This window comes from Salvelinus namaycush, chromosome 15 (assembly GCF_016432855.1).
Source record: "Salvelinus namaycush isolate Seneca chromosome 15, SaNama_1.0, whole genome shotgun sequence".
Lineage (NCBI taxonomy): Eukaryota > Metazoa > Chordata > Actinopteri > Salmoniformes > Salmonidae > Salvelinus > Salvelinus namaycush.
Genome location: NC_052321.1, coordinates 670,553 through 958,910, shown reverse-complemented (window position 1 = coordinate 958,910; position 288,358 = coordinate 670,553). Strand labels below are relative to the sequence as shown.

Here is a 288,358-nt window from a genome sequence, read left to right as displayed (position 1 = left end):
GGTCAGGCGGTTCAGGCGGTTCAGGACAGACGTCCGGCTCAGGCGGCGCTGGTCAGACGGGCGGCTCAGGCGGCGCTGGACAGACGGGCGGCTCAGGCGGCGCTGGACAGACGGGCGGCTCAGGCGGCGCTGGACAGACGGGCAGCTCAGGCGGCGCTGGACAGACGGAAGACTCTGGCCTGCTGAGGCGCACAGTAGGCCTGGTGCGTGGTGCCGGAACTGGTGGTACCGGGCTGGGGACACGCAACTCTGGGCGAGTGCGGGGAGCAGGAACAGGGAGTACTGGACCCTGGAGACGCACTGGATGCCTGGTGCGTGGTACCGGCACTGGTGGTACCGGGCTGAGGACACGTACCTCAGGGCGAGTGCGGGGAGGAGGAACAGGGCGTACAGGGCTCTGGAGACGCACAGGAAGCCTGGTGCGTGGTGTTGGCACTGGTGGTACTGGGCTGGTGCGAGGAGGTGGCACCGGATAGACCGGACCGTGAAGGCGCACAGGAGGTCTCGAGCACCGAGCCTGCCCAACCTTACCTGGTTGAATGCTCCCCGTAGCCAGGCCAGTGCGGCGAGGTGGAATAGCCCGCACTGGGCTGTGCTGGCAAACCGGGGACACCATGCGTAAGGCTGGTGCCATGTACACCGGCCCGAGAAGACGCACTGGAGACCAGATGCGCTGAGCCGGCTTCATGGCACCTGGCTCGATGCCCACTCTAGCCCGGCCGATACGAGGAGCTGGAATGTACCGCACCGGGCTATGCACACGCACCGTGGACACCGTGCGCTCCACTGCGTAACACGGTGCCTGCCCGGTAAGACGTTCTCCACGGTAAGCACGAGTCTCCTACCTGGCTCAGGTCTCCTACCTGGCTTAACACCACTCCCCGTGTGCCCCCCCCCCCCCCCCCAATACATTTTTGGGGCTGCCTCTCGGGCTTCCTTGCCAGCCGTGTTCCCTCGTAACGCCGGTTCCCTTTAGCTGCTGCCTCCGCTCTCCTGGCTGCCTCCACCTGTTCCCATGGGAGGCGATCCCTTCCAGCCAGGATCTCCTCTCATGTGTAGCAACCCTTGCCGTCCAGAATGTCCTCCCATGTCCATTCCTCCTTATAGCGCTGCTCCTGCTGCTGCTGCCTGTTACCACGCTGCTTGGTCCTTTTTTGGTGGGTGGTTCTGGAACGATCGTCTTCGGGAGAAAGAGAGGAGGACCAAAGCGCAGCGTGGTTAGTGTTCATCTTAATTTAATAATAAACAGAAAACTGAACACTACAAATTACAAAACAACAAAAGTGAAAACCGAAACAGTTCTATCTGGTGCAGACACACAAAGACTGAAAACAACCACCCACAAAACCCAACAGAAAACAGGCTACCTAAATATGGTTCCCAATCAGGGACAACGATTGACAGCTGCCTCTGATTGAGAACCATATCAGGCCAAACACAGAAAACCAACACAGAAATAGAAAACATAGATTACCCACCCAACTCACGCCCTGACCACACTAAAACAAAGAAAATACAAAAGAACTATGGTCAGAACGTGACAGTATCCCCCCCCTTCCCCCCCAAGGTGCGGACTCCGGCCGCAAAACCTGAACCTATAGGGGACACCTACGTTGTAAACTCTAATTCATAGGCTAGGTTGTGGCAACCTCATGCTCGATATAGGGAAAATTCAAGTATCATGTAGTAGGCTAAACCTATCGATGTTACATTGAGCTCGTTGTATGGAATATGAATGACAGTCATCCAATATGCTGTAATAGAAATGAGGCCAAGATCATAAAAAATATATTATCATACTCCCTCATTTTAAACGGCAGCGACCAGCCACCATTATACAACTACCTTTTTTCCGAAGTGGAGATGCTGATTTTTATTGCGCCTGCGCTATAGATGTCTGTATCGGTCCGCCAATACAGGACCAGTAAAGGCCCAGTCTACTACTGTTGTGAAAAAAATCTCTCTCAAACAAATATACATATATACATGAGGTGGTACTGCAATACCCTCAGCACCCCTACTTCCCGCAGATATGGTTTTCTATCAATATTTGCACATAAAGGCGCCATTTCTCGCATAATGAATTTTACCAACACAAAGTGATCCCACCTTGTCTACTGTATTTTGTTTTTTGTCCACATTTGGAAAGTTTACACACAAATTTGCTGTTTCCATCAGGCCTGTCATTACATTTTTTATCCGACATGTACTTTACTTGCATAAAAATGTTTGATAGAACTGTTAGTGAAATGCTATTCCACAGTAAATAAAATAGTGTTTTGCCCAAACCGTGCCTGTTTTCAGTGTGCTTCAGTATTTCCTGACTGTAGAAACAATATTTAGTTTCTAACATTTGGAAATAGCTGCGAGGGAAGTTTCCATATTGTTTGTACCTGGCAAAAATCCACTTGTATCAAACTAACCTTTCCCTAGTTTCCCCATTGGCTCTGTCAAACATGAGTTGGTATCAGGATGGCTCTGATATTACCTGATTTCCCCTGAGAGCTCGCTTTGGATTTGAATTAAATAGTATTTTAGGGAACAACATGTTTCATTAACGAGGGCACGAGCACTGGTAAAAGAAAAAAAAATGCATCCATAAAAATATTCGTAGTTTTAAAAATGAGTTCAGGAATTTTGATCCATTTGATTGAGATAAATGGTATACTGGTATTTATTATGTGATATTACAGACGTGATTTTGAAGTACATAACAGTGAGCGTTGAACAGGAAAATACACCGTTAATTGACTAAACCCACGTTGTTACTGTATGACTCTTTTATTTGATAGATAAGCGGCTCTCTTAGGCAAGCAATGACTTTGTAATGATTACATTGACTTCTCTACTTAAATCACTTCTGGGATGACACCTACACTCAATGACATCCCCCATCTTTAATTGAAGGAACATCTGTCACCTGTCTGAGACACATCTTAGTTCACTTTAGAGCTTCTTTATCAGTGCTATGAGAGCCATAAAAGTGGTGTCACCTTCGCACATTTTTATAGATATGTGTGCAGATGTCAAAAGTGACTTAAAAAAAATGAAAAACTTTATTGATCCATAACTCCAAGTATCCCCAGCATTTATTCATAATGAACAAACACACACATCAACAAACACCATCTCGATCAGGTGGGGGCAATTATTGGCCCATTTTCTACTGAAAATCCACTTGTACTAATGCCAACCCATCTTATTTACAACCCTCTATGTTATTTAAAGCAAAAGACGATGCTCTGGGAAAAATTGCAGAAAAAAAAGCTGCTGGCAAAGTGAGTGGGAAGCCAGCACGACCCAAAATTGCTTCAAGGAGAGAAAATATATTCAGTTTAATGATCAGGCCCCTCCATTGACATTTGGAAAATCCAATATTCCATCTCGGAGCAGGCAATCTCTGTGAGTCTCTCTCTCTCTGTCTCTCTTGGCAAGGAGTCTTCAATGCGATCGGCGGCGAAGACCAATAAACATTTATAACTGCTAACATTTGGCATCAAGTCCACCCACACCAGTGTACCAGAGGCAGGCAATAACACTGTGTGTAACCTGTGGTGTGTGAGAAAACAGAAACATCCTGCTGAGTTGCAAAACGACCGGACGATAATATACACATGGTGACAGTGACGTCCAATCAGTGCAGCTGTTATTGTGTGTAAACGACCCCCCCCCCCCCGCATTCATACAGATTAATCAGTATTGATTCTTCTTTGAACTCCTGACTCTCGACACTCCTAATTGATTCTTCTTTGAACTCCTGACTCTCGACACTCCTAATTGATTCTTCTTTGAACTCCTGACTCTCGACACTCCTAATTGATTCTTCTTTGAACTCTTGAATCTCGACACTCCTAATTGATTCTTCTTTGAACTCTTGAATCTCGACACTCCTAATTGATTCTTCTTTGATCTCCTGACTCTCGACACTTCTAATTGATTCTTCTTTGATCTCCTGACTCTCGACACTCCTAATTGATTCTTCTTTGAACTCCTGACTCTCGACACTCCTAATTGATTCTTCTTTGAACTCCTTACTCTCGACACTCCTAATTGTGGTGAGTCACACCACTTTGTACTACAATTCCATTTCTGGTTTAATTTAGTACAATTTAAAATTTCACATAAAAAAAGTACATTGATAACTTTCTGTTTTAGATCTACAGGATCATTTAGGAGAAGTGTTAGCTAATGTACATTGAATGTGTTCAAATGAAAAATCCAACCACCGGTATAGAAAACCTGAACTGTGAATAGGATAGAGCACAGAACAACCTTGGCATAAGCAGCTTCAGCAGATTACTTTGTTGACCTTAATGGAAATGAACATAGACAACTTATTCAACCCTTTCTTTTTTTAAATTAAACTTCAACTAAATCCGTCTGGAGAAGCGGGTTTGTATGACCTGCATGCTAATTAACCATGGAAGAAGTTGCCAATTTGTTTTGGTGCCAGTGTTTAAATGCTTTTTTTCATTTATTTGCAAGCCTAAAAATATTTAACAGCAGGCGACTCCCATGTTTATTCATGAAGTTGCCAGGATACATGTAAATACCTTCACCACCACCTGTACAGTTATGAGCTCCACCCCAAGAGAAAACAGAACAAACAATTAATGCACAATAGAGAGATTGCTTCTCTCAATACTTAGCCTTGTAAGGCGCTTTCAGGAAGCCAATCAAAACGGTTTTATTACTTTGGCCCCAAGGCCAACAATGACTTACTGCATCTTCGTAGAAAAATCACACTTTTAAAAAGTGAATCTTCTGTTAACTCTATCCAAATAATGTTGTTGACTCATCCTATGCTTGAATTTGTAGCCAAAGCATAAATTAGAGAAAACACTACAAAAACCCCACCTCAAACTTGTATCTCAAAAATGCTTGTTATTTCCTCATAGAGGATGATGGCATCCTCCTGAGGACGATGAGCTGGCCAATCAGCGGTCTCCTCTCATGAATATTTTTTATGACCAGTATATGTCCACACCATTCTGTTGTTAAGATACGCCCACACCATTCCAACACAGAAAAGCTGCTTTTTAACATGCTTAATTAACATTTTTTGGGAAGGAAAACTATTTTACTCATCTTGTAATTAATTATAGGACATATTTCATAGAAATCTAGAGACACTGGACAGTTACTTTAAAGCAAAGTATAATTATGAAATATCCAGTGTTTGGGCTCTTCAAATACACCTTAGTAATCCTTTGGCACACTCGGCTGGGTTGAAGATTTTAAAGTATGGACAGGTATACTTTTTCTGCTAATATCATAATATGGTCCAAACCCTAAAAGGCCTAATGAGGACCCATGCAGAGGTTTCAAACACTTAACAAATCTATTTATGTTGCTTTGCATTTAATTGTCTGGTAATAAGAAGCCACCTATGTACAGTACATGCACTTACATCAAAAAAGACTGAAATCTCTTTAATTACTCTTTGTGTTCTCATTTAATCCTGTTTTCAATGGAACACATCAACCGTTCAAACTGAACTCACCTCGTAACATTAGCTCATTGCCATGTCTCTATGTCTACCATACTTTATAGTATGATATCATATAATAATACATGCCACTTAGCAAGCACTTAACACACTGACCCATGTTTGTCCTTTAAAGCCCCCACTATTAGCCAAATAATGATTATTCTGCACTAAAACACACATTTATACTGGCCCACTGGGCTAAAGATGGACCAGCTCATCTGGCATTTGCCAGAATTGCCCAATGCCCAGTCCATTTCTGGTACAGTGATTGTGGAGTATGTGTTTTGATTAAGTCAACATCCTTCACTCAGCTGCCAGCTAGCTGTCCCTTACCTCTATCAATTATTCAAACCGTCCATAGCATGCATTTGTAGCTACTGTAGCTGCCTGCAGGATGATGATGCTGGACCACCACTGCAAGCGAAGAGACAACAAACAGGGCCCATAGCCATCAAGCGTCTCAGAGTGGTAGAGCTGATCAAAGAGGTCAAAGAGGCCAACTGAGATCAGCAGTTCCACTCTTTAAGAATACAGACCTGCGTTCAAATAGTATTTGGAATCTGTCGAATACTTTGAGCGTTTACTTGAACCTGCCTGCCAGATGGGTGGGGTTTGCATCGATTCAGGCAGGCAAGACCAATCAGAGCGGCTAAAGTAGACCTAGAGTACGTGAAGGATTTCAAATACTATTTGAACCCAGGTCTGACTACTGCAACACACTGTCAAAATAACGAGCTATCTGTGTGGTTCCTGCATGGCTTTTCTGTGTCATATTGTTCCTTATCACCATCACAAGGCTGAGTCAAGATCTACGGGAGCCAATCAGGCGTAAAGAGCAAACATGACTGTCGTGTTCGTTACGTGTTTTCATTCCGTGTGTGAGTACAAAAAACAAATGAGACGCATCAAAATAGTTTCTGACAGCAAGTCAAGGGAGTACAGGAGGGGATACGTCTACAATGAAGCCAATTACATCTAAAGACTGGGTTAAGAACTATGTAAATCAGACATGAGTTTACATATGTACAGTAATCGTCTTAATTAGTACACACATTTTGAATCTAAATAAAGATTTCAGACACTGTACACTTCAATATTTTATCCGTCATATTTCTTGCAACGCGAACGTACTATACGACCTCAAACATCACAATAGAATAGCCTGAAACCTTTCTCCAAACCCCAGGGAATTTCACCGCCGTTGGGCTAACTGAATATTTCAGTTCACGTCTGGTAGCTGTCACACAGGTTTAATTGCCCTCATGTAGGTTGATTATAGCTTGCTTGACTTTGCCTCTCTGGAGGTTTACGGTAATAGAGTTATGGAATTCAAACAATCCATTTGTTCACAGCAATGTAATTAGTGTGGGTCCAATATTATTAACCTGGACACAGTATCCATTTCAGGGGAACTGACTCTGTCGTTAACTAAATGGGGAGTGTTGTCACAGTTAATGAGAACTAATGGCACTTGACTACACATCCTCAACCCCCAAAAACCATCTCATTACGTATAAACAACGTTCTTTGTCTCCGCCTCCTCTGGTGGACCTTTGATATTAGATCCATATATTTGTTTTATACAGGTTAGAGATTGTTTGTAAGATAAGGTACTGTTGTGCCGTTGACCCTGATTGGTTCATCTAGAGGACATTGTTTAATTTATTTAAGTACGCTTCGAAGATTCAAAAGTATAACTTCACAATAACATCAGATGCAATATCATACCATCTTTCTTACTATGTAAGATGTGGGTCATAAGGGGGCTTGGCCTTGGCCAGTCCAGTGTTTGCAGTCCACAAAATGGGTTTTCTTTTGTTCATTTATTTTCCTGCTTCATTGAACATAGATCAATGGAATGTTAATAATAATGGGATAATTACTCAGAGAGACAAAAATAGTAAATAACATAGGAATCTGTTTTTATATCTCATTTTTCTCTCTGGGGGGGGGGGGGGGGGGCACTTAATTGATCAAACTAAGGTGAAAGGAAACGTTTTTTTGTATCAAACATTTTTCTAACCTTTGAGTAGGTATCTAGAACCTAAAAGGGTTCTTTGGCTGTCCCCATAGGAGAACCCTTTGAATATCTCTTGTTGGTTCCAGGTACAACCCTTTTGGTTCCAAATAGAACCCTTTTGTGTTCCATGTAGAATTCTTTACACAGAGAGTTCTAAAGTGACTAATGGTCTGCCAAACAATATAAGCTGATAAAACAGAATATTCATAAGAATACTGTAAATACGGAAATGGTTTACTCAGTTGGAAACGGATATCCAACTAGTCAATGAGAACTGTGTGGAGTTTGGAGTTTGTGACAACAACTATGTGAGTTTATTACAGTATTATAGACACTATTTCCTGGCGGAAATTTGTGAAATGTACTCTAATATCCACGAAACATTACCCATTGTCTTATATCCATGTCTGTGAACTGTCTGTAAGTGTTTGAGAGATAAAAGAATTGCTCCAGAAAACATCAGGAACCAGCACAATGCAATATTTCAGCATGATCTCCATTGTACAAAAACCCTTCTTAGTTATTCCAGACGGTTAGCTTTTTTGTTGTGTAACAGTTTGTAGAATACTTAATTCAACATGACCACGGAAGCACAGTCAGCAGCACTGGGTGACTCACTGAACTTAAAGTGTACCCTTCATTGACAGTCTTCTTGAGTTACCAATTCAAAGAGATGCTGCCCCAGCCATCAAAATGTCTCCATGGTGCCTCTGGGAGCACTGCTTTAAATTGAATTCACACTGCTACCCTGCTGTTGCCCGGGCTTCTACTGCCTCTCCTCCCTCTCTCCTCCCTCTCTCCTGCCTCTCCCCCCTCTCTCCTGCCTCTCTCCTTCCTCTCTCCTGCCTCTCCTCCCTCTCTCCTGCCTCTCCTGCCTCTCTCCTCCCTCTCTCCTGCCTCTCCTCCCTCTCTCCTGCCTCTCCTCACTCTCTCCTCCCTCTCTCCTCCCTCTCTCCTGCCTCTCCTCCCTCTCTCCTGCCTCTCCTCCCTCTCTCCTCCCTCTCTCCTCCCCTCTCCTGCCTCTCCTCCCTCTCTCCTCCCTCTCTCCTCCCTCTCTCCTGCCTCTCTCCTCCCTCTCTCCTGCCTCTCCTCCCTCTCTCCTGCCTCTCCTCCCTCTCTCCTCCCTCTCTCCTGCCTCTCCTCCCTCCCTCCTGCCTCTCCTCCCTCTCTCCTGCCTCTCCTCCCTCTCTCCTCCCTCTCTCCTGCCTCTCCTCCCTCTCTCCTGTCTCTTCTCCCCCACTCCTCCCTCTCTCCTCCCTCTCTCCTGCCTCTCCTCCCTCTCTCCTCCCTCTCTCCTGCACCTCTCCTCCCTCTCTCCTCCCTCTCTCCTGCATCTCTTTTCAACATGATTGATACCATGGCCTCCTTCAATGACTATTCGGGATCGTTAGCATTTTAGAAGGAATAGTAATTATGTTTTAGGTTTGTTGTGAGTGAGATAGAGGAGTCAAACGCTAACAAGTAACCTTAACTTAATCTCAACTTATTTACTGGCATCAATTGATTGTGTGACAGACTAGTGACAGGTTGAACATCCAGTAGATTATGCCTACAGCAGACGACAGAGAAGTGAAGGCAGAACTGAAGCTTGTGAGTGCCATGCAGTAGCTATGCCCTAACAGGACAGCTTCTGTTTATACCATTACCTAGTTGCGCCCATCTTAAAGTGAAAGTTCAAGTGAGGTATCACATCTTCTTGAAGTGGAAATCCAAACACGTTTTAGCAGGGCTGAAGAAAATTGCTTACTGATGTTTCAGAGAGACATTTCAGACCGAGTTGAAAGACAGAGCTTTGTTTCTCCTTATAATTGTTAGTTCCTCCCTTCGGTTCCACAACTTCCGACATTAAAAGTCCACTGTTTGAAGTTCCAAGCAGTACATTTAAATCGGTGGAACAAAGCCATTATTTTGTTGTTCAAAGCCCCCAATGCTTTAAACAAATGACTTATAAACATAGTACATGCAAAAACAGCCTAGTGTCCTCTATATGCCTGTTGGAACAACAACAATACGTTTCTGATTGGTTTAGCTCTCAGACGGAATTAGAGGCAAAGCTCAGGGAAAGAGGAGAACTTGGTTCCAAGAAGGAATGCGACAGGGGTTTAATCCATTTCCCTACCAAACAAAACAGACGTGTGTCTGATCTATACAAAGAGTTGGGCTACAATTGATTATGCCAGTGAATGCCACATTGTTCCCATAAAACAGGAGCTATTATCTGCCCCGAAGAATCAGTCTGCTGCAGTGAAAATCCTGTCGTGGTAATTTCATTAAGAAGACAAAGCCTTCCTAGAGAGTGCCTTATACATGACGTCAAGCACAACAGATGGATTTATGAGAATATTTCTATACATACAGTAACAGCCAAAAGTTTGGACACACCGGCTCATTCAAGGGTTTTTCTTTATTTTTACTATTTTCTACATTGTAGAATAATAGTGAAGACATCAAAACTATGAAATGTTTTATTTTTTTTATTTTTCCCCCCTTTATTTAACCAGGTAGGCTAGTTGAGAACAAGTTCTCATTTACAACTGCGACCTGGCCAAGATAAAGCAAAGCAGTGCGACAAAAAACAACAACACAGAGTTACACATGGAATAAATAAACGTACAGTCAATAACACAATAGAAACATCTATGTACAGTGTGTGCAAATGTAGAAGATTAGGGAGGTAAGGTAATAAATAGGCCATAGAGGCGAAATAATTACAATTTAGCATTAACACTGGAGTGATAGATGTGCAGATGATGATGTACAAGTAGAGATGCTGGGGTGCAAAAGAGCAAGAAGATACATAACAATATGGGGATGAGGTAGTTGGGTGGGCTATTTACAGATTGGCTGTGTACAGGTACAGTGATCGGTAAAATGCTCTGACAGCTGATGCTTAAATTTAGAGAGGGAGATATAAGTCTCCAGCTTCAGTGATTTTTGCAATTCGTTCCAGTCATTGGCAGCAGAGAACTGTAAGGAAGGGCGGCCAAAGGAAGTGTTGGCTTTGGGGATGACCAGTGAAATATACCTGCTGGAGCGCGTGCTACAGGTGGGTGTTGCTATGGTGACCAGTAAGTTGAGATAAGGCGGGGCTTTACCTAGCAAAGACTTATAGATGACCTGGAGCCAGTGGGTTTGGCGACGAATATGTAGCGAGGGCCAGCCAACGAGAGCATACAGGTCACAGTGGTGGGTAGTATATGGGGCTTTGGTGACAAAACGGATGGCACTGTGATAGACTACATCCAATTTGCGGAGTAGAGTGTTGGAGGCTATTTTGGAAATGACATCGCCGAAGTCAAGGATCGGTAGGATAGTCAGTTTTACGAGGGCATGTTTGGCAGCATGAGTGAAGGAGGCTTTGTTTGCGAAATAGGAAGCCGATTCTATATTTCATTTTGGATTGGAGATACTTAATGTGAGTCTGGAAGGAGAGTTTACAGTCTAACCAGACACCCAGGTATTTGTAGTTGTCAACATATTCTAAGTCAGAACCGTCCAGAGTAGTGATGCTAGTCGGGCGGACGGGTGCGGGCAGCAATCGGTTAAGATCATGCATTTAGTTTTACTATCATTTAAAAGCAGTTGGAGGCCACGGAAGGTGTGTTGTATGGCATTGAAGCTCGTTTGGAGGTTTGTTAACACAGTGTCCAAAAGAAGGGCCAGATGTATACAGAATGGTCTCGTCTGCGTAGAGGTGGATTAGAGAATCACCAGCAGCAAGAGCGACATCATTGATATATACGGAGAAGAGTCGGCCCGAGAATTGAACCCTGTGGCACCCCCATAGAGACTGCCAGAGGTCCGGACAACAGGCCCTCTGATTCGACACACTGAACTCTATCTGAGAAGTAGTTGGTGAACCAGGCGAGGCAGTCATTTGAGATACCAAGGCTATTGAGTCTGCCGATAAGAATGCAGTGATTGACAGAGTCGAAAGCCTTGGCCAGGCCGATGAAGACGGCTGCACAGTACTGTCTTTTATCGATGGCGGTTATGACATTGTTTAGGACCTTGAGCATGGCTGAGGTGCACCCATGACCAGCTCGGAAACCAGATTGCATAGCGGAGAAAGTACGGTGGGATTCGAAATGGTCGTTGATATGTTTAACTTGGCTTTTGAAGACTTTAGAAAGGCAGGGCAGGATGGATATAGGTCTATAACAGTTTGGGTCTTGGGTGTCTCCCCCTTTGAAGAGGGAGATGACCGCGGCAGCTTTCTAATCTTTGGGGATCTCAGATGATACGAAAGAGAGGAGGAACAGGCTAGTAATAGGGGTTGCAACATTTGATAATATGTTGCAGATTGGGAGGTATTGCCCGAGCTGAGGCTGGCTGGTGTTCGAGTTAACAGTGAAGACCGCTAGCAGTGGCCGACTGACTACTAGCTAGTAGCTAGTTAGCTGGCTAGCTGCTGATGGGGGTTCCGGTTCTTAAGTATAAAAATAGCAGATCCGTACCACATTGGGTGAGGCGGGTCGCAGGAAAGTATATTCAGTATGTAGATGGAAAGCGAGATGAAATATCTACGAAAAAAAGAGGAAAACGATATTTACACGGGACGGGACGGGACAAGACAAAACACACGTCCGACTGCTACGCCATCTTGGAACTCTATAATAACACACATGGAATCATATTTTCAATTTGAGATTCTTCAAAGTAACCACCCTTTGCCTTGATGACAGCTTTGTACACTCTTGGCATTCTCTCAACCAGCTTCATGAGGTAGTCACCTGGAATGCATTTCAATTAACAGGTGTGCCTTGTTAAAAGTTAATTTGTGGAATTTCTTTCCTTCTTAATGCGTTTGAGCCAATCAGTTGTGTTGCTCAAATCAAATCAACGTTCATTGGTCACATACACATATTTAGCAGATGATATTGCGGGTGTAGTGAAATGCTTGTGCTCCTAGCTCCAACAGTACAGTAGTGTCCAACAATAATGAGTCTGACCCCATCAGTTGTGTTGTGACAAGGTAGGGGTGCTATACAGAAGATAGCCTTATTTGGTAAAATACCAAGTCCGTATTATGGCAAGAACAGCTTGAATAAGCAAAGAGGACCACAGTCCATCATTACTTCAAAACATGAAGATCATTCAATCTGGAAAATTTCAAGAACTTTGAAAGTTTCTTCAAGTGCAGTTGCAAAAACCATCAAGCGCTATGATGAAACTGGCTCTTATGAGGACCGCGACAGCAAAGGAAGACCGAGAGTTACCTCGGCTGCAGAGGATAAGTTCATTTGTTTCCAGCCTCAGAAATTGCAGCCTAAATAAATGCTTCACAGAATTCAAGTAACAGACACATCAACTGTTCAGAGGAGACTGTGTGAAGCAGGCCTTCATGGTCGAATTGCTGCAAAGAAACCAACACTAAAGGACACCAATAACAAGAAGAGAGTTGCTTGCCCATCTGGCCCATAGAGACTAAAGGACTATGCACTCTCCGCTGCATCAACCACCATTGAACTGCACATAATAACTGCATATACTGTAAATATACTTAGAGCATAAAGGTGATTCTGATTGAGCCTTGGAACTCTATATGTAAGTAAATATACTTAGTGCATAAAGGGGATTCTGATTCTGATTGAGCCTTGAAACTCTATATGTAAGTAAATATACTTAGTGCATAAAGGGGATTCTGATTGAGCCTTGGAACTCTATATGTAAGTAAATATACTTAGTGCATAAAGGGGATTCTGATTCTGATTGAGCCTTGAAACTCTATATGTAAGTAAATATACTTAGTGCATAAAGGGGATTCTGATTCTGATTGAGCCTTGGAACTCTATATGTAAGTAAATATACTTAGTGCATAAAGGGGATTCTGATTGAGTCTTGGAACTCTATATGTAAGTAAATATACTTAGTGCATAAAGGGGATTCTGATTGAGTCTTGGAACTCAATATGTAAGTAAATATACTTAGTGCATAAAGGGGATTCTGATTCTGATTGAGCCTTGGAACTCTATATGTAAGTAAATATACTTAGTGCATAAAGGGGATTCTGATTGAGTCTTGGAACTCAATATGTAAGTAAATATACTTAGTGCATAAAGGGGATTCTGATTCTGATTGAGCCTTGGAACTCTATATGTAAGTAAATATACTTAGTGCATAAAGGGGATTCTGATTGAGTCTTGGAACTCTATATGTAAGTAAATATACTTAGTGCATAAAGGGGATTCTGATTGAGCCTTGGAACTCTATATGTAAGTAAATATACTTAGTGCATAAAGGGGATTCTGATTGAGTCTTGGAACTCAATATGTAAGTAAATATACTTAGAGCATAAAGGGGATTCTGATTCTGATTTAACCTTGGAACTCTATATGTAAGTAAATATACTTAGAGCATAAAGGGGATTCTGATTCTGATTGAACCTTGGAACTCTATGTGTAAGTAGATATACTTAGAGCATAAAGATGATTCTGATTGAGTCTTGGAACTCTATATGTAAGTAAATATACTTAGTGCATCAAGGGGATTCTGATTGAACCTTGGAACTCTATATGTAAGTAAATATACTTAGAGCATAAAGGGGATTCTGATTGAACCTTGGAACTCTTCACTCCATTTACTACACTCGGCATCTCCGCCCAGGTTCTCGACTGTTCCACAACAACATGACAAAGGTCATTAAATCCTAATAGAATTCAATTTGGCTCCAGAGATGTAGTTTACTGGTGTAGACAGAGGGCAATAAGATCCAAAAGTGCCCAACAACATAATGTTTTACTGAATGGAAGCTGGTGGCAACCATCTCTGTCTTCCTTTTGCAGAAGTAGCACAATTGATCAAATTCCTCTCTGGATCACAAATACCTATAAATGTTTATCCAGCAACAATCTCTCAGATGTCCGTGAAGTGTTTCTTTGAGATGTGTGACACATTAAAGGAAACAGAAGCAAAGATAAGGTATCAAGATAAACACAATGTTGCTAACGAGAATATATCTTCCAAACATTTCAGAGTCAGACCACATTAATAAACAAATAAAAGGTCTGGTGCACTCTGACTCTATAAACAATTCCCTGCTCTCTGTCTATTTGACAAGTTGGAGATAGACTTTTGTAATCACAAGCCCCTGTTATGTCTAATGTGACTGGCCAGTTACCTCATGGTTATGTCATAGTTATTTCCTTAAATGATCATTCTCCTCACACAGACTTGACAGGGTAGCCAGACACAAATGACTCAGGAAGGTTAGAAGCCCGCACAGAGGTTTAAGGTGTCCATCACAATACTTTCACTGACCAATGGATTGTTACATGGTTTATCATACTGTATGCTGATGGGGCTTTAGACAGGCTGCTCGTGTTGGACATCTACGAAGCTACCTCGAAGAGTACACTCTTTGAAAAAAAGTTTCTACCTACCACCATAAATTATTCTTGTCCCTTTAGAGAAGAACCCTTGGGTACAGGTAGAACGTTTTCACCCAACAAAGAATCCCTAAAGAACTCTTGAACCTTCTCGGATGAAAAAAGGTTCCATTGTAAAACTCTTGTCCCTGTAGAAAAAAACGGACTAATTTCTTCTTCAAGCTATAGGAGGTTGGACTGCTCCTCTCTATACCTCACTGGGTCAGGCTGCAGACTGTAGAGTGTATACCATGACTTCACAGGTGTAGGTAGGTTGGTAGATGAATGGAAAACTGCTTTGCCACAATCTTTGTAACTATATCTAATCTTTTGTTCTGCACTGTCATCTATCGATTGCAAACATTTCAGTTCTGAATAATATATATCTATGTGTTTCAAAGTTGAGGGAAAGAGAAGATATGCAAATCACTTTTGTGTTACATAATAGATGCACATGTACAACTGAATCTGGGCTGGTTGGGGTGCAAAGTCCTCTGGTCTGTGAAGATACAGCAGCAGCTATCAAAGATGGAAATATCTTTTAATCCATTCCAAACCTGCTCAAGGAGATTAAAAAAAAACTTTCCTCTGATGAGATTCATTTTTTCAGATTCTGAGGAAGACTTTGCCATACTACTTCTTCAACATCACCTCTGATGTTTCTCAGCATCCCTCTCTAGTGCAGTGTTTCCCTCCTCCAGTACCCCCAACAGTGTTCCCCTCCTCCAGTACCCCCAACAGTGTTTCCCTCCTCCAGTACCCCCAACAGTGTTCCCCTCCTCCAGTACCCCCAACAGTGTTTCCCTCCTCCAGTACCCCAACAGTGTTTCCCTCCTCCAGTACCCCCAACAGTGTTTCCCTCCTCCAGTACCCCCAACAGTGTTCCCCTCCTCCAGTACCCCCAACAGTGTTTCCCTCCTCCAGTACCCCCAACAGTGTTTCCCTCCTCCAGTACCCCCAACAGTGTTTCCCAACTCTGGTCCTCCAGTACCCCCAACAGTGTTTCCCTCCTCCAGTACCCCAACAGTGTTTCCCTCCTCCAGTACCCCAACAGTGTTTCCCTCCTCCAGTACCCCAACAGTGTTTCCCTCCTCCAGTACCCCAACAGTGTTTCCCTCCTCCAGTATCCCAACAGTGTTTCCCTCCTCCAGTACCCCCAACAGTGTTTCCCAACTCTGGTCCTCCAGTACCCCCAACAGTGTTTCCCTCCTCCAGTACCCCAACAGTGTTTCCCTCCTCCAGTATCCCAACAGTGTTTCCCCCCTCCAGTACCCCCAACAGTGTTTCCCAACTCTGGTCCTCCAGTACCCCCAACAGTGTTTCCCTCCTCCAGTACCCCCAACAGTGTTTCCCTCCTCCAGTACCCCAACAGTGTTTCCCTCCTCCAGTATCCCAACAGTGTTTCCCTCCTCCAGTACCCCCAACAGTGTTTCCCAACTCTGGTCCTCCAGTACCCCCAACAGTGTTCCCCTCCTCCAGTACCCCCAACAGTGTTTCCCTCCTCCAGTACCCCCAACAGTGTTTCCCTCCTCCAGTACCCCCAACAGTGTTTCCCTCCTCCAGTACCCCCAACAGTGTTTCCCAACTCTGGTCCTCCAGTATCCCAACAGTGTTTCCCTCCTCCAGTACCCCCAACAGTGTTTCCCAACTCTGGTCCTCCAGTACCCCCAACAGTGTTCCCCTCCTCCAGTACCCCCAACAGTGTTTCCCTCCTCCAGTACCCCAACAGTGTTTCCCTCCTCCAGTACCCCAACAGTGTTTCCCTCCTCCAGTATCCCAACAGTGTTTCCCCCCTCCAGTACCCCCAACAGTGTTTCCCAACTCTGGTCCTCCAGTACCCCCAACAGTGTTTCCCTCCTCCAGTACCCCCAACAGTGTTTCCCTCCTCCAGTACCCCAACAGTGTTTCCCTCCTCCAGTATCCCAACAGTGTTTCCCTCCTCCAGTACCCCCAACAGTGTTTCCCAACTCTGGTCCTCCAGTACCCCCAACAGTGTTTCCCTCCTCCAGTACCCCCAACAGTGTTTCCCAACTCTGGTCCTCCAGTACCCCCAACAGTGTTCCCCTCCTCCAGTACCCCAACAGTGTTTCCCTCCTCCAGTACCCCCACCAGTGTTTCCCTCCTCCAGTACCCCCAACAGTGTTTCCCTCCTCCAGTACCCCCAACAGTGTTTCCCTCCTCCAGTACCCCCAACAGTGTTTCCCAACTCTGGTCCTCCAGTATCCCAACAGTGTTTCCCTCCTCCAGTACCCCCAACAGTGTTTCCCAACTCTGGTCCTCCAGTACCCCCAACAGTGTTCCCCTCCTCCAGTACCCCCAACAGTGTTTCCCTCCTCCAGTACCCCCAACAGTGTTTCCCTCCTCCAGTACCCCCAACAGTGTTTCCCTCCTCCAGTACCCCCAACAGTGTTTCCCAACTCTGGTCCTCCAGTATCCCAACAGTGTTTCCCTCCTCCAGTACCCCCAACAGTGTTTCCCAACTCTGGTCCTCCAGTACCCCCAACAGTGTTCCCCTCCTCCAGTACCCCCAACAGTGTTTCCCTCCTCCAGTACCCCCAACAGTGTTTCCCTCCTCCAGTACCCCCAACAGTGTTTCCCTCCTCCAGTACCCCCAACAGTGTTTCCCTCCTCCAGTACCCCCAACATTGTTTCCCAACTCCGGTCCTCCAGTATCCCAACAGTGTTTCCCTCCTCCAGTACCCCCAACAGTGTTTCCCTCCTCCAGTACCCCCAACAGTGTTTCCCAACTCTGGTCCTCCAGTATCCCAACAGTGTTTCCCTCCTCCAGTACCCCCAACAGTGTTTCCCAACTCCGGTCCTCCAGTACCCCCAACAGTGTTTCCCAACTCTGGTCCTCCAGTACCCCCAACAGTGTTTCCCTCCTCCAGTACCCCAACAGTGTTTCCCTCCTCCAGTATCCCAACAGTGTTTCCCTCCTCCAGTACCACCAACAGTGTTTCCCAACTCTGGTCCTCCAGTACCCCCAACATTGTTTCCCTCCTCCAGTATCCCAACAGTGTTTCCCTCCTCCAGTACCCCCAACAGTGTTTCCCAACTCCGGTCCTCCAGTACCCCCAACATTGTTTCCCTCCTCCAGTATCCCAACAGTGTTTCCCAACTCTGGTCCTCCAGTACCCCAACAGTGTTTCCCAACTCTGGTCCTCCAGTACCCCCAACAGTGTTTCCCTCCTCCAGTACCCCCAACAGTGTTTCCCAACTCTGGTCCTCCAGTACCCCCAACAGTGTTCCCCTCCTCCAGTACCCCCAACAGTGTTCCCCTCCTCCAGTACCCCCAACAGTGTTTCCCTCCTCCAGTACCCCCAACAGTGTTTCCCTCCTCCAGTACCCCCAACAGTGTTGTCACGATCGTATTGCTGAGAGAGAGAGGACCAAGGCGCAGCGCGTGAAAAATACATCTTCTTTAATGAAGGAAAAAACAACCACTTACAAAATGAACAAAACAAACGATCGTGAAGCTAAACAGAACTAAGTGCACACATGCAACATAGAACATAGACATAGACAACACCCCACAAAAGCCTACTGCCTATGGCTGCCTTAAATATGGCTCCCAATCAGAGACAATGAATGACAGCTGTCTCTGATTGAGAACCAATCTAGGCAGCCATAGACATAACTAGACAACTATACTCTACTCTGCCCCATACACATACAACACCCCATAGACACTACAAAACACATACATTCCCCATGTCACACCCTGACCTAACTAAAAAACATAAAGAAAACAAAGAATACTAAGGCCAGGGCGTGACAAGTGTTTCCCTCCTCCAGTACCCCCAACAGTGTTTCCCTCCTCCAGTACCCCCAAAAGTGTTTCCCAACTCTGGTCCTCCAGTACCCCCAACAGTGTTTCCCTCCTCCAGTACCCCCAAAAGTGTTTCCCAAATCCGGTCCTCCAGTACCCCCAACAGTGTTTCCCTCCTCCAGTACCCCCAAAAGTGTTTCCCTCCTCCAGTACCCCCAGCAGTGTTTCCCAACTCTGGTCCTCCAGTACCCCCAACAGTGTTTCCCTCCTCCAGTACCCCCAACAGTGTTTCCCAACTCCGGTCCTCCAGTACCCCCAACAGTGTTTCCCAACTCCGGTCCTCCAGTACCCCCAACAGTGTTTCCCTCCTCCAGTACCCCCAAAAGTGTTTCCCAACTCTGGTCCTCCAGTACCCCCAACAGTGTTTCCCTCCTCCAGTACCCCCAACAGTGTTTCCCTCCTCCAGTACCCCCAAAAGTGTTTCCCAACTCTGGTCCTCCAGTACCTCCAACAGTGTTTCCCTCCTCCAGTACCCCAACAGTGTTTCCCTCCTCCAGTACCCCCAACATTGTTTCCCAACTCCGGTCCTCCAGTACCCCCAACAGTGTTTCCCTCCTCCAGTACCCCCAAAAGTGTTTCCCAACTCTGGTCCTCCAGTACCCCCAACAGTGTTTCCCTCCTCCAGTACCCCCAACAGTGTTTCCCAACTCTGGTCCTCCAGTACCCCCAACAGTGTTTCCCAACTCTGGTCCTCCAGTATCCCCAACATTGTTTCCCAACTTCGGTCTTCCAGTACCTCCAACAGTACATATTTTTGTTGTGGCCCCGGACAAGCACACCTGATTTTACTGGTCAACTAATCATCAAGCCTCCGCACCTCTCTGTAGTATCTGCATTGCCACATCTTTGCCACATCTTCTTCGCATGTCTTTGATTTATGTTCTACTCTTGCTCTCGTGACTTTGACTGGTGTAATTAGCACCAGCTGACCTCTGCAGCAACACTTTGACTGGTGTAATTAGCACCAGCTGACCTCTGCAGCAACACTTTGACTGGTGTAATTAGCACCAGCTGACCTCTGCAGCAACACTTTGACTGGTGTAATTAGCACCAGCTGACCTCTGCAGCAACACTTTGACTGGTGTAATTAGCACCAGCTGACCTCTGCAGCAACACTTTGACTGGTGTAATTAGCACCAGCTGACCTCTGCAGCAACACTTTGACTGGTGTAATTAGCACCAGCTGACCTCTGCAGCAACACTTTGACTGGTGTAATTAGCACCAGCTGACCTCTGCAGCAACACTTTGACTGGTGTAATTAGCACCAGCTGACCTCTGCAGCAACACTTTGACTGGTGTAATTAGCACCAGCTGACCTCTGCAGCAACACTTTGACTTTCCACCTCAAATAACAGGACCAGCTACAGACAACTGGAGGCTCCTGTTCAACAGTCTAGTTAGTAGCCGATTCAAATTTCTTAGAGGTAGTTTCAACATTTTTTAACATTTACATCGCACCTTAATAATGTAAGTGTGATTTCTGATGACCCTCGTATTGCACAGACCTGGGATGGTTCAGTAAGTTTTTCTGTTCTGGGACGTTCAATTGAACAGAAACGGTGCGGTACTAAACGAACAGTTGAAAAACAGAGAGGAGGTTGGGTTGTGGGTTGGGGAACGCTATCAGCATGGCCACTGCCCTTTAAATACGTCACTCATTGCTTCAAGCCACACCTCACCACACTCAGTCTGTTTAAAATGAAAGTACAACGTTATTTTCATTATTGGACATAAAAGACATAAAATTGTCTCCAAGTGATTTTAATTTTAGAAATCTGTTTCCAGTATTCTCACGCATAATAGAGAGACAAGTGATCGTATACAAATGTAAGCAAGGTTTTAAATTATGTTTAACTCAAATATTAAATCTGTTTGGGCGTCTTGCGGTCAATTTGCATTCTACAAATTAAGAAAAAAATCGCCCCCCGGCTGAATCTAGTTGATGATCCCCGATGTAGAGTGCTGGGCCTCAACATCATCCTACCTCAGGCAGTCTAAACCTCCTTTATATGAGCCTGTTTGCATTCAACTTAATTTCACATTTCACACCTCATCAATTCTCCACGATACACTGCCCAGCCTCCAGTCCAGCCATACATTTAAATGGCACTCGCATAATAACAAAGTGGATTATTCCTCTATCTGGTCGAGACCATGAATCTTCCAGGTATCAATTCATGTCCTGCAGTCAGTGATGGTAACACTGGTAGTGCTGTTGCTCATTTGTCATGTGAAACACTTTAATATCTTTCTCCCAATTGCAAGGTTAAGGAGTAAATTAGTTCTTGAATCAACGTTATATGACCGTTGGCTTCCATTTCCATGAACTATCTGCATACTGTGCTTCCCCAGAGGTCTTCTTCCATCTACTCGGCTCGTTCAGAATAAAGATCTCTTGGGGTGGCTTTGAATTATGTCTGTTTTTTTTCTTCAAATCTAAACCACTAAACAACATTTGGGAGGAAAGTGTAGGGTTGTATGAAAAATATCAACTCATATTATTCTGCAATTGTTTTTAATAAATGTCTCTTGTCCTTAGTATTGTAAATGTGGCTCTCAGATATAGCTCCTCTTTATGCAGTGCACGGAAATAGAGATGGATGAGATTGATAGATGATTTTACTCTTGTCTGGTTTGGGTTGAAAATGATTCAGTCAACCTTTTTATCTGTTTTTGATTATGGTGATATTATTTATCAAAGTGCAGCTGCTACTACTCTTAAACCTTTGGATGGCATTTACCATAGTGCCCTTCGTTTTGTTACAGTTGACAGTTTTGATACTCGTCACTGCATCCTGTATCGAAAAGGTTGGCTGAACTTCGCTAAAGACCCGTAGATCTCTACATTACTCCCCTTTTTGTTAACAAAGCCCTACTTTATAAACTTCTGTCTTATCTAACTTTGCTGTTGAAGTATAGACACCTGAGTTACCTAACCCGTTCACAGAATTGGTTAACTCTTGAGGTTCCTAAGGTATTCAGCCAGCTAGCTAAATCTGCTTTTAGTTTTAATCCACCGTATTGCTGTAACAAAATTCTAAATACAATTCATCTTGAGGTTCAGGTGCCGTTCTGGTGCAGTTCAGGCAGTTTAAAGTATTGATTGAGGACTTATTTGTGGAGGAATGTAACTGTTTTTCTGGGTGATTTGTGATGTTATATTTGTGTTTCCCGTGACTGTGTTTTTGTATTTTAATGTGTATATGTGTATGTGACCAATATAATGTGATTTGATTTGAGTGGTGGAGCGCTACATCAGATGACCTGGCCTCCACAATCACTCGACCTCAACCCAAACTTATATATATAGTTCCAGTCAAAAGTTTGGACACACCTACTCATTCAAGGGTTTTTTCTTTATTTGGACTATTTTCTACATTGTAGAATAATAGTGAAGACATCAAAACTATGAAATAACACATATGGAATCATGTAGTAACCAAAAAAGTGTTTAACAAATCCAAATATATTTTATATTTGAGATTCTTCAAAGTAACCACCCTATGCCTTGATGACAGCTTTTCTCACCCTTGAAATTCTCTCAACCAACTTTATGAGGTAGTCAACTGGAATGCTTTTCCAACAGTCTTGAAGGAGTTTCCACATATGCTGAGCACTTGTTGGCTGATTTTCCTTCACTCTGTGGTCCAACTCATCCCAAACCATTTCAATTGGGTTGAGGTCAGGTGATTGTGGAGGCCAGGTCATCTGATGCAGCACTCCATCACTCAAATCAAATCAAATTGTATTGGTCACATACACATAGTTAGCAGATGTTAATGCGAGTGTAGTGAAATGCTTGTGCTTCTTGTTCCGACAGTGCAGTAATATCTAACAAATAATCTAACAAATTCACAACGACTACCTTATACACACAAAAGGGATGAATAAGAATATGTACAAATAAATATATGGATGAGCAATGGCCGTGCGGCATAGGCAAGATGTAATAGATGGCATAGAATACAGTATATACATATGAGATGAGTAATGTAGGAAATATAGACATTAATAAAATGACGTTATTTAAAGTGACTAGTGATACATTTATTAAATCCATGTATTACATTTATTAAAGTGGCCAGAGATTTGAGTCAGTATGTTGGCAGCAGCCTCTGTGTTAGTGATGGCTGTTTAACAGTCTGATGGCCTTGAGATAGAAGCTGTTTTTCAGTCACTCTGTCCCAGCTTTGATGCACCTGTACTGACCTCGCCTTCTGGATGATAGCGGGGTGAACAGGCAGTGGCTCGGGTGGATGTTGTCCTTGATGATCTTTTTGGCCTTCCTGTGACATCGGGTGTTGTCGGTGTCATGGAAGGAAGGTAGTTTGCCCCCGGTGATGCGTTGTGCAGACCGCACTACCCTCTGGAGAGCCTTGCGGTTGTGGGCAGAGCAGTTGCCGTACCAGGCGGTGATACAGCCCAACAGGATGTTCTCGATTCTTGGTCAAATAGCTCTTACCCAGCCTCGAGGTGTGTTGGGTCATTGTCCTGTTGAAAAACAAATGATAGTCCCACTAAGCACAAACCAGATGGGATGGCGTATCGCAGCAGAATGCTGTGGTAGTCATGCTGGTTAAGTGTGCCTTGAATTTTAAATAAATCACTGACAGTGTCACCAGCAAAGCACACCCACAGCATCATACCTCCTCCTTGCTTCATGGTGGGAACCACAAATGCGGAGATCATCCGTTCACCTACTCTATGTCTCACAAAGACACGGCGGTTGGAACCAAAAATCTCTAATTTGCACTCATCAGAACAAAGGACAGAATTCCACTGCTCTAATGCCCATTGCTCATGTTTCTTGGCCCAAGCAAGTCTCTTCTTATTATTGGTGTCCTTTAGTAGTTGTTTCTTTGAAGCAATTCGACCATGAAGGCCTTATTCACGCAGTCTCCTCTAAACATTTGATGTTGAGATGTGTCTGTTACTTGAACTCTGTGAAGCATTTATTTGGGCAGCAATCTGAGGCGTAGTTAAATCTAATGAATTTATCATCTGCAGCAGAGGCAACTCGGGGTCTTCCATTCCTGTGGCAGTCCTGATGAGAACGAGTTTCATCTTAGCGCTTGATGGTTTTTGCGACTGCACTTGAAGAAACTTTCAAAGTTCTTGAAATTTTCCTGGATTGAATGACCTTCATGTATTAAAGTAATGATGGACTGTGGTTTCTCTTTACTTATTTGAGCTGTTCTTGCCATAATATAAACTTGGTCTTTTACCAAATAGGGCTTTCTGTATACCACCCCTACCTTGTCACAGCACAACTGATTGGCTCAAACACATTAAGAAGGAAAGAAATTCAACAAATTAACTTTTAACAAGGCACACCTGTTAATTGAAATGCATTCCAGGTGATGCCTTCACTCTTATTCTACAATGTAGAAAATAGTAAAAATGAAGAAAGACCCTTGAATGAGTAAGTGTATCCAAACTTTTGACTGGTACTGTCTATACAGTGACTTCGGAAACTTTTTCCACATTCTGCTACGTTACAGCTTTATTCTAAAATGGATTAAATTAAATAAAAAATCCTCATCAATCTACACACAATACCCTACAATGACAAGGCAAAAACAGGTTTTTAGAAATTTTAGGAATTGTATTAAAAATAATAAACAGAAATACCTTATTTCCATAAGTATTCAGCTATGAGACTCGAAATTGAGCTCAGGTGTATCCGGTTTCCAATTATTCATCCTTGAAATGTTTCTACAACTTGATTGGAGTCCACCTGTGGCAAATTCAATTGATTGGACATGATTTGGAAAGGCACACACCTGTCTATATAAGGTCCCACAGTTGACAGTGCATGTCAGAGCAAAAATCAAGCCATGAGGTTGAAGGAATTGTCCGTAGAGTTCCGAGACAGGATTGTGGATCTGGGGAAGGGTACCAAAAAAAGAACACAGTGGCCTCCATTATTCTTAAATGGAAGAAGTTTGGAACCACCAAGACTCGTCCTAGAGAACCCGATGGTCACTCTGACAGAGCTCCAGAGTTCCTCTGTGGAGATGGGAGAACCTTCCAGAAGGACAACCATCTCTGCAGCACTCCACCAATCAGACATTTATGGTAGAGTGGACAGGAGGAAGCCACTCCTCAGTAAAAGGCACATGACAGCCCTCTTGGAGTTTGCCAAAAGGCACCTAATAAGAAACAAAATTCTCTGGTCTGATGAATCAAAACTTGAACTCTTTAGCTTGAATGCCAAGTGTCACGTCTGAAGGAAACCTGGCACCATCTCTACGGTGATGCATGGTGGTGGCAGCATCATGCTGTGGGGATGTTTTTCAGCGGCAGGGATTTGGAGATTAGTCAGGAATTAGGGAAAGATGAACGGAGCAAAGTACAAAGAGATCCTTGATGAAACCTGCTCCAGAGCGGTCAGGACCCCAGACTGGTGCGAAGGTTCACCTTCCAACAGGACAAAGACCTTAGGCACACAGCCAAGACAACGCGGGAATGGCCTGGGGACAAGTCTCTGAATGTCCTTGAGTGGCCCAGCCAGAGCCCAGACTTAAACCCAATCAAACATCTCTGGAGGGGCCTGAAAATAGCTGTGCAGCGTCACTCCCCATCCAACCTGACAGAGCTTGAGAGGATCTGCAGAGAAGAATGGGAGAGACTCCCCAAATACAGGTGTGCCAAGCTTATAGTGTCATACCAAAGAATAGTCGAGGCTGTAATCGTTGCCAAAGGTGCGTCAACAAAGTGCTGAGTAAGGGGTCTGAATACTTATGTGAATGTGATATTTCAGTTGACCTTGCTTTGTGCACATGGGCATTGTCATGCTGAAACAGGAAAGGGCTTTCCTCAAACTGTTGTTACAAAGTTAGAAGCACAGAATCATCTGGAATGTCATTGTATGCTGGAGCGTTAAGATTTCCCTTCACTGGAACTAAGGGGCCTAGCAGAACCATGAAAAATAGCCCCAGACCATTATTCCTCCTCCACCAAACTTTACAGTTGGCACTATGCATTGGGGCAGGTAGCATTCTCCTGGCATCCGCCAAACCCAGATTCATCCGTTGGACGGCCAGTTGGTGAAGTGTGATTCATCACTTGTGTGTGGCTGCTTGGCCATGGAAACCCATTTCATGAAGCTCCCGACAAACAGTTATTGTGCTGACGTTGCTTCCAGAGGCCGTTTGGATCTCAGTAGTGAGTGTTGCAACCGAGGACCAACGATACTTACGCGCTACGCACTTCAGCACTCGGCGTTCCTGTTCTTTGAGCTTGTGTGTCCTGCCACTTTGCGGCTGAGCCGTTGTTGCTCTTAGACGTTTCCACTTCACAATAACAGCACTTACATTTGACAGCAGCTCTAGCAGGACAGACATTTGACCAACTGACTTGTTGGAAAGCTGGCATCCTATGACGGTGCCACGTTGAAAGTCCCTGAGCTCTTCATTAAGGCCATGCTACTGCTCATGTTTGTCTATGGAGATTGCATGGCTGTGTGCTCAATTGTATATACCTGTCAGCAACGGGTGTGGCTGAAATAGCCGAATCCACTAATACTTTGGTATATATAGTGTACTTTGTGTATAATGTGTGTGTATTTATGTTGTATTATACAGGGCATATTTGAAAAAGAGACCTAGATCTCAATATGTCTTCCTTGTTAAAATAAAGGTTACATTAAAAAATATGACCTGAAGATCAAAAAGCTAGCAGAGACCAAACACTTACCCTCTCTCAAACTTCAACAGTCCAAGTAACAAGAACTTCTAATGACCCTGATGTATTCGCTATTACATTTTCCAAAGGTGATTTTCAATTCCACTGCTCGCCCCTCTCTGCCCCATCCAGAAATCACCAAAATCAATTAAATTGTTCTAATGGGGTGTAGAGCCATTCGCTTCCTTCATGCAGTGACTGAATCCATTCTCCATTTGTAATTGATTCAAAGCTACTAAAACTCTCTGTTGTGAATTTCAATTTCTGTCCTCGTTTCTCCTCAGTGTATGGACTGTCAGTTAATGTCACTGAAAAGATAGATTCACCAGTTCAATAGAAATGATCAACATGTCATTTGATAATAAAATGACGAAAGTAGCCTACAGAGACTAATTGGTTTTATTGTCAAGTTATGGTATTTCATACCCCACGCCTCTTCTGCTCTGACAGTGATTGTCTTTCTGTACCTTATGACACAGCCTGCTCTGCGCTCTCTCTCTCTCTCTCTCTCTCTCTCTCCCCCCCCTCCTTCTCATACACTGTGTGTGGTGCTTTATCTCATTCTTTCTCACTTCGCTCTCTCTCTGTATGACTCTCCCCAAAGATTATGGATATACTGACAAGATACCTGTCTCTCCACCCTAACAATGGGAGTCATTGTCCACAAAGCGGCACAGTGGGAAATAAATGTTTAGTTTCCTCACAATAACTAATCAATTTCTTTGATCTAGTATCTAGCTAATAAATCAACCTGCTTTTAGCTGTCAAGCTCCTGCCTATTCCTCTCTTTTAGATTGGTGGATACATCATTATTTTAATTCATTTTTGAATATTTAATGAGGGTTGTTGATGTCAACCGCCTGTATTCAATTGAGAGGGATGCTATTCTACTAGCCTCATGTCATGAATATGCATATCCAGCTCGAGACGACTCCGATAGTGTTTTTCCCCAGAGTTACCGGGATGTCACGTGTCCTACTTATATCAGTACACTCGTAACAACTTAAGCATTACAAAACTTAGATTAGATAAAATAAACCTCACGCAGCAAATAAGCCATTCACATTTTTTGTTGACCAAATTCGACACTCACTGACTTCCATACAAAAACACCTTGATAGGTGGCTGAAAGAAACGAAACAACCCCACCTGCTGGATTAGACTGATATTTGGGGGAGAGTTGGGCCTCTCGCTTCGGCTCTTCCTCTCTGCTCTCCCTCTAGGTCAATGACAGGACAAGGCTAATCAGAGAGCGGGTGGTCAGTCCTATTACCCATGTGTCTTTCCCAATCCAATCACGGTTTAGGTGTCATTATTATCATAGATTAGGTCATAAATAGGAATGGCTGCCAAGTGCCAACCTACCGGTACGACCTGCAGAGCTTCATACTCTGATTTCTTTATAGCTAAAACATATGACCACTACGCAACCAAATACCTTTATCAAAAATTGAATGCTGCTCCCTGCAGAGAAAAATAAATGCTTTCCAATCAAGGTGCATGAACTGTGGAGCGAGCCGACGATGAAAAGATCCAGCAACTCTTGAAAGGACAATGGAAGTTTGTTTCAAAAAGTATTTATCAAGCCCTGTCTCCTGCCTATGTTTGGCACATTTGGACTCTATTTCCCATGTTGCCTCTAAATATTATTTCATTGGCCCAGAGATGGTTCTTCACCAGAACAAGTTGAAGCTTTGATTGGCTGTCTGATTCACAGTCACACTCCTGTAATGAACTTTCCATTTCTCATCAGAGACCGACTGTTCTACAGATGATAATTACTCTACAGATGATAATTACTCTACATATGATAACTACTCTACATATGATAATTACTCTACATATGATAACTACTCTACATATGATAACTACTCTACATATGATAACTACTCTACATATGATAATTACTCTACAGATGATAATTACTCTACAGATGATAACTACTCTACATATGATAACTACTCTACATATGATAACTACTCTACATATGATAATTACTCTACAGATGATAATTACTCTACATATGATAATTACTCTACATATGATAACTACTCTACATATGATAACTACTCTACATATGATAATTACTCTACAGATGATAATTACTCTACATATGATAATTACTCTACATATGATAACTACTCTACATATGATAACTACTCTACATATGATAACTACTCTACATATGATAACTACTCTACATATGATAATTACTCTACAGATGATAATTACTCTACATATGATAATTACTCTACATATGATAACTACTCTACATATGATAACTACTCTACATATGATAACTACTCTACATATGATAACTACTCTACATATGATAATTACTCTACATATGATAATTACTCTACAGATGATAATTACTCTACATATGATAACTACTCTACATATGATAACTACTCTACAGATGAAAACTTCAGTGAAAGTGCCTCATTTTTAATGAACTCTTCTGGCAGATAGAAATAAAGTAAAATAAATCACTTCACGGTATCTGGGTTGTTCCACGAAATGAGTGCCCTTTGATATTTTAAGTAGAAATTGTGCACAAATATAGCATTTTAAAAGCCTGTTATATTAAATGAACTGCCCTTTTAAAGGCCCAATTCAGCTGTTTTATATAAATATAATTTTATTTCTTTAATAGTGCATAAACATGGGCATAAATGGCTTTTTAGCAGAAAACTGTTTCTCGAGCAAGAATTTAGCTAGGACTGTCTGGGATTGGGCTGAATTGGAAAACTGAAAACTAGCTGTTATTGGCAGAGAGTTGGAACTCTTTGTTATTGGTCTATTATACAACGGGTGGTTCTAATCCTGAATGCTGATTGGTTAAAACCGCATTCCAGCCGGTGTCTATTCCACCGTTATTCCAAGTTACCACCGGCTAAATCTATGACGTTAAAATGCCTATTTACTCTGTTCCATCTGACTGCGCAGTACACTGTCTCTTGAGTCAAGCCTGGTAATAAAAAACTTGATCTCCACTATAAAAAGCATCTAGACATTAGCTCACATTTCTTTCAGACTAACATTTAGTTTTCAACAGCAGAGATGTGTATAAACCTTGCTGTGTGTCTCTCCGACATTTGCAACATTGTTTTAATATTAAATCAAATCAAATCCAATTTATTTATATAGCCCTTCTTACATCAGCTGATATCTCAAAGTGCTGTACAGAAACCCAGCCTAAAACCCCAAACAGCAAACAATGCAGGTGTAGAAGCACGGTGGCTAGGAAAAACTCCCTAGAAAGGCCAAAACCTAGGAAGAAACCTAGAGAGGAACCAGGCTATGAGGGGTGGCCAGTCCTCTTCTGGCTGTGCCGGGTGGAGATTATAAAAGAACATGGCCAAGATGTTCAAATGTTCAGAAATGAATAGCATGGTCAAATAATAATAATCACAGTAGTTGTCGAGGGTGCAGCAAGTCAGGAGTAAATGCAGCAAGTCAGTTGGCTTTTCATAGCCGATCATTAAGAGTATCTCTACAGCTCCTGCTGTCTCTAGAGAGTTGAAAACAGCAGGTCTGGGACAGGTAGCACGTCCGGTGAACAGGTCAGGGTTCCATAGCTGCAGGCAGAACAGTTGAAACTGGAGCAGCAGCACGGCCAGGTGGACTGGGGACAGCAAGGAGTCATCATGCCAGGTAGTCCTGAGGCATGGTCCTAGGGCTCAGGTCCTCCGAGAGAGAGAAAGAAAGAGAGAAAGAGAGAATTAGAGAGAGCATACTTAAATTCACACAGGACACCGGATAAGACAGGAGAAGTACTCCAGATATAACAAACTGACCCTAGCCCCCCGACACATAAACTACTGCAGCATAAATACTGGAGGCTGAGACAGGAGGGGTCAGGAGACACTGTGTCCCCATCCGATGATACCCCCGGACAGGGCCAAACAGGAAGGATATAACCCCACCCACGTTGCCAAAGCACAGCCCCCACACCACTAGAGGGATATCTTCAACCACCAACTTACCATCCTGAGACAAGGCCGAGTATAGCCCACAAAGATCTCCGCCACGGCACAACCCAAGGGGGGGCGCAACCCAGACAGGACGATCACGTCAGTGACTCAACCCACTCAAGTGACGCACCCCTCCTAGGGACAGCATGAAAGAGCACCAGTAAGCCAGTGACTCAGCCCCTGTAATAGGGTTAGAGGCAGAGAATCCCAGTGGAGAGAGGGGAACCGGCCAGGCAGAGACAGCAAGGGCGGTTCGTTGCTCCAGAGCCTTTCCGTTCACCTTCACACTCCTGGGCCAGACTACACTCAATCATATGACCCACTGAAGAGATGAGTCTTCAGTAAAGACTTAATTAAAGGTTGAGACCGAGTCTGCGTCTCTCACATGGGTAGGCAGACCATTCCATAAAAATGGAGCTCTATAGCAGAAAGCCCTGCCTCCAGCTGTTTGCTTAGACATTCTAGGGACAATTAGGAGGCCTGCGTCTTGTGACCGTAGCGTACGTGTAGGTATGTACGGCAGGACCAAATCGGAAAGATAGGTGGGACCAAGCCCATGTAATACTTTGTAGGTTAGCAGTAAAACCTTAAAATCAGCCCTTGCCTTAACAGGAGCCAGTGTAGGGAGGCTAGCACTGGAGTAATATGATCACATTTTTTGGTTCTAGTCAGGATTCTAGCAGCCGTATTTAGCACTAACTGAAGTTTATTTAGTGCTTTATCCGGGTAGCCGGAAAGTAGAGCATTGCAGTAGTCTAACCTAGAAGTAACAAAAGCATGGATTAATTTTTCTGCATCATTTTTGGACAGAAAGTTATGTAGATGGAAAAAAGCTGTCCTTGAAACAGTCTTGATATGTTCGTCAAAAGATAAAATTTGATCTCCAGCTGTCCCATAGTAATGAACGTGTCGGGACGAGACAGACAGGCAGCGTTTCTCAGCCAGTCGAAATCATGAATCAGCTGGCATCAAAGTGCAGCTAGTTTGCAGTATTTCCAGCTTCAGTTTGAAGGCTAAAAACGTGTTGTTGGCTAGCTCCTCTGAGGAACAGTGTCCTAAGAAGAGAGCACATGTTCTATGCCAGGCGAAATCGCGCCTCATTTGCTCATTGTTATGGATGTATCTGTAATACGGTGCGTGCTGGTGGCAGAGAAGTGAGGCGCAGGAGAATGAACTTGGTTAAAACGGAGCTGTTTAATAAACATTCAAAAAACTCTGAAAACCAAAGTATACAAAAATAACATAATAGGGTATGAAAACCTGTCGCACACCAGAACAAATAACACACCTACATACAACAAACAATCTCTGACAAGGACATGAGGGGAAACAGAGGGTTATATACACAACAGGTAATGAATGGGATTGGAACCAGGTGTGTAGGAAGACAAGTCAAAACCAATGGAAAAGGAAAAATGGATCAATGATGGCTAGAAGGTCGGTGACGTCGACCTCCGAACATGGAGAGGGGCCGACTTCGGCTGAAGTCGTGACAGTATCCAAATAAATGTCACTAGAAAACAGCTTAAACAAATGAAAATGCAGCTACTGCTATTCTGGCTGCACTGCTTGACGTGACTGTAAATTAGCTGTAGTTGGCTAGCTAGCAAACAAAGGATTAGAACGTTGTCAGCCAGTATGGAAATGGAACATTTAGATCGAACGACTGGGTCGCGTTCATAGATACAGAACAAAAAGACTGAACGACTGGGTCGCGTTCATAGATACAGAACAAAAAGACTGAACGACTGGGTCGCGTTCATAGATACAGAACAAAAAGACTGAACGACTGGGTCGCGTCTCTGAACCGATAGAACAAACGATCAGCCGGCTGTGTCGGGACTATATCTTGTGTACGGATGAAATAGTATGAATAAATTCATCAAAGTAACGTTTGCTAGTGCCAGAATTCAGCCTTTTGACATGTCCCTCTGTGCATCCTCGGTGACTTCTAGCATGTTCTAACCGACTAAACTGTAACATTTCTCCCAAGTTTTCACCATCATTGTAAAGCCATGGTTATTTTTGTTGCTTTGACAAAGTAATTTATGAGGATTATTATTTATTTCCTGTTATTAGTGATTCATTTTAAGGTAAATAAAAAACCTGTCCCTCATTTTAGGGTCAACCCTGTCACTTGAACTGAACTCATTTTAATATGGTGAAACTATTCCTTTTTAAATATATTTTTTTCTTTCAAAAGAGATATTGAACATGTAATAGTCAAATCTGTGTAAAAGCAGGTGAACTGGTTCTACTCATTTTGGCAATTTTCTGGTGTTTTGTGATGGGAAACTGAGCGGGTCGAACATAACACGTCAACCCTGTTACTCATAAATAAACCGGCTAGGAATGTTTTAACAATTAAAACTTTTTTGTGATTCGATTGCCCATCCCTGTTGCACACAGCAAGCTTCCATTCCCTCTGTCACAAGGGGATTTATGGCTGATTTAAGATGAAGTCGTTGACCCTGTTACGGTCAACCCTGTTACGGTCAACCCTGTTACGGTCAACCCTGTCACGGTCAACCCTGTTACGGTCAACCCTGTCACGGTCAACCCTGTCACGGTCAACCCTGTCACGGTCAACCCCGATACGGTCAACCCCGATACGGTCAACCCCGATACGGTCAACCCCGATACGGTCAACCCTGTTACGGTCAACCCTGTTACGGTCAACCCTGATACGGTCAACCCTGATACGGTCAACCCTGTTACGGTCAACCCTGTTACGGTCAACCCTGATACGGTCAACCCTGTTACGGTCAACCCTGTTACGGTCAACCCTGATACGGTCAACCCTGTTACGGTCAACCCTGTCACGGTCAACCCTGTTACGGTCAACCCTGTAACTATATTTGGTACATAATAGGCAATTTAATACAGTAATTTTTTTATTTCATCTTGAGATGGTAAATGTTTTGTTTAGGAAGTTACACTAGCCTAATCAAAAGGTACCTAATTGGTGGAACAACCCATCTAATCATCCAGAATGAATTTTCATTCCTGTGTCGAGTCAGGATATATATTTTATACTTAACTAGGCAAATCAGTTAAGAACAAATTCTTATTTATAATGACAATCTAACGAGGAACAGTGGGTTAACTGCCTTGTTCAGCAGAAGAACGACAGATTTTTACCTCGTCAGCTCGGGGATTCGATCCAGCAACCTTTCGGTTACTGGCCCAACGATCTAACCACTAGGCTACATCCCGCCCCCGGAATGTACTTGGGACCGAAACAGATCAGTATTCAAATATATGTATAATTGATTACAAAACCCATAAAATAAACCTGAAACGCATAGCACTGGGATGCACGCGTGCCTGCGGCAATTAGCCAAAGCAGCTAACCGTGAGAGGCAGGCAGGCAGGGTGTGAAGTGTGGATGTCAGGAATAGAAGGCCAGAGACGACAGAGGATACAGGTGAAAAACGACAGGTTTAGTGAATCCAGGGCACCCCCATAAAATGTTTTATATCAATTTGTACCCCCCCTGATAAGCATCAACAATAACAATGTCACACACCGTACTCGAGTCAACGTGTAACTCAAACCCTGACTGAATCTGAACCTGGTCCCTGCTGGCGCTTCAGTGAGACGGAGGGTTTTGTCGGAACGCCCCAACGTTTCTCTCTGGTTTCCTGTCTTAACACGGTGCTAGTGTAGGGAAGTTTAGGGTTTTTAAAAGGTGCGGTATGAACTAGGATGGCTTAGGTAAGGATCTTGCAAGTGCTTTCTTTGTCTAAAACCAGGCTAGGATATGGATTTTAATGTTATAATTACAACAACTAAAGAACTTGGGTCAATCCCGCGCTAACCAGATGTACTACATACTGTATCTAAGTCAACTGATTTTTCTTAAACATGAATGTACATTGGTATTTGCATATGATGAGCACAAGAAAACAATGTTTACAATATTAAACAAATATATTCTCAACTAGGCCTACATATAAATTCAGACATGCTTACCTCAATGCACTAAATGTTGTTTTTGGGTCATCCCCAAAACACTATTATCTGGATTGACAGATTAGGGCCGTCGGTCCAAAATGTGAACAACTGGTCAAAGACTAGATACGGTACAGCTGTTCTTAAGCACGATGCAACGCAGAGTGCCTTTACACAGCCATTAGCTGTGGTATATTGGCCAAATATCACAAACCCCTGAGGTACCTTATTGCTATTATAACCTGCTTACCAATGTAATTAGAGCAGTAAAAATACATGTTTTGTCATACCCGTGGTATACGGTCTGATATACCACGGCTGTCAGCCAATCAGCATTCAGGACTCAATCCACCCAGTTTATATACAGTAACTGACCACAGCAGAGGCTCTAAGCCTCTAGACCTGACAGCAGTGCATTCTGTTTGGCGACGTGCGTCATTGATTAATATGTTAGAGGTTGAAATTGGCATTCTGTTGTTGGGGTCAGAGAGGAAGAGGTGAAGCGAGAGGCTCCACTCCAGTTAAAATCTGTCCATGCGGGAATACAGTGATAAGCAGACCGATAAGCAGACCGCCTGCCTTCCTGCCTTTGGGACAACGACTCACATTGTTAGGGTTGGAGACATGACAATGTCGTCATTATATACATTATCTCTGGTGGGGTGAAGCACATTAGTACTGGAGGTACAATTAAGGGCCCCCAAGGAGACCTGGAAGTGACGAGACAGGCTGTCGCCAGGGGCTTGGGGGCTGCCTCGGTCAGTCATACAGCCCAGTTCAGTCCATCCATCCCCAGACCCCCTTTAGAATGTTTTAAAGTGTGAACGGTTCAGATAGCAGGTCTAGAGCTGCAAGCCTAATACCTGAGCTTAGATTCACCAATAGGGGATGTTTTGGAACGCAGCACAGCAACATTGCCTGCTGTGCTGACATGACTCTGTGGGAATAGTCTATGTGGCAGTGACTGTATAGCCATGGATCATATGATACCATTCATTGCTATGTGAAGATTCACTAGATCATCTAAGCCAAATGAAGCCGGTTAAGATGGCATCTCATGGAGACATCCATGAGATCTCAATTGCTTACTTCTCACGTCCTCTCTCCTCGTTTCCTTCTCAATACCAATTGGAGGAGGTCAGAGCGGAGGGACCTCTAGATTTCTCATTCAATTGGTTTTTAGAAGGAAACAAGGGGAGAGAGGGATTTTTAAATAAGTACATCTCGTGTATTAGAAGCAATTATTGGTACAATGATTGTCTTCAAATTTTGAATTTATTTACACAAAGATTGACCACAAAGATCGCCATTTTTCCATTCACTATAATGGGGGGATCCTGTTTTCTGCTAACAACGCCTGCAATACCGAGGTCGGCATTGAACTTCAATGAAAGGGGGTAGTCGTTCTCCCCTGCTATGGGGTGGTTGGTGAGAACAGACAATCTTGGAATGGAAGGACTGCGTTTGGACCGGAAAGCGATGACGTTTTTGCTACATTGCAGTCAGTGGCTCCAAAGTGACCTTTGGAACACATAGTTGGCTCCGTTTTCAATGTGTGTCAAACGCATTTGCGAATTTTTCTGCTCCCACTTAACAAAGTTAAAGCAATTGCTGTCAGCCAGGCGCAAGGACACAGAAAAAGGCTAAGAATAAATTGGCAGTCTCTAAGTCCTCTGCATATTTTGGGACATTTGAGCGTATGGCCTGAGTGTAGTCCTCATATTTCACAACCAAAAGAGTCTCAAATGGTCATAACATTTTTATAATGCTCCCTTATGTGTCTTTCATAACACATAACCGGGATCCTAAAAATGGGAGGCAAATTAGGCATGCAGCTGGTGTTCTCTGGATCCCCATGCCAAGAAAGCTAGAATGTGTCCTCCGCAATGTCTCACTCTGGTGCCCTAGGGTAAAACCTGTTTCACTTATCTCTTATAGACTGCAGCTGTTGCAGTACCTAACTGTTCTCTAGCTCTCATTTTGAAACGCACACTACGATAGGAATGCTGTGAAGCAGTGGTTCTCTATCCTGGTCCCGGGGCCCATTTTAGTTTTTACCCTGGCGCTACACATCTGATTCAAATGATCAATTCATCATCATCTTTGATGATTTGAATCAGGTGTGTAGTGCTAAGGCAAAAACTAAAATGTGCACCCCTTTGGGTCCCCGGGCCAGGATTGAGAACCACTCCTGTAAAGCACTGGAGGACATAAGCAGGAACAGAGTTTAAGAGTGAGTACTATTAAAGTGTATGCTATATGCATACAATCCCCACAAAAAGCCAGTAAATCTTGCTCTTCAAACTGACTAATGGAGTTACAGTGTAACCCTAAGCATTAGCTCAGGGAGCTAACACAAGTCTCCAGGTCTCAGGCAAGTTAAAGGACCACCCTGAAGTATAAAGATGGTTCCCACCCTGAAGTATAAAGATGGTTCCCCACCCTGAAGTATAAAGATGGTTCCCCAGGGTGGTTCCCCACCCTGAAAGTAGTCTATGATCCAAGATAAACTGCAATCCATGTTTACATGGATTACAGTTTTTCCTGGCACATTGACTACTTTCAGAGTGAGGAACCATCTAACATCAAGTTGTAAAATAGTGAACTCTTACGTTTAAGTCTCCTCATCTGAACCACCTTCAGTTACCCCTTTGACCTCCTCCTGTCAATGTGACCGAATAGGGTTTGAATTCAGGTCTCATGCTAAAGCCTGAGCTAAAGCCTATAATTATCCCGGAAAGCTAACGCCAGTGAGGCTCATCTTGTCACCACCGTTACACTGGACTCGCTACATGACGAGGCAAACTGAGGTTGTTCTCGCTGATGTGTTTTCTGCTCTCACAGAGAAAAACAGTTGGATTCTGACCGATGGTTAATAGGCTCCATGCCAAATAGTCCTTGAGGAGTGGTAAACGTGAAAGCAACAATGCAAAATCTATTAGAAGAGGATTAAAGGACACACAATCATTTGATGTTGTATTGTATGAATATGGAGCCGGCTGGATTTCATCCAAAAACATACTCTAGCAAAGGCTCAAATAGGAAAGTGTTTTCAAGATGATAGATTTCAAGGTAGAGAGAAGGGAGGAATTGCTGAAAAGAAGCTTCATGAAATACAACCCCTGTAAGGAGGACACATCAAGGTTCCTCTCAGGATGCACACCGAGCTTCTTATCTGTGCTAATTTATCACCAGCGGCAAAATTTGCAGGTCTCAAGATTATCTTAAACTCCAGATTTCTCCCAGGTGTGCTTCTCTTATCAGAGGCAGAGCAGCCAGCAGACCCTAGCCCTGTCTCCTTCAGACCTGTAAATCTCACTTGTTTTTCAATGTCTTTGCCATCTCAAAACTTTTTATAAATGTTTTTCAAATACACCTTCTTTCAATACTTAAAAAGGATTTATAAAGAGTGTATAAATATTCATTTTTAATATATTTTAGAAATCAGTTAGAACCTATTGCTTGAAAATGTTTGCTTTTTATTTTGGTGCTTGACAAATATTGAGCTTATGAAATATAAAGCATTTTGAAAGCATAAACAACCAACACTATGTCATCAACAGAGACCGATTCCAACATACTAGCGATGTGCAATAACAGCAATGTACTTTATTTTTTGGAAAGTGTTTATTGAGAAGTTCACATAAAATGTAATAACATCTCCTCTCTCCCTCTGTTTCTGGCTGCTCTGCCATCACCAAGACTGAATCTCAATCAGAGCAGAGGTTTGATGCCAAAACCTATTAAATGGGCCATTAGTTCACTGTTTCCTGTCCAACCAGACACTGGACAAAAGAAGCACATCCATCCGTATTATATCTCTATTTGTTCAGAGAAAGCGTTTTCTTTGGCTTCTCAGCACTTCCATGACAAATGAATGATTTGATAAGGGAGTCAACTCTAGGATATTATGCCCATGGAGAATGTCGCCTAACCAGTTGCCCTGAAGGTCATGCAGATTTTAAAAACATGTTCAAAACCTCCTAAGGTACACCGACACTTATAAATATTTGAGTTTTTCCACACTGGGTTTGGAATGGATATCTTTCAATGAGGTAAGCTAAAGTACATAAACAGCTCACTTTAACTATTGCAATCAAAGAGAATTATACCAGGTAGAAAAATGATACGCTCATATTATCCACACCAAGCATGTCACGCCCTGACCATAGTTTGCGTTGTATGTTTCTATGTTTTGTTTGGTCAGGGTGTGATCTGAGTGGGCATTCTATGTTGTTTGTCTAGTTTGTCTATTTCTATGTGTTTGGCCAGATATGGTTCTCAATCAGAGGCAGGTGTTTGTCGTTGTCTCTGATTGGGAACCATATTTAGGTAGTCTGTTTTGTATTGTGGGTTGTGGGGGATTGTTCCTGTTTCTGTGTTTGTTCACCTTACGGGACTGTTTCGTGTTCGTTAGTGTAACGGTATTCCTCCTCCTCTACAACCGAAGAGGAGGAGTAGTGATTGAACCAAGGCGCAGCGGGTTGATATGACATAATTTTAATAAAACAAGACGGGAAAAACACGAAACGAAACCACTTGAAATAATTAACAAAATAACAAAACAAATGTAGACAAACCTGAACTATACGAACTTACATATAACACTAAGAACGCACGAACAGGGAAAATAGACTACACAAAAGGAACGATGTACAAACAAACCGAACAGTCCCGTATGGTGCGAACAAACACTGAAACAGGAGACAACCACCCACAACGAACACTGTGAAACAACCTACCTAAATATGACTCTCAATTAGAGGAAATGCCAAACACCTGCCTCTAATTGAGAGCCATACCAGGCAACCCTTAAACCAACATAGAAACAGAAAACATAGAATGCCCACCCAAACTCACGTCCTGACCAACTAACACATACAACAAACTAACAGAAATAGGTCAGGAACGTGACAGTTAGTTTATTCGTTATTTTGTTTGTTTGTTTCAAGTATTCTAAATAAATATGAATACTCACCACGCTGCGTATTGGTCCGATATCTCCTACTCCTCCTCAGACGAGGAGGACGAAGAACGTTACAAAGCATTGATTTGATTTATTCAGCCTACATAATACAAATACATGAAAGGTAGGTTAATAAAACAAAGATTAGTTTAAATACAGTTGATAAATCTGGCATGCAGTGGAAAAAGCATATTATAGAACAAGCAGTACAGAAGACTAGTTTAATATGCGAATCCCCTGACAATGGTGTCTTGGATTAAAAAGAAAAACACATACACCCTAAGGGTTGGAAGCACAGGATCAGTCACAGTGCAGTGCCCCTGGAGCAGTCATGGGTTAAGTGCCTTGCTCAAGGGCACAACGGCAGGAGACTCAACCCTCCAGTTGCTGTCCCATTCCCCAACAGGCTTCTTTAACCTCTAGTGTACCTGCTGCTGTTCTGGTATAGTTGGACAGACCAACTATAATAACTGTGTGCAAAAGTCTGGTCGAGCAAACCTATCAAAGGGAATGTCAGCTTTCCCATTGGGTAGAACAGTCTCTTCATTGAGCAGAGTGACAGATAAAGAGGAGGTGTTCTCAGCCTCCAAAGGGCACCAATCCATCTAACAGCAGCAGAGACTGTGTTTGACACAGCTGCCAAACCAGAACATGGCCTGCAGCCTAGCTGTGAAGGCAGCTAAAGAGACCCTCTCTTACAGCAGTGCAAAGCTAGTAGTAGCCTATTACGCCAGCCGTCAATACTACCCAAATGACTTCCTCTCTAGATTGTACATTGTGATTCAGTGTAACGTTACAGTGTCAGTCAGTCAGTGATTGTTTATATACGGTGCACTCGGAAACTGTTCAGATCCATTTTCCCACATTTTGTTACGTTACAGCCTTGTTATAAAATTGATTAAATACATTTTATTTCCTCATCAATCTACACAATACCCCATAATGACAAATATTATTTTTTTTTTTGGGGGGGGGGGGGGGAATATTTATAGCAAATAAAAAACCGAAATACCTTATTTACATAAGTATTCAGAACCTTCGCTATGAGACTTTAAATTCAGCTCAGGTGCATCCTATTTCCATTGATCATCCTTGAGATGTTTCTACAACTTGATGGGTGTCCACCTGTGGTAAATTCAAATGATTGGACATGATTTGGAAAGGCACACACCTGTCTATATAAGGTCCCACAGTTGACAGTGCATGTCAGAGCAAAAATCAAGCCATCAGGTTGAAGGAATTGTCCGTTGAGCTCCGAGACAGGATTGTGTCAAGGCACAGATCTGGGGAAGGGTACCAAAACATTTCTGCAGCATTGAAGGTCCCCAAGAACACAGTGGCTTCCATCATTCTTAAATGGAAGAAGTTTGGAACCACCAAGACTCTTCCTAGAGCTGGCCATCCTGCCAAACTGAGCAATCAGGAGAGAATGGCCTTGGTTAGGGAGGTGACCAAGAACCCGATGGTCACACTGACATAGCTCTAGAGTTCCTCTGCGGAGATGGAATAACCTTCCAGAAGGACAACCATCTCTGCAGCTCTCCACCAATTAGGCTTATGGTAGAGTGGCCAGATGGAACCCCGCTTGACAGCCAGCTCGGAGTTTGCCAAAAGGCACCTAAAGGACTCTCAGACCATGAGAAACAAGATTCTTTAGTCTGATGAAACCAAGATTGGAGGAAACCCGGCACCATCCCTAAGGTGAAGCATGGTGGTGGCAGCATCATGCTATGGGGATGTTTTTCAGTGGCAGGGACTGGGAGACTAGTCAGGAACGAGGGAAAGATAAACGGAGCAAAGTACAGCGAGAATCTGCTCCAGAGCACTCAGGACCTCAGACTGGGGCAAAGCACACAGCCAAGACAACGCAGGAGTGGCTTCAGGACAAGTCTCTGAATGTCCTTGAGTGGCCCAGCCAGAGCTCGGACTTGAACCCGATCGAACATCTCTGGAGAGATCTGAAAATAGCTGTGCAGCGACGCTCCCCATCCAACCTGACAGAGCTTGAGAGGATCTGCAAAGAATGATAGAAACTCCCCAAATACAGATGTGCCAAGCTTGTAGCGTCAATTCCAAGAAGACTCAATGCTGTAATTGCTGCCAAAGGTGCATCAACAAAGTACTGAGTAAAGGGTTTGAATACTTATGTAAATGTCACATTTCCGTAAAAAAAAATGATATACACTTTAAAACATTTCTAAAAACCTGTTTATGCTTAGACATTAAAATAAGGCTGTAACGTAATAAAATGTGGAAAAAGTCAAGGGTTATGAATACTTTCCAAATGCACTGTATGTACATGCAGGACTATACAGTACACCTACCCTTTCCCCCATCTCCAGAAGAGGGCACTGGTCTGGAAGTACAACTTCACTGGGCTTTCCTCCATCTCCAGAAGAGGGCATTGGAAGTACAACCAGGGCTCTAAAGTGTGAACATTTTGTTCGCACATGCAACTTAACATTTTGGCCGTGTGCTCAGTACATTTGTGCTATGCAATAAAAAACTCAATGCGTAACAATATTTTGCTGCAACATTTCTCTTCACTGCTCAAACAAGGCGGGCTGATGCATTGTTTCCAAATCGTAACCAATCATAATGCTACAAATGTTTAAATGTAGCTAATTAAACCAATCACACACTAGGCACACGTCAGGCGACACAACTAACCCCTTTTCAATAAACTTTACCTCAGAACTGTCAGCTGAGTAATGACATTAGCTAGCAAGCTAGAAAGAAAGAACAACAACAATGAAACGAAGCGGAATTGAAGCTTTATTTAACAAACAAACAAAAAAATGATGAAAATGATCAACCAGAAGAAGATGATGAGGACGAGGTCACTGTCGGAGATAGTGCCAATAGTGTGTCATTGCGGCCCGCAATTCGGGTCGTTCCTGCATGTGGGCATTCCTGCGTCTGCAGGAACCCCTCTTTATACTTCTATTGGGAACGCATCTGCAGGAACGCACCCTCCCTCAAGCATCCCATTGGTTTCTGCATGAACGCCCCCCCCCCCCTCGAGCATGCCATCTTCATGCTTGTGTGACACTTTTGATTGGATGGTTTTCCCCTGATTGTCTATGCGATTAAAATGTGGGTCAAAAGGGAAATAACAGAGAGAAAAAAGAATAAAGACACTACCGGTATCCTAGCTAGCTACCGGTGTCACCCCCACCTGCTGTGTACCAGAGCCCTCCTAGCTTACTAGCTAGCGTGCACACAGTGTCCTTCGCTCCCGCCTGCCAAACACCTGCCCTCGCCGTCGTTAACAGAACTGTGGTAAAGCAGTGCCCGACAGGCGGAGGCAATGTACACTGTCTACTGGTGTGCTAGCTAGCTACCTATCCTGCCTAGTGTGTGCCGGAGTCCGAGCTAGCTAGTTAGCTAGCTAACTAACTACCTAGCACACAGTGGGATTCGCTCCTGCTGTGGTTTGCAGAACTGCGGTAAACCAGTGCACGACAGGTGGGGGCGAAGGACACTGTCTTCTGGTGTCTTAGCTATTGTTAGCTATCTAGCTAGCTAACTATCCCGCCTGCTGTGTGCCGGAGTCCTAGCTAGTTAGCTACTTGCGTTGTCACCCCCGCCTCTTCTTCTGTGGCGTTTTTTGGCGGTTGGCATCCAATGTTATGATGCATTACTGCCACCTACTGTACTGAAACGCCTTGCCTCTCGCCTGTGTACCGGAGTCCTAGTTAAAAAATGGACCAATAGAAGTATAAAGACGGGTTCCTGCAGATGCCCACATACAGGAACGCCTCAAATTGCAACTTCACCCTTCTCGATGTTGCTACTGATCTACCTCCTCAGAAAACGATCAACATTCTTAGACAGGGGTGCCTTTGCGAATTCAAGTGGCTAAAGGTCGAAGGAACAAAACTAGCTAGTGTGAAATACTACAATGTGTGAAATAATAGCAGCAGGGAAGACTTATTTTGCTACTGGGTCCTGCGTCGTAAAACAAGAGTCGTGGCTAAAACATAACTTAAGCCAAAAGCACATCAAATGCCAGGACAAGTTGGGGAAGGAGGGGAAGCAACACTATGTCTACTAGCTACCAGCCGTATTTGACGGGCAAACCGGTCAACAGGCAGAGCTAGAGATTACATTTAACACGGCTTACTGCTACATTTTGATTACATTTAACACGGCTACCTGGATAAAGCACTAAATAAACTTCAGTTAGTGCTAAATACGGCTGCTAGAATCCTGACTAGAACCCCCAAAAATTAGATCATATTACTCCAGTGCTAGCCTCCCTACACTGGCTTCCTGTTAAGGCAAGGGCTGATTTCAAGGTTTTACTGCTAACCTACAAAGCATTACATGGGCTTGCTCCTACCTATCTTTCCGATTTGGTCCTGCCGTACATACCTACACGTACGCTACGGTCACAAGACGCAGGCCTCCTAATTGTCCCTAGAATTTCTAAGCAAACAGCTGGAGGCAGGGCTTTCTCCTATAGAGCTCCATTTTTATGGAATGGTCTGCCTACCCATGTGAGAGACGCAGACTCGGTCTCAACTTTTAAGTCTTTACTGACTTATCTCTTCAGTGGGTCATATGATTAGGTGTAGTCTGGCCCAGGAGTGTGAAGGTGAACGGAAAGGCTCTGGAGCAACGAACCGCCCTTGCGGTCTCTGCCTGGCCGGTTCCCCTCTCTCCACTGGGATTCTCTGCCTCTAACCCTATTACAGGGGCTGAGTCACTGGCTTACTGGTGCTCTTTCATGCCGTCCCTAGGAGGGGTGCGTCACTTGAGTGGGTTGAGTCACTGACGTGGTCTTCCTGTCTGGGTTGGCGCCCCCCCTTGGGTTGTGCCGTGGGGGAGATCTTTGTGGGCTATACTCTGCCTTGTCTCAGGATGGTAAGTTGGTGGTTGAAGATATCCCTCTAGTGGTGTGGGGGCTGTGCTTTGGCAAAGTGGGTGGGGTTATATCCTTCCTGTTTGGCCCTGTCCGGGGGTATCATCGGATGGGGACACAGTGTCTCCTGACCCCTCCTGTCTCAGCCTCCAGTATTTATGCTGCAGTAGTTTATGTGTCGTTGGGCTAGGGTCAGTCTGTTATATCTGGAGTACTTCTCCTGTCTTATCCGGTGTCCTGTGTGAATTTAAGTATGCTCTCTCTAATTCTCTCTTTCTCTCTTTCTTTCTCTCTCTCTGAGGACCTGAGCCCTAGGACCATGCCTCAGGACTACCTGGCATGATGACTCCTTGCTGTCCCCTGTCCACCTGGCCGTGCTCCATTTTCAACTGTTCTGCCTGCGGCTATGGAACCCTGACCTGTTCACCGGACGTGCTACCTGTCCCAGACCTGCTGTTTCAACTCTCTAGAGAGCAGGAGCGGTAGAGATACTCTAAATGATCGGCTATGAAAAGCCAACTGACATTTACTCCTGAGGTGCTGACTTGCTGCACCCTCGACAACTACTGTGATTATTATTATTTGACCATGCTGGTCATTTATGAACATTTGAACATCTTGGCCATGTTCTGTTATAATCTCCACCCGGCACAGCCAGAAGAGGACTGGCCACCCCTCATAGCCTGGTTCCTCTCTAGGTTTCTTCCTAGGTTTTGGCCTTTCTAGGGAGTTTTTCCTAGCCACCGTGCTTCTACACCTGCATTGCTTGCTGTTTCGGGTTTTAGGCTGGGTTTCTGTACAGCACTTTGAGATATCACCTGATGTAAGAAGGGCTATATAAATTTGATTTGATTTGATTTGATACTGCAGTCCAACGAGGAGATGGTTTTTACCAAATTCAGACCCCATGTTACTCACCCAGAAAAAGAATGGATTGCAAATCAACCCAACATATGGTTAGTGCTATCCGGGATCCTTGGGCCGTCCCTACCCTAAACCCTAATCCTAAAAGCAGGTTGATTTGTTAGCTGGATTCTAGATCAAAGAAATGGATTAGTTATTGTGAGGAAACTAAACGTTTATTTCATTATCCAACTATCAGTTCACAGTCAGCATGTTGCCTGGTTACAGTTTTGTATTATTATTATTATTATCTGTTAGCTGAATGCAGTAATGGATAAAGGTTTACAGTTTGCAGTTGCACTTTAATACAATAGTTTGTTTTAATCACCAATATAAATATGTTTGTTTCTATTTGAAAGTGCAATAACAATGTTCTGTTTTGTATGTTATATTTATTTGTGCAAAACTAATTACCTACAGTATGTAAATAGGTTTGCTGTTTGTACTTTTGAATACAATCAATGTTCTGTTTTGTGTATTACATTTGTTTATCCAAAACGAATCACCTATGTAATAATGTTTGCAGTTTCACTTTTGGATACAATTATTAAAAATAGTTTTAAATCTAATTTCTTGCCCACTATTTAGTGATGTGTTGTTCGACATCATCACGGTAACAACTGATGACAATTAACAATGATAGGACAGTCAAAACAAATGTTGAGCGGCAAAAGTGGAGCACCAAAACAAACGTTTGGCACACCACTGGGCTTTCCCCCATCTCTAGAAGAGGGCACTGGGGCGGAAGGTAGCCTAGTGGTTCAGTGTTGGGCAAGTAACCGAAGGTTACTGGTTCGAATACCCGAGCTGACTAGATGGAAAAATCTATTGATTTGCCCTTGAGCACTTAACCCTAGTTGCTCTGGACAAGAGAGTCTGCTAAATGACTAAAATGTAATGGTCTGGAAGTACAACTTCACTGGGCTAGAGTGCTCAATGGCAAAAGGACGAATATCAGTTTGACAGTGGCATGAAAGCTTCACCAGCCATTGCATGGTTATAAATGCCATACATCCAGCCAATGAAGAACTGGTATGAAGGTTTTACTTCATGAGAGAACTGGAAGACACAAAATAAAAATGTACAAGGGCAAAGCAATCTCTCATCAAAATTGTCCAAGACAAGAGGGTCTGTAATCTCAGAATTGCAAGGTGGGTTTTGTATGGGAATAGAAAACAATAGGCCAGGGCCTCCCGAGTGGCGCAGTGGTCTAAGGAACTGACCCGGGTTCGATCCCGGGCTGTATCACAACCTGCTGTGACCGGGAGTGCACAATTGGCCCAGCGTCGCCCGGGTTAGGGGCAGGTTTGGCTGTGGGGGATGTCCTTGTCCCATCGCACACTAGCGACTCCTGTGGCGGGCCCGTGTCGGGCCACTCGGGAGGCCAGCTGCACCAATGTGTCGGGGGAAACACCGTTCAACTGATGACCGTAGTCAGCCTGCAGGCGCCTGGCCCGCAAAAGGAGTCGCTAGAGCGCATGAGCCAAGTAAAGCCCCCCGGCCAAACCCTCCCCTTGGTTGGGTTGTGTTTCGGTCGGACGCACGGCTCTCGACCTTTGCCTCTCTCTCGAGTCCGTACGGGAGTTGCAGCGATGAGACAAGACTGTAACTACCAATTGGATACCACGAAATTGGGGAGAAAAAGGGGTACAAGTAACAACAAATAACTAAAAACTACAACAAAGATACATTGGTGCAGCTGAGTCCCCGGTTAAGCGGGCAGGGGTTAAAAAGAACGATTTGGTGGGTCATGTTTCGAGGACGCATGACTCGACCTTCGGAGTTGCAGTGATGAGACAAGATTGTGATCTTGAAATGGAGGAGAAAAAAGGGGGTAAAATACCCCAAATAATCTAAATTGGCCTAGTGGGCTAGACTTTATACACTAAATTAATTTCCTCATTGGGCAACTTCTGAGTGTAGACCAAAAGAGGATATAGGCCTACTGCCTTTTACTGTAGCCTATGAACAGTAATGTTTGATAGTAGGCTTGTGCATCTAGTTTGAGGGCAAATCACATGCACAACTTCACTTCATCTGCCACAAAAGCAGATGCTTTGAACTCTCACCAACGCCTCAGGATTTTAGCCTATGCATCATAGCCTACCTTGAAAATATTGTTTTGCCCGGAACGTGCCTCCTAGATGCCCACTTTAGTAAAACAATTGCTCACAGCACCATATAAATGAAATCTGATAGTCAGGTGCCTAAATTAGCATGAAAAAAAATATGAAACTGTTACACGGCGGATACAAGCGTGAAATTTGGTAGAGATACTCTTTGGGATGTATTAATTTATATTAGAAGGGGTGGCCAAAAATTGGGGCATGACACTCCTATTATTTTTATTTTTTTTACATATTCCAATATGGCCGCCAATACGGAATTAGATTTTGGAAAGGTGATATTACTGTAGAATTTTTGTTGTCATATATAATCAAAAATATTGTGTATTTGGGAGTGGTGTACCAGTCTTTAACAATATGCCATTATATTTCATAAGCAACCAGCCTAAAGTGGCAGAAATGGCCTGGAAACAACAGAAATCTAACAGTAAACCACTCAAATTTTGTTGAACATGAATCACATTAAAAACATCCTGCTATCATGTTTAAAAATTGCCTACAAACCCTAGGACCTACAAACGGTTCATTGATGTTGAAAACAAACTTGCAACTGCAGTCTGCAAAAACAACATGACTGAAGGCCTTGTCTGCCCTGCCAATCTAAGGGAAGGTATTTTCACTGTTGGTGCGCTCGATAACATTGACCTCAACCCTTCCTCCACTACAGCCCAGAGCTAATTTTATGGAAAAGGAAAAAGTGTGTTCCAGTTCCCAACATCTTCAAATGGCGCCATTTGTAAAGTACAAATTACCATCAAGACACCAACTGCAGAGGAAACTCTAGTTCTTCCTGATGATAGCTACACAACAGTGGCAGCGGTTATTTGCAATTTGTGTGCCTGTTGCAAATCCAACTGAAATAGAGGGTAACCTCCACATGGTGAAATCACAAGAGAAGAAATGGACTGAGCACGGAATACAGCTTCTACAGAAAGACACATTGGACACAGGAGACTTCATCTCTTGGGAACCATGCTTCACTCCAGTCAGATCCCACTGACCAGGCAGCACTAAATTCACTTCTACTTCTCCTTTTTTTGAATTTTTTTTAAACGAGAAAGTAGTCCGTTTCACCACGGTCAGATCACTGAACATCTCAATGCTGGCCAAATACGTGTGACGCTTTAGACCAACCACTGTTTGCTCTTGAAAAGTTTGTTTAGAGGAGCTTTCTTAAGGCTTATGGAAAGCAAATGTTTGTGTTTATGTTTGGTGAACTGCACATAGAGATAGCCCTATGGCACACAATAGGATAGCTTTTTGGGTGGCTCAGGTTGGACAGCTGCCTTGTGTGATGCTAGGGTGGCACATTCAGGAAGAGAAGACTCATTCTTGAAGGCAGCACAAGGTCATCAAGTTACTTTGCTTTCATTGTGTAACAAACTCCTGAATGATGCTTGGCTGTTGGGAGTCCACATGCACTTCTTTTGATACATGGAAAGCAGACATTGACGTATTGCTTTTTGTGCTATGTTGCTCTGTCTGAGTGCTATGAAGTTTCTAAAACTGTTTGAATCATGTCTGTGAGTATAACAGAACTTATTTGGCAACTTTTTGTTGTTGTTGAGGTCACTCTCTTTTCAATGGGTTTTCATTGGGAATCCAGATTTCTAAGCGACTTTCTTGCAGTTCCTATCACTTCCACTGGATGTCAACAGTCTTTAGAAATTGGTTGAGGTTTTTCCTTTGAGAAATGAAGAAGTAGCACTGTTCAGAACGAGGCTAGAGGGAAGTGTAGTCTTTGTTAGAGGCGCGTGACCTGAAAGCTCGCTACACATTGTTTTCCTCCGGTATTGAACACAGTATATCCCATCTTAAATTTTATCGATTATTTACATAAAAAAATACCTAAAGTTGTATTAGGAAAGTAGTTTGAAATGTTTGGACAAAGCTTACAGGTAACTTTTGTAGTCATGTTGCGCGAGTTGGAACCAGTGTTTTTCTGGATCAAACGCGCCAAATAAATGGACATTTTGGATATATATCGACGGAATTAATCGAACAAAAGGACCATTTGTGATGTGTATGGGACATATTGGAGTGCCAACAGAAGAAGCTCGTCAAAGGTAAGGCATGAATTATATCTTTATTTCTGCGTTTTGTGTCGCGCCTGGAGGGTTGAAATATGATTGTCTGTGTTTGTTTGCTGGGGTGCTATCCTCAGATAATAGCATCGTTTGCTTTCGCCGTAAAGCCTTTTTGAAATCTGACACGTTGGCTGGATTCACAACAAGTGTAGCTTTAATTTGGTGTATTGCATGTGTGATTTCATGAAAGTTAAATTTTTATAGTAATTTATTTGAATTTGGAGCTCTGCATTTTCACTGGATGTTGGCCAGTTGGGACGCTAGCGTCCCACATATCCCAGTTAATCACCCCAGCAAACATTCAAAAACAAGTGGCCAGCTGCAACACAATCTCAAGCATGGGGAGTCCATTCCTAGATAAATGTCCAGAGCTTCTGGTTTTGAATACATCCAATTGTGCAAACAAAGATGTCATTACCACAGTCTGCACCATTGAGCAACTAGGCACTTCTCAAGGAGGTCATTGTGGATAGGTACACATCCATCCATCAGTGCATTAAGAGGGATAATGTACCACTGCTTAAAATGCCAAAGCAAAGCTGGATCCTCAATCCTCAAAGCTGGATCCTCAAAAGCTGGATTTCTCAAAAGAGAAAAAGCAACATTCAGCATTAAAAAGCGATTGTACACTTTTCTTCCGACTTTACATTGCGAGCAAGTTCTGAGACGGAAACCTGGACGAGTTTTTCTCTCATGAAAAACCCATGTCCTCCAGTCCTTTAAAATAACGGAATGCTTAACCTGCCAACCCAAAAATCTGATCTGCTAGGCCTGATCGCTGTAGATTCCTACCCACCGTGCCCTTGTCTTTTGATGCCAAAATCTCTGATGGAGCTGTCATTGTCCATTCCTTCCCTACTCACCAAGTTTCCACATTTGGCGAATATGGCAGTAGTGTCTTCCTGCCTTGGGTAGGGAACCAATTGAAAAACTGCAATAGAATCGATATTGTGTCGGACACATACAAAGAAGATAGTCTAAAAGAGAGAGAGAGAGAGAGAGAGAGAGAGAGAGAGAGGGAGAAGCAAGGACAAGTCATCCGAAAAAAGTTGTGAAGATAACCAAGCTTCTATGTAAGTTCTCTGACTTTCTCAGAAATCCTAATAACAAACAGTAGCTTTTCAAATCAAATAAAAGTTTATTGTCACGTTCGCTGAATACAACAGGTATTACCTTACAGTGAAATGCTTACTTACAGGCTCTAACCAACAGTGCAAAAAAGGTATTAGGTGAACAATAGGTAAGTAAAGAAATAAAAACAACAGTAAAAAGACAGTGAAAAATAACAGTAGCGAGACTATGTACAATAGCGAGGCTATAAGAGTAGCGAGGCTATATACAGGCACCGGTTAGTCAGGCTGATTGAGGTAGTATGTACATGTAGATATGGTTAAAGTGACTATGCATATATGATAAACAGAGAGTAGCATTAACGTAAAAGAGGGTGGTGGGTGGCGGGACACAATGCAGATAGCCCGGTTAGCCAATGTGCGGGGACACTGGCTGGTCGGGGCAATTGAGATAGTATGTACATGAATGTATAGTTAAAGTGACTATGCATATATGATGAACAGAGAGTAGCAGCAGCGTAAAAAGAGGGGTTGGGTGGGCACACAATCCAAATAGTCCGGGTAGCCATTTGATTACCTGTTCAGGAGTCTTATGGCTTGGGGGTAAAAACTGTTGAGAAGCCTTTTTGTCCTAGACTTGGCACTCCGGTACTGCTTGCCATGCGGTAGAGAACAGTATATGACTGGGGCGGCTGGGGTCTTTGACACAAGCTGCACTGCTGCAACATTCCAACCCAGCAGCGTATCAAACAAGGATTTTGTCAATAGGTCTGAAAACCATCTAATTAGCACCTTCACCAGAAAGATTTGGATGGGCTAAAACAGTTGATTCCGTGACACTTTTATTGACACTCTTACCTGAGGCTGACAAAGCATGCAGAAAACTCAATGCCAGGATGCTGGATTGTCATACACTGCATTATGCCATTGTGCTGGCATATGCGAAGGAGGGCCCTAAGCCTTTTCTTCACTAATCAGAACTTATGGAATACATTGGATGTATTATTACTTGATTTAGTTTAAACTTTTTTTTTTTTTTAAATCACATAACAAGCTGTTTTAAATATGACTATGGATGTATTACTATCTCCATCAGCCGCCATTTTTAATTCTGCTTCCTGGTCAATTTTGAAATGAGCAGCCCTTCTAGGATGTTTTCATATGATCTGAGAAATGTTTGCTCCAAATGTAATGCTTTTATCTGTTGCATTACAGTGTTTAATGGTCAAATAGCTATTATTGCAGCCATTTGGAATTTTCCTGATAACTTGCTTCCTTTTTTCAGTTTGAAATTGGCACCCCCTCTGGGATGTTTTCATATCACCTGCGGTATGTTTGTACCACATTCCATGCTTGTATCTGCTTCATAACGTTGTTTTCGCTAAGGCCCCGGACTATGAGGAGTCATGCACTAGATGTCGGCGGGAAGCGGAGGCTTGTCGTTTCAGCGCAGTACGTAGTGCACAGCATTACTGACCATCTCAGAACCAACACATCCTCTTCAAATAATAATTTGTACAAGACACTTTCAGATTAAAACGAGTAACGTAACGACGAATCGTCGTTTGCTATTTCGAGAGACACAAACTCGAGGTTTTAGATAACCTGCATCATGAGTCAAATACGCTTCTAAAACCGGGAATTATTATCCGCCGGGGATGGCACGTTCACGGTCTTTGGCCATAGTGCTTGCATGAACGCGTCACATCCAGCGGCTCAGTGTCAGCTTCTAGGAAAACCTTTTGCTTTGCTGTCCTCGGAACAGTGTGGCAAGCCTTTGAGAGGGGAGGGAAAGCCGCAAGTGGATATCAGAATGTCTTTAATCTCCGTTTAGCAATGGAAGCTGCTGGAATCGGTATAAGCGTTTTCTCGAAAGAATTATCGGCGTTGCATTCTCGGTTACTTTTACAATGTCACAATCAAGGAGATCCTGTTGAAGCTTCAAAGAATGCACGGACATTGGCGATTTTGACTGATGTGCCATTGTAGGCACAACATTTACCAGTTGTTATCCATCGCTGTGAATCATTTATGCTATTACCTGCTGTCCCTGCTCCCACTGAAATATTCACAGAACCAAATGCATTTCATAGAGCATCAAATAAACATTCGTTACCCGGTGTCAATGGTGTCTCAACCAGATTTACGCTGAATCCTGGTGCGGAACCGCGGGAACTGAGTTCCGACAAGCTGCATCTCGCCTTGGGAAGAACCTATCACCATCGAAGTGGATATGTTGACATTAACGTGAAGATGGGTTTAGTTTTCGGTCTCTTGTGGCTGTTCAACATTTTTTTGGAGGGCATTCATTGCCAAGGAGTGTATGGTAAGCCAACGCATTTCTAAATACCCAACAGCTATCATTAATACCACCAACTTGACCTTGTGAAAATGTAGTCAAATGCAAAATGTATGCTGTACGGTCCAGCTCTGTTTTCTGTAGAATTGTAAACTACAACAGGTAGCCTATATGTACTCTATGTCATCATTAAGACTGTGGCTCGCTGAAACCACAGGTGCTCTCAGGGCATTGGGCTATTCAAACCTATGGTGCATGGCTGGTTAAGGAACGGACCAGCGTAGCCTTGGCACTGTTTCTGAGCGTAACCCCCCCCCCCCCCCCCCCCCCCCCATGACATCTCATCGATTATGTGATTTTATTGGTCCAAACTTATACTATTCCACCACAGCGTTAGCGCGTGCTGTAAATCGACTGGCACCAACCCAAGACCGATTGCCAAGCCTCATCTACCACCCAAGGCAGCAAGATCCTGGCAAAGGCATCAGCATCGAATCTGACGTGTAGAGCTGGTGGAATTTGATGGAATCATGTATATAAATCCTTATTGGTGTATCTAAATGTTGGAGTCTATCAAATCAGAATGGTTAGAGAAAAGCATAAATTGAATGTTGAAGGTTGGAATGTGAAAATAATTTCATATGAGCAATAATGCGATTGTGGGCCTTTAAAACCAAGACCCAGAAATGATCTTGAAATAGTTTCATTACCCCATTTTATTGCCTATTAATAATCATTAGCTCAATGTCGTTCCCAGAGACTAATACTTTTACAAGATCAGATCACTGGTATTGAGAGTTTGTCCCCCCAGATTCTCTGTCAGATTCTCTCTGTCAGTTCCATGACTGCATACAGTTGAAGTCGGAAGTTTACATACGCTTAGGTTGGAGTCATTAAAACTCGTTTTTCAACCACTCCAAACTATAGTTTTGGCAAGTCGGTTAGGACATCTACTTTGTGCGTGACACAAGTAATTTTTCCAACAATTGTTTACAGACAGATTATTTCACTAAAACTCACTGTATCACAATTCCAGTTGGTCAGAAGTTTACATACACTAAGTTGACTGTGCCTTTAAACAGCTTGGACAATTCCAGAAAATGATGTCATGGCTTTAGAAGCTTCTGATAAGCTAATTGACATCATTTGAGTCAATTGGAGGTGTACCTGTGGATGTATTTCAAGGCCTACCTTCAAACTCAGTGCCTCTTTGCTTGACATCATGGGAAAATCAAAAGAAATCAGCCAAGACCTCAGTAAAAAAAATTGTAGACGTCCACAAGTCTGGTTCATCTTTGGGAGCGATTTCCAAACGCCTGAAGGTACCACGTTCATCTGTACAAACAATAGTACGCAAGTATAAACACCATGGGACCACGCAGCCGTCATACCGCTCAGGAAGGAGACGCGTTCTGTCTCCTAGAGATGAACGTACTTTGGTTCGAAAAGTGCAAATCAATCCCAGAACAACAGCAAAGGACCGAAGATTCTGGAGGAAACAGGTACAAAGTATCTATATCCACAATTAAACGAGTCCTATATCTACATAACCTGTAAGGCCGCTCAGCAAGGAAGAAGCCACTGCTCTAAAACCGCCATAAAAACCCAGGCTACGGTTTGCAACTGCACATGGGGACAAAGATCGTTTTTTTGGAGAAATGTCCTCTGGTCTGATGAAACAAAAATAGAACTGTTTGGCCATTATGACCATCGTCCTCCTTTGGAGGACAAAGGGGGAGGCTTGCAAGCCTGAAGAACACCATCCCAACCGTGAAGCAGGGGTTTGGCAACATCATGTTGTGGGGGTGCTTTGCTGCAGGAGGGACTGGTGCACTTCACAAAATAGATGGCATCATGAGGTAGGAAAATGATGTGGATATATTGAAGCAATATCTCAAGACATCAGGCAGGAAGTTAAAGCTAGGTTGCAAAAAGGTCTTCCAAATGGACAATGACCACAAGCATACTTCCAAAGTTGTGGCAAAACGGCTTAAGGACAACAAAGTCAAGGTATTGGAGTGGCCATCACAAAGCCCTGACCTCAGTCCTATAGAACATTTGTGGGCAGAACTGAAAAAGCGAGTGCGAACAAGGAAGCCTACAAACCTGACTCAGTTACACCAGCTATGTCAGGAGGAATGGGCCAAAATTCACCCAACTTATTGTGGGATGGTTGTGGAAGGCTACCCAAAACGTTTGACCAAAGTTAAACCATTTCAAGGCAATGCTACCAAATACTAATTGAGTGTATGTGATGAAAGAAATAAAAGCTGAAATAAATAATTCTCTCTACTATTATTCTGACATTTCACATTATTAAAATAAAGTGGTGATCCTAACTGTCCTGAGACAGGGAATTTTTACTAGGATTAAATGTCAGGAATTGTGAAAAACGGACTTTAAATGTATTTGGCTAAGGTGTATGTTAACTTCTGACTTCAACTGTATGTTGTGCCATATTTGATCCACTGTTTAACTTAATGCATGACTGAAACCATAGGGTGGCCATTAGCCAGAGTTGGGAATGAATCAGGAGCCCTGTCTGTGGTTATGTGGTGAGTCGAGTGCACTGTCACCTGTGCCATAAAGGTTCAGACCTCTTGGCATTGGCTGTAGTCCACTCACATACAGGGAGTCTACACTTTTCCCCGTCTTAAGAAGTTCCCCATACACAACCCCATTGCAAACGGGGGAACACTTTTCACAAAGGCCTGTGAGGCTTTCAGGATTATTCTGCCACATGTAGCAGTTGATGGAGAACAGCTGGACCACGGCTTGAATCAGCTATTTTCTGGGTACAGGTTGAGGACACTATCAAAAAGTTCCAGACCTTTTGACCAAGGCTGTAGTATACATTGCTCACCCAGCAGCATTGTTCTGCCATATGTTACACGTGACCCAACCTTATTGAAGGGTTTCCTACTGGGATATGACAGACGCCATATGGTGTGGCTTAAAGGAAAGATTATATGTTATTGTACCAGGAACCATCCAAATTAGAGGAACATGTACAACTTCTTATAGCTTCTGGTGGTTATTGGTGCATTTTAATGTATTTCTATAAAAGGAATATAGCAACATAATAACATCAGGGCAAATTGGCATAACAGCAAACCCACTTAGGGTGTGCATTAGTGGGTCTACATCACTTAGGGTGTGCAGTAGTGGGTCTACATTACTTAGGGTGTACAGTAGTGGGTCCACATCACTTAGGATGTGCAGTAGTGGGTCTACATCACTTAGGGTGTGCAGTAGTGGGTCTACATCACTTAGGGTGTGCAGTAGTGGGTCTACATCACTTAGGGTGTGCAGTAGTGGGTCTACATCACTTAGGGTGTGCAGTAGTGGGTCTACATCACTTAGGGTGTGCAGTAGTGGGTCTACATTACTTAGGATGTGCAGTAGTGGGTCTACATCACTTAGGGTGTGCAGTAGTGGGTCTACATCACTTAGGGTGTGCAGTAGTGGGCCTACATTACTTAGGATGTGCAGTAGTGGGTCTACATCACTTAGGGTGTGCAGTAGTGGGCCTACATCACTTAGGGTGTGCAGTAGTGGGTCTACATCACTTAGGATGTGCAGTAGTGGGTCTACATCACTTAGGGTGTGCAGTAGTGGGCCTACATCACTCAGGGTGTGCAGTAGTGGGTCTACATCACTTAGGGTGTGCAGTAGTGGGCCTACATCACTTAGGGTGTGCAGTAGTGGGTCTACATTACTTAGGGTGTGCAGTAGTGGGTCTACATCACTTAGGGTGTACAGTAGTGGGTCCACATCACTTAGGGTGTGCAGTAGTGGGTCTACATTACTTAGGATGTGCAGTAGTGGGTCTACATCCCTTAGGGTGTGCAGTAGTGGGTCTACATCACTTAGGGTGTGCAGTAGTGGGTCTACATCACTTAGGGTGTACAGTAGTGGGCCTACATTACTTAGGATGTGCAGTAGTGGGTCTACATCACTTAGGGTGTGCAGTAGTGGGCCTACATCACTTAGGGTGTGCAGTAGTGGGTCTACATCACTTAGGATGTGCAGTAGTGGGTCTACATCACTTAGGGTGTGCAGTAGTGGGCCTACATCACTTAGGGTGTGCAGTAGTGGGTCTACATCACTTAGGGTGTGCAGTAGTGGGTCTACATCACTTAGGGTGTGCAGTAGTGGGTCTACATTACTTAGGGTGTGCAGTAGTGGGTCTACATCACTTAGGGTGTACAGTAGTGGGTCCACATCACTTAGGGTGTGCAGTAGTGGGTCTACATTACTTAGGATGTGCAGTAGTGGGTCTACATCCCTTAGGGTGTGCAGTAGTGGGTCTACATCACTTAGGGTGTGCAGTAGTGGGTCTACATCACTTAGGGTGTACAGTAGTGGGTCTACATCACTTAGGGTGTACAGTAGTGGGTCTACATCACTTAGGGTGTACAGTAGTGGGTCCACATCACTTAGGGTGTGCAGTAGTGGGTCTACATCACTTAGGGTGTGCAGTAGTGGGTCTACATCACTTAGGGTGTGCAGTAGTGGGTCTACATCACTTAGGGTGTACAGTAGTGGGTCTACATCACTTAGGGTTTGGTTGGTCTTTTTCCCTTGACGTCCCTTTTGACCACGCACCCATAAGATCTACAATCTACAAAGCATTAGTTCTGCAAGACTTCTCAAATACTAGCCACAACTGGGTCATTCTCACGAAACTGACATTTGACCCCAAAATTCTCAAGTGTCATTTTTCACTAAATTTCCTCTTGGACCACTGAGATTAGGATCTGTACATTTTTATTTTATAATTATTATGCATATTTTTTAAATCAAATATTATGCATTTGACCACAATTTCCACAACTACCAACACAGAAATTATCATTACTGCAACAGTTTTCAAATTCCAAAAATTAATAAACAAATCACTTTCTAGTATTTTTTTTAAACATTGCTCCCCTAATGAAAAGGCCTGAGTTAAACTTAACAATGAAAATGTAATTATTAAGATGTATTTCGTAATTTCTCATTATTGTAACACAACCTTTTTTTGTTGTTGTCATAATCACTTGTCTATATATGCATGTTATTTTTAAATTATATTGATTTTCACACATTTGGATAAAGTACAAAAGTCACACTATCCGATTAAGCCAAAATTGCTTGTTTTATTTTTTGATTATTTCCTAAATATTGGTGCATTACGGTAATGATGAGCAGGTATCAGAGATGAGACTGCGTGTTTCGATAATGTGTGTGCATAGTTTGTCATGAAAATTTTTACTGATTTGTATCAGTTTGCCATTATACAAAAATCACTGATGTTAATGTAATTTATTAAAGTACTGTAATTACATGCATGTATTTTCAAAAGTCAAAAGTCGACCTAAATGTAACAAAGTTAATACTTCATCCAAGGTTTTTACAAGTAGTATTGGTGTATTAGGATGTGAATATTTGTGTTGAAAGGTATTTTTAGATGTTCTGGATTGAATGGGATACTTTGGGCAAACTGCATAACACAAAATGCATGTAAATGATCTAAAACTGGGATATCAAACAACAGTATATGTTAGTGTGAAAACAGCTCCTACTGTAAGTGGTGGGGTTGCTCTTTGCCGAAACCCAAACTGCTGATTGAGGCTTAAAGTAAGTTAAATCGGGTTTATACAATCCATATTTCTTGACAAACCCTACTTAATCATAAAACATTTTTTTTTAACCAAAAATGTATACAATAGGTTTAGGGAGTGGTCCTGGTAAATAAATAGAGTTACCAGCGGAGCACAACCATTGACTATACATTATAATTAGCTTATTATCATTACCTAATTTAAGGTTTTCATTACCAAAACGGACCTAAAAATAACGTGGTAATGAGAAATGTGTGTTTCGGTAATGAGAGGCCCTCAGGTCAATCTGTAAATAATAGGAGACACATTATTATGAGTCAGTAAACAATTGACCACTTCACTAAAGCCCATTATTGCCTCCATGTTGTTAAGGTAATGGTTGTCTGACTTTTTCCCAAATTGAGCTTTTTATCCATTTCGGTAATGAGAAGGCCAATTGGGGTAATGGGGTGTTTGAGAAGAAGAACCTCATTCTGAAAGTATATAAGCAAATAAATTAACTTGTGCTCATCTAAGGACTACTCTAGACGATGCATCATGGGTGAATCTAATTTAATTTTAAACATTTATTGGAGTTTTTACATGAACTTTAAAAAGTGTTACGGTAAAGAGACCCCCATGTCCACAGACACTGTGTTTTTACATAATAAATAGTATAGTTTAATGGAAACTTCAACTAGTATACAATTTGTATGATTTATGGACAAACTACAGCAACATATGTTTGTGTTTTACTCAAATCAGTTAGGCTTTTCTAAAGTAAAATTGTATAAAATGTTTTGGTAATGACAATTTGTGGTGAAAATGTACAGACTTCAGGCGAAAATGTAAAATGTATTTAAAATAATACACTTTGCCAAAAACTAGACATCTTAGTCTTCCGAATGAGAGTTGACTTTTGCAGATGCATCATGGGGTTTGTTACTCAATTTGCTACAGACTGGTTTCGTGAGAATCACCCAACTGCTGTTGGTCACATATGGTGTTACAGTACTAGGTTTAGCCGTGTTTATGCAATATTGTGCCCTTGGAGGACTTACAGTACACATCTTTAGAAGCAGTACCAGGCCAACACAAAATATTAGTCAGTGTTTCAATCAATCAGTTCATTGATATTTTCCAACTCGTTCCCCACAGCTTAGTCCCCCACCACATTTTTATATTGGGCAACATTGCTGATAGATTAGGCTACTTTGACAATGCAGTTGTATTTTTTGTGAATACATAAAGAGGTTTTGTAGATTTGCCACATTGTTACTGTCTGCACGTCTTTATCTGTAGGCAACTGTTTGCCAAGATAAACGTTTATGTGATCAAATTCTCTCTAACTGTCATTAACGACAAACTTCAGGTATTAATGTAGTATAGTGTACTGCACGTATCAAACTTCAGGTATTAATGTAGTATAGTGTACTGCACGTATCTGCAGGAATATTATGCTGCCAGCATCTTTTCCGTCACAGCCAATACCAAACATTAATACTCACTCCTCGGCCCCTAATTACAATATTACTGCTTTGAAATATGCACTATGCATAGTAATTTGTATGGATTCAGAGGCTTCGACTGATAATGGTAAACCTCACTACTTTCATTTGGTTGCTCTGAAAGCAGGTTTACCTTTGATCAGCCTTTTTCTTATACTCATTTTGTGTCTTATTGAAGATTAAGTAAAACGTTTAAGTTAAATGGGCTTGATTAAAAAGAGAACAAAGACCTGAATTAATTGTCAACCTGGAAGGATTTTTGAAGTGCTAATGGTTGCCTCTGGAATGCTGGCACAAGTATGGTGTCAAAGATTATGGTGTCAAAGATTATGGTGTCAAACCCTGCCAGAATTTGTACATGCCAAATTTACACATACACTCTTAGAAAAAAAAAATGTAGCTACTTAGAACCTAAAAGGGTTCTTTGGGTGTCCCCAGAGTGGAACTCTTTGAATAACCTTTCTTGATTTCCACAGAGGGTTCTACTTGGAAACCAAAAGGGTTCTATGTGGAACCAAAAAGGGTTTTCACTTGGGGACAGCCGAAGAACCCTTTTGGAACTTTTTTTCTAATAGTGTAGGTTATGTTCATACCTCATGAATAAAATTTAAAAAAAGCTGTTTAACATTTTGACTTTTTTTTGTAGCAAACTAAGATTGTGATTTTTACAGTATCTTGTAGTGTTCAGTAATTTGCTGCTGTGACAGTAGGCATACATCATGTACATTTGCTGCTGACAATGATTTAATTGCAGCTCACATTAAATGCCGTAAATCAAATAAATCTCTGCAGCATTAAAATATAGTTGCATAGCTCTCCGTTTCTTTCAATGCTTTTGAAGTCTACAAAACATTGTAAATGGCGTAGACACGAAATTTACTTCTAAACTATTCAAATTAATGCTGATTTGCGAAAGATTCATATATATTTTTTGTTGCATTTTCTTAAGTTCTTAGTTCCTCATCCAATTCTCTTGGATCCGGGCCCTCTCATTCCCTAGCAGTGTAAACCATATTCAAATGAGTCTTCTCTCACCCACCTGCTTCTCTCTATTCTACAGATCCTCAGAGGGGTAGACTTGATCCATGGGTCAGATACGGTGTAGTCTCAGCTCCAGGCTTCCTACTCTTGGGAGTATGGTAACACAAGACTAGATACTGTGTTACTGAATAAAGGCAGGTCAAATTCATTCAGATTTTTCGACACAAACATATGCCCCACATCTTCAATCCTTTTTTCATGATGACGTCGCCTCTGCCTCATGGAATCGACACAAACTTGTAACCACGGGCCGCAGATGATACCCGATTCCCCAGTCACATTCAGTTAGTTAATCGCCTTGGGAACACACTGCAACAAACAGAAATATACGCTGCTATGTGGAGTATTCGGCTCAGTTCGAGTAACAATAAGGCATTTCTCGAAGGCATACGATCAGTATTTCAGTGGGTGGTGTGAACATTGACCCCATGAGCCTGAATGCTTCAAGTCATTCTTCCATGCTTTAACACAGTATATTATGCCTTGTTGGTGCAGCAGTACTGTACTGTAGGTTCAACCATCTGCAGACCAGAGAATCAAAAATGTCCCAGTGATCATTTTCATGAATCATTTAGCTGTGATGAGGCGGTAATGTACTTTAGTTACAGTACACTACCACAGAATAATATACTTCACAGGACAAACAATCGTTCCATCCTTCCTTTCGCTAGCCTCTGCAAACAAAAATAGTCATTGTTCACAGAGAAAAGTGTATTTTTAAAGCGGCTGCTGCCATTAGATTTTATTATTAAGACACAGCGTGCATTGCTCAGCATTACAGGGACTGCTGTGATTAAAATGACTGATGCTGGGTCAGTGAAAGCAACAATGCATATACTGTACTAGGGGTTAATCCCATCGCTCGGGGATCAGGTCGGATGACGTCAGGTCACTGTTTGACGTCAGTCCCAACGAGCACAGCTGACTTTGCACAGCGACAGACAAGAGGGAAACCTCTAGGATCCCTAAGAGCTTAAGAACAGAATGCCGGAACAGCTGAGGCCTGTACAAATAACCGGAACTGTGTCCAAACAGTATTGATTGTCTTTAAAATACTCTTTGAGCGTTTGATTGAGCCTTCCTTGGAGTGCCAGATGGACAGGGTTTGCATTTCTGAGACCGTTCGTTCCATTGAGCCAGCCAAGCTCAATCAAGCACAGCTGAAGAAAACAAATACTATTTGAGGTCTGCAAATAACCTGTGTAGATAAAGATGATTGCAGTACTTTTCGTAACGTGGTTTTCCACAGCGCTTGTTCACACCGTCCACTGAAGAGAAGCCAAGCTTTGAAATAGATATTTCTGTGATATTGAGAGGTGGTTGGAGGTTGAGAGCACAGTACCCATTATACTAAGTATATTTTTTTCGCTGACTATTTATTTTCATTTGGAATTAAATTACTGTATGAGCAGCTCTGAGCATGGTATCTTCACCATCGATACTTTGAGCATAAGAAGCCACCTGAGAGGCTAACGGCGAGGTCAAGACAGGAATAAAAGTGAACAGTTCGACGGGGTGATTTTCAGTTGCATTTTGAGGATTATCTGACTCACAATGAAAAGTCTCCATAATTCAATAATTCATTGTAATGTAATAATATTTTATTTATTTTCTCCTCTGTTTCCCAGCTAATTATCATCTGCTAAGGAGTCAAGATTGTTGTGATACACAGTTACATAACCACACATATGAATTACTCTGTTATACGGATGGTTGGAACATGGAAAATAGGTCTCTTACACAACCTTATTTTCACCACATCTTGGCATTTACATTGTTATTGCATTTACATCCCTCTCATTGACTGAAATATTGTTGGATGTATTACATATAGGACATTGTATAATTTATGATAGGATATATTGCATGTAAGGACAACTATAGCAGTTTGTTGACAGACAGTGATATTGTGTGACTTAATGTATCTGCTCATTTGTCCCTCGTTAATCTGCACTGCCCACATAATGGCATTCTTTGGCCTTAGGAAGCCATCTGCCAGAGAGAGAGAGTGCTGGATGTTTTATCAACACACACAGATTAGGCAAATGCTTGGTTCACAGAGCACTGGAGAAGCCAGTTACAGATGAGGAAAAACTGAAGCCCTCTCAATTAAGTGGAAAAGCCACTATATTTCCGCGGGTTCAGTGTTCGACTGCTGACTTGCACTAAGAGAGTCCGACACTGATATTCTGTTGACGTTAGTAGATCTTTTTTTTGATTCGTTGCCACACAATGCCAAACACTTGAATTAGTCACATGGTCCATATGGTCGAAATTGAGTATATGAACAAAAATCTAAACGCAACATGTAACGTGTTGGTCCCATGTTTCATGAGCTGAAATGGGGATGAGGGTGCTGAGGAGTATTTCTCTGTATTTCTGTCTGTAATAAAGCCCTTTCATGGGGGAAAAAATCATTCTGATTGGCTGGGCCTGGCTCCCCAGTGGGTGTGCCTATGCCCTCCAAGGCCCACCCATGGCTGCACCACTGCCCAGTCATGTGAAATACATATATTCAGGCATAATGAATTTATTTCAATTGACTGATTTCCTTATATGAACTGTAACTCTGTAAAAACGTAGAAATTGTTGCACGTTGAGTTTTTATATTTTTGTTCCGTTTATTATAACTTCAGTTGAACATGATAAATCCGAGTCATTTATCCCATTGACAGTACCTATTGTTAACGTCTCTCTCCAAGGGGACAATCTCTGACAGTGGCTATACGAGTTTAAACATTAATTGAAGATGACAGATCGCAGATTTGTGCAAAAATACACACCTCTTTTGTGATTGTCAGTTTAAGCCTTTGTGGGATAGTTCCGTATGGCACTGTATTTACAATATATTGATATATCATGTCACATGGTATATGATATTTGTGACTTGCCTGGACAAGAATGAAAAGCCACAGGTGGTACTGCTATTGGACATCTTAGGATATCAGAATCAGTGATTTATCCCATTGGTTTAAGGAGATGCACTGTCCATTTCCACTGCTGTGTCCTCCGGAGAGAGTGGGCCCGTATAACATTGAGTGGTGAGGCTTGGCCGGCAGCCTGGCCTGCTTCTTTTCCAGTTCGCCTTCTTCCTGTTATTACCCTCATTACGCAGAGGACACCTCCTCACCACTCACGCACAAGAGGGTGGAGTGGAGAAGTCAGTCATCCTCACATCTGGAGGCCACCAGTTAAAGCCAAAGATTATTATTGGCTAGCTTTGCACAGTACTGTGGTTCTGATAAACCCTACGGCAATGGGTTCTGCATGCATTATTGATAGACAAACATGAACATACAGAATCCTGGCTACATTAGTACATACAGTACAGTACCTTCAGAAAGAATTCATACCCCTTGATTTATTCCACATTTTGTTGTTACAGCCTGAATTCAACACAGATTAAATATATATGTTTTCTCACCCATCTACACACAATACCCCAGAATGACAAAGTGAAAAAATGTTTTTAGACATTTTAGCAAATGTATTGAAAATGAAATGAAGAAATATCTAATTTATATAAGTATTCACACCCCACACCTTTGGCAGCAATTACAGCTGTGAGTCTTTCTGGGTAAGTCTCCAAGAGCTTTGCACTCCTGGATTATATAATATTTGCATATTATTCTTTTTTAAATTCTTCAAGCTTTGTCAAGTTGGTTGTTGATCATTGCTAGATAGCCATTTTCAAGTCTTGCCATAGACTTTCAAGACGATTTAAGTCAAAACTGTAACTAGGCCATTCAGGAGAATTCAATGTCATCTTGGTAAGCAACTCCAGTGTAGATTTGGCCTTGTGTTTTAAGTTATTGTCCTGCTGAAAGGTGAATTTGTCTCCGTGTCTGATGGAAAGCAGACTGAACCAGTTTTTCCTCTAGGATTTTGCCTGCTCTTACTTCTATTCCATTTATTTTCATCATAAAAAACTCCCTTGCCGAAGACAAGCATACCCATAACATGATGCAGCCACCACCATGCTTGAAAATATGAAGAGTGTAACTCAGTGATGTGTTGTGTTGGACTTGCGTTATGACGCTTTGTATTCAGGACATAAAGTAGATTTCTTTGCCACATTTTTTGCAGTTTTACTTTAGTGCCTTGTTGCAAACAGGATGCATGTTTTGGAATATTTTTTATTCTGTACAGGATTCTTTCTTTTCACTCTGTCAATTAGGTTAGTATTGTGGAGTAACTACAATGTTGTTGATCCATCCTCAGTTTTCTCCTATCACAGCCATTACACTCTGTAACTGTTTTAAAGTCACCATTGGCCTCATTGTGAAATCCCTGAGCGGTTTCCTTCCTCTCCGGCAACTGAGTTAGGAAGGATGCCTGTATCTTTGTAGTGACTGGGTGTATTGATACACCATCCAAAGTGTAATTAATAACTTCACCATGCTCAAAAGGATTTCCAATGTCTGACTTTTTCCCCCACCCATCTACCAATAGGTGGCCTTCTTTGCGAGGCATTGGAAAACCTCCCTGGTCTTTGTGGTTGAATCTGTGTTTGAAATTCATTGCTCGACCGAGCGACCTTACAGATAATTGTATGTGTGGGGTACAGAGATGAGGTAGTCATTCAAAAGTCATGTTAAACACTATTATTACACACAGAGTGAGTCCATGCAACTTATTATGTGACTTGTTAAGCACATCTTCACTCCTGAACTTATTTAGGAGTTGATTAATTATTGACTCAAGACATTTCAGCTTTTCATTTTTTTCAAAAAACATAATTCCACTTTAACATTATGTGTAGGCCAGTGACCCCCCCCAAAAAATCTCTATTTAATCCATTTTAAATTCAGACTGTAACACAACAAGATGTGGGAAAAAGTCAAGGGGTGTGAATACTTTCTGAAGGGACTGTATGTTGGCATTGCTGTTTAATACACGATAAGGCATATTTATTCAGCCAGTAATACTTTCACCTCTGATTGTGTTTGATCTAGTGTTATTTGTACCTTCCATGTCAAAATGTGATATTTTTTATCCTGCATATATTTTCAACTGCAGAAACTGTAAACTTTGCAGATTTTCTACAGCATCATATCATTCGATGCTCATAAAGAATTCCCCTTGGGTGTAGTGGTGTCCATGATCTTATGAGAAGGAGTTTGGATACCTAAATATTGTTGATATACTCCTCGAGCAGCGTCTATGTCATCTATTATTAATGCTTATATTAAAAGTCTTTGGGAGGCATCCACCCGTGACGGTACGGTTCCTTTACAAAGGCAGATTCGAGCTTGTCCAGAGAAACAATGTTTTCAGAGCATATCCAATCAATATCACTTAAAGGTGCTGTGTAAAGCTTCCCGTCAACCAGCCGATATGGACAAATCTTCATAATCTCACTAATATGATGGACAGATGCTTCAACGAAATTCGGTTCTCAGTTTTGTATTTTTTTAGTTCGGTCTATATTTTGTTGCATTTCTAATCCATTTTACTAGACCGGTTCGAAAATGGGAAGGTTAAGTAATAACACAGACGACTACTGTATATATATTTTGTAAATATTGTTATGTCACTGCTTTTATTATTATGCCAAAAAGGAAGTGCTGCTCAGCGTTTGGCATTATGATGACGGGATGTTGGCGCATCACCAACCTCTCTAGGATCAGGATAATCCCAAACTTTAGGATCAGGAGGATATCAAGCTTTACATTTAAAAACCAGAAAAAGCTACGTCAGCATTGAACTTGGATATGTAACATACTGTTTCTCAGAATGTTATGGAATTATTGACTGTACTGATTCCCGAGGAATAAATACGACATTATAAGGTACAAGCATCAGAACTACAGATCCAACATTTTTTTTTACATGAACATGATGATACAAATAGCTGTAGCTCTTTAGTACTGTCCACAACATTGCTAAAGCTCTTACAGTACAACACAGTTGCATTCTACAGAGCCTTACTCTGACGAAGAATGAAACATGTAGGTGGCTGTTGTTTTGGGAAGTCGGGGGTGCAGGAGGAGGACAGGGAGAGCAGGTAGCTAGCTGCCTATTGGCTATTCAGCAGCCTGTTGGTCTCGGGGTAGGAGCTATTGGCCAGTCTGACAGTTTTTGCCATGAACCTCCTATACAGTGATGGAGGTGGGGAGAACAGGCCGTGGTTCGGGTGGCTGAGGTCCTTGATGATCTTCATGGCCTTCCTGTGACACCTGGTGTTGTAGGTGTCCTGGAGGGCAGGCAGTGAGCACCCAATGGTGTGTTCGGCTGAGCGTACCACACTCTATAGGGCCTTGTGGCTCTACAGTGTAGTCTGCTGGATAGACGGCCTCTGGTCTGCAGACCGTGGGAGAGACTTATAAAGTCTAAAAGTAACGTTGGAGGTTACCCCCAGTGGGTTTCGGTTAGCGCTCTCTCTGTTTCTGTGTTTATCAAGCCATTAGCTGTAGATTTAGAGGGAATGCCTGTTAATAAGTGGTAATGACTGTTAATGAGGATATAGCACTGCAGATTACTGGGAGCAGTATGGGCGCGCTTCATTTTGTGCCTGACTGCAGACTTTGAATTATTGTCTATGGTATTTCACCTTAACTAGTAGCTACCTCAGTCTCATCAAAGGCAAAGGAATGGACATGGTGGAGAATGGCTTAGGGGCATAGTCGGCTTGGGAGCAAATCTGTCATCACACTTTGGTCTACGTTGAGTGTAAATATCCCAGAAGAGGAGAGATGGTGTCAGTTAACCAGCGCGGGCGTGCACCTCACACCTCACTTCCACGACATGCCAACACATTACTAAGGTTTCAGTTCGACATGAGACAAAACGACTTATGCCAACACATTACTAAGGTTTCAGTTCGACATGAGACAAAACGACTTATGCCAACACATGCCTAAGGTTTCAGTTCGACATGAGACAAAACGACTTATGCCAACACATGCCTAAGGTTTCAGTTCGACATGAGACAAAACGACTTATGCCAACACATGCCTAAGGTTTCAGTTCGACATGAGACAAAACGACTTATGCCAACACATGCCTAAGGTTTCAGTTCGACATGAGACAAAACGACTTATGCCAACACATGCCTAAGGTTTCAGTTCGACATGAGACAAAACGAAAGATTGGTTGTAGTGCAACGAGGTAGAGCCCACCATTATTATTCTTAAACATTACCCTCGTCATATATGCCCTTTGCAAGACATTAACATGAAAAAAGAGGACAGAATTCCATTAGAGGAAGGTGCATCGCCTCCTTTACCATTTTGCCTGTTCTCTCCCCAGAAAACAATGGGGACAGCCGAAGAACCCTTTTGGAACCCTTTTTTCTTATGAGTACAGTGTGTGGCATTTATTCTTAAGTACATCCTAGTAATGGTCTCTGACAATCTAAAACAGTTATACATCGGTAGATTTCTGTGTTTAAACTACAGAGACAAACGATCTACAGAGGATGCGGTGTTGAGAGTTTGCCACCGATGTCCGATATTTTATTGAAGTATATTAATGGAACACAAAAAAACTCAAATCACTTGCCATTGAAAGTGTTCACCCAGAGATTGAAACAAACAAAATCATACATTGTTATTACCGGATGAATTCTGAAAAGCTTTTTTTCTCTCCAACAAGTGGTTTAACCACACATCCACTCAGGTCAATGCTGTAGTACATTAGACATAAAACATGAGTGAGAGAAATCTCTGTTTACATTCCAAGTATGTAAACCCCATGTTTAGAGACAGCAGGATCGAGGCAGAGATTATAGTATTAGGCAGCATTAATATTCCACATCAAAACATTTTTATCTTAGAGATGAGAAAAAATCGTTACCTCTGGGAAAAGATCACAGTATCTGTATTAAGTTTATGTTATAGAATATTGGTATTACACTATTATGCAACGTTCATATTCCGTTCAATTCAGATCTGAGGCCACAAAGCAGAAACTTTAAGTGTCCATGTTTTGGAGGAACTGGGGGTGGGGGGGGGGGGGGGGGGTCGGTCTATCCCTTTAATACTCACCAGTGATTTCATTTTTGTGCAGACATTCATTCATTGTTTAGTAGAAACATTGTGTTGTCCCCCCCCCCTAACCCTTCAGCTGTGTATGCATCCAAAAAGCAGCTTACTAAACTCGCCACAAGAAATGGAAATGTTTAAGAAGAATTAATGTGATCACTAATGTGTTGGACAAATGTCTTGATAAGTGTCATGATGGGATTAGCTTGTGGACATCATTTAAAAGATGTACACGCACCATTCAGCGATTTATTTTGATTTTATTTTTTATTTTTTTCACAAATATGCTCTGCTATCATGCGGAACTACAAAGACGTGATTGATTACGGCAGGGTTTTGTCTCCGTGCAGCCACGTTGCCAATACATCTTTATGTCCAGTTATTCATCTTAGAACTACTCTTAATGTCTCTCTACCTGATACTTGTACCTGGAAGTCATTTGGCCCTCCACGGTCCATTCCACATAGTCTACTTTGACTAGTGCTTTAGGGAAGTGGATAGAATCCTAGTAAGTAGACAACAGGGTGATTGCATTCGAATTGCTGACCTAACCTGCTTTGAGTTTCCCCTCTCAAAACGGTTAGTTTGGTTGGACGGACTTAAAGGAACGAGTACAATTAGGAAGAAGTAGAGTTGAGAAAGGAGGAGTAGCACAGCGTCCTTGGCAGAGCTCTAAATACACCGCCATGTTGAGGCACTAATCGTCTTGGTCCGTTCAAACAGCCCCTGACCTTCATCTTGATGGGCCTTAATTGCGTTTAGTGCCATTTAGAGTGTCTCCCATGCATCAGCATCTTTCTCCAGGCAGCCTTAGTTTGATCAGACATAATGTGCAGCAATGAATACATTCACTTTTCCAGATATAACCTTGACAGTCCTTCCCAAGGACGATTTTAGTTTGAAGCCGTCTTTCGTGGTGCGTTTACAGTTAAGGGTGTATGCCAGAAGAAACAAAAGACATTTGTTGAAGACTTGGACTTGGACTCGACTATTAGTGATTTTTTGTCAGAAAGTCTCTCTCCTTTGTTGATTTAACATGCTAGCTACAACAGTTAGGTAGCTACTGTATTAGCTAGTTACTAATGTGCAACACTGTAAGATTCTGTGTTGCTTTCAACGTTATGAAATGTAGCTTCAAATATTGTTGTACTTGACTTGAGTATAAAGGGGTCAGAATTTGACTTTCAAGGGTTAATGACTTGACTACATCACGTACAGTACACACAATACTCAAGATATTACAGTGGTTTTAATATTCAATGCTACACGTTAGGAACTTGCTATCATTCTACATTCTACATTGCCACTCAATATTTTATAAAAAGGTTGAAACTCCAGCACTCCAGGTGTTTGGATGCCCCTCATAAAATATGTATTTTTATATAAATTTTTGTTGCACGGTAGCTAGTCAGGGTAGGATATAGGGCAAATAGATTAAGTTTCATTGGAATTCTTGACAGTACATTTTTTACATGTGAATGCGGGAATTGATGACTGGGAGAATTTAAAAAAGAAGTTGTTGCATTTGCCTTTCTTGTAATTCCCCCAATGGACTTTTGTCATGGAAGATTAATGATGTAAATTTATGCTGTGTCGTCAACAGTTTCCAAGTCTTTATGCATGAGAGGTCATCTGAAATACTCCTGGTGGTTGGATGATTTCAACATGTTTTGGTGAAGCTCTATTTTGTGCATGACCTGCTTTGTTGCTTCCAATTCCTATGTATGTGACACCTATGGAGTTCCCTCATTTGCACTATATTATGTAATTACAATGATAGCTTGTGAGGGTTGAATACAAAATGTCAAAAATACAGCAGGCTATGGTCAGCCTCAATCGTTAAGGGTGGATTATTAGAATGGTCGGGCAGGAAATGATTCATGCGACATTAGAACAATAGAACGCGCGTTCATTATACACTGTCTTCAGAAAGTGTCCATACTCCTTGACTTATTCTACATTTTGTTGTGTTACAGTCTGAATTCCAAATGGATTACATGTTTTTTCTCACACCCATCTACACACATAATGACAAAGGGAAAACATGTTTTTTTTTTTAAATTGAGCAAATTCATTGAAAATGTCTCATTTATATACGTATTCAGACCCGAGTCAATACTTTGGCGACGATTACAGCTTTGAATCGTCTTGGGTATGTCCGTATCTGCTTTGCACATCTGGATTTGAGGATTTTCTCCCATTCTTGCTTGCAGGTTTTCTCAAGTTCTGTTAAGTTCGATGGGGAGTGATGGTGAACAGCAATCTTCAAGTCTTTCCACAGATTTTTAGTGGGATTCATGTTTGGGCTTGGACTGGGCCACTCAAGGACTTTCAGATTCTTGTTTTCCGAAGCGATTCCAGCGTTGCTATGGCTGTATGCTTGTGGTCATCGGCCTGTTGGAACGTAAATCTTCGCCCCAGTCTAACGTCGTTTGCACTCTGAAGCAGGTTCTCATCCAGGATTGGCCTGTATTTGGCTCCATTCATTGTTCCCACTATCCTTACTAGTCTCCCAGTTCCTGCAGCTGAAAAGCATCCCCATAGCATGATGCTGCCACCACCATGCTTCCTGGTAGGAATAATGTTTTATTTTTTATTTAACCAGGCTAGTTAATTAAGAACAAATTCTTATTTACAATGATGGCTTGGCAAGAGGCAAAAGGCCTGGGATTAAGAAAAGCACAAACAAAAACAATGCAAGACAATAGGGACAACACAGCCTGAAGACACTGGCAACAGTACAAATACAACGGCAAACAGACAGTGTGTGTGTGTGTGTGTGTGTGTGTGTGTGTGTGTGTGTGTGTGTGTGTGTGTGTGTGTGTGTGTGTGTGTGTGTGTGTGTGTGTGTGTGTGTGTGTGTGTGTGTGTGTGTGTGTGTGTGTGTGTGTGTGTGTGTGGTGTGTGTGTGTGTGTGTGTGTGTAGGCATGTGTGTGGTATGTGTAAAGTAAAACAACATGCTTCCTTACATAAGACAACGCAAACTAGTGACAACTAGAAACAATTACATGTCTTAACTAATAAAACCCAATAAATGTTAGATGTATGATGAGCTGTGCCTGGTTTTCTCCAGACATAGCGCTTTGCATTCAGGCCAAATAGTTACATTTTCTGTCTCATCAGACCACATACGTTTTTGCCTTATGCTCTCAGTCTTTCATGTGTCTTTTTGCGTGCTGTCATGTGCCTTTTTACGTGCTGTCATGTGCCTTTTTTCTCAGGAGTGGCTTCCGTCTGGCCACTCTCCCTTAAATCCCAGATTGGTGAAGTGCTGTAGATAGACTGTTGTCCTTCTGGCAGGTTCTCCCATCTCAGCCAAGGAACTCTGTAGTTCTATCAGAGTGGTCATTGGGTTCATCTCCCTGACCAAGGTCCATCTTGCCTGGTTTGCTTAGTTTGGTCAGACGGACAGCTCTAGGAGGTCGTTACATATTGTTTCATTTTCCCAATGATGGAGACCACTGTCCTCTTGGGAACTTTCAACACTCTGATATTGTTTTATATCCTTCCCCAGATATATGCCTCATCACAATTCTATCTCGGAGATCTACGGACAGTTCCTTAGACTTCATGGTATAGGTTCTGTTCTGACATGCACTGTCAATTGTGTGACTTTATATAAACAGGTGTGTTTCTTTCTAAATCATGTCCAAACAATGGACTTGGCCACAGGTGGACTCCAATCAAGTCATCTCAAGGATGATGAAAGGAAATTGGATGCACCTGTGCTCAACTTTGAGAGTCATAGTAAAGGGTTGTGAATACTTATGTGAATTAGATATTTCTCTATTTCATTTAAAAAATAATAATTTACAAACATATCTAAAAACATGTTTTCACTTTGTCATTATGTGCTATTGTGTGTAAATGGAATTCAGGCTGTAACACAACATAATGTGGGAATAAGTCAAGGGGTATGAATCACGGGAGGCTGCTGAAGGGAGGATGGTCATCATAATGGCTGGAATTGAGTGAATGGAATGGTGTCAAACACATGGAAACCATGGAAACCATGTGTTTGATGAGTTCGAAACCATTCCATTTATTCCGTTCCAGCCATTACTATGAGCCTGTCCTCCCTAATTAAGGTGTCACCAACCTCCTGTGGTATAACTACTTTCTGAAGGCACTGTATGTGCAAAGGTGAATATGTTGTCACTCAGTCAGAATATTTAGGCTACACTTAATATTTGGTACCTTTCAACTGTTATTTAGTGGCCTTAACAAACGACAACAGTTGCATTTTCAGAGAGAGCAATGAGGCTGGAGAAAGAGCCCTTCTAAGGGCATGCAGGACTGAATTTGAAAGAAATTACAGTGACAAATGACAAAGAAGAAGAAAACGGCTGGGGGTCGATAACTCAGTAAAAGTTGTTTTATGTCTCTGCTATCTGTCGTTTTGGGGTCAAGCAGATCAAATCTGAAATCTCCATTCCAGTCCAGGGCTTCCTTTGCGGAAGACACAGATCAACTAGCCTGAATTGTTACAGTTGGACTGTGTGTTTTCCATCAATGTGCTATAGCTATAGTACGTTGGGCCTTTATTCGGTGTTGGTATCGGGACACGCTGCCTGAATATGATCTAAGTACGATGGTCGTTTTAGTTGAGTGATTTTCGACGACGTTACATCTTAGCGCTTTTGAAGCAATTTTCCAACTGGCAGTCACGGTTCATGTCGGTTGACAGCTCTAAAACACTGACATGGGGGGGATCAATTTAACAAGGCCCAGCTCTGGTCACAGCAGAGCCTCCAATCTTTGCTAACACACAGTGACATTCTGCATGTGTTGGCAGAATCAAAGGAAAGCACATGCCTCCGCTGAAATGCGAGCTAAAAATGCTATAGCTGTAAGTAGCTAGAGACCACTAGTCCTATTCCCAAACAATATCATAACATCCGTGTAGACACAGCTGATGCTACAATTGCTATTATGGCAGTAGGAGTTTTTTTTCTCAGAAATAACATGCATTGTACAGCTGAATACCTAGAATTGAGAACTCATGAAGATAATTTAGCCTGATTTAAGAGATTAGATAAAGTAGCTTGATGTGATAGATTTAAGATAAAGTAGTCTGATTTAAGAGACCTAAGATAAAGTAGCCCAATTTAAAAGTTCTAAGATAAAGTAGCCTGATTTAAGAGACCAAAGATAAAGTAGTCTGATTTAAGAGACCTAAGATAAAGTAGCCTGATTTAAGAGACCTAAGATAAAGTAGTCTGATTTCTCATCCAAGCCTGAACGTCTGAGATGGTAACAGTGACTGTATTCCTCTATCAAAGTGCCCCATCACTGATACAGCTGAATACACTGGGAAACCTTAGTAAATTTGAACGTGTTTTAATGAATACTGTATAGCCCCAGTTAGGTTAGTTGAAGGGTTATATGCCAATTGCTTGCCACCTGCCTTACTGTATTCACAACGCCACAGATTTAGTGAAGCTTGTTCCAATCCGCACGTGCGCGTGCGCACACACACACACATACACGCACACACACACACATACACACACACTGGCTCTGCCCAGCAAAGCTCTCCAAATATAGTTATTGAAATGCTGATCCCTGTTGACTGTTGCCCCCAGTGGCCTTACCCACAACATCTGCTGCTGTTTTCAGAGCTTTCTGTTCAGATAAAACTTGTGTTTTATTTTTCCCAGGATGGAATGCCAGGTGTTCAGTTAGAACGAATGAGGAAAAACATCAGAGAGAAACACCATCGCCTGTCAAGGGCATATACAGTGCATTCAGAAAGTATTCAGACGCCTTGACTTTTTACACATTTTGTTACGTTACAGCCTTATTCTAAAATAGATCAAATATTTTTTCCCCCCACATTAATCTACACTCAATACCCCATAATGACAAAGCAAAAAAACTTGTTTTTAGACATTTTTTACAAATGTCTTAAAAAATAAATAACAGAAATACCTTATTTACATAAGTATTCAGACCCTTTGCTATGAGACTTGAAATTGAGCTCATGTGCATTCTGTTTCCATTGATCATCCTTGAGATGTTTCTACAACTTCATTGGAGTTCCCCTGTGGTAAATTCAAATGATTGGACATGATTTGGAAAGGCACACACCTGTCTATATAAGGTCCCACAGTTGACAGTGCATGTCGGAGCAAAAACCAAGCCGTGAGGTCGAAGGAATTGTCCGTAGAGCTCCGAGACAGGATTGTGTCGAGGTACAGATTTAGGGAAGGATACCAAAACATTTCTGCAGCATTGAAGGTCCCAAAGAACACAGTGGCCTCAGTGGAAGTTTGGAACCACCAAGACTCTTCCTAGAGCTGGCTGCCCGGTCAAACTGAGCAATCAGGGGAGAAGGGCCTTGGTCAGGGAAGTGACCAAGAACCTGATGGTCACTCTGACAGAGCTGCAGAGTTCCTCTGTGGCGATGGGAGAACCTTCCAGAAGGACAACCATCTCTGCAGCACTCCACCAATCAGGCCTTCGTGGTAGAGTATCCAGACGGAAGCCACTCCTCAGTAAAAGCCACATGACAGCCCTCTTGGAGTTTGCACAAAAGGCATCTAAAGGACACTCAGCCCATGAGAAACAATATTCTCTGGTCTGATGAAACAAAGATTAAACTCTTCAGCCTGAATGCAGCGATGCTCCCCATCCAACCTGACATAGCTTGAGAGGATCTGCAGATTAGAATGGGAGAAACTCCACAAATACAGGTGTGCCAGGCTTGTTGCGTCATATCCAAGAAGACTCAAGGCTGTAATTGCTGTCAAAGGTGCTTCAACAAAGTAGTGAGTAACGGGTCTGAATACTTATGTAAATATAATATTTCATTTTTTTTTAATTTGTAATAAATTAGCAAAAAAATCAAAAAAACAGTTTTTGCTTTGTCATTACGGGGTATTTTGTGTAGATTGATGAGGGGGGGAAAAAACTATTGAATACATTTTAGAAGGCTGTAACGTAACAAAATGTGGAAAAACTCATGGGGTCTGAATACTTTCCCGAATGCACTATATACGACCTATAGTTCATATTTTAGTTCTTACTTAAAGCCCAATCTGTCCCTTTTGTCCAACTAACATAGTTTTATTGGGGTTTTATTGAATCTTATCACCCAGTCATGTCATAGAGGAAAAACGGCCAAACACGTTTGAATAATTCACGAGGTAGCCTAATACAAACTATTCCCGTTGCCAGTAATGTCCCCATCGGCTCACCGAAAACACAGCAGGATGTATTAAAGCGAATTTGCATTTGAGGTAGGCTTTAGGCAGTTGCATTAACTTGTGTTGTAGTATGCCAATTTCCCGACTGGAGCTGTCCTCATGTCTCCACTCCAATGGATGTGGCGGAGAGCATTCGTCAATCAAACCCCTGATCTAATCATCACCTTTCATGTGGACAGCATGCTGCAGTATTAAGGGCTTAACCGTCTCTAAGCCCTACTGTAAGCTGCTTTGTTGAATTTCATTACTGTCTTCATCATGATCAGGTGTAGTATTAAAAACAGTTCCTCCGTGTTTTCGGAGGGGGCTGATTGGTTGGTTGGTTGATTGGCTTTGTTTCGGGGTGGGCTGATTCGTTGGTTAGTTTGGCTGGCTGTGTTTCGGAGGGGGCTAATTGGTTGGTTAGTTGGTTGGGATGGGGAACTTTGATGGGGGTGGGGGGCCAAAAAAACAAACAAAATTGAACTCATCATGAGGGGCCGCAGTGGCTTGTAGGTCTGTGAACCCACACATGCAGTCAACTGATTTGTGCACTCAATTAATTTCTGCACTTGACTCTCTTAACTAAGTGCTTTATACCAGGAGCCCTCCCACCTTGCGGGCAAAACATTTTACTGGCCCCCGTTTCGACTGGGGAGAGAAAAATTTACGTTTAAAGTACATTTTGACATGGTAAATGTGGCATGTTTTATAACAAATTTCATGCAATTCTAATTATTTTGCCAGGAGGCAGAGAGACAATATTTCAGTTTTACAACTAATTTCCTGCAATTATATCCCTTTTGCCATAACTTCTTGCATGTTAATGTAATATCTGAGTGAGAGTGACTAGCAAAGTCAATGGGGAACCACATTTGATTTGTTTATTGGGTCGGAGGCCCCATTTTTGGAAATTGATCCACAGACCTACAAAAGGCAGATTTCAATTCACAGTTATATTTTGTACTCATTTCACCAAAACACATGTAGACATATAGACAGCCCAAATCTGATCTTTTTTTCACTAATTGGTATTTTGACCAATCAGATCAGCTCTGAAAAGATCTGACGTGATTGCTCAAAAGTTGCCTGATGACTCAAACTGAATTCTTCCGCTGCTCTAGGTTCTCGACATACTTCAGTCTGAGACTGCCGTCGTTGAAGTCTTTTATGGTGATGATAAAATGAGGGGTGTTGTACAAACGTTATCAGCGATTTCGATCATCTCTAACCAGAGTATCAAAGCCAATGATGAATTGTCAAAACGCTGCTTTACCCATGTGTGTTCTGGCTCTGGCCCAAAACATCGGTTTCTGGGACCAATCAGAACAGTTAGAATGTGTTTGCGTTCTAGAATCATCGAGAAGGTACTCAGATCCAGACTCATTGCGGAGAAGAAACTAACGTCCGTGGGCGTGACATAGTGTTTGGCCGGAGCAAGTAGTTTGGGTAGCCAGACAAGGTCAAAAGCCCAATTAGTGGAAAAATGATCAGAATTGAGCTGCCTGTCTTAACGCAGCCTTAGTTATTTCCTATGACTGCATTCTGATTCAACCTGCTTTTTGAAGTATAGTGGAAATGGCCTCTCATGATGAAGGACTGTACAGAATTGTATTTATGCCCCCTTTTGTGTCAAATATGATTAAACGTTCAGAGGAAACTGCGGAACACTGATCGTCAACCAACTGGGTAAACGATACCCACTGATGAGATTCTAAATTATGTATTCTGTTATTTTTGTAGGAGTATTGGCAGCCTTGGCTCTGCTGGGACGCAGAATACACACACACACACACACACACACACACACACACACACACACACACACACACACACACACACACACACACACACACACACACACAGCTGTGTTTTCGTGAAATTTTAGGTCTATTTGGAGTGTAAAAATGTTTCACCACTAAAAATGATATTTACCCTAACCCTGAACCTAACCCCCAAAACCCTAAACCATAAACCTAGCCAATAAGCTTAAAATAGCATTTTAACAAATTCAGGACCTGGGGTCCTGATAATGTAGGTAAGAAAGTGCGCATAAACACGCACGCACGCACACGCACACAGCTCAGAGTTCAACACCATAGTGCCCTCCAAACTCGTCACCAAGCTTAGGACCCTGGGACTGAACACCTCCTTCTGTAATTGGATTCTGGACTTCCCGATGGGCCGACCCCAGGTGGTGAGGGTAGGCATCGTCACCTCCGCTACGCTGACCATCAACACGGGAGCCCCACTGGGGTGTGTGCTTAGTCCCCTCCTGTACTCTCTGTTCCCCCACAACTGCATGGCCACGCACAACTCCAACAGAATCATTAAGTTTGTTGATGACATGATGATAGTAGGCCTGATCACCGACGACGATGAGACAGCATATATGGAGGAGGTCATTGACCTGGCAGTGTGGGGCCAGGACAACAACCTCTCTCTCAACGCAGGCAAGACCAAGGAGTACGCCTCCATCCACGTTGACGGGGCTGCAGTGGAGCGGGTCGAGAGCTTCACGTTCCTTGGTGTCCAAATCACTAAGGACTTAAAATGGTCCATACACATATGGACAGTCGTGAAGACGGCGTGACAGCACCTCTTCCCCCTCAGTAGGTTGAAAAGGTTTGGCATGAGCCCTCAAATATTAAAAAAGTTGAGAGCTTCTTGACTGGTTGCATCACTGCTTGGTATGGCAACAGCAGCAACCTCGATCGCATGACGCTACAGAGGGTAGTGCGGACAGCCCGGTATATCACTGTGGCCGAGCTACCTGCCATCCAAGACCTCTATATCAGGCAATGTGAAAAGGAAGGCCCGGAAAATCAACTTATGCCGCCCAAGCCATAAACAGGGCATCAAATCTGACACCAACAGGATCCTGAACAGCTTCTATCCCTAAGTCATAAGACTGCTAAATAGCTAATAGAATGACTATCTGTCTCTGTGCACACTCACAGGACTCTACACACTCACAGGACTCTGCACACTCACAGGACTCTACACACTCAGGACTCTACACACTCACAGGACTACACATTCACAGGACTCTACACATTCACAGGACTCTACACATTCACAGGACTCTGCACACTCACAGGACTCTACACATTCACAGGACTCTGCACACTCACAGGACTCTGCACATTCACAGGACTCTACACGCTCACAGGACTCTACACACTCACAGGACTCTACACATTCACAGGACTCTACACACTCACAGGACTCTACACACTCACAGGACTCTACACACGCACAGGACTCTACACACTCACAGGACTCTACACACTCACAGGACTCTACACACGCACAGGCCTCTGCACACTCACAGGACTCTACACGCTCACAGGACTCTACACACTCAGGACTCTACACACTCACAGGACTTTACACACTCACATGACTCTACACACTCAGGACTCTACACACTCACAGGACTCTACACACTCAGGACTCTACACACTCAGGACTCTACACACTCACATGACTCTACACACTCAGGACTCTACACACTCAGGACTCTACACACTCACAGGACTCTACACGCTCACAGGACTCTACACACTCACATGACTCTACACACTCAGGACTCTACACACTCAGGACTCTACACACTCACATGACTCTACACACTCACATGACTCTACACACTCAGGACTCTACACACTCAGGACTCTACACACTCAGGACTCTACACACTCAGGACTCTACACACTCAGGACTCTACACACTCAGGACTCTACACACTCAGGACTCTACACACTCAGGACTCTACACACTCACAGGACTCTACACACTCACAGGACTCTACACGCTCACAGGACTCCACAGGACTCTACACGCTCACAGGACTCTACACGCTCACAGGACTCTACACACTCACAGGACTTTACACACTCACATGACTCTACACACTCACAGGACTCTACACACTCACAGGACTCTACACACTGACAGGACTCTACACACTCACATGACTCTACACACTCAGGACTCTACACACTCAGGACTCTACACGCTCACAGGACTCTACACACTCAGGACTCTACACACTCAGGACTCTACACACTCAGGACTCTACACACTCACATGACTCTACACACTCAGGACTCTACACACTCAGGACTCTACACACTCAGGACTCTACACACTCAGGACTCTACACACTCAGGACTCTACACACTCAGGACTCTACACACTCAGGACTCTACACACTCACAGGACTCTACACACTCACAGGACTCTACACACTCACAGGACTTTACACACTCACAGGACTATACACACTCAGGACTCTACACATTCAGGACTCTACACACTCAGGACTCTACACACTCAGGACTCTACACACTCAGGACTCTACACACTCAGGACTCTACACACTCAGGACTCTACACACTCACAGGACTCTACACACTCACAGGACTTTACACACTCACAGGACTATACACACACACATACACACACACTCACATACAGTCATTATATACACCTTACCCCTATAGTACTGTATCTACTGTATGTATCACGCCAGTATCCCTGCTCATTGTACACTGAACAAAAATATAAACGCAACATGTTAAGTGTTGGTCCCATGTTTCATGAACTGAAATAAAATATCCTAGAAATGTAAGGTATCTGTGACCGACTGTATTCCCAGTCATGTGAAATCCATAGATTAGGGCCTAATGAATTTATTTAAATTGACTGATTACCTTATATGAATTGTAACTCAGTAAAATCTTAGAAATTGTTGCATGATGCGTTAATATTTTTGTTCAGTATAAATCTGGTACTGGAACTGACCCTGTATATAGCTTACTTACTTCTCCTGTTCTTATTTCTTATTCTTATTTTTAGTGTGTTTTTCTTTTACCTTATGTTATTTGTATTACTACATTGATATTGATTACTGGACTGTTGGGTTTAGAGCTGCAAGAAAGGCATTTCACTGTACTTGTGTGCGTGACATTGAAACTTTAAACACACACACCCTCCTCCCACATGCACTGTGATGCATTCATACGCAGGGTTTGATCTGATGGTGGTAGGCCTAAGGATCTGACGGTGGTAGGCCTAACGGTCTGATCTGATGGTGGTAGCCCTAAGGATCTGACGGTGGTAGGCCTAACGGTCTAATCTGATGGTGGTAGGCCTAAGGATCTGACGGTGGTAGGCCTAACGGTCTGATCTGACGGTGGTAGGCCTAAGGATCTGACGGTGGTAGGCCTAACGGTCTGATCTGACGGTGGTAGGCCTAAGGATCTCATCTGACGGTGGTTGGCCTGAGGGTCTGATTTGATGGTGGTAGGCCTGAGGGTCTGATTTGATGGTGGTAGGCCTAACGGTCTGATCTGACGGTGGTAGGCCTAAGAATCTCATCTGACGGTGGTAGGCCTAAGGATCTGATCTGATGGTGGTAGGCCTGAGGGTCTGATTTGATGGTGGTAGGCCTAACGGTCTGATCTGACGGTGGTAGGCCTAAGGATCTCATCTGACGGTGGTAGGCCTAAGGATCTGATCTGATGGTGGTAGGCCTAAGGATCTGATCTGTTGGTGGTAGGCCTAAGGATCTGATCTGATGGTGGTAGGCCTAACGGTCTGATCTGACGGTGGTTGGCCTAAGGATCTGATCTGACGGTGGTAGGCCTAAGGATCTGATCTGATGGTGGTAGGCCTAACGGTCTGATCTGACGGTGGTTGGCCTAAGGATCTGATCTGACGGTGGTAGGGCTAAAGATCTGATCTGACGGTGGTAGGCCTAAGGATCTGACGGTGGTAGGCCTAAGGATCTGATCTGTTGGTGGTAGGCCTAACGGTCTGATCTGACGGTGGTAGGCCTAAGGATCTCATCTGACAGTGGTAGGCCTAAGGATCTAATCTGATGGTGGTAGGCCTGAGGGTCTGATCTGATGGTGGTAAGCCTAAGGATCTCATCTGACGGTGGTAGGCCTAACGGTCTGATCTGACAGTGGTAGGCCTAAGGATCTGATCTGATGGTGGTAGGCCTAAGGATCTGATCTGATGGTGGTAGGCCTAGGGATCTGATGGTGGTAGGCCTAAGGATCTGATCTGACGGTGGTAGGCCTGAGGGTCTGATCTGATGGTGGTAGGCCTAAGGATCTGATCTGATGGTGGTAGGCCTGAGGGTCTGATGGTGGTAGGCCTGAGGGTCTGATCTGATGGTGGTAGGCCTAAGGATCTGATCTGACGGTGGTAGGCCTAAGGATCTGATCAGACGGTGGTAGGCCTAAGGATCTGATCTGATGGTGGTAGGCCTAAGGATCTGATCTGATGGTGGTAGGCCTAGGGATCTGATGGTGGTAGGCCTAAGGATCTGATCTGACGGTGGTAGGCCTGAGGGTCTGATCTGATGGTGGTAGGCCTAAGGATCTGATCTGATGGTGGTAGGCCTGAGGGTCTGATGGTGGTAGGCCTGAGGGTCTGATCTGATGGTGGTAGGCCTAAGGATCTGATCTGACGGTGGTAGGCCTAAGGATCTGATCAGACGGTGGTAGTCTTAAGGATCTGATCTGACGGTGGTAGGCCTAAGGGTCTGATCTGACGGTGTGCTGAGAGGAGATGGCACTGTGACAGCTCCTGACAGCGGAACTTCTCTGTGAGGTCTGTCAGATTTTTTTCTTATTTTCAATGATGGCCTAGGAACAGTGGGTTAACTGCCTTGTTCAGGGGCAGAACAACAGTTTTTTTTACATTGTCAGCTCGGAGATTCGATCTTGCAACCTTTCGGTTACTAGTCCAACGTTCTAACCACTAGGCTACCTGCCGCCCCAATGAGACGGTGATGAGTCGCTCTCTGTTCTGTGTGATGGCGTTTAACACTTAACACCTCCAACTGGGCCGACCCAGACAGGGCGCCATTCAGCAGGGCACAGTGTTGTATACGTTCACATATATGTGATATGTATAGATATCATATAGACGTGTATTATTTACAACAAACGTGCCTCTCTGACAATGTAAATTAGAATAAGGAGTTGCGTCAGCTATTTTCATGACATTCCGATCTGCGACGTTCCAAGTTTGTGAAGTCACATCCATAACCATGGGGCAAATGTTAGGTCAAAGTCAGGTCATTGGTTTGTGTATGCTGAGGAGCTGTGTGATGCCTGGAAATGTTTCCTTCATGTCTTGCAAGTTCTATGGGATTTGCTGAGCTGTCAGCGTATGAACAATAGTCACATCAAAGAAGGTTTTCATTGTAGCCCGATTAAAAAAAAGTCCTGCTTTGTAGTATTCTTACTGCTATGTTTGTATTATTCTTATACAGGCCTATACTCCTGGCATCATCTGGAGTTGGTCAGGAGGGTTATCTGCAACGTACTGACTGTTTCACCTCACTGAATACACCCACCTCTGCTTTCACAGCTGACCAGAGTCATCCTCTCCAGACCATTGACTCTGGGTTGTAATGGCCTACTTGTCGGTCAGTCGTACACCTTCCACACGCTAACCCAAAGAGCACAGATGGATTTGCAAGCATTCTCTTGTGAGCAAATTCTAACAAGGTAATACATCTTTGCTACGTCAGCCTTTTTCCCCCAGTTGATGGGAAAATAACCATGCTGGGTCCTTGTTTACTGACAGCATGGGCTTAATGAGGCTCTGATGACTTTATGTGCTCCACAGCACTGCAAAGATATAGCAAGCACAAGCAGAGTGGCACGACGACGTCGACGGAATGGCAAATATTGCTCTATTAGGATATAAATAAGAACAGAAACAAGCTTATTCACAAGTGAATGGATATTGAAGATGCAATGAACATGTGTTATGGTTGTGATATTGCCTATGGTACAAAGACGGATAGAGAATTGGTGCTGCAGCAGCAAATAGGATGAAGGAACTCTCAAATTGCTGTGTCATTTCACATCTCTATCACAAAACACCCACATTCAGTACTCTGTGATGTATGTATTAACAAACAACATGTGGTCTACACACTGTATGTTGATAACATTGTTAGTCTACACTACAGTACTGCATGTTGATAATATCATTAGTCTACACTACAGTACTGCATGTTGATAACATCATTAGTCTACACTACAGTACTGCATGTTGATAACATCATTAGTCTACACTACAGTACTGCATGTTGATAACATCATTAGTCTACACTACAGTACTGTATGTTTGATAACATCATTAGTCTACACTACAGTACTGCATGTTGATAACATCATTAGTCTACACTACAGTACTGCATGTTGATAACATCATTAGTCTACACTACAGTACTGCATGTTGATAACATCATTAGTCTACACTACAGTACTGCATGTTGATAACATCATTAGTCTACACTACAGTACTGCATGTTGATAACATCATTAGTCTACACTACAGTACTGCATGTTGATAACATCATTAGTCTACACTACAGTACTGCATGTTGATAACATCATTAGTCTACACTACAGTACTGTATGTTTGATAACATCATTAGTCTACACTACAGTACTGCATGTTGATAACATTGTTAGTCTACACTACAGTACTGCATGTTGATAACATTGTTAGTCTACACTACAGTACTGCATGTTGATAACATCATTAGTCTACACTACAGTACTGCATGTTGATAACATTGTTAGTCTACACTACAGTACTGCATGTTGATAACATCATTAGTCTACACTACAGTACTGCATGTTGATAACATCATTAGTCTACACTACAGTACTGCATGTTGATAACATCATTAGTCTACACTACAGTACTGCATGTTGATAACATCATTAGTCTACACTACAGTACTGCATGTTGATAACATCATTAGTCTACACTACAGTACTGCATGTTGATAACATCATTAGTCTACACTACAGTACTGCATGTTGATAACATCATTAGTCTACACTACAGTACTGCATGTTGATAACATCATTAGTCTACACTACAGTACTGCATGTTGATAACATCATTAGTCTACACTACAGTACTGCATGTTGATAACATCATTAGTCTACACTACAGTACTGCATGTTGATAACATCATTAGTCTACACTACAGTACTGCATGTTGATAACATCATTAGTCTACACTACAGTACTGCATGTTGATAACATTGTTAGTCTACACTACAGTACTGCATGTTGATAACATCATTAGTCTACACTACAGTACTGCATATTGATAACATCATTAGTCTACACTACAGTACTGCATGTTGATAACATCATTAGTCTACACTACAGTACTGCATGTTGATAACATCATTTGACCGGTAAATGTTTATCATCCCAATGTGCTCTTACAGTAAAAGCTCCAAAAACTCTGGACTGTTACGTAAAAAAAAAATCTGCTCTCAGAACATCTGGAGTCTTGTCACCCCTGGAGCTAGGTCATACATCCACATGTAGACTGACGGCGACGCTACACCGACTGAATCTGAACTTACTGGAGCTAAGGAGACATGAGTTGTGGTGCGGATTGTTCAAGGAGAGAAGTGCACAGTTCTCTGAATCAGGACCAAAAGTGGACAAGTCGATTCAGAATGAGTGATTGTGGTTGAAGAATGCACTGGAGCTTATCGTCGGTTCGTTCACCTGCTTGTATTTGCATGTAGAAAAGGGAGAGAACTCTGTGTCACACAGTAAAGCCCTGGAGGTTCTGCTTTGTCATCAGTATGCTTGACAGGATATTACATTCATTTGGCTCAGCCTCTCCATTCCTCAAAGTTCAAGGCACGGGACAAATGGAAAACAACCTTGCCTGCCTCCTTACTGAGATCTTGGATGCATTTTGAATTTCAAACAAAACTTCCCTGGGTTATGAATTGCTTGTGACATTAAGCCTATTTCACAATGGATTTGCTTATTAAAGACTCACTCATATTGACCAGCAGCGAAGATAATGCAGGCCCTGGAAACAAGATTTGCCAAGCCTCCATTCAGCCGCACAATAACCCCTATGGAATTAACGGCTCTGTAATGACCCCTATGGAATTAACGGCTCTGTAATGAAACGTAATGAGTCATTTTGCTGCTCTTATTCAATTGCCACTTCAAAGCACGAGGGGAATTCCATCAGGCGGTTCCCCCGCGGTGCCTCCTCCAAGACTGTGCCATCCCAGTCAGCAGTACACACATTCCCCAACCCCATTTTCTCCCATTACACATCATGAGACTCAGAGACTGTCTCTCCCAGAGACTGCCTCTCCCAGTCACCGCCTGCCGGGTCCAGCTATACCTCCTAATCATCTTTGGCTCGTCCAGCCAGCGAGGGTGCCGTAACCCGAGGAGCAAACCAAGCGTGTGGGCCCGCCTCTCCGTACTCAGCATCTCCATGTGCTGTTGGGTAAACGGTCAGGAGCTTTTCCCAAAGCTGGGGGTGGGAGAGATTAAAGCATTAAGGGAAAGGGGATATAATATGGATCCGTGCTCTGCTACTCTGCCCTCCCTCCCAGAATGCTGTTGTAATGCGTTGGTGGGTGGGGGAGATTCAGGGAGTACAGGCCAGGTTGGCAGGCTAAGCCGAACCGCAGTCGGCCCATGTGGCGGGAGCAGCCGGTGGATGTGGCGTAGTCCCCAAGCAGTTGTCCTGTCATGTGTATCTAAGTGATTATCAGGAATGGCAGCGGGCCGCTTCATCCAATCAGGGCTATTATCCTCCTGGCCCCACTGTTGATTAGAGTGATTGAGAAGATAGAGAGGAGCTCACTGTAAAACGGGGATTACAGGTCCAAATGGGGCTGTGGCTCGGGTGTGTGTGTGTGTGTGTGTGTGTGTGTGTGTGTGTGTGTGTGTGTGTGTGTGTGTGTGTGTGTGTGTGTGTGTGTGTGTGTGTGTGTGTGTGTGTGTGTGTGTGTGTGTGTGCATGTGTGTGCGCGCGTGTGTGTGTGTGTGTGCATGTGTGTGTGCGCGTGTGTGTGTGTGTGTGTGTGTGTGTGTGTGTGTGTGTGTGTGTGTGTGTGTGTGTGTGTGTGTGGACCCATTGTGACCCAGTCCAGCTAAAACACTCGCTAGCTTTGACAAAGCTGTGATTTGTGTCATTCATTGTAAATATGTAGATCTATTTCCCATCCAATTGTATTTATGGTTGTTGCTCATACAAGTTTGTCGTTGGTTAATGGTTTCTGTATTCGTTTTTTTTTAGAGAAGCAGTAGTACTGTCCCACTTCTGCCATCCTGGGTCTAGCTAACTCAAAGTGATAACCATTAGCCAACCCAGTTGCCACTGTGCAGAGTTAGAGTAGAGTGACTATGTTTGTCCCTATTATTGTTTTGGTACTTGGTTTGTCACTCCCTCCGCTACTTCTGAAACACTCAGATGTCTGTTCACTTCATGTCAGAGAAGTGAGTCCAACAATTGCGCCACCAAAAATATGACAGATGCGAATGACAGTGTTTAATGAAATGAAAACAAAATCCTTTTGAAAGCTGAATTTGATATGCAAATGAACACATTCAGTTCAGCGATGATGTTGCTGTTCGTCCAGACATTCAATTTCAATTTACTGCAGAGTTCATCTAGCTACTGTATTGAAGTTTCAGTGACATATGCAGATCTAGCTTCATGAATAAGACATCGCATGGATCCCTTGACCTCAAATATTTTAAACCTCTCCTGTTTTCATGATGGGTTGCAGTCAGAGTTAGAGAGATGGGTTGTAGTCAGAGGTAGAGAGATGGGTTGTAGTCAGAGGTAGAGAGATGGGTTGTAGTCAGAGGTAGAGAGATGGGTTGTAGTCAGAGGTAGAGAGATGGGTTGTAGTCAGAGGTAGAGAGATGGGTTGTAGTCAGAGGTAGAGAGATGGGTTGTAGTCAGAGGTAGAGAGATGGGTTGTAGTCAGAGGTAGAGAGATGGGTTGTAGTCAGAGGTAGAGAGATGGGTTGTAGTCAGAGGTAGAGAGATGGGTTGTAGTCAGAGGTAGAGAGATGGGTTGTAGTCAGAGGTAGAGAGATAGGTTGTAGTCAGAGGTAGAGAGATGGGTTGTAGTCAGAGGTAGAGAGATGGGTTGTAGTCAGAGGTAGAGAGATGGGTTGTAGTGAGATGGGTTGTAGTCAGAGGTAGAGAGATGGGTTGTAGTCAGAGGTAGAGAGATGGGTTGTAGTCAGAGGTAGAGAGATGGGTTGTAGTCAAGAGATAGAGAGATGGGTTGTAGTCAAGAGATAGTGAGATGGGTTGTAGTCAAGAGATAGTGAGATGGGTTGTAGTCAAGAGATAGTGAGATGGGTTGTAGTCAAGAGATAGTGAGATGGGTTGTAGTCAAGAGATAGTGAGATGGGTTGTAGTCAAGAGATAGTGAGATGGGTTGTAGTCAAGAGATAGTGAGATGGGTTGTAGTCAAGAGATAGTGAGATGGGTTGTAGTCAAGAGATAGTGAGATGGGTTGTAGTCAAGAGATAGAGAGCAAGTCTTATATCATGATGACCGCACCAAAAGTGAACTGGCAATCATGTTCTGGCTGCTTGTATGATTGGACCTTCCCAGAACCCCACACAGACGGCTTGGCACTGATAGAATGTCAGATTTGGAAAGAAGAAGAAACATTTGAGCTGGCTCACAACACTAGCCTTTAATCCAAGTTATTCAATTTGGATCCACATGAAAAAATACTGTGGTCTAAATACTGTAGTATTACTATATGTATATACACTGTAGTGTTTTTGTGGACATGACTGTAGTATACTATAAAGGAAAGGGAAAGGGGGGATACCTAGTCAGTTGCACAACTGAATGCATTCAACTGAAATGTGTCTTCCGCATTTAACCTAGCGTAGTATTTACTGTAGTGTTTTTGCGTGTCACGATCGTCTTTACGTGAATGAGTGGACCAAGGCGCAGCGTGAGAGAAATACATCTTCCTTTTATTTGACGAAGACGTAACACGAAACTAAACACTCTTACAAAACTAACAAAACAATCGTGAAGCTATAAACGAAAGTGCACACACAAGCTACTAACGTTCAACATAGACAATTACCCACAAAAGCCTACTGCCTATGGCTGCCTTAAATATGGCTCCCAATCAGAGACAATGAATGACAGCTGTCTCTGATTGAGAACCATTCAGGCAACCATAGACATACCTAGACACCTACACTCAAACACAAACCCATCTACTCTACCTAAACCCCCTATACCATACAACCACCCAAGATGAGACAAAAACACACAAACATCCCCCCTGTCACACCCTGACCTAACCAAACTATTACAGAAAACAAAGATAACAAAGGCCAGGGCGTGACAGTACCCCCCCCCCCCAAAGGTGCGGACTCCGGCCGCAAAACCTGACACAGAAGGGGAGGGTCCGGGGTGGGCCTTATTATGGCGGCGGCTCGGGTGCGGGACGTGGCCCCCACTCCACCATTGTCAATACCCGCTTTGGTGGCTCTGGTAGATCCTGGCTGACTGGCGGCTCTGGAAGATCCTGGCTGACTGGCGGCTCTGGAAGATCCTGGCTGGCTGACGGCTCTGGCTGGTCATGGCTGGCTGACGGCTCTGGCTGGTCATGGCTGGATGACGGCTCTGGCTGGTCATGGCTGGATGACGGCTCTGGCTGGTCATGGCTGGATGACGGCTCTGGCTGGTCATGGCTGGATGACGGCTCTGGCTGGTCATGGCTGGATGACGGCTCTGGCTGCTCCTGTCTGGCGGAAGGCTCTGGCGGCTCCTGTCTGGCGGAAGGCTCTGGCGGCTCCTGTCTGGCGGACGGCTCTGGCGGACGGCTCTGGCGGCTCCTGTCTGGCGGACGGCTCTGGCGGCTCCTGTCTGGCGGACGGCTCTGGCGGCTCCTGACTGACGGACGGCTCTGGCGGCTCCTGACTGACGGACGGCTCTGAAGGCTCAGGACAGACGGGCGGCTTTGAAGGCTCAGGACAGACGGGCAGCGCAGGCGGCACTTGGCAGACGGGCAGTTCAGACGGCGTTGGGCAGACGGGCAGTTCAGGCGCCGCTGGGCAGACGGCAGACTCTGGCCGGCTGAGGCGCACTGTAGGCCTGGTGCGTGGTACCGGAACTGGAGGTACCGGGCTAAGAACACGCACCTTCCGGCTAGTGCGGGGAGCAGCAACAGGACGCACAGGACTCTGGAGACGCACAGGAGGCTTGGTGCGTGGTGTAGGCACTGGTGGTACTGGGCTGGGGCGGGGAGGTGGCGCCGGAAATACCGGACCGTGCAGGCGTACTGGCTCCCTTGAGCACTGAGCCTGCCCAACCTTACCTGGTTGTATGCTCCCCGTAGCCCTGGGCTGTGTAGGCGAACCGGGGACACCATGCGTAAGGCTGGTGCCATGTATGCCGGCCCGAGGAGACGCACTGGAGACCAGACGCGTTGAGCCGGCTTCATGGCACCTGGCTCAATACTCAATCTAGCCCGGCCGATACGAGGAGCTGGTATGTACCGCACCGGGCTATGCACACGTACAGGAGACACCATGCGCTCTACCGCATAACACGGTGTCTGCCCGTACTCTCGCTCTCCACGGTAAGTACAGGGAGTTGGCTCAGGTCTCCTACCTGACTTCGCCACACTCCGTTGTAGCCCCCCCCCCAAGAAATTTTTGGGCTTGATTAACCGGCTTCCAGCCTCGCCTCCGTGCTGCCTCCTCATACCACCGCCTCTCGGCTTTAGCTGCCTCCAGCTTTTCACGAGGGCGCCGATATTCTCCAGGTTGAGCCCAAGGTCCCTTACCATCCAATTCGTCCTCCCATGTCCAGAAATCCTGTGTAGGTTGCTCCTGCTGCTGCTTAACACGCTGCTTGGTCCTTTTGTGGTGGGCAATTCTGTCACGATCGTCTTTACGTGAATGAGTGGACCAAGGCGCAGCGTGAGAGAAATACATCTTCCTTTTATTTAACGAAGACGTAACACGAAACTAAACACTCTTACAAAACTAACAAAACAATCGTGAAGCTATAAACGAAAGTGCACACACAAGCTACTAACGTTCAACATAGACATAGACAATTACCCACAAAAGCCTACTGCCTATGACTGCCTTAAATATGGCTCCCAATCAGAGACAATGAATGACAGCTGTCTCTGATTGAGAACCATTCAGGCAACCATAGACATACCTAGACACCTACACTCAAACACAAACCCATCTACTCTACCTAAACCCCCTATACCATACAACCACCCAAGACGAGACAAAAACACACAAACATCCCCCCTGTCACACCCTGACCTAACCAAACTATTACAGAAAACAAAGATAACAAAGGCCAGGGCGTGACATTGCGGACATGACTGTAGTATACTATAGTATTCACCGTAGTATTTTTGCAGACATGATGGTAGTATACTATAGTATTCGCTGTAGTATTTTTGCAGACATGATGGTAGTATACTATAGTATTCACTGTAGTATTTTTGCAGACATGATGGTAGTATACTATAGTATTCACTGTAGTATTTTTGCAGACATGATGGTAGTATACTATAGTGTATTTGCGGACATGACTGTAGTAAATGTAAGTAATAAGGCCCGAGGGGGTGTGGTATATGGCCAATATACCACGCCTAAGAGGTTGTTCTTAACCACGATGCAACACGGAGTGCCTGGATACAGCCCTTAGCTGTGGTATATTGGCAATATACCACAAACCCCTGAGGTGCCTTATTGCTATTATAAACTGGTTACCAATGTAATTAGAGCAGTAAAAATGTTTTGTCATACACGTGGTATACAGTCTGATATACCATAGCTTTCAGCCAAACAGCATTCAGGGCTCGAACAACCCAGTTTATAATGTAGTAACACCTGCCGACTAGGGTTAGCTAAAACTACCAGACTACGATAGCTACTGTTTAATAGGAGAACACCTCAACCAGAACATGAGACACACAGGTTTGTGACAGGCCACCTATTGAGTTGGGTCAACAGTACTGAGCAATGCAACAGACCAGACAACTCACCATAGCAAAAATGTTTATTACAATTGTAACATCTAAACTTAGAGAGGTTCTAGGCCCATTAAAGGGAAACAGTAGAGGCATATTTAAAGAAACAATGTTTTTTAAAGCTTAGAGGATTAGGTGTGCTTGTTTGACAGATAAATAACTGTAACTTCCACTAGAAAGCTTTCTGAAATATAACAGTGCTTTCACAGAGATTCAGCAGACCAAGTTCACAAGATGAACAAAAACAGTGACAAACAATACTGTCATTTGATTGTAGAAAATAAAGAACAGTGAACCACTGCATTTACATGAACAGTAGATGTTATAGAAATACAAATGACTTCTTAAGAAGACAGTCACCTTTATTGGAGGGCTCAGTCAATAAACTGCCTGGACCTCAAATCAGCAAAGTCTCTCCAAACAAACCAACTGAAAACAAAAGGATATTGTTGCAGTGAATACTGCAGTAATGTCCTCAAAAACACTAAAGTGAATAATATACATAAAGAACATCTTCAATATTGTCCCACATGAATAAACACACTGATGGTCAAACTCAACACATACCATTCAGAACAATCGACTACAAGCCAAACATTTTTTGGGGCGGCAGGTAGCCTAGTGGTTAGATCGTTGGGCCAGTAGCTGAAAGGTTGCTGGATTGAATCCCCGAGCTGACAAGGTGATCTGTCGTTCTGCCCCTGAACAAGGAAGTTCCTTCACGGTTCCCTGGTAAGCCATCATTGTAAATAAGAATTTGTTCTGACTTGCCTAGTTAAATAAAGTTTCAATAAAATAAAAACATTCAAGACAGCATGGTCACAAAATGGTTGCTCACAGAAACAACCCAACAATTTATAGTCTATACACACAGATTATCTTCCAGGTACAAAGCTCTCACCTGAACACCAAGGGGTGCTTGGTGCTTTTCTGCACGTCCTCCCCTAAAATGGGGGCTATAAATGGGTAAAGCTATAAATGAACATAGCAGCAATTAACAATGAATGGCCAGTAAGGAGTGCAATAGCATGGTAGGCCGAAGTTATAGCAGGCTAATTTAGCAATTGCTACATAGCATAGCATGGCAAGCAAACAAACATTCTAAAACTAACAAAAGTAGCAAGCATAGCCATAAAGCAGGCCTAGTGAGCATAACAAGGAAATGCACAAAAAAGTGCAACATTTATTAATGAAATTACATACCCAAATCTAACTGCCTGTAGCTCAGGACCTGAAGCAAGGATATGCATATTCTTAATACCATTTGAAAGGAAACACTTGGAAGTTTGTGGAAATATGAAATGAATGTAGGAGAATATAACACAATAGATCTGGTAAAAGATAATACAAAGAAAAAAGCATGAGTATTTTTGTATTTTTTTTGTACCATCATCTTTGAAATGCAAGAGTAAGGCCATCATGTATTATTCCAGCCCAGGCGCAATTTAGATTTTGGCCACTAGATGTCAGCAGTGTATGTGCAACGTTTTAGACCAATCCAATGAACCATTGCATTTTTGTTCAAAATGTTGTATCAAGACTGCCCAAATGTGCCTAATTGGTTTATTAATAACTTTTCAAGTTCATAACTGTGCACTCTCCTCAAACAATAGCATGGTATTATTTCACTGTAATAGCTACTGTAAATTGGACAGTGCAGGTAGATTAACAAGAATTTAAGCTTTCTGCCAATATCAGATATCTCTATGTCCTGGGAAATGTTCTTGTTATTTACAACCTCATGCTAATCACATTAGCCTACATTAGCTCAACCGTCCCGTGGGGGACCCACCGATCCTGTAGAAGTTTAACATGTGTCCATTAAAACTACTAGTACCAAAGGGAACTGATCAATAGACTCAAAATAGCTGTTTTTTATTTACCTTTATTTAACTAGGCAAGTCAGTTAAGAACAAATTCTTATTTTTAATGACGGCCTAGGAACAGTGGGTTAACTGCCTTGTTCAGGGGCAGAACGACAGATTTTTACCTTGTCTGAGCTGTTAGCATTTCACAGCCATTAGTGGCCGATATGAAACAATGGTTTGGGAGTCCTCTTATCCTCTTCTACAAGATAAAAGGCTTGTCCTTAGCACTACTGATCCGACACAATGAATTGATGCTCGTTTCAAAGCACTACTGATCCGACACAATGTACCGATACTCGTTTCAAAGTATTACTGATCCGACACAATGTACCTATGTACCAATGTACCTATACATCAATGTACCTATACTTTTTTTTATCACGTGGTTTTTCAAATTGTTTGGCAAAATGCGAGAACCCACAGATTTTGTTGTGGTTCTGGGGCTTTCTTCGATTCCAAGTTGCTTTCAAACACCGGCCTCGACTGAACACCTTACAATGTATTACATTGTTTTTAATGTAGCGTCACCTGAACAGTAGCTTAGCAGGTAGAGTTAGGGTCTCAGGGACCAGAACACTCAGACAACAGGGAATGGGGTTGAATCCTAGCTAAGGCATATTATTTTAATAATTGTTTTATGTGAAACCACACTTTCTTCACATTGTTGTTTAAACAATTAGTTTAATTCAGTAAAGTAAAACAAATAATGACATAGATTCACAGTTTTTGACAGCAAAAAAAGTGATTCACAGCAAAAAAGGGAAGCATGATGAAAGTTGCTATCCTGTATGGTAACTGATAGTAGTCTACTAAGACCTGCAACTAGCTGCTGGAGATTTGAGAAATATTGTAGATTTTTTTATATGAACTTCAAATGCTGCTTTTCATTGCTCACCAGCAGATGTCACTAATGTTTTTTACGGGTGGGTGGGAAAGGATCTGGGTGGAGTTGAATCAGTGAAGGTAACCTGTAGTGGACTTGTGATATTTGTTTGTGTTTCTTCTGCCAAGAGGGAGCGGGTGCTCTATCGCCTTGCAACTTGGGTCTAGATCGGTTTCTTGCTTTGCCCTTAGGAACAGGGCACCATTGAAAGGAGTGATTTCGGGGGTAGCGTTAAGTGTGGAAGTGGAGCAATTGAAGTTTCCTGGTGTTTGTGACGCCCGACCATTTGTTGCGACGTAGACCCGGTGGTAAGCGTGGTGAAACATTGTCAGTCCTTTTGAGTTTTGAGTCAGAGTCTTTACCAGACAAAGTCATTTTTAGGATATATCAGTTATCCTGTTAGAGCTTTTGTGCCGAATCCACTGCGGTGTTTCAGGTGCCACATTTATGGTCATGTCGCAGCATTGTGTTGGAGAGAGATTCCAAGATGTGGGAAGTGTGCAGGACAGAATGGGATAGAGGATTGTGTAGTTTCGGTGGATAAAGTTGTGTGTCAACTGTAGGGGTGCCCATGTTGCTGGGGATCGGAAGTGTCCGGTGCGAGAGAGGCAGGTTGAGGTGGCCAGAGTCAGAGTAGTGCAGAAGATGTCATATGTTGAAGCAGTGACGAAAGTAGAGGAGGATGGGTCAAGGGTGAGGGATTCTGAGAGGATCCCTGTGAGTTGTAGATCTGTGTCAGAACAGAGGGATAGGCCAACGAGTGATATACTTTATGCTTCAGTAAGGTTGGCTTGTTAGTGTTCATAGCAATGGTTATCAACTGTACCACAGAGATGAAACACAAATCACAGAAAATAGATGTTGTGCTGGCAGCTGCAGAGAAGTATTTGGGTATACAAGATTTGACTTCAGAAGAGTTACAGGGTGTGTTGAGTGTTGGTGTCCCGTTCTCCCAGGCCGTTGGCATGGTGCAGGAGCAGATAGGGTCAAAGTAGTGGGGGAGTGGGGGAGTAGGTTTTTAATGAATGGATTGTATCACCAAGTATCATGGATTTATATTATAGTCCGGTTGGGGGTGGTAATGCAACATATTGGATGCCAACCACCGTTAAACCACGAAGAAGAAGAGGAGAGAAACATATAAAAGCACCCCTTCGTCATGCTCAGGTGAGAGCTTTGTACCTGGAAGGTCCTTTGTGTATAGACCATAAGTCGTTGCTGTTGGTTGAGTTCTGTGAGCAACCATTTTGTGACCATGCTGTCTTGAAGAAATGTTTGGAGTGTGGTCGATTGTTCTGAATTGTATGTGTTCAGTTTGACCATCAGTGAGTTTATTCATGTGACAATATTCAAGATATTCATTATGTAAAACCACTGCAATAATGTCCTCCTGTTTTCAGTTGGTTTGTTTGGAGAGGTTTTGCTGGTTTGAGGTCCAGGCAGTTTATTTGCCGTGCCCTCCAATAGGGACCCTTTAAGTAAAGTAATTTGTATAATTCTAAAATATCTACTGTTTATGTAAATGCAGTGGTTAACTGTTATTTATTTTCTACCATCAGAAGAACATTATTGTTTGTTCTTTGTCCTCTTGTGAACTTGGTCAGCTGAACACTGTTGTATTTCAGAAAGCTATCTAGTGGAAGTAACAGATCAAAGTCATTTTGGTGTACTCTTGTTAATGTGCGTTATTTCTGTCAAACAGAAATGGGCCTCCTGAGTGGCGCTGTGGTCCACTAGAGATTCTGGGTTCAGGCTCTGTCACGACCGGGAGACCCATAGGGCGGCGCACAATTGGCCCAGCGTCGTCCGGGTTAGGGGAGGGTTAGAGGAGGGTTTGGTCGGCAGGGATGTCCTTGTCCCATCGCGCACTAGTGACTCCTGTGGCGGGCCGAGCGCAGTGCACGCTGACACGGTCGCCAGGTGTACAGTGTTTTCCTCCTTCACATTGGTGCAGCTGGCTTCTGGGTTAAGTGGGCATTGTCAAGAAGCAGTGCGGCTTGGTTGGGTTGTGTTTCGGAGGACACACGGCTCTCGACCTTCGCCTCTCCCGAGTCCGTACGGGAGTTGCAGCGATGAGACAAGACTGTAACTACCAATTGGATACCACAACATTTGGGAGGGAAAAAAAGTTGTTTCTTCTTTACATCTGCCTCTACAGTTTCCCTTTAATGGGCCTAGAATCACTAACGTTTAGATGTAATGCATTTTTGTTTATTTTTTGCTAATGTGTGTTGTCGACTCCGTTGCATTGCTCAGAACTGTTGACCCAACTCAATAGGTGGTCTGTCACAAACCTGTGTGTCTTATGTTCTGGTTGAGAGAATGCCAAGAGTGTGCAAAGCTGTCATCAAGCAAACGGCGGCTACTTTGAAGAATCTCAAATGTAAAATATATTTAGATTTTTTTGGTCACTACATGATTCCATATGTGTTATTTAATAGTTTTGATGCCTTTACTATTATTCTACAATTTAGAAAATAGTCAAAATAAAGAAAAACCCTTGAATGAGTAGGTGTGTACAAACTTTTGACTTGTACGGTACATGTACATTACCTCAACTAACCGGTGCCCCCGCACATTGACTCTGTACCGGTACCTCCTGTATATAGCCTCCACATTGACTCTGTACCGGTACCTCCTGTATAAAGCCTCCACATTGACTCTGTACCGGTACCTCCTGTATAAAGCCTCCACATTGACTCTGTACCGGTACCTCCTGTATATAGCCTCCACATTGACTCTGTACCGGTACCGCCTGTATATACCCTCCACATTGACTCTGTACCGGTACCTCCTGTATATAGCCTCCACATTGACTCTGTACCGGTACCTCCTGTATATACCCTCCACATTGACTCTGTACCGGTACCTCCTGTATATAGCCTCCACATTGACTCTGTACCGGTACCTCCTGTATATAGCCTCCACATTGACTCTGTACCGGTACCTCCTGTATATAGCCTCGCTACTGTTATTTTATTGGTGCTCTTTAATTATTATTATCATTTAATTTTTTCCTCAGTTTATTTTAGTATATACTTTCTTAACACTTATTTTTCTTAAAACTACATTGTTGGTTAAGGATTTGTAAGTAAGCATTTCACTGTGCATGTGACAAATACTGTTTTCTTTTGATTTGAACTGGTGTAGAGTCTTATGTTCTGGTTGAGGTGTTCCCCTCATTAAACAGTAACTGTTGTATCTTATGTTCTGGTTGAGGTGTTCCCCTCATTAAACAGTAACTGTTGTATCTTATGTTCTGGTTGAGGTGTTCCCCTCATTAAACAGTAACTGGTGTATCTTATGTTCTGGTTGAGGTGTTCCCCTCATTAAACAGTAACTGTTGTATCTTATGTTCTGGTTGAGGTGTTCCCCTCATTAAACAGTAACTGGTGTAGAGTCTTATGTTCTGGTTGAGGTGTTCCACTCATTAAACAGTAACTGTTGTATCTTATGTTCTGGTTGAGGTGTTCCCCTCATTAAACAGTAACTGGTGTAGAGTCTTATGTTCTGGTTGAGGTGTTCCCCTCATTAAACAGTAACTGGTGTAGAGTCTTGTGTTCTGGTTGAGGTGTTCCCCTCATTAAACAGTAACTGTTGTATCTTATGTTCTGGTTGAGGTGTTCCCCTCATTAAACAGTAACTGTTGTATCTTATGTTCTGGTTGAGGTGTTCCCCTCATTAAACAGTAACTGGTGTATCTTATGTTCTGGTTGAGGTGTTCCCCTCATTAAACAGTAACTGTTGTATCTTATGTTCTGGTTGAGGTGTTCCCCTCATTAAACAGTAACTGTTGTATCTTATGTTCTGGTTGAGGTGTTCCCCTCATTAAACAGTAACTGTTGTATCTTATGTTCTGGTTGAGGTGTTCCCCTCATTAAACAGTAACTGGTGTAGAGTCTTATGTTCTGGTTGAGGTGTTCCCCTCATTAAACAGTAACTGTTGTATCTTATGTTCTGGTTGAGGTGTTCCCCTCATTAAACAGTAACTGTTGTATCTTATGTTCTGGTTGAGGTGTTCCCCTCATTAAACAGTAACTGTTGTATCTTATGTTCTGGTTGAGGTGTTCCCCTCATTAAACAGTAACTGTTGTATCTTATGTTCTGGTTGAGGTGTTCCCCTCATTAAACAGTAACTGGTGTATCTTATGTTCTGGTTGAGGTGTTCCCCTCATTAAACAGTAACTGTTGTATCTTATGTTCTGGTTGAGGTGTTCCCCTCATTAAACAGTAACTGGTGTATCTTATGTTCTGGTTGAGGTGTTCCCCTCATTAAACAGTAACTGTTGTATCTTATGTTCTGGTTGAGGTGTTCCCCTCATTAAACAGTAACTGTTGTATCTTATGTTCTGGTTGAGGTGTTCCCCTCATTAAACAGTAACTGTTGTATCTTATGTTCTGGTTGAGGTGTTCCCCTCATTAAACAGTAACTGGTGTATCTTATGTTCTGGTTGAGGTGTTCCCCTCATTAAACAGTAACTGGTGTAGAGTCTTATGTTCTGGTTGAGGTGTTCCCCTCATTAAACAGTAACTGTTGTATCTTATGTTCTGGTTGAGGTGTTCCCCTCATTAAACAGTAACTGTTGTATCTTATGTTCTGGTTGAGGTGTTCCCCTCATTAAACAGTAACTGGTGTAGAGTCTTATGTTCTGGTTGAGGTGTTCCCCTCATTAAACAGTAACTGTTGTATCTTATGTTCTGGTTGAGGTGTTCCCCTCATTAAACAGTAACTGGTGTAGAGTCTTATGTTCTGGTTGAGGTGTTCCACTCATTAAACAGTAACTGGTGTATCTTATGTTCTGGTTGAGGTGTTCCCCTCATTAAACAGTAACTGGTGTATCTTATGTTCTGGTTGAGGTGTTCCACTCATTAAACAGTAACTGGTGTATCTTATGTTCTGGTTGAGGTGTTCCCCTCATTAAACAGTAACTGGTGTATCTTATGTTCTGGTTGAGGTGTTCTCATTAAACAGTAACTGGTGTAGTGTGGTAGTTGTGCCATTTTAGCTAACCCTAGTCTGCCGGTGTTACTACAATATACTACAGTCATGTTCGCAAAAACATTACAGTGAATAATGCAGGATACTTCGGTCATGTCTGCAAAAACACTATAGTGAAAATTATAGTATCTAGTAATACTACAGTAATTAGACCATAGTATACTGTAGTATTTCTTTCATGTGGGTTAGCTGTAGCTGTTGGGCCACAATGGAAATACATTTTAAATACATTATATATTTTTTGTTATTCTCGAACAAATCTCTAAATGCGTTGTATCCACATTTGTGGTTGTATTGTGTTTTTAAATAGTCAAATAAATCAAGGGATACTACAGTGTGGAGTATAGCATACTACACAATTCTATAGTAAGCACTACACAATCGAGGGAGAACCTCAGAGGAAATCCCCGGCATGAGCTCCCCAAGGACAGCTCAAATCAAAACAGCGTTGACAAAGCTAGCAGCTAGCAGTAAAGCTAGCTAGCAGCCCAATCGATATAAAAATGATTTAGTAAGCACTACACGATTGAGGGATACTTCAGTGTGGAGTATAGTATTCTACAGTATACTAAAGTTTACTACAGCATTCTGTAGAATTTTATAGTAAGTACTATAGTATTCTAGAGTAAACTGTAGTATTTTTTTATGTGGGCGAATGCAGGCTCCATGAACACACGTCCAAATTGTTTGCCTCTCTTTTCTCCGAGGTCGTTTTATTCTATTCAAATCCACACGAGACATGTTTCCATATGTTAAACTCTGAACATATGCTACTCACTGAACCAAGAAAATGGGTACCCACGTCATTGTCATCCTATGGGGCCATATTTTGGTGAGGCATGCTACAGAGAAGACTGACATCACAGGACGGCCACATTAGCAGAGTCATGTGGGGGGGAGGGGAGGGGGGGGAGACTCATTCTCTAAAAATAGACAATAGAAAAGTAGGTCAGGGTACATTGCAGGCAGCTGGCACACAGGAAGTACAATAGTTTAAGTTTTTCCCTTTGTTGTGCAATCCGATGGAACAGCCTTAACCTTCAGCTCAGTAGCTATTTTGGGCCTGTGCTTTTTAATTACCATAACCCCCCCCCCCGCCACACACACACACACACACACACAATATGAGTAGAAACATATTTTCCCGGCTCATAAAGTTTTCTTATGTTGCATTATGGCCTCTCAATACACATTAAATCCATTATTTTCATTTCAAACAACACATTTCAAACACATTGCAATGAACTACTCCACTCTGCACGATAGGAGGCTACCTCAATAAGAATAGTAGAAAATTACATTAATTTCAGAGCTACTTGGGGGAATGACTCATGAGTATATCATTGAAGCTCCAGCTCTGTGATACTGAAGGCTTCAGTTCTGGCTGTTCATATGGGGGGGGGGGTCAATATTGGAAACATCCCGGCTCGTCGGTCTCCCGTGCACAACTTTTTGAAGTCTAATAAGATAAGGTTATTTTTTATCTCCCGTTTCTAAAGATGAATAATATCCTTGGTTTATTGCATAAATCTTGCTCCTCTCAAATCGTCTGTGCTTTACATCAGCCGGGGAGATGCAGGTAACTGCACACTGGTAACATTGTGTGAATCAGCAGAAGCAGACGTTTTTCCTGAACAGGAGAAAAATTAATTGCCCTAGTTATATGGACTGTGACTTTAGCCATACCTCTGTTTTTTCACTGTTTCTACATGCTAGTTTTATGGACTGTAGCCTCGTCACGAACCCGGAAGTTCCATGTCAGAAATCATCTAAAGAGGGGTCAGAACCCAGTGTAAATCAGTGACGCCTCTCAACACGTCAAACCAATCAAACGCCTTGCTAGGGCGGCGCTCCTAAAGGTGCTCAGCAGATTAGTGCGGTAGGAGTAAACAGTGCGTGAGGGGCAAAACATTTCAACAAAACACGCAATTTACTGCGTTGTCAGCATGTTGGTTTTCACAGCATTTCTCTGTTATTTCACGATGATCTTAAGCAGAAATGGTCTACAATTCTGGCCATATTCATATTTTTCTGAAGTGATATTTGGCTGTAAAGGCTAGCATGAGGGACGTGTAGCTTTCCACAATGAGGTTGGTTTTAAGAAAAGTCAGTTAACCTTGTAAGCTACCTAGGTATAACTAACTAGCTAGTTCCTATTCCTCTCACGATTCTAAAGCCAACATAAAAAAAACAAAAACAAACGATTATTGGCCTAAAAGTTTAGCTGTTAGCCCAGTCTGTAGTTTATCCAGTGACCATGTACTGTCTATGGGAACTTCAATCATTTTGCTAGCAACATTGCTAAAATGAATGAAATTAAATGAATCTCATAAAATCTTACCTGTATTGCTCGTCTCTTTATGTTCATACTGTACCGAAATTACAAGGGTTGGATTTGCACCATTTTTTTAAATGTCAGCACTTAAAAGGCATGTACAAAATGTGGTATATAGTTTGCCTCAGATACATTGTCTACTGGTATAATTTTAAATTGAGAACATACAGCTCAACATGTAAACAATGTGTGAGTTTAGCCATGCTCTGCTTCAGATGACAGATGCCCATAAGGACAGTAATTCCATCATACTCTATTGGCGATGCATTGACATATGATATGCTGCAAAATGGATTCACACAGCTGACATACTGAGAGAGAGTGACAATCAAATCAAACCGATTGGAGATCTTGCAACAGAAAGGAAATGTTGATTTGAGAACACAACACAGAAACACAGACACATTACAGACAGAACCCCTTCCCCTCTTTATTGCAGGATTGTGATTAATCAACATTGACACTAGTTCATTTTGCATAATAGTTTAACAATTAAAAACAGTTTAAAGACTTCACTTCAAAGAATCAACACTTCATCACTTCAAAATGTACAAATAAGCTAACTGGTATGTAAAGATTAGATATGTTACTCTAAACAACAATAGATAACTGAGTGATAACAAGTAGGTTATTATTACTAAAGCATAACTTCTGGTGAACAAAAACAAATCCATACCAGCGGTGGCCAACCTTGCTCCACTGATCCCTGATCTGCTGGATGAGCAGACTTCTAAACCAGCCCAGCAATAGCACACTTGATTATCAACTAATTAGGTTTGATAAGTTGAATCAGGTGTGTTATTGCTGGGCTGGAATAAAAGTCTGCAGGTGTTATTTAGTTCCCGAGTGGTGCATCTCAGTGCAAGAGGCATCATTACAGTACCTGGTTTGAATCCAAGCTGTATCGCCCTGATTGGGAGTCCCAGAGGGCGGCGCACAATTGGCCCAGCATCGTCCGGGTTTGGCTGGCGTAGGCCGTCATTGTAAATATGAATTTGTTCTTAACTGACTTGCCTCGTTAAATAAATGTGTGTTTTTTTAACAGAACCCTGCACACCTCCTGCAGGGTTGGCCTGCTCCAACTGTAATAGGTCTATACATTGTGTGTGATGTTTAACTGTAATTTGTTAACATGCTGTAGGTATGCCTACACATATAACCCATGGCATATAGGATATACCCTTAGTCTCTTGCAACCTCTCTTTTCATCTGCAAACAGGCTTTCACAGCTTTCCATATCTGAGTACAGAAAACATCCCAAAGAAACAGGCTTCATTATACTCAAATTAGACAGCACTGAATATTATGATGTTCTGTCCTCAAAGATGTCCCCTCTAGGAACTGGGGAATCTTTTCATAATGAGCTAGCTAGCTAGTAATACATTGTATTTACTTACTTGAATGGGTTCTCTCAACCAACCTTTTTGGGGTCCTTGTTACATCTGTGTTTCTCATTGAACCTGACATGAATTTATTTGATATTTTCTTCCTCAACAGCACCCCCTACAGTCCGAATCATCCACTCTGGCCACGCATGCAACGTCGAGGAGGAGCGCTACACCGAGCGTGTCTACACCATCCGGGAGGGAGAGACCCTGGAGCTAGCCTGTCTGGTCTCGGGCCACCCTCGACCTCAGGTGAGATCATCACTGCACTATCCCCAGATCCAGTTGACTGGCGTACAACGTCTGTGCCATATCACTAGAATGACTGGAACGGACATTACCATTCAAGTCAACTTTCTGTGATGGATGGACAAGCGACAATATTGAGTGTACCCATGACTGTACCAGTCAAGTTGCCGTGGTCTGAGCATAGAATTTGAGCTACTTGGGCTCCCGAGTGGCACAGTGGTCTAAGGCACTGCATCGCAGTGCTAGCTGTGCCACTAGAGATTCTGGGTTTGAGTCCAGGCTCTGTCGCAGCCGGCAGTGACCGAGAGACGCATGGGGCAGCGCACAATTGGCCCAGCGTCGTCAGGGTTTGGGGAGGGTTTGGCCGGCAGGGATATCCTTGTCGCTTCGCGCACTAGCGATTCCTGTGATGGGCCGGGCGCAGTGCATGCTGACACGGTTGCCTGGTGTACGGTGTTTCCTCTGACACATTGGTGAGGCTGGCTTCTGGGTTATGTGGGCATTGTGACAAGAAGCAGTGCGGCTTGGTTGGGTTGTGCACGGCTGTCGACCTTCGCCTCTCTCAAGTCCGTACTTGAGTGAGAAAGCGATGAGACAAGACAGTAACTAGCAATTGGATATCACAAAATGTCAGAGGAAAAAGGGGTAAAAAAATAGAATTAGAATTACTAGATCAGACACTAATTTAAGTCAACCTTGCTTGAAGGGTGTACCAGTCAAGTTGCCATGGTAACTAGCATTTCTATTTGTATGGCTCCTGTAAATTCTCCACCTCTTAGACTTCCACTCCACTGCCATACATTTGCCGGAGCTGAGTGGCAGGGCGTCATCAAGCACTCTGTCGCGGCACGCTGGGTCGCGGCACGCTGTCCTGTCCAGGTCTTTCCATGTGCAAATGAGTGCAATCAGACCCGAGTGAAGAGGAGCTCCCCATTGGGGGAAACGGCCACAGGAGAAATCATCAGATGTTCTCTACTACAGAACTACCCAGGGAATCAAACATTTACACTAAAAGCAAGAGAGAGAGAGCTGGAAAAGAATAGTGCATACTACATTTCTCATGGAGTCTTCATGAATGCGTGTGATAGTCATGTTTTATTACTCAACATAGTTAAGTGAATGAATGGGAAATACATGGAGTTGACACAATGGATGATGAAGATGGGGGGGGGGGTCACTGAGGGTGGAATGTTTTATTGTAGGATTGGGTATGTGATGTGCTAGGACCCTGATGACAGATGGTTTCATTCATCTCCACTATATTACAGTACAGTTCCACAGTAATGAATTGACCGAGGTCCAATTGTCCAACCTATACGACCACAGAGAGATGGCGTCATGGCGGCTTACAGTGAAGCCGGGTACTATACTATAACACCATTTCATTGGGTGGATGGACTTCAAACACACTGTAGATTTCCAGAGCTTGGCTTCTGGGGCTCGTCACTGATGGAGCAACGAGGCACCATCCAGCCCTGGCATCGGCTGCCTTGTCCCCCAACTGACAGAAGTGTTAGCCTGCTAAAGCCAGGGGTGTGCCAGCCAGAGGCACAGAGCCATAATGCCAAGAATATTGTTATTCTCTGCTGTTGTAGACTCTGCTGTTGTAGACTCTGCTGTTGTAGACTCTGCTGTTGTAGACTCTGCTGTTGTAGACTCTGCTGTTGTAGCTAGGTCAAATTATATGTTCATTCCACATTTTCAATTTTTTTTTGCTAAAGACGCGAGATTGAGAATGCTTTTTTTTACCCTCAGTGATGAGCAATATATCTTCCTTTTCCAGAAGAGTAGGTTCCATCGACATTTGCTCCAATACATTTTGTACTAGGTTGCATTTTTGTACTGTTGCAATAGATTTAAATATATGATTATGCTTTTGTCTATTTGTTTGAATGGAACTTCAACATAGGGAGGTTTTTCTAGGATGTTCCAGAGTGACAACAGATAATATAGTTTTAGGAGGGGTCTTTGGATGAGCCTGGCTCCATGCATGTGTAAAATGGAGCCCCAAATGTTTTGACCTTCTCCAAAGTGCAGTGTTCGACCATGTGGGTTTTGGTGCTAAATCCGCCCCAACAATTTACTGTCATTCAGACAAAACTAGACGATTTCAACCCATGACTGTGTTTAGCTCAGGACATGATCATAAGTACAGTATAACACCATGAAGTCGTGGCCAGTGAGCAATTTACTTTCATTCAGACAAAACTACACGATTGCAGCCCAGGACTCTGTGTTCAGCTGTGTTCAGATCAGGACATAATCAAAGTGACACATGCCATGACTGGTAGTGGTGGCTCTATTGATCCGTCGGTGGTATCTGTTCCAGCCGCTGACACATCGTCAGACTAATGAGCGCTAATGGCCCTTCATGTTTTATCCCGTTAATTGGTGTGCCAGTCTAAATGGGCTCTGGAGGATACTTTTTAAAAGGCCAAATACTATTGGGAATAATGTGATGGATAGTTGTATATTTCCTCCAGGATTCACTAGCATACTACTGGGAATGTAGCATGCTGCGCTGTTTCAATGTCCTCACTAGCATACTACTGGGAAGCGTACTTCTTGCCCAGTCTGACGCCGGAGGGGATGGCTGCCCTCTTATCGGCTCTTAACCAACCATGCTATTTTTTTCCCCCCCGGGTTGTTTTTAACTTGTTTTGTACATAATGTTGCTGCTACCGTCTCTTGTGACCGAAAAAAACTTCTGGACATCAGGTACTGCGATTACTCACCTCAGATTAGACAAAGAGTTTTTCTTCAATGAGTCGGATGGGAGGGATATACTACAGACACCCGAGCAGGAACAGATCCCCCGTCATTCGCTGGAGAAGGAAACTGAGATTTCGCGGGAAAAGATCTGGTAGCTAACATTTCATAGCTGGAAAATACATGTGGATGAACTGAAAGCACGTATATCCTACAAACGGAACATTAAAAACTGTAATATCTTATGTTTCACTGAGTCGTGGCTGAACGACAACATTAAGAACATACAGCTGGCGGGTTATACACTCTATCGGCAGGACAGAACAGCAGCCTCTGGTAAGACACGGGGCGGGGGCCTATGCATATATGTAAACAACAACTGGTGCACAATATCTAAGGAAGTCTCAAGGTTTTGCTCGCCAGAGGTAGAGTATCTCATGATAAGCTGTAGACCACACTATCTACCTAAAGAGCTTTCATCTGTATTTTTTGTAGCTGTCTACATACCACCACAGACCGATGCTGGCACTAAGACCGCACTCAATGAGCTGGATACCTCCATAAGCAAACAGGAAAACATTCATCGAGGCGGCGGTCCTAGTGGCCGCGGACTATAATGCAGGGAAATTTAAATCAGTTTTACCCCATTTCTATCAGCATGTTAAATGTGCAACCAGAGGGAAAATAATTCTAGAACACCTTTACTCCACACACAGAGACGCGTACCATCTCTCCCTCGTCCACAATTTGTCAAATCTGACCATAATTCTATCCTCCTGATTCCAGCTTACAAGCAAAAATTAAAGCAGGAAGCACCAGTGACTCGGCCTATAAAAAAGTGGTCAGATGAAACGGATGCTAAACTACAGGACTGTTTTGCTATCACAGACTGGAATATGTTCCTGGATTCTTCTGATGGCATTGAGGAGTACACCACATCAGCACTTTATCAATAAGTGCATCGAGGACGTCGTCTCCACAGTGACGATACGTACATACCCCAACCAGAAGCCATGGATTACAGGCAACATTCGCACTGAGCTAAAGGGTAGAGCTGCCCCTTTCAAGGAGCGGGACTCTAACCTGGAAGCTTATACGAAATCCCGCTATTTTTTTATTTGACCTTTATTTAAGTATGCAAGTCAGTTAAGAACAAATTCTTATTTTCAATGACGGCCTAGGAACAGTGGGTTAACTGCCTTGTTCAGGGGAACAGTGGGTTAACTGCCTTGTTCAGGGGAACAGTGGGTTAACTGCCTTGTTCAGGGGAACAGTGGGTTAACTGCCTTGTTCAGGGGAACAGTGGGTTAACTGCCTTGTTCAGGGGAACAGTGGGTTAACTGCCTTGTTCAGGGGAACAGTGGGTTAACTGCCTTGTTCAGGGGCAGAACGACAGATTTTTACCTTGTCAGTTCAGGGGTTCGATCTTGCAACCTTTCGGTTACTGGTCCAACACTCTAACCACTAGGCTACCTGCCGCCCATGCCATGCCCTCCGACGAACCATCAAACAGGCAAAGCGTCAATACAGGACTAAGATTGAATCGTACTACACCGGCTCCGACACTCGTCGGATGTGGCAGGGCTTGTAAACTATTACAGACTACTAAGGGAAGCACAGCCGAGACCTGCCCAGTGACACGAGCCTACCAGACGAGCTAAATAACTTCTATGCTCGCTTCGAGGCAAGTAACACTGAAACATGCATGAGAGCATCAGCGGTTCTGGACGACTGTGTGATCACGCTCTCCGCAGCCGATGTGAGTATGACCTTTAAACAGGTCAACATTCACAAGGCCGCTGGGCCAGACGGATTACCAGGACGGGTGCTCCGGGCATGTGCTGACCAACTGGCAGGTGTCTTCACTGACATTTTCAACATGTCCCTGATTGAGTCTGTAATACCAACATGTTTCAAGCAGACCACCATAGTCCCTGTGCCCAAGAACACTAAGGTAACCTGTCTAAATGACTACAGACCCATAGCACTCACGTCTGTAGTCTTGAAATGCTTTGAAAAGCTGGTCATGGCTCACATCAACACCATTATCTCAGAAACCCAAGACCCACTCCAATTTGCATACCACAGCAACAGATCCCCGGGCCTCCCCCAGGTGGTAAGGGTAGGTAACAACACATCTGCCACGCTGATCCTCAACACGGGGGCCCCTCAGGGGTGCGTGCTCAGTCCACTCCTGTACTCCCTGTTCACTCATGACTGCACGGCCAGACACGACTCCAACACCATCATTAAGTTTGCTAACGACAACGGTGGTATGCCTGATCACCGACAACGATGAGACAGCCTATAGGGAGGAGGTCAGAGACCTGCCTGTGTGGTGCCAGGACAACAACCTCTCCCTCAACGTGATCAAGACAAAGGAGATGATCGTGGACTACAGGAAAAGCTGTAGTCCAAGTGTTGCAATGAGTGGTGCGTATGGCCCAGTACATCACCGGGGCCAAGCTTCCTGCCATCCAGGACCTCTATACCAGGCGGTGTCAGAGGAAGGTCCTAAAGATCCACCCTAGTCACAGACTGTTCTCTCTGCTACCACACGGCAAGCGGTGCCGGAGCACCAAATCTAGGTCCAAGATGCTTCTAAACAGCTTCTACCTCCAAGCCATATGACTCCCGAACAGCTAATCAAATGGCAACCCGGACTATTTTCATTGCCCCCACCCTCTTCTACGCTGCTGCTACTCTCTGTTATTATCTATGCATAGTCACTTTAATAACTCTACCTACATGTACATATTACCTCAATTACCTTGACACCGATGCCCCCACACATTGACTCTGTACCGGTACCCCCTGTGTATAGCCCCGCTATTGCTATTTACTGCCGCTCTTTAATTACTTGTTATTCTATCTCTTATTTTTTTTGTGGGGGTATTTTCTTAAACTGCATTGTTGTTTAGGGCTTGTAAGTAAGCATTTCACTGTATGGTCTACATCTGTTATATTCGGCGCATGTGACAGGTAAAATTTGATTTGATTTTGATTTGAATGTAGCATGCTGCTCTGTTTCAGCATACTACTTAAAGTGACGTAGTGCATTAGGCAATGGATATGCATTCTAAGTATATGCTGGTATGGACTTTGGAACATAAAGGCCATGTCACTCTTGCCTATACTACTTACTAAAAAAAACTAAATACTAATCATACTACATACGATTTTGAATGTACTGTTTACAAAAAAGGTTATGCGGTAAGCAACAAATATCAACATACTAGACTCACCCATACTGATAATTCTTAATCTAATGCGCAATTGTGTTGTTTCCCTCCATTCCTTCATTTTGGTATAACGTGTCCTCTTATCTGATTATCAGCTGTAGTAAAACACACGTGGGTCTAAAAAGACAAATCTTTTCCTCATTAGCAAGCTGCGAATTCTGCCAGATGACAAGCAGATAAGAGTATGACATCACTACATTTAAAAAAAAAAAATTACATACTGTAAAACGTTCTATTTACGCATACCCAAAATGGTTACCGAGTACGGGTATTCGGACACAGCCGAACTCTGGCTCTGTTTCATTGTCCACACTAGCATACTGCGTAGAATGAGGTTATGTATTGGGCATACATTCTACTGTACGAAGTACTGTATGGTATGAATATTGGAACATAGATAGAGGCTCTGATTGGAACATAGACTTGGGCTCTGATTGGAACATGGACATGGGCTCTGATTGGAACATAGACATGGGCTCGGATTGGAACATGGGCTCGGATTGGAACATGGACATTGGCTCTGATTGGAACATGGACATGGGCTCTGTATCAATGTCCACACCAGCCTACTCCTTTCACGGACCTGAAACGGGTCGAGATAGACATTTTGTCTATCCACACCAGACTCGACCATTTCCTATTGCGTATGGCTTTTGTGGAGTGGAGTTTGCGATGTAAACTAAAGCGTTACACGTCTCAGACAGAACAAAGTTCAACACCAGCGTACTACTGACAGTGGATTGGGCATTGGTATGTAGTCAGTCACTCCCCGCCAGGATATCCTGTCTCTCTAGAGCAGTGGGGTTTAGTATTCTGAAGGTGCTAATGTTTTGAGTGGGTGTGTGAAGTCTGCAGTGACAAGGAAGTAATACATGTTAACATTCTTTTCAAGAAGCCGTTTGAAACTCCAAAGTGTTCGACAGTTCAAAAGACACCCCATATTATGGGGAGGATTACCCTTTTGTGCAGGAAGCTCAAGTGGAGTCTCTGACTTTAGCCCTTCCTCTGCCATATCCTCCCAGTTTAAGCAGCACTGCACTGTCTCTTCCTGTCTTCCTCCTCCACCCTGTCTCTTCCTGTCTTCCTCCTCCACCCTGTCTCTTCTTCTCTTCCTGCTCCACTCTCTTATTTTGATATGGAAAGGACAGGAGGGAGGGAAAGTGAGAGGGGAGCGAGAGGGTGTAGCAGACAGAACCTTGTTATATAATCCCTTGCTTCGGTACATTAAGTTAGTAAGTTAGTTAGTTAATTACACACTGATGCACCTTCCTTCCTCCCTCCTCTCTCCTCAGACACTGTCCACACACACACACACACACACACACACACACACACACACACACACACACACACACACACACACACACACACACACACACACACACACACACACACACACACACACACAGTCAGAGTCTAAGATCAATTGTGCTGCTCTCACAGACCTGCCAGCAGCATACCACTGCTGGCATGCTCTGAAGCTAAGCAGGGATGGTCCTGGTCGGTCCCTGGATAGGAGACCAGATGCTACTGGAAGTGGTGTTGGAGGGCCAGTAGGAGGCACTTTTTCCCAGGGAAAAATATCACAGGGCAGTGATTAGGGTCATTTGCCCTGTGTAGGGGGATGTTAACCTGGTGTCCACCTGACTCTATGATCCCACAGACAACAAGTGTGGCTGGCTGACTGGCAGATCCCACAGACAACAAGTGTGGCTGGCTGACTCGCAGATCCCACAGACAACAAGTGTGGCTGGCTGACTGGCAGATCCCACAGACAACAAGTGTGGCTGGCTGACTGGCAGATCCCACAGACAACAAGTGTGGCTGACTGGCAGATCCCACAGACAACAAGTGTGGCTGACTGGCAGATCCCACAGACAACAAGTGTGGCTGGCTGGCAGATCCCACAGACAACAAGTGTGGCTGGCTGACAGATCCCACAGACAACAAGTGTGGCTGACTGGCAGATCCCACAGACAACAAGTGTGGCTGGCTGACAGATCCCACAGACAACAAGTGTGGCTGGCTGACAGATCCCACAGACATCAAGTGTGGCTGGCTGACAGATCTCACAGACAACAAGTGTGGCTGGCTGACAGATCCCACAGACAACAAGTGTGGCTGGCTGGCAGATCCCACAGACAACAAGTGTGGCTGGCTGACAGATCCCACAGACAACAAGTGTGGCTGACTGACAGATCCCACAGACAACAAGTGTGGCTGACTGGCAGATCCCACAGACAACAAGTGTGGCTGACTGGCAGATCCCACAGACAACAAGTGTGGCTGACTGGCAGATCCCCTAGGCTACTGCTTATGACAGACCGCTGAGGCATTGCGTGCTATAAATAGCCTGGTGAATGGGGACGCTCGCCTGTCTTTTCCCACACTGGAGCCTACGTCACTGCAGTGTGCTGATCGGAGGCTGAGTCGCTCCTCTCATATGCCGGTCATCTGCTGTTGCTGCAGCTGACTAGCTACACGCAGGCAAACCAGCAACCGCATCATAGCCCTGCTGCGTGTGTGAACGACTATGTGAACGACAAACAAGGCTAAGAACAGATTCCTCTTCTCCTCCTTCCGAACATTCTGTGACGTGCTTCATCGTCGTATTATAGGCTACATCCAGTGGCTTTAATAGACTGGATGGAATACATGATTAGCACATGCTGACAATGAAGCCACATTACAAATAAATGCATTACTGTATTTTGTGTATACTGTATTTTTTTGTACATTATGTTGTATATTGAAGCATATACAGTATAACACATCTATAAGCATATAGTAAATGTGACATTATAGCTACATATACTACCGTTCAAACGTTTGGGGTCACTTAGAAATGTCCTTGTTTTTGAAAGAAAAGCACATTTTCTGTCCATTTTTAAAATAACATCAAATTGATCAGAAATACAGGGTAGACATTGTTAATGTTGTAAATGACTATTGTAGCGGGAAACGTAAGATTTTTTATGGAATATCTACATAGGCGTACAGAGGCCCATTATCAACAACCATAACTCCTGTGTTCCAATGGCACGTTGTGTTAGCTAATCCAAGTTTATAATTTTAAAAGGCTACTTGATCATTAGAAAACCCTTTTTCAATTATGTTAGCACAGCTGAAAACTGTTGTTCTGATTAAAGAAGCAATACAACTGAGACATTGCCAAGAATCTGAAGATCTCGTACAATGCTGTGTACTACTCCCTTCACAGAAGAGCACAATCTGGCTCTAACCAGAATAGAAAGAGGAGTGGGAGGCCCCGGTACACAACTGAGCAAGAGGACAAGTACATTAGAGTGTCTGGTTTGAGAAACAGACGCCTCACAAGTCCTCAACTGACAGCTTTATTAAATAGTACCCGCAAAACACCAGTCTCAACATCAACAGTGAAGAGGCGACTCGGGGATGCTGGCCTTCTAGGCAGAGTTCCTCTGTCCAGTGTCTGTGTTCTTTTGCCCATCTTAATCTTTTCTTTTTATTGGCCAGTCTGAGATATGGCTTTTTCTTTGCAACTCTGCCTAGAAGGCCAGCATCCTGGAGCTGCCTCTTCACTGTTGACGTTGAGACTGGTGTTTTGCGGGTACCATTTAATGAAGCTGTCAGTGGTGAGACTGGTGAGATTGAGATTAGCCTTTTAAAGTGATAAACTTGGATTAGCTAACACAACGTGCCATTGAAACACAGGAGTGATGGTTGCTGATAATGGGCCTCTGTACGCCTATGTAGATATTCCATTAAAAATCTGCCGTTTCCAGCTACAGTAGTCATTTACAACATTAACAATGTCTACACTGTATTTCTGAACAATTTGATGTTATTTTAATGGACAAAAAATGTGCTTTTCTTTCAAAAACAAGGACATTTCTAAGTGACCCCAAACTTTTGTACGGTAGTGTAGATCATGTTCAAAGTAGTCCTTTACAGAAAAAGATTGCAGTTTTGAAACTGCAGTAAAATCGCAGTAACTGCAGTCAACTGTGATATTTTGGATGCAGTAATTGCAGAATATACTGAACTCTAACACCTCGATCACAACGACAGCGTCATTCCGCAAAATGTTACGCAGCATCATCTGGATATGTGTGCAACAAAAGTTCAACACTCACCTTCTGCTACCATTTCTGTCAAGCCGTCTACGGATATAGTTTGACGCATACGTTCGATAAATCCAACCTATGTACCACACAGAACACCCTGCAACTGCCATTGGAAATGAATGTACTTCTGGTGTACCAAAATGTAATGACGCTGTCGGTGTGATCGAGGCGTAACTGCAGTTATACTGCACTCTGACTGCAATCTTTTTTCGTAAGGGGTACCTATGAGACCTGACTATACAGTGGTCCATCATGAAAATCTTTGTTTTTGTCATTAACAGCCGCCAGGACTCAACCAAGTCAGATAGCATAGTTGACAATGATAATATCGGCATTGTCCATTGTCTTTCATTGTCCTAGTCTGTTCAGTAGTACTGAGTCAAATTGGAATTCTGAATGCCAGTTTTTTTTGAGGGGGGGGGCAGTGTCTGGGGGCCTAGAAGTTTTAAAGCTGCTTTCTCTCTATTTACTGAGTAAAAAGCTACAGCGGTTTTACTTAAATCCAAACTTTGAGGTTCAAGTTGCTGAGAGAGAGGACATCCTATTAACCCCCCCCCCCCCCCCCCCCCCCACTGAAAAGAAAGCCTTGTGTAGTTAAGCCCCATGAATTCCAAAGCTGTTCCTTAACCAACACCAATATGTGTGTAAACAAATCCATGCTACCTACCATCTTGAGCAAAGCATGAAATTAATTGTATCCTCCCTGATCGCCACCCAAAGCTAGGTTGCGACTCTGTCCGGCCTCAGAACGTGCCTCAACCCCATTGGTATTATTATTGTTTTTATTCTTCCCTCCACACCCGTGGTGCCGTGAGAAAAGTAGATCACCAAACCAGACCAAAAGTTATCTGTCTTGGAAAATGTGGGTGTGAAACGTTTCAAATGAGCTAGTGAGAGGGGGATGATTTGCAGGGTGGAGGTGGTGGAGGGTGGGGTGGGGGTGTTAGTGGCTGCACAATGCCCGCCCCACACATAACCTTCTTGAATGGATCTCTGCTTCAGCTCCGTGGACTGCAGATCCCACCTAACCCCGCTCATAAGTAGCCCGTACAGGAAGGCTTACACAGGTCAATTCCAGGGCTGAATGGACAATTTTCTCTAATTGTCTGCATGACTGCCAGAGGGATTGTAGTATAGTGGGAGTGGAGTGTAGTGTACAGTCATGGCCAAAAGTTTTGAGAATGACACAAATATTAATTTTCACAAAGTCTGCTGCCTCAGTTTGTATGATGGCAATTTGCATATACTCCAGAATGTTCTGAAGAGTGATCAGATGAATTGCAATTAATTGCAAAGTCCCTATTTGCCATGCAAATGAACTGAATCCCCCAAAAAACATTTCCACTGCCACAAAAGGACCAGCTGACATGTCAGTGGTTCTCTCGTTAACACAGGTGTAAGTGTTGACGAGGACAAGGCTGGAGATCACTCTGTCATGCTGATTGAGTTCGAATAACAGACTGGAAGCTTCACAAGGAGGGTGGTGCTTGGAATCATTGTTCTTCCTCTGTCAACCATGGTTACCTGCAAGAAAACACGTGCCGTCATCATTGCTTTGCACAAAAAAGGCTTCACAGGCAAGGATATTGCTGCCAGTAAGATTGCACCTAAATCAACCATTTATCGGATCATCAAGAACTTCAAGGAGAGCGGTTCAATTGTTGTGAAGAAGGCTTCAGGGCACCCAAGAAAGTCCAGCAAGCGCCAGGACCGTCTCCTAAAGTTGATTCAGCTGCGGGATCGGGGCACCACCAGTACAGAGCTTGCTCAGGAATGGCAGCAGGCAGGTGTGAGTACATCTGCACGCACAGTGAGGCGAAGACTTTTGGAGGATGGCCTGGTGTCAAGAAGGGCAGCAAAGAAGCCACTTCTCTCCAGGAGAAACATCAGGGACAGACTGATATTCTGCAAAAGGTACAGGGATTGGACTGCTGAGGACTGAGGTAAAGTCATATTCTCTGATGAATCCCCTTTCCGATTGTTTGGGGCATCCGGAAAAAAGCTTGTCCAGAGAAGACAAGGTGAGCGCTACCATCATTCCTGTGTCATGCCAACAGTAAAGCATCCTGAGACCATTCATGTGTGGGGTTGCTTCTCAGCCAAGGGAGTGGGCTCACTCACAGTTTTGCCTAAGAACACAGCCATGAATACAGAATAGTACCAACACATCCTCCGAGAGCAACTTCTCCCACCATCCAAGAACAGTTTGGTGACGAACAATGCCTTTTCCAGCATGATGGAGCACCTTGCCATAAGGCAAAAGTGGTAACTAAGTGGCTCTGGGAACAAAACATCGATATTTTGGGTCCATGGCCAGGAAACTCCCCAGACCTTAATCCCATTGAGAACTTGTGGTCAATCCTCAAAAGGCGGGTGGACAAACAAAAACCCACAAATTCTAACAAACTCCAAGCATTGATTATGCATGAATGCAATCAGTCAGGATGTTGGCCAGAAGTTAATTGACAGCATGCCAGGTCGGATTGCAGAGGTCTTGAAAAAGAAGGATCAACACTGCAAATATTGACTCTTTGCACCAACTTCATGTAATTGTTAATAAATGCCTTTGACACTTATGAAATGCTTGTAATTATACTTCAGTATTCCATAGTAACATCTGACAAAAATATCTAAAGACACTGAGGCAGCAGACTTTGAAAATTAATATTTGTGTCATTCTCAAAACTTTTGGCCACAATTGTAGTCTAGTGTGGTGTAGTGGAGGTGAGTGTAGTGAGAGGGGGAGACCTAGTCAGGTGTACAACTGAATGCCTTCAACTGAAATGTGTCTTCTGCATTTAACCCAACCCCTCTGAATTAGAGAGGTGCGGGGTCTGCCTTAATCAACATCCATGGCGCCCGGGTAACAGTGGATTAACTGCCTTCCTCAGGGGCAGAATGACCGATTTTTAAAAAATATTTTTCTTTACCTTGTCAGCTCGGGGATTTGATCTTGCAACCTTTCGGTTACTAGTCCAACGCTCTAACCACTAGGCTACCTGCCGCCCCCATATACAGTATATACTGTGTATGTAAATGAAACTGATCATATATACTGTATATGTAAATGAAGCTGATTGTATATACTGTATATGTAAATGAAACTAATCGCATATACTGTATATGTAAATGAAACTGATTGTATATACTGTATATGTAAATGAAGCTGATGGTATATACTGTATATGTAAATGAAGCTGATGGTATATACTGTATATGTAAATGAAGCTGATGGTATATACTGTATATGTAAATGAAGCTGATGGTATATACTGTATATGTAAATGAAGCTGATGGTTTATACTGTATATGTAAATAAAGCTGATGGTATATACTGTATATGTAAATGAAGCTGATGGTATATACTGTATATGTAAATGAAGCTGATGGTATATACTGTATATGTAAATAAAGCTGATGGTATATACTGTATATGTAAATAAAGCTGATGGTATATACTGTATATGTAAATGAAGCTGATGGTATATACTATATATGTAAATGAAGCTGATTGTATATGTAAATAAAGCTGATGGTATATACTGTATATGTAAATGAAGCTGATGGTATATACTGTATATGTAAATTAAGCTGATGGTTTATACTGTATCTGTATATGAAACATCCATTCAGATGGATAGCCAGGCAGCGGGAGACTGGTGTTCTCATCCTCCTCCCTTCCCAGATCACTAATGCCAGGGATGCCTAGTATCTTGTTGCCTTGTTTCAGGTGCATTTCTCCTCCAAACACTCAAACACATGAAATACTTAATGTGGGCGGCAGGTAGCCTAGCGGTTAGAGCATTGGGCCATGGTTGCTGGTTAGAAGATTCTGTCAGTGTGCCCTTGAGTAAGGCACTTAACCCTAATTTGCCCCCGGGACGCCATACTACTATGGCTGACCTTGTAAAACAACACATTTCACTGAACCTATTATTTAAAAAAAAATTGAGACTGCTTATCGCACAGGTTTAGTGCCGAGAATACCTCAAAGAGTTGCATGGAATTGTCAGAGCTATTTTCTGTGGTTCAGTTATAGTTATGGTTTTCTCAGAGTTCTCATGCTGTATGGAATCCAGACTCACTGGATGGCGTTGGAATGTAAGACACGTCGCTGTCTCACAAGAACCACTCCAACACAAGCCACCTTCTAAATATTTGATGCGCTTGTCCTTTTAATGGCTTTTGAATAGCGCCATAGATATACATTTCAGTCAGTTTTACCATGAATATCTTTGTTATGTTTTTTTATTTAACCAGGTAGGCCAGTTGAGAACAAGTTCTCATTTACAACTGCGACCTGGCCAAGATAAAGCAAAGCAGTGCGACAAAAAACAACAACACAGAGTTACACGTGGGATAAACAAACGTATAGTCAATAACACAATAGAAAAATCTATATACCGTGTGTGCAAATGGAGTAAGGAGGTAAGGCAAAAATAGGCCATAGTAGCGAAGTAATTACAATTTAGCAAATGAACACTGGAGTGATAGATGTGCAGGTGATGATGTGCAAGTAGAAATACTGGTGTGCAAAAGAGCAAAAAAGTAAATAAAAACAATATGGGGATGAGGTAGGTAGATTGGATGGGCTATTTACAGATGGGCTGTGTACAGATGGGCTGTGTACAGCTGCAGCGATCGGTAAGCTGCTCAGATAGCTGATGCTTAAAGTTAGAGAGGGAGATATAAGACTCCAGCTTCAGTGATTTTTGCAATTCGTTCCAGTCATTAGCAGCAGAGAACTGTAAGGAAAGGCAGCCAAAGGACGTGTTGGCTTTGGGGATGACCAGTGAGATATACCTGCTGGAGCGCGTGCTACGGGTGGGTGTTGTTATCGTGACAAGTGAGCTGAGATAAGGCGGAGCTTTACCTAGCAAAGACTTATAGATGACCTGGAGCCAGTGGGTCTGGCGACGAATATCCATCCGACGTGAGCATACAGGTCGCAGTGGTGGGTGGTATATGGGGCTTTGATTACAAAACCGATAGCACTGTGATAGACTGCATCCAGTTTGCTGAGTAGAGTGTTGGAAGCTATTTTGTAAATGACATCGCCGAAGTCAAGGATCGGTAGGATAGTCAGTTTTACGAGGGTATGTTTGGCGGCATGAATGAAGGAGGCTTTGTTGCGAAATAGGAAGACGATTCTAGATTTTATTTTGGATTGGAGATGCTTAATATGAGTCCGGAATGAGAGTTTACAGTCTAGCCAGACACCTAGGTATTTGTAGTTGTACACCTATTCTGTATGTATGTATTACAGTATGATATGTTGTTGCTGTTCTCAATAGAGAGAATATTATGGACAAATAAAGAAAATGTGTGGTACTATTGATACTATTTATTCACAGGCTGAATAAAGCCCATATTCGGAAAAAAATTACATTATTAGTCCATTATTTGACCTCTTCTAAAACATGCACTACATTGGCTCATTTGAATCCAGAATAACAGGTGTGTTTTGCAATATAATTTATCCCATGGCTGACCCAATTTACCATCAGTCCAGCCTGTTGTCCATAGCATTAGTCCTCGGTCAGCAGATGTCACCTCTGACCTCTTATCTCTTTCCCACACCAGATCCGATGGACCAAAACAGCCGGTAGCGCCTCGGACCGCTTCCAGGACTCCAGTGTGTTCAACGAGACCCTGCGCATCACCCGCATCCAGAGACTCCAGGGAGGACGCTACTACTGCAAGGCTGAGAACGGCCTGGGCTCCCCGGCCATCAAGTCCATCCGAGTGGACGTCTACTGTGAGTGGACAGGCCTCGGTCGCCTGCCTGCCCTTTTCTTCCACTGCTCTCCCCCGGTGTTCGCAGTACACACATCATCAGTTCTGTCCTTTCGCCCCCTGCAGATTGCCTGTGTCCACTTACCCATGCCTTGCGTTTAAACTACTGAACGACAGGCATTCACTCTCTCTCTCCTAGTCCTTACCCTCCCAGGCAACATGATGTTGTGGCTGAATGAAAGTCGTTTTAAAGCAGGTTAGAGCAACGTGGCTTTTTGAAATACATTAAGGTCTAAAAGAAAACCACCACAGCTAGGACATTGCAGTGAATGAAATGTGCCATACACTCGCTTGAATGCCCCCCCCACCAGTAAATAACAAAATCTACCTTACTAAGGACAACCCAGGTGTTAATTGCAGACAACGGCAGCCATTTCTCTGCGGATGCTGCCATCATATAAGTGACATTGCTGTTTTTATTCACTCGGTAAAGGAACTGCACCCCCAGCTGTGTGAAGTCCTGACAGTACACATAGCTGAAGAAAAGGATAGCTCTGAAACAGAAGGGGATTGTGATTTCCAGCAATGCAGACTGAGTGTGCATTCCAAATGGCACCCTATTCCCTACATCGTGCACTACTTTTGACCACGGTCCATAGGGCTCTGGTCCAAAGTAGTGTACTATATAGGGAATAGGATGCCATTTGGAATGCACACTTAGACGCTTGAAGTCCTGCTGCCGATTCCTACATTGCAAATGAGGAAAAGCAGCAACCACACCTCAGGAAGTGTGTATTAAAAACCCACTGGGGGAAAAAACTGGTTGAATCAACATTGTTTCCACGCCATTTCAACCGAAAAAAACATGTGATGACGTTGAGTCAACGTGGAAAACTGATTGGATTTTCAAAAAAGTCATCAATGTCAGAGGATTTCATCTTTCTATCACCCAACTTTTAACCTAAATCCAACATCATGGTTGATTTCACGTTGAATTCACATTAGTTGGCAACTCAACCAAATGTAAATAAAAACTAGATGTTGAACTGACGTCTGTGCCCAGTGGGGAGAGAGTTCACCCAAATTGCAAATCAAATTTTATGACTATAGAAAGTAGCTTGTGGACCCAGAGAGATAGCCACACATTGGTGTTCACTTTGAATTCTCAAGTAGTACTTTATAGTGTTTCATTTGTGCAGCCATTTTAGGCCTTGAGAGACGGATTGGGTTCAGCATTTAGATGGTGAATTCATTAATCGTTCTAATTGCTCTGTTTATCAGGGCTGATAATTGCAAATTGACTGAAATGAAGCATTATGCAGATACTGCAAGTTTTAGTGCATCACATTACTGGTGTTTGCACACCTCACTCTCTCCAAAGCAGCGATTCAATTTCCAAATGTCTGAGGACAGACATAATGTATGGGTTTACTGTGGCAGGCTAGATGGATATACTTCCTCTGTGGACGAGCTGTATCTGAACTAACCCTAACCCCTAGAAGCTTTACGCTGCAATCTTTCCCTACCCCCCTTCTCCTCCAAAAGAGTCAGCTACAAATTCCTCAACCCCAAAAAATGAGGTTGATCGAGTCAGCGTCTCCATGTTTGAAAATCCAGTGTGCCCCGGTTGCCGGGAGCTGAAAAATACAAAAACAAGACAAATGTGGTGCGTCTGCACTCTGTGCTTCCGAGAGAAAGGAGAGAAGGAAAGGATAGATGGGTTACTGCTGAGATACAAGATAAATAGGAGGAGGAGATGGACAGTGGCAGACAACATTGCCAGGGGGAGACAATGAGCCACAGAGCCATTACCCCTGACTCGGAGATCAGAACCCTTGCTTATTGTCTCATCTGTGCTCCACTGGGGGAGTCTTTTATCCATCCTGCCCTCTTCGCTATACCAGCTGATCAAAGCAATGACACGTGTTGCTGTTTCGCTGCCATTCAGCGATGCCGTGTTGGAATCCTTGCTGGTTGGTGATAAAGCACACGGATGACCCTGATAGAGACTGACTGACATGAAATTAGAAACTGTACAGACTAACTGACGCAGACTAATCTACAAAGCCAATTGATATTACAAAAAAAAAGCCGAAGACGTTATAATGGTTTGTATAGGAAATTAGTCTGGCTCTGGACTGCCCGTGGGCAGTAGTTAGTCGGCTGGTGGAAAACAGCTTTTTCAAGGTGCTTGTCTGCATCCCAATGTAACCCATACTAGGTGGCTCTTCCGTGGAGCACTTTTTAGTCATTAGAGAGCTCTTATCAAAATCACATTTTTTAAAAGCTCCCTCTTGATTGGAGCGGGAGCTTTGTGGTCCTTTTCACTGAAATGTGTTCCCCCCCCAAAAAGTCTAAGCACCTTAGTGCAGTGTGTGTGTGTGTGTTTAATTGACACTAATGAATGGGGTTGAGGATTCCTGGCATTTCGGACGTATAACAGAGAGAAAAAAAGTGTCATTTTGATGTGGCTGTAGACTGTAGAAGTCAGGGATTCTCATATTTAATGCTCTCCTGAAAAATATATATATATATATATATATATACAGTATATCACAAAAGTGAGTACATATGAGTATATCTTTTCATGTGACAACACTGAAGAAATGACACTTTGCTACAATGTAAAGTAGTGAGTGTACAGCTTGTATAACAGTGTAAATTTGCTGTCCCCTCAAAATAACTCAACACACAGCCATTAATGTCTAAACCGCTGGCAACAAAAGTGAGTACACCCCTAAGTGAAAATGTCCAAATTGGGCCCAAAGTGTCAATATTTTGTGTGGCCACCATCATTTTCCAGCACTGCCTTAACCCTCTTGGGCATGGAGTTCACCAGAGCTTCACAGGTTGCCACTGGAGTCCTCTTCCACTCCTCCATGACGACATCACGGAGCTGGTGGATGTTAGAGACCTTGCACTCCTCCACCTTCCATTTGAGGATGCCCCACAGATGCTCAATAGGGTTTAGGTCTGGAGACATGCTTGGCCAGTCCATCACCTTTACCCTCAGCTTCTTTAGCAAGGCAGTGGTCGTCTTGGAGGTGTGTTTGAGGTCGTTATTATGTTGGAATACTGCCCTGCGGCCCAGTCTCCGAAGGGAGGGGATCATGCTCTGCTTCAGTATGTCACAGTACATGTTGGCATTCATGGTTCCCTCAATGAACTGTAGCTCCCCAGTGCCGGCAGCACTCATGCAGCCCCAGACCATGACCCCCCACCCCTTCAACCTCTGCAGCAATGCTGGCAGCACTCATACGTCTATTTCCCAAAGACAACCTCTGGATATGACGCTGACAACTTGCACTCAACTTCTTTGGTCGACCATGGCGAGGCCTGTTCTGAGTGGAACCTGTCCAGTTAAACCGCTGTATGGTCTTGGCCACCGTGCTGCAGCTCAGTTTCAGGGTCTTGGCAATCTTCTTATAGCCCAGGCCATCTTTATGTAGAGCAACAATTCTTTTTTTCAGATCCTCAGACAGTTCTTTGCCATGAGGTGCCATGTTGAACTTCCAGTGACCAGTCAGTATGAGGGAGTGTGAGAGCGATGACACCAAATTTAACACACCTGCTCCCCATTCACACCTGAGACCTTGTAACACTAACGAGTCACATGACACCGTGGAGGGAAAATGGCTAATTGGGCCCAATTTGGACATTTTCACTTAGGGGCGTACTCACTTTTGTTGCCAGCGGTTTAGACATTAATGGCTGTGTGAGTTATTTTGAGGGGACAGCAATTTTACACTGTTATACAAGCTGTACACTCACTACTTTACATTGTAGCAAAGTGTCATTTCTTCAGTGTTGTCACATGAAAAGATATACTCAAATATTTACAAAAATGTGAGGGGTGTACTCACTTTTGTGATATACTGTATGTATTTATATGATATTTCACACGATATTTATATGAGTGATATGATATTTATAAGGGAATTACATTTGGCATGTATAACACATCATGTTTTTTCCTTCTATTCATGCACTTTTAGCGTGAGTGCATCGCAGGCTCCATGATGAGCTTAAGGGGGAACATTTGATCACAAATGATGACAACAGCTGTTAACCACTTAAACCAGCACAGTTCATTAAATCCCAGCCACTGTACATAAATAGGTTCATGGGACTAAGTAGATCATGTAATTGCACTTCATGCTTTGACCTACACAAGTATGTGGCAAACAAAGACTGCTTGGAGGCACCTTGATGCCATTGTTTCTATGTTCTTGCTCTAGATTTGGATGATCCCATTGTAACTGTCCACCAGAGCATCGGGGAGGCTAAGGAACAGTTCTACTATGAGAGGACGGTGTTCCTGCGCTGCATGGCCAACTCCAACCCCCCGGTGCGCTACAGCTGGAGGCGTGGCCAAGAATTCCTGTCCCAAGGCTCGGATAAGGGCGTGGAGATCTACGAGCCTTTCTTCACACAAGTAAGCCCAGAGTCCACACCTGCTGCAACAGCTAGATTAGGGGTCTGCAACTCGTGGCCTGGGGGCCAAATCCATCCCGAGAGCTGCTTTCTTGTGGTCCCACTAGGGCTGTGGCTGTCACGAAATTTCGTCAGCCAGTGATTGTCAAGCAAATAACTGTCGGTCTCACGGTAATTGACCGTTAATTAATATAAACACATTTAGCCTGGCTTCCATATACAGCCTACAAGCCACCGATGCAGACCTTTGGAACATCTACATTTTAAAAAAGTATAATAAATCCATGTAATCTAGCCTACACCTTCACAATAAATACATTATTTATTTTAGACAGGTCTAAAGAAGCATGATATGAAGAAAATGTAGTCTATTTCAGAATAACAGAATAGCATACTCTTGAGTTGTCCTCATGTTAGGTCCTGATCTGGCTATACCATATGGCTGTGGGCTACGGTAGTTCATTTAGCAGACAAGATTTGCTTAGAATTCCATTGCATTATTTTATATTATTTTATAGTATGAAAAATACAATTGAACAAAGCTGAATAAAATATAAATATTTTCTCCAAACGATTTGAGGGAGTGCTCACATGCTGCTATTCTGTGTTGAGCGGTTAACAAAGAAATAGGTATTCCTATATTCTTAATTTGTAACGGAATTCCTCCTTCTCTTCATACGAAGAGGAGGAGTAGTGATTCGACCAAAATGCAGCGTGGTTATATGACATAATGATTTATTCAACAAGACGAAGACGAAACGAAATACACTTTGAATAAACTACAAAACAAATAAACGATGTAGACAGACCTGGACACGAACTTACATATAACGTGAAGAACGCATGAACAGGAAACAGACTACATACAAAACGAACGAACGAACGATACCGAAACAGTCCCGTGTGGCGCGACAAACACAGACACAGGAGACAACCACCCACAACAAACAATGTGAAACCACCTACCTTAATATGGCTCTCAATCAGAGGAAATGAAAACCACCTGCCTCTAATTGAGAGCCATATCAGGTCACCCATTTACCAACATAGAAACACAAAACATAGACTGCCCACCCAAACTCAAGTCCTGACCAACTAACACATACAAAACTAACAGGAAACAGGTCAGGAACGTGACATAACCCCCCCCTTAAGGTGCGAACTCCGGGCGCACCAGCACAAAGTCTAGGGGAGGGTCTGGGTGGGCATCTGACCACGGTGGTGGCTCAGGCTCTGGGCGAGGTCCCCACCCCACCATAGTCAATCCCAGCTTACGTCTCCCCCTCCGACTGACCACCCTCCTATTACACCCACTTAATTTACAGGGTAACATCAAAATAAGGGGCAGCACCGGGACAAGGGGCAGCACCGGGATAAGGTAGCTCAGGACAGAGAGGTAGGTCAGGATAGAGAGGTAGCTCAGGATAGAGGGGCAACTCCGGGCTGAAGGGCAGCTCCGGACAGAGAGACAGCTCTGGACTGAGGGGCAGTTCAGGATTAATGGCAGCTCTGGGCTGAGGGGCAGCTCATGACTGGCTGACGGCTCTGGACGCTCATGGCTAGCTGACGGCTCTGGACGCTCATGGCTGGCTGACGGCTCTGGACGCTCATGGCTGGCTGACGGCTCTGGACGCTCATGGCTGGCTGACGGCTCTGGACGCTCATGGCTGGCTGACGGCTCTGGACGCTCATGGCTGGCTGACGGCTCTGGACGCTCATGGCTGGCTGACGGCTCTGGACGCTCATGGCTCGCTGACGGCTCTGGACGCTCATGGCTAGCTGGCGGCTCTGGACGCTCATGGCTCACTGGCGGCTCTGGCAGATCCTGTCTGGTTGGCGGCTCTGGCAGATCCTGTCTGGTTGGCGGCTCTGGCAGATCCTGTCTGGTTGGCGGCTCTGGCAGATCCTGTCTGGTTGGCGGCTCTGGCAGATCCTGTCTGGTTGGCGGCTCTGGCAGATCCTGTCTGGTTGGCGGCTCTGGCAGATCCTGTCTGGTGAATGGCTCCAGCGGCTCCTGACTGACTAACGGCTCTGACGGCTCGGGACAGACGGGCGGCTCTAATGGCTCGGGACAGACGGATGGCTCAGACGGCACTGGGCAGACGGATGGCTCAGATAGCGCTGGGGAGACGGATGGCTCAGATGGCGCTGGGGAGACGGATGGCTCAGATGGCGCTGGGGAGACGGATGGCTCAGATGGCGCTGGGGAGACGGATGGCTCAGATGGCGCTGGGGAGACGGATGGCTCAGATGGCGCTGGGCAGACGGATGGCTCAGATAGCACTGGGCAGACGGATGGCTTTGGCCGGATGAGGCGCACTGTAGGCCTGGTGCATGGTGCCGGAACTGGAGGCACCGGGCTAAGGACACGCACCTTCAGGCTAGTGCGGGGAGCAGGGACAGGGCACACTGACCTCTCGAAGCGCACTATAGGCCTGGTGCGTGGTACCGGCACTGGTGGTACCGGGCTAAGGGCACGCACCTCAGGGCGAGTGCGGGGAGAAGGAACAGTGTGTACAGGGCTCTGGAGACGCACAGGTGGCTTAGTGCGTGGTGCCGGAACTGGAGGCACTGGGCTGGAGACACGCACCATAGGGAGAGTGCGTGGAGGAGGAACAGGGCTCTGGAAACGCACTGGAAGCCTGGTGCGTGGAGTAGGCACTGATGGTACTAGGCTGGGGCGGGAAGGTGGCGCCGGAAATACCGGACCGTGCAGGCATACTGGCTCCCTTGAGCATTGAGCCTGCCCAACCTTACCTGGTTGAATGCTCCCCGTCGCCCGACCAGTGCGGGGAGGTGGAATAACCCGCACCGGGCTATGTAGGCGAACCGGGGACACCATGCGTAAGGCTGGTGCCATGTAAGCCGGCCCGAGGAGACGTACTGGTGGCCAGATATGTAGGGCCGGCTTCATGACATCCGGCTCAACGCTCAATCTAGCCCTACCAGTGCGGGGAGGTGGAATAACCCGCACCGGGCTATGCACACGTACAGGAGACACCGTGCGCTCTACTGCGTAACACGGTGTCTGCCCGTACTCCCGCTCTCCACGGTTAGCCTGGGAAGTGGGCGCAGGTCTCCTACCTGCCCTTGGCCCACTACCTCTTAGCCCCCCCCCCCAAGAAATTTTTGGGTAGTACTCACGGGCTTTTCGGGCTTCCGTGCTAGACACGTCCCCTCATAACGCCGGTTCCTCTCTCCGGTTTCCTCCGCTCTCCGAGCTGCCTCCAGCTGTTCCCATGGGAGGCGATACTTTCCAGCCAGGAGCTCCTCCCATGTGTAGCAACCCTTACCGTCCAAAACATCCTCCCATGTCCATTCCTCCTTCTTGCGCTGTCCCTTCCTCCCGTTACACCGCTGCTTGATCTTTTGTTGGTGGGTGGTTCTGTAACGGAATTCCTCCTTCTCTTCATACGAAGAGGAGGAGTAGTGATTCGACCAAAATGCAGCGTGGTTATATGACATAATGATTTATTCAACAAGACGAAGACGAAACGAAATACACTTTGAATAAACTACAAAACAAATAAACGATGTAGACAGACCTGGACACGAACTTACATATAACATGAAGAACGCATGAACAGGAAACAGACTACATACAAAACGAACGAACGAACGATACCGAAACAGTCCCGTGTGGCGCGACAAACACAGACACAGGAGACAACCACCCACAACAAACAATGTGAAACCACCTACCTTAATATGGCTCTCAATCAGAGGAAATGAAAACCACCTGCCTCTAATTGAGAGCCATATCAGGTCACCCATTTACCAACATAGAAACACAAAACATAGACTGCCCACCCAAACTCACGTCCTGACCAACTAACACATACAAAACTAACAGGAAACAGGTCAGGAACGTGACATAATTTAGGGTTAGTAATGTAACTTTAGTTGTTCTACAAACGTTGGGCTATATGTTTGGGTTTTCAATACATTGTAAGGCTGCATGATGCGACTCTAATGAGGATTTTTTTTAAGTAGCTTGAAAGGCATGAGCTCTGCTTAGTTTTTTTGCGCAGCTGTACACACTTCATTAGTCCCTCATTCACAATTTGACATGCACTTGACAGTGCCTCGAACTTCACGGTGGCATCCTTTGTGGACTAAATGCACCCGAAACAAATCTATGCCTTTTGCAGCCAGTGGCCGTTGTTTCCCTGGCCCGTAGTGCTGCGTTGTGCCCTTTTCCCTGAGTGCTGCGCGCTCCGAAGTGCCTCTCACTCACATGGCACTCCATCACGTGATAGAGGTGATGGAGGTGCATATTGAAGATATTGGAAGAACTGTCCACATTTACTTTTCGTCAGCCAACAAGATGAGTAGGCCTAACAAACAGCAAAAGCACTAGCCTATGTCAATCTACTATCCCCCAAAGAACAAAAGTCGACCTATTCTATTCTGTGTGAGAAATACATTTTCCAAACATAGTCTGGGACAGTTGTGGGATGTAATAGATCCCAAATTAATACTAGCACTAGCATTACATTTTTTTATGTTTTGCTTAAATTGTTTATAAACTATTAGGCTATTTCTTCACATTAGAAGCACAGCAATACGCACATGGTAGTAGGCTATAAGCGCAAATGTTCCATTAGCGGGAAAACACCATTATCAAAAGTGACCGCAAATGTGATTATCCATGTGATGCTTTTATTATAAAGGTGCATTTATATGGTGAAAATTATCTTCCCCAAACTTGAAACTCACACACTGCTTATGTATGTCAGTTAGGCTCTACACCCCTTATAAAGCGGATTAATGTGCTTAATTTTAAGAAATTATTTGGCCACTTTAGTTGTGATACTAACATCAAAACATATAGGCCTATGGGCTAGGCTACATGAGGTGTGTGACTATTATTATAAAAAGTCGCAAAAAAAAGGCATTGTTTCTTGCCTTATGCTGGGCATCATTCACAAGTGATAATATATAATTCACAAGTGATAGGCTAGTATTGTCACCCATCACACAATTCTTGATTTAATCTTGTCTTTACATCTACCTAATAACATACAGTACCAGTCAAAAGTTTGGACACACCTACTCATTCCAGCGTTTTTCTTTATTTTTACTATTTTCTACATTGTAGAATAATAGTGAAGACATCAAAACTATGAAATAACACATATGGAATCATGTAGTAACCAAAGTGATAGATGTGCAGATGATGATGTGCAAGTAGAAATACTGGTGTGCAAAAGAGCCAAAAAGTAAATAAAAACAGTATGGGGATGAGGTAGGTAGATTGGATGGGCTATTTACAGATGGACTGTGTACAGCTGCAGCGATCGGTTAGCTGCTCAGATAGCTGATGTTTAAAGTTAGTGAGGGAGATGTAAGTCTCCAACTTTAGCGATTTTTGCAATTCGTTCCAGTCATTGGCAGCAGAGAACTGGAAGGAAAGGCGGCCAAAGGACGTGTTGGCTTTGGGGATGACCAGTGAGATATACCTGCTGGAGCGCGTGCTACGGGTGCGTGTTGTTATCGTGACCAGTGAGCTGAGATAAGGCGGGGCTTTACCTAGCAAAGACTTATAGATGACCTGGAGCCAGTGGGTCTGGCAACAAATATGTAGTGAGGGCCAGCCGACGAGAGCATACAGGTCGCAGTGGTGGATGGTAAATGGGGCTTTGGTGACAAAACGCATAGCACTGTGATAGACTGCATCCAGTTTGCTGAGTAAAGTGTTGGAGGCTATTTTGTAAATGACATCGCCGAAGTCGAGGATCGGTAGGATAGTCAGTTTTACGAGGGTATGTTTCGCGGCGTGAGTGAAGGAGGCTTTGTTGCGAAATAGGAAGCCGATTCTAGATTTAATTTTGGATTGGCGATGTTTAATATGAGTCTGGAATGAGAGTTTACAGTCTAGCCAGACACCTAGGTATTTGTAGTTGTCATTTACTAGCGGGCGGGTGCGGGCAGCGATCAGTTGAAAAGCATGCATTTAGTTTTTACTAGCGTTTAAGAGCAGTTGGAGGCCACGGATGGAGTGTTGTATGGCATTGAAGCTCGTTTGGAGGATTGTTAACACAGTGTCCAAAGAAGGGCCAGATGTATACAGAATGGTGTCGTCTGCGTAGAGGTGGATTAGGGAATTACCCGCAGCAAGAGTGACATTTTTTTATATATACAGAGAAAAGAGTTGAACCCTGTGGTACCCCCATAGAGACTGCCAGAGGTCCGGACAACAGGCCCTCCGATTTGAAACACTGAACTCTATCTGAGAAGTAGTTGGTGAACCAGGCGAGGCAGTCATTTGAGAATCCAAGGCTGTTGAGTCTGCCGATAATAATACGGTGATTGACAGAGTCGAAAGCCTTGGCCAGGTCGATGAAGGCGGCTGCACAGTACTGTCTTTTATCGTTGGCGGTTATGATATCGTTTAATACCTTGAGCGTGGCTGAGGTGTACCCATGACCAGCTTGGAAACCGGATTGCACAGCGGAGAAGGTACGGTGGGATTTGAAATGGTCAGTGATCTGTTTATTAACCAACAGTGCAGTTAAGAAAGAGTTACCAAAATATTTACCAAATTAACTAAAGTAAAAAATTATAAAAAGTAACAATAAAATAACAATAACGAGGCTATATACAGGGGGTACCGGTACCGAGTCAACAGCTCAGCGTTCGACACCATAGTGCCCACAAAGCTCATCACTAAACTAAAGACCCTGGGACTAAATACCTCCCTCTGCAACTGGATCCTGGACTTCCTGACGGGCCGCCCCCCACGTGGTAAGAGTTGGAAACCACATCTGCCACGCTGATCCTCAATGCGGGGGTGCGTGCTTAGTTCCCTCCTGTACTCCCTGTTCACCCAAGACTGCGTGGCCAAGCACGACTCGAGTTTGCTGACAACACAGGTAGGCCTGATCATCGACAACGATGAGACAGCCTATAGGGAGGAAGTCAGAGACCTGGCAGTGTGGTGACAGGAATTCAACCTCTCCCTCAACGTGAACAAGACAAAGGAGCTGGACTACAGGAAAAGGAGGGCTTAACACGCCCCCATTCACATCAACGGGGCTGTAGTGGAGCGGGTCGAGAGTTTCAAGCTCCTTGGTGTCCACATCACCAACAAACTATCATGGTCCAAAAACACCAAGACAGTCGTGAAGAGGGCACGACAACACCTTTCCCCCTCAGGAGACTGAAAAGATTTGGCATGGGTCCCCAGATCCTAAAAAGTTCTACAGCGGCACCACCGAGAGCATCCTCACCGGTTGCATCACCGCCTGGTATGGCAACTGCTCGGTGTCCGACCTTAAGACGCTACAGAGGACAGTGCGTACGGCCCAGTACATCACTGGGGTCAAGCTTCCTGCCATCCAGGACCTATATACTACCTATATACCTCCCGGGTGGCGCAGTGGTCTAGGGCACTGCATCGCAGTGCTAGCTGCGCCACCAGAGTCTCTAGGGTTCACGCCCAGGCTCTGTCGCATTATTATTATTATTATTATTATTATTTTGTGTTACATAGAATTTTTTTGTTTATTTTGTAAATATTTTCTTAACCAACAGTGCAGTTCAAGAACGAGTTAACTTGGCTTTCGAAGACTTTAGAAAGCCAGGGCAGGATGGATATAGGTCTGTAACAGTTTGGGTCTAGAGTGTCACCCCCTTTGAAGAGGGGGATGACCGCGGCAGCTTTCCAATCTTTAGGGATCTCGAACAATACGAAAGAGAGGTTGAACAGACTGTTAATAGGGGTTGCAACAATGGCGGCGGATAATTTTAGAAAGAGGGTCCAGATTGTCTAGCCAAGCGGATTTGTACGGGTCCAGGTTTTGCAGCTCTTTCAGAACATCTGCTATCTGGATTTGGCTGAAGGAGAAGCTGGGGAGGCTTGGGCAAGTAGCTGCGGGGGGTGCGGAGCTGTTGGCCGGGGTTGGGGTAGCCAGGAGGAAAGCATGGCCAGCCGTAGAGAAATGCTTATTGAAATTCTCGATTATCGTGGATATATCGGTGGTGACAGTGTTTCCTAGCCTCAGTGCAGTGGGCAGCTGGGAGGAGGTGCTCTTATTCTCCATGGACTTTACAGTGTCCCAATACTTTTTGGAGTTAGAGCTACAGGATGCATATTTCTGTTTGAAAAAGCTAGCCTTTGCTTTCCTGACTGACTGCGTGTATTGGTTCCTGACTTCCCTGAAAAGTTGCATATCACTGGGACTATACGATGCAAGTGCAGTCCGCCACAGGATGTTTTTGTGCTGGTCGAGGGCAGTCAGGTCTGGAGTGAACCAAGGGCTATATCTGTTCTTAGTTCTACATTTTTTTGAAAGGGGCATGCTTATTTAAGATGGTGAGGAAAGCACTTTTAAAGAACAACCAGGAATCCTCTACCGACGGGATGAGGTCAATATCCTTCCAGGATACCAGGGCCAGGTCGATTAGAAAGGCCTGCTCGCAGAAGTGTTTTAGGGAGCGTTTGAAAATAAAGGAGAGCCGCACACTCTAAGAGCTCAGATGCAAAAATGTAATGTCCAACGTTTCGACAGGCAAGCTGTCTTCATCAGGGTATAATCACAAACACTGCAGGGTGACTCGTTTATATAGTGTCAAAAGACACACACAGGTGTCTGTAATCATGGCCAAGTATGGCCTAATATCATTGGTTAATTCTCAAATATTAAAATGACATACAAAGAACAACATACAAAAAACAAATGGATAGCATAAGATCATAGATTCAATTTAGACTATATAGGCCTACAAACAATTACAATGGCAAAGTCACAATAATCACAAGAATGGCTTCAGATCAAAGTCTACGTTGAGACCGAAGGGAGCAAGGGTCTTTCTATTCTGGTTAGAGCCAGTTTGCGCTGTTCTGTGAAGGGAGTAATACACAGCGTTGTACGAGATCTTGAGTTTCTTCGCAATCTCTCGCATGGAATAGCCTTAACTTCTCAGAACAAGAATAGACTAACGAGTTTCAGAAGAAAGGTCATTGTTTCTGGCCATTTTGAGCCTGTAATCAAACCCACAAATGCTGATGCTCCAGATACACAACTAGTCTAAAGAAGGCCAGTTTTATTGCTTCTTTAATCAGGACAACAGTTTTCAGCTGTGCTAACATAATTGCAAAAGGGTTTTCTAATGATCAATTAGCCTTTTAAAATTATAATCTTGGATTAGCTAATACAATTGCCATTGGAACACAGGAGTGATGGTTGCTGATAGTGGGCCTCTGTACGCCTGTGTCACGTTCCTGACCTGTTTTCTCTTGTTTTGTATGTGTTTATTGGTCAGGGCGTGAGTTTTGGGTGGGCAGTCTATGTTTTCTATTTCTATGTTGGGATTTTGTGTTCGGCCTGGTATGATTCTCAATCAGAGACAGGTGTCTATCGTTGTCCCTGATTGAGAATCATACTAAGGCAGCCTGGGTTTCACTTGTGTTTTGTGGGTGTTTGTTCCTGTGGAGGTTTTGTTGCCACACAGGACGGTTTCAGGTTAGTCACGTTTGTTGTTTTGTTAATTTGTAGTGTTTGTTGGTTTGCCATTAAATCATGAATACTTACCAATCCGCATCTTGGTCCGATCCATGCTCCTCCTCGTCTGAGGAGGAGAACGACATTGACAGCCGTTACAGCCTGTGTAGTTATTTCATTAAAAATCAGCCGTTTCCAGCTACAATAGTCATTTACAACATTAACAATGTCTACACTGTATTTCTGATCAATTTTATGTTATTTTAATGGACAAAAATGAGCTTTTCTTTCAAAATCAAGGACATTTCTAAGTGACCCCAAAACGTTGAACTGTAGTGTATTCTTTATATTTGAGATTCTTCAAAGTAGCCACCCTTTGCCTTGATGTGCAAAGCTGTCATCAAGACACAGAAAAAACCTTCAATGAGTAGGTGTGTCAAAACCTTTGACTGGTACTGTAGGTGTGAAATTTGTGTGGATTTAGAATGGACCATTATCATGCACCTGTCTTGAAACGGGTAGCCGTTTGTCATCTATAGCGAATGGAGGGCACTAAATAGCGAATGGAGGGCACTTTTCCTGTGGTTCATTTTCATGCCAGCCAGGTAGGCTGTGCTCCTGTTGTAAAGATAATAAATATGCGTAATATTAGGAAATTTGAGAAATAAATATGGTAAGCTGATGGGTTCCTCCTTTTTTTAGTAGAGGCCATCACTCTGTTTTCTCGCACAATTGCATAGCCTATAGAAATGTTGTGCAACATGAGCTCATGGGCTCTCATGAATTGTTTGATTAGATTTTCGATTTGATTTGCATTGATGTCAGAGTGATTAGAGGGACAATAGAGTGCTGAGTGCCAGGTAGTTAGCAAGTTTGGTAGGCTACTAATGACCATGAGCAACATCACAGCTTGGAGAAGCCTAATTACCGTGACCAAACAGTCATGTGGAATTTGACGGCCTTCATGACTCGTGACCGCCGCTGTGGCGGTAATACGGTCACCGTAACAGCCCTATGTCCAACAGACCTATTGGAATCAGGCCCTCAGGAGGACTTTTCTGGCCTTCAGGAAATTTGAGTTTGAGACCCCTGAGCTAGATCAAACAACCCATCCCTCTGATCAGCATTTTAGCTATTAAGGAACTCCTAAGTCATTACTTTTCATGCATATTTTTAGATCAGACTAAGTGTGTTTACCTCCTTCACAGCATGTGGAACGTCTCCCATTGGAACACTTGAATCCCAAATGGGATGATGTTTCGTGAGGGCAATTTCTGTGAAGGGTTGAAAAATGGCATCCGTCTTTTCAAAACATGTCATCTAATCTCTGCTCTTTTTGCAAAGTAATCTCCGTTGACAGGAGAGATAAGAGCATTTCGACAATGAGTCGTATGTCTGACATAGTCACAAAGACTGGTATCGAAAGCAGACGAACTATGACAGAGAAGGGAACACCTTGGGCATGCGGTAGTATGAAACTCCCACAACTCAGATGTGCTTGTAATGAGCAGAGGGAGACGCCACTTCAGGGGCTCACAGTATGTTTTTACTCACTCACACACAGACATTAGGACCTAGTTTTTCAGGTAGACTTCACATAGTGTGCCATCCTCAGCCTAGTAATGCCCTCATGAGTTTTAAGGAGATTCTCCGGTACTTTTTTATACTTTTTAGTCAGTTCTGAAAGTAACGCCCACGATGTGCAGAAATGTGCAGATTTGTGCACCACATCACTGCACTCTCTCACTCTACTGTGTGTGTGTGTGTGCTGTGTGTGCTTCTTGCTTGAAGCTCATTGGCTGAAACTCAAATTGCTAGGGTGCTGGCCGACGTGGGGCAAATGTAGGGGAAATGGCGCCACACAGTTTCCAAAAAAGTTGCTTTCAAACAAGAGATTTTGTGGATAACTGAGGTAAGACAGTACACATCTAGCCCAAAAGTGGGAGGTTTAACCCCTTACACTCGTGGGAGTTGGCCTATAACACTCGTGGGAATTGGCCTATATGGGATAGGGCTAAATGGAAATGTTTCTTACAGAAGAAATATATGAAAAGCATATGCAAAACCATGGTAGCAATTGAAAGGGAACAATTTGGAGATGATGGGAAAATTATTAGAGTACAGAACAGTTTACCTGACACGACTGAATTCAAACATTACACTGTTGATTTTATTTGAGTTTTAGGTTTGCTGTACTTTTCGACTCATTTTTTGATAACGAAATCTTAAATCCTAAAATACTCTGGATACATTCTGTAACATGATAAAAATATTCCTGGGGGCCTCTCGAGTGGCACAGCGGTCTAAGGTACTGCATCGCAGTGCTTGAGGTGTCACTACAGACCCGGGTTCGATCCCAGGCTATGTCACAACCGGCCATGACCGGGAGTCCCATAGGCCGACGCACAATTGGCCCAGCGTCATCTGGGGAGGGTTCGGATGGGGGGGGGTTCATTGCGTTCTAGCGACTCAATGTCATCTTGTAACTGTACATCGAACATAGTGATCATAAATGTTGACACTGTATATGACAAGTTTTATGATATGTAAATGTAGATGTGCACATTTGGACTCACGGGTGTTTGGCTGACTTGTATGACATCAAAGCGGTATTTATTATAATATTAAATGTCTAATTTTCAAAATACATTGAGTCCTCTTAATTTACAGCATTTCCCTCACTCAGACAGCAAGACACTTGCGAAAGTTGCCTAATTAGCGGGAGGGAACGGCTCAGAACGGCTGTCGGTCAAAAGCCGTACAGCGCCAGAGCTCTGACGTTATGTATAACATGTTGGTCTACAGCCACTGCGTTCCATTATAGGTGTTTATCAGTGCCCAAATATGTCATTTTCAGCCCGTATATGGGTAGGAGTGTAAAGGGGTAAAAAATACTTACTAGTCACCCAAGTACCGGAGCATGCCTTTAATTAAGAACATAAGTAAGACAAGTAGAACATTGGAAGTATGTTGCCAGTGCCACAAAGATGGAGGTATACACGAGGGCAGACAAAACAGCTGTTGTTGTTCAAATAATTGATGTGTGTATTAATAGCACATGCATGCATCTTGACATTTGTTCCAAGCGCACCGTTTCAAGCACATCCAAATAGACAGCTAATGAACTTAATGAATTGGAAAGCTTGGTATAAAGATAATACTCCTCGTTTGAAGATGGGGAATGAGCCCATTGTTGAAACGCTGCCAAGGAAGCTCTTTGATGTGTGTGAGATGAAGAGACGAGGTCAATACCACTGCTATCTTACCCTTTTGTAAGACACATTAAGAGCGAGAGGCCTGGGCAAGGCGGTGCAGCACAAGGCGGTGCAACACTGTGTTTCTTTCTGAGTTGCAGGGGGAGACCAAGATTCTAAAGCTGAAGAACCTTCGACCTCAGGATTACGCCAACTACAGCTGCATCGCCTCCGTCCGGAATGTGTGTGGTATCGCCAACAAGAATGTCCTCTTCAAACTCTCCAACAAAACAGGTAAAGCTTTGGGGCGGCTGAGAACCCTGCTTCGTATTGTTTAGCACTCAAACTTCAAGGATCCACAGATTCCGCCATGAATAGCGATAAGCACCCGTTGTCTCTCTTAATTATAGTCAATTTATCCCGGCTTTATCCAAAACCTCTCCATTCCAGCAAGTAAATCTGCTGCAAGGAGACAGGTGTCTCAATGTACAACCAAATTAAGTGACTGTAATTTAAAAAGGACTGCAGCTACTTGACACTAGAAACACAATTTGTGACTTTTAAGAGGTTCGGGGCCACTTGATTAGGCCCCATCCTTCCTTACCTTCTCCTGAGGTGGGAAGATTTAGCTGATATTTAGATTTGGTTGCGTAGTAGCAGTTGTCCTCTCCATTGGCCAGATGTCTCTACATTAACTCCTGATTGCTCTCCAAGTTCCCCTAGGAGACACCGCCATTCATGTTCCGGGGATATACAGTGCATTTGGAAAGTATTCAGACCCCTTGACTTTGTCCACATTTTGTTACGTTACAGCTTTATTCTAAAATTGATTAAATCGTTTTTTCCCCCTCATCAATCTACACACAATACCCCATAATCACAAAGCAAAAACAAGTTTTGAGACATTTTTGCAAATGTTATTAAAAATAAAATTAACAGAAATACCTTATTTACATAAGTATTCAGACCCTTTGTTATGCGAATCGAAATTGAGCTCAGTGGCATCCTGTTTTCATTGATCATCCTTGACTGTGGTAAATTAAATAGATTCAACATAATTTGGAAAGGCACACACTTGTCTCTATAAGGTCCCACAGTTGACAGTGCATGCCAGAGCAAAAACCAAGCCATGAGGTCGAAGGAATTGTCAGTAGAGCTCCGAGACAATATTATATCGAGGCACATATCTGAAGAAGGGTACCAAAAAATGTCTGCTGCATTGACAGTCCCCAATAACACAGTGGCCTCCATTATTCTTAAATGGAAGAAGTTTGGAACCACCAAGACTCTTCCTAGAGGATACCCCAAACAGAAGCCATGGATTCCAGGCAACATTCGCACTGAGCTAAAGGGTAGAGCTGCCGCTTTCAAGGTGCGGGACTCTAACCCGGAAGCTAATAAGAAATCCTGCTATGCCCTCTGACGAACCATCAAACAGGCAAAGCGCCAACACAGGACTAAGATTGATCCGTACTACACCGGCTCTGACGCTCGTCAGATGTGGCAGGACCTGCAAACTACTAGACTACAAAGGGAAGCACAGCTGCGAGCTGCCTAGTGACACAAGCCTACCAGACGACCTAAATCACTTCTATGCTCGCTTCGAGGCAAGCAACACCGAGGCATGCATGAGATCATCAGCTGTTCCGGACAACTTTAAACAGGTCAACATTCACAACGCCGCTGGGCCAGACGGATTACCAGGACGTGAGCTCCGGGCATGTGCTGACCAACTGGCAGGTGTCTTCACTGACATTTTCAACATGTCCCTGATTGAGTCTGTAATACCAACATGTTTCAAGCAGACCACCATAGTCCTTGTGCCCAAGAACACTAAGGTAACCTGCCTAAATGACTACCTACCCGTTGCACTCACATCCGTAGCCATGAAGTGCTTTGAAAGGCTGGTCATGGCTCACATTAACAACATTATCCCAGAAACCCTAGACCCACTCCAGTTTAAGGAAGGCCCTAAAAATTGTCAAAGACCCCAGCCTTATTTTAGAATAAGGCTCTTATGCAACAAAAAAAATTCAAGGGGTCTGAATTCTTTCAGAATGCACTGTATATTCCATATTCCTAAGTAAATACCCAGTGGCCCCCTAGCGCTGCTCTGGGGCTCCCTCGATGCCTGTTGTTGTTCCCCAATGATGACCTTTGGCCCTTCTGCGATCTGCATTTATCTCTGTGATGCTTTAGCCACACATAAGACCAATAATGATAAAGGTCCCAATACACCGCCTTGCATGTTTCCTGCTCTGTCCCTTTCCCCCGCAAACCACATTGATTGGACTTACAGTGTGCGTCTGCAGGCTAGCTTATGCCATGCTTTTATAGACATGTATCCCACTACTAGGAATGGAGAAGCCATGTGCCTATGGATATCCCAGCTAGCACATTTGGTTTCTTGGAAGTTATGGGAACGTACGTTTTTGGTTTTCCATTAGTTCTGGGAACGAAGCCATACGTTTCCTGACCGGTAAAACGGAATGTTTTTTTAAACATTCTGACAATGTAACAGAAAAGGTTCTGAGAACGTTTTACTATGGTTCCCTGAAAGTTTTCCTAGGAGGTTTTATTTACATTCTGAGAACGGAAATTCTGAGAACATTCTCTAAATGTTGTGAATGTTTTAAATGAAATGTAAAGGCTTTTTGGAGGTTTTTGAAATACTTCCTTAAAAATGTACACTGAATGTTTCAATAAGACTTTTAATAACACTGCTAGCTTAGTTGAACTCTTTTGAACTCCAAGCACAGATGGGACACATGGAAATATATTTCTTAGGCATTTTATTGTGACACAGCATCAGTGAATTTTAAACATATGATCTTCTGTTCTCTATCCGTGGAATTAGTCCACTGCGCCACAAGGATGGAGCTAACAATCCTTTTTTTTTTACTCATACAAAGCTGTTCATTGTAGTCTATTCAAACAGACCCCATTTTAAAGGAAACTAGCACTCATTGAACACACCTGAACACACTTAACAAGATGTAGGATAGAGAGTTTTGTTGACGCTGAGAACGGAATGAACATTCTTAGAACATTCTTTGAATGTTACTAAAGTTTTTTTTTAATTGCAACAGAAGAAAGTTCTCTGAATGTTCTGAGAACATTACTTTAAATAGAACCACGAGGAAACCTGTAGGAAACGTTATGCTGAAGTACTGAAATTCCCACAAAAGAACAATGTTTCTTAAGGTTCTCTGAACATTCTGTGAACATGAGGAAACCTGTATGATACGTTACGGAACAATTTCCAAAGCCAAGCAACTATCCTGCACCATTCCCAGATCCCTGTGGGAAGGTTATATGCAAAATAACCATAAGACAACCATGCTCACACCAAGCTCTAAGAAACATATGGTTCTCAGAACATTATGTGTTCGCTGGTTTATGAGCTTACACCCTAATACCAACTATATAGCTACACTATAGAACCAAATGTCAACTAGGATATTGGTTTTCAGGAAACAGAAAAATCATATGATTGACTTTCTATCAGATTGGACGTTGTGACAAAGGTACCATTTCAGAGCATCATTAAGAGGTAAATATTACTCCGTTTACAGCAGTTACAGTACCTATTGACTTGTTTGTTGACTATTGACACATTTCTCAGGGACAGAGGTACGTAACATACAGTAAATGGTATTGTAATGTGGGATGTACCAAATAACGAGGAACAATTGTTCCGCTGATTTATCGTCCCTGATTATTTGTACAGATTTCACAGTTGTGTGCATTTGAATTTCGAAGGGGAGGGGACATTTGGCCCATAGACTTGGCTGAAACACGCAAAGAGAGAGAGGGTGGAGCTACCTCCCTGCTTCCGCCACTAATTCTAGTTTCACTTTTCATACCTCTCGTCTAAAGAACCTAATTGAGTTGCTGGCTGGTGATTTTAATTCCGCTTTTTTCCCGAGATCACTTATTAACATTGACACAGACATAAAAATGTAAAAATTCTGATAAAAAAAACTGGTACAAATACACCTTATGGAACAGCAAGGACCATGAAGAGACACACATACAGGTACAGGCATACGCACACAAGCACACACACTCTACACACACGTACATTATAATATTGTTTTATGGTGGTATTATACATGTTGTATTGTGGATATGTAGTGGTGTAATAATGTTATATGATGTACTGTTTTATCTTTTGTTTTATATGTAATGTAAGTGCCTTAATGTGTTTGGACCCCAGGAAGAGTAGCTGCTGCCTTGGCAACAGCTAACGAGGATCCCTAATAAATACAAATATAATGCATTCTATTTTAATCTTGTGTTTTCAGCATCCCCCACCATTAAGCTGCTGGTGGAGGACCCCATCGTGGTGAACCCCGGGCAGACCGTGACCCTGGTGTGTGTGACCTCCGGGGGTGATCCCACACCCACACTCACCTGGGTGCACAGCGCGGACGAGCTGCCCAAGAAGAGCGTCCTTAACGGAGGGACCCTCACGTTGCCCGCCATCTCCATAGAGGAAGCAGGCGTTTACAGCTGTGTGGCCAGCAACAACGTGGGCAACCCGGCTAAGAAGTCTACCACCATCGTGGTCCGAGGTAAGGCCCTGGAGGTATAGGGTAATAGGTTGATCTCCGATAAGCCCTCAATTATTGCCATTTATACCGAATAAGCTCCCAAAATATTACCAAAATATTCCTTAGGTAGCCTAAGGAAAAGCCTAGCTAGGATGATCCAAGGGCCAAACTTTCACATCATTCACACATTGAGGTCAATGGAAGATTTGCACAAACACTCACACATATCTCAAGTTAGAATTCAGGCCTTAATAAATTACCCAAGGTAGTATCCATTCTATAAGTTCATATCAGATATGTATTGTTTAATTGAATGTGTGAAGAATGCTTGTAAACTGGTGTATTCAGACCAAATATCACCAGTGTGTGTTTGATTCCCCACTAACAGCCTTGCCGCTGGGCTGTGTGTGTTATCAGTGAAGGACTATCTGGTACAGGGATATAACGACCCTCGACCCTCGGGGGACAATGAGGAAAATGAAAGAAAAGAAACACAGGCTTACTGTTTGGTGCTCCCAGTAGTGCTCCCAGTAGTGCTCCCAGTATTGCTCCCAGTAGTGTTCCCAGTAGTGCTCCCTGTATTGCTCCCAGTAGTGCTCCCAGTAGTGTTCCCAGTAGTGTTCCCTGTAGTGTTCCCAGTAGTGTTCCCTGTAGTGCTCCCAGTAGTGTTCCCAGTAGTGTTCCCTGTAGTGTTCCCTGTAGTGTTCCCTGTAGTGTTCCCAGTAGTGCTCCCTGTAGTGTTCCCTGTAGTGTTCCCAGTAGTGTTCCCAGTAGTGTTCCCAATAGTGCTCCCAGTAGTGTTCCCAGTAGTGCTCCCTGTAGTGTTCCCTGTAGTGTTCCCAGTAGTGTTCCCTGTAGTGTTCCCAGTAGTGTTCCCAATAGTGCTCCCAGTAGTGTTCCCAGTAGTGCTCCCAGTAGTGTTCCCAATAGTGTTCCCAGTAGTGCTCCCTGTAGTGTTCCCTGTAGTGTTCCCAGTAGTGTTCCCTGTAGTGTTCCCTGTAGTGTTCCCAGTAGTGTTCCCAGTAGTGGTCCCAGTAGTGCTCCCTGTAGTGCTCCCTGTAGTGCTCCCTGTAGTGTTCCCTGTAGTGTTCCCAGTAGTGCTCCCTGTAGTGTTCCCAGTAGTGCTCCCTGTAGTGCTCCCTGTAGTGCTCCCTGTAGTGTTCCCTGTAGTGTTCCCTGTAGTGTTCCCAGTAGTGCTCCCAGTAGTGTTCCCTGTAGTGTTCCCTGTAGTGGTCCCAGTAGTGCTCCCTGTAGTGCTCCCTGTAGTGTTCCCAGTAGTGCTCCCTGTAGTGCTCCCTGTAGTGTTCCCAGTAGTGCTCCCTGTAGTGCTCCCTGTAGTGCTCCCTGTAGTGCTCCCTGTAGTGTTCCCTGTAGTGTTCCCTGTAGTGTTCCCAGTAGTGTTCCCTGTAGTGTTCCCAGTAGTGCTCCCAGTAGTGTTCCCTGTAGTGTTCCCTGTAGTGGTCCCAGTAGTGTTCCCAGTAGTGTTCCCTGTAGTGCTCCCTGTAGTGCTCCCTGTAGTGTTCCCAGTAGTGCTCCCTGTTGTGTTCCCAGTAGTGTTCCCTGTAGTGCTCCCTGTAGTGTTCCCTGTAGTGTTCCCACTAGTGCTCCCTGTAGTGCTCCCTGTAGTGCTCCCTGTAGTGTTCCCACTAGTGCTCCCAGTAGTGTTCCCGGTAGTGTTCCCTGTAGTGTTCCTACTAGTGTTCCCTGTAGTGTTCCCTGTAGTGCTCCCTGTAGTATTCCCACTAGTGTTCCCTGTAGTGCTCCCTGTAGTGTTCCCTGTAGTGTTCCTACTAGTGTTCCCTGTAGTGTTCCCTGTAGTGCTCCCAGTAGTGCTCCCAGTAGTGCTCCCAGTAGTGTTCCCTGTAGTGTTCCTACTAGTGTTCCCTGTAGTGTTCCCAGTAGTGTTCCCTGTAGTGTTCCCTGTAGTGTTCCCAGTAGTGTTCCCTGTAGTGCTCCCAGTAGTGCTCCCAGTAGTGTTCCCAGTAGTGTTCCCAGTAGTGTTCCCTGTAGTGTTCCTACTAGTGTTCCTACTAGTGTTCCCTGTAGTGTTCCCAGTAGTGTTCCTACTAGTGTTCCTACTAGTGTTCCCTGTAGTGTTCCCTGTAGTGCTCCCTATAGTGTTCCCTGTAGTGTTCCCAGTAGTGTTCCCTGTAGTGCTCCCTATAGTGTTCCCTGTAGTGTTCCCTGTAGTGTTCCCTGTAGTGTTCCCTGTAGTGTTCCCTGTAGTGTTCCCAGTAGTGTTCCCTGTAGTGTTCCCTGTAGTGATCTTTTTTTGCGAGGAAAAAGGAAAAGACAATGTGTCGACCAGCACGGTCTTTTATTGATTCCTATGTAATGAGGTTTTTTACCCAGGCTCCTGTAATATACTCTTGGATGTTTGTGATGCTACTTTACCTCCTCAAATGGACGAGAAAGACTTATTCGACAGAGAAGATCAAACCATCTACTTTATAACCCACCCACCCCTTCTCTTGCCTCGGACAAGCACCCACTCAGACTCCATCTAGAAGAAGCTGTGAGTCCTATTCTAATGGGGCTGGACCATATGTGATCTATTATGGCTCGCTACATTAATGGTTTACAATAATATGTTTGTACGGTCATTAGTACGATCTGAAGTTCATTTGGCTTCATGCGCATTAATCATCTTTCTGTCACAAATGTCTGTCATCAAACAACGTTTCTAGACTGCCAGCTAACAGAATTGTGGGTACCTGACCCCAAAAAGTAATTTTCATTCCACGTGAGGCTCAGATGAACCTGTAACTTGCCGGGGCCACTGCTGCTGCAGCTGTAGCATCTTATTTCACAGTCACGCCCTCTCCAAAGCGGATCGTCTGTGTGCAGAAATCTACTGGCACCTCGGGACGGATATAAGCTGCAGGTTTTGAGAGGGGATCCATTTATGTCAGTGGAGTCAGTCTTGGGCTCTGACAGCACACTAAGTCGGATAACTGAAAGCTCCACATTTGCATTGGGAAGGGAGAGAGAGAGAGAGTGTGTGTGTGTGCGCGCGTCTGTGCAAGGAGCGGTGGTTAGTTAAGGGGAGTCAGATGTTTTACCAAGGCAGGAGATCAGTCTGTTGAGAGAAGGACTAGAGGCAGCTCAGGCCAGGGTGGTAGAAGACCCGGGTCAGGCTGTACTCAGCTAGAGAGACCAGGGTGGTAGAATACCCAGGTCAGGCTATACTCAGCTAGAGAGACCAGGGTGGTAGAATACCCAGGTCAGTCTGTACTCCGCCAGAGAGATCAGGGTGGTAGAAGACCCAGGTCAGGCTGTACTCAGCTAGAGAGACCAGGGTGGTAGAATACCCAGGTCAGGCTGTACTCCGCCAGAGAGACCAGGGTGGTAGAATACCCAGGTCAGGCTGTACTCTGCTAGAGAGACCAGGGTGGTAGTATACCCAGGTCAGGCTATACTCAGCTAGAGAGACCAGGGTGGTAGAATACCCAGGTCAGGCTGTACTCAGCTAGAGACCAGGGTGGTAGAATACCCAGGTCAGGCTGTACTCCGCCAGAGAGACCAGGGTGGTAGAATACCCAGGTCAGGCTGTACTCTGCTAGAGAGACCAGGGTGGTAGTATACCCAGGTCAGGCTATACTCAGCTAGAGAGACCAGGGTGGTAGAATACCCAGGTCAGGCTGTACTCAGCTAGAGACCAGGGTGGTAGAATACCCAGGTCAGGCTGTACTCAGCTAGAGAGACCAGGGTGGTAGAATACCCAGGTCAGGCTGTACTCAGCTAGAGAGACCAGGGTGGTAGAAGACCCAGGTCAGGCTGTACTCAGCTAGAGAGACCAGGGTGGTAGAATACCCAGGTCAGGCTGTACTCTGCTAGAGAGACCAGGGTGGTAGCATACCCAGGTCAGGCTATACTCAGCTAGAGAGACCAGGGTGGTAGAATACCCAGGTCAGGCTGTACTCAGCTAGAGACCAGGGTGGTAGAATACCCAGGTCAGGCTGTACTCAGCTAGAGAGACCAGGGTGGTAGAATAACCAGGTCAGGCTGTACTCAGCTAGAGAGACCAGGGTGGTAGAATACCCAGGTCAGGATGTACTCAGCTAGAGAGACCAGGGTGGTAGAAGACCCAGGTCAGGCTGTACTCAGCTAGAGAGACCAGGGTGGTAGAATACCCAGGTCAGGCTGTACTCTGCTAGAGAAACCAGGGTGGTAGTATACCCAGGTCAGGCTATACTCAGCTAGAGACCAGGGTGGTAGAATACACAGGTCAGGCTGTACTCCGCCAGAGAGACCAGGGTGGTAGAAGACCCAGGTCAGGCTGTACTCCGCCAGAGAGACCAGGGTGGTAGAAGACCCAGGTCAGGATGTACTCCGCCAGAGAGACCAGGGTGGTAGAATACCCAGGTCAGGCTATACTCAGCTAGAGAGACCAGGGTGGTAGAATACCCAGGTCAGTCTGTACTCCGCCAGAGAGACCAGGGTGGTAGAAGACCCAGGTCAGGCTGTACTCAGCTAGAGAGACCAGGGTGGTAGAAGACCCAGGTCAGGCTGTACTCCGCCAGAGAGACCAGGGTGGTAGAAGACCCAGGTCAGGATGTACTCCGCCAGAGAGACCAGGGTGGTAGAATACACAAAGGGAAAGGAAATACTGACACCACACACTCAGCATTTTTTGGTTCCCTACAAAGAAAAAAAAACCATCCATCCATTCCATTCTAGTATTGTTTTGGTTCTTTGTGGCAAGATTGTGACTCTTAGTCTGTAAAAACCTCAAGCAATGTTGAATACTGTAGTGGGATGTCTATTAAGTGTTAAAATATGATACACTTTGTATTAGTGCTCAACGTACTGTATGATCATTACATCACACAACTGGTGTGCCAGTGTAACCCCATGATCTGTCAACACAAGACAGACAGACATAACTCATATTGTTGTTATTCACCAAGCAAGGAGATTACAATGTCACCACAGCCGTGTTTTTCTGCGATTTTGTAGACTCTTGTTATAATGGTTGAATAGAAGACAGCTGTCTCCCTGATCCTTTATCAGAGTTCTTTTTACACAGGTTTCAAGGAGGACAAAAATAACAGAGAACTCCTCAGACAATAGCCTTGATACGCTCTGTGCAGCTGCTCTGATGGAAGAGGGGTGGTTCATTCAAACTGCTTCTCCCAGATAAGACATCCAGCCTCCAGTGACATGGAGAGACGTTTACAAGCTCTGCCACGCTGCCCCACTGCCACACACAGATGGCAGAATCTCTTTTGTGTGGGGGGGGGGGGGGGGGTGGTGAGGCAAGGATGGCGGATAGGCCCAACTGAATAAGCAATATTACAGCTGCAGAGGGGGATTGCACTTCAAGTAATCTCACTGTCCTCCTGCCTGCCACTTTACTCTGGGCCCACTTACGTTGGGCCTCAGTGGTAATTTCAGTAGTGACCTGTCATTGTGCGCTGGGAAAACACCAGAAAAGAAAAAAAAACATTGGACGATTGTATTGTGGGAGAGTTACTGTGGTTAATGGAAATTTATGATGTTTAATAATAATAGTTACAGAATGTGATTCAGGGGTGCCATTTTGGTTTCATTGGTATTGGTGAATAGGACTGAGGAGACAAAAGTACTGATACTCAGAAAAAAAGAAAGGGAAAATGGATGAATGGACTGATACTCTGAAAAAAGACAAACAAGGCAGTCACTGAAAGATGCCTGCACTGTGAAAGAGAGACAAACTGTTGACTGTTTCCGAGAGTGGAGGGCGGATGTTGTAAATCCCGCATCCTGTTTGGAGTAAACTGTCAGGTAATCCCTCAGCCATGATGACACGTTGATCTGACAACATCATCAATAACTTTAGCTATCGTAATACAACCGGACTGCAAAACGTATCATATATCTTGAGAAGGGGCCATTCAGTACTTCGGTGCTATTAAAGGCGTTCAGCAGACGACGGAGCAGGAGGAAATTTACCTGACTCTGTGGTTTATAACTTATTTAGCAGTTGAGGGGGCAGGCAGGCAAGCAGAGGCAGACTGGAGGTGAGCTGGGCTTGCTGACCATGCACACTGCCATGGAACTCCCTTTTTATTTATTTACACATCATCTCCACTTGGTCTGTTTCTCCATGAGGCAAACAGAATAGGCAGTCGAGATATATTTTGTTTCTTTTTTTGGGGGGGGGGGGGGGGGGGGGGGACAGTCCAGTTATACGGCATAGCTTCCTTATTATGATGGGAGTCCTGGGTTGGCGGCAGCGCTGGGGTTTGCCTCAGCAGAAAAGGGCGCCTGTCATTGGTCTTCTCTGGCTGTCAGTCAGGTGTTATTGATGAGTGGGTTGCTATCGAAGAAACTGTCCTCATTAACAGCAGGTGGAGGATCAGTCAACGTGCTCTCTGGTTATGTCATATTTTTGCGGGGTTCAAGTTAATAGTGTTTCTGTACTGTATTTCTCTCACTCTCTCTGGGATCTACTGGAGGTGTTAGAGTTTGGGGGGGTTATCAATAAAATGACACAATGGGGCATTTCCTGGCAAATAGGTTGTTATCAATAAAATGTCACAATACGGTGCAGACCGTTCGATATGGCTGCTGAGGGGGCAAGAAGAACCCCCCCAGCTCCGATAAAACCATTGACAACTGCGTGCTGTTTTCAAGGGATTGTTAAATGAATGTTATAACTATTTGGTTTTAATACCATCACCAGAGCAGAGTCACAACTACACATTTCAGATTATTCCACGTTTAGCTCTATCATCAGAGTTATACAGGAAGTACTTTTCATGATCAGTAAACATCAACTGATCATATCATTTCAGATACAGTCCGTGAGGGTAGCCTAGCCATATGGCATGTAGCTAGTTAGCTAACAACATGTGTTATTTAGCTTGCTTCATGGGAGATTAGGCTTTTGGACAAAGCCTGACATCGGCACGTCCTGGTAAAGTTGTTTGTTGGACTACATTCATCACCACTAAAGATGGCAAGATAATATAGCCATCTAGTTCATCCCTTGAAAGTTAGCTTGTTAACTAGCCATCTAGTTTATCCCCTAGATGTTAGCTTGTTAACTAGCCATCTAGTTCATCCCTTGAAAGTTAGCTTGTTAACTAGCCATCTAGTTCATCCCTTGAAAGTTAGCTTGTTAACTAGCCATCTAGTTCATCCCTTGAAAGTTAGCTTGTTAACTAGCCATCTAGTTTATCCCTTGAAAGTTAGCTTGTTAACTAGCCATCTAGTTCATCCCTTGAAAGTTAGCTTGTTAACTAGCCATCTAGTTTATCCCCTAGATGTTAGCTTGTTAACTAGCCATCTAGTTCATCCCTTGAAAGTTAGCTTGTTAACTAGCCATCTAGTTTATCCCTTGAAAGTTAGCTTGTTAACTAGCCATCTAGTTCATCCCTTGAAAGTTAGCTTGTTAACTAGCCATCTAGTTTATCCCTTGAAAGTTAGCTTGTTAACTAGCCATCTAGTTTATCCCTTGAAAGTTAGCTTGTTAACTAGCCATCTAGTTCATCCCTTGAAAGTTAGCTTGTTAACTAGCCATCTAGTTCATCCCTTGAAAGTTAGCTTGTTAACTAGCCATCTAGTTTATCCCTTGAAAGTTAGCTTGTTAACTAGCCATCTAGTTCATCCCTTGAAAGTTAGCTTGTTAACTAGCCATCTAGTTCATCCCTTGAAAGTTAGCTTGTTAACTAGCCATCTAGTTTATCCCTTGAAAGTTAGCTTGTTAACTAGCCATCTAGTTCATCCCTTGAAAGTTAGCTTGTTAACTAGCCATCTAGTTTATCCCTTGAAAGTTAGCTTGTTAACTAGCCATCTAGTTTATCCCCTAGATGTTAGCTTGTTAACTAGCCATCTAGTTCATCTCTTGAAAGTTAGCTTGTTAACTAGCCATCTAGTTTATCCCCTAGATGTTAGCTTGTTAACTAGCCATCTAGTTCATCCCTTGAAAGTTAGCTTGTTAACTAGCCATCTAGTTTATCCCCTAGATGTTAGCTTGTTAACTAGCCATCTAGTTCATCCCTTGACAGTTAGCTTGTTAACTAGCCATCTAGTTCATCCCTTGAAAGTTAGCTTGTTAACTAGCCATCTAGTTCATCCCTTGAAAGTTAGCTTGTTAACTAGCCATCTAGTTTATCCCTTGAAAGTTAGCTTGTTAACTAGCCATCTAGTTTATCCCTTGAAAGTTAGCTTGTTAACTAGCCATCTAGTTCATCCCTTGAAAGTTAGCTTGTTAACTAGCCATCTAGTTTATCCCTTGAAAGTTAGCTTGTTAACTAGCCATCTAGTTTATCCCTTGAAAGTTAGCTTGTTAACTAGCCATCTAGTTCATCCCTTGAAAGTTAGCTTGTTAACTAGCCATCTAGTTCATCCCTTGAAAGTTAGCTTGTTAACTAGCCATCTAGTTTATCCCTTGAAAGTTAGCTTGTTAACTAGCCATCTAGTTTATCCCTTGAAAGTTAGCTTGTTAACTAGCCATCTAGTTCATCCCTTGAAAGTTAGCTTGTTAACTAGCCATCTAGTTTATCCCTTGAAAGTTAGCTTGTTAACTAGCCATCTAGTTCATCCCTTGAAAGTTAGCTTGTTAACTAGCCATCTAGTTTATCCCTTGAAAGTTAGCTTGTTAACTAGCCATCTAGTTTATCCCCTAGATGTTAGCTTGTTAACTAGCCATATTGACATGATATGTTATTAGCTTGTTAACTAGTCATATTGACGGATCTGTTATTAGCTTGTTAACTAGTCATATTGACATGATCTGTTATTAGCTTGTTAGCTAGCCATATTGACCTGATCTGTTATTAGCTTGTTATTATCTAGCCATATTGACATTATCTGTTATTAGCTTGTTAACTAGCCATATTGACATGATCTGTTATTAGCTTGTTAGCTAGCCATATTGACCTGATCTGTTATTAGCTTGTTAACTAGCCATATTGACATTATCTGTTATTAGCTTGTTATTATCTAGCCATATTGACATTATCTGTTATTAGCTTGTTAACTAGCCATATTGACATGATATGTTATTAGCTTGTTAACTAGTCATATTGACGGATCTGTTATTAGCTTGTTAACTAGTCATATTGACGGATCTGTTATTAGCTTGTTAGCTAGCCATATTGACCTGATCTGTTATTAACTTGTTAACTAGCCATATTGACATTATCTGTTATTAGCTTGTTATTATCTAGCCATATTGTCATTATCTGTTATTAGCTTGTTAACTAGCCATATTGACATTATCTGTTATTAGCTTGTTAGCTAGCCATATTGACCTGATCTGTTATTAGCTTGTTAACTAGCCATATTGACATTATCTGTTATTAGCTTGTTATTATCTAGCCATATTGACATTATCTGTTATTAGCTTGTTAACTAGCCATATTGACATGATCTGTTATTAGCTTGTTAGCTAGCCATATTGACCTGATCTGTTATTAGCTTGTTAACTAGCCATATTGACATTATCTGTTATTAGCTTGTTATTATCTAGCCATATTGACATTATCTGTTATTAGCTTGTTAACTAGCCATATTGACATGATCTGTTATTAGCTTGTTAGCTAGCCATATTGACCTGATCTGTTATTAGCTTGTTAACTAGCCATATTGACATTATCTGTTATTAGCTTGTTATTATCTAGCCATATTGACATTATCTGTTATTAGCTTGTTAACTAGCCATATTGACATTATCTGTTATTAGCTAGCTAGCTAGCTAGCTAGCTAGATTGGTCAATCAATCAATGTAGCCTGTTCATGTCTGTCAGCGGCAATCGTGATTTAACACTCACAATGATGTACAGTTTATACACTGCCCCACGTTTATACACGTGTAAATAATAATTCCATAAATTGTGCCTTTCTGTATTATACTGATGCTAAAATGTTTATTCTATTCTACTGAGCCGTTTACTTTATGTTCATATTCTTCTCTTTTATTATTTCTTATTGTTGTTGCATTTCGAGGAGAAACCTTCTCGCCCCCCAGCAGGAAAATCAAACGCTCTGCACCTTATTGTGACGTTTTATTGATAACGACCTATTGGGTTGTATCAAGGACAAAAAACAAATATGTACAAAAATAAATATTTAATACTAATAAAGAAAAGATTAAGATGGGCAAAAGAACACAGACACTGGACAGAGGAACTCTGCCTAGAAGGCCAGCATCCCGGAGTCGCCTCTTCACTGTTGAATTTGAGACTGGTGTTTTGCGGGTACTATTTAATGAAGCTGCCAGTTGAGGACTTGTGAGGTGTCCGTTTCTCAAACTAGACTCTAGTGTACTTGTCCTCTTGCTCAGTTGAGCATCGGGGCCTCCCACTCCTCTTTCTATTCTGGTTAATGCCAGTTTGCTCTGTTCTGTAAAGGGAGTAGTACACAGCGTTGTATGAGATCTTCAGTTTCTTGGCCATTTCTCACATTGAATATCCTTCATTTCTCAGAACAAGAATAGGCTGACAAGTTTCAGAAGAAAGTTCTTTGTTTCTGGCCATTTTGAGCCTGTAATCGAACCCACAAATGCTGATGCTCCAGATACACAACTAGTCTAAAGAAGGCCAGTTTTATTGCTTCTTTAAGCAGGACAACAGTTTTCAGCTGTGCTAACATAATTGCAAAAGGGTTTTCTAGTGATCAATTAGCCTTTTTAAAATGATAAACTTGGATTAGCTAACACAACGTGCCATTGGAACACAGGAGTGATGGTTGCTGATAATAGGCCTCTGTATGCCTATGTAGATATTCCATAAATCTGCTGTTTCCAGCTACAATAGTCATTAACAACATTAACAATGTCTACACTGTATTTCTGATCAATTTGATGTTATTTTAATGGACAAAAAAAGTTGCTCTTCTTTCAAAAACAAGGACATTTCTAAGTGACCCCAAACTTTTGAACGGTAGTGTATGTTGTGAATTCCCTTTTTTAAAGCCGTGGCTGCCACTCCCTGTGTCACACACATTATCTCTCCCACTGAATGAATTGTGTACCCCTGCCATTCCATCTCTCCTATACTCATACCTGATGAGCACAGAGTACACTGCAGGCGCTTCAGTGGCAGGAAAGAAAGCACTATGGGACCGTGATTACCATTTGGAGAGATAGACACGCTGGTTTTGATGCTCTCTCCTCTGATCTCCCCTCCACCCATCCCTTCTCCTCTGATCTCCCCTCTTCCCATCCCTTTTCCTCTGCTCTGCTCTCCCCGCCACCCATCCCTTCTCCTCTGCTCTTCCTCTCCTCCCCTTTTCTCCCCTCCCGTCCTCTCCTTTCCCCTGCTCTGTTCTGCTCTCTTCTCTGCCTTCTCCTTCTCCCATCATCTCTCTCCTCCTCTCCTCCTTCCCATTACCTCGCCCTCTTCTTTCCTTTCTTCCTCTCTCCCCTCCTCCCCCTTCCTTTCCCCTCCTCAATCTGCACTCCTCTCTTCTCCTCGCCTCCTCCTTCATCCTCTCCCCTCTTCCTCTCCCCTCCTTCCTTTCCCTTTATCCCTCTTCCTCTCCCTTCCTCCTCCCTCTCCCCTCCGCCCTCTTCCTCTCCCCTCCGCCCTCTTCCTCTCCTCTCCTCCCTCTTCCTCTCCCCTCCGCCCTCTCCCCTCCTCCCTCTTCCTCTGCTCTCCTCTGCTCTCTCTTCCTCTCCTTTTCTCTCCCCCCTAGAGAACCTCTGCAGCTGGCCCCGTCAGCCCATCAGTGTCCACTGGGCCCCGTCTTCACTCTAGTGTCCCGGGCCAGCTATAGCTCCACTCTCACCCACAGCCCTCATTTACAAGTCATTAAAGGAAATAGGATGCGAGCCAAATAAATGATTTAGGAACAAATTTGATGAAGATCTGATTAACATGTTGATTTACATGCAGGGCAGCAAATTCTGAACAGCGAAGTGACACCATTAGGGGGAGGCTGTATAAATAATACCCCCCCCCCCCCCCCGGTAAAAACGCAGCAGTGTCTCAGGCGGATCACTGGATGCAGGGGGTCAGCTTGACTCACCTTTCGTTGGAGAATTTGCAACTTAATCAATAGCGTAATTGAGCCTGAATGGCTGGAGTCTCCTTGCATGAGCACATAAAGCCTCTGAGGTGATTGGGAATCTAATGCCCTCGCATGAATACAGCCATTATCAAAAGAGCTTTTATATTACTACTATTGAGACGGCATGAAACGAGGTTAGACGGTAATCTTCACACAGACAGTCTAGGAAAGTAACTTGTGAGGCAGAGAGTCAAGTTACGGCAAGTCCTAGGTTTAATTGAATTTTAATTTGGTAATCTCAACAGAGCTGTTTATCCTGACAATTAACTAACTCTAGCTAGGCTAGGGGTTAGGATTAGGATTAGGGTTAAGGCTAAGGGTTAAGGTCAGGAGTTAGGTTAAAGGGTTAAAGGTCAGGAGTTAGGTTAAAGGGTTAAGGTCAGGAGTTAGGTTAAAGGGTTAAAGGTCAGGAGTTAGGTTAAAGGGTTAAGGTCAGGAGTTAGGTAAAGGGTTAAAGGTCAGGAGTTAGGTTAAAGGGTTAAGGTCAGGAGTTAGGTTAAAGGGTTAAAGGTCAGGAGTTAGGTTAAAGGGTTAAAGGTCAGGAGTTAGGTTAAAGGGTTAAGGTCAGGAGTTAGGTTAAAGGGTTAAGGTCAGGAGTTAGGTTAAAGGGTTAAGGTCAGGAGTTAGGTTAAAGGGTTAAAGGTCAGGAGTTAGGTTAAAGGGTTAAGGTCAGGAGTTAGGTTAAAGGGTTAAGGTCAGGAGTTAGGTTAAAGGGTTAAAGGTCAGGAGTTAGGTTAAAGGGTTAAAGGTCAGGAGTTAGGTTAAAGGGTTAAAGGTCAGGAGTTAGGTTAAAGGGTTAAGGTCAGGAGTTAGGTTAAAGGGTTAAAGGTCAGGAGTTAGGTTAAAGGGTTAAGGTCAGGAGTTAGGTAAAGGGTTAAAGGTCAGGAGTTAGGTTAAAGGGTTAAGGTCAGGAGTTAGGTTAAAGGGTTAAAGGTCAGGAGTTAGGTTAAAGGGTTAAAGGTCAGGAGTTAGGTTAAAGGGTTAAGGTCAGGAGTTAGGTTAAAGGGTTAAGGTCAGGAGTTAGGTTAAAGGGTTAAGGTCAGGAGTTAGGTTAAAGGGTTAAGGTCAGGAGTTAGGTTAAAGGGTTAAGGTCAGGAGTTAGGTTAAAGGGTTAAAGGTCAGGAGTTAGGTTAAAGGGTTAAGGTCAGGAGTTAGGTTAAAGGGTTAAAGGTCAGGAGTTAGGTTAAAGGGTTAAAGGTCAGGAGTTAGGTTAAAGGGTTAAAGGTCAGGAGTTAGGTTAAAGGGTTAAGGTCAGGAGTTAGGTTAAAGGGTTAAAGGTCAGGAGTTAGGTTAAAGGGTTAAAGGTCAGGAGTTAGGTTAAAGGGTTAAAGGTCAGGAGTTAGGTTAAAGGGTTAAAGGTCAGGAGTTAGGTTAAAGGGTTAAAGGTCAGGAGTTAGGTTAAAGGGTTAAAGGTCAGGAGTTAGGTTAAAGGGTTAAAGGTCAGGAGTTAGGTTAAAGGGTTAAGGTCAGGAGTTAGGTTAAAGGGTTAAGGTTAGGGAAAGGGTTAGCTAACATTCTAAGTAGTTGCAAAGTAGCTAAAATGTAGTAACGATTTGCAAAGTTGCTAATTAGATAAAATGCTTAAGTTGTCCGTGATGAGATTCAAACACGCAACCTTTGGGTTGCTAGACGTTCACGTTATACGCCGACCAACTACCCTCCGTTCATTTTTGCCTTAAGTAACCTTCTTCTGTCTTATGTAACCATACCGAACATAACTTATCATAATAATTTGTGTGTCCCGGATTTACGTGTACTATGTTACGTCTAGTCTATGAGACCAGGCTGAGTTATCGTTACTTATTGTGTATTTATTCCTGGTGTTATTATTTTTCGATTATTTCAAAAAATTTCTCTCTGCATTGACTGGGAAGGGCCCATAAGAAAGCCTTTTACTGTTAGTATACACCTGTTGTTTTACGAAACAAATGTAATTTAATTTAGTGTGAAATATCCTTAATGTTTTTCTTCCATGTTAGTAAACCGGCTTACGTAACTATCGGAGCACGAGGTGGATTCCATTACTTACAAATGTAAATACCATTCGAATGCAGCTGGCTGATTCACATCATGACCCCATCTGTAGTTACTCAGTACTACAGTAACCATACTGTATGAGTGAGTGACTTCACATTCATCATTCACTAGCTTGATCCCATGGTGCTGTGGTTGGCTTGAAGTCCGTGTCTTGGAGGCATTTACTTTTCGTCTTGATTAATAGTGACAACAATACGACGCTTCACTCACGCATTCGCCTGGGCTATTTTTAGGTGCTGGGTAGTTAGCAACTCTTTGTGATGCCAAGAGACTGGAGAGATTTCTCTTGTGGATCATGTTTCATGTCATAGGCATTGTTTTCATAGTGTGGGAACAGATCTTTTTCTGGTGAACGTGGTGGGTGGGGTTTACATTTCACTGCAATTATGGCTGTTGCCTTTTAAGGTGCCATGCTCGAACATTTGAATTCAAACTGAAGGTACAAATATTTGACTGCTGATTTCATAGTATTAGATGCCAAACAGGTAGTAAGTGTAAGGGGAACGAGAGATCCCGGCTAAATCTGATATTTATTTACATTACTATATCAGTTTTTTTTATTTACATTACTATAAACTGGTATATTGAAAATATTTTTTGCAACTTTATGTTTTTAGTGTCCTGCAAAGATGCATTTGAACTCTGATGTAAATGGAAAATATATGTTTATGGAAAACACTGTGGTAAGAAAATGTAATGAGCCGCTTGTCATGAAACATGTACCGCTGTCCTTAGGGGAAAATGAGAGACAGTTCAAATGAACCTCAAGTCTGTTCCTTCAAGCCCAACTGAAATGTAACCTGTCTTGAAGTATCTGGGCTTCTTTCTTATTCTTGTTGCTCCTACTATTATTAGCTGTCGATAATAACTTTGTCCTTGGTTTGTTTTGAGTTGGTCACCTAACCAGGAAAAACTCTGGGACCTATTTATAGTAGACAATGACTTACACACACTCTTTTTTTTGGGGGGGGGGGGGGTCACTAAAGGGAGACTTGTCTTTGGATCCAACTTTTGCCTAGCTAGCTTTGGTGTGCAATGAATAAGCATTCATTCATTCAGCCATCTTTATTTGAAACTGGATCTTTTTGTGCCCCCAGGTGGCAGCCATATTGTATTCTATATCAATACAGGAAGGTCCCTTGGTTATATTATACAGTATGTTATATTATATTATAGGCAAAGACACCTTTTCCTTCAGTGACCAAGATAAAAGGCAGAGTGTAAGTCATTGTTGTATAATATATTATATTAAAGGGGATAAAACAAACAAACTCTGGGCCCCAATTATTAGCATTAGCACTGATGTCACGATCTCTCTCTCTTTCTCCCCCTCACTCTCTCTCTCTTTCTCCCCCTCTCTCTCTCCCCCCCCTCTCTCTCTCTCCCCCTCTCTCTTTCCCTTTCTGTCCTCTCTCTCTCCCTTTCTCTCTTTCCCTTTCTGTCCTCTCTCTCCTCTTCTCTCTTTCCCTTTCTGTCCTCTCTCCTTTTCTCTCTCTCTCTCCCCCTCCCTCTCTCTCTCTCCTCTTCTCTCTTTCCCTTTCTGTCCTCTCTCTCCTTTTCTCTCCTCTCTCTACCCCTCCCTCTCTCTCTCCCCCCTTCTCTCTCTCTCTCTGTCTCTCCTTCTCCCTCTCTCTCTCTCTCTCTCTCTCTCTCTCTCTCTCTCTCTCCTCTCTCTACCCCTCCCTCTGTCTCTCCCCCCTTCTCTCTCTCTCTCTGTCTCTCCTTCTCCCTCTCTCTCTCTCTCTCTCTCTCTCTCTCTCTCTCTCTCTCTCTCCCTCCCTCTGCAGGGCTAAAGAAGGGGCGGTTCTGGATCACTCCCGACCCGTACCACAACGACGACAACATCCAGATTGGCCGTGAGGTTAAAATTTCATGCCAGGTGGAGGCCACACCCCCAGAGGAGCTTCTGTTCAGCTGGCTGAAGAATGGACGGCCGCTGCGCAGCTCAGAGCGCATGGTCATCACCCACACTGACCCGGAAGTCCAGCCAGGCACCACCAACCTGGACATCATCGACCTCAAGTTCACCGACTTCGGCACCTACACCTGTGTGGCAGTGCTGAGGAACGGCGGCATCCCCGAGATCAGCATCGACGTCAATATCTCTTCGACCACAGGTGAGCAACGAACTCTACTGTTGTACTTCTCGTCGTTGTAATAGCTGTGCGGCACAGTGGACTGAAGTAACCTCTTTAACTACACAGAGCTAGGCAGGCTTTCTCACAAGTCTAAGTAACATAAAGTAGGTACAGGAAGGCACTACATTTACAGGAAGTTATTACAGGAAGGCATAGTATAAAGGTCATAGGTTACAGGGATATGGAAAGTCATCAAGATCTTTCAGTGGTTATGAAGGATGAGATGATGGACTCACCTACCCCTCTTCATATTCAGTAGACTACATAACAGTACAGTACAGTATGTGTACTTTGATAGTATGTGTACTTTGATAGTATGTGTACTTTGATAGTATGTGTACTTTGATATTGATAGTATGTGTACTTTGATAGTATGTGTACTTTGATAGTATGTGTACTTTGATAGTATGTGTACTTTGATAGTATGTGTACTTTGATAGGAAGGATGGTACAGCAGTTTCCAGTGAAGTCTGCGTTCTAAAGTGAATGTTTTCGGGCCAGATTGTTATTGGGATCGGTCCATTCAACCGGGCCTAAATCAGTCACTAATTGATGTGGATGTGCGACTAACGTTTGTGGAGCGTTCCTACTTCCAAACCTAATGATTATTTACAGCCTGCTAGTAGAGGGTCACCTGTGTTATTTTCTCCTAATTAGCTCCTTCCTCTGTATGTTGTCTTTAGTTTGTTGGCGTCCGAACTGATGCGAAAGATAATTAGGTGTGTTTTTTTCTGATAATACGTTTGTAAAGCTGGAGCGGAACATCAAATGTTTGATGATGGGCGTCCATTGGCATGATTATCCTCGTGTGGGAGGGAGGATTGGTAAATTGACAATGCAATGGAAGGGAGAACTTATAAACATGAAGGTGCCATTAGGATCATTGTGAGTAGCTACAACACATAAACAATTCAAACCCAGAAATACTGTAGTCTATTTGAGGTGGGGAGCCTTTGTAGGACAACCTGGAAAAACATCCTTCCCTCCTCTCTCCTTCCCTCCTCTCTCCTTCCCTCCTCTCTCTCCCTCCTCTCTTTTCCCTCCTCTCTTTCCCTCCTCTCTTTCCCTCCTCTCTCTCCTTCCCTCCTCTCTCTCCTTCCCTCCTCTCTCTCCTTCCCTCCTCTCTCTCCTTCCCTCTTTCCCTCCTCTCTCTCCTTTCCTCCTCTCTCTCCCTCCTCTCTCTCCTTCCCTCCTCTCTCTCCTTCCCTCCTCTCATCCTTCCTTCTTTCCCTCCTCTCTCTCCCTCCTCTCTCTCCCTCCTCTCTCTCCTTCCCTCTCTCTCTCCTTCCTTCTCTCTCTCTCCTTCCTTCTCTCTCTCTCCTTCCTTCTCTCTCTCTCCTTCCTTCTCTCTCTCTCTCCTTCTCTCTCTCTCCTTCCCTCTCTCTCCTTCCCTCTCTCTCTCCTTCCCTCTCTCTCTCCTTCCTTCTCTCTCTCCTTCCTTCTCTCTCTCTCCTTCTCTCTCTCTCTCCTTCCATCTCTTTCTCCTCCTGTCTCTCCTTCCCTCTCTCCTTCCCTCTCTCTCTCTCTCTCTCCTCTCTCTCCTTCCTTCTCTCTCCTTCCCTCTCTCTCCCCTCCCCCCTCTCCTCTCTCTCCTTCTCTCTCTCTCTCCTTCCCTCTCTCTCTCCTTCCGTCTTATCTAGCCGTCTTGAGTGGTTAATCACATTCCCATTTTTAGGCCCTGTGTTTTGCCTTTATTGTCACGGCCAGTATATTATATCCAATGGAGCAGAGTAGCAACCTCCAACATGCATTACTAAAATCCATTTGGGCTAAGAGCAAAGTAAAGCCCGTCCAGAATGATTGGATCGGGTTGGGATGATGGTATATGCCTTTGGCAGAGAACCGCTGTGGTTGAGAGGAGGTGAAAGCTCAGGGGGCGAAAGCTACCCCTCCAAATGCGCCAAATGAATGACCTGGCAATGCCCAGGAGACCTGTCTCTTCGCCTCTCTGCTACGTGTTCGCTCACTCTACTACATATTTGTAGTTATTTTCTATTCATAGCCTTTTCTTTTTTGTGTAGCAGCAGACGATACATTTGAACAAAGCCACAGTCAAAGCCCTGTTTGGGGTGGGGGGGGGTGGGGGGGGGACGAGGAGGTGGTTCTGAGGGTTGGATGGTCAGAATGCACAGCGCTCCCATCCTCCCACAGGGTGGTTGTGATGAAGAAAGTGGAGATCTGACTCCTACTCATGCTGTCTATCGACCCCTGACCTTGGCTGGAGAACTACAGGGTGTGCAGGCTTTGGTTCTAGCCCACCAGATTCAGCTAATCAAGGTCTAGGTGATTCATTGATTAGTTGAATCAGGTGTTAACGCTGGGTTGAAATAAAACCTAGCTCTCCTGTATCAGAGTTGGATAACCACTGCCACAAAGTAAAGTTACGTAAAGTTACATCACGTTAAATATCATATGTTAAAGTAACATCACGTTAAATATCATATGTTAAAGTAACATCACGTTAAATATCATATGTTAAAGTAACATCACGTTAAATATCATATGTTAAAGTAACATCACGTAAAGTAACATCCTGTACTATAACATCCCGTTAAAGTAACATCCCTGAAAGTAATGTAAAGTTTCTCTCTCCCTTTCTCTCTCAGTCCCCCCGGAATTAACGGTTGGCGGGACAAATCCCCCTTGGTGGTCCAGGAGGGTGACACGGTGGAGCTCCAGTGCCTGGTCTCCGGGAAGCCTAAGCCCATCATCCTCTGGTCGAGGGCCGACAAAGAGGTGCCCATGCCCGACGGCGGCCTTCAGACAGAGAGCTACGACGGCGCACTGCGCATTGTTAATGTGTCCCGCGAGATGACGGGAACCTACCGCTGCGCCACCAGCCAGTACAACGGCTTCAACGTCAAGCCCCGGGAAGCACTGGTGGAGCTCACTGTGCAGTGTGAGTATTCTGGATGTACATTGTTTTTACAGTACACTTCTGAGAAATGCAATTGGTTTGAACCACAGTTGGTTTACGTTGGTGCCGTGACCCAGGTCTCTGTGAGCCAGATGGAGCTCATCATGCAGTGTGAGTAATGGATGGATGTACTGTGTTTTTGGATGACCATCCACTCCTGATAAATACAATGGCTTCAAATTACGGTTGGTTACATTGGTGTCGTGACCTGGATACGTCTCTGTAAGGAGGAGGGGGTCAGGAAAGGTGGGTAAACTGTGCAATAATCAAAATGATATATTTAAATTGTGACTTGCAATCCGATCGTCACTCATCAGGAGTCGACTATACACTGGAGTGCACATACGTTTTAAGGGGTTTAAGTTAGATGTGTGGGGGTCACCTATGTTGCTATGGTATTTAATGTTCTTGACATACTGTATAGTAACATGTGACTGTAGATGAAGGAAAATCGTAAGATCCAACACGTCCCATCAGCTAATCATTAAAGCGTCTGAATTACATTTCTCCAGGTGAGAAAAGGTTAATGTAACCTAATCAATTCCCTCTTGTATGTTCCACGTTCAAAGAAACAGTTCAACACAACTTTAAGTCAGTAAAAATGTTTTGGAAAAGGGTTGTGTGTCAGTTTTGATGACCATTAGCGGCCTACACTTTAGAGAAACGAGAGGCGTTTTGTAACCGCATAATCCATTACGTTTATTGACCTTGTTGAACAGACAGGGGTGTCCATAATTATTGGCACCCTTGATAAAGATGAGTAATACAAATATATATATATATAGAAATACTGAACTATATTGTATCATTTTTTTAAAAACGTATATTTTATACTAATACAATTGCTCAGAGAAAGAGATTTTGTTTAACAAATAATTTTTAAAAACCTCAAAAAAGATAGAGGTCAAAATAATTGGCAACCCTGTTTTCAGTCCTCCAGCACCCTACCGTTGGGAGGGTAACAACCCTGTTTTCAGTCCTCTAGCACCCTACCGTTGGGAGGGTAACAACCCTGTTTTCAGTCCTCCAGCACCCTACCGTTGGGAGGTAACAAAACCTGTTTCAGTCCTCTAGCACCCTACCGTTGGGAGGGTACAAACCCTGTTTTCAGTCCTCCAGCCCTACGTTGGGAGGGTAACAACCCTGTTTTCAGTCTCAGCCACCCTACCGTTGGAGGGTAACAACCCTGTTTTCATATCTCCAGCACCCTACCGTTGGGAGGTAACAACCCTGTTTTCATCTCCAGCACCCTACACGTTGGGAGGGTAACAACCCTGTTTTCAGTACTCCAGCACCCTACCGTTGGGAGGGTAACAACCCTGTTTTCAGTCCTCCAGCACCCTACCGTTGGGAGGGTAAACAACCCTGTTTTCAGTACTCCAGCACCCTACCGTGGGAGGGTAACAAACCCTGTTTTCAGTCCTCCAGCACTCTACCGTTGGGAGGGTAACAACCTGTTTTCAGTACTCCAGCACCCTACCGTTGGAGGGTAACAACCCTGTTTTCAGTACTCCAGCACCCTACCGTTGGGAGGGTACAAACCTGGTTTCAGTCCTCAGCACCCTACGTGGAGGGTAACAACCCTGTTTTCAGCCTCAGCACCCTACCGTTGGGAGGTAACAACCCTGGTTTCAGTCCTCAGCACCCTAAAGTCCTGTGGAGGGTAACAACCTGTTTTCAGTCCTCCAGCACCTACGTTGGGAGGGTAACAACCCTGTTTTCAGTCCTCCAGCACCCTACCGTTGGAGGAACAACCCTGTTTTCAGTCCTCAGCACCCTACGTTGGGAGGTAACAACCCTGTTTTCAGTCCTCCAGCACCATACCGTTGGGAGGGTAACACCCTGTTTTCAGTACTCCAGCACCATACGTTGGGAGGGTAACAACCCTGTTTTCAGTTACTCCAGCACCTACCGTTGGGAGGGTAACAACCCTGTTTTCAGTACTCCAGCACCCTACCGTTGGGAGGGTACAAACCCTGTTTTCAGTACTCCAGCACCCTACCGTTGGGGGTAAACAACCCTGTTTTCAGTACTCCAGCACCCTACCGTTGGGAGGGTAACAAACCTGTTTTCAGTACTCCAGCACCCTACCGTGGGAGGTAACAACCCTGTTTTCAGTACTCCAGCACCCTACCGTTGGGAGGGTAACAACCCTGTTTTCAGTCCTCCAGTCACCCTACGTTGGGAGGGTAACAACCCTTTTCAGTACTCCAGCACCCTACCGTTGGGAGGGTAACAACCCTGTTTTCAGTACCTCCAGCACCTACCGTTGGGAGGGTAAACAACCCTGTTTTCAGTACTCCAGCACCCTACCGTTGGGAGGTAACAACCCTGTTTTCAGTACTCCAGCACCCTACCGTTGGGAGGGTAACAACCCTGTTTCAGTACTCCAGCACCCTACCGTGGTGAGGGTAACAACCCTGTTTTCAGTCCTCCAGCACCCTACCGTTGGGAGGGTAACAACCTGTTTTCAGTCCTCCAGCCCTAACCGTTGGGAGGATACAACCCTGTTTTCAGTCCTCCAGCACCCTACCGTTGGGAGGGTAACAACCCTGTTTTCAGTACTCCAGCACCTACCGTTGGAGGGTAACACCCTGTTTTCAGTACTCCAGCACCTACCGTTGGGAGGGTAACAACCCTGTTTTCAGTCCTCCAGCACCCTACCGTTGGGAGGATACAACCCTGTTTTCAGTCCTCCAGCACCCTACCGTTGGGAGGGTAACAACCCTGTTTTCAGTCCTCCAGCACCCTACCGTTGGGAGGATACAACCCTGTTTTCAGTACTCCAGCACCCTACCGTTGGGAGGTAAAAACCCTGTTTTCAGTCCTCCAGCACATACCGTTGGGAGGATACAACCCTGTTTTCAGTCCTCCAGCACCCTACCGTTGGGAGGGATACAACCTGTTTCAGTCCTCCAGCACCTACCGTGGGAGGATACAACCCTGTTTCAGTACTCCAGCCACCCTACCGTTGGGAGGGTAACAACCCTGTTTCAGTCCTCCAGCACCCTACCGTTGGGAGGATAACAACCCGTTTTCAGTATCCAGCACCCTACCGTTGGGAGGATAACAACCCTGTTTTCAGTCCTCACACCTACCGTTGGGAGGATAACACCCTGTTCATTCTCCAGCACCCTACCGTTGGAGGGTAAACAACCCTGTTTTCAGTACTCAGACCCTCAGTTGGAGGTAACAACACGTTTTCAGTCTCAGCACCTACGTTGGGAGGGTAACAACCCTGTTTTCAGTCCTCCGCACCCTACCGTTGGGAGGGTAAAACCATGTTTTCAGTCTCCAGCACCTACCGTTGCGAGGGTAAAACCCTGTTTTCAGTACTCCAGCACCCTACCGTTGGTGAGGGTAACAACCCTGTTTTCAGTACTCCAGCACCCTACCGTTGGGAGGGTCAACAACACCTGTTTCAGTACTCCAGCACCATACCGTTGGGAGGGTAACAACCCTGTTCCAGTACTCCAGCACCCTACCGTTGGGAGGGTAACAACCCTGTTTTCAGTACTCCAGCACCCTACCGTGGGAGGTAACAACCTGTTTTCAGTACTCCAGCACCCTACCGTGGAGGGAACAACCCTGTTTTCAGTACTCCAGCACCCTACCGTTGGGAGGGTTACACCTGTTTTCAGTACTTCCAGCACCTACCGTTGGGAGGGTAACAACCTGTTTTCAGTTCCTCCAGCACCCTACCGTTGGGAGGATACAACCCTGTTTTCAGTCCTCCAGCACCCTACCGTTGGGAGGGTAACAACCTGTTTTCAGTCCCAGCACCCTACGTTGGAGGGAACAACCTGTTTCAGTCTCAGCACCCTACGTTGGGAGGGTAAACACCTGTTTTCAGTCTCCGCACCCTACCGTTGGGAGGATACAACCTGTTTTCAGTACTCCAGCACCCTTACTGTTGGGAGGGTAACAACCCTTTTTCAGTCTCCAGCACCATACCGTTGGGGGATACAACTGTTTTCAGTCCTCCAGCACCCTACCGTTGGGAGGATACAACCCTGTTTTCAGTACTCCAGCACCCTACCGTTGGGAGGGTAACAACCCTTTTTCAGTCCTCCAGCACCCTACCGTGGGGGGATAAAACCCTGTTTTCAGTACTCCAGCACCCTACCGTTGGGGGGGATAAACAACCCTGTTTTCAGTCCTCCAGCACCCTACCGTTGGAGGATAAACAACCCTGTTTTCCAGTACTCCAGCACCCTACCGTTGGGAGGGTAACAACCCTGTTTTCAGTCCTCCAGACCCTAACGGGGGGGATAACAACCCTGTTTTCAGTACTCCAGCACCCTACCGTGGGAGGTAACAACCTGTTTTCAGTCCTCCAGCACCCTACCGTTGGAGGGTAACAACCCTGTTTCAGTCCTCCAGCACCCTACGGTGGGAGGGTAACAACCCTGTTTTCAGTTCCTCCACGACCCTACGTTGGGAGGGTAAACAACCCTGTTTTCAGGACTCCGCACCCTACCGTTGGGGGGGTAACACCCTGTTTTCAGTCCTCCAGCAGCCTACCGTTGGGAGGATAACAACACCTGTTTTCAGTCTCCAGCACCCTACCGTTGGGAGGGTAACAACCCTGTTTTCAGTCACTCCAGCACCCTACCGTTGGGAGTAACAACCCTGTTTCAGTACTCACACACCTACCGTTGGGAGGGTAACAAACCCTGTTCTCGTCTCCAGCACCCTACCTTGGGAGGGTACAACCCTGTTTCAGTACTCCAGCCCCTACCGTTGGGAGGGTAACAACCCTGTTTTCAGTCTCCAGCACCCTACCGTTGGGAGGGTAACAACCCTGTTTTCAGTCCTCCAGCACCCTACCGTTGGGAGGGTAACAACCCTGTTTTCAGACTCCAGCACCCTACGTTGGGAGGGTAACAACCCTGTTTCAGTCTACTCCAGCACCCTACGTTGGGAGGTAACAACCTGTTTTCAGTATCCCTCCAAAGCCCCACACCCCCTACGTGGGAGGGTAACAACCCTGTTTTCAGTACTCCAGCACCTACCGTGGGAGGTAAACAACCCTGTTTTCAGTACTCCAGACCCTACCGTTGGGAGGGTAACAACCTGTTTTCAGTACTCCAGCACCTAAGTTAGGGACAACCCTGTTGTACTCACACCCTACCTGGGGGAACAACCTGTTTCAGTACTCCAGCACCCATACAAGGTTGGAGGATAACAACCTGTTTTCAGTACTCCAGCACCCTACCGTTGTGGAGAGGTAACAACCCTGTTTTCAGTCCTCAGCACCCTACCGTGGGAGGGTAAACAACCCTGTTTTCAGTACTCCAGCACCCTACGTTGGGAGGGTAACAACCCTGTTTTCAGTCCTCAGCACCCTACCGTTGGGAGGTAAACAACCTGTTTTCAGTACTCCAGCACCCTACCGTTGGGAGGGTAACAACCCTGTTTTCAGTACTCCAGCACCCTACCGTTGGGAGGTAACAACCTGTTTTCAGTACTCCAGCACCCTACCGTTGGGAGGGTAACAACCCGTTTTCAGTCCTCAGCACCTACCGTTGGGGGGTAACAACCCTGTTTTCAGTCTCCAGCACCCTACCGTTGGGAGGGTAACAAAACCCTGTTTTCAGTACTCCAGCACCCTACCGTTGGGAGGGTAACAACCCTGTTTTCAGTACTCCAGCACCCTACCGTTGGTGAGTGGTAACAACCCTGTTTTCAGTACTCCAGCACCCTACCGGTGGGAGGGATAAAAACCTGTTTTTCAGTCCTCCAGCACCCTACCGTTGGGAGGTAACAACCCTGTTTCAGTCCTCCAGCACCTACCGTTGGGAGGATACAACCCTGTTTTCGTTCCATGCACCCTACGTTGGGAGGGTAACAACCCTGTTTTCAGTCCTCCAGCACCTACCGTTGGGAGGAACAACCTGTTTTCAGTCCTCCAGCACCCTACCGTGGGGGGTAACAAACCCTGTTTTCAGTACTCCAGCACCCTTGACCGTTGGTGAGGGTAACAACCCTGTTTTCAGTCCTCCAGCACCCTACCGTTGGGAGGTAACAAAACCTGTTTCAGTACTCCAGCACCCTACCGTTGGGAGGGATAACAACCTGTTTTCAGTCTCCAGCACCCTACCGTTGGGGGGATTAACAACCCTGTTTTCAGTACTCAGCACCTACCGTTGGGAGGGAACAACCCTGTTTTCAGTCCTCCAGCACCTACCGTGGAGGTAACAAACCTGTTTTCAGTACTCCAGCACCCTACCGTGGAGGGTAACAACCCTGTTTTCAGTACTCTCAGCACCCTACCGTTGGTGAGGATAAAACCTGTGTTTCAGTACTCAGCACCCTACCGTTGGAGGGTAACAACCCTGTTTTCATCTCCAGCACCCTACCGTTGGGAGGTAACAACCCGTTTCAGTACTCCAGCACCCTACCGTTGGGAGGGTAACAACCCTGTTTTCAGTCCTCCAGCACCCTACCGTTGGGAGGATAACAACCCTGTTTCAGTCCTCCAGCACCCTACCGTTGGGGAGGGTAACAACCCTGTTTTCAGCACTCCAGCACCCTACCGTTGGGAGGATAACAAACCCTGTTTTCAGTACTCCAGCACCCTACCGTTGGGAGGGTAACAACCCTGTTTTCAGTCTCCAGCACCATACGTTGGGAGGTAAAACCTGTTTTCAGTACTCCAGCACCCTACCGTGGGAGGGTAACAACCCTGTTTTCAGTACTCCAGCACCCTACCGTTGCGAGGACCCGTCAGTTCACCTACCGTTGGGAGGGTAACAACCCTGTTTTCAGTACTCCAGCACACCTACCGTGGGAGGGTAACAACCCTGTTTTCAGTAGCTCCAGCACCCTACCGTTGGGAGGATAACAACCCTGTTTTCAGTCTCCAGCACCCTACCGTTGGGAGGGTAACAACCCTGTTTTCAGTACCTCCAGCACCCTACCGTTGGGAGGGTAACAACCCTGTTTTCAGTACTCCAAGCACCCTACCGTGTGGAGGGTAAAACCCTGTTTTCAGTACTCCAGCACCTACCAAGTTGGGAGGGTAACAAACCCTGTTTTCAGTACTCCAGCACCCTACCGTTGGGAGGGTAACAACCCTGTTTCAGTACTCAGGCACCCTACCGTTGGGAGGGTAAAACCCTGTTTTCAGTCCTCCAGCACTACGTTGGAGGGTAACAACCCTGTTTCAGTACCCAGCACCCTACCGTGGGAGGGTAACAAACCTGTTTTCAGTCTCTCAGCACCTACGTTTGGGAGGGATACAACCCTGTTTCAGTCACTCCAGCACCCTACCGTTGTGGAGGGAACAACCCTGTTTTCAGCACTCCAGCCACCTACCGTGGGAGGGTAACAACCTGTTTTCAGTTACTCCAGCACCCTACCGTTGGGAGGGTAAAACCCTGTTTTCAGTATCAGCACCCTACGTTGGGAGGGTAACAACCTGTTGTCAGTCTCAGCACCTACCGTTGGGAGGGTAACAACCCTGTTTTCAGTACTCCAGCACCCTACCGTTGGGAGGGTAACAACCCTGTTTTCAGTCTACTCCAGCACCCTACCGTTGGGAGGATAACAACCCTGTTTTCAGTACCCAGCACCCTACCGTTGGAGGGTACAACCCTGTTTTCAGTCCTCAGCACCCTACCGTTGGGAGGATAACAACCCTGTTTTCAGTACTCCAGCACCATACCGTTGGGAGGTAAAACCCTGTTTCAGTCACTCAGCACCCTACCGTTGGGAGGATAACAACCCTGTTTTCAGTACTCCAGCACCCTACAGTTGGGAGGGTAACACAACCTGTTTTCAGTCCTCCACACCCTACCGTGGGAGGGTAACAACCCTGTTTTCAAGTACCTCCAGCACCCTACCGTTGGGAAGCGTAACAACCCTGTGTTTCAGTTCTCCAGGCACCTTACCGTTGGGAGGGTAACAACCCTGTTCAGGTCCTCCAGCACCCTACCGTTGGGAGGTAACAACCCTGTTTTCAGTCCTCCAAGCACCATACCGTGGGAGGATAACAACCCTGTTTTCAGTACTCCAAGCCCTACGTTGGGAGGGTTAAACAACCCTGTTTTCAGTCCTCCAGCACCCTATTTTTCCGTTGGGGGCTAACAACCCTGTTTTCAGCATCCAGCACCTAACCGTTGGGAGGGTAACAACCCTTTTTCAGTTCTCCAGCACCCTACCGGGGAGGGTAACAACCCTGTTTTCAGTCCTCCAGCACCCTACCGTTGGGAGGGTAAACAACCCCTGTTTTCAGTACTCCAGCACCCTACGTTGGAGAGGGTAACAACCCTGTTTTCAGTACTCCAGCACCTACCGTTGGGAGGGTAACAACCCTGTTTTCAGTACTCCCGAGCACCCTACCGTGGGAGGTGTAAACAAACCCTGTTTTCAGTCCCAGCACCCTACCGTTGGGAGGGTAACAACCCTGTTTTCAGTACTCCAGCACCCTACCGTTGGGAGGGTAACAACCCTGTTTTCAGTATTCCAGCACCCTACCGTTGGGAGGGTAAACAACCCTGTTTTCAGTACTCCACGCAACCCTACCGTTTGGGAGGGTAAAACACTGTTTTACAGTCCTCCAGCACCCTACCGTGGGAGGGATAACAACCCTGTTTTCAGTACTCCAGCACCCTACACTGTGGGCGAGGGTAACACCTGTTTTCAGTCCTCCAGCACCCTACCGTTGGGAGGGATAACAACCCTGTTTTCAGTACCCCAGCACCACTACGTTGGGAGGGTAACCAACCCTGTTTTTCAGTACTCCAGCACCCTACCGTTGGAGGGTAACAACCCTGTTTTCAGTCCTCCAGCACCTACCGTTGTGAGGGGGTAACAACCCTGTTTTCAGTACTCCAGCACCCTACCGTTGGGAGGGTAACAAACCCTGTTTTTCAGTACTCAGACACCCTACCGTTGGAGGGGAACAACCTGTTTTTCAGTTACCTACCAGCACCCTTACCGTTGGGAGGATACAACCCTGTTTCAGTCCCAGCACCCTACCGTTGGGAGGGTAACAACCCTGTTTTCAGTACTCCCAGCACCCTACCGTTGGGAGGGTAACAACCCTGTTTCAGTACTCAGCCACCTACGTTGGGAGGGTAACAAACCTGTTTTCAGTACTCAGCACCCTACCGTTGGGAGGATACAACCCTGTTTCAGTCCTCCGCACCCTACCGTTGGGAGGGTAACAACCCTGTTTTCAGTCCTCCAGCACCCCTACCGTTGGGAGGGATACAACCTGTTTCAGTACTCAGCAACCTACCGTTGGGAGGGGTAACAACCCTGTTTTCAGTCCAGCACCCTACCGTTGGGAGGATACAAACCTGTTTTCAGTCTCCAGCACCCTACCGTTGGGAGGTAACAACCCTGTTTCAGTCCTCCAGCAACTACCGTTGGAGGATAACACCCTGTTTTCAGTACTCCAGCACCCTACAGTGGCGAGGGTAACAACCCTGTTTTCAGTCCGCCAGCACCCTACCGTTGGGAGGATAAAACCCTGTTTTCAGTACTCAGCAACCATACCGTTGGGAGGATAACAACCCTGTTTTCAGTACTCCAGCACCCTACCGTTGAGAGGGATAACAACCCTGTTTTCAGTATCCAGCACCCCTACCGTTGGGAGGGTAACAACCCTGTTTTCAGTACTCCAGCACCCCTACCGTTGGCGGATAACAAACCCTGTTTTCAGTACCCAGCACCCTACCGTTGGGAGGGTAAACACCCGTTTTCAGTCCTCCAGCACCCTACCGTTGGGAGGGTAACAACCTGTTTTCAGTACTCCAGCACCCTACCGTTGGGAGGGTAAAAACCCTGTTTTCAGTACTCCAGCACCCTACCGTTGGGAGGGTAACAACCCTGTTTTCAGTACTCAGCACCTACCGTTGGGAGGGTAACAAACCTGTTTTCAGACTCAGCACCCTAACGTTGGGGAGGGTAACAAACCCTGTTTTCAGTACTCACGCACCCCTACCGTTGGGAGGGTAACAACCCTGTTTCAGACTCCAGCACCCTACCGTTGGGAGGGTAAAACAACCCGTTTTCAGTCCTCCAGCACCCTTACCGTTGGGAGGGTAACAACCTGTTTCAGTACTCCAGCACCTACCGTTGGTGAGGGTAAAACCCTGTTTTCAGTCACTCCAGCACCTACCGTTGGGAGGGTAACAACCCTGGTTTCAGTCATCCAGCACCCTACCGTTGGGGAGGGTAAAAACCCTGTTTTCAGTACTCCAGCACCCTACCGTTGGGAGGGTAACAACCCTGTTTTCAGTACTCCAGGCACCCTACCGTTGGGAGGGTAACAACCCTGTTTTCAGTCTCCAGCACCCTACCGTTGGGAGGGTTAACAACCCTGTTTTCAGTACTCCAGCACCCTACCGTTGGGAGGTAACAACCCTGTTTCAGTCCCAGCACCCTACCGTTGGGAGGATACAAACCCTGTTTTCAGTTCTCCAGCACCCTACACGTTGGGAGGGTAACAACCCTGTTTTCAGTCTCCAGCAACCCTACCGTTGGGAGGGTAACAACCTGTTTTTCAGTTCAGCACCCTACCGTTGGGAGGAGTAAACAACCCTGTTTTCCAGTACCCCAGCACCCTACTGTTGGGAGGGTAACAACCCTGTGTTTCAGTCCTCCAGCACCCTACCGTTGGCAGAGGTAACACCCTGTTTTCAGTCCTCCACGCACCCTACCGTTGGGAGGATACAACCCTGTTTTCAGTACTCAGCACCCTACGTGTGGGGAAGGGGTAACAACCCATGTTTTCAGTACTCCAGCACCCTACCGTTGGGAGGTAAACAACCCTGTTTCAGTCCTCCAGCCACCCTACCGTTGGGAGGAAACAACCCTGTTTTCAGTACTCCAGCACCCTACCGTTGGGAGGGTAACAACCCTGTTTTCAGTCCTCCAGCACCCTACCGTTGGGAGGATAACAACCCTGTTTTCAGTACTCCAGCACCTACGGTGGGAGGGTAACAACCCTGTTTCAGTCCTCCAGCACCCTACCGTTGGGAGGATAACAACCATGTTTCAGTACTCAGCACCCTAACGTTGGGAGGGTAAACAACCCTGTTTTTCAGTACTCCAGCACACCTACCGTTGGGAGGGTAACAACCTGTTTTCAGTACTACCAGCACCCTACCGTTGGGAGGGTAACAACCCCTGTTTTCAGTACCTCCAGCACCCTACCGTTGGAGTGATTAACAACCCTGTTTTCAGTACTCCAGCACCCTACCGTTGGGAGGGTAACAACCCTGTTTCAGTACTCCAGCACCCTACCGTTGGGAGGGTAACAACCCTGTTTTCAGTACTCCAGCACCCTACCGTTGGGAGGGTAACAACCCTGTTTTTCAGTACTCCAGCACCCTACGTTGGGAGGGTAACAACCCTGTTTTCAGTCCTCCAGCCCTACCGTTATTGGAGGGTAACAACCCTGTTTCAGTACTCCAGCACCCTACCGTTGGGAGGGTAACAACCCTGTTTTCAGTACTCCAGCACCTACCGTTGGGATTTTCGGTAACAACCTGTTTTCAGTACTCCAGCACCCTACCGTGGTGAGGGTAACACCCTGTTTCAGTCCATCCAGCACCCTACCGTTGGGAGGTAAACAACCCTGTTTTCAGTACTCCAGCACCTACAGTTGGGAGGGTAACAAACCCTGTTTTCAGTCCCAGCACCCTACCTTGGGAGGATAACAACCCTGTTTTCAGTACTCCGCACACCGTTGGGAGGGTAACAACCCTTTTCAGTCTCCAGCACCCTACCGTTGGGAGGGTAACAACCCTGTTCAGTCCTCAGCACCCTACCGTTGGGAGGGTAAACAACCCTGTTTTCAGTACTCCAGCACCCCTACCGTTGGGAGGGTAACAACCTGTTTTCAGTACTCCAGCACCCTACCGTTGGGAGGGTAACAACCCTGTTTTCAGTTACTCAGCCACCCTACGTTGGGAGGGTAAACCCTGTTTTCAGTCCTAGCACCACCTACCGTGTGGGAGGGTAACAACCTGTTTCAGTACTCCGCACCCTACCGTTGGGAGGGTAACAACCCTGTTTTCAGTTTCCAGCACCCTACCGTTGGGAGGGTAAACAACCCTGTTTTCAGTACTCCAGCACCCTACCGTTGGGAGGGTTAACAACCCTGTTTTCAGTCCTCCAGCACCCTACCGTTGGAGGATAACAACCCTGTTTCAGTACTCCAGCACCTACTTTGTGGGAGGGTAAAACCCTGTTTCAGTCCTCCAGCACCCTTACCGTTGGGAGGATAAAACACCTGTTTCAGTCCTCCAGCACCCTACCGTTGGGAGGGTAACAACCTGTTTCAGACTCCAGCCACCTACCGTTGGGAGGAGTAACAACCCTGTTTTCAGTACTCCAGCACCCTACGTTGGTGAGGAATACAACCCTGTTTCAGCCTCCAGCACCCTACCGTTGGGAGGATAAACAACCACGTTTTCAGTCTCCAGCACCCTACCGTTGGGAGGGTAACAACCCTGTTTTCAGTCCTCCCAGCACCCTACACGTTGGCGAGGGTAACAACCTGTTTTCAGTACTCCAGCACCCTACGTGGGAGGGTAACCAACCCTGTTTTCAGTCCTCTAGCACCCTACCGTTGGGAGGGTAACAACCCTGTTTTCAGTACTCCAGCACCCTCAACGTTGGGAGGGTAACAACCCTGTTTTCAGTACTCCAGCACCTACCGTTGGGAGGGTAACAACCCTGTTTTCAGTACTCCAGCACCCTACCGTTGGGAGGGTAACAACCCTGTTTTCAGTACTCCAGCACCCCTACCAGTTGGGAGGGTAAACAACCCTGTTTTCAGTCCTCCAGCACCCCTACCGTTGGGAGGGTAACAACCCTGTTTTCAGCCTCCAGCACCCTACCGTTGGGAGGGTAACAACCTGTTTTCAGTACTCCAGCACCCTACCGTTGGGAGGGTAACAACCCTGTTTTCAGTACTCCAGCACCCTACCGTTGGGAGGGCTAACAACCCTGTTTTCAGTCCTCCAGCACCCTACCGTTGGGAGGATAACAACCCTGTTTCAAGTACTCCAGCACCCCTACGTTGGGAGGGTAACAACCCTGTTTTCAGTCCTCCCAGCACCCTACCGTTGGGAGGATAACAACCCTGTTTTCAGTACTCCAGCACAACCGTTGGGAGGGTAACAACCCTTTTTTCAGTTCTCCAGCACCCTACCCGTTGGGAGGGTAACAACCCTGTTTTCAGTCCTCCAGCACCTACGTGGAGGAGTACAACCCTGTTTTCAGTATCCAGCACCTACCGTTGGGAGGGGTAACACCCTGTTTTCAGTACTCCAGCACCCTACCGTTGGGAGGGTAACCACCCTGTTTTCAGTACTCACAGCACCCGACCGTTGGGAGGGTAACAACACGTTTTCAGTACTCCCGCACCTACGTTGGGAGATTACTTACAACCCTGTTTTCAGTCCTCAGCACCATACCGTTGGGAGGGTAACACAACCCTGTTTTCAAGTCCTCCAGCACCCTACCGTTGGGAGGATACAACCCTGTTTTCAGTCCTCAGCACCATACCGTTGGGAGGGTAACAACCCTGTTTTCAGTCCTCCAGCACCCTAACGTTGGGAGGATACAACCCTGTTTGCAGCTCCATCAACCATAACGTTGGGAGGAGACAACCCTGTTTTCAGTCCTCCAGCACCCTACCGTTGGGAGGATACAACCCTGTTTTCAGTACTACTCCAGCCACCTACCGTTGGAGGTAACAAACTCCTGTTTTCCGTCCTCCAGCACCCTACCGTTGGGAGGATAAAAACCTTTTTCAGTACTCCAGCACCCTACCGTGGGAGGATAACAACCTGTTCAGTCCTACAAGCACCCTACCGTTGGGAGGATAACAACCCTGTTTTCAGATTCCAGACCCTACCGTGGGAGGTAACAACACTGTTTTCAGTACTCAGCACCCTACCGTTGGGAGGATAACAACACTGTTTTCAGTACTCAGCAACCCTTACCGTTGGGAGGGTAACAACCCTGTTTCAGTCTCCAGCACCTACCGTTGGGAGGATACAACCCTGTTTTCAGTACTCCAGCACCCTACTGTTGGGAGGGTAACAACCCTGTTTTCAGTCCTCCAGCACCCTACCGTTGGGAGGATACAACCCTGTTTTCAGTCCTCCAGCACCCTACCGTTGGGAGGATACAACCCTGTTTTCAGTACTCCAGCACCCTACCGTTGGGAGGGTAACAACCCTGTTTTCAGTCCTCCAGCACCCTACCGTTGGGAGGATAACAACCCTGTTTTCAGTACTCCAGCACCCTACCGTTGGGAGGATAACAACCCTGTTTTCAGTCCTCCAGCACCCTACCGTTGGGAGGATAACAACCCTGTTTTCAGTACTCCAGCACCCTACCGTTGGGGAGGGTAACAAACCCTGTTTTCAGTCCTCCAGCACCCTACCGTTGGGAGGATAACAACCCTGTTTTCAGTACTCCAGCACCCCTACCGTTGGGGAGGGTAACAACCCTGTTTTCAGTCCTCCAGCACCCTACCGTTGGGAGGATAACAACCCTGTTTTCAGTACTCCCCAGGCACCCTCTCCCTACCGGTGGGGGAGGGTAACAACCCTGTTTTCAGTACTCCAGCACCCTAAAGTTGGGAGGGTAACAACCCTGTTTTCAGTACTCCAGCACCCTACCGTTGGGAGGGTAACAACCGGTAACTGTTTTCAGTACTCCAGCACCCTAAAGTTGGGAGGGTAACAACCCTGTTTTCAGTCCTCCAGCACCCTACCGTTGGGAGGGTAACAACCCTGTTTTCAGTACTCCAGCACCTACCGTTGGGAGGGTAACAACCCTGTTTTCAGTACTCCAGCACCCTACCGTTGGGAGGTAACAACCCTGTTTTCAGTACTCCAGCACCCTACCGTTGGGAGGGTAACAACCCTGTTTTCAGTCCTCCAGCCACCCTACCGTTGGGAGGATAACAACCCTGTTTTCAGTACTCCAGCACCCTACTGTTGGGAGGGTAACAACCCTGTTTTCAGTCCTCCAGCACCCTACCGTTGGGAGGATAACAACCCTGTTTTCAGTACTCCAGCACAACCGTTGGGAGGGTAACAACCCTTTTTTCAGTTCTCCAGCACCCTACCGTTGGGAGGGTAACAACCCTGTTTTCAGTCCTCCAGCACCCTACCGTTGGGAGGGTAACAACCCTGTTTTCAGTACTCCAGCACCCTACCGTTGGGAGGGTAACAACCCTGTTTTCAGTACTCCAGCACCCTACCGTTGGGAGGGTAACAACCCTGTTTTCAGTACTTCAGCACCCTACCGTTGGGAGGGTAACAACCCTGTTTTCAGTCCTCCAGCACCCTACCGTTGGGAGGGTAACAACCCTGTTTTCAGTACTCCAGCACCCTACCGTTGGGAGGGTAACAACCCTGTTTTCAGTATTCCAGCACCCTACCGTTGGGAGGGTAACAACCCTGTTTTCAGTACTCCAGCACCCTACCGTTGGGAGGGTAACAACCCTGTTTTCAGTCCTCCAGCACCCTACCGTTGGGAGGATAACAACCCTGTTTTCAGTACTCCAGCACCCTACTGTTGGGAGGGTAACAACCCTGTTTTCAGTCCTCCAGCACCCTACCGTTGGGAGGATAACAACCCTGTTTTCAGTCCTCCAGCACCCTACCGTTGGGAGGGTAACAACCCTGTTTTCAGTACTCCAGCACCCTACCGTTGGGAGGGTAACAACCCTGTTTTCAGTACTCCAGCACCCTACCGTTGGGAGGATACAACCCTGTTTTCAGTCCTCCAGCACCCTACCGTTGGGAGGATAACAACCATGTTTTCAGTCTTCCAGCACCCTACCGTTGGGAGGGTAACAACCCTGTTTTCAGTCCTCCAGCACCCTACCGTTGGGAGGGTAACAACCTTGTTTTCAGTACTCCAGCACCCTACCGTTGGGAGGGTAACAACCCTGTTTTCAGTCCTCTAGCACCCTACCGTTGGGAGGATAACAACCCTGTTTTCAGTACTCCAGCACCCTACCGTTGGGAGGGTAACAACCCTGTTTTCAGTACTCCAGCACCCTACCGTTGGGAGGGTAACAACCCTGTTTTCAGTACTCCAGCACCCTACCGTTGGGAGGGTAACAACCCTGTTTTCAGTCCTCCAGCACCCTACCGTTGGGAGGATAACAACCCTGTTTTCAGTACTCCAGCACCCTACCGTTGGGAGGGTAACAACCCTGTTTTCAGTACTCCAGCACCCTACCGTTGGGAGGGTAACAACCCTGTTTTCAGTACTCCAGCACCCTACCGTTGGGAGGATAACAACCCTGTTTTCAGTACTCCAGCACCCTACCGTTGGGAGGGTAACAACCCTGTTTTCAGTACTCCAGCACCCTACCGTTGGGAGGGTAACAACCCTGTTTTCAGTACTCCAGCACCCTACCGTTGGGAGGGTAACAACCCTGTTTTCAGTACTCCAGCACCCTACCGTTGGGAGGGTAACAACCCTGTTTTCAGTCCTCCAGCACCCTACCGTTGGGAGGGTAACAACCCTGTTTTCAGTCCTCCAGCACCCTACCGTTGGGAGGGTAACAACCCTGTTTTCAGTACTCCAGCACCCTACCGTTGGGAGGGTAACAACCCTGTTTTCAGTCCTCCAGCACCCTACCGTTGGGAGGGTAACAACCCTGTTTTCAGTACTCCAGCACCCTACCGTTGGGAGGGTAACAACCCTGTTTTCAGTACTCCAGCACCCTACCGTTGGGAGGGTAACAACCCTGTTTTCAGTACTCCAGCACCCTACCGTTGGGAGGGTAACAACCCTGTTTTCAGTCCTCCAGCACCCTACCGTTGGGAGGATAACAACCCTGTTTTCAGTACTCCAGCACCCTACTGTTGGGAGGGTAACAACCCTGTTTTCAGTCCTCCAGCACCCTACCGTTGGGAGGATAACAACCCTGTTTTCAGTACTCCAGCACAACCGTTGGGAGGGTAACAACCCTTTTTTCAGTTCTCCAGCACCCTACCGTTGGGAGGGTAACAACCCTGTTTTCAGTCCTCCAGCACCCTACCGTTGGGAGGGTAACAACCCTGTTTTCAGTACTCCAGCACCCTACCGTTGGGAGGGTAACAACCCTGTTTTCAGTACTCCAGCACCCTACCGTTGGGAGGGTAACAACCCTGTTTTCAGTACTCCAGCACCCTACCGTTGGGAGGGTAACAACCCTGTTTTCAGTCCTCCAGCACCCTACCGTTGGGAGGGTAACAACCCTGTTTTCAGTACTCCAGCACCCTACCGTTGGGAGGGTAACAACCCTGTTTTCAGTACTCCAGCACCCTACCGTTGGGAGGGTAACAACCCTGTTTTCAGTACTCCAGCACCCTACCGTTGGGAGGGTAACAACCCTGTTTTCAGTACTCCAGCACCCTACCGTTGGGAGGGTAACAACCCTGTTTTCAGTCCTCCAGCACCCTACCGTTGGGAGGATAACAACCCTGTTTTCAGTACTCCAGCACCCTACTGTTGGGAGGGTAACAACCCTGTTTTCAGTCCTCCAGCACCCTACCGTTGGGAGGATAACAACCCTGTTTTCAGTACTCCAGCACAACCGTTGGGAGGGTAACAACCCTTTTTTCAGTTCTCCAGCACCCTACCGTTGGGAGGGTAACAACCCTGTTTTCAGTATTCCAGCACCCTACCGTTGGGAGGGTAACAACCCTGTTTTCAGTACTCCAGCACCCTACCGTTGGGAGGGTAACAACCCTGTTTTCAGTACTCCAGCACCCTACCGTTGGGATGGTAACAACCCTGTTTTCAGTCCTCCAGCACCCTACCGTTGGGAGGGTAACAACCCTGTTTTCAGTCCTCCAGCACCCTACCGTTGGGAGGGTAACAACCCTGTTTTCAGTACTCCAGCACCCTACCGTTGGGAGGGTAACAACCCTGTTTTCAGTCCTCCAGCACCCTACCGTTGGGAGGGTAACAACCCTGTTTTCAGTACTCCAGCACCCTACCGTTGGGAGGGTAACAACCCTGTTTTCAGTACTCCAGCACCCTACCGTTGGGAGGGTAACAACCCTGTTTTCAGTACTCCAGCACCCTACCGTTGGGAGGGTAACAACCCTGTTTTCAGTCCTCCAGCACCCTACCGTTGGGAGGATAACAACCCTGTTTTCAGTACTCCAGCACCCTACTGTTGGGAGGGTAACAACCCTGTTTTCAGTCCTCCAGCACCCTACCGTTGGGAGGATAACAACCCTGTTTTCAGTACTCCAGCACAACCGTTGGGAGGGTAACAACCCTTTTTTCAGTTCTCCAGCACCCTACCGTTGGGAGGGTAACAACCCTGTTTTCAGTCCTCCAGCACCCTACCGTTGGGAGGGTAACAACCCTGTTTTCAGTACTCCAGCACCCTACCGTTGGGAGGGTAACAACCCTGTTTTCAGTACTCCAGCACCCTACCGTTGGGATGGTAACAACCCTGTTTTCAGTCCTCCAGCACCCTACCGTTGGGAGGGTAACAACCCTGTTTTCAGTCCTCCAGCACCCTACCGTTGGGAGGGTAACAACCCTGTTTTCAGTACTCCAGCACCCTACCTTTGGGAGGGTAACAACCCTGTTTTCAGTTCTCCAGCACCCTACCGTTGGGAGGGTAACAACCCTGTTTTCAGTACTCCAGCACCCTACCGTTGGGAGGGTAACAACCCTGTTTTCAGTCCTCCAGCACCCTACCGTTGGGAGGATAACAACCCTGTTTTCAGTACTCCAGCACCCTACTGTTGGGAGGGTAACAACCCTGTTTTCAGTCCTCCAGCACCCTACCGTTGGGAGGATAACAACCCTGTTTTCAGTCCTCCAGCACCCTACCGTTGGGAGGGTAACAACCCTGTTTTCAGTACTCCAGCACCCTACCGTTGGGAGGGTGACAACCCTGTTTTCAGTACTCCAGCACCCTACCGTTGGGAGGATACAACCCTGTTTTCAGTCCTCCAGCACCCTACCGTTGGGAGGATAACAACCATGTTTTCAGTCCTCCAGCACCCTACCGTTGGGAGGGTAACAACCCTGTTTTCAGTCCTCCAGCACCCTACCGTTGGGAGGGTAACAACCCTGTTTTCAGTACTCCAGCACCCTACCGTTGGGAGGGTAACAACCCTGTTTTCAGTCCTCCAGCACCCTACCGTTGGGAGGATAACAACCCTGTTTTCAGTACTCCAGCACCCTACCGTTGGGAGGGTAACAACCCTGTTTTCAGTACTCCAGCACCCTACCGTTGGGAGGGTAACAACCCTGTTTTCAGTACTCCAGCACCCTACCGTTGGGAGGATAACAACCCTGTTTTCAGTACTCCAGCACCCTACCGTTGGGAGGGTAACAACCCTGTTTTCAGTACTCCAGCACCCTACCGTTGGGAGGGTAACAACCCTGTTTTCAGTACTCCAGCACCCTACCGTTGGGAGGGTAACAACCCTGTTTTCAGTACTCCAGCACCCTACCGTTGGGAGGGTAACAACCCTGTTTTCAGTACTCCAGCACCCTACCGTTGGGAGGGTAACAACCCTGTTTTCAGTCCTCCAGCACCCTACCGTTGGGAGGGTAACAACCCTGTTTTCAGTACTCCAGCACCCTACCGTTGGGAGGGTAACAACCCTGTTTTCAGTCCTCCAGCACCCTACCGTTGGGAGGGTAACAACCCTGTTTTCAGTACTCCAGCACCCTACCGTTGGGAGGGTAACAACCCTGTTTTCAGTACTCCAGCACCCTACCGTTGGGAGGGTAACAACCCTGTTTTCAGTACTCCAGCACCCTACCGTTGGGAGGGTAACAACCCTGTTTTCAGTCCTCCAGCACCCTACCGTTGGGAGGATAACAACCCTGTTTTCAGTACTCCAGCACCCTACCGTTGGGAGGGTAACAACCCTGTTTTCAGTCCTCCAGCACCCTACCGTTGGGAGGGTAACAACCCTGTTTTCAGTCCTCCAGCACCCTACCGTTGGGAGGGTAACAACCCTGTTTTCAGTCCTCCAGCACCCTACCGTTGGGAGGGTAACAACCCTGTTTTCAGTACTCCAGCACCCTACCGTTGGGAGGGTAACAACCCTGTTTTCAGTCCTCCAGCACCCTACCGTTGGGAGGGTAACAACCCTGTTTTCAGTACTCCAGCACCCTACCGTTGGGAGGGTAACAACCCTGTTTTCAGTACTCCAGCACCCTACCGTTGGGAGGGTAACAACCCTGTTTTCAGTACTCCAGCACCCTACCGTTGGGAGGGTAACAACCCTGTTTTCAGTACTCCAGCACCCTACCGTTGGGAGGGTAACAACCCTGTTTTCAGTACTCCAGCACCCTACCGTTGGGAGGATAACAACCCTGTTTTCAGTACTCCAGCACCCTACCGTTGGGAGGGTAACAACCCTGTTTTCAGTCCTCCAGCACCCTACCGTTGGGAGGGTAACAACCCTGTTTTCAGTCCTCCAGCACCCTACCGTTGGGGGGGTAACAACCCTGTTTTCAGTCCTCCAGCACCCTACCGTTGGGAGGATAACAACCCTGTTTTCAGTACTCCAGCACCCTACCGTTGGGAGGGTAACAACCCTGTTTTCAGTACTCCAGCACCCTACCGTTGGGAGGGTAACAACCCTGAGCCTTTTTCTAACATGTTTTATCAGATTGGAGAACACATTGGGAGGGACCTTAGACCATTGTTCCATACATAATTTTTCCAGATCCTTGATATCATTCAACTGCGCTTATGGACTGCCCTCTTCAATTCGAAACACATGTTTTTAATGGGGTTTAAGTCCGGAGATTGGCCATTGCAAAATGTGGATTTTGTGGTCAATGAACCTTTTCTTTGTGGATTTGAATGTGTGCTTGCTGTTATCGTCTTGCTGGAAGATCCACTTTGCAGTCAAGTGTCAGCCTCCTGGCAAAGGCAACCAGGTTTTTGGCTAAAATGTCCTGCTACTTGATAAAGTCCATGATGCCGTTGGCCCCATTACCAGTGGACGCAAAACAGCCCCATAACATCAAAAGATGCACCACCATATTCTACAGTTTGTATGAGGTTATTTTCTGCATGTGCTTCTGTTTTTTCAGCAACAAAGAAATACCCAGGGTAATTTGTCCCAAGAGACCACTTTTTTTTTGAACAAGTTATGTTTTCCAAACTGTTATGTTTACATGAATTCAGATTTTTCCCAGGGATACAAAATATAGGTGGATATCTTTGTTAGATAGAATACTATTTTTCCCTTGACGTAGTGATGCTGAATGTAAAAAAAAAAAAGAATGGCTCAACTTTAGCCAAAAACCTGGTTGCCTCCGCCAGGAGGCTGATACTTGGTCACAAGTGGATCTTTTCCACCAAGACAATAACCCCAAGCACAATCCACAAAGAAATGGTTTATTGACCACAAAAATCAACATTTTGCAATGGCCAATCTCCAGACTTGAACCCCATTACAACTCTGTGGTTTGAATTGAAGAGGGCAGTCCATAAGCGTAGCCGAAGGATATCAAGGATCTAGAAAGATTCTCTATGTAATTTTCAGATGTTTTGAGCATACAGTATTTTTATTATATATTTCATAGTCTTTTTTGCTCTTTTTTCCCCCCACAGGTGTCAATAATGATGGACCCTTTACACGCAACCAAAATGGCTCCCTATTCCCTATATAGTGCACTACTTTTGACCAGGACTGGCACCCTATTCCCTATATAGTGCCCTACTTTTGACCATAGTAGTGCACTATATAGGGAGCCATTTGGGACTATGGGGGAATATGGTGCCATTTGGGACACAGACTATGAGAAACATCCATCTAATTAATAGTGTTTGCGTTAATCTTAATATTGGAGGGAAGATGCCTTGGGCTGGGTTATTGAAATGCAGAGTTGTATCAAGGCACAAGGTGAGACCCAGATGCAGACACAGGAGGCAGACGGTTGGAGTCTTACAATGTTTAATATTCCAAAGGGGTAGGCAAGAGAATGGTCGTGGACAGGCAAAAAGGTCAAAACCAGATCAGAGTCCAGGAGGTACAGAGTGGCAGGCAGGCAGAATGGTCAGGCAGGCGGGTACAGAAACAGGCAAGGGTCAAAACTAGGAGGACTAGAAAAAGGACAATAGCAAAATGATTACAGGAAAAACACACAAGACGAACTGGCACAGAGAGACAGGAAACACAGGGATAAATACACTGGGGAAAATAAGCGACACCTGGAGGGGGTGGAGACAATCACATAACAGGTGAAACAGATCAGGGCGTGACGAGTGGGTTGTCGCTTGGATTACCGCTTCTTTCACAGGCCTGTGAAAAATGTGTGATCTGTGACCTGATATACAGTACCAGTCAAATGTTTACAGACTTACTCATTCAAGGGTTTTTATTTTGTCACAAACCGGCTCAAAGTTTGTAACAAAAAGGGAGACAACGTGGAGATAAGGAATAACAAAATATATTTATTAACTAAAGTAAACTAAATACAATTAACAATGGTGTGTGTGTAGTCAGTAATCAGTAGTGTAAGGGAGTGGTTGAATGCATAAATGTGATAATGAGGGGTGTTGAAAGGTGCCAACGCAAATAAACAAAACATCCACACAAAAAATGCCACAACCAAAATCTATCAGTGCGTCTGCATGGAGAGAGTCTCCTCAATGAATGGGGAAGAGGTGTATTTATCCTGGGACACACCCAAGCCCAGGTGTGTCCCATGTCGCTGACGACCCTCCCGGCTCCGCCCACCGACATCCTATTAAGGAAAACAAGAGCAAAGAGAAAGAATTCGGCAGACAGAGTGGGAGGGTCGTCACACTTTATTTTTACTATTTTCTAGTAAAAAGATTTTCTAGTGAAGACATCAAAACTATGAAATAACACATGGAATCATGTAGTAACCAAAAAAGTGTTAAACAAATAAAAAATATATTTTAGATTCTTCAAAGTAGCCACCATTTGCCTTGATGACAACCAGGCCTCAGAGAGTCCCCCAGGCAACCAGCATCAGAGAGTCCCCCAGGCAACCAGGCCTCAGAGAGTCCCCCAGGCAACCATGCCTCAGAGAGTCCCCCAGGCAACCAGGCCTCAGAGAGTCCCCCAGGCAACCAGGCCTCAGAGAGTCCCCCAGGCAACCAGGCCTCAGAGAGTCCCCCAGGCAACCAGGCCTCAGAGAGTCCCCCAGGCAACCAGGCCTCAGAGAGTCCCCCAGGCAACCATGCCTCAGAGAGTCCCCCAGGCAACCAGGCCTCAGAGAGTCCCCCAGGCAACCAGGCCTCAGAGAGTCCCCCAGGCAACCAGGCCTCAAAGTCCCCCAGAAACAAACAAGAAGGCAGTGGTGTAAAGTACTTAAGTAAAAATACTTGAAAGTACTACTTAAGTGTTTTTTTGTGGTATCTGTACTTTACTATTCATATTTTTGACTACTTTTACTTTTACCACACTACATTCCTAAATAAAATAATGTACTTTCTACTCCATACATTTTCCCTGACACCCAAAAGTACTTGTTACATTTTGAGTGCTTAACAGGACAGGAAAATAGTCTAATTCACGTCTACTGCCTCTTATCTGGCGGACTCACTAAACACAAATGCTTTGTTTGTAAATTATGTCTGAGTGTTGGAGTGTGCCCCTGACTATCTGTAAATTTAAAAAACAAGAACATTGTGCCTTCTGGTTTGCTTAATATAAGGAATTTGAAATGATTTCTACTTTTACTTTTGATACTTAAGTATATTTTAGCAATAACATTTACTTTTGATACTTAAGTATATTTAAAACCAAAATACGTATTTTTTAAAACTTTTTCTCAAGTAGTATTTTACTGGGTGACTTTCACTTTTACTTGAGTCATTTTCTATTTAGGTATCCTTACTTTTACTCAACTATGACAATTGGGTATATTTTCCACCACTGCAAGAAGGAGGCTAGGGGAAAGGAGGGATGAGGAGGAAGGAGAAGTGGGCACAGAGCCTCATACTGACAGACCTATAGTAGAACCTACACTCTTAGAAAAAAGGGTTCCAAAAGGGTTCTTTGGCTGTCCCCACAGGAGAATCCTTTTTGGTTCCAGGTAGAACCCTTTTTACAGAGGTTTCGACATGGAACCCAAAAGGGTTCTACCTGGATCCAAAAATAGTTATTAAAAGGATTCTCCTATGGGGACAGCCGAAGAACCCTTTTTAGGTTCTAGATAGCCAGGTACAGTCAGAACTACAGAAGAACTGGGCCTAAGTGTGACCTAATGTGGCTAGCTGGATATCTCTACTGTCTCTATACAGGTAGTTTAGTGCTATTCAATATGTTTGTTCTGTAAATCACGACACAGACAATACCCCCTCTACCAGAGCCACAATACGACTGAATTGAATTTAACACTTACAGTGTATATGTAGTTACATCTCTATGGGTGATACTCTAGTCTACCAGATCCACAATGGCTCCACTCATAGTTTGAGTTTCACACTCAAGGGTGATTGTGAACATCATTACAGCTGCTCCTGCTGCTCTGTGTGTGTGTGACTCACAGATGTTGTTTGTTGTTGCTAGCCAGTTTAACAGCTCTCCACTCATTATGTAACTCCCATGCAGCCATGTCCTTGAGCACGAGGGCTAAGGTTAATTCACTATAAATACAGCACGCCACTGAATGTGATGTTCCACAGAAGTGTGCCTGCTAGCCGTGGGGTCTGTACATTCTGTAGGGTCGTGCGTACAGCACGAGGATGTACCATGTTCTACAGCAAGCACCAACATTTACCAACATAACATTATTTTTAGACCTATTTTTCTTCTCTCTAATGAAACTTCTTTCTGCTCTAATAAACCTCTTTCTGCTCTCTAATAAAACCTCTTTCTGCTCTCCAATAAAAACCTCTTTCTGCTCTAATAAAAACCTTGTTCTGCTCTAATAAAACTTCTTTCTGCTCTAATAAAACCTCTTTCTGCTCTCCAATAAAAACCTATTTCTGCTCTAATATAACCTCTTTCTGCTCTAATAAAAACATCTTTCTGCTCTTTAATAAAAACCTCTTTCTGCTCTCTAATAAAACTCTCTTTCTGCTCTTTAATAAAACCGTCTTTCTGCTCTCTAATAAAACCTCTTTCTGCTCTAATAAAACCCTCTTTCTGCTCTTTAATAAAAATCTCTTTCTGCTCTTTAATAAAAACCTCTTTCTGCGCTCTAATAAAACCTCTTTCTGCTCTCTAATAAAACCCTCTTTCATGCTCTCTAATAAAACCTTTCTGCTCTTTAATAAAAACCTCTTTCTGCTCTCTAATAAAACCTCTTTCTGCTCTCTAATAAAACCCTCTTTCATGCTCTCTAATAAAACCCTCTTTCATGCTCTCTAATAAAACCTTTCTGCTCTCTAATAAAACCCTCTTTCATGCTCTCTAATAAAACCCTCTTTCATGCTCTCTAATATAACCTCTTTCTGCTCTAATAAAACCTCTTTCTGCTCTAATAAAACCCTCTTTCATGCTCTCTAATAAAACCTCTTTCATGCTCTCTAATAAAACCTCTTTCTGCGCTCTAATAAAACCTCTTTCTGCTCTCTAATAAAACCCTCTTTCATGATCTCTAATAAAACCTCTTTCTGCTCTCTAATAAAACCCTCTTTCTGCTCACTTTCTGCTCTTTAATGAAACCTCTTTCTGCGCTCTAATAAAACCTCTTTCTGCTCTCTAATAAAACCTCTTTCATGCTCTCTAATAAAACCCTCTTTCATGCTCTCTAATAAAACCTCTTTCTGCTCTCTAATAAAACCCTCTTTCTGCTCTCTAATAAAACCCTCTTTCTGCTCTCTAATTAAACCCTCTTTCTGCTCTCTAATTAAACCCTCTTTCTGCTCCCTAATCAAACCTCTTTCTGCTCTCTAATGAAACCTCTTTCTTCGCTCTAATAAACCCTCTTTCTGCTCTCCAATAAACCATTTTTTCTGTTCTCTAATGAAACGTCTTTCTGTGCTCTAATAAAACGTATTTATGCTCTCTTTTGAAACCTCTTTCTGCTCTCTAATAAAACCTCTTTCACGCTCTCTAATAAAATATCTCTCTGCTCACTTTCTGCTCTCTAATGAAACCTCTTTCTGCGCTCTAATGAAACCTCTTTCTGCTCTCTAATAAATCCTCTTTCTGCACTCAAATTAAACTTCTTTCTGCTCTCTTTCTGCTCTCTAATAAAACCTCTTTCATGCTCTCTAATAAAACCTCTTTCTGCTCTCTAATAAAACCCTCTTTCTGCTCTCCAATAAAACCTCTTTCTGCTCTCTAATAAAACCTCTTTCATGCTCTCTAATAAAACCTCTTTCTGCTCTCTAATAAAACCCTCTTTCTGCTCTCTAATGAAACCTCTTTCTGCTCTCTAATAAAACCTCTTTCTGCTCTCCAATAAAACCTCTTTCTGCTCTCCAATAAAACCTCTTTCTGCTCTCCAATAAAACCCTCTTTCTGCTCTCCAATAAAACCTCTTTCTGCTCTAATAAAACCCTCTTTCTGCTCTCCAATAAAACCCTCTTTCTGCTCTCCAATAAAACCTCTTTCTGCTCTCCAATAAAACCTCTTTCTGCTCTCCAATAAAATATCTTTCTGCTCTCCAATAAAATCTCTTTGAAACACATAAACATTGTCAGAGAGAATCCTGTTCTTGCCATGTCATGGACCTGATAAATGAGGACATTCATATTCAAGGATTGAGGAGGGCTTTGTAGCGACCAGCAGTCATATGTGGAAAATTAATATTCTTTATCAAACAATTTAGTCTTTTTAATCTGTTTATTTGTTTTGTTAAATAGCACCAATAGCACCGGGGCTTTGTGTGGCTCTGGTAGAAGTAGTGTACTATATGGCGAATAGGGTGCCATTGGAGATGAATTCAAATCAAATTTTATTTGTCACATACACATGTTTAGCAGCTGTTTTTGCGGGTGTAGTGAAATGCTTGTGTTTCTAACTCCAACAGTGCAGTAATATCTAACAAGTAATATCTAACAATTTCACAACAATACACACAAATCTGAAGTAAAGGAATGGAATTAAAAATACACTGCTCAAAAAAATAAAGGGAACACTTAAACAACACAATGTAACTCCAAGTCAATCACACTTTTGTGAAATCAAACTGTCCACTTAGGAAGCAACACTGATTGACAATAAATTTCACATGCTGTTGTGCAAATGGAATAGACAACAGGTGGAAATTATAGGCAATTAGCAAGACACCCCCAATAAAGGAGTGGTTCTGCAGGTAGTGACCACAGACCACTTCTCAGTTCCTATGCTTCCTGGCTGATGTTTTGGTCACTTTTGAATGCTGGCGGTGCTTTCACTCGTGGTAGCATGAGACGGAGTCTACAACCCACACAAGTGGCTCAGGTAGTGCAGCTCATCCAGGATGGCACATCAATGCGAGCTGTGGCAAGAAGGTTTGCTGTGTCGGTCAGCGTAGTGTCCAGAGCATGGAGGCGCTACCAGGAGACAGGCCAGTACATCAGGAGACGTGGAGGAGGCCGTAGGAGGGCAACAACCCAGCAGCAGGACCGCTACCTCCGCCTTTGTGCAAGGAGGAGCACTGCCAGAGCCCTGCAAAATTACCTCCAGCAGGCCACAAATGTGCATGTGTCTGCTCAAACGGTCAGAAACAGACTCCATGAGGGTGGTATGAGGGCCCGACGTCCACAGGTGGGGGTTGTGCTTACAGCCCAACACCGTGCAGGACGTTTGGCATTTGCCAGAGAACACCAAGATTGGCAAATTCGCCACTGGCGCCCTGTGCTCTTCACAGATGAAAGCAGGTTCACACGCACATGTGACAGACGTGACAGAGTCTGGAGACGCCGTGGAGAACGTTCTGCTACCTGCAACATCCTCCAGCATGACCGGTTTGGTGGTGGGTCAGTCATGGTGTGGGGTGGCATTTCTTTGGGGGGCCGCACAGCCCTCCAAGTGCTCGCCAGAGGTAGCCTGACTGCCATTAGGTACCGAGATGAGATCCTCAGACCCCTTGTGAGACCATATGCTGGTGCGGTTGGCCCTGGGTTCCTCCTAATGCAAGACAATGCTAGACCTCATGTGGCTGGAGTGTGTCAGCAGTTCCTGCAAGAGGAAGGCATTGATGCTATGGACTGGCCCGCCCGTTCCCCAGACCTGAATCCAATTGAGCACATCTGGGACATCATGTCTCGCTCCATCCACCAACGCCACGTTGCACCACAGACTGTCCAGGAGTTGGCGGATGCTTTAGTCCAGGTCTGGGAAGAGATCCCTCAGGAGACCATCCGCCACCTCATCAGGAGCATGCCCAGGCGTTGTAGGGAGGTCATACAGGCACGTGGAGGCCACACACACTACTGAGCCTCATTTTGACTTGTTTTAAGGACATTACATCAAAGTTGGATCAGCCTGTAGTGTGGTTTTCCACTTTAATTTTGAGTGTGACTCCAAATCCAGACCTCCGTGGGTTGATAAATTTGATTTCCATTGATCATTTTTGTGTGATTTTGTTGTCAGCACATTCAACTATGTAAAGAAAAAAGTATTTAATAAGAATATTTCATTCATTCAGATCTAGGATGTGTTATTTTAGTGTTCCCTTTATTTTTTTGAGCAGTGTATATAAATATTTATTTCATGCCAGTCTGGGTTTGTTGCAATTTTATTTATTTTTACATTTTTTATATTTTCAATGATGTGTTCAAATGAGTCCCGGCACTCCAAAAATATAAACTCTCAGAGAACATTTGTCACGGCTGTGTGGAGAGACGGACCAAGGCGCAGCGTGATTAAAATTCCACATCTTTATTTACGCGAAACTTCCAAACAACAGGAGGCACCGGACTGGTGACACGCAGCTCAGGGTGAGTGCGGGGAGCAGGCACAGGACGTACCGGACTGGGGAGGCGCACTGGAGGCCTAGTTCATGGAGCCGGAACAGGTGGTACCAGACTGGTGACACACACTTCAGGGCGAGTGCGAGGAGCAGGCACAGGACGTACCGGACTGGGGAGGCGCACTGGAGGCCTAGTGCATGGAGCCGGAACAGGTGATACCAGACTGGTGACACACACTTCAGGGCGAGTGCGAGGAGCAGGCACAGGACGTACCGGACTGGGGAGGCGCACTGGAGACCTGGTGCGTGGAGCCGGCACAGATTTTAACAGACTGATTGCACGCTCCTCAGGACGAGTACGGAGAGCTCACTCAGGTGGCATCAAACTGATAACACGCTCCTTAGGGTGAATGTCGTGCATCATACACCAACACAACAACTCTCTCATTTCTCTCTCCTCCAGTTTCTCCCTCTTCTCCCAGACTGGCTCTGGTTCACTCCTCGGCTCCGCCGACCACCCCTTGTGCCCCCCCCCAAAGATTTGGGGGCTGTTTTTGGGCTTTCGTTGTGGCCGCGAACCCCGGCGTCGTCGCTGACCTCCCTTATCTTCTTGCGTCTGAAGGCTTTCGTGTCCTCCCAAGATTTCCTCCCAAGTCCACGATATCTTCTCCTCCTTGATCTCCTCCCAAGCCCAGGATACCTTCTCCTCCTGGGCACGCTGCTTGGTCCTGGTTTGGTGGGATATTCTGTCAGGGCTGTGTGGAGAGACGGACCAAGGCGCAGCGTGATTAAAGTTCCACATCTTTATTTATGCGAAACATCCAAACAACAAGAAACAAACAACGAACCGTGACATCAGAGGTGCCACATGCACTAACTCAAAACAATATCCCACAAAACACAGGTGGGAAAAAAGGCTAGCTAAATATGATCCCCAATTAGAGGCAACGATTACCAGCTACCTCTAATTGGGAACCATACAACTCGCCAACATAGATATACAATGACTAGAACACCCCCCTAGTCACACTCCGACCTAACCAAATAGAGAATAAAAAGGCTCTCTATGGTCAGGGAGTGACAACGTTAAAATTGACTGAGTGCCAAAATCCACAGCTAATCATTTCTTTACTTGGCGGCAAAGAAAGTCTCAATTATTAAATTAATTACTATTATTAAATTAATTATTTCATACCTGTACAACTCTTCAGAACATCAATTACATTTAGCTGAAATTATGAAGGATTCAATTGTAAAACGTAATATGGTGTTACTGTAGTGATATAAACTGTGCGTGACAGATATCTATAAACCAAATGTTTGTGTCCCCCTTGGCCTCTGGTCTGGAGGCAACGATCACATCATTTTTTTTCAGTCTGTCCTGTAGGGTAACATCTTCAGCCTGTCCTGTAGGGTAACATCTTCAGCGTGTCCCGTGGGGTAACGTCTTCAGCCTGTCCCGTAGGGTAACATCTTCAGCCTGTCCCGTAGGGTAACGTCTTCAGCCTGTCCCGTAGGGTAACGTCTTCAGCCTGTCCCGTAGGGTAACGTCTTCAGTCTGTCCTGTAGGGTAACGTCTTCAGCCTGTCCCGTAGGGTAACGTCTTCAGCGTGTCCCGTGGGGTAACGTCTTCAGCCTGTCCTGTAGGGTAACGTCTTCAGCGTGTCCCGTGGAGCAACGTCTTCAGCCTGTCCCGTGGAGCAACGTCTTCAGCCTGTCCCGTGGGGTAACGTCTTCGGCGTGTCCCGTGGGGTAACGTCTTCGGCGTGTCCCGTGGGGTAACGTCTTCGGCGTGTCCCGTGAGGTAACGTCTTCAACGTGTCCCGTGGGGTAACGTCTTCGGCGTGTCCCGTGGGGTAACGTCTTCAACGTGTCCCGTGAGGTAACGTCTTCAACGTGTCCCGTGAGGTAACGTCTTCGGCGTGTCCCGTGAGGTAACGTCTTCGGCGTGTCCCGTGGGGTAACGTCTCTGGCGTGTCCCATGGGGTCACGTCTTCGGCGTGTCCCGTGGGGTAACATCTTCGGCGTGTCCCGTGGGGTAACATCTTCGGCGTATCCCGTGGGGTAACGTCTCTGGCGTGTCCCGTAGGGAAACGTCTTCGGCGTATCCCGTGGGGTAACATCTTCGGCGTGTCCCATAGGGTATCGACTTCAGCAGCCAGCTCTAGGCTGTGTGTTGTTCCCTCATCCCTAGAAGAGGCACCAGGGCTGTCTGTTTGTTGCATGCATGCCTGTGTGTCTGCTTGCCTGCCTGCGGGTGTGCGTGCCTGTGTTTAGGAGATGCCTGTTAGTGATGACTCATACAACATCTCTCTATATGTGCATGTCATGTATCCTCCATTTCACAAATCCGTCCTCCTCCTCTTCCTCCTCTTCCTGCAGAGATTGTGATTACAGGGAAGGGAACTAGGGCAGGGAAGAGAGAAGGGTAGCTAGGATGATAATCCCTGGCACAGGACTCATTACTGGCTGTAGGTCTGGGCACCCGTGTATGCTACTGGATAATGTGGACTTATATCTGTGACAGCTGAGCAGTCTCTTGCAGCAGAGGTAGCAGAGTTTGCGGGGGATTGAGAGGAGAGATGACAGAGGAGAGAGAGAGATACACATGAGAGAGAGAGAGATACACATGAGAGAGAGAGAGATACACATGAGAGAGAGAGAGATACACATGAGAGAGAGAGAGATACACATGAGAGAGAGGGAGATACGAGAGAGATACGAGAGAGAGAGAAATACGAGAGAGAGAGAGAAAGAAACAGAGCAGAGTGAAAGAGAGAGAGAGAAAGAGAGAGAGATATGAGAGAGAGAGAGATTTCCCTAGGCTTTAAGCCTCCAGATCAGCATTACTCTGTTATATTGGTAATGAAAATAGCTCTCTCTATCTCTCCCTCTTTTCTATTTCTCTCTCCTTCTCTTTCCATCTCTCTCCCGCTTCCGCCCCACGTCACACTCTACCCAAAGTGAAGCCATTAAGGCCTGGGGGCCATCTGTTAAGGCAGCCCCTTGTATTTAAGTAAGTGCAAGTGTGTTTTTAATAAATTCCTCTGTCGTAACCGTGTAATCTTTATTACCACTCTGTTCTACATGTCAGGGCCACCGGAGACCAGCTAGTACATGTATTTCAGCAAAGTGCTTTGCCTTGCTTGTATGCTTAGGCTAGCGATGAACGGCTGCAACAATAGCACTCAGTTTTAATTGTGTTTTAATATGCATAGAAGCCATTGTGATGGCTGTTGTTGAAGACATAATAAGACAAAGACCTGGGCTAACTTTGGAAACTTGGAAGAGGATGTCGGTTGACTCCACTGCAACTTCTCAGAAAGCCCCAGAAGGATCTACAGCTCACTTTAAAAGCCTACCTCAGTGAAACTATTGATGTACAATACTGTGCAGCTCTGATTTGGAGACTTCAATTTAGTTCAATGGCACTGTACAATGTCCATCTGGAATATTTCAGGCTTTAGTTCACCAGAAATATCGGAAAGGTATCTAATGATAATAGCCGCAAGACTGATTTCTATGACTTCACACTACATCTATGCCACCATAAAGATAGCCATTGGTCAGTTTCTATGGAAGACCAGATGTATTAGGAATCATTCACTGATTTGTACCTGACGAAAACGGGGACCAGCAAACAATGTGGAGCCCACAGCCCAAATCACCCAGGTAATTGAAAGCTCTCTCTTGAACCCAGTTAACTCCCGTCTCACCATAACAGTATGGGTGCTGCAGCAGCAGCCAATCTGTCTCCAGACCTTTTCACTTTAAGGGTTAATCGAGTTCATTGGCCAGGCATGTTTCAGCAAAGTGCTGGATCAACAGCCGGGCCCCCGAGCTAGTCGGATCACAGAGGGCCTGGTTGGCTTTGTCGGAGGATCTCAACTTAAATCAGACGGTGAGCTGGCCAAAGGGGGGTACACTCCGCTGACTGGAAAGATCAATGCCCATACTTGTCACCTTTTCACCCACTTTGAGTTTTCGCGGGCAGGAACAGTAACAGGGAAAGGGAGATGACGTCATTTGCTCTGGAGCACTGTTCTTAGGAACAGCACAGTCATTCAGTGTCTGTTTCTTAAATCACAGACGTGCCACAGACTGGACAGAAACAGGCTGTTAGCACTGTGATTATTGTGCTTTGCAGACCCGGGTTTCCAGCGCACAATGACTGTGTTAGCCCGCCGAGCCAAAGGCCAGTCATTGCAAAGAAATGTCTTACAATTGTACAGTTGTAAGACATTTCTGTTGCGACCTCGGACAACCTTTTCTCGGGAAACCCAATTCCCCATTCAACCACTGGCGAAATCCCCTCACAATGATCTCAAACTGTGTTCCTAATACACAATGAAATTGAACACAGACTAACCCTTGCTAATCAGGAAACATTTGGGTATGTTGTGGTGGACTGTCATTACAATTGCTTTACTGGAACCTGGTAAAATGATGTTTGTAGTGTAGCTAGCCCCTCGATGGCTCTGAATTCACTGTCAGCATGCAGTCGAAGCTGTAACCACTTTTGGAGCTAACTAGTGCTCTCAAATCAAATCCAGATGTCGACAGCAGATGGGGGTTGTATTCATAACATTGCTAAGTTAGCTAGCTAACGTACATTTTGAGAAAACAAGTTATATTAAATGGCTCGCTAGCGTTAGCAACGTTTGGTGGTCAATGAGACCGAGAGCTATCTAACCAGCTGAGCTAGCAAACAATGTAACAAAAGTATAATTTCAGATTCGAAAAAATGCTTAATCAACAGATTTCTGAAATCACAGTAGCTAGTACTCCTGGTGCACTGTTAAATTATTTAGCTATTTAACCATATATTTTTAAGAAAATGCTGTTTTTGCCATAGTCCTCACTGGCTATTTAAACGTGAGATTGTCCGAGGGGTTGCTCAACGACAGTTGCTATCCATTGGGGCCGGGTTTAGTGAAGGGTCAATTGAAAGGGAACAGTTTCGAGATTATGGGGAAATTATTAGACCAAAGGTGAGGACAACACAAGACTGAATCCAAACATTACCCTGTCTATTGTCAACATGACTAGCTAAGTTATAAAATACGATATTACACTGTTAGGCTTTTACAATGCAATTCATGGAAACAGATCATCATTTTGTTGCACATAGAAATTATCCATGAGTGCATTATGGTGTGTGTGCCGCGGCAAATTTTCTTTACAATATACAAACATAGGCTCAATCTATTCAGAACAACCCATGGTATCTGTCACGTTGGTATAAAGGGATCAGGAGACAGGTGCAGGAATGCGTAATAGTTTTTTTTTATTGACCCAAATTACAGCGTGCCATGTAAAGGCACAGGGACAAAGACTAAACAAACACGTATACCAAACACAGCGTTGAAACCCAAACAAAAGAGCGAGGAACACCTCGAATAAATACACCGGGGCGAGACCCGTAATCATCTGCACCCTACAAGCGGCACGAAAGACAAAACACAGCACAGGTACTCACACGACCAACGGACATTGGAACAATAATCGACAGAACAATGGAAACCAAAGGGCACATTTATACAATCACAATCAGTGGGAATGGGGACCAGGTGTGCGTAATGACACAGCGCCGGAGGGATCCGTGACAGTATCCCCCCCAGCGGCACGACACCGGCCCTGAGGACGATCACAAGAACGCAGTGTGGGTCGATCAGGACCCGATGCAGCTGCCGAAGTTGCATCATTGTCGGACGGACCAGTTGCAGCGGCGTCGGACGGACCGGTTGTGGTGGCGTCGGACGGGCCAGTTGCAGCTGCTGAAGGTACGTCGTTGTCGGATGGGCCAGTTGCCGCTGCCGAAGTTGCGACGGACGGACCAGTTGCAGTGGCGTCGGACAGGCCAGTTGCTGAAGTTGCGGCGGCGCCGGATGGACCAGTCGCAGAGTCGTCGGACAGGCCATTCCCGCTGTCTCCCTTAATGGTCGATTATTCTGTCTTGTTGGTATAAAGGGATCGGGAGACAGGTGCAGGACTGCATAATATATATTTTTTTATTGACCCAAATTACGGCGTGCCATTTAAATGCACGGGGACGAAGACCAAACCAACACGTATACAAAACATAGGGTTGAAACACAAACAAAAGAGCAAGGAATAACTCGGATAAATACACTGGGGCGAGACCCGTAATCATCTGTGCACGATACAAGCGGTACGAAACCCAAAACAACAAAGCATAGGTATTCACATGACCAACGGACATTGGAACAATAATCGACTGCCGAAATGGAGAACAGTGGGCACATTTAAACGATACACAATCCGTGGGAATGGGGACCAGGTGTGCGTAATGACACAATTCCGTAAGGATCCGTGACAATAGGACACTATGTCATCTTGTAACTGTATATCAAACATAGTGATTGTAAAAGCTGACACATAAATATGAGTTTTATGATATGGAAATGTGAAGTGCAAATTTGGACGGATGTTTGGCTTGCTTGTATGACATCAAAGTGGTATTTATTATAATCCTCAATGTCTCATCTTTCAAAATACATAGAGTCCTCTTAATGTACAACATTTGCCTCAGTCAGAAAACAAAAAAGTTACCCAATTAGCGGGAGGGATGGGGGCGAGGTTCTCAAATTCAGGTTAACCTCTACCGACCACCAAACCCGGATCCGGGATCCCCCCCAGCATAATTGCTGACTAGCATAGCCTAGCCTAAAGTTACAGGGATATCATAAAAAAAATTGTTCATGAAATCACAAGTCCAAGACACCAAATGAAAGATACAGATCTTGTGATTCAAGCCGTCATCTCTGATTTGTAAAATGTTTTACAGGGAAGACAAAATATGTAAATCTATTAGCTAACCACTGTTAGCAAAAGACAACCATTTTTTTACTCCACCATTTTCTTACTGCATCAGTAGCTATCACCAATTCGGCTAAACTAAGATATTGATAGCCACTAACAAAGAAAAAACCTCATCAGATGACAGTCTGATAACATATTTATTGTATAGGATAGGTTTTGTTAGAAAAATGTGCATATTTCAGGTATAAATCATAGTTTGCTATTGCAGCCACCATCACAAATCTCACCAAAGCGACTAGAATTACTACAGAAAGCAACTTGTATTACCAATTTACTCATCATAAAACATTTCTTAAAAATACACAGCACATAGCAATGGAAAGACACAGATCTAGTGAATTCAGACAACATTTCAGATTTTCTAAGTGTTTTACGGCGAAAACACAATAAATCGTTATATTAGCATACCACATATGCAAACGTTACCCCAGCATGAATTCAAGCCAAAGAGAGCGATAACGTAATCATCGCCAAAATATATTAATTTTTTCACTAACCTTCTCAGAATTCTTCCGATGACACTCCTGTAACATCATATTACAACATACATATATTGTTTGTTCGAAAATGTGCATATTTAGCCATAAAAAAACGTGGTTATACAATGAAAATAGTAGCAAATCAAGCCTCAAAATGTCTGACGTCATCTTTCAGAGTGATCTAGTTTAATTGAAAGCTAATCATATACTTGACTAAAAAATACAGGGTTGACAGGAATCGAAAGACAAATTAGTTCTTAATGCAATCGCTGATTTACATTTTTTAAATTATCCTTACTTTTCAATACAGGTTGCGCCAAGCGAAGCTATAGAAAACAAAATGGCGCCATAAGCGTTTAAAATTTTTCGACAGAAACACGATTTATCATCATAAATTGTTCTTACTGTGAGCTGTTCTTCCATCAGAATCTTGGGCAAAGAATCCTTTCTTGGGTCTAATCGTCTTTTGGTCGAAAGATGTCCTCTTGTCCGTCGAAATGCCCACTAACGTTCGACCGGGACCCCGAAACGTGCCCGGCGCTTCAAAGTGCAACACAAAGCAATGCCTCAAAATCGCACTAAACGGATATAAATTGCTATAAAACGGTTTAAATTAACTACCTTATGATGTTTTTAACACCTCTAACGAGTAAAAACATGACCAGAGAAATATTACTGGCTAAACTAAAGCTTGGAAGGAGGCGAGTCCGATGTCCTTCGCGCGCAAGGCGCAGGCAGCAAAGGGAAGCTACTTCCGGTATTTGCTGTTTTATACAGCCCCTGATTGCGCAATCGACTCCATTCAAAGCGTCATCACGCACTGACATCCAGGGGAAGACGTAAGACGTGTCTGTTTCTCCATAGCATTTACACGGACCTTCAAACTGACTCCAGATCAGTGGCCAAAATGTTTGAAATCTGACTCCCTATCATGAAAAGTGCTGTAGATTGAGTTCTGTTTCACTCAGAGACAAAATTCCAACGGCTATAGAAGCTAGAGACTGTTTTCTATCCAATAATAATAATAATATGCATATTGTACGAGCAAGAATTGAGTAGGAAGCCGTTTAATCTGTAGTGCAAATTATGCTAATGCGAAACAGCACCCCCTATATTCGCAAGAGGTTAAAAAGTTGGTTTGGAGTGTATGTTAAGATAAAGTTGTCAGCTATATTGTGGGAATTATATAATGACGGGTCTATCCTTAATAAAAGCATAGGCTGTATAGAGGCACAGTTCTACAGTAATTTCCCCCAAAATTCATAATGAAGTGTTTCGAAATTCTGATGCCGCTGATGATTATTAATGGCTCTATTTAAAACTTAATAAAGAGATAATTGCAGTCGTACTCTGACATTTCACAACCCTCTCTGCATATTCCTCCCCTTCACACGATTAAATGTACAAAAAAGAAAAACCCTCAAACAGCGAAGATCCATCTGCCTCTGAAAAGCCCCAATTATTGTTAGTTTAGGCATTTCATCTACAGCCCGCTATTTATTTATTTCCCCTGGTTATAAGATATGAAATGGAAGCATATTGATGTAAGCTGCTCTGCCATGACATCATAGTCTCTTAAAAATGAGGGCTTGAAATGGCCACCAGTTGGGAGGCAAGAGGAGGAGGAGAGAAAACAGCATGTAAAGAATGAGTTCTATAAGATTAATGACACATTTCTAGTCAAGCCCCCTGACTATGAGGTGATAAATCCTAGTCAAGCCCTCTTATTATGAGGTGATGAATCCTAGTCAAGCCCTCTTATTATGAGGTGATGAATCCTAGTCAAGCCCCCTGACTATGAGGTGATAAATCCTAGTCAAGCCCCCTGTCTATGAGGTGATAAATCCTAGTCAAGCCCCCTGCCTATGAGGTGATAAATCCTAGTCAAGCCCTCTGGCTATGAGGTGATGAATCCTAGTCAAGCCCCCTGACTATGAGGTGATAAATCCTAGTCAAGCCCCTGACTATGAGGTGATAAATCCTAGTCGAGCCCCCTGACTATGAGGTGATGAATCCTAGTCAAGCCCCTGACTATGAGGTGATGAATCCTAGTCAAGCCCCCTGACTATGAGGTGATGAATCCTAGTCAAGCCCCTGACTATGAGGTGATAAATCCTAGTCAAGCCCCTGACTATGAGGTGATAAATCCTAGTCAAGCCCCCTATGAGGTGATAAATCCTAGTCAAGCTCTCTTATTATGAGGTGATGAATCCTAGTCAAGCCCCCTGACTATGAGGGGATGAATCCTAATCAAGCCCCCTGACTATGAGGTGATAAATCCTAGTCAAGCCCCATGACAATGAGGTGATAAATCCTAGTCAAGCCCCATGACAATGAGGTGATAAATCCTAGTCAAGCCCCATGACAATGAGGTGATAAATCCTAGTCAAGCCCCATGACAATGAGGTGATAAATCCTAGTCAAGCCCCATGACAATGAGGTGATAAATCCTAGTCAAGCCCCATGACAATGAGGGGATGAATCCTAGTCAAGCCCCCTGACTATGAGGTGACAAATCCTAGTCAAGCCCCCTGACTATGAGGTGATAAATCCTAGTCAAGCCCCCTGACTATGAGGGGATAAATCCTAGTCAAGCCCCCGGACTATGAGGTGATAAACCTAGTCAAGCCCCCTGACTATGAGGTGATAAACCTAGTCAAGCCCGCTGACTATGAGGTGATAAACCTAGTCAAGCCCCCGGACTATGAGGTGATAAACCTAGTCAAGCCCCCTGACTATGAGGTGATAAACCTAGTCAAGCCCCCTGACTATGAGGTGATAAACCTAGTCAAGCCCCCTGACTATGAGGTGATAAACCTAGTCAAGCCCGCTGACTATGAGGTGATAAACCTAGTCAAGCCCCCTGACTATGAGGTGATAAACCTAGTCAAGCCCCCGGACTATGAGGTGATAAACCTAGTCAAGCCCCCTGACTATGAGGTGATAAACCTAGTCAAGCCCCCTGACTATGAGGTGATAAACCTAGTCAAGCCCCCTGACTATGAGGTGATAAACCTAGTCAAGCCCCCTGACTATGAGGTGATAAACCTAGTCAAGCCCCCGGACTATGAGGTGATAAACCTAGTCAAGCCCCCTGACTATGAGGTGATAAACCTAGTCAAGCCCCCTGACTATGAGGTGATAAACCTAGTCAAGCCCCCTGACTATGAGGTGATAAACCTAGTCAAGCCCCCTGACTATGAGGTGATAAACCTAGTCAAGCCCCCGGACTATGAGGTGATAAACCTAGTCAAGCCCCCGGACTATGAGGTGATAAACCTAGTCAAGCCCCCGGACTATGAGGTGATAAACCTAGTCAAGCCCCCGGACTATGAGGTGATAAACCTAGTCAAGCCCCCTGACTATGAGGTGATAAACCTAGTCAAGCCCCCGGACTATGAGGTGATAAACCTAGTCAAGCCCCCTGACTATGAGGTGATAAACCTAGTCAAGCCCCCGGACTATGAGGTGATAAACCTAGTCAAGCCCCCGGACTATGAGGTGATAAACCTAGTCAAGCCCCCGGACTATGAGGTGATAAACCTAGTCAAGCCCCCGGACTATGAGGTGATACATTTTTCCTGGCTTCCCCTTTGATTTGACCCACACACAGCTACTGCGCTACGGATAGTTTTGTCACCGAATAGCAAATGTGTCTACTCTGGTGTTGGCACGTGCTCGCTAGCCAACAACCCATAAAGTGAGGGTAGGCTAGTCTACACGACGAATAGGAGCGACAATATTTTTTATTTGTCAGCAGTCATACATCGATCATCATGTCACTAGAATAAGACCCTCAATATTTATTGGAAAGGAGCATCAAGCTCATCAACGTTCATTATCATTTTTTTCATTTGTAGCCTAATAAACTGCATGGTTTCCCGAGTTGTTGTGGGAGGACTACACACCATATTATCGAATGACTCCAAGTTTACAATTGATATGATGGTTATAATATCAATATTTATACATAAAGGTGTTTCCACTGCCATTTCTTGCATAATTAATTTTACCGACACAAAAAGATCCCACCGTGTTGAACAAACAAATGATCTATAGGCATTTATCAACTTGTACCCGAAACCTGCTGTTTCCATCACAGCTGTCGTGATAATTGTTTTATACCATATGACTGTGAATGGAAACACGGTTTATAAAGTGATAAATGTGGTCCTTGTGATCAGCGCTAGGGAGCTGGACCGGTAATCTACGGAGGATGGCTATTCCTTCTATGACCAAGGCTCTGTGTGTTTAATCCTGGGCTCTTCAGTTAAGTATGGCATTAAAGCTGGCTTCCAGCCTAATTAGCGAAGCGCTAATTTATCCCCTCCAGTTTTCATTTATTTAATATTTTTTTTAAAAGAGAATACATTTTGGAGCGACAAAAAAAAAAAGCTAGGACACTTGAAATTGTGAAAGTGCTATCATCACCCAGTCATGCAGCGTTAGTAGACGGAGAAATCCCCCAGTTGAGACGAACATGAAATCTGTCACCGATGGAGCTACTCACACTGCAGCTCTGCTGCCATTTTACACATTTGAAAGACATTGTCATCATTAATATTTATTTTGGAAAAAACCCAGTCACAAGTATCATTGCATAGAAATAGAGATAAAGACAGTCCTATTATAATGTCAGCGGTGCTTTTTGGGGTTTGCAGAAGGGTTTTGTAGTGTCTTACAGAAACATTTTAAGCTCTTGCATAACACCTTACAGGAAGTTGCTCTTATAGGCCTACATGTGTAGTTAAAAGGAAACCACCCTGATAACATTGTTTTAGCATAATAATGTTCAGTGGAACAATGGAACATGTTCTGTGAGTTTTAACGATACAATACAATGTACTTTATTGTCCATTTACATTGAAATTCATTTCGTGACATCAGCATACAAATACACAAACACAACACAGTATATCACATGCAGTACGGAAAAATGGAAAGTACACAAGTCACACATTTACATTTTCACATATTCAAAGTCTCTGCTGTCTACTGTCCGACAGTGTATTGGGACCGCATCTGTCCTATGGCCCACTGTTCAGCATCCTGCATCTGTCCTATGGCCCACTGTTCAGCATCCTGCATCTGTCCTATGGCCCACTGTTCAGCATTCTGCATCTGTCCTATGGCCCACTGTTCAGCATCCTACATCTGTCCTATGGCCCACTGTTCAGCATCCTGCATCTGTCCTATGGCCCACTGTTCAGCATCCTGCATCTGTCCTATGGCCCACTGTTCAGCATCCTGCATCTGTCCTATGGCCCACTGTTCAGCAATTTGCATCTGTCCTATGGCCCACTGTTCAGCATCCTGCATCTGTCCTATGGCCCACTGTTCAGCATCCTACATCTGTCCTATGGCCACTGTTCAGCAGCCTGATGACCATCGGAATGGAACTTGCCCTGCTCCTATTCTTGCTGAACAGTGGGACCTTGTATCTTTTTCCAGAGGGCAGCAGTTAAAAAAATTGGGCAAGATTGTGTGTGGGATCCTCTATTAAATCTCTTGGCCTTGTTCCCTTGCCCGTTTATGGACTGTCAGTCCTTGCATCCGTAGCTAAGCCCTGTTCCTCAGCTTACCAAAACAGGGTCATGATCAGGCTGTTGAAATAACAGATTGTGCCTTTAAGGTTTTCTTTTTCCTTTTTTTTTGCTTTTGTTTAGGCCTTTTTGTTCTACTTCGTATGTTTTAATCCCTGCAGTAAATAATAACAAGTACTAACCTTACACCAATAATGAATACACTCTTCGGTTGTCCCCATAGGAAAAAAATGTAGGGTTCCAGGTAGAACCCTTTTGGGTTTCATGTAGAACCCTCTGTGGAAACGCTTCTACATGGAACCCAAAGGCTTCTACTTAGTACCAAAAAGAATTCTACAAAGGGTTCTCCTATGAGGACAGCCGAAAGGACCCTTATAGGTTCTAGATAGCACCATTTCGTTCTAAAAGTGTAATGTGGGTGACTTTCAGGAGGAAAATACTAAGCTTTTTTTTTCTAAAGTTCACTTCCTTGTATGAAGTTAAATGTCATGTTATGTTATTCTCTGGAGCCAGTTGCATTTTGCATTGTTGAGGATGTTTGAATTTTATAGGCTTGTCAGAGGACAGTATTTATCTACTTTACAATCAAAAGGGATTGCTGCTCCAAAATTCCACGCGTATTGTATGTGACTAGAACATTTTGAAGTTAGTTAATTTAGGTGTAGTAATATTAACTTTCAGACGGTGGCCTAAGGGAGGCTTGCCTGAAGCCTCGTTGTGGATAGTGGTGGTTAGGTGCTAGCTGGGCTGTAGCATGCTAACAGGGATCCTACCACTTCCACGCTTTTGCACTCTAATATGCTGTTGCTAAGCTGGAAACAAACGTCTTGGGTCACTGACCTTCGGGCTCTACAGACTACTTTCTAGGTATCCATAAGATGAAGTATATTTGCAATTCCGGAGAAATGTTCCTTTAAGTGTTTCTGGAGTATAATCTCGTATGGTGCCACTCAGAAATTCTGTGAATCACGCTCGTTTTTCTCAGAGCGGAAGATGGTCCCTATGGATTCACCCAGCCATTCTGTGTATTCAAGCAGTAAGCTCAGTCGAGTTAATAGAGGACAGTTCCTCTGAGAGTTCTCAAAATTAGACATGAAACAGGAAAAATATCTCAGAGGCCCTCAAAATATCTCCTGCTAAAGAGCCTTGCATAAAACAACAATACAATAACTAATTCCATGTATTTTTGTGCAATGCCAGTCAGTCAAAGGTTGTTAAGCTGCAGACAAGAAGCTCTGGTATCCTAGACTTGTGACTTCTGAGTTCTCATGTTAGCATTTTCATGTTAGCCTTTTCATGTTAGCCTGTAGCCTGTTTTTCCCATATACTGGACTCCCGCGGCGTAACCGAGTTTGCTAGGTGTGCACCAAAGTGCGACAGGAACATTTTAGCACTTTCCAGTGAAGTCGTAGTGGATAATTGATAAAGCCACGTCTAGTGGCATCTCATTACTGGTGCATTAGGGATAATTACTGCGGTAGATAATATAAAGGCTGGATAAATAAGGGATCTTTAAAGTCCTGTGAGTGGGGAACTTCTGGATGCAGAGGATTATGTTTGGTTTGACGTACGGAACGAGGCTCGGGATGCTGCCTGTGTTTGGAGGACAGTTTTGCTGAATTCCAAATCGCCTGCTAGTCCTCTATACCCCCCTACTCCCGAGGCACTCCTGTAGATCTGAGAGGAGTTGATAGGTGTAAACAATACGGGGAAGCAATTACCATATTGCACCTACCAAAATCAGATATCCATAGGGGCTAGGGGTTATTTTAGGACAGGTTCATTGCTACTCTTTGCCTGACTGATATAGTACAAGGGATAGTGATTGATTTGGGATCCAGCCTTTGTCTCCCTCCCCGCCTGTCTGACTCTGGCCTTCTGTCTTCCTCTCCATAGATCCGCCGGCAGTGGAGCCACTGTTCACAGAGATTCGCCAGGGTTTGGGCCGCGCTTTCACCCTCAACTGCCGCATGCTGCGGGCCCACCCGTCCAAGGTGCTCAAGTACGAGTGGAAGCTGGGCACCCGGCTGCTGACCATGGGCCAGTTGGACCAGCGCGACGAGACTGACTACCACGTCAGAGCCCTCAACAGGGAGGGCTACGGGGAGTACACCTGTGAAGTGACCAACGAGGCCGGGGCGGGTGCCTGCAGGTTCTTAGTCACAGGTGTGTACGACAGACGACGTTGGCCGTTCCAGTTTCTATACTTGCTTTGCGCTTAGTAGATTGTTTGATACTAAGTGGTCTGCTAGTGTTGATATTGAGACCAATACTGATCAATTTCTAATCCTATTCTCCTCTATTGTCTCCATACATGTCCAATGTCTTACCCCGAAAGAGAATCAGACGTTAGTACACTCTACTGTAATGTGTGTAATTCACTGCTTTTGGTTGCGGTGTATTCGGAAAGTATTCAGGCCCCTTGACTTTTTCCACATTTTGTTACGTTACAGCCTTATTCTATAAAATCTACCACAATACCTCATAATGACAAAGCAAAAAAAAAATGATATTTCTGCAAATGTATAAAACATTTTATTTACTGAAATTGCACATTTACATAAATATTCAGACCCTTCACTGAAGCATATTTGGCAGCAGTTACAGCCTTGAGTCTTCTTGGGTATGATGCTACAAGCTTGGCACACCTGTATTTGGGGAGTTTCTCTCATTCTTCTCTGCAAATCCTCTCAAGCTCTCTCAGGTTGGATGGGGAGCGTTGCTGCAAAGCTATTTTCAGGATTCTCCATAGATGTTCAAGTCTGGGCTCTGGCTGGGCCACTCAAGGACATTCAGAGACTTGTCCTGAAGCCATTCCTACGTTGTCTTCGCTATGTGCTTAGGGTATTTGTCCTGTTGGAAGGTGAACCTTCGCCCCAGTCTGAGGTCTTGAGCGCTCTGGAGCAGGTTTTCATCAAGGATCTCTCTGTACTTTGCGCCGTTTATCTTTCCCTCGATGCTGACTAGTCTCCCAGTCCCTGCCGCTGAAAAACATCCCCACAGCATGATGCTGCCATCACAATGCTTCACCGTAGGGATGGTACCAGAAAATCTTGTTTCTCATGGTCTGAGAGTCCTTTGGGTGCCTTTTGGCAAACTCCTAGTTATGTGCCTTTTACTGAGGAGTGGCTTCTGTCTGGCTATTCTATGATAAAGGTCTGATTGGTGGAGTGCTACAGAGATGGTTGTCCTTCTGGAATGTTCTCCCATCTCCACAGAGGAACTCTGAAGCTCTTTCAGAGTGACCATCGAGTTCTTGGTCACCTCCCTGACCAAGGCTCTTCTCCCCCGATTGCTCAGTTAAGCCGAGCGGTCAACTCTAGGAAGAGTCTTGGTGGTTCCTAACTTCTTCCATTTAAGAATGATGGAGGCCACTGTGTTCTTGGGGACCTTCAAAGCTGCAGAAATTTGTTGGTACACTTTCCGAGATCTGTGCCTTGACACAATCCTGTCTCTGAGCTCTATGGACAATTCCTTCGACCTCATGGCTTGGTTTTTGCTCTGACATGCACTGTCAACTGTGGGACCTTATATAGACAGGTGTGTGCCTTTCCAAATCATGTCCAATCAATTGAATCTACCACAGGTGGACTCCCATCAAGTTGTAGAAACATCTCAAGGATGATCAATGGAAACAGGATGCACCTGAGCTCAATTTCGAGTCTCATAGCAAAGGGTCTGAATACTTATGTCAATAAGTTGTTGTTTTTTTACCAGTTTTTGCTTTGTCATTATGGGGTATTGTGTGTGGGTTGATGAGGAAAACATGTATTTAATCCATTTTAGAATAAGGCTGTAACTTAACAAAATTTGGAAAATGTCAAGGGGTCTAAATACTTTCCAAATGCACTGTATGTAGCAGTCAGACCTGTAAATAGTAACAAGCAGTGGCTAACCGAGAATTGTGCATCAATGGAGAGCTGCCCCTTCACTTTCCTCACTACTCCTGGACACGGCTGCATCCCGGCTGCATCCCAAAAGGCACCCTACTTAGTGCACTACTTTTGACCAGGGCCCATAGGGAATAGGGTGCCATTTGGGATTCACCCAACGTATTGATTCGATTCACGTTCACTTTCTGTGATTGCTGTTGGTTGCAGCGAGACTCCCATTATCAATACCTCATTGTCAATACCCGGAGACAAGTAGAATCCACTCTCTGTCTATTCTAATGAAATGTATCCCATGGAGATGGCCTTGTCAGCCCTTATAAAAAACATTTATAAAAACCTAATAAGCTGCTTATCTGCGACACGACAAAGTGTTGCTTGTTTTCACTGCTAGCAGCAGACATACGCAAGGAATTCTGCACAGAATTTCAATGATTTATTGAATAGATGACAGGCTGATGATGCATTCATAATAATTAATATATGTTTGAACATGCAAGATGTCATTGTAATGATTAACACCTCTGGAAATAAAAATGGGGTGCATTAGGGTTTTGGTATTAGTGTTCTTAGTTCTCAGTGTTTTGGTATTAGTGTTTTTAACTCTCAGTCTTTTGGTATTAGTGTTCTCAGTGTTTTGGTATTAGTGTTTTTAGCTCTCAGTGTTTTGGTATTAGTGTTCTCAGTGTTTTGGTATTAGTGTTCTCAGTCTTTTGGTATTAGTGTTCTCAGTGTTTTGGTATTAGTGTTTTTAACTCTCAGTCTTTTGGTAGTAGTGTTCTCAGTGTTTTGGTATTAGTGTTTTTAGCTCTCAGTGTTTTGGTATTAGTGTTCTCAGTGTTTTGGTATTAGTGTTCTCAGTGTTTTGGTATTAGTGTTCTTATCTCTCAGTGTTTTGGTATTAGTGTTCTCTGCGTTTTGATATTAGTGTTCTCAGTGTTTTGGTATTAGTGTTCTCAGTGTTTTGGTATTAGTGTTCTCTGCATTTTGGTATTAGTGTTCTCAGTGTTTTGGTATTAGTGTTCTCAGTGTTTTGGTATTAGTGTTCTCAGTGTTTTGGTATTAGTGTTCTCAGTGTTTTGGTATTAGTGTTCTTATCTCTCAGTGTTTTGGTATTAGTGTTCTCTGTGTTTTGGTATTAGTGTTCTCTGCGTTTTGGTATTAGTGTTCTCAGTGTTTTGGTATTAGTGTTCTCAGTGTTTTGGTATTAGTGTTCTCAGTGTTTTGGTGTTAGTGTTCTTATCTCTCAGTGTTTTGGTATTAGTTTTCACAGTGTTTTGGTATTTGTGTTCTCTGTGTTTTGGTATTTGTGTTCTTAGCTTTCAGTGTTTTGATATTAATATGTATTTGAATGTAATATGACATCTCATTGAAAGATAAGTGTTTTCCTGTGTCAACACTTCTGAGGAATACAGTGTGTTTTTACATACCACTGTGTCAACACCTCTGAGGAATAAACTAATACCAAAACACTGAGCGCTAAGAACAATAATACCAAAACACAGAGAACACTAATACCAAAATGCAGAGAACACTAATACCAAAACACTGAGAACACTAATACCAAAACACTGAGAACGCTTATACCAAAACACTGAGAAGACTAATACCAAAACGCAGAGAACACTAATACCAAAACGCAGAGAACACTAATACCAAAACACTGAGAACACTAATACCAAAACACTGAGAACGCTAATATCAAAACGCAGAGAACACTAATACGAAAACACTGAGAACGCTAATATCAAAACACTGAGAACGCTAATACGAAAACACGGAGAACGCTAATACGAAAACACTGAGAACGCTAATACGAAAACACTGAGAACGCTAATACGAAAACACTGAGAACGCTAATATCAAAACACTGAGAACGCTCTCAGTGTTTTGATATTAGCGTTCTCAGTGTTTTCGTATTAGCGTTCTCAGTGTTTTCGTATTAGCGTTCTCAGTGTTTTCGTATTAGCGTTCTCAGTGTTTTGATATTAGCGTTCTCAGTGTTTTCGTATTAGTGTTCTCTGCGTTTTGATATTAGCGTTCTCAGTGTTTTGGTATTAGTGTTCTCAGTGTTTTGGTATTATTGTTCTTAGCTTTCAGTGTTTTGGTATAATCGTTCTCAGTGTTTTGGTATTAGTGTTCTCAGTGTTTTGGTATTAGTGTTCTCTGCATTTTGGTATTAGTGTTCTCTGTGTTTTGGTATTATTGTTCTTAGCGCTCAGTGTTTTGGTATTAGTTTATTCCTCAGAGGTGTTGACACAGTGGTATGTAAAAACACACTGTATTCCTCAGAAGTGTTGACACAGGAAAACACTTATCTTTCAATGAGATGTCATATTACATTCAAATTCTAGTAACGTTATTGTTCCCAGGAGACAACTTCATATGTCGACATAGAGCAGAATCAGCAGGGAGAAGTCGTCACTGTGATATTTTTCCCTTTTGCTTTCAAGCTTTTTCAACATTAGACGCTCAATGGATGGGAGAAATGACTACAACGTTTTACTGTTGATAAGTGTTCAGAGTCTGCAGATCAAGAAGTACAGCCGAATCACTGCTCAAGTCTTTCCAGAGTCATATTAGCCCCAACTCGGATTTGCATTGTCAATTTTCTGTCCTGCACAGCAGCCACAAGGAGAGAGGATTACTGCACTCCCTATCTTGCCCTCCACCCAAAAGAAAATGTCAGCAATTTAGGGAACACGAAAACCCAGGTCCACTTGTTATATTAGAAAGTCACCTTGTCTTCCTGTACGGCACTCCTGAAACTATTTGACTGTCCAACATTAAGGAAAGCAAGAAAACCTGTCTGTCTTCCTGATAATAGTGTGTGGCTCAAAAACTCCCTCTCTTGATCCTGGCAGTTGTTTGAATCTTTGGTATAGAGCGTTCGTCTCCAGACAACACTCCTGCTGCTTTTATAAATGACTAATGTTTGATATTTCTGTGTTTGTTGAGGAGTTCAGAGTCACATGAAAGCAAGTTGTTGACAAACCATAAAGGGATACTTCAGGATTGTGGCAATGAGGTCCCTTTATCTACTTCCCCAATGTCACGTGAACTTGTGGGTACTATTTTTATGTCTCTGTGTCCAGTATGAAGAAAGTTAGAGGTAGTTTCGCGAGCCAATTCTAGCTAGCGTTAGCGCAATGAATGGAAGTCTATTGGTATCTGCTAGCATGTGTGACTGTGTGTGTGTGTGTCTCGTGACAGACGTTACAATGTGCACAAGTTCTGGGTGCCTTCTGATTGCATGATAGCAGAATCTCTAGCATAGCAGTAACATTGCTGTGGTAGTGGCTGGTAATGAACCTCTAGCATAGCAGTAACATTGCTGTGGTAGTGGCTGGTAATGAATCTCTAGCATAGCAGTAACATTGCTGTGGTAGTGGCTGGTAATGAATCTCTAGCATAGCAGTAACATTGCTGCGGTAGTGGCTGGTAATGAATCTCTAGCATAGCAGTAACATTGCTGTGGTAGTGGCTGGTAATGAATCTCTAGCATAGCAGTAACATTGCTGTGGTAGTGGCTGGTAATGAATCTCTAGCATAGCAGTAACATTGCTGTGGTAGTGGCTGGTAATGAATCTCTAGCATAGCAGTAACATTGCTGTGGTAGTGGCTGGTAATGAATCTCTAGCATAGCAGTAACATTGCTGTGGTAGTGGCTGGTAATGAATCTCTAGCATAGCAGTAACATTGCTGCGGTAGTGGCTGGTAATGAATCTCTAGCATAGCAGTAACATTGCTGTGGTAGTGGCTGGTAATGAATCTCTAGCATAGCAGTAACATTGCTGTGGTAGTGGCTGGTAATGAATCTCTAGCATAGCAGTAACATTGCTGTGGTAGTGGCTGGTAATGAATCTCTAGCATAGCAGTAACATTGCTGTGGTAGTGGCTGGTAATGAATCTCTAGCATAGCAGTAACATTGCTGTGGTAGTGGCTGGTAATGAATCTCTAGCATAGCAGTAACATTGCTGTGGTAGTGGCTGGTAATGAACCTCTAGCATAGCAGTAACATTGCTGTGGTAGTGGCTGGTAATGAATCTCTAGCATAGCAGTAACATTGCTGTGGTAGTGGCTGGTAATGAATCTCTAGCATAGCAGTAACATTGCTGCGGTAGTGGCTGGTAATGAATCTCTAGCATAGCAGTAACATTGCTGTGGTAGTGGCTGGTAATGAATCTCTAGCATAGCAGTAACATTGCTGTGGTAGTGGCTGGTAATGAATCTCTAGCATAGCAGTAACATTGCTGTGGTAGTGGCTGGTAATGAACCTCTAGCATAGCAGTAACATTGCTGTGGTAGTGGCTGGTAATGAATCTCTAGCATAGCAGTAACATTGCTGTGGTAGTGGCTGGTAATGAATCTCTAGCATAGCAGTAACATTGCTGCGGTAGTGGCTGGTAATGAATCTCTAGCATAGCAGTAACATTGCTGTGGTAGTGGCTGGTAATGAATCTCTAGCATAGCAGTAACATTGCTGCGGTAGTGGCTGGTAATGAATCTCTAGCATAGCAGTAACATTGCTGTGGTAGTGGCTGGTAATGAATCTCTAGCATAGCAGTAACATTGCTGTGGTAGTGGCTGGTAATGAATCTCTAGCATAGCAGTAACATTGCTGTGGTAGTGGCTGGTAATGAACCTCTAGCATAGCAGTAACATTGCTGTGGTAGTGGCTGGTAATGAATCTCTAGCATAGCAGTAACATTGCTGTGGTAGTGGCTGGTAATGAATCTCTAGCATAGCAGTAACATTGCTGCGGTAGTGGCTGGTAATGAATCTCTAGCATAGCAGTAACATTGCTGTGGTAGTGGCTGGTAATGAATCTCTAGCATAGCAGTAACATTGCTGTGGTAGTGGCTGGTAATGAACCTCTAGCATAGCAGTAACATTGCTGTGGTAGTGGCTGGTAATGAATCTCTAGCATAGCAGTAACATTGCTGCGGTAGTGGCTGGTAATGAATCTCTAGCATAGCAGTAACATTGCTGCGGTAGTGGCTGGTAATGAACGTTTGACAAGAGGACAGCTTCACATTTCTGAGGAGTTGGTTGTGAAATATTGATGACGGGGGGTAACTGTGAGGCTGGACTCTGCTGTAGCAGCAGCTCAGCTCTCCACCCACGGAAAAATGTGGCTTCACGTCCCAGTTACCAAAGACCAAAGCCTTACTTAAGCCATGGTTCCCATCCCTCATATCAGCCTTACCTAATAGGCTCTGGATAAGAGTGTCTGCTAAATGACTAAAATGTAAAGATATCAGATATCGTCTGTTTTACCATACGTGAAGTTATTTTGTAACACCCACTGTATAACCATGTAGAGTTCAGAGTGTGTGTAGTACCTCTGTTTGGACAGGTACTGTGTGTGTGTGTGTGTGTGTGTGTGTGTGTGTGTGTGTGTGTGTGTGTGTGTGTGTGTGTGTGTGTGTGTGTGTGTGTGTGTGTGTGTGTGTGTGTGTGTGTGTGTGTGTGTGTGTGTGTGTGTGTGTGTGTGTGTGTGTGTGTGTGTGTGTGTGGACAGGTAAGATTAGACTGGAGTGTGTAAGCTACCCACCACCTGGTGACCTTTCGTCTGTGTGGCTAAAGTAGGGGTCAGATGGGAGGGGGTCGTATGGGAGGGGTCAGATGGGAGAGGTCACTCCGGGTCCAGTCCCTGCTGAGTCTAATCTTGTAGCTTATAAAACTGGACAGTTTTATCTCAAATCTCTTCATTCATAGACTCAATAATGGACACTCTTACTGACAGTTGTGGCTGCTTTGCGTGATGTATTGTTGTCTCTACCTTCTTGCCCTTTGTGCTGTTGTCTGTGACCAATAATGTTTGTACCATGTTTTGTGCTGCTACCATGTTGTGCTGCTGCCATGTTGTGTTGCTACCATGTTGTTGTCATGTTGTGTTGCTACCATGTTGTTGTTTTCATGTTGTGTTACTACCTTGCTGTGTTGTCATGTGTTGCTGCCATGCTATGTTGTTGTCTTAGGTCTCTTTTTATGTAGTGTTGTGTTGTCTCTCTTGTCGTGATCTCTGTTTTGTCCTATATTTTTATTTCATTTATTTGTATTTTTAATCCCTGCCCACGTCCTCGCAGGACGCCTTTTGCCTTTTGGTAGGCCGTCTTTGTAAATAAGAATTTGTTCTTATTAACTGACTTGTTAAATAAATAAAGGTTAAATATGTATTTTTTTTAAATACAATAGAAAGAAAGAAATAGCCAATATGCTTTCAAGTGCTTCTCTCTGAAGTCATACTCCCGTTGATCTCAATGACTTTGTGGTCATCATCGTGTGACTGTTATAAAGGCATCCATAGACTATGTTGTGACTTCAGACAACGCATCCATGTATACAGTGAGTATTACATTCTTACTTATAGACTATATATTCCGTCTACAAACAACACATCCATGTTTTCATTGTAAATTATAGATGGGAGATGGATGATTTTAGGTAACTTTGTTTTCTTTCAATCACACAAAGTTTGGAATTATATTGACCTAGCTGGCATCAAGCGAGATCAAATATTTGTTTTTAGTAAAAGTTTTTTTATTTTATTGTGTTGTATCATGACTCATTGTTTTTTTTATTTAACCAGGCAAGTCAGTTAAGAACACATTCTTATTTACAATGACGGCCTAGGAACAGTGGGTTAACTGCCTTGTTCAGGGGCAGAACGACAGATTTTTACCTTGTCAGCTCGTGTATTTGATCTAGCAACCTTTCGGTTACTGGCCCAACGCTCTAACCACTAGGCTACCTGCCGATATATGAGATATTAGATATTAATGTCACATTCATGTCAAGATATGAAACGGATTCATCTAACTCACATAGCTAGAATGATTCATCTAACTCACATAGCTAGAATGATTCATCTAACTCACATTGCTAGAATGATTCATCTAACTCACATAGCTAGAATGATTCATCTAACTCACTTAGCTAGAATGATTCATCTTACTCACATAGCTAGAATGATTCATCTAACTCACATAGCTAGAATGATTCATCTAACTCACATAGCTAGAATGATTCATCTAACTCACATAGCTAGAATGATTCATCTAACTCACATTGCTAGAATGATTCATTTAACTCACATAGCTAGAATGATTCATTTAACTCACATAGCTGGAATGTGAGACGCTGATATGTTGTTGTATCACGATTCACTGTAACATCAAATATATGTGATAGATAGACCGCTCCCCAATGTCACATTAACGTCTGCTTTGGACTAATCCATTACCCTGTGTGTTAATAGGCACACTCTAAAGCTCCTGTGCACCTCTTCCCGCTTCTCTAGTAACAAGTTAGGTTTTCAAGAACGAGACAGGTCTTTTTCGCTAAGCTGTTTTTCCATGGCTTGTCAGCTTTTAGCCCTCTTCTTCTCCACTGCGTAGTTTGTGTCAGTGCGTTCTTTGAAACACTGGCTTTCTTTCTGCATGTTCTATTTGTGGGCAGCATTGGGAAAAGTAAAGCTTCAATGCTACAGCGACAGTGCTCTCCATATATATATATCCACAAGAAGACATGTTTAGCTGTAGAAGACTACGGTGCACCAACAAATTGAGGCTGTTCTGAGGGCATATGGGGGTGGTGCAACTCAATATTAGGAAGGTGTCCTTTACCGTTTAGTATACTCGGTGTATACTGAGTAGGTCTGCAATAGGAAAAAAAGAAGCACCCACACACACAGCCCATGCTAAAACCAGTCTGCTTTTATTTTCTTTGTTACAGGGAGGGCCTATGCCCCAGAGTTCTACTATGACACGTACAGTGCGTTGTGGCAGAACCGGCCCAGGGTCTACGGCTTCAAGCTACAGTGGACCCAGCAGAACCCGCTGTCTGTGGACCGCATCGTGGCCTACCGACTGGGGATCAAACAGGTGAGTGGGGACAGTTAGGCCTTCACCTTGACTTTTCATGCTCTAGGTTTTGTCAATTTCACCTTTTAAGGTCTACTTTTGTCTCAAAGGCGAGAGCAATTATCTGTAGCACACAGTACTTCCTCATTCGGTTGTCACCCATGAGAGTGAATCAGGTTTTGTCATTCTAGCCAAGTAGTGACTTTGACAGTATTCATTGCAGAAAATGCCCTTATTTTTTTTGCAGAAAGAGATAAACACCAAGAAGATACTGTAGTCATTGCAGAAATATGATCCTGAGACCTAACATATTCCATCCTGCTAAAGCCTGTGCATGATGTACTTGTGAAGACATTAGAATTTGTCCTTTCTGACTGTGTGTGGCATTCTGCTGTTGGGGGTCACCCCCCCCCCCCTCCCTCCCCCTTCATAGACGACCAGAGGAAACTAGCAGAAAGCATTTCATTCCTTTAAAGCAGCCCCCACCCTCCTTGTCTGTGGTGTTCCGGTTAGGGATGGCATTCCGGTTGCCGTCTTCTCCGTTCACCATTCCTTCTCCCTCACCTTCAGCACTGTCAGCGCACAGCTGGAATGACAGAGTCCTCAGCCACTTCTAATGGCATCACACGGCGTGATTTATTCCCCGTCAGGTTTGTCATTGCCTGGTCGCCACCCACCGGCGCTCAAAGTCAACACTAAGTCAAATAAAAACATGAAACTAATTTGTTCCATTCTATTTTTATATTTGTTTATTTTTCCTGATTTATTTGGAAACAAACTTCCCAGTCTTGCATGCTGTTAGTCATCACTGCAGGGTACTGAGGACATTTAGACTTTTATTTGATTTATTTATTTAGGTTCTGTATACACGTCAGGTGTTCTGCCCAGTGGTTCCACATATTGGGGTCGACTTTCTCTCACACGACACGCTCAGCGATATTTTCAGCACAGTGAAGCACATTTTCACTGGCTGCACAGATTCTTTCAGACTCGCAGGACTGTTTTTAAAACACTTGAGCCGGGTGTCTTTTCACCTGGGGGGGGGGGTGTATCTATCTGTATCAGCTCCATTCTGAATGAGACACTTGTGTTTATTCGCCACTTGGCATTGTGACAAAGCAGCTATTGTTTCTCAGTTCCTTCTTCTTGCTAGGTCTGCATAGGGAGAGGGACTTGACAGTCGTCGCTATATAAGAATCAGCAACATAGCAGACACCTGGCTAAGAGCAGGAGGTGAAGGAGAGGAGGACGATGGGAGGGGGGAAGAAAGAACAGGAAAGGAGTGAGGGCAAGAAACTAATTAACAACTTCACCCAGAGGGGAAGAGCTGCCCAAATAAGATAAGGTGTTCAGTGAGGAACCAGTGATGGAATTCGCTGGAACAGAGGTTAGCTGTGTGGGCCGTGATTACATGTGCGTGAGACGCGTCTGAAAACCACACAGCCAGCATCTGTCAGTGGGGGAGGAGAGGTGGCTGCTGGGTAAAAAGAGGACGAGCCGTGATGGACTCTTTCAGACTCATCACATTGCAGGTGCCCGGTTGTCACTGTCTCTGTCAGCCCCTTTCATGTTTAATGGATAACGCTCTCTGACCGGCTGTGTTTTGCGACGGTAGCACATTATCTAGAGCTTTTATTGTGCTTGTCTTTGCCAGGTTCAGTACAGTGGTTTCCTGGATGAGGCCCATCCATCATGGAGGCATGGCTGGTCACTGCTCTCTCCTCTCTGCCTGGATTTGGTACCTGCTGTTCCCCTCACTCCTCCTCTCCTCCTTTCTGCCTGGCTGGTCACTCCTCCCCTCTGTTCTCTCTCTCTCTCTTTTTCTCTCTCTCGCTCTACTCTCTCTCTTTCTCTTTCTCGCTCCTCTCTCTCTCTCTCTCTCTTTCTCTTTCTCGCTCCTCTCTCTCCGATCCCTCATTATCTCTCTCTCTCTACTATTGCTTGCTCTCTCTCCGATTCCTCTCTACCTCTCTCGCTCTCTGCTATAGCTCTCTCTCTCTTTTCTGTTCAGTGGCTCACGCATGACATTTCCAGGACACCAGCCTGCATGGGGTTTAACTTAACCCTCCTCAGGGCAGACTGGACTGGCTGCAGAGTTAAGTTCACTCTCCTAGTGGGCGGTGGGTGTTGTGTGTGTGTGTGTGTGTGTGTGTGTGTGTGTGTGTGTGTGTGTGTGTGTGTGTGTGTGTGTGTGTGTGTGTGTGTGTGTGTGTGTGTGTGTGTAAATCCAATCATTTGCCAAAATGACAGATAACAAGTCCTATTGTTTGAGCAGAATCAGTCTGCTATTATTCTGTCTGTATTGTGTGTCGTTTAATAGCGTTGTTTTGATGAATAATGAAACTCTCCTTTCACTTTTTAATCACTTCCACCATTCCAACATCATGGCTTTGGCATCACGGACACAAGACGCTTTACATAGTGAGGAAATCATACAGTATAGCTACCTCGATGATGAGACGCTGCCATTATTATACTCAGTGGTCCAAGGACATGCTGATTCATTCTTCTAGTTATTAGCTGAACGATAACAGAGTCACTTCAGCTGGGGGGGGATTTGGTGTTGGCAGAGACTGGGATAAGTAAGCCTATGTATCGCTATCTTCCGTTCTCATCGTTGATAACAGAAGCTGATCAGATACCAGATGGGTCAAGCTGTTTGGGGGTTTGGGGATTATCCCAGGCTACTTAGAAGTGTTGCAATTATATGGCCCCGGTGTTACAGCAAGTAGGAAGTAGCATCCCGTTCAGTCATTCTGAGGAAGAAAGGGAGGGAGAGACGGTGAGGAGGAGGGAGGTAGGGGGATAACATCCTCCGTCACGCTCTCTCTCCATGCTCCCTCTCTTTTAGTTAGGGGGCCCAGAGGTGTAGCCTCGTTCCGCCCCTCACTCCTGCTGATGATAGGATGGGAGCCCCCTCGGTGTCCTGATGTTGGCTGTTTCCGATCGGGCGACCAAGCAGGACGCCCTTATCTAATCGTGCACCCCGTATACGCCTCTGATTCCCGTGCCCCCATACTGTTTATCCGCTTAATTTCATCAATGGTGACTTCTCTTCCATCTCTCTCTCTCCCTACCTATCTCTCTCTCTCCTCCTCGCTCTCTCTCCCTATTTCTCTCTCTTTCCAACTCTCTCTCCCTCTCTCTCCCTCTCTCTCTCTCTCCCTATTTCTCTCCTTCTCAACACCCCATTCTCAGAATCTCACCCAGGCTGATATTTGACACATGACTGCTAACAGCGTATTAAACTCTTGACAGCTCAGCGGACTTCGCCTCGACTTCACACATCGTGACGTCTTGCTAAGTATAATAGTCGAGGCGGTCGTTCTCTCGTTAAGTACCTGCAATTCATCTAGCATGTTAACAAGGCCATGTGTGACAACTAATTCACACTCCCCTTTACAACATTCACTCCCCCGTTAGAGTTGGAAGTACTCGTACAATATCCGTGTCACAAACCGCTTTTCTTGTCCTTGCCGTACCTAATAGGGTTACATAGCCTATTACAATATGTTCACATACGTATTTACATTGTAGAATAATAGTGAAGACATCAAAACTATGGAATAACACATATGGAATCATGTAGTAACCCAAAAAGTTTTAAACAAATCAAAATATATTTCATATTGAAGATTCTTCAAAGTAGCCACCCTTTGCCTTTGACAGCTTTGCAAGCTCTTGGCATTCTCTCAACCAGCTTCACCTGGAATGCTTTTCCAACAATCTTAAAGGAGTTCCCACATATGTTGAGCACTTGTTGGCTGCTTTTCCTTAAGTACCTTACTGTGATTGTTTTCAATTAAAATGGTCAAGAATAGCTTATTAGCAAAAAATATATACTTAAGCAAGAATTTTGCTAAGACTGTCTAGTAGTGGTCTGAGTGAGGGGTCTAATGGGAGGGATATGTAACCTGAAAACTAGCTGCTATTGGCAGAGAGAAAACTCCTGGTGATGTTGCCAGGCGGTCCAAAACCCCAAAACAAGTTGAAATTTCAGGCGGTCTTTTCTAACAGCTCTTACACTAAAAGGGTATTATCATAATTTTCAACATTTCACACCTCATGGTGTGGAAATATATAAAACACAGGAAAATCACAACCCTACTGCCGACAACTCTACTGCTGACAACTCTACTCCCGACAAAACCCTACTGCCGACAAAACCCTACTGCTGACAACTCTACTCCCGACAAAACCCTACTGCCGACAAAACCCTACTGCCGACAAAACCCTACTCCCGACAAAACCCTACTGCCGACAACTCTACTGATGGGACAACTCTACTGCCGACAACTCTACTGCCGACAACTCTACTGCCGACAACTCTACTGCCGACAACCCTACTGCCGACAACCCTACTCCCGACAACCCTACTGCCGACAACCCTACTGCCGACAACCCTACTGCCGACAACTCTACTGCCGAACACCCTACTGCCGACAACTCTACTGCCGACAACTCTACTGCCGACAACTCTACTGCCGACAACTCTACTGCCGACAACCCTACTGCCGACAACCTTACTGCCGACAATCCTACTGCCGACAACCCTACTGCCGACAACCCTACTGCCGACAACCCTACTCCCGACAACCCTACTGCCGACAACCCTACTGCCGACAACCCTACTGCCGACAACTCTACTGCCGACAACCCTACTGCCGACAACTCTACTGCCGACAACCCTACTGCCGACAACCCTACTGCCGACAACCCTACTGCCGACAACCCTACTGCCGACAACTCTACTGCCGACAACCCTACTGCCGACAACCCTACTGCCGACAACCCTACTGCCGACAACCCTACTGCCGACAACCCTACTGCCGACAACTCTACTGCCGACAACCCTACTGCCGACAACCCTACTGCCGACAACTCTACTGCCGACAACCCTACTGCCGACAACCCTACTGCCGACAACCCTACTGCCGACAACTCTACTGCCGACAACTCTACTGCCGACAACTCTACTGCCGACAACCCTACTGCCGACAACCTTACTGCCGATAATCCTACTGCCGACAACCCTACTGCCGACAACCCTACTGCCGACAACCCTACTGCAGACAACTCTACTGCCGACAACTCTACTGCCGACAACCCTACTGCCGACAACCTTACTGCCGATAATCCTACTGCCGACAACCCTACTGCCGACAACCCTACTGCCGACAACTCTACTGCCGCCAACCCTACTGCCGACAACCTTACTGCCGATAATCCTACTGCCGACAACCCTACTGCCGACAACCCTACTGCAGACAACCCTACTGCCGACAACCCTACTGCCGACAACCCTACTGCAGACAACCCTACTGCCGACAACCCTACTGCCGACAACTCTACTGCCGACAACCCTACTGCCCTACTGCCGACAACCCTACTGCCGACAACTCTACTGCCCTACTGCAGACAACCCTACTGCCGACAACCCTACTGCCGACAACCCTACTGCCCTACTGCCGACAACCCTACTGCCGACAACTCTACTGCCGACAACTCTACTGCCGACAACTCTACTGCCGACAACTCTACTGCCGACAACCCTACTGCCGACAACCCTACTGCCCTACTGCCGACAGCCCTACTGCCGACAACTCTACTGCCGACAACTCTACTGCCGACAACCCTACTGCCGACAACCCTACTGCCGACAACCCTACTGCCGACAACCCTACTGCCGACAACCCTACTGCCGAACACCCTACTGCCGACAACTCTACTGCCGACAACTCTACTGCCGACAACTCTACTGCCGACAACCCTACTGCCGACAACCCTACTGCCGACAACCCTACTGCCGACAACCCTACTGCCGACAACCCTACTGCCGACAACCCTACTGCCGACAACTCTACTGCCGACAACTCTACTGCCGACAACTCTACTGCCGACAACCCTACTGCCGACAACCCTACTGCCGACAACCCTACTGCCGACAACTCTACTGCCGACAACCCTACTGCCGAACACCCTACTGCCGACAACTCTACTGCCGACAACTCTACTGCCGACAACTCTACTGCCGACAACCCTACTGCCGACAACCCTACTGCCGACAACCCTACTGCCGACAACCCTACTGCCGACAACCCTACTGCCGACAACCCTACTGCCGACAACTCTACTGCCGACAACCCTACTGCCGACAACCCTACTGCCGACAACCCTACTGCCGACAACTCTACTGCCGACAACCCTACTGCCGAACACCCTACTGCCGACAACTCTACTGCCGACAACCCTACTGCCGACAACTCTACTGCCGACAACTCTACTGCCGACAACCCTACTGCCGACAACTCTACTGCCGACAACTCTACTGCCGACAACTCTACTGCCGACAACCCTACTGCCGACAACTCTACTGCCGACAACTCTACTGCCGACAACTCTACTGCCGACAACCCTACTGCCGACAACCCTACTGCCGACAACCCTACTGCCGACAACCCTACTGCCGACAACCCTACTGCCGACAACTCTACTGCCGACAACCCTACTGCCGACAACTCTACTGCCGACAACTCTACTGCCGACAACTCTACTGCCGACAACCCTACTGCCGACAACCCTACTGCCGACAACCCTACTGCCGACAACCCTACTGCCGACAACTCTACTACTACAAGCTTTCGACATAAAATAAAGGAGGACTGTGTTTATACGTCCTGACACAGCATAGAGGAGAAATGCAACAGCCAAGTCGCCCGGTGTTTCCCCGCCTTGGCCTCGAGTGCTCACAGCTTAGTCGTCAGCCTCACCGTTATCAGCCTTCTTCATCATCACAGACTGACTGTACGTTCGCCGTCATGTCAGTATTCGCGTGAAGGAGGAAACAATAGAGTATTGGTCAAACAGATTAGAACTAACTCAAGGCTAATTGGTGCTGTTTGAATTATTTAGTGATGTGTTTGCTGCGTCCGAGAGAGAGGCCTTGGATTGAATTCTCCCCAGATTATTATTTACTCAGAGTAAATAATTTCCCCCTGGTCTCCGGTGGATTTGAGGACGAGCTGCTGTATCCTGATGAATCGCAGAGGAGGAAAGTAATTCACAAGAGGATGAGGAAATTCCATGAGAAGGAATCTCTCTCTTTCTCTCTCTCTCTATCTCCCTCTCCCTTTCTGTCTGTTTTTCTCTTCTCTTCTCTCTCTTTCTCTCATCTCTCTTCTCTCTCTCCCGCTTTCTCTCTTCTCTCTTTCTCCCTCATTCTTGTTCTGGTTCTCTCCCTTTTATCTGTTTTTCTCTTTTCTTCTCTCTCTTTCTTTCTCTTTCTCGCTCTCTCTTTTTCTCTCACTCTCTCACTCTCTTCCCTCTCTTTCTTCCTCTGTCTCTTTCTCTCTTCTATTCTCTCCCTCTCTCCTCCTTTCTACAACAGGATTTGGCATGATGATGGCATGAATGAGAAGTGAGGCTCGTTGCCATGGCAACACAATTTTACCTCCAACAAGCAACATACATTGCTTAGCAGAATACAAAAAGGGGCAGAGCAGAATGTGAGGGAATAGTTTAGTTTATTCATTTGACTATTTTAAAACAAGCACACATAAAAATAGAAAAATACATACATGTACAATAAAGGGGAATACCTAGTCAGTTGTCCAAATGAATGTATTCAACTGAAATGTGTCTTCCGCACTTAAAGCAACCCCTCTGAAATTCTACCTTAATTGACATCCACGGCACCCGGAGAATACTGTCTGGCTCAGGAGCAGATTTTTACCTTGTCAGCCCTGGGATTCGATCTAGCAACCTTTTGGTTACTGGCCCAATGCTCTAACCACTAGGCTACCTAATCTCAGTATCAATCAAAAGTTTGGACACACATTATTTATTCAAGTGTTTTTCTTTATTTTTACAATTTTCTACATTGTAGGATAATAGTGAAGGCATCAGAACTTTGAAATAACAAATAACAAAGTGTTAAACAAATCAAAATATATTTTATGTTAGATTCTTCAAAGTAGCCACCCTTTGCCTTGATGACAGCTCTGCACACTCTTGGCATTCTCTCAAACAGCTTCACCTGGAATGCTTTTCCAACAGTCTTGAAAGAGTTCCCACATATGCTGAGCGCTTGTTGGCTGCTTTTCATTCACTCTGCGATCCAACTCATCCCAAACCATCTCAATTGGGTTGAGGTCAGTTTATTGTGGAGGCCAGGTCATCTGATGCAGCACTCCATCACTCTCCTTCTTGGTCAAATAGCCCTAACACAGCCTGGAGGTGTGTTGGGTCATTTTTCTGTTGAAAATCAAATGATAGTCCCACCAAGCACAAACCAGATGGGATGGCGTATCGCAGCAGAATGCTGTGGTAGTCATGCTGGTTAAGTGTGCCTTGAATTCTAAATAAATCCCTGACAGTGTCACCAGCAAAGCACCCCCACACAATCACACCTCCTCCTCCATGCTTCACAGCAGCAAAGCACCCCCACACCATCACACCTCCTCCTCCATGCTTCACAGTGGAAACCACACGTGGAGATCATCCGTTCACCTACTCTGCGTCTCACAAAGACACGGGGGTTGGAACCAAAAATCTAAAATCTGGACTCATCAGACCAAAGGACAGATTTCCACCAGTCTAATGTCCATTGCTCATGTTTCTTGGCCCAAGCAAGTCTCTTCTTCTTATTGGCGTCCTTAGTGGTTTCTTTGCAGCATTTCGACCATGAAGGCCTGATTCACGCAGTCTCCTCTGAACAGTTGATGTTGAGATGTGTCTGTTACTTGAACCCTGTGAAGCATTTATTGGGCTGCAATCTGAGGCTGGTAACTCTAATGAACTTATCCTCTGCAGCAGAGGTAACTCTGAGTCTTCCTTTCCTGTGGCGGTCCTCATGAGAGCCAGTTTCATCATAGCGCTTGATGGTTTTTGAGACTGCACTTGAAGAAACTTTCAAAGTTCTTGACATTTTCTGGATTGACTGACCTTAATGTCTTAAAGTAATGATGGACTGTCGTTTCTCTTTGCTTATTTGAGCTGTTCTTGCCATAATATGGACTTGGTATTTTCCCAAATAGGGCTATCTTCTGTATAGCACACCTACCTTGACACAAAACAACTGACCTGCAAAGGGTGGCTACTTTGAAGAATCTAAAATCTAAAATATATTTTGAATTGTTTAAGACTTTTTTGATTACTACATGATTCCATATGTGTTATTTCATAGTTTTAATGTCTTCACTATTATTCTACAATGTAGAAAATAGTACAAATAAAGAAAAACCCTTGAATGAGTACAGTAGGTGTGTCCAAACTTTTGACTGGTACTGTACTTCCACCTGTTTGGTGGATGACATGGCATTTTGTCTGACTGTGTATATAACCATACATGACATGATCAGTATGATCCATTCTCTCTCAGCATCTCTAAGCAGTAAATGGTGAAAGGTGTGTGCATTTTTATTGAGGACATAGCATTGAGTCCGATTATGATCATAATATGACCATCATAACATAACGGTGTGAATGAACATGACATGGAAAATGAATGGCTGTTACCTTCTCTACCTCTGCCCACATTGCAGGTAAATCTTCAAAACAAGCCAAATAACACATCTGCGCTTTTACAATTTAATTCGCCCAATTTTATGGCTGTGTCTGAGTCTCTGCCATACACACTGGAGAGGATGAACAAAACAGGCATATGTATTCCCCCGCCGCTGATGTTTGAATAAAAAGGTCAGCGTTGTAGGAAATTAAATGTCAGGCTAGTGGAGGCAGGAGGAGGCTGGTGGGATAGGAGGAGACTGGAGGAGGCTGGATGAGGCTAGAGGAGGTTGGAAGAGACAGGAGGAGGCTGTTGGAAGAGGCAGGAGGATGCTGTTGGAAGTAGGGGTAGACAGGAGGAGCAGGTGGGGTAGGAGGAGGCAGGAGGAAGCTGGAGGAGGCAGGAGGAGACAGAAGGCGGCTATTGGAGGCAGGAAGAGACTGGAGGAGGTAGGAGCAGGCAGGAGGAGGCCAGAGGAGTGAGGAGGAGGTATCGGAAGGAGGATGCCGAGGGTCGTGCTCATGCTGGAGGATGTGTTAAAAGTCAAGTGCTGTCTCAGATTAGGTGGACGGTCCCTTGTGCTTCTGGGGGTGTTTGAACAGCAGACTGAGCTGATAACTTCCTAACATCTCAGCGACGTGGGACCGAAACTGGAGCGGAAGAGCAGTGTAGTGCTCTTTTAGAAGTTAGGGGTGTTAGTAAAGTACATGCTAATGCCATTTACACTGCACATGAGTTTTGTCTCTTGAGTGACACAGGCCTATGCCTACAGTATATGTATGCATACTTGGTAACCCTTTACTTGCCTGCAGGTATAATGCATTGGGATGCAGTTATAATGTTGTTATAAGACTTGTGACAAGCATGTACTGTATGACCCCTTATAATGTCTGGTTATCCTCTCATAATGATCATACATCCCTTTCTCTATCCTTTATAACATTCCAGCCTTGGTTTCATGCTGAAACCATAGAAACAGTCTTAGAACACATACTGTAGTATTGTACATCTCTACGGCTCAAACTCCGTGTGGATAGAAGAGCAGGCAAAAAGAAAAAGATGTCCCTTTAAGAAAAAGATGTCCTCGTAAGAAAAAGATGTCCCTTTAAGAAAAAGATGTCCTCGTAAGATCTGCAGACGTGGAATTAGGAAGCTAGCCGAGGCAATAGATGTAGATGTCATTAGCTGGGTAGCAGGGCGTGCAGGAGAGAAAGTGGGCCTCACAGGTTCCCCCGCTCACTTCCCACCAGCTCCACTCTCCATTGGTTGAATTCTGGGTTTGACCAGTCATCTTCTATTTGTCGGCTGCCAGGCCCACTGTGACTCACTCAGCTGTCACACGAGACAACGTGGGCCTTGGCACCCTGGGAAAAGGGCGAGCGTGCCAATTGTCGTAGCCAAGATCAACAGTGATTAGCCGCACAACATTGCTCGGGGGTTGGCCACATAACCAAGTGTTGTTGCATCTCTGGCATGGAAAGACAATTAATTGAGATGGTGTTATGAGTTATTACTGGTGATGCATTGAAAAATAGTCACTCTTTGTAATTTTGAGTGACGGGATATGAATACAGATGTTCAATAAAGAATGAAAACTGAAATGATTTTATTGTTGAGCCGTTCACAGTTTGTTTGACCAAATGTCCAGTTCATAGAACTCAGATGTACCAATAATGATGTGAACAGCAGGACGGTTGATTATTTTTGGGATACAATATAGTTGTTTGATGTTCATTTATAGTGTTTGTCCTCAACTGTCTCTAATACAATACACCTGACAAGCAAGGCAATAGTACAGTCCATTGCTTTATACTTGAAAACATTGGGCCTCACTAAAAGCTAGATATTGTATTGTACTCATATTCAGCCTATTGTTATATTTTGAGGCTAATCCCTTTTGACTTGTGCGCTGGTGTTTATTTTTCTGAAGTACCTGAAGACCGAGGGAGTTATGTGGTGGTGCGTTTAATTTGACATGCTTAGCTGGTTCTAGAGGAACCGTGTGACTAAGAAACCAACAAGGGAACTAAGAGAGCTTTTTACATTAAAACATACACGCTTTAAATGATTCCTTTAATATTTACATTAAAACATACACGCTTTAAATGATTCCTTTAATATTTGCATTAAAACATACACGCTATAAATGATTCCTTTAATATTTACATTAAAACATACACGCTTTAAATGATTCCTTTAATATTTACATTAAAACATACACGCTTTAAATGATTCCTTTAATATTTACATTAAAACATACACGCTTTAAATGATTCCTTTAATATTTACATTAAAACATACACGCTTTAAATGATTCCTTTAATATTTACATTAAAACATACACGCTTTAAATGATTCCTTTAATATTTACATTAAAACATACACGCTTTAAATTATTCCTTTAATATTTACATTAAAACATACACGCTTTAAATGATTCCTTTAATATTTACATTGAAACATGCACGCTTTAAATGATTCCTTTAATATTTGATTCGAAGATGCATGTCTCTGTCTGCAACTTGTTTGCTATGCATGTGAGAAGTTCATTGGGAGATTCAAAGAGCTAGAGCATCTTATCTCATCTCAATGCTTTCAGCACGGTGGCACCACAGCTCCAACAAGGTGTGTCTGCTCTTCCGCATGTATGACTTCATAACTGTCACCTATTCATGAACAGATTGCCTATCTTCTAGTCTATTGTCATTGCAGCTCTAGTTTGTGTGTGTGTGTGTGTGTGTGTGTGTGTGTGTGTGTGTGTGTGTGTGTGTGTGTGTGTGTGTGTGTGTGTGTGTGTGTGTGTGTCCATACACACGTCTGTGCTTGCGGTATTCAAATGCATTTGTTAATGTCTTTGTTTATGTCTGCCCAAAATACTATTCATTATGTTGAGAAGGTGTCATTTGTGATTGATCGAAAACAGTAGGTCACAATGAAAGAGACAATTCATTATGAAGTTTCACAATAGATTTCTTGGCAGGCTGTTTTATTTGAAAGAAAGACTAAAATGAAAAGCCGTAGTGATAGACAGTACTGTACAACAGAGTGCACAGGTATGACAGAATCTACTCACACAGCATTGGTCTGGTCTAGCGACTGCCAGCTCTGCGTTGCACGTGATGCCTTGCAGGTGGGGATTTGATCCCCAGTCCAGTCTTTTCTGTCTGCACTCCCCTACCTCTGTCCCACCCTCTAATTTAACCTGTCTGTTACTATAACAACAAAATATGAAAGACAAGAAAAATTGCCATAAATTGAAGTGGACTCTTGTCCTGTGTTAAATTCCTTCCAGCCCAATGAAGTAAATCTATCTGTTAAAAACCACAGTTTACAACTGCTCAAAGAAACGGCACGATGCCACTTACGACTGTCAGTCAGGCTGATGGAACTCGTAAAGTCTTCCATAAAGATGTGTTCCCGCGACAACAGAGGCAGCTGTTCTGGAGGACGTTGGTGCTTAGTGTAAAATGTATAACCCCCTCACCATGTGGTGATTCACTACATTGTAAATCAGAAATGGATGGGGTGTTCACTACTCTGAGACATTGTAAACCTGGGCTGGATGGGGTGTTCACTACTCTGAGACATTGTAAACCTGGGCTGGATGGGTTGTTCACTACTCTGAGACATTATAAACCTGGGCTGGATGGGGTGTTCACTACTCTGAGACATTGTAAACCTGGGCTGGATGGGGTGTTCACTACTCTGAGACATTGTAAACCTGGGCTGGATGGGGTGTTCACTACTCTGAGACATTGTAAACCTGGACTGGATGGGGTGTTCACTACTCTGAGACATTGTAAACCTGGACTGGATGGGGTGTTCACTACTCTGAGACATTGTAAACCTGGGCTGGATGGGGTGTTCACTACTCTGAGACATTGTAAACCTGGGCTGGATGGGGTGTTCACTACTCTGAGACATTGTAAACCTGGGCTCGATGGGGTGTTCACTACTCTGAGACATTGTAAATCAGAAATGGATGGGGTGTTCACTACTCTGAGACATTGTAAACCTGGACTGGATGGGGTGTTCACTACTCTGAGACATTGTAAACCTGGGCTGGATGGGGTGTTCACTACTCTGAGACATTGTAAACCTGGGCTGGAGGGTTGTTCACTACTCTGAGACATTGTAAACCTGGGCTGGATGGGGTGTTCACTACTCTGAGACATTGTAAACCTGGGCTGGATGGGGTGTTCACTACTCTGAGACATTGTAAACCTGGGCTGGATGGGGTGTTCACTACTCTGAGACATTGTAAACCTGGGCTGGATGGGGTGTTCACTACTCTGAGACATTGTAAACCTGGACTGGATGGGGTGTTCACTACTCTGAGACATTGTAAACCTGGGCTGGATGGGGTGTTCACTACTCTGAGACATTGTAAACCTGGGCTGGATGGGGTGTTCACTACTCTGAGACATTGTAAACCTGGACTGGATGGGGTGTTCACTACTCTGAGACATTGTAAACCTGGGCTGGAGGGTTGTTCACTACTCTGAGACATTGTAAACCTGGGCTGGATGGGTTGTTCACTACTCTGAGACATTATAAACCTGGGCTGGATGGGGTGTTCACTACTCTGAGACATTGTAAACCTGGGCTGGATGGGGTGTTCACTACTCTGAGACATTGTAAACCTGGGCTGGATGGGGTGTTCACTACTCTGAGACATTGTAAACCTGGACTGGATGGGGTGTTCACTACTCTGAGACATTGTAAACCTGGGCTGGATGGGGTGTTCACTACTCTGAGACATTGTAAACCTGGGCTGGATGGGGTGTTCACTACTCTGAGACATTGTAAACCTGGGCTGGATGGGTTGTTCACTACTCTGAGACATTGTAAACCTGGGCTGGAGGGTTGTTCACTACTCTGAGACATTGTAAACCTGGGCTGGATGGGTTGTTCACTACTCTGAGACATTGTAAACCTGGGCTGGATGGGGTGTTCACTACTCTGAGACATTGTAAACCTGGGCTGGAGGGTTGTTCACTACTCTGAGACATTGTAAACCTGGGCTGGATGGGTTGTTCACTACTCTGAGACATTATAAACCTGGGCTGGATGGGGTGTTCACTACTCTGAGACATTGTAAACCTGGGCTGGATGGGGTGTTCACTACTCTGAGACATTGTAAACCTGGGCTGGAGGGTTGTTCACTACTCTGAGACATTGTAAACCTGGGCTGGATGGGGTGTTCACTACTCTGAGACATTGTAAACCTGGGCTGGATGGGGTGTTCACTACTCTGAGACATTGTAAACCTGGGCTGGATGGGGTGTTCACTACTCTGAGACATTGTAAACCTGGACTGGATGGGGTGTTCACTACTCTGAGACATTGTAAACCTGGGCTGGATGGGGTGTTCATTACTCTGAGACATTGTAAACCTGGACTGGATGGGGTGTTCACTACTCTGAGACATTGTAAACCTGGGCTGGATGGGGTGTTCACTACTCTGAGACATTGTAAACCTGGGCTGGATGGGGTGTTCACTACTCTGAGACATTGTAAACCTGGACTGGATGGGGTGTTCATTACTCTGAGACATTGTAAACCTGGACTGGATGGGGTGTTCACTACTCTGAGACATTGTAAACCTGGGCTGGATGGGGTGTTCACTACTCTGAGACATTGTAAACCTGGGCTGGATGGGGTGTTTAAAGGAGGACTCCCAGGCTGCTTCCTGGTTCTCCACCTTTCTCCCTAAATGTGCACATCCAGTCATGAATTAAAAAATATTAGATTGGTCTAAATATTGGGGGGATTTTCCACCATTTTGTCAATCCATGACTGGAAGTGAGCAAGTGCATACTTAGGGAGAATAGTGGATAATCATGACGTAGCCCCAGTCTCTCTAGGGGTTGCCTTCACCTGTCATTACTCCAGAATCACACAAACTAGTATCCAGCTAAGTGAGGGTGAACTAGCATACAGCTAAGTGAGGGTGAACTAGCATACAGCTAAGTAAGGGCAAACTAGCATACAGCTAAGTGAGGGCAAACTAGCATACAGCTAAGTGAGGGCAAACTAGCATCCAGCTAATTGAGGGCAAACTAGCATTCAGCTAAGTGAGGGCAAACTAACATCCAGCTAAGTGAGGGCAAACTAGCATACAGCTAAGTGAGGGCCAACTAGCATCCAGCTAAGTGAGGGCCAACTAGCATCCAGCTAAGTGAGGGCAAACTAGCATCCAGCTAAGTGAGGGCAAACTAGCATCCAGCTAAGTGAGGGCCAACTAGCATCCAGCTAAGTGAGGGCCAACTAGCATACAGCTAATTGAGGGCGAACTAGCATCCAGCTAATTGAGGGCAAACTAGCATCCAGCTAAGTGAGTGCAAACTAGCATCCAGCTAAGTGAGGGCCAACTAGCATACAGCTAAGTGAGGGCAAGCTTGGGTGAATCTCAATTGTATTTCCTTGATCGAGGCAAAGAGGACACGAGGAATCAAGGAAATTTAATTGAGATGCACCCCTTGTCTCAACTTTTTGGAGAATGCTGTTCAATCCAGGCCGACTGTGTCCGGTCTGGAGCATGAAGTCACGAGCTCTGCTGGTCAGCTACTGCATAGCAACCTAGCGGTGCCAAAAGCCCTGGTCTGCCCTAAATTATGATCACCTGAATGGGCAAAAAATATATACTGAACAAAAATATAAACGTAACATGTGAAGTGTTGGTCCCATGTTTCATGTGCTGAAATAAAATATTTCTCTCAAGTTTGTTTACATCCCTGTTAGTGAGCATTTCTCCATTCCCAAGATAATCCCTCCAACTGCGGTGAAGAATTAATTTTTATTTTACCCTTATTTTACCAGTTAAGTTGTTGAAAGAAGAAGCTGATTACGCAGCATGATTATTACACAGGTGCACCTTGTGCTGGGGACAATATAAGGCCACTCTAAAATGGTGCCGTTTTGTCACACAACACAATGCCACAGATGTCTCAAGTTGCCAGAGAATTTAATGTTAATACCACATGTAACCACGCCAGCCCAGGACCTCTACATCCGGCTTCTCCAGCTGCGGGATCGTCTGAGGGGGGGGGGGGGGGGGGGTGCTGATGAGTATAAAGCCCTTTTTATGGGAGAGTGATGCTACGCTACTAGCCTCATTTCATTGATGTCTTTTTTTATTTAACTAGGCAAGTCAGTGAAGAACAAATTCTTATTTACAATGACAGCTTAGGAACAGTGGGTTAACTGTCTTGTTCAGGGGCAGAATGACACATTTTTACCTTGTCAGCTCAGGGATTGAATCCACCAACCTTTCGGTTACTGGCCCAACACTCTAACCACTAGGCTACCTGCTGCCCCTATATCCATCCCAAGACAACTCCGACCTCACGTATCAAACAAGCCATTCATTTTTTTTTTTTTTTAAATTGACGCTCATTGACCTCCATAAAAAATCTCCTTGCATGGTGAGCAAAACAACAACAAAAAAACCCTGCTGGAGGGAAACAGATTTTCCACCGAGTTGGGCCTCTCTCTTCCTCTTCCTCTCTGGTGCCTTTCAGCCCCATTCAGCAATATGTCTCGCTTCAAATTCAAATACTTCAAGCGCCATCGGGAGTTTTTCATAGGAATACGTAGATGACTTCAGTAGATATCACTCTCTACTGGTTGTAATGTCTATGGTTAAATCAGATCTAACTTTATGGTAGCCGACTAAACTCAACTCCACGATATACAATGGAGTTGAGCGGCGACTAGTGTGGGCCGACTGGGAGCTCTGGCGTATTTTATAAAAACCTACTGATTTCAGCACCAAAAGAATAGCACACAATTACACAAGACATTGTTTAGTCGGCTGACTTTATGGTAGATGGGACGAAGATCATATAACCAAGTGGAGGCTGTAGTGATGGTTGCCATTCCTTGCAAAATATGGAATCCATTCAAATGTATCCTATTAGTTTCCTTTCATCTTGCGTTCAGAATGTGGACCAGTAGGAATTTATTATAATGTGTCGAGTTTGGCCTATGTGCACTTGTAAAAAAAAGAAAGAAAAAAAGCATTGGAATTGATTATGATGATTTTCCAATAAAATATTCCTATGTGTTGTCTAGACGGGCCAGTCGAGGTGGTGGGAGCAAGAGATCCCCATGGAGGGAGCGATCGCCAAGGGCGAGCTGATCACCCACAACCTGACGGAGCTCATCAAGCCAGAGGCCTACCTGGTCCGCCTCACCCCCATCACACGCTTCGGGGAAGGAGACTCCACGGACAGAACCATCAGATACAGTGGTGAGCAGAAATCATTCTCTGTCTAGTTGTGCGGCCTGGACAGTGTATGATCACAATGCTCTATTGGGAGTTTATTGTACTGTACAAGATCAACTTGGCCTTCAGCACTGTATGTTCTTCAGTGGGGACGAGCATGGCCTTGTATGCTCACAGTTCTACATTGTGTTCATGTATATTGTTGCATATTGTATTGTATTTTGTTGTATAGTGTACAGAATGACCCTCAGCATTGTACAGTAGAGAAAGAATGTTCTTCAATAAGGATGTACAGTTGAAGTCGGAAGTTAACATACACCTTAGCCAAATACATTTAAACTCCGTTTTTCACAATTCCTGACATTTAATCCTAGTAAAAATTCCCTGTCTTAGGTCAGTTAGGATCACCATTTTATTTTAAGAATGTGAAATGTCAGAATAATAGGAGAGAGAATGATTTATTTCAGCTTTTATTACTTTCATCACATTCCCAGTGGGTCAGAAGTTTACATACACTCAATTAGTATTTGGTAGCATTGCCTTTAAATTGTTTAACTTGGGTCAAACTTTTCGGGTAGCCTTCCACAAGCTTCCCACAATAAGTTGGGTGAATTCTGGCCCATTCCTCCTGACAGAGCTGGTGTAACTGAGTCAGGTTTGTAGGCCTCCTTGCTCACACACGTTTTTTTCAGTTCTTCCCACATATTTTCTATAGGATTGAGGTCAGGGCTTTGTGATGGCCACTCCAATACCTTGACTTTGTTGTCCTTAAGCCGTTTTGCCACAACTTTGGAAGTATGCTTGGTGTCATTGTCCATTTGGAAGACCCATTTGCGACCAAGCTTTAACTTCCTGCCTGATGTCTTGAGATGTTGCTTCAATATATCCACATACTTTTCCTGCCTCATGATGACATCTATTTTGTGATGTTCACCAGTCCCTCCTGCAGCAAAGCACCCCCACAACATGATGCTGCCACCCCCGTGCTTCAAGGTTGGGATGGTGTTCTTCAGCTTGCAAGCCTCCCCCTTTTCCCTCCAAACATAACGATGGTCATTATGGCCAAACAGTTCTATTTTTGTTTCATCAGACCAGAGGACATTTCTCCAAAAAGTACGATCTTTGTCCCCATGTGCAGTTGCAAACTGTAGTCTGGCTTTTTTATGGCAGTTTTGGAGCAGTGACTTCTACCTTGCTGAGCGGCCTTTCAGGTTATGTCGATATAGGACTCGTTTTACTGTGGATAAAGATACTTTTGTACCTGTTTCCTCCAGCATCTTCACAAGGTCCTTTCGCTGTTGTTCTGGGATTGATTTGCACTTTTCGCACCAAAGTACATTAGTCTCTAGGAGACAGAACGCGTCTCCTTCCTGAGCGGTATGACGGCTGTGTGGTCCCATGGTGTTTATACTTGCGTACTAAATACCTTCAGGCATTTGGAAATTGCTCCCAAGGATGAACCAGACTTGTGGAGGTCTACATTTTTTTTCCTGCAGTCTTGGTTGATTTCTTTTGATTTTCCCATGATGTCAAGCAAAGAGGCACTGAGTTTGAAGGTAGGCCTTGAAATACATCCACAGGTACACCTCCAATTGACTCAAATTACGTCAATTAGCCTATCAGAAGCTTCTAAAGCCATGTCATAATTTTCTGCAATTTTCCAAGCTGTTTAAAGGCACAGTCAACTTAGTATATGTAAACTTCTGATCCACTGGAATTGTGATACAGTGAATTATAAGTGAAATAATCGTCTGTCGTCTGTTCTTATTTTCAACGCCCATGATTTTGGAATGAGATGTTCGACGTCAACATACTTTTGATCATGTAGTGTATCACAGTAAGGGCCTCCCAGATGTTGACATATTTATATGGTAATAGGGACCCCTACTGGTTAGGAAAATACTGAATCATTAGATAGGTCACTGTCAGTACATTTGACAGAGCATTCTTATTTACAAGGAGGAAGTAAAGCAAAAAGAGATATGAATTTGTACCAGTGATGATTACACATTCAGAGATCCAGGCATAATTACATGAAAACATTCAGCTCCTCAACTTCGTCATCAAAAAGTGCCATTGTCACCGAGGGGGAGGTGGCAGACAGTATCAAGAGCCATCCAGGAAGGATTTCGGCTAAGAATACAAACGGAAAGGATTTTGAATGAAATGCAATTTGTATGTAGTTGGAAGGGTGAACTTTAATTTCCTGTCTGTTACTACTGGTGTTTCTGTAGACAAGGTTTCACACCAGAGAACAATCATTGTCTCATGTCTACTTTATTTCTTTATCCTTCACTATCATTTACTTTTTTTTGTATCAATCCATCCTTTTTTTTGGTACTTTCTTATGAAGGGAGTGAAAAGAGGCACTGAAAATGTCCTCCGCCAACACCTGTTCAACAAATCAACTCGTTTCAACAGGCTGCAGAATTAGAATTACAGCCTGAGCTTTGCTTCAGCTTCAACACAGTTGGAAGCCCTTGTAGTGCAGCACTGCAACACAAGACACGATACTGTCCAGGTTTTGAGTCCTCTCTCTTCCAAACTTGAATAGCCTGGGTCTATTCTAGTTCCAGCCTTTGAAATACACGTCTGCTACAAACCGTCAGCTGTCAGCCCTAGCCTGTGAAGTCTGCACGGACGCAGCCAGCCAACCAGCCATAGAAATACAACAGAACACAGTCTGATGGTGAGCTGCTCTGACTAGCAAACAAACACAACAGTTCACTGACCTTCTGCACTAATTAGATGCTTCCAGCCTATATTCTCTAATCATTTTTTCTCTGCAACCCAGGTGAGATGAGGAAATAGCAGCACTAGAGTGCTTTCCACCTATTATCTTGTTTTTAGGAGTATTCTATATATTCCATGTCAGAGGTCTGAAACTCCCTGCCCTCGTGCCACATAAGGCCTAGAACTAGTTTTTTTGTGGCCCACAGGCCTGGAATTTGAGATAGCTTATGCTATTTTACTGTGTTCCAGGAATGTTTATACTGTGTATATGTAATGACATGTTTGAGACCCTTATACTCGTCATAACATTATTTAGGCTTTATTCAACTCTCTAATTACAATTTATACAATCACTGAGGACATTGTGGTAAAATACAGTTAAAGTCGGAAGTTTACATACGCTTAGGTTGGAGTCATTAAAACTCATTTTTCAACCACTCCACAAATCTCTTGTTAACAAACTATAGTTTTGGCAAGTCGGTTAGGACATCTAATTTGTACATGACACAAGTCATTTTTCCAACAATTGTTTACAGACAGATTATTTCACTTGTATTTCACTTTATCACAATTCCAGTGGATCAGAAGTTTACATACACTAAGTTGACTGTGCCTTTAAACAGCTTGGAAAATTCCAGAAAATGATGTCATTGCTCTTAAAGTTTCTGATAGGCTAATTGACATAATTTGAGTCAATTGAAGGTGTACCTGTGGATGTATTTCAAGGCCTACCTTCAAACTCAGTGCCTCTTTGCTTGACATCACGGGGAAATCAAAATTAATCAGCCAAGATCTCAGAAAGAAATTGTAGACCTCCACAAGTCTGGTTCATCCTTGAGAGCAATTTCCAAATGCCTGAAGGTGCCACATTCATCTGTAGAAACAATAGTACGCAAGTATAAACACCATGGGACCACGCAGCCGTCATACCGCTCAGGAAGGAGACGCGTTCTGTCTCCTAGAGATGAACGTACTTTGGTGCGAAAAGTGCAAATCAATCCCAGAACAACAGCAAAGGACCTTATGAAGATGCTGGAGGAAACCGGTACAACGGTATCTATATCCACAATAAAACGAGTCCTATATCGACATAACCTGAAAGGCCACTCAGCAAGGAAGAAGACACTGCTCCAAAACCGCCATAAAAAAGCCAGACTATGGTTTGCAACTGCACATGGGGACAAAGATCGTACTTTTTGGAGAAATGTCTTCTGGTCTGATGAAACAAAAATAGAACTGTTTGGCCATAATGACAATCGTTATGTTTGGAGGACAAAGGGGGAGGCTTGCAAGCCGAAGCACACCATCCCAACCGTGAAGCACGGGGGTGGCAGCATCATGGTGCACATCACAAAATAGATGGCATCATGAGGCAGGAAAATTATGTGGATATATTGAAGCAACATCTCAAGACATCAGTCAGGAAGTTAAAGCTTGGTCGCAAATGGGTCTTCCAAATGGACAATGACCCCAAGCATACTTCCAAAGTTGTGGCAAAATATGGCTTAAGGACAACAAAGTCAAGGTATTGGAGTGGCCATCACAAAGCCCTGACCTCAATCCCGTAGAACATGTGTGGGCAGAACTGAAAAAGCATGTGTGAGGAAGGAGGCCTACAAACCCGACTCAGTTACACCAGCTCTGTCAGGAGGAATGGGCCAAAATTCACCCAACTTACTGTGGGAAGCTTGTGAAAGGCTACCTGAAACGTTAGACCCAAGTTAAACAATTTAAAGGCAATGCTACCAAATACTAATTGAGTGTATGTAATCTTCTGACCCACTGGGAATGTGATGAAATAAATAAATCATTCTCTCTACTATTATTCTGACATTTCACATTCTTAAAATAAAGTGGTGATTCTAACTGACCTAAGACAGGGATTTTTACTAGGATTAAATGTCAGGAATTGTGAAAAACTGAGTTTAAATGTATTTGGCTAAGGTGTATGTAAACTTCCGACTTCAACTGTATATGGTAAAAGATAACACTTGTTCTCAAATGTTAATTACTCAGTCGTCTCATATTATACAATAAAAGAGATGCTCTACACTCAATCACACACACACACACTGTCAACCCCACACACTCACAACATACACACCCAGACTGCAAGTGGATAGATATGAGAGAAAACATTTTTACACATTCACGTAAAATGACACTCAAATATTTACATATGTATTTTAATCCCCCAGTGATACAACATTGTATATAAATAATTTATCGGACAACTAACAGATGATTCCTCCAAATCTATCTCCCTCTGCATGAGTTGTGTCAAGATTGCCAAAGTTACCTCCAAGTTAATAATAACATCTTTTTTTGTGTGTGTTTTTGTTCATTTTTTAAAACCAGAATCATGATAGTGTACAATCACTCCTGTTTGACATCTGAGTGCCTTGAAAAAAATGTTTGGTTACACTTAATACCTGTGTATATCTACATACCCCGGGAATACGGTATGCCGCCCAAGCCTTTTAAATACTAGCAGTGCACTTGCTGATTCTAACGAGCAGTGGCACGGCGTACAACTGTCCTCTGGATAACAGCTGTGGCTGAGGACATGCCAGCCACTTCAGTTTGATACACTGGATTGGGTTTCGTGTTGGTGTTAAGAGTTAGTTACAGTATATGTTTTTTCTATGAGCAACTTTGGTCTCAAGAATCGTGTTCTCTTCTCCATAAATATTGTACAGCAGCTGTTTGAGAAAGAAAACAAGGATATTACTGAAGTGACGCCTACAGGAGAAAAGGAGAATGTACAAAAACATGTTTATGTAAATACCTTTTCTGATATAGGCTTATGAAAATGTGTGTCCGTGCAACTAAGTCCTCCAGATATGCATGCTACCGTACACAACGAGCAAAAGAGACATGCGGAAATTCGAATGTGTATTTAACGATGTTGACTAAATGTTGTGCCTCCCTGCCTACTGCTTCCCTGCCTGCGCAGTGCTTGTGGTCTATCTAGGTACTGAGTGCACAGAGACCCTATCAATTAGAGTCAGTACTAATGCAGAGCATGTTTCCAAGCTAGCAGCATCTGCTCCTCTCCACCAAGGCGACCTCCTCCTCCTCACTGAAGTTGAGAACAGCTGGGTGGTTTAGTAGTGGGGAAATGGAACCTCCCGATGCATAATTGCGGCTCAGAATAGGGAAAACTATGGAGAAAAAGGCCCATAATGAACATCTGATGCGATTCGCCACAAACCACCAACCCACTCCTTCGTATTATACAGTTTCCCAAATTACAATAATTTGATGCAGTCGCAGGCATTTTCAGATTTTAATCCTCAATGAATCAATTGGTGGTTCTCTATACAATTGCTAAATGGGATCATTTCTCTGCATTTCCATTTTTTTGACAGATCTCTCTTCAACAATAGTAGCTTTTTCTCTTGAACATCTGTTGTTGTTGTGTTTTCTGATGTTAAAAAAAAAAAAAAAAAAATCATTCTGTTCATATCTGACCATTTATCGGTAGCCAATGGGACGGATGCCTCTGGCTGCACCTTTGTTGGGCCGGGCTGATCTGTTACATCATCAAATGGGACACACGGTTTACTCTAGTTCAGACATCTCACCGTGAAGTTTACAGCCTGAATACATCTCCCAAACTCCTATTTTGCTTGAAGAATACTCTCTCTACAGGTTAGGCTCTGGAAGTTTATTGGTTGAAATTGGGATACATTTCAGGTCAGCTATCTCCACTGCAAATTGTTTGGAAACCTCTACCCAGCATGCAGTTCTGCCCTCATTGGGTTTAGGAAAGGACTCAGCCACAGTTCCTGGCGAGCACAGATAGGGAAGGTGGTGAATTAAATGAAGGAAGATGCAGGTCTGTATAGTTTACCTGAGTCTTGTGCTTCCTCTCTTCCATTAGCCCTCTGCAGCCCATAAGCCCTCTCTCTCTCCGGAGTAACCTAACCCTAACCCTCTCTCCCTCCGGATGATAAGAGGGGTTGATGGCATGGCCTCACTACTCCCTCGTACTCCGCCTCAAATTAGACTGCAGGGACAAACAAAGTAGTTCTTCCTTTTTAGATTTCCCCACGGCTCTTTTATACAGAGTAGGGATGAAATCTTAGACGCAGCCTTTCCTTTCAGAAGTTTGAACTCCTAAATGATTCAAGTGTCTTTTGTTTTCTCTTTCAGCTCCAGTCAACCCTCACTTGAGTAAGTATCAGTCCTATGAATGGACTCCCTAACCCATGGCAGTTTGATATTTAATAAGACAAGCCAACCATAATGTTTTAATTAACAATGGCCAGAGATGAAGAAAAGGTAGGGTTTTTATGTTATACACCATTTTTATGGTATACACAGTTTATTCATATTAATTATCCATCGCAATACACAGGTCCTTAATAATGTCAAAAATGAAATATTTCCTATTAATACCGTGTTCATAATGCAATATAAGCACATTTCATAATCGTCAATAAGATGTTTGAAAATGCATAAAGTCTATCTCAGTAGTATCTAAGCTATAAGACTCCTGAACAGCTAATCAAAGGGCTACCAAGACCCCTCTTTTACGCTGTTGCTACTCTCTGTTTATTATCTATGCATAGTCACTTTAACTCTACCTACATGTACATATTACCTCAATTACCTCGACTAACCGGTGCCCCCGCATATTGACTCTGTACCGGTATCCTCTGTATATGTAACGGCGGCCTTCCCTCTCTTCACTAGAAGAGGGGGTGAAACAGGGATCGGACCAACACGCAGCGTAGCCAGTGCTCAACATGTTTAATTAACAAAAACTACAGTGAACACTAAACAAATACAAAATAACAAAAGTGGCAAACCGATACAGACCTATCTGGTGCAGAATACAAACACAGAGACAGGAAACAACCACCCACAATCCCCAACACTAAACAAGCCACCTATATATGATTCTCAATCAGGGACAACGATTGACAGCTGTCTCTGATTGAGAACCATATTAGGCTGAACACAGAAACAGACGAACTAGACACACAACATAGAATTCCCACCCAGCTCACGTCCTGACCAACACTAAACAAGCAAAACACATAAGACCTCTGGTCAGGACGTTACAGTATATAGCCGCTCTATTGTTATTTTACTGCTTCTGTTTGTTACTTTTATCTTCAATTTTTTACTTATCTATTTTTTACGTAAGACTTTTTTTTCTTAAAACTTCTTAAAGTGTTGTTGGTTATGGGCTTGTAGGTAAGCATTTCACTGTCAGGTCTACCTGTTGTATTCGGCTGATGTGACAAATCAAATTTGATTTGGACTGGCTGATGCTAGCATCGTTTAAATTAAAAGACATTTGTAACGAACTAAATCTTACTCAACTAATAACTATACCTACCCGTCCTAATCCCAAAGACCCCCCCAAAAATCTACATTTAATAGGCCTTATCTTAATAAATACACCTCACAAATATATAGCTAGTGGGTTATTTGCAAATCAGTGACCACTGCCCTATTGCATGTATCAGAGATACTAGGCTAAAAAAAACTATAATTCTAAAGAGAAACTATAAACACTTCTCAGAGCAAGCCTTTATCCATGACCTTTATCCATGACCTTTATCCATGACCTTTATTATTCAGAGCCTTTATCCATGACCTTTATTACTCAGAGCCTTTATCCATGACCTTTATCCATGACCTTTATTACTCAGAGCCTTTATCCATGACCTTTATTACTCAGAGCCTTTATCCATGACCTTTATTACTCAGAGCCTTTATCCATGACCTTTATCCATGACCTTTATTACTCAGAGCCTTTATCCATGAGCTTTATCCATGACCTTTATTACTCAGAGCCTTTATCCATGATCTTTATCCATGACCTTTATTACTCAGAGCCTTTATCCATGACCTTTATCCATGACCTTTATTATTCAGAGCCTTTATCCATGACCTTTATCCATGACCTTTATTATTCAGAGCCTTTATCCATGACCTTTATTATTCAGAGCCTTTATCCATGACCTTTATTACTCAGAGCCTTTATCCATGACCTTTATTATTCAGAGCCTTTATCCATGACCTGTATTATTCAGAGCTTTTATCCATGACCTTTATTACTCAGAGCCTTTATCCATGACCTTTATCCATGACCTTTATCCATGACCTTTATTATTCAGAGCCTTTATCCATGACCTTTATTACTCAGAGCCTTTATCCATGACCTTTATCCATGACCTTTATTACTCAGAGCCTTTATCCATGACCTTTATCCATGACCTTTATTACTCAGAGCCTTTATCCATGAGCTTTATCCATGACCTTTATTACTCAGAGCCTTTATCCATGATCTTTATCCATGACCTTTATTACTCAGAGCCTTTATCCATGACCTTTATCCATGACCTTTATTATTCAGAGCCTTTATCCATGACCTTTATCCATGACCTTTATTATTCAGAGCCTTTATCCATGACCTTTATTATTCAGAGCCTTTATCCATGACCTTTATTACTCAGAGCCTTTATCCATGACCTTTATTATTCAGAGCCTTTATCCATGACCTGTATTATTCAGAGCTTTTATCCATGACCTTTATTACTCAGAGCCTTTATCCATGACCTTTATCCATGACCTTTATCCATGACCTTTATTATTCAGAGCCTTTATCCATGACCTTTATTACTCAGAGCCTTTATCCATGACCTTTATCCATGACCTTTATTACTCAAAGCCTTTATCCATGACCTTTATTACTCAGAGCCTTTATCCATGACCTTTATTACTCAGAGCCTTTATCCATGACCTTTATCCATGACCTTTATTACTCAGAGCCTTTATCCATGACCTTTATCCATGACCTTTATTACTCAGAGCCTTTATCCATGATCTTTATCCATGACCTTTATTACTCAGAGCCTTTATCCATGACCTTTATCCATGACCTTTATTATTCAGAGCCTTTATCCATGACCTTTATTATTCAGAGCCTTTATCCATGACCTTTATTACTCAGAGCCTTTATCCATGACCTTTATTATTCAGAGCTTTTATCCATGACCTTTATTACTCAGAGCCTTTATCCATGACCTTTATCCATGACCTTTATTACCCAGAGCCTTTATCCATGACCTTTATTTTTCAGAGCCTTTATCCATGACCTTTATTATTCAGAGCCTTTATCCATGACCTTTATTACTCAGAGCCTTTATCCATGACCTTTATTACTCAGAGCCTTTATCCATGACCTTTATTACTCAGAGCCTTTATCCATGACCTTTATTACTCAGAGCCTTTATCCATGACCTTTATTATTCAGAACCTTTATCCATGACCTTTATCCATGACCTTTATTACTCAGAGCCTTTATCCATGACCTTTATTATTCAGAACCTTTATCCATGACCTTTATCCATGATCTTTATTACTCAGAGCCTTTATCCATGACCTTTATTACTCAGAGCCTTTATCCATGACCTTTATTATTCAGAGCCTTTATCCATGACCTTTATCCATGACCTTTATCCATGACCTTTATTACTCAGAGCCTTTATCCACGACCTTTATTACTTAGAGCCTTTATCCATGACCTTTATTATTCAGAGCCTTTATCCATGACCTTTATCCATGACCTTTATTACTCAGAGCCTTTATCCATGACCTTTATCCATGACCTTTATTATTCAGAACCTTTATCCATGACCTTTATTACTCAGAGCCTTTATCCATGACCTTTATTACTCAGAGCCTTTATCCATGACCTTTATTATTCAGAACCTTTATCCATGACCTTTATTACTCAGAGCCTTTATCCATGACCTTTATTACTCAGAGCCTTTATCCATGACCTTTATTATTCAGAGCCTTTATCCATGACCTTTATCCATGACCTTTATTATTCAGAACCTTTATCCATTACCTTTATTACTCAGAGCCTTTATCCATGACCTTTATCCATGACCTTTATTATTCAGAACCTTTATCCATTACCTTTATTACTCAGAGCCTTTATCCATGACCTTTATCCATGACCTTTATTATTCAGAGCCTTTATCCATGACCTTTATTATTCAGAGCCTTTATCCATGACCTTTATTACTCAGAGCCTTTATCCATGACCTTTATTACTCAGAGCCTTGATCCATGACCTTTATCCATGACCTTTATTATTCAGAGCTTTTATCCATGACCTTTATCCATGACCTTTATTACTCAGAGCCTTTATCCATGACCTTTATTACTCAGAGCCTTTATCCATGACCTTTATTATTCAGAGCCTTTATCCATGACCTTTATCCATGACCTTTATTATTCAGAGCCTTTATCCATGACCTTTATTATTCAGAGCCTTTATCCATGACCTTTATTACTCAGAGCCTTTATCCATGACCTTTATTACTCAGAGCCTTTATCCATGACCTTTATTATTCAGAGCCTTTATCCATGACCTTTATTACTCAGAGCCTTTATCCATGACCTTTATTACTCAGAGCCTTTATCCATGACCTTTATTACTCAGAGCCTTTATCCATGACCTTTATCCATGACCTTTATTACTCAGAGCTTTTATCCATGACCTTTATTATTCAGAGCCTTTATCCATGACCTTTATTACTCAGAGCCTTTATCCATGACTTTTATTACTCAGAGCCTTTATCCATGACCTTTATTACTCAGAGCCTTTATCCATGACCTTTATTACTCAGAGCCTTTATCCATGACCTTTATTACTCAGAGCCTTTATCCATGACCTTTATTATTCAGAGCCTTTATCCATGACCTTTATCCATGACCTTTATTATTCAGAGCTTTTATCCATGACCTTTATTACTCAGAGCCTTTATCCATGACCTTTATTATTCAGAGCTTTTATCCATGACCTTTATTACTCAGAGCTTTTATCCATGACCTTTATTATTCAGAGCCTTTATCCATGACCTTTATTATTCAGAGCCTTTATCCATGACCTTTATTACTCAGAGCCTTTATCCATGACCTTTATCCATGACCTTTATTATTCAGAGCCTTTATCCATGACCTTTATTATTCAGAGCTTTTATCCGTAAACTGCATAATTAGCGTTCTCTTTCTTTTCATACACTTTTACCTTCATGGCTGATAAACACGCCCCGTTAAAGCGACTTAGGGTAAAAAAATCAAACTAATCCTTGGTTCTCCTGTGATTTGAAAATCCTTTTCCTGCAAAAGAATCAAGCATGGGCCTTGGCGAGGAAAACTGGTGAAACAGTTGATTGGCTGCTTTTTAGGCAATTGAGAAATAAATAGACCGGAAGAATAAAAAAAGGCAAGATCTAGGTATTTTCTTGATGCTATGACAGAGTCTGCTGGGGATCCCGCTAAATTCTGGAAAACTGTTAACTCACTTAAACGAGGAAACTCATTGACTTTCCCTGCCGAAGCAAATTACATCGGAATCTGGGATCATCATTGACGAACTGAAATGTGTGGTGTTTTTAATAAGCATTTTATTTCTGCTGGTTTTCTTTTTGAAAGAAAAAATGGCAAACATGATCCTGACCGGTCTATTGTTTCAGCCCCTCGGCCTTCAGCTGATGTGGAAAACAGTAAGCCGGTTTTTAATTTTCAAAAAATCACAGAAGATGAGGTCTTATCTGCACTATCTGCTATAGATTCTAAGAAATCGTTAGGCGGTGACAATCTGGATCCATATTTACTCAAGTGTGCGGCACCTATTATTGTTAGTGCAGTGACGCATATCTTTAATCAAACATTAGTGATAGGAAAGATTCCTAAAGCTTGGAAAACAGCTTTTGTTTTAACACTCCTCAAGGGAGGTGATGGTAGTGAATTGGTTAATTATCAGCCCGTCTCTAAGCTCTCCTGTTTGGCAAAAATTCTAGAGGCATTGGTGAATAAGCAACTACAATCTTTTTTAACTGTTAACAATACTCTTTCTAGCAATCAATCTGGCTTCAGACCTAAACACAGTACCACTACGGCCACTGTACGTGTTGTAAATTATATTACTAATGCCCTAGATAATAGAAAGTACTGTGCCGTCTCGTTCATAGATTTGTCTAAAGCTTTTGACACTGTAGACCATGCAATACTTTTGGGTAAGCTGTCGTTAATAGGACTAAGGATAGAAGTCAGGCTGTTAGAGTCAACGACATCCAGTCCGAGCCATTGGAGTTGGTTAAAGGGGTCCCACAAGGTTCTATACTTGGTCCATTACTGTTCACTCTCTACATAAACAATATCGGTGATGAGATAAGAAATTGTAAAATTCATTTATATGCCGATGACACTGTCATGTACTCAATGCTTGGTCAGCCGTTGAAGCGATAATCACAATTGGAGACAGATTTTAAGATATAACAAGGGTCTTTTATACAGCTGAAACTTGTTTTAAATGCAAAGAAAACACATTTTATATTTTTTAATAGGTTCAAAAAGTTGGTTGAAAATACACTTGCACTTACGAGCTTAGATGGCTCTCGAATTAATCAGGTCTCTGCATATAAATACTTAGGGATATGGTTGGCTGATAAACTGTCTTTTAAAATGCATGTTGACGAACTTCGTAAACGGCGGAAAATCAAGCTAGACTTCCTCTATAGAAACAGGATATGTTTGTCCCCTACAAATAGAAGACAAATTGTGCAAGCTACTTTTATGGCTGTTCTAGATTATGTGGATATTATCTACATGCATGCTACGGCATCAACACTTAAATCGCTGGATGCTACTTATCATTTGGCACTTAGGTTTATTACGAGTGCTAGCTACAGAACTCACCACTGTGTTTTATCTCAAAATGTGGGTTGGACTTCGCTGTCCGTGAGACAAGAACAACATGCATGCATGTCAACATGTCTATAAAGCACTTCTGAATAAACAACCTTCTTATTTATCATCACTCATCAATATTAGAGTTATAATTCCTAAAACCAGGTCTCAACATGGATTACACTTGAGGCCCATGTGATTTCCACAGAGTTGGGTATAGCTGCCTTTTCCTGTCCTCCTTGCCTATGGAATAGCCTGCAGACTAAACTTAAACTTGAGACACTTGTCCCCCTTGCCCATTTTAAACATTTATTGGAGGATTTTTATTTTTGTATTGCTTGTAACTGCTTCGGGTAATGCAAGTTCGTGTGCTGTTAGGGGAATAACCTGTGTGTAAATGTAACAATCTGCTGCTGTATTTTTTTGTTATCTGTGATCGTTTTGTTTGTCTTGTGTAGTTTCCTAATCATTGTACCTAAACTGTATGTGTAAACATGTATACGCAGGGCCCAGCTGTAAAAGAGACTTGGTCTCAGTCTGTGTTCCTTGTTGAAATAAAGGTATAATAATAATTAGTTTTAAATGTCTTCTCTGTGTGTCCTCCCCATCAGGAGAGTTCCAGTGCAGCTTTGAGGACGAGGCTGTGTGTATGTTCACCCAGGACAAGACGGATGACTTTGACTGGACCCGACACAGTGCCGCCACCAGAGACACCAAGTACACGCCCAACACCGGGCCCAGCAGTGACCGAGTGGGCTCCAAGCAAGGTTAGCACACACACCAATGTACCTTTACATGCATGCACACTCTCACCAACACAACACTGTGCTCTCTATCGTTCAACCAATTTCTCCATTCTGTTCTGCTCTCAAGTAGTTGTAGAGCACTGCACAGGCCTGAATTTTAAGCCCAAGCCCGCGACGCAACGTTCAGGCCCTACCCTACCCAGGACTGATTGCTTCTGCCAAATGTAAGGCCCTGAACTGCCCAAAACCCAAAATCAGAAATAACTTCCTCCATTAGTAAATCCATTAGCTGCTCCTCTCTGTCTGTCACTCACTCCCTGCGTACAGCTCGCTCTGCATGCGCTCTGCTCATGGCGGCTCTGTGAGTATCCATAGCAACGGCACCGCTTGGGCTGCTCTCCTCAATGAAGAGACATGAGAGAGAGAGCAGTTAGCTGTTAGCTACTTTTAGTCACTAGAATCCTACAAAACTCAAGAAACATTATTATTTTATGTTAAATAATCTCTCCTGTCTTGTATTTGAAGTACTTCTGACACCATTTTATGATTTTAGTCAGATATGACTGTACTGCAGCAGCAGAGCACATGCAAAATGTTAGTGATCAATTTAGTGATACCTCAGCCCTTCTCGTTCCCTAGTTATTGATGGAAAAAACAGGCCTTACTCACATCATGGTCAATGTAGTTGACATTGACCATGATGGTGTACAATGATGAGATGACATATCAGGAGGTCCAACTATAGTAAATAGTCATGTCGCTAAATCAAGTCGTTGATTATTTTCATAACGTTGGTAGTTTCTCAACTCTGGTCGCCAAATCTATAGTTGTCAAATGAATGGATTTCTACTTGTTTCTCCTTCCATTGAAAATGACTGATTTCTAGTTGTTAGGTCACAATTAGAATTGTTTGTTAGTGATGGCCTGACAGAAAACATAGAATAATTGTTGTTTGACACTGAAATGACAAAAGGACAACCTCAGTCTGTTGCTTTAGCCAGGCCAGTCAGTATACATGGGTGTTTATGTGGAAAACATTTCAAGGACATTTATGGATTGAAGAAATGGAAACCATGTTTTAAACAGTGTTTGAAATGTACTTCCTATTGTCTCCATGTTACCTACAGTACTGAAAACCATGCATACCATGCTATGGGATGTGAGACATGGGATGCCTTCCCGAATAGAATCAATAGATCTCTTTCTTAATACAGTATTTTCACAAAGCAACACAGAAGTCAACATAAAGAGTACAATACAATGCATTCTGTAACTCTGAGAAGGCCACTTCTGGGAAGTGTTCATGGTTCTTGCTGTGTACAGTGTCGCCATGGTGAGGAGGGAGGGTGGTTCTGATAGATTGTTTCTGGTGGTGAGCCTCCAGCAGGGCCGGGAGGTCAAGGACAGTGTTCAGGTTTTGTTAAATCGTCATATACACATGATCTACGTGAGCACACAGTGCAATGAAATGCTGACTTACAGGTTTACCTCTCAACAATGCAACAGCAATAAGTGAATAAAAGAGGATTTAAAAGCTCAATGAATGAAAAAAGGATAAACATTTAGCAAAACATATAATGCAAGAAGGCACACAAACAGATTGAAGTGCTGAAGGCTAGTAAATACAGCCAGTCTAGTTGAAGGCTAGTAAATACAGCCAGTCTAGTTGAAGGCTAGTAAATACAGCCAGGTTAGCTGAAGGCTAGTAAATACAGCCAGTTTAGCTGAAGGCTAGTAAATACAGCCAGTCTAGCTGAAGGCTAGTAAATACAGCCAGTCTAGCTGAAGGCTAGTAAATACAGCCAGTCTAGCTGAAGGCCAGTAAATACAGCCAGTCTAGCTGAAGGCTAGTAAATACAGCCAGTCTAGCTGAAGGCCAGTAAATACAGCCAGTCTAGCTGAAGGCTAGTAAATACAGCCAGTCTAGCTGAAGGCTAGTAAATACAGCCAGGTTAGCTGAAGGCTAGTAAATACAGCCAGTCTAGTTGAAGGCTAGTAAATACAGCCAGTTTAGCTGAAGGCTAGTAAATACAGCCAGTCTAGTTGAAGGCTAGTAAATACAGCCAGTCTAGCTGAAGGCTAGTAAATACAGCCAGTCTAGCTGAAGGCTAGTAAATACAGCCAGTCTAGTTGAAGGCTAGTAAATACAGCCAGTCTAGCTGAAGGCTAGTAAATACAGCCAGTCTAGCTGAAGGCTAGTAAATACAGCCAGTCTAGCTGAAGGGTAGTAAATACAGCCAGTCTAGCTGAAGGCTAGTAAATATAGCCAGTCTAGTTGAAGGCTAGTAAATACAGCCAGTTTAGCTGAAGGCTAGTAAATACAGCCAGGTTAGCTGAAGGCTAGTAAATACAGCCAGTCTAGCTGAAGGCTAGTAAATACAGCCAGTCTAGCTGAAGGCTAGTAAATACAGCCAGGTTAGCTGAAGGCTAGTAAATACAGCCAGTTTAGCTGAAGGCTAGTAAATACAGCCAGTTTAGCTGAAGGCTAGTAAATACAGCCAGGTTAGCTGAAGGCTAGTAAATACAGCCAGGTTAGCTGAAGGCTAGTAAATACAGCCAGTCTAGCTGAAGGCTAGTAAATACAGCCAGTCTAGCTGAAGGCTAGTAAATACAGCCAGTCTAGTTGAAGGCTAGTAAATACAGCCAGTTTAGCTGAAGGCTAGTAAATACAGCCAGTCTAGCTGAAGGCTAGTAAATACAGCCAGTTTAGCTGAAGGCTAGTAAATACAGCCAGTTTAGCTGAAGGCTAGTAAATACAGCCAGTCTAGCTGAAGGCTAGTAAATACAGCCAGTTTAGCTGAAGGCTAGTAAATATAGCCAGTCTAGCTGAAGGCTAGTAAATACAGCCAGTCTAGCTGAAGGCTAGTAAATACAGCCAGTCTAGCTGAAGGCTAGTAAATACAGCCAGTCTAGCTGAAGGGTAGTAAATACAGCCAGTCTAGCTGAAGGCTAGTAAATATAGCCAGTCTAGCTGAAGGCTAGTAAATATAGCCAGTCTAGCTGAAGGCCAGTAAATACAGCCAGTCTAGTTGAAGGCTAGTAAATACAGCCAGTTTAGCTGAAGGCTAGTAAATACAGCCAGTCTAGCTGAAGGCTAGTAAATACAGCCAGTTTAGCTGAAGGCTAGTAAATACAGCCAGTTTAGCTGAAGGCTAGTAAATACAGCCAGGTTAGCTGAAGGCTAGTAAATACAGCCAGTCTAGCTGAAGGCTAGTAAATACAGCCAGTCTAGCTGAAGGCTAGTAAATACAGCCAGTTTAGCTGAAGGCTAGTAAATACAGCCAGTCTAGCTGAAGGCTAGTAAATACAGCCAGTCTAGTTGAAGGCTAGTAAATATAGCCAGTCTAGCTGAAGGCTAGTAAATATAGACAGTCTAGCTGAAGGCTAGTAAATACAGCCAGTCTAGCTGAAGGGTAGTAAATACAGCCAGTCTAGCTGAAGGCTAGTAAATATAGCCAGTCTAGCTGAAGGCTAGTAAATATAGCCAGTCTAGCTGAAGGCTAGTAAATATAGCCAGTCTAGCTGAAGGCTAGTAAATACAGCCAGTCTAGTTGAAGGCTAGTAAATATAGCCAGTCTAGCTGAAGGCCAGTAAATATAGCCAGTCTAGCTGAAGGCCAGTAAATACAGCCAGTCTAGTTGAAGGCTAGTAAATACAGCCAGTCTAGCTGAAGGCTAGTAAATACAGCCAGTCTAGCTGAAGGCTAGTAAATACAGCCAGTCTAGCTGAAGGCTAGTAAATACAGCCAGTCTAGCTGAAGGCTAGTAAATACAGCCAGTCTAGTTGAAGGCTAGTAAATATAGCCAGTCAAGCTGAAGGCTGGGAATTATGGGGAGGTGGGTGGTCAGGCTGTGTGTCCACCGCGGACGGTAGTCTCAGAGCTATGTATCTACACTACTGGTCAAAAGTTTTAGAACCCCTACTCATTCAAGGGTTTTTCTTTACTTTTTTTTATTTTTTATTTTAAATTTTATTCCGTTTTCTCCCCAATTTTTGTGGTATCCAATCGCTAGTAATTACTATCTTGTCTCATCGCTACAACTCCCGTACGGGCTCGGGAGAGACGAAGGTCGAAAGCCATGCGTCCTCCGAAGCACAACCCAACCAAGCCGCACTGCTTCTTAACACAGCGCGCCTCCAACCCGGAAGCCAGCCGCACCAATGTGTCGGAGGAAACACCGTGTACCTGGCCCCCTTGGTTAGCGCGCACTGCGCCCGGCCCGCCACAGGAGTCGCTGGAGCGCGATGAGACAAGGATATCCCTACCGGTCAAACCCTCCCTAACCCGGACGACGCTATGCCAATTGTGCGTCGCCCCACGGACCTCCCGGTCGCGGCCGGCTGCGACAGAGCCTGGGCGCGAACCCAGAGACTCTGGTGGCGCAGCTAGCACTGCGATGCAGTGCCCTAGACCACTGCGCCACCCGGGAGGCCCTGGGTTTTTCTTTACTTTTACTATTTTCTACATTGTAGAATAATAGTGAAGACATCAAAACTATGAAGTAACACATATGGAATCATGTAGTAACCAAAAAAGTGTTAAACAAATCAAAATATATTTTATATTTGAGATTCTTCAAATAGCCACCCTTTGCCTTCATGACAGATTTGCACACTCTTGGCATTCTCTCAGCCAGCTTCACCTGGAATGCTTTTCCAACAGTCTTGAAGGAGTTCCCACATATGCTGAGCACTTGTTGGCAGCTTTTCCTTCACTCTGTGGTACAACTCATCCCAAACCATTTCAATTGGGTTGAGATCGGTTGACTGTGGAGGCCAGGTCATCTAATGCAGCACTCCATCACTCTCCTTCTTAGCCTTACACAGCCTGGAGGTGTGTTGGGTCATTGTCCTATTGAAAAAGAAATGAAGCACAAACCGGATGAGATGGCGTATCGCTGCAGAATGCTGTGGTAGCCATGCTGGTTAAGTGTGCCTTGAATTCTAAATAAATCACCGACAGTGTCACCAGAAAATCACCATCACACAACCTCCTCCTCATCTTCCTCCTCCTCCTCATCCTCATCTCCTCCGCCCCATCGCCTCCTCCGCCCCATCTCATCCTCCTCCTCCGCCCCATCTCATCCTCCTCCGCCCCACCTCCTCCTCCTCCTCCGCCCCATCTCATCCTCCTCCTCCGCCCCATCTCATCCTCCTCCGCCCCACCTCCTCCTCCTCCTCCGCCCCACCTCCTCCTCCTCCTCCGCCCCATCTCATCCTCCTCCGCCCCACCTCCTCCTCCTCCGCCCCATCTCCTCCTCTTCCGCCCCATCTTCTCTTCTGCCCCATCTCCTCCTCCTCCTCCGCCCCATCTCATCCTCCTCCTCCGCCCCATCTCATCCTCCTCCGCCCCACCTCCTCCTCCTCCTCCGCCCCACCTCCTCCTCCTCCTCTGCCCCATCTCCTCCTCCTCCGCCCCATCTTCTCTTCTGCCCCATCTCCTCCTCCTCCTCCGCCCCATCTCCTCCTCCGCCACATCGCCTCCCCCCCCCCCCCCCATCTCGTCCTCCTCCTCCACCCCAACTCCTCTTCCTCATCTTATTCCTCCTCCTCCTCAACAACCGCCTCATCACCTCTTCCGCCCAATCTCCTCCTCCGCCCCATCTGATGCTCCTCCTCCTCTGCCCCATCTCCTCCACCCCATCTCCTCCTCATCATCTTCCTCCTCCTTAACCTCCGCCCAATCTCCTTTGCCCCATCGCCTCCTCCGCCCCATCTCTTCCTCCTCCTCCTCCTCCTCCTCCTCCCCATCTCTTCATCCTCCTCCTCCTCCGCCCCATCTCTTCATCCTCCTCCTCCTCCGCCCCATCTCTTCCTCCTCCTCCGCCCCATCTTGTCCTCCTCCTCCTCCACCCCATCTCCTCCTCATCATCATCTTCCTCCTCCTCCTCCTCCACCTCGACCCCATCGCCTCCTCCTCTGCCCCATCTACTCCTCCTCCACCCCCATCTCCTCCTCCCCTGCTCCTTCTCCTCCTCCTCCTCCGCCCTTATCTCCTCCTCCTCTGCTCCTCCTCCTCCTCCTCCCTCATCTCCTCCTCCTTTGCTCCTTCTCCTCCTCCTCCTCCTCCGCCCTCATCTCCTCCTCCTTTGCTCCTTCTCCTCCTCCTCCGCCCTCATCTCCTCCTCCTCTGCTCCTTCTTCTCCTCCTCTTCCTCCTCCTCCGCCCTCATCTCCTCCTCCTCTCTGCTCTGTGTCTCTATGGGGTGTATTAGCCCTGATGGACATCTGCAGCGCTGCGGGGATGGCTGTGACATTTCCTTTAGAGAGCGGGCAGCATTATGAAATATGAGTGTCTGTCACTACCTGCCCATCGACATATGCCTTAAGGGAACTAGCAGTAACCATTCCTCCAAAGTACAATCTCCCGCAATGCTATCCACTCGTTAAATGCCAAAAGCCCCAGCCGTTAAAATAAACCAATTAATCGGGGATACATTTGTTTAAGTGTTTTAGGGCATGTTATGATGGATTATGTCAGAAATAATGCATTGCTTTTAATTATCCAAGGCATTACGATGAATCACGCGGCTCACAGTTTCCCAACATTCCTTGCTCTTTTTTTTATCTGATTGGTATCCACGGAGAAGGCTTGTATTATGGATTGCACTGTATACAAGGTCAGACAGAGAATTGCAGTGCAGAAACCTTTCCTGATACCAGAACAGTTTATGGCCTGCTAACGGCAGTGCCTAAGCTACAAACTTGTAGCTGTTATTATAGAGAGATGAACTCTGCCATTTGGTTTAGAATTCTGATGTTCTCTCCATTGCAGTGGAACACCAGCACATCCGACCTGGGTTCAAATAGTATTTGTTGTCATTCAAATACTTTTATCTTTAGCTGTGCTTGCCTGGCACAATGAAACCAATAATTAAAAAAGTGCAAAGCCAGCCCTTCTGGCATTCGAGGCAGACTTAATGAAATGATCAACGTATTTGAAAGTAGATAAATATTAATGGAACCCAGGTCGGAATCACAATACCATGGCAGAACAGAGAGGGTTACCATGGCAGGACAGAGAGGGTTACCATGGCAGGACAGAGAGGGTTACCATGGCAGGACAGAGAGGGTTACCATGGCAGGACAGAGAGGGTTACCATGGCAGGACAGAGAGGGTTACCATGACAGGACAGAGAGGGTTACCATGGCAGGACAGAGAGGGTTACCATGGCAGGACAGAGAGGGTTACCATGGCAGGACAGAGAGGGTTACCATGGCAGGACAGAGAGGGTTACCCTGGCAGGACAGAGAGGGTTACCATGGCAGGACAGAGAAGGTTACCATGGCAGGACAGAGAGGGTTACCATGGCAGGACAGAGAGGGTTACCATGGCAGGACAGAGAAGGTTACCATGGCAGGACAGAGAGGGTTACCATGGCAGGACAGAGAGGGTTACTTTTGGGGGTTTTACATACAATATGTTGTGTTGTTCGGTCAGTGTCATTGTTTTACCATCATACAGGTTTCTACTTTGATTGTCATTGTTTTTCCATCATACAGGTTTCTACATGTACATCGAGACGTCTCGACCTCGCCTGGAGGGAGAAAAGGCTCGACTGTTGACCCCCACTTTCAACGTCGCCCCCAAAAGCCCTTATGGGACTGTGACGTCCTCTCCCACCTACTGCTTTGGTTTCTACTACCACATGTATGGGAAACACATAGGTAAGGTGCCTGGGTGCCAGCACGCATGGCATGTATGGTAGAAGGATGAATGCAAACGGTGCACTGTAGCTCTTTTATCAGGCCAATCTATTTCAGCCGAGAGGGAGTGTGTTTGACTTCTTAAGGAGTACATACCTGCTAACTTTCAATCAGCATCCACTTGCAAGCGTATCAAATCAAATTGTATTAGTCACATGTGCCGAATACAACAGGTGTAGACCTTACAGTGAAATGCTTACTTACGAGCCCCTAACCAACAATGCAGTTTAAAAAAAATACGGACAAGAATAAGAAATTAAAGTAACAAATAATTAAAGAGCAGCAGTAAAATAACAATAGCGAGACTATATACAGGGGGGTATCGGTACAGAGTCAATGTGCGAGGGAACCGGTTAGTTGAGGTGATATGAACATGTAGGTGTAGGAGTTATTAAAGTGACTATGCATAGATGATAACAATAGAGAGTAGCAGTGGTGTAAAAGGGGGGGGGGGGGGCAATGCAAATAGTCTGGGTAGCTATTTGATTAGATGTTCAGGAGTCTTATGGCTTCGGGTAGAAGCTGTTTAGAAGCCTCTTGGACCTACAGTAGACTTGGCGCTCTGGTACCGCTTGCCGTCCGGTAGCAGAGAGAACAGTCTATGACTGGGTTGGCTGGACTCTTAGACCATTTTTAGGGCCTTCCTCTGACACCGCCTGGTATAGAGGTCCTGGATGGCAGGAAGCTTGGCCCCAGTGATGTACTGGGCCATTCGCACTACTCTCTGTAGTGCCTTGTGGTCGGAGGCCGAGCAGTTGCCATACCAGGCAGTGATGCAACCAGTCAGGATGCTCTCGATGGTGCAGCTGTAGAACATTTTGAGGTTCTGAGGACCACTGCAAAATCTTTTCAGTCTGCTGAGAGGGAATAGGTTTTGGTGTGTCCTCTTCACGACTGTCTTGGTGTGCTTGGACCATGTTAGTTTGTTGGTGATGTGGACACCAAGGAACTTGAAGCTCTCAACCTGCTCCACTGCAGCCCCGTCGATGAGAATGGGGGTGCTCTCAGTCCTCTTTTTTCTGTAGTCCACAATCATCTCCTTTGTCTTGATCACGTTGAGGGAGAGGTTGTTGTCCTGGCACCAGACGGCCAGGTCTCTGACCTCCTCCCTATAGGCTGTATCGTCGTTGTCGGTGATCAGGTCTACTACTGTTGTGTCATCTGCAAACTTAATAATGGGTTTGGAGTCGTGCCTGGCCATGCAGTCATGTGTGAACAGGGAGTACAGGAGGGGACTGAGCACGCACCCCTGAGGGGCCCCTGTGTTGAGGATCAGCGTGGCGGATGTGTTGTTACCTACCCTTACCACCTGGGGGCGGCCCGTCAGGAAGTCCAGGATCCAGTTGCAGAGGGAGGTGTTTAGTCCCAGGGTCCTTAGCTTATTGATGAGCTTTGATGGCACTATGGTGTTGAACGCTGAGCTGTAGTCAATGAATAGCATTCTCACATAGGTGTTCCTTTTGTCCAGGTGGTAAAGGGCAGTGTGGAGTGCAATAGAGATTGCATCATCTGTGGATCTGTTGGGGCGGTATGCAAATTGAAGTGGGTCTAGGGTTTCTGGGATAATGATGTTGATATGAGCCATGACCAGCCTTTCAAAGCACTTCATGGCTACAGATGTGAGTGCTACGGGTCGGTAGTCATTTAGGCAGGTTTCCTTAGTGTTCTTGGGCACAGGCACTATGGTGGTCTGCTTAAAACATGTAGGTATTACAGACTCGGACAGGGAGAGGTTGTAAATGTCAGTGAAGACACTTGCCAGTTGGTCAGCGCATGCTCGCAGTACACATCCTGGTAATCCGTCTGGCCCTGCGGCCTTGTGAATGTTGACCTGTTAAAGGTCTTACTCACATCGGCTGCGGAGAGCGTGATCACACAGTCTTCCGGAACAGCTGGTGCTCTCATCCATGTTTCAGTGTTATTTGCCTCGAAGCGAGCATAAAAGTAGTTTAGCTCGTCTGGTAGGCTCGTGTCACTGGGCAGCTCTCGGCTGTGTTTCCCTCACCTATCCCCCACTTCCCTGTTCGTTTCCTCCCTGATGATTAGATAAAAGTGTTTGCTTACCACTCAAGTTGTACACACACCTTTCTTTTTTAATTTGACAACCACTCAATAACACTTCAATGCCAGAATATCCGAAGCCCCCTGGGCGTTGGTGAGAAATGGAAATTGAGCACACTATTTCAGGGGTTTTACGACCATTCTATTTGAGTATTAATAACTTTGTCCTCCGTCAGATTCTTTTCAGGCTCCCCTGAAGGTTGTCGTCTCACACCCCTGCTCTCCTGTTGGCGCAGTGTCTTAATCAGACAGACAGTTGCACTTGAGCGATGGGTGTGACCCCTGACCTGCAAGACACGCTTGTAACCACAATTTTCTGCTCCACAAAGCTGTCGCGATTCTGAATAGGACGTGTCAACCTAATCCATTCAGGTCTCAATGGGCCCTCTCTCTCTCTCTGCTCTCTCAGCCTCAGCAACCAGCAGCCAGAGCCAAAAAGGGCTGACGGCTTGTGTCCTAACCTGTCTGTTTCCTTTCACTGGTTTCTGTTAGAGAAAGAAAGGTAACCTGCATTCAGAGCCTTTTTTAAAAATTCTGTGCAGAATGTGAGTGAGTGGGTGGTGGAGAGACTGAGTTCTCATTCGAAGTAGAGGGCATTTTGCAGGAGTCTGTTGTTGGTGTCATTGGATCATCCAGTAAGATCCACTTAAGGCTCCCATCACAGGGAAGTGGCATGTTGTAGCGTGTCTAGTTTGGCCTCTACATTTTTGCGGACTTTACTGTAGTATTTACTGTAGTGTCTTTGCAGACGTGACTGTAGTATACTTTAGTATTTACTGTAGTGTTTTTGCAGACATGACTGTAGTATACTTTAATATTTACTGTATTGTTTTTGTTAGATTATCTTTCACAAAGAACTGGGGGCTTTCTCTTTGAGGAAACCTACTGGAGAAATATAAAAAGAGCACAAGTTCCATAAGCTGTATGGAACATAGCTGTATGTGGATAATACTGTTGTATTTATTAAAGTATTATACAATATACTATACTAAAAAATACTACAGAGTTTGTCTGGAGGCCGGAAAATAATTATAATAATTTGTACACTGCATATTGACCACAACTAAGCCCAAAAAGAAAGCCCAACAATAATTTCATACCTGAGACACAATCACATATGTCTTCTCTCTTGTGTGGGAATACTCGGGAACAGATTTCCTAAAGTAAACACATTTTTAGCTGAATTATTTAATTGTTTTTTTACCAAAAACTAAAAATCACCCCCAACATGTTTGTGTAGTGTATTCTACAGTTTACTACAACATTCTATTGTAAGCACTACACGATTGATGGATACTACAGTGTGGAGTATAGTATTCTACAGTATTTTTAACCCAGACAATTGAGGGATACTACAGTATAGAGTATAGTATTCCACAATATTTTTAACCCAGATGATTGAGGGATACTACGGTGTGGAGTATAGTATTCTAAAATATTTTTAACCCAGACGATTGAGGGATACTACAGTGTGGAGTATAGTATTCTACAATATTTTTTAACCCAGACGATTGAGGGATACTACAGTGTGGAGTATAGTATTCTACAGTATTTTTAACCCAGACGATTGAGGGATACTACAGTGTGGAGTATAGTATTCTACAATATTTTTTAACCCAGACGATTGAGGGATACTACAGTGTGGAGTATAGTATTCTACAGTATTTTTAACCCAGACGATTGAGGGATACTACAGTATAGAGTATAGTATTCTACAGTATTTTTAACTCGGACGATTGATGGATACTACAGTGTGGAGTATAGTATTCTACAGTATTTCTAGCCCAGACGATTGATGGACACTACAGTGTGGAGTATAGTATTCTACAGTATTTTTAACCCAGACGATTGAGGGATACTACAGTGTGGAGTATAGTATTCTACAATATTTTTTACCCAGACGATTGAGGGATACTACAGTGTGGAGTATAGTATTCTACAATATTTTTAACCCAGACGATTGATGGATACTACGGTGTGGAGTATAGTATTCTACAGTATTTTTACCCCAGACGATTGATGGATACTACGGTGTGGAGTATAGTATTCTACAGTATTTTTACCCCAGACGATTGATGGATACTACAGTGTGGAGTATAGTATTCTACAGTATTTCTAACCCAGACGATTGAGGGATACTATAGTGTGGAGTATAGTATTCTACAGTATTTCTAACCAAGACGATTGAGGGATACTACAGTGTGGAGTATAGTATTCTACAGTATTTCTAACCCAGACGATTGAGGGATACTACAGTATAGAGTATAGTATTCTACATTATCAACCTGGTGGTTTGAGCCCTGATAGGGGCTGTTAGGGCTCAAACCGGGTGGTATGTTAGGGGTAGGACATATTTTTTTGTATTGCTCTAATTACATTGGTAACCAGTTTATAATAACAATAAGGCACATAAGGGGTTTGTAGTATATGGCCAATATACTACGTCAAAGGACTCTACAGTATACTACAGTTTACTACAGAATTCCGTAGAATCGGGGGCTTTCTATAGAGTACTACTATAGAGTACTTCTATAGAGTACTGTAGTATTCTATAATAAACTGTAGTATTTTTTCATGTGGGTCTACACATCAGAGCACACTATTTGGCATCACCTCGTTTGCACTGAAAAGAAACATTCAAGATTTGACTTCCATGATCATCCCTTGACAAGTGAATTAAATTATCACTCTTTCAGTAAAAGCCACCACTCAATAAGGGGAGGTTAATGTGTAGACCCCTTGAATCATTTAGTATTTGCAGTAATGAGCTGTTATGCGTTTTTTTGTCAGGTCAATTATTAATAATTAAATAAGTATAATCTGTAAATAAGGAGATGTGCTGCCATGATGAGGCCATAGATGATATCAGACTTGGGCTCAAATTGTACTTGAAATCTTTCAAATACTTAAGCTGTGCTTGATTGAGCTTCCCTGGCACAATGTTGTCCATAAAGGGCTTGATGTTTTCTCCTCTAGGAGCGTTAAATGCTTACTTACGACAGAAGGGCCAGTCGGGCGCAGACAGTTCCGTGTGGACCCTGGTCGGGAACCAAGGGGACCGATGGAAGCAAGCCAAAGTCAACATTCACCCAACAGCCTCTTTCCAGGTGGGTACAACTCTATGGGAGGAGCAGTGGGTCACCAATGCAGAACTACGGTGGCCCTAAGGTGCAAAGTACAAAACTGCCTTCATATGTGCTTCCTCTCTTATGGCGATGTCTTATATATTTTGCTATATGCTTCACAGAATGAGTCATTATTTGTATTTTTTTTAAAATTGTATTTAACCTTTATATAACTTGGCAAGTCAGTTAAGAACAAATTGTTATTTACAATGACAGCCTACCCGGGCCAAACCCTAACGATGCTGGGCCAATTGTGCGCTACCCTTTGGGACTCCCAATCACATCCGGTTGTGATACAGCCTAGAATCTAACCAGGGTCTGTAGTTACACCTCTAGCACTGAGACGCAGTGCCTTAGACCGCTGTACCACTTGGGACCCCATTTGTAGCAGGAAGAAATTTAAGTAGTTGGTTTTAACATGTTTTGTCTTTGTCCCGCTTATCCTGTTTTGGTAGTTGGTTCTGGAAGGAATTCGGGGTCCTGGGATAGAAGGGGATATCGCCATAGATGATGTCACCATTGAGGAAGGAGAATGTAAAGACCCTCCACACAACAGTAAGTGCTTTTTTTGGGGGGGGGGGGGGGGGGGGGGGCATGACCTATACATCATCCAGAACCAATCAATCAGGAAGAGGCAAGCCTTATAACATACGTTTATATCATTCCTCTTAAGGAACTATAAATCAAGGGCTGAATCAGGTATTGTTAGCTCTTCGAAAAACTGGTTTACTCGCCAAGAGTATATGCCACTGTATTTTTATTTCAGGCATCATCAGGGAAAATACATTTTAGAGGTTATGAACAAACGTCTGCTTCAAAAATATTATGCATGCCAGAAAATTGTACTGTCTGATGATTGGCCTAAAAAATATAAATATTTTGTGCAATAGCTAATTTTCATTCCCTCATTACTTACATTACTTAAATTGGTAATGCCTTTTTAAAATTATGTTAAATCTCCTCCCAAATGGTAGATATCAGCGTCTTACATTAAAATATTAGGCTTTAGATGCTCTGTCGCTTGTACACTGGAGACTGACGGCTGGGTCTCTTTACTGATTAACAAGGTTCGGTACAAATACTACTAATGGGAATGTTTTTAAGAACCTCTTAACTGAGTTTGCTCATATAGTACTTGATGTATTTCGGCAATAAGTATAATACATGCTTGTTGCTGAGCTGCCACTGAAGTGTTGTGAGTCTACATTGAGAGAAATCACAATGCATCTATATACCAGAGGAGACTCCTCCAGAGAAGAAGAGTACGGTCCTCCTCAGAACAACTAAAAACAATCACATGTATTCTAAAGTCTTCCTTAAATCAAACACGGAATTGTACATGTTACCCACACGTCATCCCATTAGCTCAATTAAATCGTTTTGAAATGATTTTCATACATCATCCTTATCTACATCACCAACTGTATCTCTTTCTTTCTCTACTTTCTCTTTCTATCTTTCTCTATCTTTATCTTTCTCTATCCCTACAGATCTGAGATCACTGTCTCCTCCCACCGCGCACCATATATGGCAGTTCTTGGTCACACTGACCCTGGTGTTTGTGGGTCATCAGAGGTGACCCCTCTCTCCCAGGAGGAGCAACCTGATGCCGGCCCTACCCCTGTGGAAGAATCTGCAGACTTTGACTGTCTAAACCCCCCAAAACTACCAAAGATTCACTCCTCTTCAGTCTTCAGGAGAGCAGCAGCAGTCCAAGCGCTGGTCCAGGGTGGAGCATGCAGGAAACAAAAAACTCAGTCAATCTTGGGTTTTTTTTCTGAAATATGCACAGAGAGCATTCCAAGGTCAGGACTCCAGGGTCAGGATGGAGAGCCGGGTTCTCCATAGTAGACGCTCCAGTAGTAGGGGCTACACCTAATTTCCCCCCCCCCCCCAAGGTGAAGCCAGTCGAAGCAGAGTGTGGGTGCCATCATTGTGTATATTGGCTCAAGGATCGGAACGGAATGGTACATTTCTGTAAAGCACAAGGACACATGATGTGGTCCCATTTTTTTCTTTCCATTTTCATATGTTATTTGTTTGCTGCTTGTCAAGGCCATGGAATAACTATAATTCATTGCTTAATGAGATGGGTGTTGAAGAGGTTGATTTTATGTTAATAGTATAAAATGTACGAAATTCGCTCAATAACCCACATTGACCCGAAGCTATTTTCTCATGAATATGTTAGAGACTGCTATTCCTCTTTGTGTTGTCGCTTTAACCCCTTTTAAAACTCAGAGGCTGCCTAGGGTCGGATTCATCAAAATATGTATAAACAAACACGTGCATACCTTCTACCCAGAGGCTAAACTTCGACTGCTTAGTGCATTATATGCATATCTGTAAGTCAATTCATCACAATTATTCCTCTGTGTTTTTTTTTTGAGGTTGCTTAAAATGTTGGTTTCATTAAAAAGTGCATACACTGGTTACTTTACTATGTAGTGGCTGAACTATGGTGTGCCTGGTGTAATCAACCTCTGGACCTCTGCACAGTCAACTCTATTAGATCCTTACGACCTACTGTAGGGGCTTCTCTGTGTCCCAGATGCCCTTAACTTCTACAATGTGATTTAATGAACAGTGACATGAAATATCTCTCTTTCATTATCTAAACGGGATTGATGAGGATTTTTAAAGCTAAAGTAGTCTAGCTTGTATTAACAATGGTAGTTGCAATCCAGCCATTTGTATGAAAGTTTAGCATCTCTTTCTATTACCTAGCTTCTCCTTTCACCTCCTGACCAATCACTAATCGATCAGGTCACATGTAGTGCTTAAAGACCAGGGCCCGGTTTCCCAAAAGCATCTTAAGGCTAAATTCATCGTTAGAAACTTCTTAAGAGCATAGTTAAATCTCTGAGCTGTTTCCCAAAACCATCGTTCTTAACGTTGCACTTGAAAATGCTTGAAATCGGACACTTGCCTCGGACCACTCGTAGAACATGTGCGTCGTTAGATGCTTTTTTTGCCCTCCTGCATCACTCTGTAATCAGAAAATCTCTGCTAAACATAGAATCACATTGTTATCTGCGCCGATAAAGTTGACTACAAATACAAAGTTGGCAATGTCTTTTCAATTGATACAAACAATTTCAAGATGCTTGAAATTAAAACCGAGATGACTGCATTCAAATAGAAATACAGTAGGCTATAGGCCTATTTCAATCACATTGAAATACTATATATTTCATGTTCAATCAATTGAGTTCTATTTTGCTGCTTGTAGGCTACTGTCTATTTTGTCTCAGTATATTTCATAATGTGTAGCCTAACATGTGGCATGATGTGCTAAATCTTGATTTACCGCATTATTATAGGGTAAGCATTAGAACAAGCCTCCTCAATATTTGAAGCCATAGGTGCTAATATCTTTCTAGGAGCTGATCCATCGTCAGGATTGATGAATAATTCTAATGTTAAGGTAAGATTTGAATGGGGAAAACTGATCTGAGAGCAGCGCTGCCTTTCTTTCTATTCTATCCTACCAGTGTTGACACATGTCTGTCTCAACGACACACTAACATGCTGACCAGACCGGACACGTCGCGTGCGCGAGCGTTGCAAAATAAATGTAGAAATCCATGTTATTCAATTACTGCACCCACACTGCTCGCACGCTCCAACGAACTTCTGCGTTGCCAAGGGCTAAAATAGAAGTCATTCCTATTTCTGACGCAGATCGCGCTGCAAGTCCTGCCTCTCCCATCTCCTCATTGGTTTATAGAAGCAGGTACCCACGTGCCATCTCCTCATTGGTTATACCCACGTGGGTGATTGAAAGACAAACTGTTTTGCCGGTCGTCGTGGTAATAGTATGAAAGTTTAGATGCCAATCATCATATAAGTTCAAAGATGAAAAAGCCTGGAAGGAGGAGAGATGACTAGAAACGATTCGGTTGACCGTTTTATGTGTGGATTAATTGTCGGAGTAGAGGACCTTGTGCATTTCAGGTAAAATAACAACTCAATGTTTACATCCCAGGACAAATTAGCTAGCAACAGCAAGCTAGCTAAATAGGATAAATTAGCTAGCAAGTGCAAGCTAGCTAGCTAAATTGCCATACGTGTTTCATGGTTTTCGACCTGTCCCCAAATTAATGTAATTGGTTCAGAGTTTGTTTTCATATTTTAACCTGCGTGTCGTGATCGCGTTTGGTGTGGGGGGACAAAATACATTTATGCACGATGGCACACGCGCGCAGGCGGTTTGGGTTCCGTGTTAGCGAACGTTCTCTCTGCATGGTGTTTTGGGAAACGCATGTTACATCTTCGACTGTTGCAGGAAAGATGCATTGTTAAAACACTCTTAAGCCTAAATTACATCGCTATCAGGAAACTGGGCCCAGGTGCATCGTTTTTACCAGTCAACTTTTTAAGTGTTTCCCAAACAAGCACCTAGAGAGAACATTCGCCAAGTTCACCATGTGTCGAGACTGACAGGATCTAAGGTAATGCACCGCTGCTCTCGGATCAGCTTTCTCCATTAAAATCTTACCTTAACGTTATAATTATTCCACAATACTGATGATGGATCAGCTCATAGAGAAATATTAGCTTCGTTATAACACTCAAATCATCCTCTCCTAACTTACCTTACTTTAAGGACAAGTGGTCATCAGGTAGACTACCGGTTAAGACCGAAAGGTCACTGTTTCGAATCACCAAGCCGACTAGGTGAAAATAATCTGTCGATTATGCCCTTGAGCAAGGCACTTAACCCTAGTAAGTCACTCTGGAAAAGAGTGTCTGCTAAATGTCAAGAAAAAAATTACTCAAAAAATTACTGGAGGAAATTCAAGCTCATGTTATTTTATTTCATGTTATAGTAGTTTCTCTCTTGCAACTGCCAAGATTAACATCCGTTTTCAATACAAGTCATTGTCCTGACCTTTGATTTCTGCATGGCTCCATAAAGCACATAAAAAATATGTACTACAAAAAAAAGAAAAACCTTGAATGTCAATGCTATCTTTCTCTTCCTGCATGAGTTGTACTCATTGATCATGATACTGTGCCCATGCATGCTTGTGTCAGTCTTCGGAAGGTTACTTTATGAACAGCTGTTTTTGCATCTTTTGCTAGTCCTCTCGGGATAAGATAAGACGCTGCTGTGTGCCATGAAATCAAGTGCCTTCTGACTTAGTGGAAGATTACATGAATGGAAAAACCGACATTGGCTAGTTTACCATCCAAGCATTTGCCCCTTAGGCACATTTTATAGAGAAAGAATCAATCATGCTGTAATCTGCAGCTAACTAGAATCAGGGGTCAACTCTGCATGTGGTGGCACAGTGTCAAATTATGGATATCTACACAGCTCTCTTTATTTTGACCTAGGAGAATGACTTACTGCCCTTGACAGTCTAGGCTTTTGGAGTGGGACTTGTGCTCAAGCAGAGAAAGGATGGTGGCCAAGCTTTGTCAGAGTGACTGAGCGAGAACGGGGAGCTCTTAGAAATAAGCAATGACAAAAAATCGACTTGTAGGGAGGGATGCTTTTGAAGTCTACCAATTCATTTCAGCTGGACCCGCTGAGAAAGACATTATTGCGACTTCGTCCAAGGACTGAAAGGAAGACCTTTCAGGTGTGACTCTTACGGCTGATAATGGCCTTGGCTTACCTGGGTGTCTGTCAGTCCATTAGATCAGGCTGTGTGGTTCTCACAGACCTATTTTAGTACTCAAATGAGAGTGCAACTCTACTTTTACAGAAACTGTAAAGTACTTGGAACTACCTGAGACCATGAGTTACCTTAACCAGCTGGTTTTTGAAGAAAAAAATATGTATTGTAAAATTACTCTACTATTGTTCGTAAAAAAAAATGTTTTGGGAGAAAATGTACATTTCCCTTTTTATTTTCTGATTCCTTTTTTTTTTTTTTTTACAGAATAATCAGAAATAGGCTATAAGGGTCCTATTCCGACTTAGGAAATTACACCTTTCTTACGCACACCTTTCCTACGCACTTCTCAGTAGGCCGTGACAGTGTTTACAGAGGAAGCAAATTAAGGTAAACGAAACAATGTCATTAAATGGAATAATAATGTAGGCTATACCAACTGAAGGGAAGTAACAGTAAATTGGCAGTTGAATATGTGTGGTTATTAGGTCTACTGACGGTCGATACTGATAGTGACTAATATTTAAATGTTAGAAATAAGAAACAGAGACAGTCGGGGTAGCCTATAATTAAGACATTAGAGAGTGCCCATCCCTGAAAATTAAAAGGCAGTACAATTTAAATTCTGCATATTTCATAAACTTTACTGTGGGAAAGTTGCTATGTTGATATGCTTCAGGTTGCTGCCATATGAGTGGTTTCACATTGGTCTCCAGTGATTATGAGGGAAAATATATCTAAAACAAGTGTCATTTATGTTTATAATTCCTTTATCCAAACGGATTACTCATTTATCCAGCTCTTCTTAAAAGCTCTTATCCAGCTGTAAATAACAGGGCAGAATAAAGTAGATGCTTTTTCCACTTGGAACCGGTAGGTTTGCCAGACCTTATTCATGGTTTACTCTCACGTAAAGGTGGTGGAATTATTAGGGAATTAAGTCAGAATATGGCGTATCTGCAGACACACCTCCACCATTCCCTCATTTACTCGATCTCCACCCAAAACTAATAGCAGGTGAATAGCATGCTATTCTCATGTTTATATTCAAGGTCAGAATACGCATAGAGAGAAAAGTGCGTAAAAAAAAGGGGATTACGTTCCATTAACCCATGCTTAACTCAGGTCGGAATCGGGCCCTAAGCAAATACATATGGTGAACATCACATTATAAAATATTCTATAAGAAACCATTTGTCATTCAAAAAGCACAAGATGACACAAAACAGATTTTGACAAAATGTAGTACATTTCTCACACAGATTTAGGCCGAGACAGTTCCTCTCAGCAACCTGTTAAAACAGAAGAAAATGTGTTCTTCTCTGTTCAATGAAATTATTAATGTAAATCATAGCATGTGTGGTCACTTTTAATAATAGAAAATATAACATTTCATTGAACAGTTCGCTTTATAACTTCCATTCTCCCATGTCTCTCAATTCAATATTTGATTGCATTGTTTATCTGCAGACGTTAAAGGGAAAATCCACTCAAATTATATTTTGGTCTTTTTTTCATTAGTCATGACGCGTTCAAAACAACTAGGAACTTCGGAACTCGGAAATCTCAGACGTCAGTATGTTCAAAACGACTGGGAACTCGGGGGGAAAAACGAGCTCAGACTGGGAAAAATAGTTTTGGACGTTCATCCAACTCGTAATTTCAAGCTCCGACTTTCTGACCAGAAGATCATTGACATCATGATTTGACCTTGTTTCTTAATGAGTTCCCAGTTGTTTTGAAAGCACCATCATTTCAAGAGGCAAAGTGTCACTGGCCGCATCATCATGACGATGCAAAATGCATCATATGATGTAGCCGGTGACACTTTGATTCTTGAAAGTCCAATATCATTAAAACTTCCCTGCTGACATGCAAAACATTTTAGGATTGTATCAACAGTGGACTAATGAAAAATATACCAAAAGATAGTTTTTGGCCGTATTTTCCCTCATGACTACTTCAAAGTAATGGATACAGATACAGCAGATACATTTTTCATTGCTTCTGGTCCGCTCTGTCATTCTATACTGAACTAAAATATAAACACAATATGTAAAGTGTTGGTCCCATGTTTCATGAGCTGAAATAAAAAATCTCAGAAAGTTACCGTATGCATAAAAAGCTTATTTCTATCAAAGTTTGTGCACAAATTTGGGGGTGCTGAGGAGTATTTCTGTCTTTAATAAAGCCCTTTTGTGGGTAAAAACTAATTCTGATTGGCTGAATCTGGCTCCCAAGTAGGTGGGCCTATGCCCTCCCAGGCCCACCCATGGCTGCGCCCCTGCCCAGTCATGTTAAATCCATAGATTAGGGCCTAATGAAGTTATTTCAATTGAGTGATTTCCTTTTATGAATCTCAAAAAAATCCTTGCAAGTGTTGCATGTTGCGTATATATGTTTGTTCAGTATATACATACAGTTGAAGTCGGAAGTTTACATACACCAAATACATTTAAACTCAGTTTTCCACAATTCCTGACATTTAATCCTGGTAAAAAATTCCCTGTCTTAGGTCAGTTAGGATCACCACTTTATTTTAATAATGTGAAATGTCAGAATAATAGTAGAGAGAATGATTTATTTCAGCTTTTATTTCTTTCATCACATTCCCAGTGGGTCAGAAGTTTACATACACTCAATTAGTATTTGGTAGCATTGCCTTTAAATTGTTTAACTTGGGTCAAACGTTTCGGGTAGCCTTCCACAAGCTTCCCACAATAAGTTGGGTGAATTTTGGCCCATTCCTCCTGACAGAGCTGGTGTAACTGAGTCAGGTTTGTAGGCCTCCTTGCTCACACACGCTTTTTCAGTTCTTCCCACAAATTTTCTATAGGATTGAGGTCATGGGCTTTGTGATGGCCACTCCAATACCTTGACTTTGTTGTCCTTAAGCCATTTTGCCACAACTTTGGAAGTATGCTTGCGGTCATTGTCCATTTGCAAGACCCATTTGCGACCAAGCTTTAACTTCCTGACTGATGTCTTGAGATGTTGCTTCAATATATCCACATCATTTTCCTACCTCATGATGCCATCTATTTTGTGAAGTGCACCAGTCCCTCCTGCAGCAAAGCACCCCGACAACATGATGCTGCCACCCCCGTGCTTCACGGTTGGGATGTTGTTCTTTGGCTTGCAAGCCTCCCCCTTTTTCCTCCAAACATAACGATGGTCATTATGGCCAAACAGTTCTATTTTTGTTTCATCAGACCAGAAGTATTTGGTCTTCGATCTTTGTCCCCATGTGCAGTTGCAAATCGTAGTCTGGCTTTTTTATGGCGGTTTTGGAGCAGTGGCTTCTTCCTTGCTGAGCGGCCTTTCAGGTTATGTCGATATAGGACTCGTTTTACTGTGGATATAGATACCTTTGTACCTGTTTCCTCCAGCATCTTCACAAGGTCCTTTGCTGTTGTTCTGGGATTGATTTGCACTTTTCGCACCAAAGTACGTTCATCTCTAGGAGACAAAACGCGTCTCCTTCCTCAGCGGTATGATGGCTGCGTGGTCCCATGGTGTTTATACTTGCGTACTATTGTTTGTACAGATGAACGTGGTACCTTCAGGTGTTTGGAAATTGCTCCCAAGGATGAACCAGACTTGTGGAGGTCAAAAAAAAAAATCTGAGGTCTTGGTTGATTTCTTTTGATTTTCCCATGATGTCAAGCAAAGAGGCACTGAGTTTGAAGGTAGGCCTTGAAATACATCCACAGGTACACCTCCAATTGACTCAAATTATGTCAATTAGCTTATCAGAAGCTTCTAAAGCCATGACATCATTTTCTGGAATTTTCCAAGCTGTTTAAAGGCACAGTCAACTTAGTGTATGTAAACTTCTGACCCACTGGAATTGTGATACAGTGAATTATAAGTGAAATAATCTGTCTGTGAACAATTGTTTGAAAAATGACTTGTGTCATGTACAAAGTAGATGTCCTAACCCGACTTGCCAGAACTGTAGTTTGTTAACAAGAAATGTGTGGAGTGGTTGAAAAACGAGTTTTAATGACTCCAACCTAAGTGTATGTAAACTTCCGACTTCAACTGTAAGTACCGCCAGCAAACTGATTTCATTTGATTCATTTCATTGCTTTTTAATGTATGTCAACAAAACAAATTCTCTCCTAGCCTACCATCTTGAGCCACGTTAGCGTTTCAATTCTACCCTCAAAGTAAACCCATATATTCTATTGTACAGCAGATTTCAACTGGCACTTTAACTCAATAATGCATTTGCTCAAATGGGAACAAAATAAATGTATTATTTGGGGGTAATCATTCTCTTGACAACAACATCCCAGAACAGAACTTTATCTAACTGTATCAGAAAAAATAATATTTTATAACTTATTATCTGCAACAGACCACCTGTCATAATTTGGATTTGATTTCCCAGATGATTACATTGCATTATTATGAATAAATACCCTTCAAATGTCTTCATCCTGTGTCATCTGTTTATTAGGACAACAACTTGTTCTCAGTGAAATGATCGGTAATATTTCATCATGTTGTTACTCGTCACCAGAAAATACGTCTTTGAAGAATGTGTCTGATAGTGAGTTGATGAGAGAGATTTACAGTGATCTATAAAAATACTGAATAGGACCAAATAGTTCCTGTTCAGTAGATTTATTTAGACTCACAGTTCTTTGATTCCAAGAAAGCCACAAAAATTGATATCTGTATTCTAACCACAGAGCACCATTGCAACTTCTGTTAACTTTCGTTATTGGTGTTTACTGTCCCTTGGCCTTCGCTTAGCCCCTGCTAAACAACTCAATATGTATTTCATACACTGTAAGCCCTGGGGATACATTACCAACCTTACCTTGAGTTGAAATGCAATGTGTATACAGCTCGTGTTCTCACCATTAATGTATTGCTTATGTATTCAGTAAGTAAAACGTTCTTTCCAGAGCCACCAGGAAAAGCATCTTCTCTCGGTGCAGACGAGATGCTGGACACGGTTTACATCTGGCCGGGAGGGCCCCCATCTGCTCCCAGGTGGAGTACAAAGACTCCCTCATGCATATTAGCCCGGCAACATTTGGCACCGTTGATGCTAGTGTAAAGTTAACCTGAATGTTCTTAAAGCATCAACACAGTAGGTCTCACATGGGTTTCTTCCTTCCTAATCCGGAACTTTTACCTCCCGTGTTATACAGTATGAAGATTACTCTTGAGTCTTAAGGGTTTTGCAGCATTTATATATACTGAACAAAAATATGAACGCAACATGCAACAATTTCAAAGATTTTACTGAGTTAAAGTTAATATAAGGAAATCAGTCAGTTGAAATAAATAAATTAGGCCCTAATTTATGGATTTCACATGACTTGGCAGGGATGTAGCGATGGGTGGGCCTTGGAGAGTATAGGCCCACCCACTGGGGAGCCAGGCCCACCCACTTGGCAGCCAGGCCCACCCACTGGGGAGCCAGGCCCACCCACTTGGCAGCCAGGCCCACCCACTGGGGAGCCAAACCCAGCCATTCAGAATGAGATTTCTCCCCACAAAAGGGCTTTATTAGAGACAGAAATACTCCTCAGCACCCCCCACCCCTCTCAGATGATTCTGCCGGTGAAGAAGCTAGATGTGGAGGTCCTGGGCTGGCGTGTTTAAACGTGGTCTGCGGTTGTGAGGACGGTTGGACGTACTGCCAAATTATCTAAAACAACGTTGGAGGCAGGTTATGGTAGAGAAATTAACATTAAATGATCTGGCAACAGCTCTGGTGGACATTCCTGCAGTCAGCATGCCAATTGCACACTCCCGCAAACTTGAGACATCTGTGGCGCTGTGTTGTGTGACAAAACTGCACATTTTAAAGTGGTCATTTATTATCCCCAGCAAAAGCTCATGAAACATGGGACCAACACTTTACATGTTGCATTTATATTTTTGTTCAGTGTAGTTTTCATAGCTAGTCATGATCACAGTGAAGCGACAGCACAGTATCCTGAGGGTCTGTATCTGACACTGTATACGTTGGAGCAGACCTGGGTTCAAATAGTATTTGAAATCCTTTTCAAAATATTTCTAATTCTTAAGCTGTGCTCGATTAAGCTTGCCAGCGGCAATGGAACCAATGGAATAGTCCTAAAAGTGCAAACTTTGCCCATCTGGCACTCCAACCAGGTTCAAGCAAACACTCAAAGTATTTTAATACTATCTAAACCCATCCTTTGAGGATGTGTATTGATATTGAGGGTTATTCTCCTGTATGAAAAGAAAACACAGAACTTATTAGAATGAACAAGCTGATTGGTTATCACACAAGTTATGCTGCATAATCCAGGTGTGTACAGTACACTTTTACCAGATCCTATTATGGCATCCTGTCATCAGTATCACTGGCTGATGCTGTAATTGTGTGGCCTGGCACGGAGGCAGTGTCACCTCCATTAACGCTAGGGTGGAAGAGTGATAGCCAATTAACATGGCACGGTGATGAAAGATATGGAGGCTGTGGAGACACGTACATTTCCCAGCTGCCTTCTAAGCTGACATTGACATTTTCTATTCCGCTATAGATGGTATTCTCCAAGGCCTTTGGATAATATTTTACGTACTTCTGTTTGTTTGTCAATCTACTGCAGGGCAACTTTGTTAGTCAGTCTAAATCGGACACTGGCCGGGGGGCCCCGTTGATTTTGTTAGTCAGTCTCACTCAGATACCGGCCGTGGGGCCCCGTTGATTTTGTTAGTCAGTCTCACTCAGATACCGGCCGAGGGCCCCGTTGATTTTGTTAGTCAGTCTCACTCAGATACCGGCCGGGGGGCCCCGTTGATTTTGTTAGTCAGTCTCACTCAGATACCGGCCGAGGGCCCCGTTGATTTTGTTAGTCAGTCTCACTCAGATACCGGCCGAGGGCCCCGTTGATTTTGTTAGTCAGTCTCACTCAGATACCGGCCGGTGGCCCCGTTGATTTTGTTAGTCAGTCTCACTCAGATACCGGCCGAGGGCCCCGTTGATTTTGTTAGTCAGTCTCACTCAGATACCGGCCGTGGGGCCCCGTTGATTTTGTTAGTCAGTCTCACTCAGATACCGGCCGGGGGCCCCGTTGATTTTGTTAGTCAGTCTCACTCAGATACCGGCCGGGGGCCCCGTTGATTTTGTTAGTCAGTCTCATTCAGATATCATATTAAAAACTGATAACATTTATATCCATCCTATGGTGAAATGTGCAGTTATAAAATTGCAAAAACAATTCTCCTGAACTTATTTAGGCTTGCCATAACAAAGGGGTTGACAACTTATTGACTCAAGGAAAATATTTCTCTAAACATAATTCCACTTTGACATTATGGGGTATTGTCTGTAGGCCAGTAACACAAAATCATTTAAAATTCTGTCTGTAACACAACAAAATGTGAAAAAAGTCAAGGAATGTGAATACTTTATGAAGGCTCTGTACATAAGTTCAGGGGTAAACATTTGCTCAACAAGTCACACAGTAAGTTGCATGGACTCACTCTGTGTGCATTAATAGTGTTTAACATGATTTCTAAATGATTACCCAATCTCTGTACCCCACACATACAATTATCTGTAAGGTCCACAATACTAACTTAATTGACAGAGTGAAAAGAAGGAAGCCTGTACAGAATAAAAATATTCCAAAACATACATCCTGTTTGTAATAGGGCTCTAAAGTAATACTGCAAAAAAATGTGTTAAAGAAATTCACTTTTTGTCCTGAATACAAAGCATTATGTTTGAGGAAAATCCAACACAACACATCATTGAGTACTCATGCTTCAATTTTTCAATCAGGTGGTGGCCTGCATCATGTTATGGGTATGCTTATCATCAGCAAGGACTAGGGAGTTTTTGTTTTTGGTTAAAAAAAACAGAATAGAGCTAAGCACAAGTAAAATCCTAGAGGAAAACTTGATTCAGTCTGCTTTCCAACAGACACTGGGAGAAAAATTCACCTTCAGCAGGACAATAACCTAAAACACAAGGCCAAATATACACTGGAGTTGCTTACCAAGACGACATTGAATGTTCCTGAGTGGCCTAGGTAAAGTTTTGACTTAAATCGACTTGAAAATCTATGGCAAGACTTGAAAATGGCAGTCTAGCAATGATCAACCACCAACTTGACAGAGCTTGATTAATTTTTGAAAGAATTATGTGCAAATATTGTACAGGTGTGCAAAGTTCTTAGAGACTTACCCAGAAAGACTCACAGCTGTTATGTATTGACTCAGGTGGTTGAATACTTATCTTATCAAGATATATTAGTGTTTAATTTTCAATAATTGTTTATAAAATGGTCGAATCTTTCTTCCACTTTGACATTACAGAGTATTAAATCCATTTAAATCCCACTTGCACACAACAATATGTGGAAAAAAGTCAAGGGGTGTGAATACTTTCTGCAAGGCACTGTATGTTTGCGAAAACACATATTATTTCAATGCTGTGGCAATGGTAGAATGTGCTGTGTCGTATGCACAGTCAGTTAATACATTTCCTCCAGCATTACATTTTATTAATTTAAGTTTGTCATAAATCAAGAGATAAGTATGTTAATCATACTGTCAACAAAACACTGGAATAGATCAATATTTATTTCCAACATTTGCATTTCTTCTGACTTTAACATTACCCTAAGCATTCATAGTTTAATATTTTCACACATGTATACTGTTAACGTTTGATCCCGGATGAGCCCCCAAATGTTGGAAAATATCCTTCTATTGATACCTTCTCCTATGGCCTACAGCTTCCTGTTGCCCTGTATTTTGCTCCTGTTGTGGTCAGATTGGGATAAGAAAGAAGATAGTTACTTCTAATGTCATACAGATTCCCTCCCGCGTCTCCGATATGAACATCCTCACCTTAGGGAACCTTTAAGACGAGGACACATCAAAGGAAATTAGAAGGCTTTGAACCGGTGATCCTCATTTGATCCCGCTCTTGTTCATGTTCTAAAATAACTCTGGAGAACCTTTGGAAAGAGGAGGTTGGATATCCTTGCTTTCCACAGATTGAAGTCACCATCTATAGTCTGGGTTCTGTTACATCACTATATGGAGAAAACAATATGGAGTCTATTGGCTATTCAGACCACCTATCAGAGCGCTTAGGATCCCATACTTGAATAGAAAACCATCTCCAGAACTATTGTATGTGGTTGGTGTCATGACATACTGCTTTTGTTTTGCTTTATTAGCTATTGTTATTCAAGATATTACATACCACTTTCCCAGTGTATCTAAGGGAGCAAAAAACACATTTACAATTCACACATGTGTATAATACACGCTTGTACATGTGTATAATACACGCTTGTACATGTGTATAATACACGCTTGTACATGTGTATAATACACGCTTGTACATGTGTATAATACACGCTTGTACATGTGTGAAATACACGCTTGTACATGTGTATAATACACGCTTGTACATGTGTATAATACACGCTTGTACATGTGTATAATACACGCTTGTACATGTGTGAAATACACGCTTGTACATGTGTATAATACACGCTTGTACATGTGTATAATACACGCTTGTACATGTGTATAATACACGCTTGTACATGTGTGAAATACACGCTTGTACATGTGTGAAATACACGCTTGTACATGTGTGAAACAGGACAAATATAATCACCCAGCAAATTATTTGTTGTTATTATTTTCAATTGTTGATATTAATTTGAGTGTCAACCACCCTTTTTCATGATTGATTTCCTCCAAAAGTATCTCTGAAATACACTACATCATGGACAATACGTGTGGTATATTATAATATTTATTATTGGGAAGTGGGAAACTGTGAAATAGGAAGTTGTAAATCCAACATGATTGTGTTCAAGTGCTTTTGAAGTCAGAAAAATTATTCAACCAATAAGATTTTAGGTAAGCTAGCTAACATTACTACTAATAAAGTTAGCTAAAGTTAATTTGGTTCTGTTTCCCCCTACTGTGGATTCCATCTTTAAAATTGACAATATGGTCAAACTTGCTACATTATCTATAATCTGTAATTGTCAAAAATGTATTTGTTGTCATCGTTTGGTTTAAAGGTAAAAGGTCAATGGTGAAACATCACAACTCAGCAACTCGGGTAAGAGTTTCTGCAAGTTTACCACTGGTAATTACGACTTGGGGGTCGTTCAAGTGAAACTTCCCAGTCTGAACTACAAACTTCCGATAACTTTGATAGCATGTAAACACCCCATATGTTTCCTTCATATTTGACAATGATTTTCCACCCTTTGCCCTTAGCCTGATGGCATAGTCCAGTGATAGACAACCGTGGTCCTGGAGTGTTACAGGCACCATGTTTTTTGATTTAACCGACCTGGAAGACCAGGTGTGTTGAATTCAGGAAATCACTGAGCTGATCAATTAGCTAAGTAGCTCAATGTGGCGTCTAATTGGGGCAAAATCCTGCAGTACTTGCGGCAATCCAGGAACAGGGTTGTCTACCCCTGGCCTAGTCGGTGATGATTTGAGGCCTTTCTATTAGGTTATGTCTAAAGTGTAATTTATGGTCTGAAGGCCCCACCCAACAAGCAAGGCCGTTTATCACCCGTGACAACCCCACCAGGCAAATGTACATCTCAATGTGAAAATTTAAAGGGCAAGTCTCTTTCCAAAAACTGGAATATAATTACAATCGGACAGCTACCTTGACTCCTTTATTTACCATGTAAAAGCACTGGGAACTTGGACTGCGTAGCTACGATACATCATCTTTAAATGGATTTTCAATTTGGTCTGAGTGTGTTAAGTGGATCAAAGATAGACCACTATACTGTCTGGAAATTCACTTGCCTATTAGCCAAAAGTGGGTTGCTCAGTTCTAGGAAATCCTTGTGATTATAGACTGGGTAGTAACAACGCAAGGACATTTCCTAATTTCTCATTTCTGTAAGGTTGTTATTGTACACGTGTTCCCGTTAAATAAAACGATGCTGTGCACTTACCTAAAGCAGGACTCTGGCTTGTGTACTTGGCAAACTGACGTCTCCATAGAGCTCTGTTTAGATTTATATGGATGACGTCACTCCATACCTGGCGGTGATGTAGTCTGTTCCGTGAGGTAAATTTAGTAGTGGGGCAATGCAGCAGTAATGGTCTGCTATTGAATGAGGGGGATAATACATGAGCGATAAAATGCAAGCAAAAATACCCACTGGGCATAATTAACAGATTGCTCTGTGATACCTTTTACAAGAAGAGATCTTAAATTGTACTATGCACTGTTGTTCTTTTTTCCCTTCAAATGTATGTTGATTTCGAAGCACGCACAATTAAAGTCTCTCAGAATGTCAATCTGAAATCCGAATATGGGTGTGTCTGAAATGACAACCTATTCCCTCTACAGCGCAGTACTTTTGACCATGGTGCCATGTTATAGGGAATAGGGTGCCATGTTATAGGCAACAGGGTGCCTTGTTATAGGGAATAGGGTGCCATGTTATAGGGAATAGGGTGCCATGTTATAGGGAATAGGGTGCCTTGTTATAGGGAATAGGGTGCCTTGTTATAGGGAATAGGGTGCCTTGTTATAGGGAATAGGGTGCCTTGTTATAGGGAATAGGGTGCCTTGTTATAGGGAATAGGGTGCCTTGTTATAGGGAATAGGGTGCCATGTTATAGGGAATAGGGTGCCATGTTATAGGGAATAGGGTGCCTTGTTATAGGGAATAGGGTGCCTTGTTATAGGGAATATGGTGCCTTGTTATAGGGAATAGGGTGCCTTGTTATAGGGAATAGGGTGCCATGTTATAGGGAATAGGGTGCCATGTTATAGGGAATAGGGTGCCTTGTTATAGGGAATAGGGTGCCTTGTTATAGGGAATAGGGTGCCTTGTTATAGGGAATAGGGTGCCATGTTATAGGGAATAGGGTGCCTTGTAATAGGGAATAGGGTGCCATGTTATAGGGAATAGGGTGCCTTGTTATAGGGAATAGGGTGCCTTGTTATAGGGAATAGGGTGCCTTGTTATAGGGAATAGGGTGCCTTGTTATAGGGAATAGGGTGCCATGTTATAGGGAATAGGGTGCCATGTTATAGGGAATAGGGTGCCATGTTATAGGGAATAGGGTGCCATGTTATAGGGAATAGGGTGCCATGTTATAGGGAATAGGGTGCCTTGTTATAGGGAATAGGGTGCCTTGTTATAGGGAATAGGGTGCCTTGTTATAGGGAATAGGGTGCCTTGTTATAGGGAATAGGGTGCCTTGTTATAGGGAATAGGGTGCCTTGTTATAGGGAATAGGGTGCCTTGTTATAGGGAATAGGGTGCCTTGTTATAGGGAATAGGGTGCCATGTTATAGGGAATAGGGTGCCTTGTTATAGGGAATAGGGTGCCATGTTATAGGGAATAGGGTGCCATGTTATAGGGAATAGGGTGCCATGTTATAGGGAATAGGGTGCCGTGTTATAGGTAATAGGGTGCCGTGTTATAGGTAATAGGGTGCCTTGTTATAGGGAATAGGGTGCCTTGTTATAGGGAATAGGGTGCCTTGTTATAGGGAATAGGGTGCCTTGTTATAGGGAATAGGGTGCCATGTTATAGGGAATAGGGTGCCTTGTTATAGGGAATAGGGTGCCTTGTTATAGGGAATAGGGTGCCTTGTTATAGGGAATAGGGTGCCTTGTTATAGGGAATAGGGTGCCTTGTTATAGGGAATAGGGTGCCTTGTTATAGGGAATAGGGTGCCTTGTTATAGGGAATAGGGTGCCTTGTTATAGGGAATAGGGTGCCTTGTTATAGGGAATAGGGTGCCTTGTTATAGGGAATAGGGTGCCTTGTTATAGGGAATAGGGTGCCTTGTTATAGGGAATAGGGTGCCTTGTTATAGGGAATAGGGTGCCATGTTATTGTCACGATCTTTCAAGATCGAACCCAGAAGCAGACCAGGACAAGGAGCGTAGGAAGAAGGTGAGTATTTATTTACAGTGAAATGTGAAAAGGTAGATATATCCAGATGGCGTAGCGGGCAGCGGTGGTGAGTAGATGAGAGGAAATAGGTGAATCCAATGTAGTAGCAGAATCCTCTGTCAACCAGGCGGGAATGGAGTGAATGATCCAGGTGAGTAACTGAAGACAAAACAAACGGAGGTAAGTTCAAGGCAAGCAATACGTAAATGAAAACAACAAAACAAATTCTATCCAACTGGAGTCTGGTACTCAGGCACAACATACTGTTCATGGCTAACGATCCGGCAGGGAATGGAAGTCAGGTCAGAGCTTTTGAAGGGTAGAGATGATGATCAGGACAGGTGTGCAGATTACTGACGGGAAACAGGTGCGGGTGAAATCAATCTCCCAATGAGCTAATTCGCCCGGCAACCAGACAGGGTGCGTTCCAGGACACCTGAAACACACTCCAGGACAGACACACAGGCAAACCCAGACTCAGGAAGCGGGATTCGTGACAGTACCCCCCCGCCGACGAACGCCACCGGGCGGACTACCTGGAGCGCCAGGATGGAGGCGGTAGAAGTCACGAATCAGGTCGTCATCCAGAATCTGTCGCCGAGGAATCCAACTCCTCTCCTCTGGACCATATCCTTCCCAGTCCACTAGAAACTGGTACCCTCGACCCCGCCGTCTGGAGTCCATGATGCGGCGCACCGTGTAGACAGGACCACCTCCGATCATCCGAGGAGGAGGAGGACGAGGAGGAGGAGGCAACAGAGGACTGAGGTGAACCGGCTTGAGACAGGAGACATGAAAAGTGGGATGCACTCTAAGTGTTGCAGGCAACTTGAGTCGAACCACCACAGGATTTATGATTCTCTCCACTACAAACGGACCAATGAACTTAGGTGACAACTTCCTTGACTCCGTCCGTAGAGGAAGATCCCGTGTAGCCAACCAAACCTTATCTCCAACCGTATAAGCTGGGGCAGGAATACGGCGACGGTTCGCCTGTATCTGATACCGGTCAGAAACTCTAAGGAGAGCCTTCCTGGCCCGATGCCAGGTCCGGTGGCAACGACGAATATGGGTCTGGACAGAGGGAACCGAGAGATCCCTCTCCTGAGAAGGAAACAAAGGAGGTTGGTATCCGTAAAGGCATTGGAAGGGGGACATCCCAGTGGCAGATGAAGGAAGGGTATTATGGGCATACTCAACCCAGGGTAATTGAGATGACCAAGAGGTGGGATCAGAGGAGACAAGACAACGCAGCGTGGACTCCATCTTCTGGTTGGCTCTCTCCGCTTGACCATTAGATTGTGGGTGAAATCCAGAAGTGAGACTGACTGTAGCTCCAATGGCCAAACAGAAGGATTTCCAGACAGCAGAGGTAAACTGAGGACCACGGTCAGACACAATGTCACTGGGCAATCCGTGAACCCTGAAAACCTCCCTGACCAGGATCTCGGACGTCTCCGTAGCCGATGGAAGCTTGGAGAGAGGAACAAAATGAGCAAACTTGCTGAATCTGTCCACAATGGTCAGAATGACCGTGTTCCCAACAGAAGGGGGCAATCCCGTGACAAAATCCAGGGCCAGATGCGACCAAGGTCGCCGAGGAATAGGTAGGGGGTGAAGAAGCCCAGAGCTGGGCCGATTGGTACTCTTGTTCTGGGCACAAACAGGACATGCGGCAACAAACCTCCGGGTATCTTCTCCCATGGCAGGCCACCAAAAACGTCTGCGCAGTAGTGCCATAGTCCGAGCAACGCCAGGGTGACAAGCTATCTTGCTGGCGTGGGACCACTGAAGGACAGCAGAACGGACCGACTCGGGTACGAACAACCGACCGGGTGGACCGTTACCGGGGCCGGGCTGCGTCCGAAGGGCCGCCATCACATCCTCCTCTATCCTCCATGTAACGGCTCCCACGACAACATTCTGGGGAAGAATCGTCTCAGTCTTGACCCCACTCTCCTCCGTCTTAGAGAACATCCGGGACAGGGCGTCCGCCTTCCCGTTCTTAGACCCAGGTCGGAACGTCAGGGAAAAATTGAAACGTCCAAAAAACAAGGCCCACCTAGCCTGACGGGCGTTGAGACGTTTAGCCGATTGTACGTAAGCCAGATTCTTGTGGTCAGTCCAGACCACAAACGGTTGCTCCGCTCCCTCCAACCAGTGCCGCCACTCCTCCAAGGCAAGCTTCACAGCGAGAAGCTCCCGGTTACCCACATCGTAGTTTCTTTCAGCTGGAGAAAGACGACCAGAGTAGAAAGCGCAGGGATGGAGTTTACCGTCAGTGGAGCTACGCTGGGACAGGATGGCGCCCACACCCACATCAGAAGCATCCACTTCCACAACGAACTGACGGGAAGTGTCAGGTTGAGAGAGAATCGGGGCGTTGGTGAATCGGCTCTTCAAGTCCAGAAATGCTCGGTCTGCCTCAGGAGTCCAACAGAACTTTCTGGTGCAAGACGTCAGGGCAGTTAAAGGTGCAGCCACCCGGCTGTAGTCACGGATAAACCTCCGATAAAAATTCGCAAACCCCAGGAATCTCTGGAGCTGCAATCTTGTACCGGGCTGGACCCAATCCCGAACCGCCCGAACCTTCTCTTGGTCCATCTTGATCTCTCCCCTGGATATGATGTACCCGAGGAAGGACGTTGTATGGGCGTGAAAATCACACTTCTCCGCCTTCACGAACAGACGGTTCTCCAATAACCGCTGCAGGACCTGCTTGACATGCAGAACGTGGCTAGAAAGCTCCTTTGAGAAGATGAGGATATCATCCAGGTAAACGAACACAAAAATACCAATCATATCTCTCAAAACGTCATTCACCATACTTTGGAACACCGCCGGAGCGTTGGTCAGTCCAAACGGCATCACCTGGTACTCAAAATGTCCCATCGGAGTATTGAACCCAGTCAACCACTCGTCCCCCTCCTTGATCCGAACCAAATGATAAGCATTACGTAAATCAAGCTTCGTAAAAACCGTAGCACCCTGTAAGGAATCGAAAGCCGAGCTCATCAAGGGCAGGGGATACTTGTTCTTAACCGTAATCTCATTCAAACCCCGATAATCAATACACGGTCGAAGAGAACCATCCTTCTTGCTCACAAAAAAAAATCCTGCTCCCAAAGGTGATGACGATGGCCGAATGAGACCTGTAGCTAGAGACTCCTTGATGTAGGTCTCCAAGGCCTCACGTTCCGGTCGAGAGATACTGTATAACCGTCCCTTGGGAAAGGCAGATCCAGGAAACAGATTAATCGCACAATCATAAGGTCGGTGGGGAGGAAGAGACAGAGCCTTCTGTTTACTGAATACCTCACCCAACTCGTGATATGTTTCTGGAACCAGGGACAAATCAGGAGGAGCAGAGTCACTGACCTGACTGGAAACAGCAGGAGAACAGGCAGTCCTAAGGCAGTTAGCATGACACTCAATGCTCCAACTAGTTACCTTCCCTGTCACCCAATCAAACGAGGGATTGTGTTCCTTCAGCCAGGGGTAACCAAGAACCAGAGGAACATGGGGCGAGGACAAAATGAAGAAAGAGAAACTCTGAATGATTTCCCGACACCAACATATTAACCGGTTCAGTCCTCATAGTGATCCGTGCCAGACTACTGCCGTTCAGAGTGGTTGCTTCAATGGCTTCCGGCAATTGCTCCTTGGAAAGCCCCAGCTGTTCCACCAAGTCGGCATCCATAAAGTTGCCATCGGCACCTGAATCGATAAAAGCGTTCAGGTCAAAACTCTGATCCTTATTCATAAGGGTCGCAGGAAAACGGGGTCTGACAAGATCCTTGAGAGATTGAAACTGGCTCGCTAAAATTCCTCCCAAATTTAGCGAGCCGGGCAGTTTAACGGGCGCTGTGGACAAGCGGAGTTGTAATGTCCCGATCTACCACAGTAGAAAGAGCTATTGGTCTCACGTTTACGTTGGCGCTCCTCCTTAGTTAGCCCGTGTCGCCCCACTTGCATTGGTTCAGAATCTGGTGGCAAGACTCCTCCACTAATCCCGTGTGGAGAATAACGATCAATACGTCCTGGTTCACCTCCTGAACCGAATGGTAACCGAGTTACAGATTGATTGGATAGACCCCACTGCTTCTCCCTCCTTCTCTCTCGGACTCTATTATCAACCCGAATAGATAAAGCGACCAAGCTGTCTAAGTCACTAGGCTCTGGATAAGAAATCAGCTCATCCTTAAGTTCATCTGACAACCCCTTGTAAAAAACCGCTTGTAGTGACTCCTCATTCCAACCACTCTCCACAGCCAATGTCCTGAACTCAATCATAAAATCTGCCACACTGCGATCTCCTTGGCGAAGAGAGAACAAACGTTTAGCTGCGTCCTTACCTCGGACTGGATGATCAAAAAGCTTCCTCATCTCTCCCGTGAACTCCTGATATGAAGCCGTGCAGGTTCCCTGTCGTTCCCAAACGGCTGAAGCCCATTCCAGAGCTCTTCCACGCAACAGTTCAATAACAAAGGCTATCCTAGCCTTGTCAGTGGCGTAAGAATGGGGCTGTAGATCAAACACTAACCCACACTGCATAAGAAACGAACGGCATTTTCCCAAATCCCCTTCATATTTATCAGGCGTCGGTACCTTGGGTTCACGAAATGGAACCGCTTCAGACACGGCAGGTGAGATGGGTGAAACCGGTGGTGAATGAATCACCTGCAAACTGAGCTGATCCTGGACTTGTGTCAAGCTAGCAGATAAATTCTGGATCGAACTCGCTATCTCCTGTAGCGCCGTATTGTGTTGTCCCAATTTCTTCTCCTGCAGGGTAATGGCATGGCAAACGGAGTCCAGGTCCGCTGGGTTCATTACTGGCCGGATCGTTCTGTCACGATCTTTCAAGATCGAACCCAGAAGCAGACCAGGACAAGGAGCGTAGGAAGAAGGTGAGTATTTATTTACAGTGAAATGTGAAAAGGTAGATATATCCAGATGGCGTAGCGGGCAGCGGTGGTGAGTAGATGAGAGGAAATAGGTGAATCCAATGTAGTAGCAGAATCCTCTGTCAACCAGGCGGGAATGGAGTGAATGATCCAGGTGAGTAACTGAAGACAAAACAAACGGAGGTAAGTTCAAGGCAAGCAATACGTAAATGAAAACAACAAAACAAATTCTATCCAACTGGAGTCTGGTACTCAGGCACAACATACTGTTCATGGCTAACGATCCGGCAGGGAATGGAAGTCAGGTCAGAGCTTTTGAAGGGTAGAGATGATGATCAGGACAGGTGTGCAGATTACTGACGGGAAACAGGTGCGGGTGAAATCAATCTCCCAATGAGCTAATTCGCCCGGCAACCAGACAGGGTGCGTTCCAGGACACCTGAAACACACTCCAGGACAGACACACAGGCAAACCCAGACTCAGGAAGCGGGATTCGTGACAGTTATAGGGAATAGGGTGCCATGTTATAGGGAATAGGGTGCCTTGTTATAGGGAATAGGGTGCCTTGTTATAGGGAATAGGGTGCCTTGTTATAGGGAATAGGGTGCCATGTTATAGGGAATAGGGTGCCTTTTCGGATGCAAAATACAACATGACTATTACTGTCCCAACCCTGACTGAGTCTCTGTTAAGTAGTCTTCTGATGCGTGTTCCCTGTGGTCTCTGTGTAGCCCCAATTTCTCCCTTTAGCAAGCTTCTACCACGAACCAACCCTGTTTTGTTTTATCCTTCAGTAGGTCATCACCTAGCAGAAATACATTCTGAAATTGTAGGCACTGTGTTTAATCCCTACTGTGTCATGCACTAGAGCAAAACTCCCAATTACTTAGAAAAAATATAAAAATGAAAAAAACACTAAAGCAGTGTTTGAAACACATGGAATGAAAACATGGGCTGTGGTCTCGGTGTGGGGTGGTTCTGCTATCTGCTGCTTTGGTGTCTGACCTACGGAGAGACCAACAGCAGGGAATCGGCTGCTCTGGTCTTCTCTTTCGTCTGGCTCCGGGTTAACCTGAGTAAAATCTCTAAAATGTCAATGGGGTTTGTTTGACTGTGACTCTACCCCACTGTCACTTTGGGGTATGAGGTTTGCTCGACTGTGACCCTACCACACTGTCACTTTGGGTATGGGTGAATAAAATGGAATGGCAATGGGGGGTGAGGCCTTCAAACACTGGAAAATATCACCAGGAGGAGGAGGAGGTGGGAGACACACACACGTTCACACACTCACACACACACACGTTCACACACTCACACACACACACATTCACACACACACACACACACATTCACACACACACACACACACACACACACACACACACACACACACACACACACACACACACACACACACACACACACACACACACACACACACACACACACACACACACAGACACACACACACTCACACAGACACACACACACACACTCACACAGACACACACACACACACACTCACACACACACACACACACACACACACACACACACTCCCACACACACACACACACAGGCAAAACAGACTCCCATTATCATGGCGGATGTGGGACACGTTCATTATCTCTCCGATGCAACAGTGCTAAAAGTGTACGTTATTGCTCAAATAATAATTGCCTGTATGTCAAGACTTCCCTTTTTCAACGGCACAGTCTCAAATTACAGCCATATGGATCATACATCCCATTACCTGTGAATTACTGAATTCATCAGGAAGGCCAAGGACATATATGGGCCTGTAGGTGAAAAGAACATTCTGCCTCCTGACCTTTGAGAGACAGCGTTGGTCTTTTAACCCCAAAAAATATTTATCTTTGACATCCTGGGAGTCATTCTCCGAGATACACACTCATGCCTCTATACAGTAATTTTAAATCAGATCAAGTTACCTTTTAAGGTGACCTGTGGTGTGTGGAATGTGACCAATGGAGCGGACTATAGAGGTAGTTCCTCGTTTGCCGTTGCTAACGGTAACCATGGGTCAAATTAAATCTAATGGAGCATTGTCAGGAACCTTGTGGAAAACTCATCAAATGTAGCTTTAGGGCAGGTAGCCTAGTGGTTAGAAAGGCGAGCCAGCAGCCGTAGGTTTGCCAGTTCAAATCCTTGGTCAGATGGAAAAAATCTGGGGGGGAAGTGAACTGGCAACCAGAGGGTTGCTGGTATCAAATCTTAGATGCCATTGCCTGCTGTTGTGACCTTGAGCAAGGCACTCAACAACCCCTCCCCCCACAACAACAGCTCCCCAGGGGCCCAGTGTGGAAGCCCCCTCCCCCCACAACAACAGCTCCCCGGGGGCCCAGTGTGGAAGCCCCCTCCCCCCACAACAACAGCTCCCCGGGGGCCCAGTGTGGAAGCCCCCTCCCCCCACAACAACAGCTCCCCAGGGGCCCAGTGTGGAAGCCCCCTCCCCCCACAAACACAGCTCCCCGGGGCCCCAGTGTGGAAGCCCCCTCCCCCCACAACAACAGCTCCCCGGGGGCCCCAGTGTGGAAGCCCCCTCCCCCCACAACAACAGCTCCCCGGGGCCCCAGTGTGGAAGCCCCCTCCCCCCACAACAACAGCTCCCCGGGGGCCCAGTGTGGAAGCCCCCTCCCCCCACAACAACAGCTCCCCGGGGGCCCAGTGTGGAAGCCCCCTCCCCCCACAACAACAGCTCTCCGGGGGCCCCAGTGTGGAAGCCCCCTCCCCCCACAACAACAGCTCTCCGGGGGCCCAGTGTGGAAGCCCCCTCCCCCCACAACAACAGCTCTCCGGGGGCCCAGTGTGGAAGCCCCCTCCCCCCACAACAACAGCTCTCCGGGGGCCCAGTGTGGAAGCCCCCTCCCCCCACAACAACAGCTCCCCAGGGGCCCAGTGTGGAATCCCCCCGGACCTCTCCAAAATCTGTGTGTGTGTCTTTCGTTGGGTTAAAAGCGGAAGTCAAATTTCAGTTGGACCTTTATTGACCAATAAAGTGATCTTAGTTTTGACGTAGCCTGGTCCCAGATGGGTTTGTGCTGTCTCGCAAGGACCATAAGCGTTGTCAATAAAGCACAATGATCTGTCACCAGGCTAGTTTGATCATGTTCATTTACACAAAGCATCATGGGTGAAAATTAGCACGGCCCAGATAACAGAAGACAACTGATTTGCTGAGACACTGTTTATTAATGGAGACTAATATTGTCATATGCGCACTGCACACCTCGCTCAATAATACTATCCAGCCGTGCTGTTATTATCCATGTTCGTAATTCGTACCAATGCTGGTTCAGTAGCTGCACCAATCAATATAACCTGAAAGAGAAAATCTATTTAAAATGAAAGGACTTATAGCCAGTACTTCTATAATCTTGTACAGTACAGTGCATTGCACCACATCACACTTGAAGCAGAATGCGGTATGGCACTGCATCAATAGCACAGTCATGTTTTGGTCCCGCCATGCGTCTCCTAATGGCCCATCGGCCTTTTACTCAGAGTAATCACCTTCTTTCTCTTTAAAGTATACACTTTCATCTCCAACATGATTTAGAGAGGGACACACCGAGGACCTTCATGGAAATATGTTTTTGTTTGTGGACGTTATGGGGGCAGTTACGCTGACTTGGTGACATGCATATGAATCCATCCTGCTTTGACGAGAGAGCTAGTCGTGGAAGGAATTCAATTTCAGAATGTGTTTCTTCGACCCCCCCCCCCCCCCCCCCCCCCAGCATCTCCCTTCAGCATCTCCCCTCAACATCTCCCCTCAACACCTCCCCTCAACACCTCCCCTCAACACCTCCCCTCAACACCTCCCCTCAACACCTCCCCTCAACACCTCCCCTCAACACCTCCCCTCAGCACCTCCCCTCAACACCTCCCCTCAACACCTCCCCTCAACACCTCCCCTCAACACCTCCCCTCAACACCTCCCCTCAACACCTCCCCTCAACACCTCCCCTCAACACCTCCCCTCAGCACCTCCCCTCAACACCTCCCCTCAACACCTCCCCTCAACACCTCCCCTCAACACCTCCCCTCAACATCTCCCCTCAGCACCTCCCCTCAGCACCGTTGAATAACGAAAAGCTTTTGGGACTCCATCGTATTTGATCTGTGATCAGATTGCCTATTCAATCATCCCATCTCCTCTCGTGGAGTTCTATAACGGGTCAGGGTCAAGGAGTTCTATAATGGGTTAGGGTCAAGGAGTTCTATAACGGGTCAGGGTCAAGGAGTTCTATAATGGGTTAGGGTCAAGGAGTTCTATAATGGGTTAGGGTCAAGGAGTTCTATAATGGGTTAGGGTTAAGGAGTTCTATAATGGGTTAGGGTTAAGGAGTTCTATAATGGGTTAGGGTCAAGGAGTTCTATAATGGGTTAGGGTCAAGGAGTTCTATAATGGGTTAGGGTCAAGGAGTTCTATAATGGGTTAGGGTCAAGGAGTTCTATAATGGGTTAGGGTCAAGGAGTTCTATAATGGGTTAGGGTTAAGGAGTTCTATAATGGGTTAGGGTCAAGGAGTTCTATAATGGGTTAGGGTCAAGGAGTTCTATAATGGGTTAGGGTCAAGGAGTTCTATAATGGGTTAGGGTCAAGGAGTTCTATAATGGGTTAGGGTTAAGGAGTTCTATAATGGGTTAGGGTCAAGGAGTTCTATAATGGGTTAGGGTCAAGGAGTTCTATAATGGGTTAGGGTCAAGGAGTTCTATAATGGGTCAGGGTCAAGGAGTTCTATAATGGGTTAGGGTCAAGGAGTTCTATAATGGGTTAGGGTCAAGGAGTTCTATAATGGGTTAGGGTTAAGGAGTTCTATAATGGGTTAGGGTTAAGGAGTTCTATAATGGGTTAGGGTCAAGGAGTTCTATAATGGGCTTTAGGGTTAAGGAGTTCTATAATGGGTTAGGGTCAAGGAGTTCTATAATGGGTTAGGGTCAAGGAGTTCTATAATGGGTTAGGGTCAATGAGTTCTATAATGGGTTAGGGTCAAGGAGTTCTATAATGGGTTAGGGTCAAGGAGTTCTATAATGGGTTAGGGTCAAGGAGTTCTATAATGGGTTAGGGTTAAGGAGTTCTATAATGGGTTAGGGTTAAGGAGTTCTATAATGGGTTAGGGTCAAGGAGTTCTATAATGGGCTTTAGGGTTAAGGAGTTCTATAATGGGTTAGGGTTAAGGAGTTCTATAATGGGTTAGGGTCAAGGAGTTCTATAATGGGCTTTAGGGTTAAGGAGTTCTATAATGGGTTAGGGTTAAGGAGTTCTATAATGGGTTAGGGTTAAGGAGTTCTATAATGGGTTAGGGTCAAGGAGTTCTATAATGTGTCAGGGGAGGAAGTTGTTTTGACAGCCCACACATGAGGCAATATAATGTAAATTAGGCGTGGAAAGGGAATCCGTAAACTCTCTCTCTCTCTCTCTCTCTCTCTGTGTGTGTGTGTGTGTGTGTGTGTGTGTGTGTGTGTGTGTGTGTGTGTGTGTGTGTGTGTGTGTGTGTGTGTGTGTGTGTGTGTGTGTGTGTGTGTGTGTGTGTGTGTGTGTGTAAGCGCCCCCCCGCCCCTTATCTGCAGCCAAGCTAATTAAAGGAGCTCTATCCAGCCTTGCTCTGTTCTAAACCATCGAGTGCTGCTCATCTCTCATTACAGCAGCAGAAGATACTGCTGGAGGGCACGAGCCATTCACTCAAGCAAACCAAAGTCATCGTTATGCAATTTTACCCAGATGTCACCAGAGAGAGAGCCATTCCCCACATCCTAATTCTATTTGCATATGACTTACAATCAGTGATTTCATTTGCATATTATAACTAATTAATTTGTTACCTAAATTATCCATTTTGGTTTGGGGATAGTGTGAAACTATTTAGACGCCCTAAAAGGATGCTAATAACCAAATTACTCTGTTGTCACAACTTAATTATTGTAGTTGATTTCTATATGAGTGATGAAGCAGCCATGTTGTCTACTATAGGTAAATGCAATGACAAAATGCAACAATTTATATTTAGGTATTTAGGCATGAGATTTTCCAGGGGCGCAACTTTGGTTTTAGAAGTGGTGGACATACAATTATTATTATAGTTTTTTTTATTGTAGGATAAACACTCTAAACAGCCTACCCGACCGCTTGGAGAAGTCTGCACAGTCATAAAGCACACTGTTGCCTGGTTTTGTATCACCTTCCAATGATAAAACTGTGGGGGACAAAAATGCAATTTCAGAATATATAAATGCCTATCTAAACGCCTCTATAAATGCCTATATACAGTGCCTTCGGACATGTCCCCCCCTCCCCAGTGAAATTTGCGCCGCTGAGTTTTTCCAAAGAGCTCTTAAGGATGTGGCAGGAATTTAATTTAGTACTTTTCAAAAATACAGACCAGCATGTTATGCAAATCTCCATAAAACAGGATTCTGGAGTCTCCATAAAACAGGATTCTGGAGTCTCCATAAAACAGGATTCTGGAGTCTCCATAAAACAGGATTCTGGAGTCTCCATAAAACAGGATTCTGGAGTCTCCATAAAACAGGATTCTGGAGTCTC

General features: G+C 44.2%; 1 protein-coding gene and 1 non-coding gene across 2 annotated transcripts; one reads left to right on the top strand and one right to left on the bottom strand.

The window, feature by feature from the left end:
• Window positions 1–86,100: 86,100 nt before the first annotated feature.
• mdga2a (MAM domain containing glycosylphosphatidylinositol anchor 2a) lies at window positions 86,101–285,896 on the top strand. Its single transcript, XM_039008768.1, is given in 19 exon segments — window positions 86,101–86,284; window positions 103,417–103,556; window positions 119,194–119,368; window positions 123,585–123,781; window positions 136,582–136,714; window positions 140,728–140,997; window positions 156,801–157,130; window positions 159,758–159,775; window positions 159,778–160,050; window positions 203,630–203,899; window positions 213,365–213,513; window positions 231,074–231,251; window positions 238,119–238,139; window positions 245,300–245,455; window positions 252,937–253,101; window positions 258,178–258,308; window positions 258,782–258,881; window positions 284,093–284,707; window positions 285,550–285,896. Coding segments are annotated over 19 exon segments (3,852 nt in total).
• LOC120060544 lies at window positions 256,061–256,117 on the bottom strand. Its single transcript, XR_005478236.1, has one exon. It is a non-coding gene; the product is annotated as a U7 small nuclear RNA (small nuclear RNA).
• Window positions 285,897–288,358: the final 2,462 nt, after the last annotated feature.